Source organism: Labrus mixtus, chromosome 21 (assembly GCF_963584025.1).
Source record: "Labrus mixtus chromosome 21, fLabMix1.1, whole genome shotgun sequence".
Taxonomy (NCBI): Eukaryota; Metazoa; Chordata; class Actinopteri; order Labriformes; family Labridae; genus Labrus; species Labrus mixtus.
Genome location: NC_083632.1, coordinates 10849290 through 11137647, shown reverse-complemented (window position 1 = coordinate 11137647; position 288358 = coordinate 10849290). Strand labels below are relative to the sequence as shown.

Below are 288358 nucleotides of genomic sequence, written 5' to 3'. Positions count from 1 at the left end.
AAATTAAGTAAATCCTACAAAGGTGTTCATTTGGCCTGCTAGTGTGTACCAATGATAAATTGTAGCACATCCTCTGTTCTTTCTAAAAACTGAAACCCTGCAAAAGCAAATGTCCTTGAATAACATATCCCTTTATTTCCCACAGTAAATTCCCTTAACATCCAATTTGCTATGATGTATTTATGCCATCAGCACTCTGCTCAATCTTTCGCTGCCTTGCTGCCTAGCTGCCTAGCTGCCTAGCTGCTCAACCTAAATCTAACCTGTCACTGGCTGCTGCTGTTTATGTAGCATCTCCAGTATCCCAACCTTACACAGATTTATATGTAAGTGGACCGTTAAAGGGTTCCTTATTAGTTCATAATATTGATGTCCATAGAATGGTTTTGAAAGGGCCCACTGTACGTACCAGCAAGCCAGGAGTTCTGTAACCATCAACAGGTATACAGGGGCAGGCAGAAGTCAATGCACTTAGTTTTAAAATGTTGGTGTTTTCATCAAGAAAATAGTGAAGTCATGTTACCCATGACTTAACTTGTTGTTTCTCAATGGCTCAACTCTGACTTTTTCCACACAGCAGATGTATCTCAGCCTTTTGGGTGTAAGTCTTGTTTTTCTGTGTGTTTTCCTTTTACCCACCCATCCATCAAAACCTCGTCCTGACGCAAATAGTTCAACTTTGTCATAAGTCATTTGACTTCTACTCTTCTTTTTTCTTGGGGTTAAACGATGTATCAAGATTGGTATCGGCCGATATTTGCCCTGTTAACAGACATCAACGCATCTGCATTTAATGTGGCACTAACAGATGTCAGCAGCCAATGTTTATTTGCTGTGCCAAATAAATTTGATGCTGGAATCTAGTACACCTAACTACTGATTCAGAAAAGAGGTTTTTATTGGGCAGATGAAGTCACCTGTTCAACAAACTCTGATTTTTTTCTTCATTGTCAAACATAAGAGAAAAGACACCAAAAGTCATGAAGCAAACATTGGAATCGGCATCGGCCCTGATTTTCCCTCTCTACTTTTGTCCCATCAATATTAAGACAGCCACTAGTCATCATGGCCTTAATATAAATACGTGGTTTCTCAGACTTTGCAATAGATAAAGGCAATACTCAACCGTCTACAAAGTAGAGTAGGGCCCAATCATCACATATCGTTGCTCATGATGACAACATAAGAAATCAGTTTATCAGCCTGATAAATCCCAAATCTAATGCATTCATCTAAAGCTACGTACAGCAGTCAGTCACTGCTTCCTGCTGTTGTCATCTTGGTGTAAATAGTGAGCGGATCACAAAATCTGAGCCTTACATTGCTCTAGTATAAACAACATTCACATAATAAGTATTTCATGTGAGTTGGCTGTGGGAACATAAACTTCAAACGTTCAAGGGCTAAAAGTAAAAAAAAAAAAGTAATGAAAGTTTTGTTTGTATTTTTCAGCTGGGATGGGAGAAGATTACGAGGTAGATTGTTTTTTTCCCCCCACCTTTTTTTTGCATGTGAAATATGATCATCACATATAACAGATTTAAAATGACTGAGATTTTTAAGAAAGCACATTCACCTCTATGTGAATTATCCATGTGTAGAGTGTTGTTGGCAAAGGAAAAGGCTTTATGATTTATGTCATTACAAAATAAACAGCACATATTGTTCTCTTGTGACGGTAGAGAGCCGACTTAAAAGTCTAGAGTGCAGCAGAGTATAATGCCAAGAGAAACAGGAGAAGAGATATTACATATAGCACCATCAATCTTCCAAACAAAAAACTATTAATAACATTCTCAGTGGGAGTTCATTGTGCGGTACAGTACGTGCTCCTCAATAAAAAGCAGGTGACTCAGATTAGTGGCAATATATTAAGACAAGCAGATAGAAATGATTTTGAGTTGTGTGTTATCTTGCTTCTCTCTGCACAACAGCATAGACTACCTGCAGAAAAGGGACTCTTTCTCGCTACTTTGAATGCAACAGAATATAATGTCAGAGCGTCATGTAATAATGTTATTGTAGACCCAAGATGTTACTTTTTGGAAGGATCAGTCTCACAGCCTGCAAATCTATAAATGCTTTTAACATCTCTGTTAGAAGACATTTGTTGTGACTTTAAAACTCTCCATCTGCTCGTTGAAGACAGCAGGGAACATATAGAAGTTTGATGAATATAACTTTATATGAATGTGAGCCAATTTTACCCAGAAGGGATGGATTAAACTCCACAGAGATGAGGAAACTGTTTAAAAAAAAAAAAAAGAAACACAAAGGCTAACAGTGCGTCAATTAAGGAACTTAGCCGCAGCTCCACTTGCAGCTCCCTTAATTGACACCCTATATCCACTGTTCAGCTTGAGAAAAACATAGATTTTTCTTTTTTTAGCTCAAACCTTTTTGGATTGTCAAATGTTTCAGTAAGTGGGTGCTTTTGTTTCGGAGACGAGAAGTCCTCTGTACATAATTCAGCTCCTGGTAAAAAAAAAAAAGAGAAAAGAAGCAAAACCAAAGAACTTGTAAGCTATGCAAAACAAATGGAGTCCTATAACCTAACATCCTTAGAAGAAGAAGATATTCTTTACTCATCCCTCGAGGGGAAATTCAATTTTACATTCTGTTGTTGAGACATACAGACACATACTGTAGGCACACACATACACTAATGGAGAAAGTGAGACGGCTGCACATGAAGGGACACCCAGGCAAATTGGGGTTTCGGTGCCTTGCTCTAGGGCACCTCTGCTTGGCTCAGTAAGTGAACCGGCTACCAGATTCCAGATTTGGTCTGCACTGGGATTTGGCCTGGCTTGTTTTTGTTTCATCACATGCTCTAATTGTTTTTTTTTTTGTTTTGTTTTTTTAAAGGGCAGAGACCTCTGTGGTTATTTTGGCAACTGGAAAAATCTCATAATTAAAAAATAAACCTAATGAAGCTAACCTCCAAGAAACAAGCTAAGCTAGTATTAGCTACTGCTCAGCTTAGCTGGGAGTTCTATGGGACTTCTTGCATCTGCTGAGAGCATTGGAGAGACCCTCTTTAAGAAATATGAAACTGCTTTATTTAGTATCTTTTTTGTGGTTTTAATTATCTTAACTTTATAGAGTCAAAACATGTGTCAACGTGAACGAAAATGCAAGGCAATATACTATTGTTAAATCTTGAACTTCTTCAGGTCTCTTTTAATATCAGGATACTCTTATCTTATATCATTATCGAGTTATATTATATGATAGATATTTTACAGCAATCAATACAGAATAAATATTCCTGATGATATTTTTCCCCATGTCCATGCCCTAGTTTGTGATGTCTTCATGTTTTTAATGTACAATTGGAGAAGATGTTTTATTAAATCATGCCAGATGCCTCTTAATTGCTCTAAAACCTGTTTAAACCACAGCCTCTACGGGCCTATTGCTCAAAATGAACTGTGACACAATTATAGGCTGTTTGATCATCCCTGTTTACTTCCACTTCAGATCACACTGCAACATCCCAGCTTGAGAGGTCACTGTGTCATCAGTATTCCCTTCTTGCTGTTCTTGCTGTTGGCCTCTGACAACCTCCGTCCAACAAATTACAGCCTCTGATGCTTCAAAGAGCCCCCCCTCTGACAAGCCCCCCCTCTGACTCTGACCAAATGCTAGTGTCTCTACCCCTGGATTGACACTTTAAATGAAATAACCATCAAACAAGGGGAGACGATGCCATCTTTGTCTGCACAGAGGCATCTGTACCCGCTGAGTGTTAGACAACAAAGAGCCGTAGGAGGGCCTTCTCGGTGTCGACGGGGGTTACACTGGTGTGAGTGAGTATGACACTCAGAAATGTCACGTCTGTGACTGTGTGTCGGTGCATTTTGCCAGAGATCCTGCCTTTATGCCTGTTTGAGTGCCTTCAGCAGATGAGAAGCCTCTGGTGGCTTGTTTCTGATACCATTCAGGGTGCAGTACAGTGTGTATTTTACTGTGGCACAACAATGGTTGACAGATTTACAGAGATTTGGTTGAAGTGTAAAGCTGAAACAACGTTTTGGTTCACTGCCAATTGGAGATGTCTCAAAACTGACCTGATACTAAGACTTGAATATTATCAAGTTACCCTTGTCAAGTTCTGTGGGATACAAAATATTGGTAATATAGGTAGACAAACACTGATTACTTACATTTTGCTAGTTTTGACTAGCACTACACATTTGGTTAGCTCAACACTATTGTTTTTTGTCATAGTTATACAAAAAATGATCTTATTCAGTTGTTTTTTCTGGGGGTGGTGATATACATACTGGTATTGGTATGGATACTTACTGTATATTGTAATGGATTTCAGGGATCATATTCAAGGGACTGAGCTTTAGCCCTTTGTACAAACGTTTTCAGTCATTACTTGTTACAATGGGATCCTTTCCGTGTCATCAAATGTCCTGTCACCCTATTATTTGGTCTAAGTAAATGTGCATTGTATGTTTTCCGACTTTCACTTGGTGGCAAATGTATCAGCAGGGTATTTACACCACACAGTGTCAAGAGCAAATCCAATCTGCAGACGACTGATTGAGCAATTTGCTCAGCAATTGAGCACAATAGGCCATCAATGTGCAGGAATACTAATGTATATCACAGAGCAGGGAACAAGGAGAAGCAAAGAGAGCTTCTGTGAGAGGTTGTATTTTATCGCTAATGATACAGCAGGATGGCCAAACAAAAAGCACACCTAAGGCTTGATTTTTGTAATAACTGATGCACTCCGTGAAGGTTGTTTTACAAAGATAAATGTAGCCTAAAACACAAAAACCAAAACCAGTTGTTATTTTTGGTTTCTGATTTGTGAGTTTCTGATTGTTTTGATCTATTTTTGTGTCACTAAATGTCAGCCTTTGAACTCCAAAAGAAGGCTGAAGGTGTGAACAAGAAGGGCTGAGGCAGGCAGATCAGACTAAAAAGGTATCAGGCAAAGTGATAGTAGTGTATGCCATCCTTTCTATGTGACATATAGCTGTTGTCGTCCTGATGAGGCCACATATAGGAGTGATGGCTTGTTAAAATGTGTTAAAAGTCAGGTGTAAGAAGATACTAGGTGTTTAGTGTGCCCAACACAGATTGATCACATAAGCCGTTTTCACATATGCACTCCGGATAATATCTAGATATTTACAGGAGGACCGCTCCGGAGATTCTCCCGACCTAGCCGTTCACATATGCTCCTCACAGCGGGGGACTTTCCCTGTCAGAAGGGAGGGGCCGCGGGGGATTTCTCGATGTAAGACGTGACGTAAATAAACAACGCGGAAGTAGCGGCTGAAGCAACAGAGTCCACTACACGACGTTATAATGAGAATATTTGCCTTCATATCAATGCTATGTGTAATCCAATGGAATGACAACATCCACTAAAGAGTGGAGAACAACATACTGACGAACAGAAAACATAATGCAGCCGTTTAATTACGTGCACAGAGATCGTAGTGGTCGCGGGTAGACACTTTCACTGTATATAAACGTCATTCTCTTTTCATTGGCTGAAATTGAAATCTCCGGAGTATATTCTGCCGCGTTCAGACATCAGCTCACTCGGATATTCTGCGGATAAAATACTAGGGGTCTGGCCGTATAAACTCCAGGTAAAGTCCGTGTGAAAAATGCGGCTGTTTGCGTTCACACATAGCCTAAAAACCTCCGGGTAGCCAAATCTCCGGAGTTTTTCAAGAGATTTCTGTATGTGTGAAAAGGGTTATAAAGAAGAGTAAGTAATAGAAGGAGACAAGAAACACAGGCTTCAGCAGATGTCACTGTTTAATGGACACAAACTGCTTGTAAAACCTAAAAGGCATCTCTTCTTAGAAGTTTTACTAGAATTTTAATCAATGGATTCATTGTTTCTCAGAGGAACATTCCACTTTTAAAACTCCCAAATAACTTTAAACCACAGTTGAGGAAGAAAGATTGGTTACTGTGTGGATATGAGAATACAAAAGGTTACATTACTGTAATGTTCTAGTCTATGCAGGACTATCCAAACAATTTGCAAGACAACTCCAACTTATTTAAAGTTTAGCAGCCAGAGTCCTGACATGTAAACATATGTTTGAACATATAACTCCGGTCTTCAAAATACTTAATTGGCTCCCATGTACAATACATTACAGAATCACCTTCAAACTTCAAAAGGCACTCAATGGTTCAGCGCCCAAGTATATTTCTCACTTGCTCACAGTCTACAACCAAACTAGGCCCTCAGGTCATCAATAATTAGACCATAGGCCAGTGAGGGGGCCTATACTGTGGTTTTACTGTGTTTTATTGAGTTGATTTCTGTTCTTATTCACAATTGTTGGAATCACTGTTTATCAGAATCAGCTTTATTGGCCATATATGCTTACACACACAAGGATTTTTTTCTTCTGTGAACTTTGCTCTCAATGTACAAAGGTATAACATTATAAAGATAAATAAGCAAAGAATAATACAAGGCTAAATAAGACAATAGTGCAATGGTGAGTAGTGCAAAAAAAAGAAATCTTGTATTCCTGTGTTTATGCCCTCTATGTAAAGCACATTGAGATTACTTTTAATGAAATGTGCTTTATAGATACACTTTCCATTCCATATATGTATTTTTTTCACGCAAAAGTAATCTTAATGAAAACAGACTGAGTAAGAACAGAAGCATAATGATTCCTCATCCAATATGCCCAGAGACATGCTGAGGAGCCAGTTAATTAAATTCCCTTAAGCATTAAGAAATATATACCATGATTTAATTAACTTTACATATGACATAACTGAGGGCATATTGTTAACCTGAAGGTATGGAGCCCCTGTAGAGACAAGAAAAGATATCAAGACTATGTTTACTAAATTGAGTCCTTGAAATGCTATTTTAATAAAACTAGTTCCAATTGAAGTTCGACAAGCCAGTCTACATGTGTTTTGTGGACTTGTAGAAGGATTATAATCGTGTCCCTTTGGGGGGTACTGCAGGAATATGGGGTCCTGGGGCTTTTGCTACAAGCCATCCGGTCCCCTGACCAACGAGGGAGCTGTGTCCACATCCTCAGCACGTGCATTTAGACACTTTTCGATTGCGTGTTGGTTGCAGGGATGCCCATCGTCACTGATTCTGTTCGTGGTTTTCATAGACAAGATCTAAAGTCGCAGCTTAGGTGCCTCAAAATCTCGTATTTGCCTTTCGCAGCTGCTGTGTGGGGCTCCTCTAAGGCTGAGACCTCCAGCAGGTATTGGGATAGTTTTTAGTTGAGTGCGAAACAGCTTGGATGAGGGTCAGCATCTCCAAGACCGAGACCATGGTTCTCTGCTTCGAAACGGTGAATTGCTCCCTCCGTGTAGGAATTGAGTCCATCTTAAAGTATTTTATTTAAGATGGACTGTGTGATTTACAGGCGGATTGTTTCAGTGTAGGCAGTAATTTGGGCATTGTACTGGACATTCCTGGTGAAGAGGAGCTGACCTTGAATGTAAAGCTTTCGATTTACCTGTCAATCTTTGGTCCATCATGAGCTATGATGAGCATAGAATAAGATTGCGGATACAAGCGGCAGAATTTCCTCCGGTGAGTGGCTGGGCTCAGCCTTAGAGAAAGGTTGAGGAGCTCAGACAGTCAGTTGAGGTGGTTCGGACATCTGATGGATGTCTCCTGGAAACCTTTCTTTGGAGGTTTTCCAGGGCAAACACAACTGACAAGTGACCGCAGGGTAGACCAAGATAAGATAAGCAGAAAATGGATGGATGTCATACTTGTGATAGTGTTTGCATTACACTTTCCCAGCTCAGCTGGTGAAGGCAGATGGCTGTGCACCAATGAGTCTAGTTCAGCTTGAGGTTACTTCCTGTCAAAAATAATGAGTTAGCATTTTAGAGGATGATTTCTGATTTTATGAACCTCTAATGTTTCCTCATAGTATATTCAAATTTCAAATTACAAAGAGCTGTAGGTGCACAGCACGGATTGCTTCAGGGATAAAGGCAGGTCTGTTATGATGACCTTTGGCATTTTTCTCTACACTTGAAGTGCGTGAAGTAACCAAAATTTTGGGATGAGTTGCATCTTGGTACATGCAAGAACATTTTGTGTGCTTGATGTAGTGGAATGTGCCCCCTCCTGGGCTCTGTACTTAGGAAAACAAAGACATCCCCTTTCCTTCTGGGCTTCTGAATTTGTGTACAGCGTTTACAGAAAGTCAGATACCAGGCACGAATGGCTCTTTACTTCCACTGCAGTGTCCGCTGGGGGGTAAAGGGTTTTGATATGAATACTGAAATGGAAAAACAAGAAACAAGACTTTAAGGACTCACACTGGGAGTTAAAATAGGTTATTGGGCATAAGCATAGCCTCTGAACGGATGAATAATGTAAAATAGGCTGGTTAGTTGTCAGAAGAAACTCTTCATGGATTTTAGCTCCTCGCGATCTGCTTAGTAAAACTGACTTCCCTCTCATTAACAGTTCAAGGCAAGCTACCTATTCATGAGCTCCCATTAATTTTCAGCAAGGCTTCTTTATTCCTCCTGTATTAGCCCAGATTTTAGATGGACAAGAAATGAGAGAGACAGATCATTTTTACATGAGGCCTGACCTACATGACAGCTGAGGAATCTCCAAACTGGGTTATGCTTTGATGCAGAGGAACACTGGCTCGCCTCCATGTTATTGTATTATTAAACTGTTCTGTGCATCTGCTTAAGTGACCACTGACATCGAGTGCGAGGTGATGCTGTTGCCAGACATGTGTATGCATAAATATAGGACAGGCTGGGTGCTGTGTACAGATGTATCTTGTATTTGTGTGATCTAACAGAGAGAGAGGAGCAGAGATTACAAGAGGAGATTACTGAGGGCCCAAAATGAGCTCTTAAAATGGCTTTTTTCGTCTCTAGCCATTAAATGAAACACAAAAGTGTAAAATCTCCAAACCTAAGAAGCTGGGACCAGAAAATATTTGATATTCCATAAAATATAACTGAAACCTTGCAACAATTATCAAAAACTTGATTCATTTTCATTCAAACTTTATTTAAATATCATTAAATATGACCAGATTTCCAAACAAATAGAAATGACTTGGGCTCTAATAGTTTAATACTGGAAAATGTTTAGTCACCTTGACACAGCAACTTCTCAGACATAACAGATTTTTAGGAAACAATCTCAAGACACTGAATATGTCATCCAATGCCTGCAGAAAAACCAGGCCCAGAGCCGCTTGGTTAAAGTTTCCTGGAATCATCTTGTCATTAATTCTGCTGACCATGACAGGGGCACCTCGGAGTACAAGTGGGAGAAAAAAAAAAATTCATCTGCGCTCTGGCCTGCTCCCAAACCCCTCCATCACTCCATATCAAATTAAAAGGCCAGAGTCTATGTCCTGCCTCCAGAGTGTCAGCCACCTCATGTCAAAACCTAACAAGTAATTTGCTGGAGGTTATTGTTATTGTGTGACATTTATTCCAAGTTGTGACATTAGCATAATTTCCTGACCGGCCTTCTTAACCTCCGGTCACCTTTAATTGGTCAGCGCTTTTTAATGCCCATGTTTCAGTGCCTTTCTCATAATTGTTATGGCTGCTGCACATTTTACAGACAGATAGTCACCTCATCTCTTAGTGTGCTTACAGACAAAAAACAAGTCATTCTGTGTGCAACGATCACGATTCACGATTGCAGATGCAATGAGTGACATCTATGTAGACTCTGCAGCCTCTTCCTGTGTGTGTACGTTTGTGTGCGTGTGCTGCTGTCTTCTCTCAGTAGTTGTCTTGGAGATGTGATAACCCCTGGTGGCATGTGCGTCGGCAGGTGTGGCGGTTGGCAGCCGTGCTGTCGTGACACAACATGTCTGTGGAGAAGAGTGATTGGTTCTTTGGCCAGCTGCTGTATGTGGCCATGTTGACATGGAAGGCCACAGAGATTCATAAAAAATTGGACAAAGAGGATACAGGAGCAGACATTGTGTCCTACCTCGAAACTTAAAGAAAACAACAAGCTGTGACATCCAATTTCCGTTATGAGACACACACTGCAGAAGTAAACTTGAGAAAATACCGTTGTAATGTTAATTGTTTGGCAGAACATTCAGCTTGGATGACTACATTCATATTCCACTTCTCAATATAAAAATCCTCATTTAATGCTCCCTTTTTCAAAGGAAAAAGGAAAAATAAACAACTTAACTCTTAAATGACACAAACACCTCTGTATCCTGTTCCACTTACAAGAATGAGACTCATTGCTAAATGTTTAATTATATCAACAGAATCTGTCAAGAGTAATGTTCTATTTCCACAGCTCACATTTACTTTCAAACCTAAATGTAAATAGAAAGAAATCGATTTAAAAAAAAAAGAAAAGAAAAAGAAACATTGTCTGCTCTGACATCAGCAACAGATCTGAGTCACATCTGATGGAAGGGAAGTAATGTAGCTAGTCAGGGCATGAAATTCAAAACATGTTGGTTATTTGTGCTAAACAAGAAAAAAAAAAAAAAAGAGAGAAAGATCTGAGTAAAAAACATGATTAAAGGCAGCAAGCAACCTTAGGCTGCATGCAACACACATTTGTTTGTGCTCCAAGGCTATTACACTTAACGGCTTTCTCTATCTCGGTAAATAGATCTGTAATGTATTATTCTACGAATAAAACTGTTGATTCCTGTGACCTTATATGGGCATGCTTCTATCTAATGTTTTTTCTATGAAATTGGCATTTTAATAATAGAGACCCCTGCTGTGTGTAAAGGTTTAATCACAGAGCAGTTAAACCTCCAACAGACAAAAAACATGAAAATCTCAATGACAAAACATCAACGGTCGCTAAAAAACAGAGGGCCTCATTGAAACTAGTACAGTGCAGATAGCCGTGGTTTCACAATCTTTTTCAGCACAAAACGACAGGCAGCATGCATGCAAAGTGAGGCGTAGCGCCTAAAGGGTTTGTATGAAGTATGTAACATGAGTCAGATTGTTAGCGCTAATTCCCTTTTAAGAGCATGGTGCTCCTGCACCACTTGGTGCAATGCTATTCATTTCAAGTCGCTTTAATTAAAACCTTCAAAATCCAGCATTTACGTTTGTATGTAGGTGCACTAGTACACATGGCATAGGTTTGTGAAGGCACTATTAACACTAAATGATGCATACTGGTAAGATAAGATAAGATAAGATATGATATTCTTCATCGTCCCCAAAGGGAAATTTGTCTTCGAGTCTGTCCGGCACTAGAGCATTAAAAATCCATAAATAGAGTTCATGCAAAACATGTAACAATTCCAAATATACTACATAAAAAAACACCTTCCTGCAGATGTGACATAATGTATTGACATATTGCACAGCCCCTTGGCACATCTCACATTACCTGTTATTTAGAATATTAATGGACATCGGCGCAAATTAAAGTTCATAGCTGTTTAGCCTTGGCTGAGGTTTTGGAACAACATTCAGGGAAGGCCTTGCTTATTTCAGCAAGACAATGCCAAACCACATCCTGAACCCACACAACATTCCACTTTCAAAATTACATAAAATATTCTCCTCGATTCCTAAAACACTCGCAAAGTGTTGTCTAAAGAAAAAGTGGAGCAACAAACAGGTAAACATGACCTTGTCCCTACTTGTTTGAGAAATGTTGCTGGCATCAAATTCAAAATTGGATTTCATTTCTCAGTTTCAACATTCGACAAGCTGTCTTTGAGCTATCATCAATCATATATGGGTTTTTTGAATGTATGTTAAATGATCACATTCAATTTATAGTTACATTTAACAGAGGTTTGGGTTTTAGTTTAGACCAAGATTTGAACAGGGCCACTCTGTTACCTCACAGCAGTGGTCAGCTGCAGTCTGGTCTTAGGGGTTTTACTGAGGGATTTTTTCCCCCCAGAAGTAATTTCTCGCAACATTGTGTTGGTTCTCTTTCCTTTTCACCTTTAAAACTGCAAGAATTTGACCTAAGCCTCTCTTTGACACAGTTCCCTGACCTGAATTTTAAAGTAGAAAAAAGGTTCAGGTCGCAAATTCATCGCTGTGTGAACAGCAGTCAACTGCAAAACTAACTCAAATAAATCTCACTTCAGCTGTTTGTGTGTCCTGTCTGTAAGTGTTTGTGCAAGTAGAAAAAACACATACGTTAACAGCAAATGCATGCTGCCTAAATAAATAATGATTATAATGAATGTGTTTGAAGGGCTAGTGCAGTTATAAAAACCACCTGACAATAATAAGAAATAGATGAAATAGCAGCACACTCACACAACTACAAATGTTCGGGTGCACGACCACAAAAAGACTTACAAGTAAGTAATAAAGTCCACACATTCACTGTCCTTTAAGGTCTTTTAATCTGGGTGGAGCAGCAGTGTACAGACCAGAAATGATAAGAAATAACACAGGAAACTCACAGGATTCCTACTTTGCATTTGAACGTAACAGTAATGTTAAAAAGCTATGTTTATTTATAACAGATGGTGTTATTTGAAAAGACGCTTGGGATTATGATTTGAGAATTTCAAATAATGAAACTTGAATTAAAAGCCTGCTACTCTGGGAAACATCCTGCGATTTATAGCATTTTTCCACTCGAAAAAGGTTGTTTGGCCTCTGCAGACGGTAAACATGCCCCCCGGCCAAAGGTAATGGTGACACCTTTGAATAACAATGGGCAATTTTCATGAGCTCTCTTGTGAAGCAAAACACATTTCAGCAGCTCTCCACCTGTAAGTGAAAAACTCATCCTGGCAGTTACTGCTCTGTGTTCTTTCTGATGTTGGGTTTGGCTTAAAGGTGTAGTTTTGTGCTTCAGCTTTCAGTTGTGCTGTTAAATCCTTCTTTTCCTGCAACTCGAACAATTGTCTGTCTGTCTTTGCTTTACCTTTGGTTTGAAGGCAATAACATAGAAATGAGTAACAGAAACTAGAAGTAGGGCTGGGGGATGTGACAAAAAATGTTATCGTGATAAAAATTTAATCAGTCAATGTTATCTCAAGACACTATACAAAAAGCAGGTACAATACCGTACTCGTTGTTATTTAATATTACAAAAGAACACTTATACGACCTTACTCATTGTTGAGTTACAAAAAAGACGGTAAAGACCTTTACAAGTTCAGGCTTGCCTCCACCAATGATCCCAGGGAACCTACAAGACATGAGAGTTCAGGAGCTCCAAGGGAAAAAATCTGGTTATTAACTAGGATTTACAGATAGTGACTTGCACAGTGAGAGAGAGAGAGGGGGAGAAGCCTATAGCAGCATAACTAGGAGCTGGTCCACCTGCACAGGCCCTAAATAAATAAGATTGATCAAAAATGTTTTTTTTTAAAAGTCTATTCAAGTACAGAGTGTGTCTGCCTCCCAGATCCTGACTGGTAAATGATTCCAAAGGAGAGGGGCCTGATAACCAAAGGCTCTACCTCCCATAGTACATTTAGAGACTAGAGACAATCGATATCGCTAATTATCACGATACATGTCAAGTCATTGTTTCTTTCAAATTTTGCTCCTCAGTGAAAGTTAAAAGAAACCTGATGGTTAATTGTCAGAAACATGACAGACGATACTTTAACAGAGGAACATTTCACGTCATAAGCTCAGTTTACGGTGCTGGAAAACGCTGATATGACAGTTTTCTGCTGGGGATTAACACTTACTGGCTTGTTGAGGGTCCACTAACACTCTTTGGTGCTATTTCTGCTATTTCTTGCTTTCGGGGTGTTCTAAAGGGTTCTTGTTTCAAATGGTGGAAAAGGTGTTGCCCCTTTTTAACTGTTACATGTCTTCTGGTGTAATTTATAGGTTTAAATATATCAAACATTTGTTATATTTATACTGAGAAAAATTATATCGGGTATTTAATTACATAGCGATAATTAACTATATCACAATAATTATTGTTAGCGTTTTATAGACCAGGCTTAACCAGAAAGGTGATCATTTTCTTCATGTTTTTATTTTTATTTTTTCACCAGATTCAAAATGTTCTTGGTAATTTTAAGCCTAATTAAACTGGGTTATTGGAAGTTTTTAACCAACAGCAGATATATATTTTAAATGTTTGTTTTTTTTTACTGTGCTTTGTAGGAGATTCGATGTTCTTCGATTATAAAGCTGACCTGCTGCAAAGTATTTCAGTGTTAAGAAAGAACAGACGCTGCTGCAGGGCTACTGAAAGGTGAACCAGATGATACAGGGCAAGGAGGAAAATAATAAAGCTTTGTAGTATAAGCTGGGAGGAATACAAGGAATAGCAATGAGTGACCTCAAAGAAATTTGTCATTGGCAGGAAACAGCCCATCTGTTAGCTAAGCAGGTATAAAGACTTCACAAGTGGAATCTGCTCGTGTTCATGGGTGCAGAAACAGAATGTACTCAAGTGAATGGCTCTATATGACATATACAGACATTTCCTACAGAATCTTACAGAAGCTGCCCGGTTGTCTGCACTATTGTTGTAATACAATCAAAATGAGTTCATGAGGATCCTTTTAACGGTTACATCTAGTATGTGTGCAATGTGGCGGCAAAATATTCATTGGGATGCCATTAGATAAAGGCATTCAATCCTTATGATCCCCATTCAAGGGGGCTGTATGGCTAACAAAATGCATCCAGAGCGATATTCTTCTTTAGCGTCATCTGTTGTGATTTACTTCAAATTACGAGATTATTTCAGTCTCTTGAACATTTTTTGACTCTGAGAAACACCCACGTCCATAGAGCAGGAAGAAAGTGAGGTGATGCCGTGCCTCTGAAAGGTCTCCAAACTAACCAACGACCGTAGGCTTAAGGGTTTTCAGAGCCAGTTATTGACTGCAGGGGTTAGTGAACCCTGAACGCGGGTCAAAGGAGCTCATTTGCGGTAGCTTTGTTCTACCTGTAGCGCGAGAAAAAAAAAAATCTTATATTGTTTGTGCCATCCAACACAGAGCGATGCATGTGTTCAGTTTTTCTTCTCTCCTCCCACTCAACCTCTCGTCTCCTTCCAGGACATATAGCTCTAATGAGGGAAGGAAAACCTTATCACAGAGAGAGACATGTACAGAAGTAGGGTGGCAGTCCATAAAAAAATAGAAGCTATCATACATAGATCTGAGTCTGTTTTATTACGCAATATTGTTCTGCACAACTCAAAAAACCATGTCATCAAATCCAGTTTAGAACTACAGAGATGAATCAAGTCATCAGTTGAAAGAAAATATTCCAGTTATTTTAGGCAATTCATAGTTCGTAAATTTTTAAGGGAATTTATGAAACATTCATGTTTGATCAGTTTGTAAGAACTTGCTGCTCATTTTGTTAATGAAAGTCAAATATTTTTTAATGAGAATTAAAGAAGAAATACCGTAAAATCTGGAATATAAGTCGCACGGGTATATAAGACGCACCCTGTTTTGAAGGTCTCTTAGAGAGAAAAAATAGTTTAAACTGTTTTCCTGCGTGACGATTTATATTGTGTTCAGCGATGTCTACAACGTGCATTTTCCGTGCAGCTGTGTCGCCCTTAATGTCCCGTCTTTTTTCACATTTGAGAGTTTGCACTCCTACTAGCTACAGTACGGTGTATAAGACGCAGCCAACTTTTAAGACGAAAAATTAGGTATTAAAAGTGCGTTTTATACACCGGATTTTACGGTAATCATCCAATTGAAGTTGGAATATTTCTTATTGATTTATTGAAATGTTATACTCCCACCACATGTTTACACAGTTTTTTGAAGACTCAGTGTGTGCAAATCATAAAGCAAGTCATTTATAAAATATTCACATGGAGAACCCAGGAGACAATATATTGATATCTAAATCAATGCTGTGCTCTACATCTTGATGTGCCTCAAGTGCCAGTATGTCTTTTCATACAATATTTGTTTTTCCTCTCTTCCTTTATTTAAAGTTATTTTATTATTTACAATTATATCTGTTATAAATCATACATACAATTCAAGTTGGATTTTTTATGTTTGAATCCTAATTTTTTTTTTTAAATGTCAATAAAATAAAGAATTAAAAGAAAAAGAAAGAAGTTGATAATTTGGTACAGTAGAAACAGAAAATGGAATATGAGTTGTAAATGGGCTCAAACACATGAGAGAAACATTTTCAAAATCTACCAATCCGAAAGCAGATATTGCCTGTCAGCTGTCATTTTTAATTTTACCGTGACCCTTTAAAACGCAGAAAACTGCATGTAGGTCGAGCAGCTTGTTCTGTGGTTGCGTGTGAAGATACTGCAGTTACTTGCATGTTTCCTCTAACAGAACTGCTGTGACGGATGTCAAAATATTGGGACAGTCAGTCTCACTGTGCTGCAGGTGTGCATCAGTTTGTGAGTCACAAATGAAACACTGAGGCAGACATGATGGAAGGACAGGATGAAGGACACTGGAGAGAAACAGCTGTGTGTGTCTGAAAATTAAAAAAATGTCCAAAATCTGTACATGGGTAAATATTTACCTTTCTGGGGCGACACTAATGCCAACACACATTAGCGCAGCATGAACACATCTGTGTCCTCATCTACACCATGGGACTAATCCATCCTCTTAGTTCACATAAGAACCACATACCTGAAATGAGCGGCCTTTTAGTGCCACTGCACCTCAATAATTCCCCCAGCAAAAATAAATCCCCACCTGGGATGACATGTCACTTAACTGCCACACGCACAAACCATTATCTCCTCACTGAAAACAATAAAAGGTTCTCTGGCATTACAATAAGGAGAAAGCAGAGAAAAAAGGGTGTTTCAAGAAAGTGATTGCTGGTGTTTGGCTTACTCGCCCCATGTGTGGAGGCCGTAGTCCTGAGGTAGGGCGGCTAGGGTTCGGTTCCGTCCTGTGGCGTCTCTCCCGCTTGTTGTTTCCAACTCTCTCTTCCTGCGCTGTTCTCTGTGCTGTCCCTCCAACAATGGCATAAAAGCCCAAGAAATACATCTTTTTTTTAAATGTAAAAGAAAACAGATCAGTTACTCTCAGAAATTACTTTTTGACAAAATTGGTACAAAATCCCAGAATGGTCTTAAAACGGGCATGAAGTTTTGTTTTGTGTCCAATTCCCACTGGTTCTCCGAATAACCTTTAATTATTTCAAAAAAGTTTAATGGTGTAATAAATTGGTAAAATAAAACAGGTACATTAATGACCAATTTGGAAGCCATAAACAGTATATCGACTGAGAGAATAGAGGAAGACAAAACATGATCTCTCTTCTGTGTGAGGCAATGTTGCTGCCATAGCAACTGCAACCTGTTCCTACTCTTTGATCTCATTGGTTAAGGACAATCTGTATACACAATGACACACCAACATGGTTACTGTTCCACTTCTGTGTTTAAATGTCTGTTTGTTTATTTTTTCTAACCTTGTTCGGAAGAACTTAGAGCCAAAAATTGTGGGAATTATATGAGGAGCTGCAGTCATGTCAAGAGCATGAGAGAAAGCAGGATGTATTGTGGGAAAACAATCAGATAGTCATGGCAGTGGAGAGAGGGAGTTTCAGCTCATTTCATCTTGGCAGAAAGCGGAATATAACCAGACTGCCCTTAAATCTCATGGTAAAGCCCAACTCTGATTGGATATCCTCTTAAAAAAATATTGGTTCATCTGTTGTTGTCTTTTTACTCTAAATCTATTTTCTGGCTCACTTATCTCGGTCAAAAGAAGAAAAAGAAATGCCTCACATGATCACATCTAGGGCTGACAGCAAAAAAATATTGTAAATCCCAATTAACAAGCAAACAGTTGCCACCCATTAAAGTAATGTCTCCAAAAAATCAATAGTGGAAGGTGAGAGTTTTCCTTGGCTCCCTTGCAAATTCCTGGAATTCTAATGTTATCTCTTCTTGTCTGACCCTCCTGGTCCCTTAGCTTCACTTCTAAGTGGGTTTGCATTAAAAAGCTCTGACGCTGTCTTCAACTGTCTGAATTCTCTCCTCAGCTTCTGTTATTCTCTCTTTTGCTTCGTCAATCCTGTGGTTTGTCTTGTTAAAGTCCTCTTTTATTTCACTCAACGTTTCAACGTTTTCCTGGAGAGATTCTCTTAGTTCTTTAAGAATCATTTCCATGTTTGCAATGTTTTTTTCACTAATTGTCGCTAGCCTTGCTCTCGTTAGCAATGCGTCTGTCATTTACAGCATGCTGAGTGAATATCCCTAGTCAGATTGCAAGGAATATCCCTAGTGCTAACAAGCCGGATACAGCTTGTTACTGAGTTGAGCACTATCCAGCAGAGGAGTGAGGGCCTTCTGATCATTCTCACAGAACTAAAGCCATAAAACTTACTGTTTAAAATTCAAAGGTTGGCAAAACGTCCCCTTTTTTTCACTGTATCGCTCTCCCCTACAAACAATTCACATAAGGCTCTGACACAGTGAGTCATGTAAGCCAATGACTGCAGTTTCTAAATGCATTGATATTATGACCAATTCATAGTCCTTCTATAAATCGGCGTGCCTCTCTTGTACAGTGCTACCACCTACCTGTATGCACACTGGGGACCCTCTTGGGCTATAAGTGTTCCGACGAGGGTGGTGTGCTGGCTCAGCAGTTGGCTCAGTGGCCAAACAGCTAGATGTTTGTGTTTGTGGGATTGAATCGTGGCCCTGCTCCTCCTTGTTTGGAGGCAGGTTGGCCTCCTGTTTGTGTGGGTTTCCTCCCACCATCTGAGAACATGCAGCGCAGGTCAACATGATTCTCTAAATTAACCACATGTGTTGTCTTTGATTTTTTGTCCTGCAGTTCACTGTTTGCATGCTGCAGTAGAAATGCAAACCCCATGACCTACGAGCTGGCAGACTGATATTGACAAAGTTGTAAATCAAAAGAATAATAATATGTTGATTAATTCTACAGCTGAATTTAAAACCTTATCTTATCTTGAAAAGATGCCAATATGCAGCTTTTTCTCATTAGCAACTCAGTCAACTTTGACTGGTCTGTGGCCTAATATGTAGCAATATGATGCCTAGTACAGTAACTTCATACTGATTGGTCAGATGTAGTACTTTTATCTAGGAGAGAGAGAGAGGGGTTGGATTCCTGTTTGAGACCAAAAGTCAGTCTTGGCTCCCGTTTTAAGTATTGGTGGGGTTCGTATTTAAGATCAATAATATTGATTAGTTAGCTAACATACATACATTAGGTTAGTTAGCTTATTGTACCATGATCCTTTAACTTTGACACTTAAGTAGTTTTGGTTCTAAAACCTGACCAAACCCCAACTGTTTCCAGCCATTCACCACTTTTTAAATAATATTCAAAGTACAAGCTTTAACTTGGAAGTCTATCTGAACTTAGATTGGTACCTAAAAAGTCTTATTTTGAAGCGTAGGGCTTCTAACCAAGCTGTCCTCTTTGATGAGTGGTAAAGAGGAACATTTTGGAAAATGCATGGATGCATAGCTTCTATCCGTGTCCAGGTTCCAGTTTAGTTTCTGAAAAATTTAGATTTTAAACCTATACATGTTTTTCTTTAACTACAGCTATGTATCATGTAGATGTAATAAAACCACAATATATAGAACTGTGGGATGTATGCTATAAGCTTGAATGTAAAGATGATGTATAAATACCAGCTACTGCATAAAGAACCACCTCATGCATTTATATTAGAGGGGGAAAGCTGTGTGTGTGTGCGCATTTAAATCAGATCACTGTTGGACACTTTCCGACTGAAATATTGAGGCCTTGCGTCACTTAGACACTTTCATGGTGCGTCTGATATATCCACTTATCAGCGCTGAAAAATGTCATTGAACATCATCTAAGATAAATGCCTTTTGTAGTTTGAATTATGAAGGAAACACATTAGCAATGTTCAGATGCAATTTTCTGTTCTTTCAAGTCACTTCAAACGAGCGATGAAGTTGGGAATTTTACATAATTTAACAACAAAATCAAGTGGGATCTCTGTTTTCCATCTGTATGTCAAGGCCTTTCTTTTGCAAAGGCAGACATGGGTTGATTTTCTTCACTCTTATCTACATGTCAGCCAGTGCAACCCTTCCACCTTTTAGCTCACCCGTTAACCTTCAGGTTCATGACTTGACTTAATGTTCATGTGCAAAACGCTTCAAATTGGCCTGAATCATCTACATAATCTGGGAAAAAGATTTGTGGTTAACTCCTTCATCACGCTGAGTCTCCAGGGTGGAATCATGTAATTCACACTAACACTAACAAATACCGAGCTCATTTCACACCACGTTTCACTTGGATGTCGATGATATCAGAAGCATTATCTATTTCTGCCGTGTACTTTATGAGCAGGAAGAAGAGTGCCGGGGTTAGTCAATCTACCAGTGAGGTGTTTTTTCTGCACATTCTAGAGGAGGCAGAGAGGCAGGATGGTTTAAATGTGAAGTCTGTATAAACAGATGGTATGACAAATAGATGATAAATGGAAACCCAAAATAGAAATGGAGGTTAGGATGCTGCGGTGTGACAGCAGAAATACACCGCTGCAAGAGAAAGGGAAACATTGAGTGAAAATATTGTGAAACAATTCAAACAAGAAGAAATTGATTTGTGTATCATTTATATATTTTTAAATCACTCACCCAGAAGGCTTTTTATGTTGCAATTACCTGGAATCTGGCTGAACTATATATTTTTTAATTGCTCTATTCAGTCTCTGACATTTTAACCCAGGTCTGATTGCAGATGAGGTGTTTTAATTTTTGATGGTTGGCCAATCAGAATAATCCGTAGTTGATTTAACAGGTTTACCACTTACTGTAAGTAGCATGTGTTCTTGATCTTAAGCGAAGTGGATTTGGTATCTTATAAATAATGATGGAATTATAATGAAAATGTTTGGTTTCAGTGTAAATCACCACTTTCTCGAGTTTTGTGGTTAGACTATTCACTATTGGAACATTAGCCTGAACAAATGTTAAATTACATTTCAAAATGAATGGTTCAGACTGGCTCAACGCAATTTATTAAGGGTGATCATGTTAACTACGGTATTAATTAATACATTAATTAATCCTTATTAAGGACGCTGTTAACATTAGTTAATGCAGTAATAAGCCTTAATTAACAGTAAATTCATACAATAATGAACATTAAGAAACCCTTAACAGATGTCTCTTGTTAACATTAATTAAGGGTTTACATGTTAATTAAGCCTATTAACTAATATTACTAAATGCTTGATAAAGATGTTCATTTATATGCATGTCTTGAGGTTCACAGCTAAGTCATGTCATCAAGACAAAAGTGTTTGTTTTTATTCATGTTTATTTAAGGTTAATGACTGTTCACTTACTTGTCCATCCTCCAACTGGTGACTTATTTTTGGTAAAGGTTGAGATCAGTGGACCACACCACGGTCTTCATGTAGACGTTAGATTGTTCCTTTGTCTTCATGTAGACGTTCTTAACTTACAGCCTAACCTATCATTATTGTTGATGTTATATAAGCATTACTAAACCATGATTAACCATTTATTAATGCTCTGAATAAGAATTCAGTAATATTAGTTAATAGACTTAATTAACATGTAAACCCTTAATTAATGTTAACAAGAGACATCTGTTAAGGGTTTCTTAATGTTCATTATTGTATGAATTTACTGTTAATTAAGGCTTATTACTGCATTAACTAATGTTAATAGCATCCTTAATATGGATTAAATCATGTATTAATTAATACCGTAGTTAACATGAACACCCTTAATAAATGATTACTAGACACATTAGTTAACTGTTGTAACCATTAGTTAAGGCTTAATAATGCCTTAACTAATGTTAATTAATGTACCTTTATTGTGAAGTGTTACCATGACTCCCATATGGCCTAGTGCTATATCAAAGCCCTTTACTCAGGTAATCCATAAAATGTGCTATTCTGCATGCAGTTTTCATTTTTCAGTGTTAATCTGTATTTTAACTGGCAGAGTGTGACATTCTCATTTAGAAAACAGATTGCTAATGAAGCTTTAGGTAAGGATTATTTACGAAATACGATTTCATTAGGCAGAACTATTGTCCAAAGCAAGGTACATCTGGAATTCTGTGTTACCATTGCTCTTCACACAATACAGCAGTAGAAAATAAAATAGAATACAGATAATAAAATAAGCAATAAGTACCAAGTGGACTACTATAATAAGAAGATAAGACACAAGTATTTCACTTTGGACACATTTTTGAATTGTTATACTTCATATTCATATTAATTTTTTTAAATGAAAAGAAAGGTATGGTTGAGATGTCTAAAGGGCAGAATCTGACCCAGTGTCCACAAATTGTAAAGGTCTGCTCAGGTTTCACTTCATGCCACTGCTGCTTCACCATAAAATAATTGAAATGGTTAAAAGCACTGGATGCCTTTTTTTTTCTGAAGCAGCCACAGTAAAATCTATATATTTTTCACAGAGGTAAGTGACTTTTTGACAGCAGTTCAGTTGTAAATATTGCGGGGAGGAATGGAACAAACAGGGAGCTGTTCGATGGAGAGCTGCAGGCGACAGGCCACACGCCTCCAACTTCTCAGCAACGTAACCGACTCCTTTGACTGTACCCTGCCACTGTGTGGGAAAACTATCAGTGCCGTGTGCTGCATGACGTCCTATTGCTGTTGTGCATGGCATGATGGAAGCAGGCCAATGATTGACTGACTAAGGTTGGTTGCCCTTAGAATTCTTGGCTCTCTTTCATTAACAACACCTAATGATGGGTTTAACCAAATCAAAGACTGAGCTGATTCTAACTTTAAAGAAAAGTTCTAATTCTGGGGAACATATTTTTGACTTGCTTCGACTTCCATGTTTAAAATGACAGTAGGTACCTTCTATTGTAACAGGTGATATACATACATTAAATTGACTAAAATATTATACAATACAAAAGTTGGGTATGGCAGAAAAATAGACATTCCAGTGCGAATTCTTTCTTCCTAATACTGAAACCCTGACTTGAATATCATTACATATGTCGACCACCGAAAGCACTAAAACAGTAGGTTGAAAGACAATTGCTTTTAACATTATGCTAGCTTTAACTAACCCAACACTCACTGCTAACATCACACAGACTGATAGCATTATCGCTGTCGATTGTGCAGATCAATTCAATTCAATTCAATTCAATTCAAAAAACTTTATTTGTCCCCGGGGGGCAATTCAAATATATATATATTCAGATACTGACACTCATCATTACTGGAATCATACTCCATACAAAACATTAGACCAAATGTGTTATTATTTATCATAAATAAAATCTAATCATTGTTTAATTGATTTTCATGTGCATCTGTATCAGTTGGACTCCTCATCAACCCACATACATTCCTTCACATAAGGTTTGGTTTGTGTAAACTAGCACTAGATGTGGATATCATATCACCTGATTCTTTGACAGAATTGTTTTGACCGCGTGTGACAAATAGGAAGCATGACCAATCATTGCAATCTGCAGGGGTCACTGGATGCCAATGAGTGGTAACCATTTTTCAGACTTCATTAACCACACGTTGCAGTGAGTAATAAATGCTCCTTGCAGAAACGCTATTGGTTGGTGGGAACTGCAAACAGACATGGCAATTGATCAGACTCAAAGGACTCACATCTGCTGTGTTGGTTTGCACGGCTGCCCTCTGCCTCATCTCTGTGGCCCTGCTTGGATTTCTTTGACCTTGGGGATTCTGTTCCGCTGGTTTCTTTAATGGGGCCTTTCTTAGCAGCCCTGCATTCATACAGCAGTTTTTATTATTATCAAAGGGGCTTCCAGGTGGCTCGAAAACGAAATGTTCTGAGTTATTCGATGCTAGACCAGCCTCCATCTGTTCTGCCTCTCTGTATATGCAAACATCTGATCTGATGAGAGGTGAAATGCCCTTAAAATCATCTTTACATTAATTCCTATGTCGACAATGTTTAGTAGACTCAATCACTGAACACTCATTGTCCACACTATAATGAGAACTGTGTGGACTCATGATGTGACAGGTGGCTAATGGGACTCTGCACACTAATCATGTATTGAAGCTGCCACATAAAACGCCACTTGCTGCAACAAATAATAACACACTGGTCCAAAAGGACTCTTATCACAAAAACATCAAAGGCATAATTGAAAAGCACTCCCTCTTCAAGGGCAACTCAACAATGCAATAGGTTGTTGGTGTTTAAAACTGTCTGGACCTGATTATTACAGTACAGGTTTTTGCCAGTACGCCTTTCCACATTGTTGAAACCCACAGCCAGATTATCCCCCTGAATGAATCATTACATCTGTATTAAATGTGTGAGTCAAATGTGGGTGGCATCTGCCAGACTTGTAGCCTGCTATCTGCATATGAAAGACTTATAATCCTCCCACTTAAAAAATAGAAAAATAAAAAATGTAGAATTTAACATTTTTAGAACTTACTACTCTTAGTTCTAGTGGTTTCATTGTGAGCTGCACCAGCAGTGATGTGTCTTTTAAAACTGCCAACACAGCATTTGTGGCCATATCGATTCTGTAACATCTGCATCGATGCAAGTATTGGCAAGGAGTATGTAACAAAATGTTGCCGTATCGATTTTTTGAGCACAGCCCTAGCACGATCAGTACCATTTTGTGAACTAGTTTTAATGCCATGAGTTCAGCACTTTGGCATACAAGCTGGGTGAATCCTTACTGAAACCAAATGATTGTCCTAACACAGCAGTCTTATTTATAAGGAAAGCCAACAAAATCCAGACATCCATGCACTGGCTATAAATTAATATATGACACTGAAAACGCTTATTAGTAGGTTATGATTAACACAGGAACTTATATCTTCTAGTGCCAACGTAACTAATCCAAAGATTTTACAACCCATGAAATAACAAAAACCCAATTATATTTCTTATTAGCATAAACAAACCTCGAAAAGGCCACAACAGCACAAGAAAATCCCAGTGGTTATGCTCAGTGGAGACGTCTGGCAGACAGATGGTAATACCTACCTGTCATTAAAACCAACCAAACCCCTATAAAAGCATTAGTTTATAATTGAATTGGGTAAGTTAAAAGATTCATCTATTTTCTTTACTGTGACAGTTTATTTGTCAGGGACATGTAAACATTGTTACATCTAATTAAAGACTGCAGATCTTGTCCTTGGTTAGGCTTTTTGGAAATAGCAGAAATTATACAAAACTGTTAAATAGACAAAAGAACTGAAAGCAGACATTGACCGGCAGCAACATAGATGTATAAAAACTAACAGTAAAGCAGACATAAGCAGGCAGCCTCACACATACCTAAATGTTAACAATAGAGCAGACAAAGACAAGCAGATTGACAACTTTGATGTGCAACTTTAAATAACAGCCTAGAGACGCTATTAGTGTATGTAGTCAGAAGATTCGAAAAGCCCTTCACAGTACAAGCTTAAGTCCATTTACCATACTGGACTAGATCATACTTAAAAACTTTTGTCTCATTTTTTTTTATCACTGGAATGAATAGATGCACATATATTTGAATACCTCTTGAAATAAGTCATGAATATTGCAGGAAATAAAGAGTAAATGTTTTCATGCTAATATTGAATCAAGTCACAGCTTCAAACATCAGCTGGCTATTTATCAATGCATACACATGTATCTGATTGCTGTTGGTGTATTAGTATGTGAATGGAATTGTTATCAGTGGTTGCACACCTCTCATCAGTTCTTCTCAATAGTACGCCATAATAGCCCTCAAGTCTGCACAATTTCCACTTAGTTTTTACACTTGCCGATTTGACTGATTTGTTACTTTCGGAAATGCTTTTTTTTGTGGATTAGTAATCTGTTTTGTAACATTTTCCAAATTTACAAATCCAGACTATATAGCCTAAAGCGTTTGTTTTTCAAATTTCACGCGGTCCGACGGTGCTGTGTAAAAACTGACTGATAAAATGATACGGCCTTTCATCACCAATTAGCATATGATTCAGGCAATTTATTAATATGATCATCAATCAGGGATCTGGAAGAAGTTGAAGGCTGGAAATCCTACTTTGCATAATCACCTACAAAATCGTTAAAGAGGGCCTGGCATGTTGTGGTAATACCTTACACAGTGATATGTTTTCATTTCGGAGGTTTCCACATATACTGAGGCCAAAGTTTGACATTCAGCTTTCCAAGTTAGTAAAACAATGGAGAGTTCGACTGGTCAAGTCAGTCATTTGACCTCGGTGAAGTTGGTTTTGCACTTTCTTTGCTGTAAACATTGCGCAAAACGCCCCCAAAGCAAGAGAGAAGCAACCAAAGCCGGTAGACGGACATCAACATGCCACACATCAGTGTCAGCTGTAAACTGCAGAGGGTTTTGCAACCAATTTTTGACATGATGGAAGGTTTTTCTACTTGTTCGATTATTTTCAGCCTACTTAAAAGTGTGAAAAAGCCCTGCCTTTCTACACCCAAAATAAAAGATCAAAATTTGCTACAGTTCATGTATTTTCTTACATGCTAAACATAAACAAGTAGTGTGAGAAACCACAGTTTAAACACCCATTGCTCTACTATAAGCTCTGGGATTATTGCTGTATGTGCACAACACAGGTACATGTAGGGCAGGACCTGAACAGCTGGTGCTCATCCTTCTTATATAATCACAATGGATTTCTTTTGGGCAGCAGCAGACAGGCACTGTTTGAGAAAACACACATTTTCATGCAAACCCTGGATGTTGGCGCTAGCTTTCCATCCCTGTAACAATGGATATTATGGAAAAAAGTCTACCAAGCAAAGACTTAAATATTGTAGCTGTAACCTTGGATTTTTAATAATTAGGTAAATGAACCCTTGTGACATCACCGCGCTTATAATTTCTATATAAGTAAGCGTATCAAAGTTAACAGTGCATCGGTCAACCAGCAAGCTTTCCGTTTCCTTCCAGAGCTAAAGGAAAGGTGGAGACTGCTGATAAGAAATGGGGAAGGGCCTGGAAATTACATGCTTTATATTAAAATCCTTTCAGCTTCAGAAAAGTATTACTTCCACTTGCAGACCTCAGATGAACCTTCCGCAATCAGATAATGAACTTCACTGCCTTCACAATGTTGACACCTAGAGAGAACGGGTAACGGTATTTTTTGTGTTGTTTTGGGTCACCTATTCTTATCAGGTTAATCCAATTAAGATAAAAACATATGTAAGATTTATTCAGGAAAACACTCGGCCAAGACAGCAGGTTCAGTCACGAAGCAAAAATATACAGTTGAATAAATTCATTAAAAAAAAACTTGACAGAAGAGGAGCTCAGGGGAGAAGGGAGGGCAGAGAGAGATATTGAGAGGGGGGAAAGTGACACATACATACACACACACAAAAAGAAAAACTTATTACACTGAGGATGAAGATATTGGGAAAACAGCAGCAACATTTGGAGGAAGAATTACTTTCAAATTTTGACACAATCTAAGGTAGACTGTAAACTTTCAAGGAGGAGTTAGTAATTCACATCCATTTATACACCAAGGTCAATGTTTGTCAGATTTAGCTGCTTAGACGGCTGACAGGAGACAAACAACAAGACGTCAAATAGATTCACACACACTGTCAGGTACAAACATATACCAAGGTCGAATCATTGTGTGACATGCAGGTCTAGGAGTACTTTATTTCAAATTTACTTTCATTGTATGCAGATGACGCCATCCTTATGTAAGTTGAATACTTGCTATGTGCTAGCATGCAAGCTACATGTTAGCCCACTGATATACACATTCCTTGACCAAACTTCTTTGGATCATAAGAAATTAGTGATAATACGATGACTTCTATCACATTTTGAATACCTTTGATTAGGCCTGGGCGATAAAACAATAATGCTAATTATCACAATATAATTTTTCTCAATATAAATATGACAAAAGGTTCAATAAAAATGTGATAAAATAAACATGTAATTACACCACCCAAACACTGGTGAAAGGGGGTGGTAATGCACCTTAAATGGACGTTGTCACCCAACATTAAAGAGAAGAAGAAAAAGACGACAAACAGCCAATCATGTAAGATAAGCATAGGCAAAAATTCTTATCCCACACAACAAGAATACAAGTATATGCTTCTATGACTTTCAATTTCCAGTGCTAATAAAATAGCACTACAACAATTCACTACTTGACTTGCACATGACTTGGTGAAAAACACTGTAAAACATGGCTGGCTTTAGATATTATTTCCAAATGTCTAAGTGCACTTAAGTGTCCGTAAAGTAAAGCCTACAAAAAAGGCTTAAAATACTGCTGCTTCATCCTGCAATACATATTATCCAAACCCTTATATTTATATGTTAAACAGTCCGAGAAAAAATTTAAGCAAATTTGATTGTGAGTGCCTCTGACAGCTGCTAGAGTGCAGGCAGCTGGACTTTAAAATCTAATAGATTTAATCTTGGGTTTGGATATCCCAATATTTCAGTGGCAATTCTTTGCTTGGTTTTGTTGACTGACTGGAAGAACTTGTCAAATTAGGGAGAGAGCCTTTGAAACATAATTTCAACATGAAGCCAAGATCAGTCCTACTTATAATCAAAACCCATTTGGCTCAAAGCGTCTTAAAGAGCTGTCAGCATGCACAAGCAGTCCTCCACAGACCGAAAAATGGAGCACCCACTCTTTGAAAAAGCTGAAAGCCATCTTTACTGACCCAAAGACTAATTTATAAGTCATAAATATAATATAGTTACATTCCTGGTATGGTTATTTTTAATTTAACCCAAATAATGGTATTTTCTACTCATGAAATACTTATTATATTGTCCACTCCTTTCAATGGGATCTGACTAATATCTGGATCAAAATCTTCTCCATTTTAAAGTTATCACAAAACTTAACTTATTCTACATTTCAACAAGTCAACTTTAGAATTATAATTTTTTCTCTTTAGTGCCAAATTTTAAATATTTCATAGAATTTACCAGGTTTAACTAAGATGTTATTTAGCCACTCTCCAAACAAAGTAACCTTCTCAAAATACTTGAATACTATGAATTTTCTGAATAACACAATACCTCCTCCACCTCCTACATTAAGTTATGACTTTATGGAAATTAAGGAGTTGGACCTCTAGCCATTTATTTGCTTCCTTCAGATGCTTCCTTCTCCAATGTGCACTGCTATGTTTCTATCCAGGGCCTCTGTCCCTCCCAGGAGCCTCAGATATCCCTTGCAGCTGCCCACTCCTCCTGAAGCCCTTGTCAGCCTGGCCTCTTTTCATGCTTGGGGTTTGAAGCATTGCTCAGCTCCCCTTCTGGCCCTCCTTCACCAGAAAACTTCCAGCACAAAGCCCGAGGACAAGTCTTAGGTCGGGAGACTGGGGATGAGAGAATTTGCTGCCTCAGCACTGAGATGAAATTCAAATTGCACTTCATCTCACCTCATTTCACCTCATTTTACATTTCACTGTTTAACGCCCGTCCTGTCAGACCACTGCATCCTGCAAACTGTTCTGACTGACTTTTTTGGGCGTGATATGTTTTAATAAGTGCCAATGAATAAAATACCTGTGCTATGTTGAAAAGACTTGGCCAAATAAAATGTCTTAACTATGAAACAATATATATAATATAGTTAATTATCAATTAATAATAATAATTAATAAGTCAATATATATGATATATAAATATATATATATATATCTATATATATAAAAAAAAAAAATACAGCATTTAGGTACATCAAATACGATAAAAAGGGAAGAAATTTCTTCATGTGCAAAAAAAAGTTTAGAGGTCATTGTTGTGTCAAATTAAGTTTTATGACACTGCTCAGTGTCACAACCTCACAGAATTTACAGTTAGTGTATCCCTTTGAAAACAATTCACACATAAACCTGGCTACAGTTTTGTCATGTGTTTGTGAAGACGCTCCATTACATTTCTTTTAGAGCATGCTCCAGAATGACAAATCCACCCTTTTTGTTGTAAACTCAGCTCTGCAATGCAGTGTGTCATTCATGCCTGGTTCACACGAGGCCATGCATTTAAAAAGGCGGAAAAAAAAACTCCGATCAGATCCTTGCAAGGAAGCACTGACTGTTCCAGCTCCACTGGAGCCCAACAGGTCCCCCGAGGGGGCCGTGAGAAGACAGAACTTGGCAAGCACCGGGTCTGCGCTTCATTTTGGCATGGGGACACATCACACTTTGGCTGTGTGTGTGTGAAAGGCTGAGGTAAGAGTATGGTTGGTGTGCTGGAGAGGGCCAAGCGACTAGAGAGAATTGCCATGAGCAATTAGGAAGCGGTGAGTCAGATATGTGCGCTATTTCTGCTCCTGTTTCCACTGAATAGTCATTAGTCAATATTCTCATGGTGTGAAAACAGAGAGTAACAGCCAGATAGTTATGTAGCTAGCTAGATATGCATGATACATAAATAGACAGACAACCTATAAATTAGGGGTACTTTTTAACAGCCCGAAACCATGGGGGGGGTGATGTGATCAGATCACGGATCAGTTGTGATCATTTTCACCATTATTGTGGAAAAATATGACATTTAAGGATGATATTTTGGGAAACAGATATTACAATGAAGAAAATAGTTGGTGGCAGGTATGAAAGATGCGTATCTGGGAAATAATGATGGAAGGCTTGTTCATTAACAAATTACGTAATAGTCTTATAACGAGTGACACCAGAACCTTTTTTTTCTTACCATTCTAAGAACATTTAGTCAAAAGCATTTCCCAGAGGAAGAGACCTTTGGCTTAAATGTTGCCAATGCAAAGAGGTAAACATGACTTTTTTATGAACTTTGAATAATTTTGCTTCAACTCTATCTCCATTTTTAGTTTTACCTAATCAGATGCATTTGTTTCAGCCATGTTTCTAAATGTGCTCCCACTGGTCTGTCCATGAGCTGCAATATGTTAATGAAGCCCCTGCTAACATGTGTGTGCTGAATCACCTCCAGTTAGATAAAGCTTCTGATTTCTTTATTTATCAAGTACACAGGGGGTTTTCTTAGTTTCAAATGAAAGAAGATCTTGTCAGGACAGATCAACTTCCAAATGACTGCTTTCTCTCTCAAACACTGTTTACAAATCAAAGGCCTGAACCCACGTTTCCTCTTATGGAATATACAGTTAACACAAATTTACATTTAAAGCAGGGTGTCTTCAATGCCCCACATCCATTTTATGATTGCTTTTCACTTTAAAAATAAGAATACGTGTACAGAATTGTGTTAAAAATGAAAAGGGAATATTCACAGGAAGGGTGAATAAGCACCTTCCTCCTGGTGTAAAAGCCTCAGTGGCACAAATCAAAAAAACAAAGATTAAGTACATTAAAAAAGATAACTGAATTCTCCAGAACACAGAATTAATACAAGGTATTTTACATGATATCAAAATGTAGGATACAACACATAATTAAGAGCAAAAAGGGGAAAAAACAGTTATCATCAATTTTGATACAGTAGCACCTTTTTAGACAAGTTATCTCAGACCACGTTACATAAAGCGAAGGTCTAGCCTTAGTCTTTGTTATAATATATAAATAGATCCAACATAAATCCACCATACTGTATGCAAGGACTTGACAAGGGTGTAAAGAAAAGGCTTTCTTTTAACAGGCATAATCCTTGAGCAGCACTAGACTCATTGGTCAACAGCCATCTGTTGTGGCTCAGTGCGTCGAGAAAGTTGGATAGAGAAGGAGACAGAAAGAGAGAGATTGATTGGATTGAGAGACAAGACAGGCAGCCAGAACTCCCAGATTCCTTTCCCTGGTGTTGAATGCCAGGTTGATTCCATCCCGCAGCATTCTTATCTGTTAGATAAGACATGTTGTTCAGTATTCTCTGAATGAAGTAGCTCAAAAGTCCTGGCTATTGCCAAAGCAATAATTTAACTTAAATATTTGTGCTTAAATATGCTTAACATAGGCTATCTAATTAGGTAGGCTTATCCTGGTATGGCTTAACACCGACCTTTATTTACATTTCTAGATTTCTAGAAAAACTGTCCTGTTTTCACCAGAAAACAAGCTTTCATTGTATCCTGAGATATGGTGAAAATCACAGGAAAACCAGTGTTGTTATAACAAGATGAGATAAATACTGATTGCTGTTTTTTAAATAGATAATATTCTCATCAGCAAAAACATGTATGGTGTGATTGCTAATGATATCATTTAGAGAAAGAAGATATGAGGTGAAAATAATAGGTCCGAGCACGAAACCTTGGGGAACTTTCATTTGCATAGATTCATCACTAACATGTACAAACTGAGATTTATATGATAAATAGTATTTAATCTAACTCAGTGTAGTTCCTGTAATGCCAATCAGTTGTACTAGTCTCTGTTATGATCATTTTGTTCTAATGCAGAAGTAAGATCTAAGAACAGTCCAATTTTAAAGGCAACTGAGAGATCATTCCTCATTTTTAACCACTTTTTCCCCAGAGCTATGCTGAAAGCTTAACAGAAATCTTATGATAAATTGACATTATGAAGACAACTTATTGGTCATTGTTCTCTCAAGGATTTTTTGGATAAAGGAGGGTAAGCTATAGTAAGTCATAGTTAGCTAAAAACAGTTAGCTATAGGTTGTTAAACAATGCATAATGAAATATTTAAAGCAGAGATATCTTCATGGATGGAAGGGGGGAACTAGACACATAGACATAGAAAGTCTTGACCTCGCTCTTCTCAGAAAGAAAGATTAGAGAAAGACCCTCTCAGCTTTAACTGCAGCTTCACGTCCACTCAGGTGTGAACGTTACGGCCGCATGCAGTAAAGCCTCCATCTCCTGCAGCTGCGGGGCATTGTCCTGAAGTTTCCTGCGACGTGAAAAACCAAAGACTATTGTGGGATTTAGAGTGAAATTGAATGTTGTCTTTTTTACCCAGCTCTGTTACTTGTTGTGCTGTTTGAAACCAGAGATAAAACAAGGAAATCACCCAGCAGGCATTGAGCAATGATTTTCTCATCTATCACCATGAGAGATCATTTCATTCCAATTTGTCGCTGGAAGGGGGGAATAAAAGCATGTAATCACCTCTGAGGCCTCCCTTTTGCTTTAAAAAACATTTCTTCATTGTCTGGAGGTTAAACATTAAATATGGGTGGCTGTTTAAGGTGTTTACACAGTGGACTTCAATACCCAGGGGCACTAAATACCTTTGCAAAGTGCTTTAAACATGAGACATGAGAAAATAGCACTAAAATAAATCCTGGCTAGAAAGCACAAGAGCAGGATTTTAACTGTGAGTCTTCTGTGAATGTGATGTTTTAGTGAGAAACAGACACATAACATTGTTAGGCTGCAGTAAACAGTAACATCGGTGGCATTAATCACATAAACAGTTATGCCTTTTTTCTGGATAAAGGTACACTCATCTTTGCATGTTCATTAGCAAGAACTGTGTTTCAATAGTTAACATACATAATATGATGTTTTAGTTAATTGGCCTATCACACACCCTTAAGCCCATTTCCATTTTCTGCACTGCTAAAGATATCAATGAAAGAAGAAACAGTGTGCAGTGAGAGGCACCATGCTTTACTCTGCAGACACACACCTCTGGGAGTTGAATTGTGTCATTCACACACAGTTTGGTAAATAGAGAAAACATGCAAAGTGAATAACCAAATTTGGTCACAGCAACCTTTAAAACATCAGAACATATTGAAGGGAAGGCTCATCTGGTTTCTGCCAGTCTATCTGATGGATTTGAGTGACCGACAGTTGTAAAGCTGTGAATACTCGGGTGTCTTTTGGGCTCATGCTAGCTTGCATATAGATGGGGAACACTCAAACCAAGGAAAGACCGAATGATTTCTGTCATTTAATTTTCTGTCTTTTTTTCTTTCAATTACTGAATAATAAGCCTGTAAAAGCTGTTATTATTCCAGACAGCCTATAATGTCTCTGGTTTATTGTTTCCAACTATAAGAAGCAAAATAGATTGACAATAATTTGTTTATTGACTTTTTCCCGGATTGCATTCTTTACATTTTACACTGTAAAGCATTTAAATCCATGACAAGGATGTTTTTTTCTTAATTCTAAGGGAAGTCTTTTAATGGCCAAACTTATTTGCAAAACAATGAACTTACATTGGCATCAAAGAGAAATTTACATTATTTGAGAGGCTTAAACAAGAAAATGTATACACTTATTTGGCATTGATGTGGACCAAAGTTTTGTCAATTGACCAAAAAAACTAATGCATCATTAGAGCTGTGGTTTCTACCCAAATATTGACCAGAGGGTCCAGTTATCTAGGCAATTTTTTTCTTTTATATGTTTTATTTCACAATTTAATGGAATGATTCAAGATTCATGAGATTCAAGATTTTAATTTGTATTTAATCAACAGAAATCTCTTCATGTAAGGGGGTCCCAATATTTTCATAGATGACAAAATAAGGCTAATTTCCATTGGGCTGCTTGGTTGGATGGGGAACAAACATAGACGTCAGCAAGTTAGTTCATTTAACAGCTCATACACAGCAACTCCAAAAACTCTGAAAGATAATAGCAATATACAACACATTAAGATAAAAAATACATCCCAGCACTTATATGTGTGAGGGAAAGCATTGTGAGTTGCTCTGAAGTGAGTTGAATGCTCCAGTTTATCCATTAATAATGGATCAATTCATCAATCAATTCAATTCTTCTGTCTACACTCTCTGAAGCTTCACATATATTTCCTCTGCACTTATACATTGCTATGGTTACAGGCAGTGTTCTCAGCTCTGTGGACCCACCAAAATAAATGTACATGGTTGACTCCTTCATATACAAAGTTCTTATCCTGATCGGCTGTAACAAGAAGGGCCCCAATCTAGATCTTCTCTCACAGTAATTATTGTTTTCAGTCCAACACAATGAGAGTCTGATCACGGTCTATCACTCAGCTCGAGTAGTGATACAATGATCGCTCTGCTGCTGTTGATGCTGTCCATGTTTGCTAATGCAAAAGAGAAGATAAAACAAGTCCAGAATATTGAGATAAAGAATCAGATGAATTTTTAATTTCAGGCCTGTGACATCCACTCTAGTTCAAGCCTGATTAAATACAAGACTGCTGACATTCATTAATTATTGATCTTGTCCATACATCTATTTCTGTCAGGATTGTGCTACTTTCTGGCACATTTGTTTACCAGTTTTGGTTTTTGATGTACTCTTTCAGGGTTATTATTATGTGTCTGTTTGACCCATTAGCTTCACACTGCTGGTTGGGCATGTTGTTTACATCTCACCCTAGAATAAGTCCCTTTTTAAAGGTGTTGAGGTGAACAACTTGGCTGTCTTCAGAAAATGCCCAAGTGTATGTGACTTTCTGTTGCCATTTATCTCACTGACACCCCCTGTCACTTCTGTTCAGTCAGCTATGGTGCTGCTCTGCTCTTGAGCACAACTGTCTGAAGTGCTGATTGAAGAAATTGTTTTGAGATAAGCATCTCTTTATCCTCTGAGCTACCATCATTGTATGTCTCCTTTCTTAAAATAAGGGCAACAATCTTAGGATTTGGAGTCAAATGAAGGCAATGAAAATGTGTCTTAAAATAGAAATCATACATACATAACATTATAGTTCAGTCTCGTTAAGAATCCATCGAAATCGGCAAGCTTTTCACAGATATTGGAAAACCATGTTAAAACAGGTCATTTAACCATTTTAAAGATTGTGGAAGCATTACGTTTTGATTGACATCTGCATGTCTTAGCACAACACAATGTGCAGACCTATAAAGTATGGTTTGTTGGCTTGAGTCCGAATCAAAGGAGCAAGCAGAAGCCTAGCCATCTGATAATTATTCATTTCAGATGGAATAGAATGGTGAGTAAGAAAATGCATTGCTTATCCATATAGTGTTAACCAACGTTAGTATACATATGCAATGTAATAGTTCAAATGTAATATCTATTCAAAAAGAAGAATCTGTAGGTGCAGGACTGGATTTTGGTTTGGTACCAACTCCATTGTTGTTTCTCAGGTTTCCTAGTTGGACTGTAGTCACTGAAAACACATTGCCATTGCTCCCAGAGGCTACAATATTGGTAGACAATAGCTGATGACTTCAAAGATTATGTGATTCTACTTGTTATAAAAGCAAAGAATGCAATGTTAAATGATTGCTCTTTAGCGTTGACTGGTAGTTTTTTTTTTTGCTTACAAAACAAATCTCCCTCATTTGACACTCAATAATGGCTGTGTGGCATAGCTTTAGCTCATGTCTTACAACGCTAAATTTCAGCGACAATCAACAACCACTTCTTAAGATACTTCATCAGCGGACCACAGCCTAAAATAGAAAATTGTGGCTGGCATTAATTAGCCAGGGTCCCTTAATAATCACTCACAGACGATGCTAACTCCTAATCTAACTGTAATACGATGAATAGCCACTGTTTGACTATCAGGGATTGGTTTGCTGATTTAACGATGTAATTTTTGCTGTAAATACATCAGAGTTTAACCACAGCTATACTTCAAACCCAACAATAGAAAGGCTTACACAAACTTAAATCCATATGTATCCCTGTGCAATAAAATTGTACATGTTAACTAATATGTAAATAGGATCTTAAATAACATTCTAATTAAACTGGTGTTGACTTTGGTTTTCAAGGCCTTCAAATGTAACATTGAGTACGGAAGATTACGTTGCTTATTATCCATCAGCTCACCTTCAAAATGCAGAAAACTTCCCTGGAACACTATTCATGAGCCACTTGTGAATTCACATTAGCATGTCTAGACCTGATTCCTCCATTGGTTGTTTTAGTGACAGATATTGCTTTCAAGGTAATACCTCTTCATTAGGAGGTAGAACTACATCATGGGTTCGCCTTCAAAGCCAAACACAATGAGAGGGGAATTTGTCCTTGTTGTAAATATCCGAGTGCCAGAATGTCTTGTAAAAAGTGCTTCCGCTTTTAACAGAAAAAGCTTTGAATAAACCAAGGTAGAGGCCTGAAAAAACAACGCAACCTTGTGCACTAAAAGCTGTCTTAAAGAGAAGAGAAGACGTTTTTTGGCCGTCTTTCTACATTATTCAAAAGTTAGTCTAACTGGTCTTTTGTTGTGGCTGTCGCCTGGAATCAGTCGGTGTTACTCAATTCAATGTAGGGTGTTGTTTTTCATCGCCTGCAGCAGGGAGTTGTATGTAATTTATTCATGCTTAAAGATTGAACAATTAAGTGTGAAATAAACAAATGACAATGCAACATCTAAATATGACAATCTCAGAGAAGAATACCTACCTTACTTGTGTGATTGTAGCAAACATAACTAACCCTATCTGCTTTATCAGCACCATTGCGAATCTTTTCGAATAGCTTAAATCAGGTGTGAAATTCTGACGTTTCTTTAATTAAACACAGGCAGAAAACACAATACTTGTAGGATGGAACTTGAAATATTAGTGTGAACAATATGCAGCATTGTCATCTAAACGAGAAGCCGCTGTATGCCATGTAATTTCTCAATCTGGAAAAATTGATCTGTTTGCCTCAGAGTCGGCCCGTGTTATTCACACATCCACCGTAACTCCACGCACACAATATCCAACCTAATCAAATCCCACATCCACAGTAAATATGCAAAGCAGAAAATAAAAAAACCCTTCTCTGTCTGTGTCTGTCGGTTTTTAAGGGCTTCCTGTAAAATCCAGCTCCTAACCTGCAAGAAACAACCCGTCCCTGCCCCTCAAAATACTCTCTGACTTATTGACTCACTCCCTGAAAGCCTGACTGCACTGTTCACTCTCAGGTTGCAAAAGGACTGCAAAGAAATCTATATATCAGAAAGAAAAGCCGGTGGGGGGGACGAGTCTCTTCCTGTTGCGGCCTCCTGCCTCTGGAACAAGCTTCTTGTCCTTGTCGATGATTCAGACTCGACAGTTTTCAAATCCACACTCGAGAACTGAGACTCAGCACAGCTTGCAACCTGCTGCAGCCGGTGCTTCACTTTCTTCTGCTGCAGACGGTGCTGGTATTGTTGGCTGACTGGATGTGATTAGTGGATATGCTGTAGTGTGTGTGGGCACACACAGGCAGTGATATACTGCACACATGCGCCGTCACATCGCACACACTCTACTTCTGTCTCCCTCTAATGCAAATGAGCTCGGTCTTTACTGCAGTTACAGTTGTCTTATATATCTTGTTTGTATCTTCTGCCCATATATTGAATTTTTGCCTCAATTAAACCTTAATGCTACTCCTGAATTATACCAAAGCTCCACTATGCTTGAGTACAACTTTACAGAGGCAGTGCGGAGGAGAAAGTGAGGGGATGACTTGCTGCAAAGGGCCAGGGTCAGATTTGAACCCACGGTTACTGCAACAAGGACAATAGCGTCTGTACAAGGGGCCCGGGACATAACAGCTAGGCTACTTGGCGCCCTGGCTTAGAAATCCTTGACTCAATTCCTAACTATTTTTTTTACAATCCTAAAACCTTGTGTTGGAAAAGGTGGATGTAGTTACAATAAAAAAAAGAAAAAAAGAATTACAGATCTTTGATCTGACAAAAACGTCTACACCTCTTGTACTCTCTTTTAAAGCTTTTAAAGGCTTATTATTCAGTAATTGAAAGAAAAAAAGACAGAAAATTAAATGACAGAAATCATTCAGTCTTTCGTTGGTTTGAGTGTTCCCCATCTATATGCAAGCTAGCATGAGCCTAAAAGAGTGTTGTTTTCTAAAAGCCTAGCCCCAAAAACCTGTAGAGCACCTTAAAAAAACCTCTGCACTGTATATGCACAGCAAACAGCCTGCAGTGAGTAAGTGACGCACATTTTCATCCTTTCCTGCAAAGAATCAATCCTTATGATATGATATTTAAAAAAAAGGTACTGTATATCGTTTCATGGCCTTAATTTGGGTTAACCTGGCAAGTGATCGTTTTCTACAAAAAGGGATGGGAGTATAGGAGGCTCTAAAAGGAAACTAGTAACTTTGAGCAGCTAAAATAATGAACATGAACTTGTTCATTTTTTGGACTGCATACTTGGTTCTAAATTAAAAATTGTAAACTTAACTTTGAGCGCAACACTGCATGTTTCATACACAGAGCTAAGCGTTTAAAGCATGCCTTTGTACCTTCATTGTTGCACCCAAGAAATATTCTTTGTACTTATAAAAGGGGTAAGATATATGTTGAAAACAGATAAAAACCGATTCACTCAAAGAGGAGTTACCAGTGAATTTTCAGATTTGTTATTGAAAATTAATTTTCTCTAGGGTTAACAAACTCCTGCCTTGTCCAGATAAGACTAGAAACTAATCCATTCCATTTGTTTTTGAGCAAAAAGAAGGTAGAGCAAAACATAAAGACATGATAGGAATCTTCATAAAGAGATGACGTTCTCCCTGTAGAATAGGAATGTTTGCACAAGGTGTATATGAATATATATGTGCACCTTAGCTCTGCCATCACATGGTTCCTAGAATAGTCATGGGATAGATTTCCATAATTTACTCTCCAGCTGGTGTCTTCTTCTCTTTTCCATCTCTCGCTGCTTCTCTTGGCTGCTTCAGAAGAACGTCTGTAATCCCACACCATAAATCCCTGTAGACACTCGCTGCTGCGAGGCCACCGTGATGAGACGTGCAGTCCATGAGGTCCACGATTTTTCTGGGAATCCAGAGCTCTCAATTAAATGTAAAAGTACGGCTTCTACAGAGTATGAGGACAATGGTGCTTTGAGACATGTCTGGGAGTGTGGTCTGACTGGTGTGTGGGTGTCACTTGGCTGAAAAGAGCCTGTTATCGACCTTTTAATGAACTACTGCATCGAAAGCTACAACTTCTTAAAATACTTCTTTCTTTTACTTGTTATATATAAGGATTCAGTGGACACAATTAAAACTATCTTTTTTTTTATTTCCTTCCCTAGTAATGTTTACTTAGAAAAAGTTGTTTCTAATCTCTCAAATTATTAATTCAAATTAGTCATAAATAATAGATTTGCTCACTCATTCAGTGTAAGGAGATGAAAAATCCAGCGGGAGTTGGAGTAGAGCAGCTCCTCCTTTGCCTCAAAATGAGCCAGTTGAGGTCGTTCAGGCATCTGATCAGAAGGCCTCCCGGGTGCCTTCCATTTGGAGTACTTTCATTTTTATTAGTGTCTCATTATTTCAAAATCTCAAGCAATGTCATACCACTGTATTGTGCTTTTACAAATATCGAAGCAGGGAAAACAGTTTCCTTTTTAATTTATCAGAAAAAGAGATAATACATAATAGATGATGAATTATTAATCATTTTATCTTCTCTAATGCAGACATAATGAATTATTTTGGATCAAAAAAAGATTAAAAGTATTTAGTAAAAGGTCAAAATACGAAAAAACGTGTAAAATAATTGCATCCACGTTCTGTCTGGCTTTGAAGTCGACGGTGCATCTGTTAAGTTTTCCAGTCAAATTCATATTCTATACTTTGTTTTGTTAGATTAACACAGATTGGGGACACTGGCTTAAATACTTGTGCCCTCTGAGAACACCACTACATTATTTGAAGGACTTATCAGGCCCTTTTAAAGCCATTTAAATATTATGCCTCTAATCCTTCTGGTAGTTCCCTTCATGGGCTTCCAGGTAAACATTGGGATCAATCTATTAAAAGAACAAATCCTTTGGGTTTTAAAGCCTTGAATAAAATTAAGACTCTATGGGACACTTATAGATTTAGGTTGGTTCTCTTGTATGTACTGTATGTATGCATGGGTGTCTATATGATAAACCTTTTTGGGGGTATTTCCTATTTTTGTACATAGAATGTAACATGATACAATAAGGAACAATCCCATTCTGTAAAATATGGTACAATGTGATACAGTAAGGTACAGTACGATATTATACCATGCAATACAATATGGCACTATCCAGTATGTTAAAATATGGTACAATAAGGTATAAAACAGTACAATATGATGTGTTATGAGACGATACCATACAGTTGAATACTGTACATATATTTTATTGTCCCCAAAGGACTTTGTTTTGGACTTTAATACTGCGCACATTAAGAATGGAACACGACACTCTGCAATATCTAGCCTACTTATACAGTGCCAGTCCTGGCCTTAATTTTGTAGTGGGATTCACATCATAAATTCCCTGTACCTGCTGACCCAGAGTGTCCCGCAGACCTGCTGCATCCCCCTCTCTCGATATTTTCCTTCTCCCTGACAATATGCTTGTTTGTCCCCACCTCAACATTGTGTTTCATGAACCCTGGTCTGACCTCACTGTCATTTTCTTTGCAGTTTTTTGCGAAGGACACAGCCTGAAGACACAGGAGTGATACTTAATAAAACCATTTCAGCAACAACAAGCAATACAGTGCAAGGTGTGACATGGCAACAAACAACCTCCAAGTATCAAATAAGATGCTTACAAGGGCCTGGACTTCATAGCAGAAAAAAGGTAATTTGCATTTCCTAGAACTGAAGTTGTGTTTGAGTTGGTTTGCAGTACACCATTTGGTGGAGCTCAGCAAGAACAGCCTCCATATGGTGGAAGGGCTGTTGTTGTGGTTGTTTAAGCCTCTTTTAAAGACACATTTAAAGAAGTCTGTTGAATTCGGTATTTTTTTTTAACACATTGTTAAACGTATCTTGAAAATGCAATTTTAACTACTAAGCTGCCGTCAGTGAGAAATCTGTTTGTTGTATTTAAACAAATTTAGAAAGTACGTAAATGTATAAATTTTCTTTGCATTTTGAAGCCTATCAATATGTTGACAGGAGAACTGAGGGGAAATTGAAGAGATACTTGCGTTTCCAATCTTTTACATTTTAATAAGGCACAGCTTGTACGTTAAATCTCGGTTAGCGAGACCAAGACACCCAAGACCAGAGTGCTCCGAGACCCAGACAAGACCAAGACATTCAGGGATTGAGACCGAGTCAAGATTAAAGGCAGGGCGAAACTGAGACAACACCAAGACCATGAATATCACTGAATAGTCATCATCTTGTGTGCGTGTCACTCAATTAGACCATGACACCGAGACTATGACGGCTGTAAGCGGGGTAAAAAAAAATCAAACTATTTATGTTGAAGTTATGTGTATGTGTTGAAGAGCCGTATTCCTTCTTATCACAGTGATGACTTGGAAAAATAGCCTGTCAGTGGTGGTCTTGATTGGTCTTGATTTAAAATCCAGAGTCCGCCCAGTCTGAGACCGAGACCAGACCGAGTAGAAATTACCTTCAAAAAATGGTCTCGAGACCAAGTCCGATCTCGAGTGCTACAACACTAGTGAAATGTAAAGATTATGTCAGAGAAGAAATTAGAACTGTACGTTTCAGTCAGCAGTCTGGAGATAAAACTGACATCTATATTCCCAAGGATTTACCCATTCTGGATTATTATTATATGTATTGTTCCACCATACAACATCACAGACACAGAAAAGTTCAAATAAAATCACGAGAGTTATTTGTGTGCTTTTGGATCTCGTCGTTTGGTGTAAGGTGGTCAAATATTCAGAATGCAGACTGGAGTGTGAAAAAAAGGTATTCACAATGCAGATTTAAAAAGCACAATCCACGTCTGACCCTTACTTTCTTGTAAACAGTTCTGCTTCAGGCACAACGAATGCAAAATCATTTGAAAACACAACTGCACTTAAAAGAACTCCTAGAGCACACAGTTTAATAGATAAATGCATCATGGAGGAGCACATGTACACACTGCCGCCTGTAAGAGAAACCCACTGAGGAATCAGGCTGTATCCAGCTGTATCAGGCTGTATCCAGCTGCACCAGAGTCTGCCTCAAAAGAATAGTTGCTTTGCTGATTTCAAAAACGGATCTGGGAACACTGAAGCAGTAAACAGAAAACTGTTGCACTGGTCTGTATATCACACAGCACACAGTTTCATTCACCCAATACTCTATTCCCATAAGAGCTAGTTCTGAAGTTAGGTCATTTTATGGCAAGACTCAGTTTGTCAAAGTTTATGGCCTATTTTGTTGTTATCCAAGAGCTTTAAATTTCTCTCTGAACTAGTGCAGCTATTTAAAAAATGTGATAAGGTTTGGATAAAAGTTAACAATATATAGAATTAAAGGCAAAAAGGGTAAGGGTCTAATTAAAGATATGTGCAATAAAATGCTCAAATATCAAACCGAATCAAGATTTGGTCTTTTGTTGCTTTCTGAATATTTCTTCCTCAACTATGCACAGTACCTCAGCCACAGTAAAATATTTCTATATGGACTGCAATTGTTGCTTGTGATGCCAGTTGACAGATGTCACTTTTTATTATACATGGAAGATGGTATTGGAAATAGGCATGCTGTCTGTTTGGGTAGCAGGAGGTAAGTAGGACAGAAATGAGGGCTTTACTGATGTGTTCCCTGTGTTCTAATGGCATCCCTGCCCTCTAGTTTCACACCTAACAGTCAGCTACCTTTCTCCCTTTATCATGTCATAAACATGACTTTAGTCTATTTAGAGAATACATTCAATGTCTGTAAAGTTGTGGGTAGTGTCAATCTTGGATGTAAAAACATTGTAAATTTGGGGACTTTTTATGCCTTTATGTAATAGGACATAGAGTAAGACATTGGGGAGATAGAGTGGGGAATGACATTCAGGAAAGGAGCCACAGGTCGGAATCGAACTCCGGACCGCCTGCTTGGAGGACTATAGCCTCTGTACATGACTCGACCTAGGCCATCTGCACCCCTGTGTAAAGTAGCTTACTGGTGAAGGATTGTCAGTACACAAAATCCAGATAGCTCATCCTCAACAACATTTTAGGAATTAACCATATTGAATTTATCAGTGAAGACAGACAGGCCTCTAAATTTATAATTTAAGTATAATAATCTCCTTTTTTCAGCTGTGTATTGAAAGTGTAGCATGAATATTTATTTCCTAACTGGGTAGAGTTTGCCCAAGAGGTGAAAATATAGTGATACAAGCAGAAAACCAAGAAGAGGGCCCTGAGGTTCATCACATTAGTAAATATTGATGTGTTGCTGATAAGGGAAACATACTGCTTTCTTTCAGGTCGTCAGGACTTTAACCAGACGAGCCCCAGGCCAGAGATTCCTAATAGTTTTTTTGAGCCGGTATAGGAGTTTGCTATGATCTAAGGTGCCAGTGCTGCTCTGAGGTAGAATAACAAAAGCATCAGAGTGTAGTTGTGTCCATATAAAGTAAAATGTTGTTTACCACTCAGTTGGAGAAGGGGACAGGACCTGAAAGCTTGTTGAATGTTCCTTAGACACAATCTGAATCTGAATCAAACAACCAATCAGTAGTGATGTGTAGTTCGTGAACGATTCGTTCAAAACGAACGAATCATCTGGGTGAACGAACTGAACTGAATCACTTACTGAAAAGAGTCGTTCATTTCTCAACTTCAGTTGCGCTCTCCTCTCTCCCATCTCGTGTCTCTCTCTCTCTAGACCGTAAGAGTCACTCAAAGCCCGCCCTCCCTCCTCTCCTCAGTCAGTACAGTGTGTGTGTGTGTGTGTGTGAGTGTGTGTGTGTGTGTGTGTGTGTGTGTGTGTGTGTGTGTGCGCTCTCATTCTCGTGTGTGAGCTCTCATTCAGTTCCGCTCTTCGGAAGAGCGGATCTCTCGTTCAGTTCGTTCACTGAACAAACTGAACGAGAGCTCCAACATGAATCTCGTTCAGTGAACGAACTGAACGTACTGAACAGAACAGTCAGGGAAAATAAATGTGATTGTTTTACAGCTTTCAGTTTGCAAACTGTAACTTTATCCAACTAAATTCTCAGCTCATTGGTTTATTATTCACCACCGGCTGTTCTCAGTACGATCGCGAGCAGAACTAAACGTTCGGCCTTGTTTCAGCTTATTAAATTCTGATTCACAGACAGAGCTGCAGAGAAGTACTGAACGATTCGGTGAACGAATCTTTTGAACGAATCACTTTACTGAACTGATTCTAGTGATTCAGTACACTGAAAAGAACTGCTTTTCACATCACTACCAATCAGGGTTAGCCTGCATGTAACAAGCAAAATCACGGCAATTCTGTACAAACAAGCATCATCAAGCTTCTATATAACTTGTGTTTGCAGCCTCGTTCACTCTCACACTCTTCACTCTTACGCTCTCCTCAGCCTCAGTGGTGATGGGCAGCACAATGGCTGTGGAGCATAAACCAGTTCCAGGATGTATGTTAATCAGCTGTCAGCGTTTCTGTCTTTCGAGTCTTGCAAAACGAGCTGAGTGGAACAGACAGTTACAGTGATAAACAGTTGGCTTGCATGTGTGGTGCATCATTTGGCTAACAGCGGCTAATGACGGAAAGAGATTTTTAAAGATATAAGCTAGCAGGGTGTCCAGGGGGAGAGGAGATGATTTTGAGTCTGAAACCAGATGAGTCCCCAGACATAACCTAAAATTTGTAAAGAACTGTTAAACCTTAGCCTTATTTATTTTATAACAAGAATTGAAAATCATGAGGCGTGAAGGCTGCACATCTGACAGGTAGCAATTTTTGATTAAGGTAAGCTTCAGTGTCAAAACAAAAAAGGTAAGATTGTGTTTATTGTGACTGATTAATGGGGAAAAAAAGTATTTGTAGCTTTTCAGCACATGTATTCAGTAAACTGTCACACTGTGAAAGGAAATCAACTTCGTTTTGATTTATACCATTAATGTTTTAGGCCTGTTAAAAACCAGGTGTTACATCTGTAAAGCGGGGATTACAACTCTTTGACCATGTAGTCTTAGTAGAAAGAGGTGTAACTGAATCAGAGAGGGCTGTATTTAAGTCACTGGTGCAGTTTTCAACAGGCTCTGTCTTGGTCGTGAAAGGAGCTGCAAGCAATTGCTCACTAAGTGCAGTCAAGGTTGTTGGCCGATGTGACAAGTGGTAAAAACATTGGTGCCAGCATTACAAGGACAGGCTAGTATCATTTCAGATTTAATTAGAAAGTGGTCGGACACTATGTTCTGGACAGATGAAACAGTCAGGGCCAACAGGAGCATGGTTGTACAGTCATAGCTCAAGTTAGCCTTTTTTTTTGTGCTCGACTGTCAGTAGAAGAGATCCATTCACAAGCACTTAAGTTTCAGTGTGTTCTATTTTGAAGTAATATGTGTCTTATTCATCTGTTGAAAGGAGCTTGTTTGACCTAGTCAAAGTTTGGAGTGAAAAGCCTTAAATCTCATAAAATATTAACGTACACTAATGTAAAAATTAAGTCAATGCATCTCAGTTTCTTCAATAGACCGGTGGTGTTGCTCTTGTTAGCTTATTTAAAAGTCACATATTGTGCAAAATACACTTTACCATGTTACTCTAACACTAAAATGTGTCCCTAGTCTGTCTACAAACCCCCAATTATGAAAAAAGTCCATGAGTCATTATAAGAGGTTTTTATATATATATATATATATATATATATATATATATATATATATAGGTTGTTATATTTATTTATTTTTTTGTTTGGAAAGAGATGTCTGCATCACTAACAGTATAGGCACCAACAAGAAGAAAAATTAGTAACCAGATCTCACGAGAGATGATCCATCTATGTCGCTGAATTTCACAGGAGTTTGTTTCTGATTCACATACAGGTGTCGAAAGTTGTAATATTCTCCTGATTTGTCCGTCTGTGTAACTGTTTGAGGTGTGAGACTGCATGTGTCTCTTAGAAACATGTCAAATAATTAACTATAGGTCAAAAAAGTTGGCACTGTGTTTAAACACTAAACCTTCAAGACACAGACAAAATAACTGAATATCTGGGTGTTGTTATTTTCCAAACCTTGAATCTGACAGGGTGTGTGTGTGAGTTTGTGTGTCACAGAAATAATATGTGATTGTAATAGGGTTAAACAATAGAGGAGAGAATGAGGAATGACAGTTGTTGGCAGGTCTATACTGTAAATCTTTCATATTCATATCCCCAGAAGTCTGACGTATTACCCTAAGATCTTAATCAAAATGATCAAGACACATTATCATAATTAAATTCACATTAACTCGTGTTAAATTCAGTATGTGTCAAGATAAAGGCGAGCAAGATGTTTTTAATAATGCAATTCATAACAGGCTATTGAAAGTGGTTTACAGTATCATGAAAAACGATTCAATTAACAATTAACCATGTTTAGTTACTCCACCCTTAATTTATGTTATATTAAAGTTTAACAGTGAATTACAAAACAAAAAGTCACAATTCCACACTGTATGTGGTGTGATATTAAATGCTCACAAAATCAGTATTAAAAGTCATTAATTTAGTCTGATTCCTGATCAGCCATGAGTTACAATTCAGTGCATAGATGATATTAAATATAAGATATAGCTGCTGTGCTCCACAGTCATACCAAACTTCAAGTCTCAGCCGCTGCATCAGCAAGAAGTCAAAAGAAGCACAGTCCACAGTGTACTTTTCCTCTGTGCTAATAGGCCACAGAGGTCTCACTTTTGAAGAAACCTGTGCTCAGGGGGAAGTTATGCCTCAAGTCATCTTTATGTATCATCCATTAGCCCAGAAATGAAACAGTCTAGAGGTGCGGGTATCAGGCTGCTTGGACTCAGATGACTGATGAGTCAATCTACCACAGAAAACTGGCAAAGCTCAAACTTTGATGACTCAAATTTGATGCTCCAACAGAAACACTGGGTTTAACAATGCGACGATGAAAGAAATGAGAATTGATCTGTTGAGTCAAATGGCAGGAGACTGTGATCCGTGGCACCCTCGGTTAAGATAACATCTAATATTGATGCAATAATAGCAGAGGGCCAACTGAGGACAATCCTTTTGCATTCTACAGATTACAGATCCATCAGTGTCAGTAATACCCTCTGTAATTGTTTTATATTGTCAACAAGCTGGGACCTAGGGATGTTCCTAGTGACTCATTTCCCTGTCCACTAAACGGAAATTTAAATTCAGACTACTTAACCAGCTTAAAGGTAAGACAACAACATTCATCTACTGAAGGCATTGTTGTGACCGGCTGTTATCTTTCAGATAGAATGAAAACAATGTCAAATGTTTTGCATAGTGTGTCTAGCATTAGCAATGCTAGCATCCCCTGCCCTGAGTCCTCCTTGCAGTTTAACGTCCCTTTGCCTGGGCTGAATGTGGCTATGCATTTCTCTGGTTGAGTAGTTATATGCCAGTTTACCTGTGCTGCAACTACAAGATGCCATATATCCACTCTGCTGGTTTACGTCGGGGTAAAAGAGTAACCAGAGCTACAGCCCACCTAGTGGTGGTTGGCTGTATTACAGCTTAGGCACAACATTTAACTGGCATTGTGGGCTTACTTTAATAAACATATTTAATTTTATGAATAATATGAGCTATGCATAGTTAGATAAGCAGCTGACCTGATTGACATATGGATAATATTCATTTTAAATATAGGTCAAATAATGCACCTATAATCTGAAAATTAAAACATGTTTCTGTTAATGTATTTTCATTTTAAAATTAGCTTTTTCATTTGAATTACGATACAGATTTAGCGGGGCATTTTTTTAAAATGATAAAGCAAATGTCATTTTCTTCCTCATTTTAATTTAGTCAAAGAATGTGCATTTTTGAAGTTGAAAACTAAAATTCAAATTAGATAAATGAATCATCATTTTATTTTTGAGTCAAATAATACACCCATATTCTGAAAATTAAAAAGCATTTCTGTTAATGCATTTGAATTTTCAAATTAGCTTTATCATTTGAATTTTGATCACTAATCGCTTCCATATTGACAGGCCGGCGTGGTGTAGCACTAAGCTCCAGCTCTTAGCCTGTCGTTGGGTTGTCTGAAAGTTAGGATGAGATGGGATGTAAAGGAAGGGAGGCTGCCACCGATGAGCCTCCAAAGCCCCCTGCAGTAACAGATGGGTGACATCACTCAGGCTTCATCCATAAATATTTACAGTCTATGGTTTAGACTCGTTGTGTTAAAAATACATGTGTCCTGTTATGTGTCATCGTTTTGGTCATTGGTCACAAAGTGTCTGTGAAACTTGTGTCACTGTATCATTCACTCACTGCAAGTAATTAAGGCTTTAAAACAACTTTCAGCTTCACTGCCGAAAAAGAAAAGTGCTTATCTGTGTGGAAAAACTGCAGACACCTTCTGGTTGTTTTTTTTCTGTCAAGTCTGAGCACAGATATAATTTGAGGGTTTGCCTTCGGATCTCACCTTGATGATTGCACCATTGAATTCTGAGCATGAGGAAAATAAGAAAATTATACCTTTATGCCTGAATCTCAGTAATAGGCTCTGCTTTTTACAAATGAACTGGTGGGTGGGTTGTGTGTATGTAACATGAGCCGTGGAGGAGCTGAGATCAGTCAATTTGTTAGTGATGCATGATATGTTTTTGACAGCATTTACAAAACAGGTCAGGATGCATTTTACGGCTCTAGACCAACAATTATATCTGTTTTTATTCCAGGACCAGCAGGAAAAGAGTATCTGCACTGGAATCAGTTAATTATCTTTGAAGCAAACACATCTATATGTGTTATTAACCTAGAGAGAAAGGCGGGTATAAGTGGATCAAAATGTCAGAGCTGACAAAAGGATTACACTCACAACTTGATAGCACTTCAACAGTTGCGGCTCGATAATGGTAAAATGACATTTTTGCATAATGCAGACAGAGATCAGTAAAATACAGACTTCATGCCGAGCAGTTGTAACTCAGATAATTAGGTCTTAAGAAAAGAACGTTTTTCTGCAGTTCAATGTGAGGATTGTCTCTCTGCAGTAAAAAAAAAATGCTGTCGGCATAGAAGGACTCCTTGTCCAATCTGAGGAAACGTCTACCTCATTTAAGGAGAAATTTATGGTTTCTGCCGCTCTGCAGCTTTTTGCTTTGTTCCATTTACCATTTATGGTAACCACAGCAGCAGCAGAGCAGTTTATCAAGTGAGGATGAATGGTCTTAGAGGAGCTATTTAATATTTTGAAAACTAACTCTCACTGAAATGAAATATTTTTTAAAGCTTTACCTCGCCAGACAGGTTCAGCTTTAACAAAAAACACACACAAAAACCCACACTTTTACTCTTAATGTAATCAAATTATATTTTTTACCATTGTACCAAAAGTTTGCTCATACAAATTAAAGATTGTGTATATTTTTTTAGCGGACAAACAGATTTACATAACTCATAAGATATGAATAAGAAACATCATCTGTAAACATTCTTTATCATTGGTTGCCGTTTTCGTACAAAAGTTCCCACCTTGGTATTATTCCCAGTCCTATCTATCTTCATGCTGAGGTTGATATCAATTAGGTGAGTGAACCATGTAATTGATTTCCACCCTGTTACCTTTAGCCCTGGTATTTGGGATGTTCAGACAGCGCTGTCTTCTGCTGCCTTTTGTCAACGCCTCCACACATACATGCACATTTTTACAATGACGGTAATAAATATGATCCATGTAATCCATTTCGGGTCACATGAGCTGTGTCTCATTGTCATTTCATTAACTTACTCCAGGTCATTACAGAGTCCCTTTTAAAGCCGTTATAATAAAATCAGATATGAAGACAAATTACATTTTTGTCCAATCTAAGTGACTGTCTGATCTGCGCCGACTGCTACCTGACCAGCCATTCCTCTCACGTAACACGAAAAAGGTTGTGTGCACCTCTTGCTCTCGGCAATTTGAATAATTCACTCTGATGTGTGGACGCGATTTGGTCCTGCGACCTGTGTCTGTGCGGTCTACCTCACTGTATGCGCAGAGGAGATAAGAACGTGAATCGCAGACAAGAGATACCTCGGGGAGACTCGGAGAGGGGCAACCCGGGGTCAACTACCTGCCCGAGAATGACAACTCGTGCCAAGGAGATGTGGGAGACTTACAAGATAAGACTGGTTTTCTGATAGGTCGAGTTTTCAGAGAGTATGATAAGCTGGGATTTGAAGGTTTTATAGCCCTGCCTGACCCTACACGTTGAAAAGAAAATGAAACCAATCCTTAACTGTACTAAGGATGAAGAAGATAGAGCAAATCAGAAAGCACTAACAGGTCTGTATTATCTTTTGTAGATTGTTGTTGTACACACCCCTGTCTGTCTGTCCGCCTGTCTCTCTGCTTGTTTGCCTCTATCCATCGCTCTCTTTATGCCTCTCCCTCTATACCACTTCCTGGTCCATCCAGTCAGCAGGTAGATGTCTTTCTAACCATGAGTCTGGTTTTGTCCAAAGTTTCTGCCTATAAAAAGGACGTTTTTCCTTACCACTCCAGCCAATTCTTGCTCAGGGATTGTTCCCTCATTAAAATATTCCAAAACGGGGGCGCTGGTGGGACAGTGGTTAGAGCGCGCGTCTCGTATGGAGGCCCTCCAAAGTGGGCGGCCCAGGTTTATTTCCGACCTCTGGTTCCTTTCCCAAGTCATTCCCTATTCTCTTTCTCCCTGATTTCCGACTCTATCCACTGTCCTATCTCTCCAATAAGGGCTCAAAATGGCCCAAAATAAATCTTTGTATACTGTATACTAAATATACTGTATATATATATCACATTTGATGAATGAGCTGAATACAATTCAATTCCAGGTTTTGTGATTCAATTCAGTCTACATTTTTGGCTTAATGTGAGACATAAGTATCTGCAGCTGCTTCATTTCCATCCTATTCTAAAGATAAAATTGCCAAATATCTAATTTATTTCTTTTGCTTTGTGCACCAGCTGTATTTTTCTTCTTTTCATACGTGTCTTAGCCCTGTTAATATGTTGGCCCAACACCACGTCATGTTCTTATTTTAGTAATAAAATGAACGTTAATATTAATGTTGGATGGTGTTTATAATGTGAGGGATCATGGCCCATGCTGTTTCAAATCTTGAGTGTGCTTAAGAGCTTTTCTCTCACTTGAATCTTCCAGTATCTTTGTATTTCCTTCGACGCTGTAATCCAGAAAATTAAATTGAATGAAATGGACAAGCAGCTGCACAAACATAATGGGAAACACAAGTGTGTTTTTCCACTGATAATCTTGATAGTGGGAAAACATGTTCTCTCATAGATGCCTTGTGCCTTTGCATGGATCCTGCGTGAGCACAATAAATCCTGCAGGAAGATAAGTGAGAGTCTGTTTGCTTGGATGTCATTCATAAAAGCAGTGATCCACAGAGAAAGAGAGAGAGGATACACTCTGACTACAGGATGGAGTGATAAATGTGCTCTCTTTTCTATCTTCTTTCACATTCCTTTTTATTATTCTGTCAACACAAACTATGAAGGGTTACTCATGGAAATAAAGAGGCTCAAAGGGAGGTAATTTTACTTGCAGCCCGTCGGTCCAATAATTTGTTTTCTGCTCCTTCAGGGTTCTCACGTACTCTGAAGGCAGCGCTGCTCGACGCTTCAAGGTTAACACTGAAGTGCTGTTTTCATCCACACATTCCTGGAAAAAAGCAGAGTGCCTCAGTCACTAAAAGCTCCCGTCTCTGTCTACTGCTCTGCATGTACGGATGTGTTTGTGAGTGCATGTGTGTGTGTGTGCGCGCACCCTTTCTCTCTGCCTACACACATGCATCGTCTATCAAAAGGCTCCTGTGATCCCTGAAGTGGAAAGAGGAATGTTATTTCACCACAAACTGTAGAGAATACAAACACAGGCAGGCTCTGTTTAGCCCTGGCATCAGGCTAAGTTATGCTAAATCTCAGTCATGCTAGCATGGAGGCTTACCTTTGAAGGACCCCTGTGCAGCATACTCAAATTAAACACTATCATCTGTTGCATATCCTCAGGATAATTTAGGATTAAATCAACAGCTTCCCCTACCATAGATCTGGCACTTTTGAAGTCATCCGTTGCCTGTTTGCCTGTTGCTTCACTGACGCGAGTACATTAGGGTAGAAATACAATGACAGAGAATAACCATCAAGGCTAACCTGAGATGTGTGGGATTGCTTTCACACCTAACCAATAGCAGGTCTACTTGACATGACAACTTTGGGATCCCATCCACGTGATAGGATGCTACTGGAAGCTTTTTGATCATTTCTGTAACATAAAATGTGTCTGCAAAAAAAAAGTCAGAAGTGGGAGTTAGCTTGATGCTATCGACGTCATATTCTAGCATCAGAAGAGGGAATAATGAAGCTTTATTTCTCTTTTTTGGGTGCATCTTTGTGCCTTTTAGATTTTCCTTTTTCATCGGCCATTTCCCTGAAATCCTTCACTTATCAGACACACAGCTTTGCACAAATTAGCTTGCTGCCTGTCATCATATAGGAGGAAGGAAGGCTGTGTGTCAGTGATGTTGTATGTGACAGTCTGACAGCCCCGAATGCTTTTTACCCAGCATGCCGCCTTTCCTTCCATCTGTGCTGTTATCCTGTAGCTTCTTTAGATAACATTTTTCTTACCACAATCATCCCTTTACTTTGAATTGACTATCTTTCTGTGTGAGTGCGATCAGGAAAATGGCTTCTTCTGTGGGAAATTGCATTCCCTTTATTCGCTGCGTGAACTTAATAAGCTGAGTTCTTTCATCTGAATTAGTCCTTGGCACTTGTTTGGCGCACATACTTACTACATCATACAATCTTACCTCATGGTCTAGCTGTCTGAATCTTTGAAAAACATTTTTCAAAAGATGTTATTTCCATAAGTTGCATGTGTACGCCATGTGATAACCCATCTATCTCCATGACAACTGAGCGAAATCATTAGAAACTTTGGAAGAAGCTGTTAAGTGGATATTGTTTGACTTTGAGTTACTGTTCCAAGGTCAAGCATCAACTTTATTGCTGAATATTGTCAATGTGCATTTTTCGAGGCATTGCAACAGCAGTATTTAACTTCCAACCTCATATAAGACGTCTGTGTTATTTTGTTTGGTCAAAAATCGGCCTGTTTCTTATTTGACTGTCCTTTCAGCGAGCGACTCTGATAATACAGACAGTTTCTTATGTAGTCCTGCAGAAATAGAATGAGTCACTTCTCACGCTCTCCTCTCCGCATGTGTGCTTTTATGTCAAAGCGATGCCTGTCAGGACATGCAGGAGGACCGCAGCATGAATAATCCTGATATTATTACACTCAATTCCACTGTACGCTATCAAACTTTAATGTTCAATGTACTGCAGATATAAAACTGAGTGGGTCTGTTTGATCAGCAGTCTATAACTCAGAGATATGCCGCTTACTGACAGGAGGAGCATGAAATACTCACTTTTGAGCTGTTGGAAAATAACTGCTTTGAACTACCTATTTCCATGGACTTGTCTGTTAGAGAAATTGATTTGTTGCCACATTTGTGTATAGCTCTACGTACGTTTAAAATAATATATACTTTTTAATCATTGTGTTCTGGGGGTTAAAGGGCATTGCAGTCAAGGTTGTGTATCAGACCCTTTTTTGATTTAAGGTAAATTCACTACATTAGCACTCATTAAACTTTCACGCCTTGGACTGAATTTTTAGATGGGCACATAATAAAACCTTATTGGCATGTAATAGTGATCCATCAAACCCACCACTGATACAGTATAATGATTTAGGCAATTTTCTGTAGTAAAATGTTGGCTGATTTCAAAATCCATCTTCCTAGTTTCAAGTGTTGATTAAAGGCAGGGCTGATCATTTTCTCCAGATACACTTTGTAAGATTTTGGTTTAAATTGTTTTCAGGTCCTGACAGACATGAATAATTCATGTGCTAGGAAAAAGGAATGAAGAAAATCCGTCATCTGTAGCAGTTGTAAGCCTGTAAAAACTTTGACCAATGTCTGCCACGAGGTACCAATCTGATGAACCAATCTTGTCTTACCTGTCTCCCTGCTCGTTCTCTACCCCATTCATGCACGAGCCCACACTCAAAGCATTAGCTGAGGTCCGCTTCTGGACCAATGACGCTTGTGCATGTAAGTGAGGGGCGTGGCTTTTGAGGGAGCACTGAGGGGAGTGGGTGGGTGCAGACGAAGCACTGAGGGAATGCTACTTTCAAGATCATTGTATTTTTCGAAAATGACCAACCCTGCCTTTAAGGTTTCAGGGGAGGAAGCATCTTAATTCTGTAGCTGAGCCTGTTATATTGTAAAATAAGTTATTTATAATTATGGGAATAGTATACATGGGGCAACAGTGGCCTAGCAGTTGGTGCGCACGCCCGCCCCCCCCTCAAAAGTGGATGGCCAGGGTTCAAGTCCGGTCTGTAGCCGGTCCTTTTCTGCATGTTAATCCCCACTCTCTCTCTTGCTGGTTTCTGACTCTATCCACTGTCTTATCTCTAAAATAAAGTCTAAAAAAGCCCAAAAATAAATCTAAAGAAAAAAGAATAACACAGTTAAGCTAAGTAATGACATAAGATGGAATACACACTTTTGATGTATTAAAAGTCTCTTCTTTTCAGACAGCAACTAATCCAAAAGTTTCATTTCTTATCTTACTGTCCTATTTTTTTGGTGACATATTATTTACGGACTCATCTTGAGGTGAATTTTGAAATATTTTATGTTTGTTAAAGCAGTTTTCCCCCTCAAAGGCAGTGCTGGAATCTGATTTCCACATCTCCCCTGTCTTCCCACTAGTGTGACTCACAGAAACACAGTGAACCCGGTTGCAGATTGATTGTGTTCAATGTCTCTTTGAATCAGACAGGTCAAGACATGTCAACTTTTATTTATACAAAGAAATATCATAAATTATACATTTGCCCCAAGGGGCTTTATTATATACACCAAAATGAAAAAACCTGCACATATTCTTGGTTTGATAATAATAATAATAATAATAATAATAATAATAATATATTGTTTTTTTATAGCGCTTTTCTAGGAACCCAAAGATGCTTTGACAAAAAATAAAACCATAAAAACAAAACAAAAAACGACGAGGACAATGCCAGTATCTTGAAGCCAAAACCTTCCCGAGCTCAAGTGCTATACATCACTTCATAAAAAACTATTTTTTTTAAAGAAAAAGCTGTGTTAAACAGCCATTTGAGAGTAAAGTTTGAGACAGAATGAAAACCCTGTAGTGGTTCTGGCAAAGGATTTCATAGTCAATCAAAGTTTATTCTAATTGTGTAGCAGTAGCTATGAAACGGATGTTTCTCTACAGTTGGTTGGTAGGTCTACTACTTAAAGAACATCTGAAATCCTCATCAGTAATTGTATAAATCGCCATGATGTGTATTTGACATTCCTCATCCCCAGAGGATGAACCTCAGTGACTTTTAACATCCTCTAACTTTCATCAAGTGCCACCAGCAGAACAGAGTTTTTATCTATTCCGTGAAACAGCAAAAAATGTAAGGCATTGATGAGCAAAGTTATTAGTACAGACCTTCATGACCCTAGAGGATAAATCCTTTAGACTTAGTAGCTCCCCTGACATTTTTTCAAGTGCAGCAAGTTCCAATTCATGGTTAAAAAAAATGGTGAAAACAACATCATAGTTAACACAGGATAAACTTTATTTAAAGCACTCCATTCAGACAAAAAAATATATTTTATTTGGTCTTTGACAAAATACATAGAGTCACCTTGCTAACGTGAGGTTGATGTAAGCATGATAGAATCATTCAGCTAAAGAATACGCTTTTATTCCTTTTTAGTACACCTCAAAAGAATTAACAGATACCACTGTTTGCACTGGTACATTAAAACACATGAAGGTCTGCATAAGGACATGTCACAACCATATTAATTATACTCCCTTAAATGATGTTAAAGACAGTGAATTTATGGAACTACGCCCTGCAAAGTAACCATACTGCATTGATATTAACAAGGCAGGACGATCCCATCTCTTGTCTATGTTGGTGTTCAGCTCTTTAAGTCTCTGGTGGCATGTCATTCATCATTTCTTTGGTTGGTACCAAACATTTTAAACACAGTTTCAGAGTTTTTCAACCAGTTTTATGCAGCAACACTCATTTGTTTTATCCTTCTTCCCATGTGTTTTTCTCATTACGTCTCCAGGATGTGACGCTGGTCAGGGGGCTACATCTTCTAGCCAATTAAGAAAAATCCATGCAACACACACAGACACACACACACACACACACACACACACACACACACAATATATTATACATTATTAAGCAGAGGTATGAATAAAACATAAAGGTTAGTGTTTGCAAAATTATTCTCACAGGAAAAAGAGAAAACCTGGGAACATATTTGTGTGAAGCTGTCCAGCAGCTCTTATTAATGAGACTAAAGATTTAAAGTTTAAAGGAATCCAGGTTTTTAATGGTCATCTGCTAAAAACATATAATGCATTAGATGCTTTTTTTTTCCCTTTTCCAAAAAGGTGAACGATTTCACACAGACCTCTGCAAAGTCACTTGATAGCACGGGCATTTCTTTGTAAATGTGACTCAGAGGATTTGGAAGCATTGATTTCGGAGTTTATGAAGTCCCCTTGGTATTAAAGTAAAATATTGTGTTGGAAATTGCTCTTTCCATTAACCATGGGGTAAGATAAAGGCAATAGGAAAACAGCGGAGCGCAGAGGCTAATACTAGCTCTAGGAAATATAGTTGTTTAACAGAGATTTACTGCCAATGACTATGCTCCCCAGAGACAGCACCAGTGCTCAAGTAAGACACAAAATGGTTGTAGATAAAGCTCTCATCAATAAGTCATTGGAGGCAAGCTTAGTGTTTGTTGGGGGGAAACATGGCTAATCAAGTAAATGGACTCAATATTGGCTGTTTAAGGCGGTAAGGAGAACGAATGATGTGTGAAGGAAACTGTGATGAGCATTACAGATGTGAGATGAACAGACATCTGCATCTGTACTTAAAGTGGCTTTAAAGATTGATGAGAGGATATTTACTAAACTGTAGCTGTTGTTGTTTTTTGTTTGACATTGACTGAACTGGAGGATAAATTGCACAAATAGAAAACATTTGCCATTTGGATTGGGTTTAATATCAATACAACATTCTCACAACAGTCATAAAATAATAATTTTACAAAAGGATAACTATAAATCATTTCAACAGAGGGTTACATTTCTGAATATTTTTCATTCAAATCACTTTAGTCGTCTATTTCACACTTTAATTCCCAACTAAACTTTAGAACACACAAACATGCAGCCCAAAGGGCTTAAAAACAGAAATAACAGAAAAACAGAAGTGGACAACAATAGATGAAACTAATAAAGGACAGAAAGCAAAAATAAGAAGGTATTAAAATAATAACTTAAACAGTAATGATAAATAATAAATACCACCTAAAAACTAATAAAAACACTAGAAATTAATTCAATAAATTAAAACAACATTATGGAGGAATTTAGTTTTGGTGCTTTGGCACAAACTTTTTCAGAAATTAAAAAATCATGTTCTGCACTTAACCCTGTGCATCTCCATCCTGTTTGCGTCAACATTTGTTGAAATTGTCAAACTCATTAGATGTCATTATAAAGCTATCACTAACAACACTGGTCTGCTGAAGATAACTCACTTATTAATTAAAATCTTGCAGGGAAAAGAGACAGCTTAACAATGTCAGCTATCATTAGCTTGCATTCAGTTAGTTTGCCACCAGGATGGCACTTGGAATGCTTAAGGAATCTGCTTAGACTAACACTCAAGCAGATACACATCCTGTTTCATGTTATGGCCAATAAGTAATGTGAGCTGACACATCATACAAAACAAAATAACAAAATAAAAATCTACACTGCTTACTATGTGAACATCTGCTGTGAATAACACAGTTTAGTTTAAGCTTTAAAAATTGGATAGACTCACAAAACTGCTTTTCGCAATGCTTTTATTTTGTTTAATTATGCTTATTGCTGTAAGCCTAAATTTCTTTATTTCCAGTTTTTCATATAAAATGTGCTTTTATATGAAAATAATGCAAAGGGGACTTCCTCTTTTTTGACCTCTTAGGCATCTATAAAATCCGTTTAAGTGACTGATTTACTTTATTGATCCCAAACTGGGAAATTGTGGAAAAGCACGTCAGGTGCATGAATTCTGCATGAATGCTCCAATTGTAAACTGTTCTGTGGCCTGGTGGCTTAACTGCTGTGATTGGCTCTATCGCTATTCAGTCAATCGGACTTGACTGGTTTCATCAATGACTCTCTCAGTAAAAAGTGGGGATGAAATTACATTTGGCACGCTGCCAAAGTTACATAGTGCTAAAAACAGGCGACCAGGGTGCTCTGAAGAAATAGAACGTATGACTTTTGAAGTCATTTTACAATTAGATTCACTTTGAAAGCACTATTTTAAGGTGTATACGTCACCTATTGTTGCTTTAAAAACTGTACAAAGTTAAACAAGATACAATATCAGAGATTAAACTATTGTTAGATAACAATGATAAAAACATTGAACAAGGCTTTACAGTAAAATGTATCCAACTTGAAAGCCGGTCAGAATGAAAGTCTTAACTTTTCTTCTGAAAAAAAAAAAAACCCAGAAAGCTTGACAAGTTGATTTCCAATAACGGTGAGTTTCACTGCTTAGGGGCATAAAAACAAAAGGCTCTCTTGCGAGTGCTTGTGTCGGACGCATGAGGAACATTGAAGAGTGAAGCATTAGAGGCCCTAAGTGATCTGGCTGGAACATAAAATGAAAGATATGTGACGAGTAAAAGGACTTTGAAGTCAATTCTAACAGAAAACGGTAACAGTGTTTCAACATTCTATTCTATTTACTAGTCCGCATTCTGAACTAGCTGTACTTTCTTAATAAACTTTATGGGTAATGCTGTTTTTTTTCGGTAGAAAGAATATATTATAAAAGGTAAAAACACTTCATAAGTAGATTCTTGTTTTTCTATGTCAACAACATGTCAGGCTAAGCTAAAGCTAACATTTCCTTTGCGTGTTTCTAGGATCTGAGCTTGCATTTATGTCAGAATTCCATGTGCATGAGTTTTTGTTCTTAATAACTGGAGCCAAATTATCTACAGAGGCCTCCTCACCTCCAAAACAAACAGGCGAGGAAATTGAAACAAGTAAAGACACTGAATGAAGCATGTCCACAGAGTTGGCTTAGCATGACTATTTCATTATTTTCTCAACTTTGGAGGATCTGAATTGGAGGGGATCCACTTTAAGTGTCTCTTTCGAGCCCCCTGTCTTCAGTCCTTTCATTTTTTCAAGAGAAAGTTTCTTTCTTTATCGGCAGGACAAAACAATGCAAACAAAACTTTGCACTGGGAAGTGGCCGTGGACTGGGAATGTGCTTCAAGCTCATGAGAAAAACTGTTGACTCCCTGATTCAATTTCCAAAGTTTATCATCGTTATCAATGCGAATAATAGCGGGATCATCTCTTGAGATCTCTTGGTTTGTTGAAATATTCTTTCTAATTGTGTGGTTTAGCTGCAGCTAGAAAGACACAAACAATTGCCCTTTGCACTCAGTTTGCACTGTATTTAAAGGTTTGTGAACGTATGCTGCATTGACGGCTGATCAGGAAATACCAAACACAAAGGAAAACCAAGGGCTAAAGGCCCATTATCAGTTAATTTATTAATTTTTGTGATGCAAAAACAGCCAAGTTCAGTTTGAATAGAGACCTCTCCTTTTCTTGAATGGCCTGCTCTGTGCACCGGGTTGAATTCCAATATGGACGATACATATCACAGTCGACATTGGGCTAATTGAAAGCATTGGTTGTAGTAAAGTCCCCAGCTTGGGTAACTAAATTATCCCTCCTCCTACTCCCGGCCCAGGAGTTGAGAAGAAGCCTCATAAATGAATGATACAATGTGCCCTCTGGCGTCCATGATGGAGGTCCTGGGCTTCTGGCACCAAGTGGCTGAGAACAGCTGATCCCATTTGTAAGCTTATTACTTGGCTGCCTCAATGATATGGAGTAGATGTGGCTAATTTCTATGTGTTTGTAGTTGGAGGCTGAAGATTAAATTACTGCTACATCTGTAATATTGTCTTGCCTGCTGCATCACACTGCTCAGATAGCGCATGACAAACTTTCTCAAATGCATTTATAAGAACTCTGGTGCCTAAAGCAACACTATTATTGTGATTATGGTTGCATGATAATGTTGATGTTGTGTTTAATCACTATATGAAAACAGTCATGCACCATTAAACTGTAATATAATTAGGATAATTAAGAAAAAAATACTTGAGGGCTTGTGTTATTTTATGGAGGTTTTCATTAGGAATGACTTTTGTTTGTCATTTAGTACTTTGTAAACTCTGGATTGGCATGAACTGATTTATTTTCTTTAACTCTCTGTTTTGCTTTGAATGAGAGACTCTTGAATAGGTCTGGGCGATATGACAAAAAATGTCATCTCCATAAAAAAATGTCATATCAGTCGATATCGATTATTATCACGATAAATGTTAAATCATTATTTCTATCGAACTCGTTTTGCTCCTGAGTGAAAGTTGAAGAAACCAGATGGTTAATTGTGCTTTAATTATTCTTTATTGTGAGAACATAAACTATCATTTTAAAGGGACATTTCACCGTCATAAGCTCAGCGCACGGTGCTGGAAAACGCTGACAGTTTGCTGCTGGGTAGCAACACTTACTGGCCTGCTGCTTACTGAGGGTCCACACCATAGACTGTATATTTTAATTTTTTTTACAATATGGTCCACAGTAACACTCGTTCATGATGTTCGGTAATTTCTTTCCTTCGATGTATTCCTACGAGTGTTATTCTTTCAGATAGTGGAAAAGGTTTGTAGTGTTGCCCGTTTCTGTCTTCGGCACAGTTAACAGAACACCCAGTGTTTGGGCGGTGTAATTACAGGTTTAAATATATCAAACTTTTATTGAAAATGTTTTCATTTATATTGAAAAAAATTATATTGCGATAATTATTGTTATAGTTTAATCGCTCAGGCCTACTCTTAAAGCACCTTTGCTCCAGAAACTACAACTCTTGCTTCTGATTTCTCTCGTTCTGTTGTCCACTCTTGCGGATATCATTTTGTATATCATTTTGGATATCATTTTGTCTGGTGGAGAAGTTATATCTTTTGTATCCATTGTCTGTTAGCGCCAAGGCTATTTTTTTAAAAATCTGAAACTTCCAATTAAAACTGGTAGAAGGTTAAATAATGCGTCATGGTGAGCTGAAAATATTTTTGTAATATTAAAACAATCAAATAGCTTAAATTGTTATTCGTGTCGGTCCACGGAATTAAGGCAACAAAATGTGCCCACAAATTGATATTCAGTAATGACCCCCAAAACATACTGATTTAGAAGACCTTAACTCCATGCTGGTTACATTATTTGGCAAGCCTGTTGGTGCTTAAACAACCTCAACAGAGTATGTTGTGGCAGATTCAGCACCATGGACAGCACTCTGGTTTGTGCTTGTTCTCCCCATTATATGAAGGATGTTTTTTCTCCTTTCCTTTTGCCTTCAAATAAATGTTGGAGGCAGAAGGAAGTGACAGTAGAAAAACTTTTTAAACAACAAATATTTTTATAGAAGTTCCACAAAAATATTTCAAAAGAAAATGCCAATTTCATTACAAATCTGCGATGAGATAATGAGTCGGCCACATCAGGATGAACAATGAATGGCTCTCATTCTCCAGATGGTTGCCATTACAACTTATCAGAAGTCAAAAGAGAATCAAGAGAATGTGTCAGTTGCCTCTTTGTTCTAAACTAGTCTAATATTTTTGTCTGCTGCCATTTTTCTCTTCCCTACAGATGTTTCATGGACGTTAAGTCTTATTCTTTATCAACATCAATGTTTATTTGCTAAACCCATTTAAACTATCATATTCAAGTTAAGATTTTTCAGTGGAGCAAACTTTTCTTTCCAGTAAGTGTGTTATCATGATTTAAATGAATATCAGCAAATCTCATTTTGACAAACTCAAAGCAGACAAAGCCCCGCACCCAACTGAGACCTTTGCCAATGCTGTAGGGGAATTGTACTGACACCACACTCACTTTTATTATTGTGTTGATGCTACATATGTTGCGTCATGAAAGAAGCAGAAATTCTATTACCCAGAAGTGATAAAAACAAACTTAAATTAAAAAGCCAACAGGCACCAATGTTTTCTGTTCACCCAAACTTTGCAGGCAGTAGCGATCATATCCACAGGCTAACGGGCTAACAATCACTGAGTCTATTCAGTGAGTCTGGGTACCTGGACAAATCAACCCTCAAGCCCTTAAGTTGTCTCTTTAGCATTCTTCAGCTTACATGCTGCACTTCAGTCCAGGAGCTCTGCTTATACCAAGCTCAACTCTGTCAGTCTCTACTTACTGCATTTGAAACTATTTCTGGTGATTTATTCTTCTGTTTTATTACAAGCAGTTAATTAGTGGCAGAGAATTTCTGAGTGGGCAGGAGACCGTGAAAGCCTCTGCCTATTTTTTTTTTTTTTTTTTTAGACTTTTGCCTGTGAGCATATGGCTATTTCTGGAGGCAGTACCTACTATTGCAGACAAAGGATATGATGTTCCTGACAAAGAATGAGAAGGATTTAGCCATACATTTTTGCTCCACCAATTTTGCAAGTCAGTCTTGGCACACTCTTTTCGCAAACTCCTGAAAACTTTATGTAGTATTTCCATATGAAGTCAGGGCGAGCTGTTGTCTGTTCTCCTGTAGGTTCTCCTCCACTATTATGTTGATCTTACGAAGCTGACGAGCTACAGGTAGCATTGCTATAGAGGCAAACATAGTAATCATATTACGTAAAGCGGACTCTGATGCTTTGTCCACCACTTCTGCTTCATTCTTATTACATCATGTCTTCATCATGCCCCCCCCCCCCCCCCTCCAACACCCATCCCCCTGTCTGAAGAGGGTTAGTTTCCTGCAATGAGGTGCATGTATGAAAACCTGCAGGATTTAAGGGGCAGTCAGCCTGAAATTTTCTGAAAATTTTCAGGAGTGAATATGTGAAAACAGCTTCTGATCCATGAAAAAGGGTGATCATTTCTGGCACTTAACAGGGAAGCTGCGGCTTTTCTTTAGAAACCGTCGTACTCCCTAACAAGACGTCAAGGTTCTGCTCCGGCAGGTAACCCAAATGACAGTCCAATGGAGACCCGGCTGTGAACGAGACCTACAGGGTATTTGCAAGTGCATTGATCCCACAAGAGCTGGGATTTCCAAGTGAATAGATTTGATGTGGTCCAGAGTGCAACTCAGTTTCTCCTGCTATCCCCTCTCCATTTTACTGTGCTTGTAAAATGTAAAGGGAGGGGGGCAGAAGAGGGCAAACACTTGCAAGAAAAAAGAAAGCCCAACAATTAAAGATGAACAAAGGGCCAACAATGCGATGACATCCTGTGAAACAGCATACAATAGTGGGCCATTATGGGTGCTGGAACATGGGTCGACAACCTCTTGACAAAACATTTCTTGCTTTAATTGGAGAAGCCATCCACAAAGACCACTTGACTTTTCCCGGTTGTCAAAGGAAGACCAGAGAAAAATGCTGTCACCAGCAATAAGGGAACCAGGTCATCACCATCTTTACCTGCATGTGAAGAGTTCCTTTTGTGCGTTCAAATTTGGTGATCTTTACTTTAATGGAAGCAACAATTGTAGTAAGCCTCGCACTGAACCACTGGTAGAAATCAGTGAACCTCATTAAGACTTAATCCTATTATACACAGTTGGATTGGAGCCATTCCAAGACGACATCACCTTTCCTGCCTCTGCATGCTCAGAAAACCACAAAGACGTGTCACAGGAAGCAGTCACAGCAGTAGAAAATTACTCAATGAGAAAGGTTTGCCATCCAGAAGTATTTAAAGCAGTGTACAGATTGCTGCACATGCTGTTCTTTGTGCCAGGAATATCCCTGAATGATTTCCAAGAACAGAAAACAAACCTTTAGTTTTTTTTTTTCGATGAAAAAGGAAAAAGGGCCGAGAATTCAAAGCGAGACGGGAGTGATGTGTGTCTCTCCCCTGGATGTCCAGTTCAGGGAAGTTGTGCTGAGCCACATTGGTAAATAGTGGCTCCCTGGGGAGCTCAAATGCAGACATACTAGGCAGTGGGAGAAAACATTGATTCTTGATATTATGCAGGGGGTGATAATCAATACAGTCCTCACTTGTACCCACAAAGGGAAGCAGGTGAGCAAGGACTACATGCAGGCAGCGTTTTTGATATTTCTTTTTTTAAATATCGTTTTTTTTAACAGCAGAGAAAGTATGGTAGTGGATTTAAAAAGAGGATGTCAAGAGCGGGAAGAAATGCAAAGCTTAATGAAGACCTTATTCATGATCTGGAAGAACAACGGTCTGAATGACGGGAAAGGATTGGAAAGTAGAAAATGGGAGGGCCTCCTGGACATATTTTATACAACTGACACAATGGACTCTCCACCAGCTTCCCAACTCTCTGTAAAAGCTGTAAATATCCCTGGACCAGGAGACACCCGGGGGATTGGACCAGATGAAATGATATCGTCTTCTGGTGACAACCCTCCTGGATCAAGATAAGTGAGATGGAAACGAGATGAACTTTAACCGACTCCAGCGGACATTCATCAAGGGTGCTGACCTTAATGGCTCCCTCAAGACCGCAGAAGTGAAGTCCCCTAACCTCACATTAGGAATACAGAGCATCATGGACAACTGATGAAGTCAGTGACCACAGTATAAGACTTAGATACAATATTTAATTATGAAGTTCATTATTGAAGGATTCACAGCGGCTTCAGCTGGCCCATAAATGTCTTTTGTTTTCATTTGTTCTGAAAAGGCAAGTGTGTATATTCTAACAATATTTTTATTGTAGGTAAAAGGAAGTTACATTTACTCAGTATTAAAAAAAATTCACCATTTGGATAAATTCCTCTCCTGGAAGTCCTCAGATTAGTTTTATTTTTTTCCTTGAGAAACATCAAATACTTGTAAGGGGTAAAAGGAGCACAGTGAATTCCTGGGAGGGAATGGCTGTCGGCATACCTGTCAAGTTCAAAGGCGTCTTCAGAGCGGGACATTACCTTTCTACTCCTAACACAGCAAACAATGCCTTCAGACTCATCACAGGCATTAGCAAGCCGCTAATGAAAGATGTGAACTATTCGTAAAAATGGAGACGTCAGAGCGCTGCAATTGTGTCAGTCAGTTTCTATTATTTATGGAAATCAATTGAGAACCAACCTCAGGGTGATGCAAATTGTTATTGTGAGAACAGTGCATTCAAAACGGCATAATTTCAGAGTCGTTTGGGGAATGTGACGAGTTTGAAATTGATCTAAATTTTTTCGGCATGAGCCACAAGCATTCGACATTAATGAACGATGTTGTTGGGGATTTTTTTAAGGTGTGATTGCTTTATTTTTTTATGTAACGCAGATGCTTATCTATCACATTTCCCTTCATTATGTTTTCCTTCCTGTTTCTTTCTCAGTCTCCGCTACTTTCGTTTGTCCTTAAACACACTCATTTTCAGGGATTTTTATTTTAATTTATCCACCACCATTTGCATTCTATGTATTTTTCTTGCACTTAACGATAGAGTAAATTAAAAGGAAAATAAATATTCTAGATAAGCAGATGGCAGCATTTAACAGTGTTATATCACAACCCTACTTAATAACTACAGCATTTGTTAGTATTTTACTTCACCCAGAAATTATTGTGCATTCAGTACCACTTTGGGAAAACTTGTCAACTCTAGAGACATATTAACATCTGATTAGCCCTCTAACTACTAAAACTTGTTTTTAAAAAAGAGCCTACTTTCTTTGATTAACATGATTACAAACAGAGATTAATTGAGTAAAAATGGAAGTCAAACACTATAATATTGGAACAGCTGGGAAAGACGGGTGTGTGAAAAGTTCATGTTGCAGTTTACAACATATTTTGCTGCTTGCTCAAAACTCCGATGTTGCGCAAGTAGTTAGAAAATGAGGCACTATGAGCAAATCAAAATATTTCACCTTTTGCACACTTTGCATACCGCTGTCACTGTATTATTAGGTTCTAAAAAAGGTCAGCTGCTAAGTATTCAGCCCCTTTACTCTTCCATATGCACTCATGTATACAACTGCAAGTAGGTGGATTTTCTTGGAGTGGTATGTCATGAACCAACACAAAATCCTCCATCATTTTGAAGTGGAGGGAGGAGGCTAAGTGTTCACAAAGTATTCACAAATCAAACATTAACATTTTTAAATGCTTCGCTGTGAAGCCCCCTGAACCAAGATTGTAAGCAGCCATTTGCCTTTAGGTAAACAATCGTGCAAACCAACAGATGTCTGCTTATTGGACTGCTCTTGTTGCCATAATGTGTCTATTTGAATTCCAGGTTGTTTCAGTTACAAAGTCCAATTAGGAAGAATGCAAGACACTTTCCTGCATAATGGTGTTAAACTGAATTATGTAATATTGTGATTCATGCAAGAGCCCCTGTTTCATACTAATGTATCTGGTGTTGATGGCATTGGACCTATATCTCAGCTGCATTGATTCTATGTAGCAGGCATTTTATAAATACAATCTGGCTTGCTTACACTGTATCTGAAGTGTGTTTTTCACTCATATTCTAATATCAATAACTCGCACAGCCCATAAAACTAAAGCTAGCTGTGCTGTCCCTTGTGAACAGTAAAAACAAGGGATTCATCCACTGCCCTCTGAAGTATCAGGCTGAAGTAGTGCTCTAAGTCGCCCATAAATTATGAGCCAGGTGTTTGGTTTGTTTGCTCTTGTGTGCCGCTGGTGGAAGACATCGGGGTGGCGCCTCCCTTCCTACACTTCCTTCTTCTCCCTCCTCTTCTTTTTCCTCCTCTCGTGCTCTCCCTCCCTCCCTCCCTCCATCTAACTCACCGCTCCCTGGGGTGTGTCTGTGGCAGCGCCTCTCCTTTGCACGCTGTGTGTGTGTGTGTGTGTGTGTGTGTGTGTGTGCGCGCGTAAATGTGTTTGAGCGGCGTGCGCTTCTGTTGCTGCCGCCTCCTCCCTTCTCTCTGCCTCCTATCTGCATCTGCTGCAGAGCTTAGCCAACACGCATCTCTCTCTTTTCTCCCCACCTCTTTCTACCTACCAGAATCTTTTCTTTCCCTTTCTTTTTTTTGGGGGGGCTGATAAGGGAGTCAGCAAACACCTCCACCCGCGGAGTCTGAGGAGGGGGAAGAGATGGGGCAGTCACTATAGTCGTCACTTTTGAGTATTGAGGACGGCGGTGAACCGGGGGAGAGAGCGCCGGATGGGTTAGGAGCCGTGAAACCCACATCACTCACCGCGGATTGAGCAAGCTTCCTCCCTCCCTCTTTCCTCCTCTTCACCTCCCTTCATCCTCTCTTCCCCTCTCTCTCTCTCTCTCTCTCTCTGTCTGCAGCCTCCAAGAACAGCCGCCGCATCATTTTTTTCAGAGCAGCAGCCCCCTCCCTCCCTCCTTTCTTGCCTCCATCCTCTCTCTTTGCTGCTTGCACCACTGTGGGAATGCAGCGAAGGTAAACGTATCGTAAATACTTCTTTTTCCCCACCTCCTGGATTTATTCTCTAACAGTGTCGGACTAAAGGCAGACAGCTCCGGTGACACACCGCTGTCACTCCGGGAGAATCAGACTGGGGTGGTCGGCGTAAGAGATTGGACCCGGATCACTTGGATTTAGCCCGCTATCCCGGATACCACCCCGTCTGATTGGCAGATCACGTCAGCTTTCCTCTAGCCTGACTCGGTACAGTTTCGGTGGCTTTCACCCTCTGGATTTCCGGCAGCTGGAGCAACCATAAGGGGTGGTCGAGCACGCCGAACTGGGTGCTATTACAGGCAAACTTGAAGTAGACACCTGCGAGAGAGAAGGGAGAGCTCTCCGGTGCATGTTCAAAAGGGTGAAATTAACTCAAATGAAACCTGAAGGAATAAAGGAACAGTCGTGATTTGTCTTTTAAGGACCGTACGCGGCCGATAATCAAACAAATGAGAGTGGAGAAGGGTGCTGCCGTAGCCTGGATTGTTGATCTTTGCACGCACACACGCACATGGATTTACAGCTCCAGCCTCAAGCGGATCGATATCCTTCTCTGTTTTTTTTTTTTTTGCTTGGCTTTTTTAACAAGGGAGTGAAGCATCCTGGGATTTATCGTCGCTTCGTTAGCGCTGAACTACAGTGAGGCGACCCCTTCGCTTCGCTCCCTCACCTGTCCATAACCTGTGTGGAAGTGTGTAGACACTAGTGCATATAGTGTGTGTCTGTAGTGTGTGTTTGTGTGTGTGTGTGTGTGAGAGTTAGAATGTGTGTGTTTGGTGTGTTGTCCGCCAGAGGGAGTGTAGGTTATATTGCTTGTGAATGCAGTTGAGTACTGTGCCAGTTTTTAATTAGCTGTACGTGACAGTGAGTGATCGTGTCTGCATAGTGATTGTCCTAATGCTTAATGTTTATGTTTGTGCATGTAGATGTTTAAGTTAGGTATTGTTGTGTGGGCACTTCCTTAAGATGCCCAGCACTTCTTCCACACCGTGTCCCCTTTCTTGTACATGCCTGAGTAATATTTGGCCCCCAGTTTGACCCCAAACACCCTTAGAGACAAAAAAAAAATATCTGGCAAGATGAGTGACCGCTCAGGTGCCACCCCTCTGGCACCCATGACACTAGAGGAGCCAGGGGCTGAACAAGCATCTCCCCGAGCCCCGGGCCCTCTACGCTGCGGCCCCTGTGCCGTGTGGCCTCGCCAGCAGACCTGGCTGTGTGCCGTGCCCCTGGTGATGGGCTTCGTGGGACTGGGACTCAGCCTCATGCTGCTGAAATGGATTGTGGTCGGGTCCGTCCAAGACTATGTCCCCACTGATCTGGTGGATCCTAAAGGTAGCATCGGACAGGACCCTATATTTCTCTCCAAACCCAGTGCCATGCCCAAGGGGCCCGACATTCCCACCGCCGCGACGACTTCAGCTGTCTCCACCACGGCGACGGTGTCCACTACCACGCCGCTAGCCGCGGATGGTACGGCCCCCGCGCCTAGAACTCGATCAGGGCCGCCGGCCAACCACTCGGCCAATGGCAGCACTGCCAACGGAGACGGCAACCGCGCGCCCCACCTTCACAACCGTGTCGGCACCCGCATTACAGGGACTGTGGTTACCACCTCCACCACCACACGCACCACCCGAATCACCCCGCCACCTAGCGTTAAGGAGGTCACCCCTCGCAGCACTGTCAGAAAAGGAGGGAGCGCTGGTAATGGACGTAACGGAGCTGCCAACTCTAAACCTGGACAGACTTCTCCTACCTTCACCACCACCGCACCCACCACAACTACAGCTACTGCGAAGACCACCGTCAAGGTGCAGCTGACCCCTTCCCAGTCTGTGGTTCCGGTCAAGCCTACATCACGCTGGAATCACCCTCGACCAGGCAACAAGGGCCCGGCTACACGCCCACACCACCGCTTCCGAACACGTAAGTTCACTTTTTTTGGGTGTATGGAGCTGTTTGAGTGAGTGCAGCTGTGTAAGGTTATCTGCAGAACTTGAGATGAGTGTTTGACAAGAGCTCTTTTCTCTACCTTTTACAGCGGTAAAACAGTATGTCACTATAATAGGAAGTTATCACATAGAACTGTATCCATGGGTAAAAAAAAAACCTCTTTTGTCTGATATGCTTTGATATGACTCATGGTCTCAGAATATAAATTATTTCCTTTTATATCCACATGGAAAGTGGATACTCCAGCAGCTTAACATTAATCGTATTCATTAGTACAGACAGATATCAGGGGATGTTCTCAGTATTTTCACCCCTCTCGTCTTTATCTTTCACTTGTGCATTAATCCGATATGAATCTTACCTCCCGAGGAGTATTTTCTCACACACTGGTTTAAGCACCATTTAGGGCCGGGTTCCATCGAGTAGAATTTATTTTGTTTTGTCTGCTCGAGTTGGGATGCTAAAGCTTTGTGATGGCTGCTGTGACTCAGGACGGCATATTTGTTTTATGAAAACAAATATGAAAACAAATAGCAGGAGCTGGTGAGGTGTCAAAGTGGGAGAAAGGTTAGCTCTCACCTCCTGTCTAGAGGAATCAGATATAGCAGGGCCACACGTCTCATTTAGATGAGAGGATATCTGGGAGAGGAGTGTCGCAGGTACAGCTTTCACACTGCAGGGAGATACTGAGAGGGAAGGCTCATAGGGGGAAATAAATGGAAACAGGGATGAGAGTAAGGTTGCAGAGGACAAGTGGATTTAGATTAGGCAGGAAATGGAGAGAAAGAGGGGAGCCATACTTTGAAAAACAACAGAAAGCTGAAGAGGATGGTGAGGGAAGAAGGAGAATGCAGGAAGCAAAACAAAGCGGAGGAATGAAGAGTGGGAGCCGGGAGAAGAGAGAGATGGCAGATGGAGTGGGCTAAGTGAGGGAAAGGCTTCAGGGAGATAGACAGTATAAAGCAGGAGGGAGCTGTGAATTTTGCATATTTAGCATTGTATAAAGAAGGAAGGCTTCCTGATTATGCATTCCGCATGGGACATGTTTTTAACATCACAGGGTATTTTATTTTTCAGATGTGGGTGGGGCAGGATGCAAGTGAAATCATGGGTACTGACTATGTAGTTTTTTGTTTTTTTCTCACGCTCCAGGCACTCCTATTTTAATAAATTATGTAGCAATGTGGGATTTAATTGGCAGCTCTGATTTGAAACTCACTCATGATTTGGCTCATTTTTAGCTCATTGTTATTATAACTCTGTAGATTAACCATTGACAAATACCCAATAATCAAAACATTTCAATACATGTCATGTATTGGATTTGGATCATATTGTATCCTCATATTGGGCACATTGATTACTTTTTTTCAACAGACAAACAGTGATCAAGTCATATTGTTTTTTTCTTTTTCACCTTAGGGCAAGATATGTTTACCCTTACATTGCAATGCTTTGCATTCATTGCATAACATTACAAAAGGTATAGTTAAATGGGCCTGACTCAGTTACAACTGGTTTACAGCAGGTTCCTGATCTGCAGTACATAAAAAAAGACCACATCAGACAAATGACGCAACCAGCAATCAGGTTTAACAGCAACACAGACAATCAGAGGTGTGGGGAATAACTGAGATTAGTTCAATCAATGGTTGCAAGTTTGTCCATTCATCAGATGGCTTTTACATGCCTGCTCTCATTCAGAGTCTTCCTGTAGTACAGTCCATTACTCTAGAGTCAATGACGTCACCCGGCGGAGAGCTGCCAAACAGCTGAAATCAGCCAAATTGGGCAGCCCCCTTGTGTGAACATCAGGACACATCTATTTCTACTGTATGCTATGAAAGGACACTGCCTTTGAGGGGTAAAGCATACTTTTGCAGAAACAGCATTTTGTGTTGGCTAGTCTTTCTTGAGTTGACCAGATCTACACAATATAGCAACATTACCACAGAAAAAAAAAGGAAAAAATATCACCCAATTCAATCTTCTGGCAAGTATGTACGAAAGACAAAAATGTTGATCCTTTCAACAGATGTTGCTGATAAGTCTCCATGTCTATGTGTTGACATCATGCAGAATCAGCTGACATGTTGGCCCACTTGTAAATCTTTATCCCTGCATTAGGAAAATATCTGTTTGGCTACAGGTGGTGTAAAAACACGTTAGCTATTCCCAGTGGGTTTCAGATTAATGGAGATAGTATTTAGAAATCTTTTTTTTTTTTTTGATATTGCAAAATGGAAACCAGATCTTAAATATACAAAGCCGAACACCTCTCTACCAGTTATAACTAGACGAAAGAAGTAATTTTTTGTTTGCCAAAAAAACCTTTCAATGACAGCCAGAATCTAACAAGCTTAATGGTAAACATTGGTGGGAGTAATTGACGTCAATGGGATAGAAAACCAAGCTATCGAAACAAATGATCTGGTTTTGCACCAGCTGCTGCTTTTTGTGAAAGTCCATTTGTATTTTAAAAGCAAAAAGTAATTCCATTTTCACACTTTTATACCTCACAAGAAAGTTATGACACACCTTCAGCTATTTTAAATTCACAAAGGGTGTTGATCATTCTCAAGACACATTCAGAGAGTGATACATCGATTTGAAAATACCCATTGATGACAGAAATACCCTGATAATTCATTACAGTACGTTCTCGTAATTGTTAAACAATAATGTGTGCAATATTTGTATTTGTACTTTTGATCAACCTCATAACAGACAAAGAGGTGGAGTGAAGGAGGGCCTTAATCCTCCTGGCATATAGCTACACCATAACGTATGCAGTCAGACCAGTCATCCCCCTAATTATGGCCATGTCTAATCCTTCATAAGGTCAAAAATGAAAAGTTATTTTAAAAAAAGGAACCCCCGCTCGTACAGTGTGTGCCAACAAAGATATGAATTATTAAGACCAAAAGGTTTTGTGGAACACACTGTACACGTTTATTTCTGCTGTCAAAATGGCCAACCAGGACTCCTGCACTTTTGGTGCCAGCCTCAAGTGGACACTTGACGAACCGCAGTTTTTTGCATTTCTCCATCAGCTTCAATTTTTACTGGATGTTGCCACTTGGGTAGAATCAAGTTTAACAAAAGTTTTTTTTTTTCTGTATACACTGCACCTCTAAACTTTGCAGTTGTCATTTGACAAAGATGGATGCGCTACAAAAGTTTAACAATTTCTCTGATCAACAAAAGTCACAGATGATTGCATTCACCTTTTCGAAATTTTTGACCTCTTCTATTTACATTTGTGTGAGATTATACTCCTGTTGTAAATCCACACGCTTACTTGAAAAATGTAACCATTAAACTATTATGCTACCACTTCCAGTATTTCATAATAATATGTATTTACAAGGAAAGGTCAATTTGAAATAATGGATGGCTGTTGTTAGCTTTGTTAAATAGCTTCCTCTTAATGCTGCATGTTACTCTCCCCTCTTCTTGGAATAAACACTCTTGCTATGAGTTTGAATATTGAAGCAATTTCTTCACAGTATATTACTTTTATTCACACAAGACCTGTGGTGTTTGTATGTATTCACAAAGGCCCTTGTGTACAGCGCTTATGTGCTATATTACATGCACAATACTAACACTGCATTCTGAAGGGCAAAACAGACTTTTATGAATCTTACTCCAGAGTTTTTCTAAAATGCAGCTTCCTCTAAAGATTTGCTTCATCACTCTAACTGTTATATTATTTAGAGTTGTTTTTAATGTGTAGAATATGTCTCAGTTGGTGATGAAACGTTCTGTTGAATAGGGCCTCGGGTGCTTTTGTCTTTACACACAGCAAAGTGATCCCATATTTTATTTTAAGTTGTGGGCTGATGCTGTTATACAGTAGGTTCTCTGGTTTCAGATAATCTGTGCAGCATGTAGGAGGCAGCAACATGCCCCCCCTCTCGATTCATTTCATTGCTCCTGCTGTTTGGTGAAGATCTAGACGAGCTCTGTCCGCTGGGGATAATGACATATTTTACCTCCTCCTTTTTATCGTTTATCCCCTCTTTTTCCCTCGCTCTACCTTTTCTGCACGCTTATTGTGTCCTCTTTCCATGTCATTGTATTGCTCCGTCTATTTTTGCCTTTGCTTTGTGCTTTCTATCTCCCTTTGTGGGTTAGCTCCTAGGCTCGCATTCATGAGCATATGGGCAAACACGGAAAAACTGGCACACTTGTGAACACAAAGATAAGCATGTAACGTGTGTGTGTGCCCATAAACTCATGAATCTATCATAGGGTTTTTCTAGTTTCTGTATTTGAGACTATAATGTATCCCAACCACTTTCTACATACAAGCCCCATTGGCTCAGAAGTAGGGAAATAACAGGAGTGGAGCAGTGCACAATGAAAGCCTGTTGGGAAACCATGGACACAGTGTTGGCTCTGGTCCCACTTCACTCCCCTCTCAGTTGTAAGAAATCTTCCTCAGTGAAGCATGGTTGTAATTCCATGCACATCTCACTTGCCTGATTCCAGACTTGTGAATTGCCAGCCACATTAAAATTTTTGTCAAGCGACTGAAAGGTCTGGTGTTGCCCTTCACTGAAACCAGTGGCTGGTTCCCAAATTGGAGAAACAGCAGAGTCAGTCAGCGTCCTTAAAGGTGGGACACATTTTAAAGAAAAGTATTCTGAATGAGAGCCAGACAAAGTTATCAAGGCGTCTGTAGATCAACTGACTGAAACAACAGTCATTAAATAAGAACAGATGCCCACTGAAGGCATTAACAAAAAGATGAAAAAGTGTGCTGCTGCTCTCCCCATGGGTTTAATTTATCAGTTGGCTCATTTTGCACGAAAGAAAATGGATTCTTGTCATCAGTCCTACATCTTGGAGCCACTACTAAAAATGGATGAACTCAAGTAAACAAAACCATGGAGTATGTTACCCCTTTTTGCTCTTATAAATGATTACGCAAGAAAGACTCTGATTAGCATGTCTAAGCTTATTTCCGTGAGCAATGACTGATGCAAATTCAGTGTTGGCACAGCTACAATGATTAAAGAGAGATAAAAGCCCTTCCAAACGCAAACAAACACACTCACTAGTACTAGCTGGCTAACATAACTGAACCTTGATATGAATTTCCAACTAGCAATGATGACCTTTATCAGCAAGTTAAAGCTAACATTTGTGAGGAAGTGCTCATACAGATACAGCATTGATACTACAGTTACAGTGTTGAGTAATGGCCTGATAAACACCTTCCGACAAGAGCTCGACATGCAGGAAGCAAATGTCATCCTGTGTACTGGCTGGCTAACCATGTAGCATTTCAGTCACGATTTAGCTAGTTTCTTTCAGCTAGTCAAGTCTATCTGTATTAACTGCGGCTTAACAGAGATTTATCTGACTGTGTAATTTAGCACATGAAAATTAATGAACCAGCATTATGCACTGTTTATAGGGAACAGCTAGCTAGCAGTGACACTTGACAATGATTGGCCCCCATTACAAAACACAATGCTTCAGTGTTTTTTGGGTGATTGAGCCTGTGCACAAATTATCCTAGAGTGACAACCTGGTAAATGCTAAAGATGTTTTGAGAATGTATCCCATTCCCTTTCCTTTTGTTGCCACTTCTTTGTACTGCTGAATTATTTATCATAAAAGAACTTGAGAAAGAAATGTTAAAATGACTTTTTTTTTGCCACTGCTGGGAAAAGGCAATATAAGTCACTCCTAATCAGAAAACAGCTTAACAAGAGGATAATGTCAAAATGAATGCTGGAAAGCTTATTAAATAGCCTTTCAGTCTGAGTTTCATGCTAGCATCATGCAGAAATGCAGGGAAAAGCCAGTCAGACTGTGCCCCAACTGATTTTTACTTTCAGATAGGAGCACACAGGAAAGCGACAAAGGTAACTGTTTTTCTCTGATGTCACTTGAAAAAAAGAACAAAAATTGATGTTTTTCCTGCCACGCAAGCCCCTGTTTCTTTCTGTGTGTGTGTTTGCTTTGTTTGTTTGTTCCTCACTATACATGAAGCTGGCACAAAGTACTACTGTAGGATGATCGGAGCGTGTAAAGGGGATTAAAAACAAAGATAAAAATCCAGTTTCCCTCTCTCTCTCTGTCTCTCTCTCCAGGGAGGTCAGGCTTAGATTTGCCGGGTTGCCTCTGAGGCCCCTCTGTCTCTCCTGAGACACGCTCTGCTTGTTCGCTGAGGCTGGCCCAAACAGGGCTGCTCCTGCACAGCGTGTTAGTGTGCAGCTGCACCGATTTTTACACATTTCTTCCTGGTTTGAAAGTGAGCTCTCATGCATCAGCTAAGGAACATTTGAACCCAAACTGTTCTTAACTCAGCCTGTGACTTATTGTAAGTCTCTCAAGAGTACTGTGATCGTGCACACTGAATAATGCCTTTTTTTTGTGGTAGCATTGGAGCCAGTGTTTGGGGCTGTCGTACGCAATGAATATGATTTACCTCTGAGGAAAAACCTGTTAAACTTGGCTGCAATACAGATGTGAAATTGTCCGTCCATGGTGGTCACTGCTAATCAGATTCTCATTTAAGTGGTTTTAGAGAAGCTTAATTATTTAAAATGAATGGGGAGTTATTTCAGTATCCATGAAGTGCTTGCGTGAATGTTACAATACCAGAAATAGAAATTATTCATATTAGCATTGCTGGAGGAGGCATTAGCAAAACCATGCCCTCAGACATACTGCAGCATCTAATTCTTCTGACAGCGTGAGCCAGCTGGCTTCCATTAGTGTTTTTTATTATGCAAAATATACATATACAACCCCAAAAGAAAGAGCTTTGGTTCTTCAAAAAAAAAAATCATATAAATTAATCTGACATTTTTCTTTAAAAAACGTGAACTATCTTTGAATGAATATGCAGCATGCTGCTGTGTTTGCCTTAAACATCTAGCTAGCAGAGACACTTGACACTGATGGGCACCAATTACAAAGAAGCATACATCAGTGCATTCAGCGGGGTGAGCCTGCAGACAAATTATGCCAGAGTGACAACTAGGCGAATGCTTGGAATTTTGTGAGAATTGATCCCCTCGCTTGTTCATTGCCATTGAACCTCACACAATCAATAAGGACGAGGGAGGGCGAGAGCCCTGAGTAAGAATGGCAGCGAGAGAGGGAGAGAGCAGAGCAAGAGAAATAGATACAAAAAGGAAGGAGAAAAAAAAGAGATCTTATTCAGGGCAAAGCCTGTCATGAACCATAAGAGCATGCTCCAGGAGTAAGGATCCAGCTGCAAGGTAAAGGCATATTCTCATCACAGTCAAGTGAATGAGCCTTGGCCAGACATATTCCACGTCGCAAACCACCATTCTACCCCTTCTATTGTTATCCCTCTCATTTTTATGCAGGTTGGCCTCAAGGTATTATCCATATTTGAAATTGAACGTATTTTACTTCAATTCCATTGCGAGAATGTCTGCATGATGTATCCTATTCATAACGGAATCAGAAGGCTTATGTGAATCAGTGGAGGTTATCTATGTAGTCTAAGATATTATACATTAACCTTTATGACTCTAAAGGTGTTTTCCTGGGACCGTCTGGTATATTCTGGAATATCACATTTTTCAACTAGAATCTCCATGTTATCATTGCTTGGTTGTAAAATCTTGAAATTATGTTTCGTTGTTAAATTTACCCTGTAATAGCCTATTGAATGTCTCAAGACTTTTCACTTTAAGTAACCTAGAAAAAAATTGAGTAGTCCATCACTTATCAAACAGTGACATTGTATAATGCTGTTCAGGGCAAACATGAGTAGTAGTGTGCTGAGGGTTTGGACACACAAAGGTAAGACAGCTTCCAGAATGTGTCATGTTGACTCAGCGGTACAGAGTCATCTGTGTAACATCTGAGAATAGAGCCTTGGATAGATTGTTGTTGCATGCCATCCTCCCTCACACAATGGACATTTGATCCCTGAGTTGAGCCTCTTAGGCAACTCTTCCTCTCAGGCTGTTCTCACATCCTGCCTCCTTCAGTAGAATTGACAGACCCTAACCACGACCATGGCTGTAATCCTAACCGTAACCTTTTTCTAACCTAAAGTATATACAGCTTAGTGGGGATGCTAAAAGGCAAGGGCGCTGAAAGGCAAGGGTGCTTCCTGTGGCGACTGGGACTAGTGGAAAAAAAGTCATTCCCTTGAAAGAAGAACGAAGAAACACACTAAAAGTATCACCACACTCACAGAACAAGCCAAACAACTGAACTTTCATTGTAACTCTCCCATAGTTTTAGATGATTGGCTGTCCAGCTGGTTTTGTCTTGTATTACAACCAGGGTGTCCATTACGTTGTATGCACAAGCAAGCCTACCAGTAACACTTTGTATAGCTGCTGTAAACAATATCCTGTGAGGTGCATCTGATGCTTTTGAGAGACAATTGACTCTCATGTAGCAGTCAGGGGACTCATAGATTGGGGGAAGAGAGGCTTGCCTTCTGTAAGTACTACCGGCTGAGGCCATCTTAGGCCTTCTTAATGTCACTGAGTGATTTATGTAGACAAAATGTCCACCGGGAGGTGACAGAGAGACGAAGAGGTACGGGGGGGGGGGGGGGGGGGGGGGGGGGGGGGGGCACACTGAAATATTTATGTATGGGAAGAGAAACATGTGGAATGTGTAGTGGCCAGAAATGTGAATAATTGATGAAGCCTCCCTCTGATAAAGTGCTTGAGATGTCCCATACGCAGTGGTCTAATGGCTGAAACATAGTATGTGATTTTACTGTGCAGTAAAGGCAACGGCACCAGCGGTCTAGTGGTTTTTCACAATATTACAGGCCCCTAGTTACTGAATCAGAACATACTTTGGATTCACATTCAACTTATTTTTGCTCATCACTCTCTAGAGTTGTTTTGGGGAGATATACCAGTATTGAAAATGACTTCAATACTGCAAAAAAATGCATGGCATCGGCTGTTGTGACTGCCTTAGGGGTCAACTGATTCTTAGTGGAATAAGTTCTTCTTCTAAGTAAATCTTTAGGGCTAGAAAGATGTGCACTGCTGGCACCACTGAAGAAGTCTTTATTGGTGCCACTTGCAACTACTGATTTAGAAAGCCATTGAAGAACTCATTTTCTATAGTTTATCATAAGATGATAAAAATCAACAGTGGGAGATAACCAGAGCATCACAGTTAGATAATTACAATTTGGCAATGTTTTACTCTGGTTGCAAAACACAAACATGTGTAGCGATGGCAATCTACCAATGATTTTGGTTTTGCTCGAGGATTTTGCCTGTTCAAATGAAGTATTTTATTTTCACAGTTGCCAAGTGCTCCTTTATTGGTGGGTTAATGTTGGGTTTGTAAATAGGATCTGCTATAAATGTGAAGTGTCATGTGGAAAGTTCTGTTGTGATTTTGCACTTTATAAATAAATATAAAAGTTAATTTATTGGCACAATGAACAAAGCTTTACATTAACAGGGGTTGCTGTAACTATTCACCCCAACTAGAATGGGATTACTTGGTATCAGCAAATGCTCAATTTCTTCATTACATTCTGTATCAGGATGGATAAAATGGTCATCTGGACATCTCTATCTGTTTTCATGAGTGTTTAACCCCCCAAGAGTTAATGGTTACTAATGTTGCCACTGAGAAATGAAGGTGTTCCTAGCCTGAGGAAAGTAATAATCCTAATTGAAAGTAAACACTGGGATCATTATTGTCTCTGAACATGACTCCTCCATTTTATATCTTCTGAAATTGGAAGAAATGGAGAGTAGAGAACACTTTTAAAGAATGGGTTTAGTGTTGGTGGTGGTGGTGAAGTGTGTGCTGGCGGGGGAGTGTTCACTAATTCACTCATTTTAATCACATGCTGTCATGCCTACTTATCCACAAGTCTGCCATAGTGCCTTCCAATCTTAGTAATTGATACTTAGTGTTGGTCGGTGTTTAATCTATAAAACCCGACATTCTTTCATCATTCATTCATTCCTTCCCTCACTTACTCACTCATTCACGTGAGGACAAACACTGTAGCGCGCTGATAGCTCAAGGGGCACTGAGATATCTTTGCGCATGTGGCTGGTGCAACGCAGAGAGGATTACAGTCCATCATATCTGATCTGAGACTGTTAGATCCCAATATTGAATTACGGACCCTGCAGGGTCTCTAGTTCCGTTATCAATTTGCACAAGAATACAGGGAGAGGAATGGATGGGAGCTGGACGTAGGGGGGTTTGGCGTGTTGCTTTGAGGCAGATTTTTGGTGGGATGCAATGAATCTAATAACACACAATTTTATTTTATTTTTTGTCCAAGGGAGTGCAAGTGGCAGCACAACTACAGTGCCATGTGTGATTTAGGTATTATGGAGCTTGAGTCCCTTCTTATTCAGTTGGATATATGGCCCCATTTTGGAGGGATTACAGCTGCTGCAGCTGCATAAAGCCTTCATTACCCATTATGAAAACATATTTATGGCCCACATATCCTTTAAAGCAACATTTTAAAAGCTGTGTTAGAGGTTATGAAAGGAGAGAAATACATGAAATATGGTCTTTCATGGTGTTAGCCTATTATTAATGTCACCTTGTGTAACAGCATATGTAACCTTATTTCTTACTTTGTGGTTGTTATAATAATTCACATAGTAATAGTTTATATTTGACTGGAGGGACCTTCAGACCACAGAGATGAAAAGGTATCGATCACATGGTACTAACACTGAAAAAAATCGTTGTTTTACGATGACAGGCCTAAAGCTAAGGCTAAACAATCTAACTGAATGCTGTACTTTTATTTTTATTTTATGTAGAAGCTAGAACAGGCGTCCATGTTGTCATTCTTCTTGTTCATAACACTACTTAGAAATCCACCTGTTATTGTACTCTTTTTGTTAGCATGTAAATAAGCTCATATAAGATCATCATAAGAGCCCATATTATGCCCTTTTTGGGGTTTGTATATTTAATCATTTAATAAATGTACCTACTTTTGTACGTTCACAATAGCTGAAGTCCGAAAAAAGTGTCTGTTTTCATGTACTGCTCCTCCTTGCTCCCTCTCTGCTCTGAGTCTGTCAGCTACACTCTGTTGAGTCCACACTGTTAGACCCCACGTGGGCCAAGTCTGCTCTGATTGGTCTGCCGATCCGCTCTGTCGTTATTGGTCAGTTGCTCAGCACGCTTCACGGAAATTTCAACATGAGCTGCAGGGCTTGCCACAACGAGCCAATGGGCTTAGATCAGTGATCTCACACTTACAATGACGTCAGACTGACTTTTATCGAGGGGGGCTAGAACCGAGCGTTACATGCGGCTAATGCTACAGCTAACAGGAGGAGGTAGGAGAAGCCGCGTTTCCGCGGAATTTTTGCACATAGATGTGCCTAAACATGCACAGGACACTTGGAAAACACACTACAGGGCATATAAAACCAGAAAAAGCATAATATGGGACCTTTAACACTTGACTGTCCCCTCTTCACAACACAGAAGTCCTTGTGTTACTCATGGGTTTATTTTGTGGGGCATGAAAATAAGCTGATTAATGGAAGACAAGGCAAATGTAGTTTTGTTTGTTTATCTAGTTAAATCAGTGGATTTAACCTGAAGGTTGTGTTAAATGTTGTTTTTCTTAAAAAAAAAGATAAGATAACACTTTATTGATCTCCAGAGGGGATGTTTGGGGCATTGCAGCAACACAAAGACAAAGTAGCAAGTAGGTGGAACAAAATACAAATCGAAACAGAATAGATTAGATAAATACAAATGAAATAAGAGGTATATTCAACTGGAATATAAAGACAATCAAAACTCCACTGGTTATACTTATTTTGTTTGCATAAAAATCGTACCTTTAAAATGTCATTAACTCTCGGTGTCGAGCTTAAACTGACAGCTCAACAAGCTAACTAATGTTCTAACTGTTTATCTATATAGGAGCTAAAGCTTCTGTCTCAATGGCTGTTCGGGGTCTGATAAGTGAGACACTAGAAAGGCATTCTTGAAGGCATAAGGTATACTTAGAGCTTATACGTTTTAAATAGTCTTGAAAAAGAGATAACTCTTTAGGGAAGATATACATCGTGTAACTTTTGAGAATTACATTGTCTTTCTGCCAACTTTCTGTCACCCATTACAAAACTATCAGTCTTATATAATTATTTGTCAGGGTTGGTAAAGTCATATTATCACCGCAAATCAAGCTTTGAAATACCCCCCCATAAATTATGCATATATATATATATATATATATATATATATATATATATATATCGTCGCCTTCCTAAAATAATGGCCTAAGTCATTTTTTCAAGTTTTTCAGAAAACACAAAAAAACTGATTCAAATATTGAATATATGATATTAATTAATTATTTCACTCAAAAAGGTTATTACAATGGATGGCTATTGACATACTAACAACAATTTCTGTCCATTATGTAACATAAGAGTAATAAATAACTTAGGCAAATTTTTTAACATGCCGTTGTGACTTAGGCAATTATAAACATTCAACTCTGTCAACTATAAAGCATAGCTAACACACTAACTAAACGTACTGTAATCCCGAGGAGGGGGGACGAGCCCTGAATCATGAAAATAACTTCAGTGATAGAGTTGTATGTTGTCGTTCTTCTTGAAGCAGCTTCTTGAAAAGCTTGTAAAATTGCCTAAGTCACATTGACACATGATTCAGGCAAAATAAAACGGCCTATGTCACACTCTTGACATAGACCATTATACTATGGGGGGAGAATCGCATGATCTGTTTAACTGAGGATGTAAGCGACTTTAACAGAGGTGGTAAGCATCATGAGGAGATGATTTATGCAAAAAAACAACAACATTTTTGTCAAAAAATGACACAGGCCATTATTTTAGGAAGGTGACGATATGCTCGTAAGTTGCAGTTTCTACCAGGTGCAAGATGGGAAATAATCTCAAAAGGAATCTGTCTGTAGCCCTGCAGTTAGTGACGCTGCAAGATTCTCCAGTCTAAGACTAAACACTCTGTGAGTTGCTGACACATTGTCTTTAGACGGGAGAGGGTGTCAGGCATTTTTATAAGTCTTCCTTAAGTTTTGTCTTCCATTAAAGCTACTAAAAAAACAAGCTAACGCACATTTTGTTTCTCTTATTCAGGCAGTGGATTTAACATGATGGTTGTGTTTACATCTTTTTTCACACAACTCAAAAAGTCCACGGGATATACTCGTGCTTATTTAGTTGGCATGGGAATAGGCCTCCACTTGTAAAGCGTCCTCAGTGCTGTGTATCCAATAGTCTGTTTAGTCACGACATCAAACTGAGGTATTCGCGAGATGTGGATCATGATTTTCTCACCAGCTCTGCTTCGCACACAGCATCTGGGTACATGACGAGCCGGCAGGATAAGTGTGGATTGCGGAGGTTGCAGCAGTCGGATTGATTCACTGCAACGTGTGGCCCGCTGCCACCCCCAGCGACGGGAAATGTGCCACGGTGCCCCGGTTTGAGATGGAGAGGCTTGTTGTGGCGAGTGGAGGTGGAGGTGGAGATGGAGGTCACCTCTCCTTTCTCTCTTTCTGCCTCCCTCACGCTATCATTCATGCCTCTATACTTAGACTCTCCTTCCTTTATTCTCATCATCATGTCCTCTATTTTGAAGGCAGCTTCTCCTGCCTCCCTCTCTTATTGCTCTCTGTTCTTCTTTGTGGATTTCCTCCATTCACCTCACAGCGCTGACACTATGAAGAGCAGCCAATAAGAGGCCTTATCTTAGGAGTGTACCGGAATAGATAAGAGTATCATTTGTCATTGTATTAGCTGCTGTCACCACTTCCTGCATGGAATCTCCACGGAAATTATGACAAGCAAGACACTCTGTATCCCTATTATTATTTTCAATTGTGATGCATTTTCATACAGGCAAATATTCAGGTCTCCATTCAATACTGGACCTTAAACCTACAGAGGTGTAACATGCTTAGTCAGGTCTTCCCATGAGAGATCTGCGCCACCCTTTTCACTACCACTCACATATTTTTGCATCTTGTCTTACATATCAAATAGGATCGCGGATGGATTATCCAATTCAATCAATGCATAACGCTTTAATATAATGTCTGGACGAATTAGCTAATGTTACCAACAATTATTTACACCTCTGAGAGCTGGTGTTTTCACAAATAAGATGGCAACCCTCTCTGCTCTTCAAGAGGAAAAAAAAATTGTGAATATCTCCCTCTTTTCTTCTTGTAGTTGAACGTGAATCCTCAGCGTCTTCACACTCGATGTTTTGAGCATGACATTAGCAATGTCCCAGATAATACAATTTATTAACACATCCCTTGAGAGCGGGTTTCTTCCAAACTCTTGTCAAAAACCGTTAAGCATCCTGAAAAGAAAATCCTTACCCAGACGATGAAGTTGAAGGTAACTCGTTCTTTTTATACTTTCGTCTGAGACGTATTGTATTACAGTCTCCAATGCTGTTTTCAGGTCTGTTTCTGTTGCAAGTCTTAGTGAATTGTTTTCCAATTATTTGGTTCACACATGGTTCTTCCTCGGTAACATGCTTCCTCTTCCTTTCTTAAAAAATCTTGAAAGATGTAGCAGAACAGAAGACATCCTCCTTGTACGCTTGAGATGGAAACTACAAAGAGAGAGAGTATACCATTCCAGTTGTGTACTGAAAGGGAAGTGGAATAATGTGCTCTCAGAACACAGCACAGTGTGTTTTTAAGAACACTGGCTCCATGTGTCATTAAAATCCAACTATAAGTACTTTTTTATTGTACATCAAGTTTTTAAGTGGCTGAGGACCAGACCACTAAAAAGATGATGACTCTATGCTTGTCTAAGATCAGTAGTGACCCCCTGATGTGGACTTGTTAGATGTTGAAATGAGGGGAAAGAAAACGGGAGATGTTTCTTTTTTTTCCCTTTTTTTTACACTGATTCCCAACTGTGGAATAATGTTTCCAATGAAAATATGTTGGCAACTTCAGTGAGACTGTTTAAAAAGATGCCTATTTGAGTTTTCTTTTAGTTATATTGAATTAATGTTGGTTCAACGTTATTATAAAAGTTACATTATTTCCATGGGTTTCACCTGCTTTGAGAGATCACGCAAGATCTTGTCTGGGTCTTGTGAAAGTATTTGTGTGCCTTATTTATTTTATGTCAGCGTTTCTTGTTCTCCTGGCCAGTGCTGATGAAATATAACGCTGCAGTTACTCCTAATTCCTGGGCGCTGCTCGCTTATTTTATGTCATGGAGCCTGATGTCAGATGATGTTCTATCTAGAGTGTAAAAGTCTGCATGGGGGTTGCTTGTCCAGATGAATGATGTGTCAAACAATCAAAAACCTTTGATCCAGGGGTTTGATTCCTTTGTGAAACAAATAGTCTTGGATGACCTTTCCCAAAGCATTGACTTCTTCTTCTTCTTCCTCATAATGCTATTAGATATGTTGTGTACATGTGTTTGGTTATTAGAATATGTTCACACCTCAGGGGGTAGCTGTTGTTGAGTTGGTAGAGTTGGTCGTCTCTCAAGAAGATCAGGGGTTCGATCCCCAGCTCCATTAGCTACATATCTGATGTGTCCTTGGGCAAGATACCCCCAAATTGCCCCAGCTTCTTCTTCGGCGGAGTATGCACGAACATGAATGGGAGTCCTTACTTCTGATGGTTATTTTACATAGCAGCCTCTGTCATCAGTGTGTAAATGGGTGTGAATGTGTAGGAAAGACCTGCGCTGACTAGAAAAGCGCTAAACAAGCTCAAGTCCAGCTCAAGTGTATCTAATCATAAGAAAGTAGTTTGGGTGGCTCAACCTAACAATACTTTGACCATTTCGCAACATTAAACTGTTATAGGCAGATGAAGGTCCAAAAGTCATACCATGTCAAACGTTTGTTGGAAACCTTACTTTAATAACCTCACAATATGTTTCAGATTTTTTATCACTACACCTTGAAAGCTTTATTTTGCCAGAGGATTGAGATGTTGCGTATTTGTGATTGCTAACTTGACTAAAGCCCTGCATCATTACATTGTAATACCTAGATCTCCAGCTAAACCAATCTGTTGTATTTGACAGAGTTGTGAATGAGAATTATTTGACGATGTAAACTGAAAGATGGCCTCGTGCCTCTCAGGGAGTTTCCATTATATCCCATCAGTGTGTCAGAAGCTCCAGGTGTGATGATCTGGCCGCTTTGATGAGACGGGAGAGGAATGGAGAGGGGATGGAGACAGGGATTGACTGAGGTCTGTTCACGTTAGTTTCCTGGGGGCGCGCACAGCTTGTCTCATGTGGTAATCCATGCATGGTAAAACCTTATCCATGGGGATAATGTCAACTCACTCCGGAAGATAACAAGACAAAAGCCTGCATGCATGGCGCTCACTCCAGAGCGTTTTTCATATTCCCCTAATCTGCCATTTTACATGGCTCTGTTCTATGGATTTGTTTCCTGAGCTTGCCGATTAACACAAATATACACACTGTGTTGAATTCCATCAACAAATATGGTGGACGGAATGACATATTATTTCTTTTGCATTGGGTGCCTTTTTCTGTTTGAGTAAACACAAACATATAGCTAGCTCCCATTGTGCTCACATTGACAATGGAATCAGCAGGGAGTGAACAAATCATCAGTGATCACGCCTGCCAGTACTGAACTTAATTTCAGTCTAGTATGTGTAGCAGGTGTTATTAGTACTCATGGCACTGCTGGATGTTTGATAACTCACAGTGAGTTGATTGAGCAGGCGTAAGCGAGTTACTGTACACTGCCTGCTGCGATAAGAAGTTAAATGGAGAAGCCAGTTGTCAATTATCTTTGAGTGAAAGTGTGTGAGTGTGCCTGGCCTTTTCCGCGCGTGTCTTTGCATGTGTGTGAGTGGAGTATGGCAGTCCTTCAGTAGCACCCTGTAAGGATCAAAGGATCATAAAAGGACGTTTGGCAGCAAGGCTCATGCTCAAAGTAGCCTAAGAGATTCAAGGTTAAAGAACACTGAATCTTCACCAGACTGAAAGAGCATCCATCACATTAACGCCCCACCCATCAGACAACTCAGTGAATTATACATCGAGAGCCCCCCCCCATCCCCGAGCATCACATGCAGGCAGAGACATCTTTCTCTCAGTCTCCCTCTTCCATCTGATGTGCTGCATTGAATCATTGATAGGACATCCACAAAAACAGCGCTCCGCCCTATAAAACACCTGTCACACACAGCAGCCTGAAAGGAATACAAACAGAGGGCGATGTGAAATCTGTTTTGATGTTTCCGAATGTTTCTAAATAGGGAGGCCTTGCGAACGAATATGAGTAACGCCCTTTAAGGGGTCCATTATCAGGAATGTATGGACAACGTGGAGACCAGATGTTTAATGCACAGTGGAGGTCAGTCATAATACCGTCCTGATAATGGACTTCTCCAAAGGCAATAAAAACATTGTACCCTACTCCTGCTAATACAACAGGTCCTAGCTAGTAACAATAGGAACTATTACTAGTCTGCACAGCTCATGGCTGGTTTAGCGTCAGCTTTTAGCCAGATAAATGCTAACTGTATGCTAGCATGAATAAGAATAAATTACATTGTGTATGACTGATACAGAGAAATTAAAATTTCACTCAGTGTAAAAAAAAAAGACAAACTAGCTAACTAGCTGTTACTAGCTGTTACTGGAGCCATAATAATGCCATAGTCATAATTACCCAAGATTCATCTTTTGGTAATCATGGGTAATTATTTACTCCTGTTAGTGCTGTAAATATCAAATGGTTCTCAATGTTCTTTTTAGTTTCACTTTGTCCAGCCTCATCCCAGTTATAAAGTTGCCATGTTCTTCAAAAAGGTTGAAAGAAAAGTTAAGTTGCTGGCAGTTTAAACGGACGCTTCGTCTTAGTCACAGACTTATATGTAGTCAGTAAAGATGCACCCATTGGGAAAATCACGGCTGATACTGATGTTTGAAAAACCAGTAAACGCGGACAGTTTCAAAATAAGTCTCCATTACCAGCGGTAATTGGCACCCTGCAGCTAATCAGTATTCCTCCACACCTTGGAATAACGGTTGGGCCATTTAGCACAGAACCTGATTCAGTTGTGGTCAAGTGTTTGACCTGAAAGAAACCGAAATCTGCATGCACATGGCATTCTCAATTTGTATTTTTAATAGTCCATTGTGAACTCCCCTATTATGTATCTATACTTCCAGAGGAAATGGAAACACCAAACCCTCTTGTGCCTTTTCCGTGATGGCTATTAATGGAACCGAATAAAGGGTTCGGTGTGAGACGGAGCCGTTGTAGGCACTAATATGCTCTCCTATCTTAGTCATAAAGAAAACTCTTTGATCCCAGCTGGAGTCAGAGATGCTTCTGGGATATGATGGAATTTTTTATTGCAGTTGTGGGAGAGCAATTGGCGGGGGTTGCCTCAGTCCGTCAGTTTCGCCCTCTCTCCCCCTCATATTAGCTTAAGCTTTAAAGCCTCAGCTGGGTACCCAAGTGACTAGTTTGCATGTTTTTACTCCTTAAAACGTCTGTTTTACAAAAGGACTGTGTCCCCTCTGAATTTGCAGAGTGCGTATGTGTTAGAGAGAGTTGGGTGAGGGTGGTATTGGAGCTGGCTGCCAGAAAGAGTGTGTGGCATTACAGAGAATAATGAAGATTAAGCTGAGATGTGGTGGTGGGGAGATTGGAGGGTCAGTGTGTAAGATCAATGTATGGCGGGAAGTTAAGATAGATGAAGGTGAGGGCAGACAGATTTCCTGTTTGGCAGAAGCGGAAAGCGTCTTGATTAAAAGAGCCCCTATTTCTGTGAGTGGCTGCGTCGAGGCTTGATCAGATAAGGAAATAAAGCACAAGGCATAATTCATGGCCTCCTGCCTGGTAGAGACTTTTTATTTTTTGGGTGAGTTCTAAGTTTGGGGGATTTTTTTGGGTCACAAACAGCCCCTTTCCCTCAACACAATCATGTCATGCTTTTTGTTCTTAACTTTTGAAGGCAGGAAAAAGGCTGTTATGTATTAAAAGTTTAACATTTATTCATCGCAATTCACACCAAGAGCATTTTTGTGTATCAACTATACCCACTAGTTTACATGTAAAACAGTACAGCTGTACTTAAGTATCTAAAAATAATAATAAACAGGCCTGCGCATTTGTGCTGGGTCACATCCAGGGCAAGGCCATCAAACTCTGGGCACAAGTCGGGAATATAGACCAGCACTTGTTCTTTGGTAATCCACAACAGCTGGTGTGTGTGGATATCATGTGTGTCAACATGTGCATGAGTGTCTATGCAGGGGCAGAGATAGACAAAGATAGATAGGCCAGATGGGTCCAGCTGTGGATCTGGTGGCCTAGATAAAGGCGAGATGGGTGCCACCACCTTCATGAGGTGCCAGCAGATCATTTAGAGGAGGTGTTAAAAGCTCGAAGGGCTTTGATGGACTCAAACGTCCAGCTGAGAGAGTGCTCATTAACTGCTGCTTTTTTTTTTAATGAAGTGTAACATGAAGAATGTTAAAAATGAACCAGCTCACTGCCGCCTCTCTGTATCATTAAAGTTTAAAATGACCATGACAGCTTTGATGTATTGATCAGGAAACTGGACTTAAGTCACATAGCTGACCTTTACATTCTCCGATATCTTTCAAATTGCTGAGATCAGTAAATAAGATGATTTGTTATATTTACTTGTCAACTCCTCAATTTGAATGGACCATCCTTCATGAACTGTGAGAAAGAATAGTTTAAAATATAAGGCCCAACACAACTACCCCAAGCCCTGCTTGATCTTTTTAAAGGTCCCGTCAAAAGAAGGTGTGCAGTTAAATATGTAGTTTATGCAATATATCCAAATTCTTTACATTTGACAACCTGATCGCAGAATTTGTATCTTTTCCCACAATTTGTATCTTCAAAAAGAGTGACACATTGAATCGCTGATGAAAAATGTTCTAATCATTCTAATCATTAAGCTTAATCGTCTCATTTTAAGCTGTAAATAATACAACACACAGGTTGAAAGCAGCTAATCTTTGCTTGATGAATGACTTTAAATTAACCAGTTGATTTATGGACCAAGCGTTTTCATATGTGTGAAAAATATGGATTTTATTTTCTAAAGACATAATACAACTTCCTTCTCATAACAATTTGATCTAGCAGTTCTCGCAGCCTATAGCCGCCATTTCAGAGAAACCTCAGCACACGGCCCACTCCCACACAAACACTTTTAATGGCCATTATGGGAGGAGAGGTGGAGAGCAGGTGCCGGCCCTGTGGAGAGAGGGGAGGCGAGGGAGGAGGTGAGGAGGCCGTGCCTGTGTCCTTTTTCCGGGGAACTCTAGGACAGAGAGAGCCTTCACCAGCACCCCAGGGAGAGGGAAGACAGATTAATGCAGAGGCTTTAATATTTCAGATGAAAACGTATTACTGCTCTCTAGCTCTTTTCCCCCTCTCTCGCCCCACCTCTCTCTCCTTCTCTCTGGCTGAGTTTCGACTGCCTCCTCCCTTCCTCCCGCCCTCCCTCTTCCTATGTCTTCCTCTCTGGCCAGAGGCTTAAATGTGTTTTGCTGAGGGGTAGATTTCCCCTGTCTAAACCCTGCACTCATTGTGACAAGGAGTGGTTGATCAGCAGGAGACAAATCTAAAAGTCTGACCGTCTGTCCACTCGGACTGAAAGCCCTTGACCTCGCAATCAACCCTCAATGTCTGTGCCAACATCTGAAATATATAAGACAGGATATACTGCAGTTCTGCCCACTTTTGTCCTAGCAATGAGACACACCAGCGACTTTATAGGTCAGACTTCCCCGGTCTTCAGGCGTCAGATAAATAAAGAATCCATTGTGATCACATCTCCCATCTGATCCGTGGACGTCTATCCCGGCTTAAAGATAAAGATTCAACGTATGGTATGCAATATACAGCATGCATAGGTTTCCGAACCTATCTGCTGGCAAGAAATCCAGGCTAAGAAGATTAGAGCAGACAAAACCTCTCCACATGTGTGTGATCAGGCCACATAAAGGAGCTTCATGAATGCAGGCTTACCGGCAATGTCAGAGCTCATCTCCTGTGGGACACATGGACAATGCGGCCAGCTTTTAGAGACAGACAGCTTTTTATTGCTTTATTTAACGACAAGTGATGTTCAAAGATATTGTGTTTTAATGTTCAAGTTGTTCTCCATTACAGGGTTGTCAAAACAGATGCCCGGAAGAAGGATTTAAAGAACTGGATATTTTCCCAAGTTAAGAGAGTTTAGGCTTTAATATTTTTGGATCCAAAGCAAAGGCTTTCAGAGGTGTCAGTTTGGGCAGCAACCCCATATCGTGTCTAATTTCCAAGGCTTTTTCAAAACTGCGTCCTTCTACGTTCTCTGGGTGTGGCAACTTAAGTACAGATGCATTCTGGGGAAGATGTAGTTGAATGGTCAAACAGAGCTGCAACCGGGGCTTATTTTTCATCATCGAAATGTGTTTGCATGCTCATTAGTATCCTTGTTTTGAGTCTTGTTTTGATCTTATTCAAAGTTTGATGTTTACATGGAAGAGGAAAAACCAGGTTATACATGTACATATCCATGTATTTTATTAAAGTATCCCGCGGTGTTGCTGTGTCTTGATCTCTCACCTGCCCAGTCACTATGTTATTTTTCCATCAAAGAAGTTCAGAATACCTTAAAAAAGAATCCTGAATCCTGGTTTCTATTAGAAAATTCTATGTAGAAAATAGATTTTAAAAAAAGATATTTCCATGCCAACCAGTATCCTTGTTGAGATAAGGTTTTTATGAACTATCCAGGTTTAATGATCCGCAAGTAAACACAAAATGTAATTAATTTACAGAATGAATGCCAGAAAATAGTGTATTGCAAAGACTCCAGCACTGAGTCAGATCACTTTCACTTTGTTATTTCAACCTCACATGACTGTTCCTGCTTTGATACTTAACCTTTCTGCTTGATTTAATTGTAAAGGCTTTGTTTGTTGTGTACTTGATGTCAGAGTGTTGCAAATAAACTGAGTATCAGGATGCTGATGCACGGTCTAGAATCATACACTGTATATAGAATATGGACATGGCCACGTTGAGGTCATCTATTGGTTTGTGGAGCTGATTTGAGGCTTTGACTTCAGCATTTTGGCCAACATAATCTCACTTTACCGGAAGTGATCCTACTTTTATTGCTGCGCCTCTTTACCTGATCAACAGGTTGGGTAATTTACTTATTATTATTTTTTGCAACTATTACAGTCGCACCCTGGTGGGAACTACCAAGAATGCAGGTTCCACTTCTTCTGTGCAGTCTATGGCTGCAACACAGATCATTTAGTTTGACGTACAAAGTCAATTTCATTCCTTTATGTTCCATTTAACAGCCATCCATTATCTCACTCCATGTGCAGGTCAGGGCCACTGTGACAACATGGGCAGCAGAGCAGCTCAGGCATTATTTCCACTAGCTAGCACCTGGGGGTGAGTGTAGCCCCTGGTCCTGCTGGGAAATGTATTCCCTGCGGTGTACCTTGGGTCAGACCTGGGGTCTCCTCTCTTGTACCCTCTCGTCCTGGCCTGGTAAACCTCCAAAGGGAGATCGTACAGGTGCAAAATCCCACCCCGACTGCTCCCATGTTTTCCTTTTCTGTGTCTGTTCTGCTGGCAGGTTCAGTTTTTGCACACATTTCTTTTTTCCTTTTCCATTTCTTCTCATGGTGCTCAGGTGATGCATACAATTTAAGATGTCATTCTTCATCTGTCTCTGCTCTCGAGGCCCTGAGGCTCTTCTTAGGGGAATGAAGGTCTCTCTTCCTCCTGCACATGTCTCATGCACAAACGCACACATGTGCACACATTTTCATTACATACTCTGCATCACACATGCATAAAAAGAAGCAGGATTTGTCTCTTCTGCTCTTTGTCTTTTTCAATCTTTCCATCTCTCTTACAAGCACACACACACACACACACGCACACACACACACACACACACACACACACACACACACACACACACACACACACACACACACACACACACACACACACACACAAACCTCTGGTATTCATCTCCCCAGAGGCCTCCTGCCGCTCTCCAAGCCAAACACTGTGCTAATGTGCTGATGTGTTTGACACACGCCCTCCCCCTTGTTTCCCTCGTTTCTCTCTCTCTCTCTCTCTATCCCTCGCCTTCCCTTTCACTATTTTCACACCTCCCTTTTGTCTCTTTGCACACATGATCTGATACTTTCTATAAGTTAGTGATGCCCCAAAAAATCAACAGAGGTAATGAAGACAATGTAAAAAGTAATGAAGAAACTTTTGCCTGAGACTGGAACCTGAATGTAAGATGTAATGTGAAGGCAGTGGATGTAGTCTGTACAGTGAGCCTACATATGTTAGCTGATACTCGGTTCTGTATAAACGGTCAGCTATCTGATGCTTTGTCTTCATAGCATTTTAAATGTGGAGGTGGTAAAACTTTAATGTTAATTGCCAGGGTTCTGTGGAATACAGACAGCACTTTGTAGCTTTATGGTTTGTATCCATCAAGACAGACAGATAGACATACATAATTAATCAGTTAATAATTTATTTTGTCTGGTTTCAGGTCCTAGAATGAGAAGAATTTTAGAATCCGCATTTTATAAAAATGGGGGGAAAATATATATGTAGCTTTTAGTTTCTATGTTTTGCTGAACACAATAAGAGATCCGAAAATGGCATTCTGGTGACTATTGACATGTTTTTTATATGATTTAAAAACATTTTAAAGTCCTATTCAAATATAACAAATAAGGTATTTGTTGTATATAAATGGGAAATTGTCCAAAAGCATTACCATAGTACTAAATAAAGTCTTCCAAACAAATGTCAAACTAAATGCTTTATACCAACAAGGCTTTCACATAAACAGACATAATCTGTCAACCCAAACTGCCCTGATCTGAAAAAAGACATCATTTATGGAAATAAAAATGGGATTTGTTAATGTCTTCTAAAAATGTAACAAATCACTGTTGAAAATAAATCAGTTTTAGAAACGTTTTTTAAAGGCTAGACAGATGATGCTGTGTTGTTGTTATTCTAAGATGACATTTCCAATGTCGCAGATGTACAAAAAAAAAATAAGCAAACAAGAATCATATATATATTCAAGATCAATTTTAACAAGGAGAAATAGAACTGGAGACATTTTAATGAACTGATGGTATTTGCGCCACCATTTATGATGAAAAAAGAGATTCTCATATGAGGAAAAAACGTGTGTCATGGTCACCTTTTGCCACATCGTATAATGGATATAATAATAAAAATAACATCTATATACTTTTATTAGGCACATCTTAAACTTCATCTCTAATTCCACTTCCCTTCTAACCAGCATTACTACAGAAACACAGCTCTCATTTTCGCTGTCCTCTTAGAGAATAAAGAATGCCTGTCAGGTCGAGGAGCTGTCCGGTGCTGAAAGTGGAAACCAAGGCAGCTTCAGCACGGCTCTCTTTAGAGGTCAGCACGAGTCAGCAGAAGACAGGGAGCAAGAGGAACATGGTGTTGAGCGGTAGAGACACAGTGAGAGTGGCTGTTCAGGAAAGAATGGAGGAGGGGGAAGAGGTGAAGTTAGAAACATGGGAGAATGTTAGGGTGGAGGCTCGCAGGACGAAACAGGGACAAGAGTATCATTCTCAGTTACACTGTTTCACATGGTGGAGCCCCTCTTTAAAAGGCCAATTACTCTGTAATAGTCCTGGGCTGACTAGGTGATTTCTCACTGTGCTGAGTGGAATGGCAGAGCACGAGTGGAGTCAGTCCAGTGGAGAGACCCAATCATCATTTCACTGGAGTGAAGGGAGTCAGGGGACACACACGTTTTTGGCGATGTGTTTGTGTGCATGTGTGCTCTGTGTGGGCATGAGCGGCTTGTGTGTATAATTGTCACCATTCCACCGAATTCATTATTGAATGTGACCTTCAAGCACCACAAGCATCCCTTAGCACAACTGTACTGCTGTGCATTTCCGTGTGTGTGCTTGTGTGTATCTGTGTGTGTAATAACCCTCAGCAGGGATAAATTATTTGTACCTCTCCGATACAGTTCAATACAGCAAACAATACCACCGGCTACTTTCATTTTCACATCAAATTTAATTGGAATTCTATTCCTGTAGATGTTACAGTTTTAGTTCATTTGTTAAATTGATTAAATTGAGAGCGAATTCAATTTTAAAAAGCTTAGCAACCGTTCATTGACAGGCATGATAAATGGTGGTTCACAGTCACCTTTCCCCCACTTGCAGCTGCCCACACTAAAATCACTTTTATTTCTACGTGATGCTACTTATTTGTTTCTTCCTAGCTCCTTTTCTGTTTTTCTTGAAGTAATTTACATCCAATCAGTCTCTGCCAATTAGTGCCATGTAATTAACGTTGTTTCAGAGTTGTCTGCATATCAATGAGTATAAAAACAACCAGTGTAACTTAAAGTGTAAATGGGCTTGCATGGGAGGATTTTTGGGTGCGATATAATTCAGAGGTTACCAAATTCCGACAATGAGAAGATTACGTTCACATAACATGTAAGCCAATGTTCTGTTCAGTTCACTGTCCACACAATGAATTGCATCATCAGTTGAAAAACATGTGGGTTTCATTATCATTAGAAATGAACCAACAGCTTTGTGACATCACCAAAAAATAAGACACCAATCACTGTGATGTGCTTCTGTTATTAAGGACAACTTCATTTTTCAGATTCATTTTGGACTTATTTAACAGGACACTGAAGAGAGAGGAAATATAAAGGAAGTGAGAATGGGGATGATATGCACCAAAGGGCAGAGTCTTTTTTCACTGGGATGGCCCATCTGGGGCACTGATTTATGCAGTGACGGCATGAAGTCTGTGTGCAAATAAATGAATAGCATTATTTAACATTTCTGTCTTTATGAATCATATCTACTTTAACCTAGTATGTTAAAGTGTCTACAATTTGGTAATTAAGTGTTTATCTTTTTAACAGGTTTGAACAGGTTAAAGTGACACTCAACCGAGTGACAACATATAAATCTTCTTAGCTAAATTCTTTAAGGGATTTAATAGAACATGCATGTCAGAATTCACAATTAAAAGTAGTATCAAACATTTTATGGACTGCATTAAAATGCAAAGAAAGCTACTTGCAGCCTGCTGCAACACATACCAAATAGTTGAAATCCCTGCATCTGTCGAGGCAAATAGCCAATCATTGTTTAGGCTTTTGGGGTGGCACCAGTGGTGGCTGCACAGACTTTAGCCACCTTGTGGACGCCCCCCTTAGAGGCTTGGAGTAAAAGTGGTGGCTGACGCTGAGGGGGCTTTGCCTCTGAACATGGGGCTCACGCTCTAACCAATAAGCTTAACAGGAGCCTTATACAAATTAAACACTTCAGTCTTAATTTATATAAAGTACTAGTATGTGGTGAAAAACATGTGGAAAAAGTCAACATTTTTCAAAATTGACAGCAGGTATAAAAAGGGTTGGGAAATGACATCGTCATTGATTAAAATTATGTAAGAATGAGTCTTCCTTTAGGTATAAATTGAAACTGATTATATGGTTGTGATTGTATTCTGTGCAGAATATGACCATTAAGGAATGTCCATTTTCTGTCAAATGAAAATAAATTGGCAGGGAAAACCATGAAACTGAAAGAATCTGGTGCACAGATGGTCAAACTTTGGAATGGCTGTTTAATTTCTACATGTTAACGTTTGCTTTGTCTCAAAAGTCTGAAGGAGTTGGCAAGAGTCTGTTTGGTTGGTATTAACTGTGATTTCTTCAGTATCACAGTGTAAATGTTCTTCTTTTATGAGTTGATTGGATTGTGAAAGTTGCCAGCTATTCATTTCATTAACTGATTCATTTAGGTCACTCTTTAGATTAAGTTTACATGCATTCTGTCCCTTTTCAATTTGGGTCATACAACAATGAAAATGTATCCATTTATCCTTTCATAAAAGCATAGACATTAGAAAACTATCACTGACTGACTCCCTGTCACTTTATGGACCAAAGAGATTACAACAATAGAAGAAATCACAGTTTGTGATGATTTGTTACTCATGTCAATGTGACAGCAATGTCAGCAGACCAAAGCAAACGATGTTCAGATCTTTGACAAAGAATGATGGATGACAATACAAAACTGCTAATCATGGAAGCTCAATGGACCCAACCAATACTTCTATCTGGAGGCAAGTGACTGATCTGACAGCCTGTCAATCAAATGATGTTGAAGGTTAAAGGCCAATGATGCACCTTTAGTAGCTGCTGGCCATCTCCAAATCAAGAGACTAGTTTTAGACTCCAGTTTTTATCCCAATGGACGGATGTCTTTCACCATGAATAACACAAGTGAAGGTTACACAAATATATAAACATGTTGAGTGTCTTGAAAGGCAACATTTTCAAATATCCAAACTGTCAGAATCTAATCTGGTTTGATGGTTTCTGGAAAATAAACTAGGGCATGCTCAAAGCGGCAAGACAGAGAATTCCCCGACCACCCAGACAGGTCCCCCCTCTGTGGTTCCCTTTAAAAGCCAACTTACCACAAGCTAATGGTTGCATATGAATGTTTAAACACATATGGATGGGATCAAAGATTTTTCGATGTGCGTGACAGCAGCCATTACTTCCCCAGTGGCCCATGCTGGCCGTCGCTAAAGATTTTTGAGTGAAGTCATGCTGAAAGGACCAGATGACACTTCTGCTGCATAAGTACTGCATGTGTGTGTGTGTGTGTGTGTGTGTGTGGGTTGTCTGTGTGTGCACGTGTACTCACAGGGGGAGCGTACAGAGTGGTATGATGGAGGTGGAGGAGAAGCTGTTTTCACGCCCAACAATCTGCCAAGATTGTGATTTAAAATGATACAAACGACTCGCATGTGGAGAGATACAGCCGACCAGCTCCCGGTCCAAGATTGGGGGGGGGGGGGGGGTCATCTGCCAAAATGGACTCCTCCCAAAGCAAACAGCCCCATGCAAATATTAGAAAAGACTAGGCTCTTGATAGCAGGTTGAGCGTGCACACATGCAATATATTCAGCAGTTATTAAATCACTGTTATACCATGCACTGTCGCATGTTGTCTTATTTTTCATGTACAAAAATGCCTTACAAATACATGTTATTCAAAAGCATTGCTTTTCCCTTCACTGATATTTTATTGAACAGGTGTAGCAATGTGTGCATGGTGTGACCTTGTACGCTGAGTAAACAAGCATGTGCAAATAACCATGTTTGTCTTAGAGGACCTGCATGCAAGTGCGATGGAGTTGTTTGTACTATATTGATGTTTCCTCCTTTCACTCATTTGACAACTTGGTGAGACATTTTCAGTGCACATGAGTGACAGGAATGGCACCGGGGAGAGTAAACAGACGGCAGCAGTAGCAGTCACTTGTCCTGACAAAATACGAAGTGCAATCTAAGACAGCTGAAAAGAATCAAGTAGGAATGTTCGGGATTATTATATCTAAGAAGACAATATTATCTTACTCTGAATCTTACAGTCCATAGACACTGATCTCTTATAGATTCAAATCTGTTGTCTCTTTTTGACCTTTGCACTATCAGGATTTATTCCTAATAATTCGATAGGGGCAACACTAGAGGATGATATATTGCTTTGTTTTTCTGCGGGGTTGCAATTGGATCTTGACCAATGTTTGCAACTGATTCAGATAGTGTTCCTAGACTACCGATACTGTAGCAATTATAAGGTATTCTTTTCCTGTTGCCAAAGAAATAGACAATTTTCTCGTTGATTGAGCAGTTTTGCAATTCTTGATAAGGCCCTACCGATGGGCATTTTTTTGGGCTGATAACGATATTGAGGAGAAAGAACCTATACTGATATCTTTCTCAGATCTATGTTTGATCTGTAGCATAGATTTAGATATACACATTTATTGCGTGGGTCCCTCAATTGCAATTATCAAACAACTGTGGACAAGATATACAGTATAATGTAGGCAAGATGGTCACTCAACTGGAAAGTTTATTTGTTGAATCCCCATTAGCTGTACCTGAGAGCTCAGCTATTCTTCCTGGGGTGCGATAAAACCAGCCGATAACGATTGTCAATGGATATGCTACTATCGGCAAATATTATTTGCTGGCCGATTAATTGGTCAGGCTCTAATTCTTAATACCCTCAACCATTATTTTCCGCAAACATATTCTTTTACAATAGTTTTTATATTATGACATTCAAAAATGACAAATATTTATATGTAATAGGTTTGTATTGGCCCAATTATATCAGCTTACATGTATATATGTAATATGTATGAGGTCAAGCTTTAATAATGAGAAAAGAATAGTTGTTACTTAAATGAAATGTGCTGGTCATTATCTTAATGAACAAATTAAGTTACATACATTAATATTTCAACTTTATATGTTTTGCATTTATTCAAAAAGTAAAATAAATAACCAAACATGTTTTTTTAAGCTTTTACATCCATTGTTGTAGTGCAACAGGGTCAGAAGTTTTATTTTGCGATGTGTGGTTTGCTTCCTTTTTCGTTTCATTGGCACATTTCCCCTCTAACACATTGTTCTCACATGTCATACACAAATAGTAGTTTTGCCTTCCTGTGATTTCTACAGTCTTGTCAGAAACAAATATCACTGTTTGAAGGGAAGCATTTTCCTTTCTTGTTAAAGGGAGTGATTTACTTGCAAATAGTGCAAGGCATTGATGTTGTTAGTGGACACCTGCCATCATTTTAAAGTGTTTTGTAGTTGTGATATGCAGAGTGAAAATGCTGCACACAGCAGTCAATCAGTCTGTCCAGATGTGAGGAAAATGTTTAATAAGTGCTTCTTTTGTTGCTGTCATAAACTGACAGTGGGTCACAGTGAATGCAAAATTGTCAAAACAGATCAGTGCAGTGGACCAACTCCATTTCACAAGTCCTATTAAGCCACTTTAATGCATCAGTTACATGTCCTTATTGCCAAGCCTGGGGGCAGTGAAGGAGAAAAAATTGTGTCGCACCTATTTTTCTGTTTCTGCCGCTTTCCTGCGAGTCAATAATATTCCAATTTCTCAAAGTAAATGTGAAAACGAATGATGTCGATGGAAGCGGTGAGTCAGGGCAGACCTGTCTGGGGCCTTTAAATTGAATCCTTCCAGATCACTTGTAAACAAAGACAAGTTGCATATTGTCTAATCCAGGATGTGATTTACCTGTGATTGAAGCTGCTTGGGGTGAGTTGACTGCTAAATTACTCCTCAGCTTCGGGCTGCCACCTGCTACACATAGATCACCAATTTGGGCAAAACATGATGACTCCCTGACAAAATAGGAAATGAAAAAATGATGGTCTACCTGAGAAATAAAAAGCCTTCAGTCTGCTCTGGACTGTTAAAAATACACAGTTGATCCAATAGCAAAGTAGATATGATGAGCAGAACCATAATTATCTGTGTCCACTCTCCTCGTTGGCTCTCCCCAATCACTCTGGATTACAGACTTTGTATGAGGAAGTTGTGACCAAATTAGCTGCATTCAAGGCTGCATTTGGGGACTGATTTCATAATGATGTAGCGTGGCAACCATTAGGGTTGTGGTGTGGTAATGGTAATAGTCTGGCTATTGCAGCAGGTGCTTACAGGGGTTATGAGCCCATTCAGGCCTCATCATTACTGCACAGTTAAGAATTGAAAGAGGATTCACTTAAAACTGAATGTGAAGCAATTTAACACATGCATGCTTCATGTGTTGTTGGCCTCTTCCTAATTACATGGCTGTTGCTGGTCTGCACTGTTTATAATCGGGAAAGCTTGCTAATGCTTTCCTTTCTCTGGGACCGACATGAAGAGAAACCTCATTGAGACATGTTTCTATTTTGGCATGGTTTCTGTTTAAAATAGGTTTTTATTCCAGTCTGTTTTAAGGGTCTTCCTATTTTTTCCTTCTTTGTTATGATCTCCCCCCTTCGGATGGGATTAATATGCCGGAGTGACGTGGGTGAGGAAATATTGGCCATGCTCCTCTGCAAACAGACTCATCATTGGAGAAAGCATTGAGCCAGTGACGTCTAACAGAGGATGGTTTGGAATAGACAACTCATTGCAGCCTGATAACACATTAAATTGGGTTGTATAAGGCAGCCATAGCCAAGACATTACATCAGCCCCATTTGAAGAGCTGGCAGTGTCTCCTAATAGCTGTGCTGTTCTTTGCTGTATGGGCTTACAAGAATGAGTGGACATTGGTGTAAATGTGTTTGTATCCATCAGATTAGCCAAAACCTTTTTAAATTACCCAATTACCACGCTCTAAACTAGAATGGCGAGCTGAGCTGATGAAGTAAAATAACAAAGCCCATGAGCTGAAATACTCCAATGGCCTTTTGTTTGTGTTTCGGACAAGAAGCACAGACTGAGTTAGCAAAATAAATAGACCTATACTTTACCAGAATATGCTGCTATTCTTATAAATACAATACACATAACATCTGGACCAGAAATCACTGTCAGACAGTTAATGTCACTATATGATAAGATAAACCAAAACATGCTGACAATGCTTCTTTTTTTTTTTTTTTTGGTCTGAACATCAGCATTCTGCTCAGTGCTCACTGAACACAGCTTAGCCGTCACTTAAGATAGAAGGTTGGCTCCTCAGGCTGGTTTTTATACTAAATAACCAATAGAGCTTTTAAAATCCCTACATCTGGGGACAGAGGCGGCTTTGTTTTGAAGTGTGTTGCTTTCAAACTGTCATAAATGTGCTTTTCACCCATGCTTGTGTGACTTGTAGAAAACGGGGACAACAATTCAGTGTAGAAAAGCTGTCTTTTATTCAAAACAAGAAATTATGACACTGTACACATTGGCACTGTAGCTTCATGTTTGCATACAGAAGCAGGGATCCAAGGACATTAGCGATCAGAAACGGATTTCTTAACTTAAACAACACATAATCTAAGGGATAATGCACAGCAAGTGGGTTGTTGTTAGTTTTTAAGACTGTGGTAGTCCAAACTGTGTTGAGTTTAGTTTTGTCTTCTTTGAAGCTTTAGCCCTTCGTTGTTTTCATCTTCACATTTTTTGGTATGGTCTTTGTGGCCTTTGTGAAGAATCATCTGAAGATCATTTGTAGAGGAATTCAAAGGATCTATTAAGAAATATCCACGGAGTAGCCGTAGTCATATCTTATTGAGGCCTTGATGATATTGGTGTAAACATAGAGTTTGTGTGTTTTCACACCCTGATCGTTTGGAGAAGTTATTCTGAAACAATGTGGCGTTTCCCCCCCTGGCCTGGTTCGTTTGGACATATGTGAACACAGCAAGCACACTCTGATGCCCAGCAAAGCAAGCACGCCAACTCGTCTTGAGGGGTGGTCTCAGCTCGCTTCCAGTCAAACCAATCAAATATGCAATCACTATAGCAACCAGAACAATTACCTTGTTGACTCATCACTGGTATACGCAGCAGCAGCCACAGTAGTGGAAGTGGTAATACGCAGTAATAGGAAACAGTTATTCTAAATAGCAACGGGCTAACGTTACTCACGTCTCCATCCAATTCAAAATCAGACAACATTTACTGGTTCAACAACTCATTTAGGTCAATGAATTCATATTCAGCTTGCTGAACCAAGGGAATTTATCCTTCTCATTGCTAGAACCTCTACTTTTGAGTTTGTCTTGTACCTTTATGTCTTGCTTCTTGAGTTTCTCTGCCAACACTGCTATGAGGTGTTACAGTTTTAAAAGTGGTCATGTTAGCTGGGGACCGTCTTCAATATTTGACCTCATTGCAAGTCAGCCCACAATTCATGTTGTTGGTGGGTTAACTATCTATTGCGTCTTGGAGGCGTCCCACAATGCAAAGTGCGACTAGCATGCATGGCGTTTGTTAACCTACGCAGTGGGAAATGAGGGCTTTGACGTAACGGCGTATGTACAGCCCTTTTGTTGGTGTGTGCTTTGGCTCGGTTTGCAATAATGCAGTGTGAACACAAAACGGCTTAAGAAAAAATATGCAAAAATTAATCACTTTCTCATCTGAATTTGAAGAAAGCAAACATACCATAGGTGTTAAAACACCTTCAGATTCTCTACTTCCAAGAAGCTAACATTGCTAGCATTGGAAGTGTGAGATCATACCTCTCTAACTGTAGGCCTTTATTTAATCCTATTTTTAGAGCTTGAAGTGATATTTCACAACTCTCACTCTGTCTAGGAATTTTCCACCAAAAAGCAAAGCTGTAATGTTAACTGACATTTTAAGTAACGTGCAGTCTCTCAGCCCTGCCATTTTAAATCAGCTGTAGACCTGTCTAACAGCATTTATTTCCTTCTACCGCAGCTAACATGTTTAGCACACCACCTTTTTAAATATACTGTCACCTCCACCGCAAACCCCCTAACAACATCCTCATGAAGGGAGGTTTATAAGTGATAATGGGGAATATTTTTTACATTATTCTTTCTGCTCCTCTCTGACTGCTGCGTCTGTGTGATGTGTTCTTTGCTTGGCCTGCAGATGGGGAGTGGCCCTACAAATCACATCAATTATACCTCATTTCCATTCTGAAAAAGTCCCCACACATCCTCATTTTGAAATGCGCACATGATCATTTATCCTCCCACACCTCCAGGGACAGTGAACACATCATCGCTGAGCTTTTGCAATGCTGGATTTTTCTCGCTATAACTGTGCTGTGTGAAGCCAAAGACAAATTGCTGCTGTCGGCTTGGACAGATTCTGGGTGGCGAGGATCTCTGAGGCTCTTGAGCCTGTGTCAATATCTTTGATCTTATTAACAGAGATGTGGGAAATGATCAATGCTTTCCTGTCACACAGTCATAGTTTTCCTGATGTCTCGATTATAACTAGTTATCATTTTAATATGGCCATTTGGCAAAGCAGTGGTAATTGTCCCTCTGTCGCTGTTCATTTGTCCCCATTTCTCAAAATTAGAATATGGGCAGAGTACTAAATTAAGACCATGTTTTAAATGACGTACTCCAAAGCACTTATCAATTCTCCTTAATGAAAACAAGAGAAAGGCTACATGTCAATTTTAATGAAAGTTATATCATATATATGACAGCTTCAGCCCGTGCAATACAAAGCAGCACAGTATTTTACAGTCAAGATATTGTGTCGCTGTATTGAAAGGGAATCATGCTCTGCTCAGTCATCCTGCGAGACATTTGTCAAAAAGATATTGTGTGCTCCAGAGAAAATAAAGCCAGCACATCTAATCTTTTCTTCTTTTAAAACCATAGCTATTGAAAAATATGTGTATGTGCGCCTGCTTTCATTTTTTTATGGATAATATTGGTTGACTTAAGGAGCTGGATTGTCATATTGGCTTCAAAGCTGTGGGTAGAAATGTGAAGGATTAATCTATCATCGCTCTGAAAGAGTGGTTTTGTTTTTAATGTGCGGCTGTCTGGAATGATGGTGATGATGGAAGTACTCCACACTACTGTTTTATTCCTCACCTGCAGCTAAAGACATTGCAGCCTAATGGAGCTATTTTATACAATCTGGACAAAATACACTTTAACTGCTTATGGATTCTGTAATAATGACACAGAGTGAGCTTTGTGTGCATTTAGCTGATGAAAACTGCTTTCCTTTGCTGCTTTTGCTTCAAATACTGCACTCTAGGTTGGATGCGCCTCATATGTCAGTATTAAGTCTCAGAAATAGTAGGCATTTGTTGTGACATTGGCTTTAAAACCTGAAGTCAAAAGTATGTAGGTGGAAGGGTTTATCAATAAGTACATGTTTAAACTATAGGTAAAGTGTAATCTTTCAATAGCTGTTGGCCAGGATTGTTGCACTGGACATATGTGGAGACTGTATTAGTATTTTTGTCCTGAACTCTGAGTTTTGATGTCAAATAATTCAGCAGTTGTGCTAAACAAGGCTAGCTCTTAGCATTTTCAGAGCTCATCGTAATGGTTTTAAATAGCTAAATTGCAGCTAAATAAATTAGAGTGAAATGCTACACTAATGGCCCAGTGAGGATGTACTTTGGTAACACTGCATTAAGCTAAACGTCCTAAACATGCTTCATGCCTGCAAATGTGTTTACTGTTATTATCCTAAAGATAATTTGAGGCCTGACCCTGGCACAGTAGGGCATTGAACTAAATGCTGACCTCAACATCTTTTTTGTTTAACTCGTTATCTGCTCTTATAGCTGGTAAGCTCACCAACATATGCTAGTATGCTCAGCTAACTGAAAGCTACCCAAAGTAATATAATGCTGCAGGAGACTTGATATTTGTATTTCATGTCACACATTCTTGGGGAACTAGGGACAAAGTAAGGGTTTCATTACAAGCAAATGTCTGTGCCGCAGCTTCCATGCCAAGCCATCCATTAGTTGTCGGAAGTATTTCATTAAGTACCATATGGTGATTTAAAGACAATTCCCTCTAGCTGCTTGCAGGCTACCAAAGCTTGCATGGCTAAAAACACTACCCATAAGACTATATCCATGAATGATTCACTAATTACTCACACTTAATCCCTCCAGTGACTGTTCTTTATTGCTTCACCTGGCACCCCAGGTGTAATCTAATCCCAGTTGATTTCATTGCTATAACACAAAGAAGCAGGGCTCCACAGGATTAAACCATTTCGAACACATCTGTGGAGCATGGCTACACAGTTTCCAGATATATAGCTGCTGTCAGAATCCTGACTAATGTGGAATAAAGAACGGGGCAGCTCTCCCTCTGCCCCTGCTAGATCAGCCATAACATTGCTTGAAGCCATAGAGGTCTCATGTTCCCTTCATTAATTAGCTGTAGTAGACAGCCAGGTCTGAGTAGGCTATTGAGAAAAAAAACACTCATACATGTGCAGTGTTCCACCATTGCTAATATAATGTTTAATTTTTCAGTTATGTAAAGATGAGAATAAACAATAAAGAACTACATGGTGTTTGTCCAAAAGGCAAGCTCCATAACTCTGCATAAACCTGGCGATGAAGGGTTGTCCCTATAAAAGTGCTGGCTTGACCTTTAGAAGGCGATCCATAATGCTCTGCTCAAGAGCGCCTGAAAGCGATCAGAGCCAGGCGCGACATTCCTGCAGGAAAGGTCTTCGTTGCCCCATGGCCTTTACTCCCTAGATGCTGTCAACACCTTGTATTTTCCACTTGACTGTATGACCCTGTCAAACAGTAATACCTTTTCATGTTTTCATCTTTAGAATTCATCCTCAAAGCAGCACTACATTCTAATAAAATCACACAGTGTTATCATTGTTGTAATATTAGCCTATACAATCCTCTATTTATCCTTATTCTTCATTCTGACTTTCACATAAATTTACCTTTAGGGGTGTCCCTAAAAAGGAGATCCAATTGACTATATTCCTACAGCAGCCATTGTCCTCTGATGTCATACCCAGGGTGCCGTTATAATGTCTTGCTGATGTGTTCCGGCTGATAATTATATTAATTTTGAGTACCTGACAAAGCTATTGTATAAACTTAAAGTTGAAAGTCTCAAGTCAAATCTATTAAATTATTGAGTTACCAACAATTGTTATCCTACCAATGGCTATATTCGCACAACAGCTAATGTAAGCATTCATCCTATTATTAGCTAGTATTTCTAGTATGCTAGAAAGTGGCTCAAAGCGAATATTACATTTTGGTAGTGTTTCATAAAAAGGAAGAAAGTTCCTAGCCAACATAATGATAGTTGGAACAAACAAATAGGCTAGCTAACATACTTCCTAGCTGATATAGAAGAAGGTATAGGAAAGAGGGGATGCAGCTAGCCAACATAATGTTAGCAAGGCAATTCTAGCCAACACAAATTAAGTCAGGAACAACGAAAAAGCTAACATTCTTCCTAGATGACATAGGGAGTAGGAAGAAGGGCATGAAATCCTTGTGTCCATAATGTAAGCTGGAAACAAATTAATAGCTAAAATACTTTTTAGCTGACTCAGAGTTAGCTTAGAAGTGGCTGTATGGCACCAGCAGTTACATGGGGCTAAATACTAACATAAGCTGCTGTCTAACTGTAGTTTATCCAGTTTTTTACTCCCCATTTTCTTTTTAGTTGCTCATTAGTAGAGAAAAGATGAATTGATATTTGTCAGATACACTTCACACTCTTGAGTTAAATACAACTTAGAATACAGCAGCCCAACATCTTGACAGCATTTTAGCTTTTCACCCTTAGCGTCACTTCATAAGAAAATGAATACCTACTCAACGTTGTTTAACTATGTTAGAAATGCAATGAGTAATAGAGACAACAGTTTTTTAGGAGATGTTGCCTCCTCATGGCATACAATAACACTATGTCACCTGTTTTTGTCTCACAGCTGACACAGTGCTGCTGTTCATTTGACTGATGGCTTACTGCCATGTCATTGCTACATTATTATTATTTCAGTCATTTATGACAAGCAGAGCAGATATGAAACTATAGTGTGTGAAATACTGTTCCTATTTTACATAAAAAATTGTTCCAGAGATCCAAACATGCATAGAAAAGCATCAGAAAGGGAAGAGAATAAAATCAGTCACAGAAAGCTAGTGTGTACCAAGGGATCACACCTTCTAGCTATCCATCAATACATTATCAAAGATAGCTTGTGTTTTTTTTTTTGACTTTAAGCTCTATAAAAAGGTTTCCATTGATTTCCAATCACATCAACTGCTATGAATTACTGAAATACCGGAGGTTACATTTTATGATCAGAGTGGCACTTGTTTAAAATGTAACATGTGGGAATAAGAAGCTGTAAATTATTTTTCACTCATGACTCTTAGTATCCTGAGGATGTTCCATGAAAGCTGGAATGATTTACAGTTTACAAAAAAAACAATATTAGGAAGGGAAATGATATCAAAACTTTGAGTGTTTCAGCCTACCAGTTATTAATGACATTTGCTGCTCCGATACTGGTGATGGATCGATCACGGGCGTCACAGACTGTGACTAACTGAAAAGAACACAAACAGGAAATGAAAATCTATTCATTACTGTAAGAAAAGAAGCGACTTGAGGCAGCTTTCAGAACAGATGTGAAGGCACAAAATGAGGCCTTGAGTTTTTTCTTTTTTGCCTGCACCAGGCACCAGGTGCCATTATTCTTTTAGAGCATTGACACAAAATGACTAATGAAGGCTGGTTTATTAGGAAAAGGCTTAGAGGGTGGAAAAGACTTTTGATGATTCATATGAGACTGTGATTTCCATACACCTTTGACTTCACAAAGCATCAGTTGCGTAATGGTGCACCCTTGGTTGGTGCTTTTGTTCATCTTGTCCTCACAGAGTACCTCAGCAGTCACAGTCTTTCAGCAGCCTCTCACACTTCTTTTACAGCTCAGATGAGCTGTAGTGAACACTGAACCGACAACCAGTGAAGCAGCGTTAGCCTCTTAAAACAAAACAAACTTTGCACAACTATGTTTCTTTTCTCCAAGATCCTTTTGAAAACCTCTTCTCTTTAGGCTTCTCATGTCCTCTAAGCTGCATTAAACTGATTGGAAAATCCCCTGTAATGGTGGACCGTGATCGATTTACAGGTCACATTCTAAGTGGAGAAGCAAGGAGGGCTGGCTAGAAAAGGAAGGACAAATTGAGCTTGTAGTTTCAGACAGGAACACAATCATTGACACCATCCATATCAGCAGAGGATCAGCTGATCTTGACAAGTGGCTGCACACACATTTCCCTATATGTAATCTTTTTAAAGGGTCCTTGTTTTGGCAAATGAATCCTCTTCATTGGACTTTGTTCTACTGTGTCTGTGTATGGCTTTTCACTGGATGTGTTGTTCAATTTAAAAGTGTCCCTTACTCATCTCATTTTCCCTCTTTTTTTTATATTTTGATGTGCTTTTATAATATATATAATTTCACATTGCTAGCCGGCAATATCAAATGGAAGAGTCATCATTCAGAGTTTTTAACTTTAACATGTGGAAAACTTTTCATATTATGCTAGAGGCAACAAGGATTCCCAGAAAATAAAAAAGTTCCCATGAAATACCAAAAAATGTCATATGTCCTGCACTTTTTAGTATCTGTATGCTAGTTTCTGACTCAACAATGATAAAAAATAAGTTTTGTAGGTATTTGTAATGATATTTAATAGATGGTGGTTTCTAGGAGGACATGAGACCTATTTTTTCTAAGAATTATCCTGCACTAGGGTGTGTTTACAAATGTTTCGTCAAAACGATGACTTAGCATCCGTACTGAAGGATTTATGAGCTTGCTAACCAGTTAGCATCTTCCGCTTGGTAATCCTTTTGCCTTTTCTTTCCCTTTAAATGTTCCCCGTAGCGATTCATAAAAAAAAAACACAGACACAAAAAAATAGTATCATCATGTTTCTGATGTTTTTATCTTTTAAATGACACACTTATTCCACATGTGTAACTTGTGTCTTGATAGAAAGCCTAGAGAGAGAGGAGCAGCCACACACGCACGCACACAGAGACAAAAGCAGAGAGCCAGCCAGACTAACGGCCAGACGGAGATGATGATAGAGAGATCAGCTCTCCCTGTGATTAGGAAAGAGAATGTTCTGTTCAGAATCCCCTGGTGACCTGGACATTTCTCCCTGATTTAACAAGCTAGCTAGTTACATTAGCCTAGTGTGCTGCATGTGTCCATCTATTGTCTGAGTAGGTCTTTGTTGTGATTTTATATGACAACTGACAGGGTGTGGCAGGGTAGGGTTTACACATACTTTTGTGATATTGGTTGCTTGTAAATCTAATAAGCATCCACCACAAGTGCCTCCCTAGCTTCCTGATATTACAGGAAACATTCAGCATTAAATAGCACTCTGCTAGCCTACTCATGGAAACTTTAAATGCCACACGTCGCCAGTCAGTGTATTTATTTTTAATCATACTTTTTACTATACTATTCATTGGTCTAATATCATTCATATAAATTTGTTTATATGTCACTTTTGCCTTGTGAAAGAGTCCTTTGCTCAGACACAACAGTTGTAGCTTTTAGCATAACCCTCACCATGGCCCTGTTAACTGTGCATTAGAGCTAACTGATAGTACTCACAGCGTCCTTAAATTCATTGTGTCATTATTGATGTAGTTACACCTCTTTTTGTTCTGCTGAGTCGAAATCAGAGCCACGAAAAAGCTCTATTCCCAACATAGCTCCACTCAACTTCAGCCTGAGTAGAGGCCTAATCAGCCAGAATGACTGTCAACACCTCTGCTGGTGTGCAAGACTTTAAATGGCCTTCCACACCTGATAGCCACAGCTGCTGGTGACAATAAACTGTTACTATCTGTAACAGCTTCTGCTGCTTCTGCTGCCATACAAATCTGATTCATGAAGAAAGTCTAATTTGGTCAAATAGTCAAATACTTTATTTTTTGCATCACCTGCTATGAATTTGTTCACACTCACTGTTTCCATATGAGGTTTGGTTTTAGGCGTCTCAGCAATAAGAAATCGCTTCCTGATTGAGCAGGAGGGTAACTTTAAATTGAACCATTCTCCCCATTTCAGTTGTATTCCCCATAATATTAGCTACAGTATGATGAGATTTTTTCTCCGGCTGAGCTAGCTAATTGTAAGGAGGCCCTCCTTTCTCATTAAACATCACTCTCTCTGGAATTGAGCTGACCCTCCTGTTGTGAGAAAACCTCACTAACCTCAAGGGCATCCTACATCTCATTAATATGAACAGCAGAAGCCAAACTACAACCGGAATGGTATCATGGTTCAAAGAAGATAGATATGAAGAAAAGTAGATTTGAAATATCCTTACAAAGAGTGATAAGAATTCTCTGTAGGATTTTATGACCAAGACGTCACATAAGGATTGTGTGTCACATAAGAAGTGCTGTGATGAAATCTGACTCAACAAATAAAAACACTTCAGTATAACATGGAAGTCACTGGGAAACTGCTGCATGTTAGCGCATCAGCAAGCAGTTCAAACAAATATGTCACTGCCGAAACAGTACCACCTTAAGCTAAAGTAGCAGTGCTTTGTTTACAGTCTGTTTGACTTTATTTGTTTGTAGTGGGACACGAGATGTGACACAACAAATCAAAGGAAATGTCAAACGGAATGAAAAGTCATGTAAACTGTCAGACAGGAAACACACAAAGCGTTTTTCTTTTTCAGTGAACGAATTTGGAGGCTTGTATTACCTCTCACACATAACTAAGAGACAGTGATTTAACTGCAGTCTATACCATTCTGTCACCTCGATAATACCAACATGACTTTCAGCTGAAGAAACCAGAAAGTGAAGATCATTCAAGTGCAGTTAAGAGTGAGTAAGCAGTGAGTAATTATCAAGTAGGAGGCACAAAGGGAGATTAGATTGGACAACTTTGGCCCTTCGTACAATCATCATTCATGCGTTAGCTATAATAATATGATCATTAAAACCACTCCAACAATTATTAAACTTCAGCATATTGAAGATGTATTGAAAGTGCACCCTAACAAAGCACTACAGATCTTCTGCATAAGTCAAAAGACCTGCAATCACTGCTTATTTCCTCTAGTTTACTTCAGTTTGATTGGTAAGCGTGTTTCCTAGTATTTAACGTCATCCCGTAGGATTGCCACATTTGTATTTTATTAAATCTGCCAGCTACAGGTTGATAAAGTACCTGTTAATGTCTGTCTTTTATTGCTGTGTACAGTTAAAGTCTTGTCAAAAGCAAAGATATGAACTTGATTAACTGACTGCTCACCCAAATAATTTGAAAGCTGAGAAATGTAAACAATAATAATAATAATAATAATGATAATAATAATAATGATTGAAGAAATCTCCAGAACTGAGTTTTCATAATCCTTAAAAAAAACCAAAAAAAAAAACAGTTTTATCCACCTTCCTCATTTTGCACAGCTTCAAGCCAGGGACAGTAAAACACATAAAGCGCAACAAACAGATAACCCTTTTACAGATTGTCTCAGGTTTATAGCCACTATACAATCCTATTACCAGGAGAATGTACTATATATACTATATATTGAGTTAAATGTCGGACACAAAGGGGCTTAAACACTGGCTTAGTCTTTTGATTGATAAAATCAATAAGTGGTGTTATGTTCATGGTTTTAATTCCAGTGAAAGTGCAGGTAGGTCATCTAATCCTGCTATCCAGCTCACCTTACACTACCTCACTATTGCATACAATATGTGGAACTGCTGTGGCCTTATAGCGGTTTAGATTGTGCAGTCAAAGTAATAGTAGTTATAGCTAAATTAAGTCGTAGTTTTTCAGGTCATTGTAATGCAAAATACACTTTTAAGTCCATTTGTATGGGGATCATTTTTATAAAACACATTCAATGACTTGGACTCCAAGTAAAATACAATAGCTTATTTGCCGCAGCGCTCTTTTTTTGTGGTAAGTTAAAGACCTTTCCACTTTGCACAAGGCAGCTTTACTGCAGCCTTTCTGAAAATAACTGGACCTCCCCCATTCAAACGCACCAGAAGAATTATGTGTAAGACTAAAGCCACTGTAGCTGGCCCTGATGCATGGTGTTTAGAGGTGGCAGGGTGCCATGGTGAAAGGGACACCATCCCTCAACTGGAGGATCCTGGGCTTTAAGCTTCTGTGTTGGTAAGCATTCACCCTTCTTAAGCATCCTTGAGCAAGACACTGATCCCTGCCAGCTTTATGGCTGCTGCTAGAGCTGACCTTCCTGTGGAAAGTGAATAAAGAAAATGCTTTTTAAAACTTATTGAAATCATTATATTAATGCCTGATTGGAATTGGTATTGTTGCCTTTCATTCTAATGTTGTAGGTATTAGGTTGGTTACCCTTTGTATCCATACATTTGTGTAAAACTAGCAGCCAAAATGTTTGGTTAAAAGTAATGACAACATTTTTGCCAAGTGTTACCCCCCACCACTTTGCTGGTCTGTTGTAAAGGGTGCTAATGACCTAATTTTCTCACACCAGGTGGAACAATTTTCAATCTCCAAAGTTGTAATTCTTTGCATAAAAATGCTACCATGAGCTTTGTTTAAATGCATAACAAGAGTTGCATGTTTGCGTTTTCCATGAGCCAAGAAATTAAGCAAATCAGCTTCTCGTGAGGGGTAAAACAATTCACAGGTGAGCAATCATAGGTAGAAACAGTGGAGCGAAATCTGCTGAATTCACATGTTCCTGTTTGGAGATGCTTTTGGAAAGACTGCAAAGTGCTCTACGCTAGCTAAAACAAACGAGCTCGAAGGGGGAGGGAGAGAAGAAGGAGAAAACACTGCATGGGGCCACTGGTTTAAAGACCCCATAAGGGAGAACATTTCATTCCCTCATGAACCCTAGATTGAAAGCATTAGTGATCTTCTGATCCTCTTTAATCTCTGTGCAACAGATGCCTGACCCCCAGTCAAAATGGCCGCCACACACTGTTACAGTAATGATTGACAATGATACTAGATTACAGGGCTGAGCAAAGCACTGATACAGAGGGGATTAGACATAAAATGCAATGTTCAGATGAGTGATGGATTACTTGTTTGGAATTGTGTGCTTTCTTACATGACTTGAATTGGTACTGTATAGAAAGGTAATACCATGAATATCAAATAATACAGCTAAGTTAGTTAGATAATTTCAGGACTGCTCTGGATATTCTCCTGACCTGGCTGTTCGCACCTCACAGCAGGATAATATCCTTGCCAGCGCGGCTCAATAAATCTTTTCCAAGCAAAGGTTAAGGCTAAGCTAAGCTAAGTTTGCTAGCTATTATGGTCTCGGTTTTTTTACACCGTCATAATATAGCAAACAGCATTCAGGTGACTTTTCATGCTTGTTGTGCCACCATGGTAGGCCAGTTTCAACTTGCCACATTTGGCACACTGCCTTTGTCTTGTCTTCACTTAATTTAAAGTGTTCCCACACAGAAGTCTTGGGCATTTTCACAGCCTTTAACGGCCAAGGTGAACTGAAGTGTGACGTTCACTGACCGTTGTGAGGATAGGAATATCAGGTACCCAAAAAAAACAAACAAAAAAAACCTGAATATTCGAATCCCATAATTAATAATCGGTTGCCTACCTGACAAACGAATATTTGAATAGCTGAATATTCGGGTCCAGCCCTGTCAGGTTCATTGGGCTTTGATTACATTTTCAAAAGAATGCTAACCATTTGGCACCAGGAGACCTTCATTCCATGAAATGTCTGAACAAGTGAACATTCATACCCATTATAATTGAAGCAGCACGTAGATTCTCTCAGTGAGGTCTAAGGTTAGTACCGGCGTTCCTTTTCCCCCAAGAGAAGAAAAGCCGATGTTCCAATTTTCCATAAATTCACAAGGGCGTTGGATTTCTGTTTCATTTATGCTTTTTCATGTGGGATCACACAGAACGTCCTTCATTGGAACCTGTTTAGAGAGGCATTCTGGATGCAGTATATAGAGGTCAGGGTCAATACTTTGAAGACATCTAAAGAATTTTAGATGTCGGCCATGTTGAGCCCACTGTGACCTTGAGTGAGAGAGGAGGCACAGACTGTTGAATTCGCAGTGGGTGACTCAGAGAATAATCTGTTCACTTTGCTAGCAGTCATCAAGCAGTCTGTGCCTCATCTGCATGATCCACAATTAATTATTCATAAGGTCTTTTCAATACCTTGAAAAGGTAGCACATCTCATATCTCTGCTTCTGAAATAGAAAAAACAATCTGCTTAGCTTATGTTTCCTAACACATATTTTATGATTTATCATACTATAGGGAATAGCACAGTTTGTATGTAGGATACACAAAAGGCACAAATCAGTGATTTACATGATATAGCACTACAATATCAAAGAATGTGCCTTAATGATTACATTTACATTTCAATGTATTGTAATTCAGCTGATATTTGAAGAGTCTTCGGAAAAAACTTGTACGCATCACGGGCAGTTGATGGGTGATGTACATTTATCAGTATTTTGAGATCAATATTTGATTCATGTACGTACTATAATACATATCCTTTAAAAAGATAGGTGATTAAAATGGTATATGGGTATGTCATATGTCTTAGAGTTGAATCAGATTTTAGAGCCTATTGTGGTTTTGTATTCGTCAATATGTGTGACTAAACTGCATGTGTGTCCTCACATGTGTGAACTGTAAAACCTCCACCATCTGCAATCTGTATTTAATCTTCCCCCCCCGTTCCCAGTACTGAAGCAGCGCTCACTTGCAATGTAAAGCTACACCAACTAACAATATAAATACCCTCTTATGGGAGCTCCATTGTAATTAATTCAGATTGCATTTCCATTTTATTTGTCATATTTACTCCTAACCTGCAGTTATTATTCATAGGATAAAATCTAATAAGAAACTGCATCTGTTTGCACAATAAGAGCGGAGCTGTCATATTGAAGAACAAGGGTATTATAGAATGATGAAATAAATGTCTTGTAATGAAATGTAAGCTACATGTGGAGCAATATTGGAAGAAAGCATTGAGCTGTTGGCATCACTAAACATAAATGTTGTATAATGCTTTTACAGCTCTGGAAAGGAGTAGCAGTTTAAAAAAAATGACAGTGCATACAGTCAGATGAAACTGCACGTTAGATTTAGATTATATTTTCTACCATTCACAATTATCATCATGAATTTCAGAAACAAGAGCACAATATTGTGGAAATAGATTCAACTTCTATGACAAACTGTAATCATTCTCAGCCAACAAGTGACAATAATTATCATCATTTTCATAATCTGCTGATTGTTTTCACAATTAAGTCTGAAAATGTTCATTACATTGTTCTTAGAGCCGAAAATGATGTTATCAGCGTGCTTTTTATCTGCTCAAGACTCTATAAACCTCTGACTTTCACATCATAGTTACTAAATGCGAAGAAAAGAAGCAATTTTTTTTACAATTGAGGAGCTGAACCAGAGTAAATCTGTGGCATTTTAGCTCAAATTGTATTGAAAGGTTCATAATGAAAACAATCTTAAGCTATAAGTCAATTGACTAAATATTTTCAGCTCAGTTGCATTTATTGTCTTCTAGTAAACATTCAAACACATTTCCAAACAGTTTTATTGCAACACTTTAGCAAGGCTGAGCTCTCCGGTAGACTGCTGTGATTTTTTTCTTTTTTCTTGCGCTGCTGCTGCTGCTTATAGAAACACTGTTGTCTCTTTATCTTACAGTTTAGCTGCCCACACGTTGACTACATGACTCAGAGAGGCATTGTGAAATAAAATATGCATCTGATAAGATAATAAATCTCTTGAACACTGGAAGAGTGAAGGCTTCCAGTCTGTTTTATTTAAAGTCTGGATCCTTCTGAGTCCTAAAAGTCTTTAAATCTTGGACTCATTTTTTAATAGATAGCTATATATGTCTTTTTTTTTTTAGCTATGAACTAAAACAGCTTCCTTTATATTGTTACCTAACATCAGTATTTTCCAGATACTGTAGTGTATATTTCAGAAAGTCATCTTAGTCCTTTTGATTCAGCAAATATTGTCCTTATTTACATGGCTGCCATTTTTTGTAGCATCATACAGTATCATCCTTTTTCAATTGATCAGCAACTGAAAAGACCGCAAACCGTGTCAATCTGGAGGAAAGTCACGCCATATTTAAACTCAGAACAAATTATATTTTATTACCTGTTAGCTAGATTTAGACGATAGCTAACGTTAACATTCAGCCATTTTCATGCTCTCAATGTTTGCTACTACTACTGTTTGCTAATTTAACTGTTAGCTTGGACGTAGTTAATAAGCTAATCCGATGGTTTAGTAGTATTAAGTTACTGTATAGTGGGCATTCTAATGTCAGCAAGTCATTTGCCCCCTAGATAAAGTATTGTTAGCTATCAAGTGGCTGAATGCTAACATCAGGTGTTATCTAAGGGCAGCTTTTGTGTTATCGAAGATGTAGTTTTCCTTTGAAAAATGGTCCGGTGAAAGAAGTGGTGAAATGGCAAAGATTGTTAGATTCTCTTTGTCTGTATGACATACGATCTGTAGTACAGTGTGTGTGTGTATTGCGTTTTAGCTCCTCTCCCCGAGTGAAGGTAGAGATAACATTGCTGCTATGTGAATGAAGTGATTGCCATCAATTCCTGACATCTTCTCCGGTCTTAATGCTCCAGCACCATTTCTTTCAACATGAACCAAAGAGAATCCCATGGTTAACTTTAATGCCCTAAGACAAGAAAAAGACCTTAAAGTTAATTTTTAAATGCAGCAAGTCTGCAATCACTCAAGGATTACAGCTACCACAATGTACTGCTACAGGCTGTCTGAGGTAAGATTAACTTGCAGCGTTATGTAATCCAGATGTTAGACGATGTTCTCGCTGCTCTCCCTGTTGTCCCTTCTCTGTTAACAGCACAGAAATATTGTCATAAGCTTGTTGCACTTTCACTTATCTTTTTCTCTTTGTGTGTGTTTTTTTTTTTTTTTTTTAACATTAACACCATCTAAACAGTATGCATGTTCCAGCGCAGGCTTATTTCTGCCAAGAGGTTTTTTTCCATATTCATCTGTGGATTCAGAGCATGTAGCTCATATAGATGTATTTTTCATGCCCTCTTGATTATTCATTTGTGTTTATATCAGTATGCAGCCATAAAAGTCTCGGAGAAACCTTGTAAATTCTGTTTGAATTCTTAGCAGGGCTCTGTCAGCCATTTGCAGAGTTTACAGAGCTGATGAGAGGCACGACTCACAGCAGACACATCCGTCTATAATGTGTCCTTCACAGTTTACAAGCTGGCAGACCTGCCATGAAATGCACACAGAGATAAACAAAATAGCACTTCTGCTTTTTAGTGGTACGGTGTATTAAACTCCACATGCAGTGTAAAGTTCGCAGCATGTGGAAGCTTATGCTGATTACTGCGTTTAATAGAAAATCTCCAGTCAGCGTGCTCATGAACTCCAGGAGGATCCGAGGTGGAGGGTAATTACTATGCAGAGCAGAGAAAATACTCTGAGTGTGTCCCCTCACAGCTTTAACTTAACGAAAGAACTCCTAACCCGCCTGACCGGCACGCACACACACACACACACACACACACACACACACACACACACACACACACACACACACACACACAGCATAATCTATAATTTAGTGTCAGAGTGTGTGATGGAGGGAGTGTGTATAAGAAGCAGGAGCGGGCACACACATCCAGCATCAAAGTGCCAGAAGGTCAGGAGGTTAGATTTGCAGTAATCAAAGGTGCTGTGGGGGGGAGAAGGCATCTAGAGGTCCCCCTTGGGCTCTCAGGTGTTCAGAGCTCACAGTTGCAGCTCTGTTCAAGCCCACTGCAACTTATTAGGACTGCTCGAGTGGATATGGATTTTTATGTTTTTATTATGACACATGTGTAGCCTGTAAGCTGAAGGAGCTAGCTTGCTGTGAAATCCGAGAACATATTTCACACAAAATGTGAAGTAGTACTGAAAAGAACCTGCTGTCACTTAAAATACAACCCCAGGTCTTTAACATGGTTACATAAATTGTGTCTTCATGGCCGTAAAACTGAGCAACATCTTGTGCGTGAATGTGCATGTACTAGCTGTAAATACTTATTAGTTACAGGTTCTTAATAAACCACAATTAAGTATTTGCTCTGTTTAATACATTACATTTAGCAACAAAAAAGATTACTTATTTCAAGGTCTTATTTATGATGGATGAGTGCAACGATTTCTAAATCCATCATCAGTCACCAGAAGTCAAAATGCTTCATACTTGGTCATTGTTAGAATTACTGCTTTAGTGATAACATAATTCTCCTTTTCCTTTGGTAATCTAATTCTGCTGCTGGAGATGAACTAATCCACATAAGAGAGGATGTCGAGAACATTGTACGCTCTCTCAAGCCTAACCTGTAGCTCTCCTACAAAAGGTTTGAGACGCCAATAGTCTTACTGGCAACTTTAATGACCCATTGCAACCTGTCCCTGTCTAATAAGAGGAAATCAAACCAGTTCATTATTGTAAAGGTCAGGACAGACTTCATCATGAAGTTGTTTTATGCAGACAGAGCCGGTTGAAAACATTAAAGCAACTTTGAAAGCAAAACAACTTTGTGCAGTAAATGTTGCATGTAGCAGTACACCCTGGAGTGCAGCTCTCTGTTGGAATGGCCTCCACGTCTCCAGGCTAAGAGAGGAGAGTCAATATAAAGTAATCAGAAAGTGTCATGTCCTCTATTTGCCTGTGGACAAGCCTAAATGAATGCAGAGGGTGGTCAGCCTTGGTTGGTGGCTGCATCGTTTGTCACTGGAGCACTGAGGGGGCTGCATGTCTGAGGCCTTTTCTCGAGGGTCATTGACCGGTTTGTAATCTAAGAGCTTTTTTTGTCTCTTAATGTACCTGTGTGACTAATGAGCATGTCATCAAGATACAAACCCAATGACAAAATCAGTCACCATGTCCCCTCAGATCATGGGAAGGTGTTTGATGATGCTGTGTTGCTATCAGTGATTCATTAAAAAGCCCCTGGTTCAATGAATAGGTAACTGCTCGTTAGTATACTTGATTTTTTCTTTTGGTTTGAATTGAGTCAATCCAGTTTAAAAGGTACAGTCACTGTCAGTTGCACAAAAACATTCCAGGTTTTACTTACTTGTCATGTTACTCTTCTTATAGTTAGGGGCGGCTGTGGCTCAGTTGGAGTCACTCTCAACCGGAAGGTTAGGGGTTCAATCCCCAGCTCCTGCGACAACATGTCTGATGGGTCCTTGGGCATAAAGACATTTACATAGCATGTTTACATAGCATGTTTACATAGCAACCACTGCCATCAGTGTGTGAATGGGTAGGTGTGGCATGAGGTGTAAAAGCACTTTGAGTAGTCAGAAGACTAGAAAAGCGCTATACATGCTCAAGTCCATTTACCATTTAGTATCACAATGTAACACCTCTAGAATCTTAATACATTGATTCCATCCTAATATGTTCATGTTTAGTTTGAAATCTCATTCAAAATAAAGAATATTTAAATATTACAAATAGGCCGTTTGCAAACTTTTTATAGCTGGAATTTGTGATCTTCTCCAGTGGTTAGGAGAGTTATGGAAGTGTTGCAGCATTAAATCTGTGCTACTTTGGTCCAACAATTGATTGCACGGTTCCCTGCTGAACTATTGACACCAATAGACTTAGTTAAGATGAGTTAAGATTATGTTCTGGGGTTTATTTCTAAAAATGATTGTGGAGTATTTGGTATTCAGAAAAAAATATTGCTTTCTCCCATTCTTGCAGATAAAAAAAAGCTGATTAAACCACTTCAGATCACATGTTGATTATTTCACTTGAATGCTTTTCAAAGCCGCCACTTTAGTCTTCTTGCTGTGAGTAAATTGTCATGCTGAGATAAGTGTGATGAGGTTTTGGGTCAGATTTAACATTTTTGACTCAACCGTTTAGAGAGGAAAATTTTAGGACAGTTGGGGTGTGCAGCTTTGCCCTCTTCCAGTTTAAATCTTGTGAAGCTTCATGATTTGACTTCAAAAGGCAGGACTTCAGGCTCGCTGGGGGGGTTGCGTTTGGGAAGTCCAGATATAGTAAAACTCAACCAAATGTCAAACGAGGTTCTAAGAGAAAAAATAAAAAGTCATAGACATTTGACTGTGTTGACAAATCCTCTTTTTTTATTCTGTATCTACATAGATGATAGCAGCTTACTTTTTTTCAGCCCATCCTGCTGTGTGAGAGTACATGGGGGTAGAAGAGGAATCTGTGTTCTTCTTTGACAGCTTACAGGTAGAGGAAGAGGATTGTGTGTGTGTGTTGACAGGCTAGCGATTTGGTGTAACGTCTGTCAGATATTCTTACCTGAGCAGTTAGGGAAATCCAAAAATCCAGTTTTTAAAGTTACATAGTCTACCTACACCTAGACCACCTTTACTGATACTAAATCTATTCCTGTAATACCTACACCTAAACCACCTTTACTGATACTAAATCTATTCCTGTAATACCTACACCTACACCACCTTAACATATACTACTCATACCTTATCTTCCCAAACTGGTACCATTTATTTCTAGATCAATACCTATACTACCTATACTTGTATTTATACCTGTATATATGGCTATAGCTATACCTATACTTAATCTTCCTATTCACTCATGCCTGTACCTACATGATGGTGCTATATTCCTTTAATACCTATACTTGTACTTATATCTATATCTATACCTGTCCTTACACCCATACCTATACTACCTTTATCAATATACTACTTTTACCTATACCTAAATCTTAACCGACTTTTACAGCCTATACCTATTAACCTTGATTTTCAATGAGTATGACTTTAATCATCTTTTTAAAAAAAGGCTTAAATAGCCAGGTCAAAAAGTACAAACTGGACAGAGTCAGTCAAAACTGATATAATGGTTATTATATAAAACAAACCCAAGAACAAACAGTATGTATTAAGGGAGTTTTATTCTTTGAGCTGAACTGGAGAGAAAAAGAATTGTCTGACTTTTCCAGCTGAGAACAGATAGCCAGCAGTGCATGGTGGGAGGATCTGAGGGGCCCAGCAGCACTGCGGGGGATGTTGTTCCTTCTGGGGGAAGTTTTTCAGAGACCATGCAGGGGTGTGAAGACAAACAATAGAGTTTTAGAGTTTAGAGCAAGTGTAAAGAGGATAACGCTGCTGTAATGTGCTGCTTGTATTCACGTTTGAACCATAATCAATACCTAATTCATGTAAAGTAGAGAAAGACTGCAGCGGCTAGGAGGATGCTAATGTAATGAAAGTTTGCGGAGATAATCCCTAATTGGAAAAGCCTGATTTCACAACTGAGCTGATCTGCTTGTCAAACTTCAGAGCACAAATATCACCCGCAGGGATTTGCCGTGTGGTCTGACATCGGTGGATAACAGATCCGAGCTCTAGGCGGTGACAGCAGCTGCAGGGCCAAACAATATTTCAATTCAACTGTTGAAAGTTGTGTTTCATCCAACTTTTAGTAATGTTTGCACTGTTTTCACCATCTCAGATGTGTGGGCCATTAGTAAAGTGAATTAGATGGATGAAATCTATTGAAGTAATCAGACATTCCCTTATTTCGAACAAATGGTGACACCATGTAAAGGTTATGGTTTAATTAAACGACAAATTGCTAGATGCATGCTAGATCTTTTAATTCATGTCTCAGTTATTCGTGGTGCAGTTAAGGGAGAAAATGTCTAACCTTACCTGTAATCTGTTTACATCAATGATTTAAGCCCCACATATGCCCCCTACAATGTCACATGACCTCGTGCGGCATATGACGATTGTCACCGGCAGGAACAAAGTGTTTACCTAGATGTGACTCAATCTTGGTGAAGAGAAAAAAAAAAGGCTCTGCTTTCAGACGTAATTGCGTGAAATGAAAAGCTGCCAAGCGGCAGGTCCTTAAAATCAGTGTGGCGTGATTGAGAGGGAGGGAAGAATCTTCTGAACACAGCTGGAGTCCCTGGGTGTATGAAGCCTACGGCTGCAGCACTGTGTGTGTGTGTGTGTGTGTAGGTTGATAGTCTTTGTGGTAGAATTTGCACATTGGTGTTATGTCTGGTTAAATTACTGAATGATATTTTTGTCTGTGGGTGCAGCTGCAGGTCTGCGGTTGTTAGCTTTTTGTGCGCATGCTGAATATTCTGTACATACATGAAGGAAGAGTAAAAGGACACGTGAGAGCAAATTCCCTGGGGTGTGATAATGAACATATACTGTACTGTGGTGTCATTGAAGAGGCAGGAAAAAGGCCAATCCAGCAGGTCTTAATTACATCACAGCCAGTCCTGACATGCTCGGCTGAACACTGCTGGCTCTGCAAGTATGGCTACTGTGCATGTAAAGTTGGCAGAAGAATGAGGCGAGGGTTCGGGGGCGTATTGCCCGTTCCACTTGACGGAGCGTGTACCCTCTCAAGTGTTGGAAATCTGATTTCTTAAGGGAGTAGTTATTATCTGAAACTGTGACACACTTTTAACATTTTAACACTTTTGACATTAACATTTCCTGTTTTACTTTGGCACAAATACATCTTTATGGTCTAATTAGTTATTTATTTTCACTGTATTTCTCCATCACCATTTTTAAATCTGAACTGTTTTCAAGTCTGGATAAAGTGTGTGAGTGTGTGTGTGAGTGTATGTGTGGGGGGAATAAATGAGAGTGTCAGGATATCTTGTTAGTCTATATTTAATTGACAATATATGCAAATGATCAGTCCTTTTAGCCAAATAATTTAAAATAAATCATTCTACAGTGTTCTAGATGGTGCTAAGATTTTATTGCTGAGGTCAGCAGGATTAAAAGTAATATGGTTACAGAGGAGTTAGACGTTATCTTATTTTAATCTAAGAGCACCATACCTATGATTAACCCATTTGAAGAAGGAATAATTCCATGTTTTGCACATTCTGCTTTGTTTAAATCGTAATTGTACAGTAGTCCAGTCCTGTTTGGATCCAGTTGATTTGAAGCAGATTCAAAACAAGTTCTGAAGCAAATGTGTTTGCTTAACAAAACCGTATTGCTGCAATAAAACTATTGAAGTGAAATGAACAGATTGAAAACTTTATTTCGTCAGATAAAACAGATGTTGATCAGTTCTTCTTTTTGGGATATCATTTGCATTATAAAGTTAGTGATAAATTGCAATCTACAGTATATACATTATTAAATATGTTCAAAATTGTTCTGGCAGGCCGTCAACCAACGATCTTGAGGAGCCTAAGAGAGCTCAAGAGCTCCCAGGAAAGTAGGTGGTTAGTGACTGAGATTTACAGATAGATACATGCAGTAATATGATGTACTGTATATGCACAGAGAGAGAGAGAGAGAGAGAGAGAGGAGCTCAAGGTGCCAGTTCCCCCGGTAGTCTAAGCCTATAGCAGCATAACTAAGAGCTGGTCTACACCAGCACCAGCCCTAACTATAAGATTTATCAAAAAGGAAAGTTTTAAGTCTATTCTTAAAAATACAGACTGTGTTGTATCCTCTGGAACCGGCTGGAAGGCGATTCCAGAGGAGAGGAGCCCATAACTGAAGGCTTTACCCCCCATAGTACACTTAGAGACTGTAGGTACCACTAGTAGGCCTGCATTCTGGGATCGTAATGTTCTCGAGGAGCAGTACGGCACTAGTAGCTCCTTAAGATAAGATGGTGCCTGGCCATTTCGAGCTTTGTAAGTGAGAAGAAGGATCTTGAATTATATTCTAGACTGTACAGGGAGCCAGTGCAGAGAAGCCAAGACAGGAGTAATGTGCTCCCTTTTCCTAGTTCTGGTCAGTACATGAGCTGCATCATTCTGGACTAGTTGAAGAATCTTTAGAGACTTACCAGAGCACCCTGACAAAAGAGAGTTACAATAATCCAATCTGGAGGCAACAAATGCATGAACTAGTTTTTCTGCATCATTTTGCGACAGGATATTCCTGATCTTGGATATATTACGAAGGTGAAAATAGGCTGTTCTTGAAATTTGCCTGATGTGAGAGCTAAAGGACATATCTTGATCAAATAGAACTCCTAGTTATATGGTGCATACCCTGGAGCAAAGTAGATAAGTATAGGTATTGGAATGCAGCGTGAGGTCACATGCTCTAATTACACAGGTGTTTTGCATCAGGACTAATGAGGCGATTGCCAGAGTCTGTATACTGGTGTGTTCACTTTCACGTTAATGCTTGAATCCAAGAAAGTTAGCCTCTAATATGTATTGCCCAGATTGGAGCTGGCAGATGCGTTTTCAATTTCTAACCATTAATTCTGAAACCAGCAGAAGCCTCTTTTTTTTGATGAGCGGTTAGCCTTATGTTTTGACAATAACAGTCTGGGTGGTGCAAAGACAGAGCGTCCCCTTGGGGTAAGAGATTTCGCTTCATAAAGGAGAGAGTGGAGAGTTTTCACAACCTTCGTGTGTGGAATATTTTTTATGAATGATCCGCACCAAAAAAAAGCAGTGTGTGACTTCACTAAACGGAGCTGGTTAATTACTTAGAGCTTCAGAGATAAACTCGTACATCAGTGGGCCACTTTACATCATTTTACTCCCGGGCTGAAAGGGAGTCCCACTCCGCCCCTGGGTATACAGCTTAAGCTTATTTCCAAAATGTCCAACAGCACTTTCCAAAAAGCCTCCCCTCTGCCATATTCACACTCTTTTTTTTTTCTTTTTTTTTTTTAAAGAAAATGCTACACAGGTATGAACACAAGACTGCCTGTAACCATGGAAACAGAGAAGACAAGGCGAAAGGCTAATGATCAGCATGCTACATGAAGAATTAATGACTCAGACACAAAGAAGAACCTTATGGATTCAGAGTTAAGGCTGAGTTCATATTAGTTTTGTCTTTTAATGCAAGAAAATAGGTCAGTGCTCTGGGTGTCTTTTCCCATTATAACCTCCTGTGCCTATTTCAGTTGGGTATGATTATGTTGTGTACCCTGTCACTAACAAGGAAAACGTACTCCTACGGCACTGTTTATAAAACATTAATACATCTGCAGACTGTATTTAAAGTGTAACAACAAAAATATAAAATATGATATACTAAGTAAGGCACCTTCCCACATCAAATAAGCAATTGCTAATCAGTCACAAATTGTATTAAGATAGTATTGTGTCTTTTTGGTGTTTGACAATGTTTCCTCTTAAAGGCACCTTCCTCTGTTTATCTCCATGTATGCTTTAAGACTTTCCACATCCTTTCTTCCTTGCGTGTAACGCACACAGCAGGCACTTGCATCAAGACTTTCTCCTGGACCGCACTCTGCACATCTTCATGCTCGCTCCGAGTAACTACAAACCTATACCCACTTTGCCTGTTAGGGTGTAAAAACCGACAACGAAAGCACATCTCTTGCAACCTCTCCCATAAATACAAGGTGGATTTTTTTTTGTCCACACTGTAGGCAAACATGGAAGCCATCTCTTGAATTGCTAAGATGGCTAGAGGTGAGTAAATTAGGGAGTACAGACTCATTACCTGCTTTTGTAGAGGAGCGTAGACGGGGCCTGGAGCAAAGAGCCATAAACACACCATTACCACAACACTGCAGTGTAGCGCTGCACTCCGGCCATTCTCTCTTATACCTCTCCATTGAGCCCCTTGCTACCTCCATGCTTCCTTTCTCACTGAGACGTAGTCTGGTTCATTCATAAAAGCTTTCCAGGACATGATCCTCCCAACCTTTCTTGGTAACATGATATCCTTTACAAATACACAGCACAATGTCTCAGGCAAAGAAAATCATTTTAAAGGAATGGGTCGAATAGGTAGATAGGTAGAACAAAATTCAAGTATTTTAGAATAAGTTATGCCAGCTGTTTCTACATGTTTCCAGTCTTTGTGCTAAACTTGCGTTAATGGTATGCCAAACTAGCCTGCTGTTGGGGGTAGCTTAATATTTATAGAGTTTACGAGCGTGCTTTCAAACCTCTCATCTAACTCTTGGCAAGAAAAACAAAAATTGAAATACGGAAAATCAACTCATACTGTACTGGACGGGACTGTTAATGAAACTGACAGCCTTTGTTGGAAGGAGGTGCCTCCCACTTTTCTGACAGCCAATTGCATGCGACCGTGCCGATGACTGACATCTCTTGTAGCCAATGAAATGCTCTTAACATGGATATGCTGCTTCTATCAATACTTCAGGGTGATTTGTTCATGCACACACTAAGGAGATTCATTTAAAGAACAAGCGTTTTTCAGAACTTCTTTAAAAGTCTTTTACAGCAAGATAGGCTATGAGCCGTGAATTATTTTTATTTGGAGAAAACAGGCACATCTATGTAAAATTAGACTTTAAACACCCCCATGTAGCTGGAATGGAATGATCATTGTGCTCGACTATGACACTGACAGTCGACTGGGGCTCTGACGAACAAATCGTCGAGTACTCGACTATTTCAGGTTACCTATACTGGAGTCACACCGTAAAAAGCTGATTTGTTTTCTAAGCCAACTCTTAACAATGTATTTGTTATTTATCTACGTATTAATACCAAGTGTACAATGCCCATAATGGTCCCTTTAAACATTTATGGTCTATTCCATTATACCAATGTAGAAAGAGGAGTGTGTTTCTGGGGCTATGTTGAAGGCTGTCAAAAGGCTGCATGTATAATATCCAGTATATCATTATGCACCACACAAGATCATAAAGTGCTGGAGAGGGCTTTGCCACTCCTTTTTTTTTTCCTATGCAGAGCATGCACAGTATTACCATTACAGGATCTCTTTACCTGTCTCATAGGCTCTTCCACACTTTGCATGCTGAACAGAAACGTAAATCCAGTTAAATCCGGCTGGACAACAGTGTATTTTGAAAAACTGAGTGGAGAGAATGTGGGCTTTAAGTGTGGGGTTTATTTGCCATATTTTCAATATACTGTACGGTATATAAAGTAGATACACTGTCAAACTGTGATTGCTGACTGAAATAAAACCCATCCCATGTCAAGGATATTCACAGATAAACCCCTTCTTGGACGGCGACATTGACGTTAAATACGTGTAGCTGTACAGTTTAACTAGCTGAGTAATGACTGGGCATGCTTGGCTGCATACACACTCCCTCCTTCATCTGATTAAATCAGTCCTCTTTAATTACTGCAATCATTGATTTAAGGACAGCTAATTCCTTTATCCATCTATTACCTGATGAGTAAGGTAATAACCTGTCTCCAGTTATGCTAGGTTACTGGTCTGGTCATTATTAATAATTCACGATTAGTTAGGCTTTGCTACAGAGAATTTTGGCATCTAAGATATTGAATACATCCTTAGGGACTATTTTTCCTGACACATTCCTGTACTATTTCTTCTTATCAAAGGGACTCTCTTTCCTTGTACATCAGGATGTCAATGGCTGTATATTTTTAATATGAGGACAAAATCTCGAACCTTTTCAGATCTGATTGGGATGAGTATTCGGAATAGTATTCAGCTAATCACAGAGGTATTGGCCTAATGGTTTCACAATGTTTTAGAATAAAGATTAGCAGCTTTGGACATCACACAGTAGCAAGCACAAATTGATTTTTTTTTTTTTCTAGCCAAGGTTATCCAGGATGAGCAATAGGATGTTTTTTTTTTTTTTTTGCATCTCACACATCCAGCAGTTGCAGACACCGTATAGCCTGAAGAGTTTTCTTATAGCTTGTGTAATGGATTGTAAAGCAAAGCTCACTGCATCTTTGTTTCCTGAAACAATATTCCAAAAGTATTGAGTTTTTTTTTTTTTCCCATTGCCAATCATGCGGCGAAGAGAGGACAGCACAACAATGCAGTGATAGCACAGTTTCAAATATAAAGATAAAGGTGGATTTGCTGACAATAATTGCCTTTTCATCCTATTCCAGCGTTCGCAATTCAGCCTTATGCATTTCACATCAACCCAGTGGGTGATTGTGTGGAACAACAAGGACAAAATAAACACTGATTGATTTTAGGGAAGGCAGTCTTTTTGAATTGCAAATAGTTGCTTGGTTTTGTAGATTTGGATCTAAATTGTGTAGTGAAATCAGCAGCACTATGTTTAAGTAGCAACTTTCACTCAGTGTTTTCCTTCCAGTCAGCAACGCAGCAGTTAGAGTCGATTTAATGCTGTGTGATTTCTGGGGAGCTATCAGAAAGTTTTCTTTGGAGGGTTTTCTGTATATCTGGATTAAACAAACAATACATTTGGAAACCGTGACTATATTTGCCCTCAAAAATATGAGTAACATTTTGAATAAATTCTCATCCAGTAGTTGTTAATTTGGATAAATGGCTTATGCACAGAACAAATTCCTAAGGGGAAGAGATGAGGGAACGTACTAAAAGACAAAGCAAATGAAAAAATATTCACACCCACGCAATGACCTTCCTCTGAATTGTAAATGGCACACTTGTTTCTTTATTTATCAGGTTACAAGACTCTGGATCGGTCTGCAGCCTTCATTAGCGGGTCTACTTTTCCATCTTTTAATCAGCTCAGACCTCGTCAGAGATCCTTAGATGACATTTCTTCTCCTTGATATCTGTAGTACTGCTGCGGAGCACTAATCTTGTTAGTATTGGGGGGGGGGGGGGGGGGAATGAACTGCTCAAAGACTGGGATTGCTTTTGGATGTGGAAGGAAAGAAAAAAATCTGTTTTCTTTTTGAAGCTCTGGTCCAAATCTCCCAGACACAGAGGGGAGATGTAATTTTTGTGAAATTGTGTAGGGTTAAAAACGATTAATATTTCAGTAATCCTCCAATTAAGTGCATTTCTTGCGCTGCTTGCCTTAGCAGAGGCCGTTTAAAGGCATAGAGAGATAGAAATGTGCTCTTTCAGACCAAATCAATTAGAGACCTTTGATAAAAATTGGTTGGTTTTTATGCTGTGATGCTCCTTGGCGAGACTTCAAAAGGTGGTGGATACTGAAATAAATGTTGCGAAACATTGACATCACAGAGACGAAAAAAAGACAAGTCAAGTTCTTTACTCACTCGGCTGAATAAGACAGAAAGAAGTGATGGTCGTACAATTGAAGACGTATTCTTTATAACTGTAGCATCATCAGCGCAGGGCTTTCCAAAATAGTTGAATGTGATCAGAATTTCAAATATGGTTGCACCAGTGTGGCACAGGAGGCAGATTTTACCCTCATATATATATATATATATACATATATTGTGGTATGAAAATCCACGTCTGTGACAAACGCCTGCCAGCAAATGTCTTTCAGCATCCTCATTTTCAGATCAGATGGCATGTGAAGTTACATTACACGAGAAGTCACTCTCAAGGGAACAGTGTGGAGATGTTGGAGGTGCTATTTTTTCCATCATTTTACATAATACGATCAACCATTTCTCTTGACAGCAGGTGTAATCATCGGCAATTGAACTCGTACAGTTTTCCGGTTATTTCGGGCACTATTTGCTCTCCCATGTAAAAGCAAACACAGGTATCTCTCTGCATGTCATCTCTGCTATTCATGTTTGCCTCTGCCTCTCACCGCTATTACCAGCAGAGACATAACAAGCGCAGGCAGCCGGTGTCGTGTTTGGTATCAGTAAAGCAGTACGGTATCCTTTATAGGCTCGGAACACAAGGATGAGAGACGATGTGTAATGAGTCTCCGAAAAAGACGGAAGGTAAGCTTTTGACTCACATAGGGCTCCGGTCACATTACCTTTTGTGACTCATTTCTATCTCGGTTACTTGACTTTCTACTCAAGCCAAACTGCTAATCCCAACTGCCTTTTAAGTGATCACATGCAGCCAGATAAAAGAATCTATTTTCCTTTCTACGTGAATGAACAGCTGTGCGAAAACATGGAAACCCTCCGCCAGTGTCTGCGTTTTCATTTTCCTTTTAAATAAAAACCGCTTTGATTTCCCAGTGTAGCAAAATTATGTGAAGTCCCTTATTCAATTCTAAATAAAGATCTGCTTTGAATTCAAGTCTTCTTTATCTCTCAGTGGGAGTTTAAAGGCGATGTCCTGCTTTTTATTCAAGCAGTTAAACATAAGACCCGTAGTGTGAGCCCTAGTTCAAAACCAGTCCTCTGCAGTCAGCCACTGAGCAGCTCCAGTCAAGCATCTTGGGGTTAAATGGCTAATTCAAATGCTTTTCAATGTTTTTTAAGCCATCAGTAGTTAACTTCTTCGCTCTCCTCTTCAGCATTGTGCAGAGGCTATAACTCAGAAATACTGAATCCTTGTGAGAGTCATTCAATTTAATTTTCAAGTGTATGGTTTGTTCCGTTTGGCAGACTGTTGAAATCAAGGAAAAACACATTGCTACAGTGGTACAAAAACAAGTTTTCTACATGAAACCAGTTCATGTCTGCACTAGAAAATAAACTAAATAAGACTGCTCTATCAGTTTGCTTTATCTTTGCATATTTACCAGCAAAATATGTTCTTTAATAATGTTGTTTGTTCAAAAAGTCAATTTTCTTGGTTCAATGAAGCAGCCTCCATATTAACTCTGTGTGGTATCAGTGCATCATCACTGCACAATATATAAGTTGTGATAAGATCTCTTTTGATTTTGAGATCAAAAGTTCACTTGATCAGCCTTTACAGGTACTGTGAACTTCTTCCCGTCTAAAATCATGAGTCTCATGAGTCTCAAAAAGCCAATATTGGTCAAGGCTCCATTTAGAATGAACATTAACTTAAAATATTTTACATTTTCTTGTTTCTCCTGAAAAATAGCAGCTTTGTTGTTTTGAGCCGTTTGTCAAAAACATTCATAGAAAAACTGTTTTTTTATAGGAAACTGTAGTGATAAACAATGCGCTAAAATTAAGGGAAGAAAAAAGGATTTAATGGGTTTATTACATAAAAGAGTTGAACTGTTAGTAGAGCGGAGCAGCTGTCATTTAACACAGATTTAGTCAAAGATAATGAAAGTTGTGAACAAAAATCAGCGTGAAATGTCATGCTTTTTCGGCAGTACAGTTGCATAGGTAGTGGAGCAGAGAGGGCCAAAAAGCATTCAGACCTGGCTCAGCGGAGGAGTCCTGGCTTGTCCTACAGTGATGCAGCTGCCAGCTTGTGTTCCAGCATGCTGGATGGAGTAGCCCTGCTCTCACAATTGGATGGTAATGAGAGTGACTGACGGGGATGCTCGGAGAGCCTGCCAGAAATAATGGTTTGTGCTCCTGTCTTTTTCGCTGTCTGACTCTGTCATGCTGTCTTTTGGTGCACTTCTCTTTTCTTTTTCATTTGTAATGCTCCTTATTTAACTCTGTCGTCAAAAAAGAAAAATATTGAAAAATTCACCAGTTTGAATTTAGAATTATTTTGTGGGATTCCAGTTGGGAAATTAGGGGAATGCAGCTGAAAAAGAGGGCAGAAAACATTCATTTAAAACTGGCTGATTTTCCCTTGTGAAAAGCTATGCAGTGAAATGTTCATTGATGTTAAGGATGCTGACACTTGCAGAAAAAAGGGACATTTATCCACGTGACTGTGAAATGTGTCCATCAATGTTGTGATAAAGGAGGAGTGGGAGGCATGATTGGAACCATGATGGCACACGGTTACAGCACTTGTAATCCTGAGATTACTCAGTGCCCAACATTCCACGGAGCATCTGCATGAGCCACGAAACAATGAGAGCAATGGCCTGTGAAAGCGATGTTGTTTTAAACCCCTGGCCAGCGGTTCAACATCCTGACCGCAGCTATGTGCCTCCGATGCTATACAGCAGGGATTACAACATCTGTTGTTGTCGGGAAAAAAAGGCCAGACCACATCGCTTTTCCCTCGCCAGTCTCATTCTTTCTGTCAGGCCCGCACTCTGCAAACACTTCTGGAGGGCTTCCAGAGCTGTTGCATAGCGTCTGATGTGTTTCTGTAGAGCCGTGTCTTAGTGAGGCACATTAAGCCTCGCTATTCTTTCCCTGGTCTCATTCATTATTCCCTCCGAGTTCTGACCAAAAAAAGGACTGAGAACTCACCCTTATTCAACAGTGTCCTTGCTTCTCCCATAATGATAGATAGAAGACAGTCTCACCTCAAGCCCTCAACCGTTGCCTTTCCTGCAACTTGAATGATGGGATGAAAAGAGATGCAATGCTCCCTTACAGACAAAAAAGGGAGAAAAAGATCGTACATTCAGATCTTGCCACTCACTCTAGATATGTGTCTGTGTTCTGCCATTATTATCAGATCTGCTATTTACTTTAGAGCTGCTTTAGTCTCAAATGCTTTTTGTGCAGTCATTCTTTCCTGGACCTTTACAGAGACCATGTCAAGGGAAAAAGCAGGAAACACAGTGATAAAAGCATATTTTTCCCACACAAAGGAAATGGTACCTTGCACAGCTACTCAGACCTTTCTTTGTACTGTTATTGTAGTGTAATTTTCAAAAATGGCACAGTACAGGAGTGAATAGCACCAATTGTCCAAAGTCTCCCACAGGTGTCCTTTAACAGTGAATGTGACAGGAGGGTTCATGAACTAAAGACCTAAGCTGCTGCCTGATTTCATTATGCAAGTGTGACTTGCACTGACTTCCATTTGAGACGTGAGTACTGGCAGGAATTATGTCAGAGAAGAACAAGGTATTAAAATTACATTTGGAATCATTTTAGCAGGAAAGTAGAAAAGGATGCAGTAGGACTTTTAACTTTACTTGCTATAACTGGCTTACAGCTGGCTTCCTTGAACTACAAATCATAGTTTTTGTGATTTCTACAGCTGCTTGGTTATATATGATTTTTTTAAGCAACCCATTGTACTGTATCAAATATTGATTTGTCTCCTGATAAATGACCTATGAGATTCTGGAGATCATTAAGAAAACTGAAGCTGTGGTTGAAAGTGTTACGCAGATGATGTTCAACTCTGATTATAAGAAATAGTTACGTAATATCCCAATCTGAATGATTCTTAAGGAGGATTATGCCTACATCCGTCATGTAGGAGCAGCGTATAGCCTTTTACACTGATTGCCTCGATAGTTCTCGAAACAGCTATTTTTAATTTAAATCTGTGTCCTACAGTAAGTCATACTTACATCATGGTATTTTTATTTTCTTTAGCCTTTTAGTAAGTTCTGTGCCACTGTGAACCCATTGTGCCTCTTTCAGTTTAGTTTAACACTTTGAAATCTATTACCTCAGTTCCGTTTTGCTCTGCTGCAAGAGTTAAGGGATTGAACATTGACGAATGGGGTATGGGCTGCGAGGAGAGCCTATCAGCTTTCAGGGATCAGAGTTTAAGCTAATGTTGTTGGGGTGGGGTCCGCCAGATGCCCCAGACAGCTTTTTATTTAGAGGCTTAGGATGGGTGACATCTTGTTCTCATAAAACTGCATCCAAATGTCAAACAAATTCCAAGGAAAGGCTGGGAAGTACAACAGAAAGCGGTGCAAAAACCTGATGCAGACCTATATGTCACACATTTTTGTATTTTCAGTGTAAAGGGTCCAACTGAAGGTTAAATTGTGCTTTTACAATCATGATATGACACAAATATGATGGATCATTTTTCAAATAGAAAGTGTTCAATTTAGTCCTCCAGAGAAGGGTAGCATCCTTATAGCAGATAGGCTCCTTGCAGCATTGTGAGAAATAGGAAAAACAAGACTTTTTTATCAGAAATTTTACCTATTCTTGCTATCTACTCTTTCCATCTTCTGCAATGAACAGGCTGTACTCTCTGAGTCTTCACTTTGCCACAATATATCAAACAGCCCTCCTAGGATAAAGACTATAACCATTCCTTTAGTGAGTAAAAACAGTGCATATGGTCGGTCTGCAGAAAGAGACAAAGAGAACAAAGGAGAAAGAAATGAGAGAGGACAGGCCAGACTAACTAAATGCCCCATTCTGGAGAGGCTTGGAGTTTATTCAAGAACCAGAATGAAGAAAAACACGTCTTATCCCAGTGCCAAAAAGATAAACATAGTTGCTCTTAACAGTCAGATTGTGCCCACAGTTGGCGGGATGGATGGTGTTAATTTCAAGCCTTGATTGGTGATATTTCATGCTGTTCAAACACTAGAACAAAGAAACACGGTTGGCAGTCGTGGTAATAAACAGCCAGCTGTTTTGGGCATTACAGAAGTTGCAACCAAAACTCCAAAAAAGAGCATTCAACATGGACAAACTCTGGATTATGTTATGTGGTAAACAGATTATTCAAATAATAGCAGTAGACGAGTTGATAAAGTGTTTGGATGAAGCCAGGGAAAGATGGCTGTTTGATTTAATTTGATAATAGCTACAGAAGCTAGCAAAACTTTTTCCACATGAGATTCAATTAAACCACGGTGAAACATGTAATGATTGTTTAAAAATCACTTTTTGACTCAACACAAACTTTACTTTTTTGCAACATTAGCACTCCATTGCATAGTTAAATTTTGTAATTGAAATATTATCATTATTATTAAGTCATCACTGGTCATACACAGATGCACGTTATTATGAACAGGCCTTAGCAGCCATATTGTAGAATCTATACATGAACATACCTCTAAACAGTTTTACACTATGGTTTAACTTTAAATGATCAAGGAAAAACTTCAAGTGTTATGTAGTGTGTTTAATTTCAGGGCATGTTTGCGGCTCTGAGGTAGAGCGTGTCGTTTGGAAGATTGGGGGTTTCAGCTCACTAAACCTCCAAGTTGTTACCAAGCCTTATTCTGTATGAATGTGTGTTAAAGTACTACATGGTGATTGTCTTTGAATGGCACCTTTATAGGTGTATAGCTGTGTGTGTAAGGGTTAATGCTGACATGTGGTAAAATACGCTTGCAATTGAAGAAAGACTACAAAAAAGTACTATCTGAGTGCATTCCATTTATTTTTAATATAATTGGTATAGGCTTCAAATAACTGGTGTCTAACAGCAGGATAAAACATAGAACTTTCATAAAAAGTTGTCTTTTTAAATCAAAAACAGCATACAATCACTGTCATTGTTCCTACTAATAATGATAACTGACTGACCACTACAGTAATTCGGAGGAACAAGGACTGCTTGACAAAGCAGCACAATGGACTCCATTATATCAAGTAGTGATCAGAAAGGTTTTAAACAAGTGCGTTTTTAACCTTTGCCATGGTTTCCTCTCAAATGAAGTGGTATCTGTAATGAGGTTAAAGGGCTTAAAGTTAGTTTGCAAAGGTTTTAGATGGGAAAAAAATGTCCAATTTTATACCCTTTTTTTGTTAAATAAGAACACGGTACTTGGAAAACTTTTCAATAAGCAGAGATAATGGAGTTAAAATGGAATTGATTTAAAACCTGGCCCACTGGACCTTTAAGGTCCGGGTTGGCTTAAGCTTTTCACACCAACTGTTGGTGTTGTGTCTTTTTAGGACAAACCACTTATGTTTTTAGCGATTAAGGGACCTCCTTAAATCTTCCTAGAAGTGTTTTTAAATCCTCCCGACACCATTGACTGTTTGCCCAGGTACATCCCTCGGAGAAGCCAGCAGAGGGCTCAACTGCTGGCGGGAGAGGAGGGATTTAGATACTCCCTTGTGAGGGCAGCCAAACCCCTGTGATTACTGCATAATCCTCTTCAGCATATCATGTGCATCATGGCAGCACAGTGAGCCTTTATGACATCACGGGGAGGCTGATGTGGGGCTGCTTAGTCCACACATTACTCTCTCTCTCTCTCTCGCTCTCATTCTCTCTCTCTCTCTCTCTCTCTCTCTCTCTCTCTCAGTCCCTCTAAAGCGGTCTCTCCTAACCTCTGTCTTGCTATCTTACTCCAACATTATTTTCTTACCCTGTCATTCCCTCTGTCATTCCCTTTCTGCTCTCACCCCCTCCCTCCTCATTGTCTGATGGTTGGGAGAACAGGGGGAGTGCAGATCAGCAGGGATTATCACTGTCAGGAGAACACGGCTGGATTTATACGCAATCGCTGTAGTTGGATGTTGTACCAACCTGCCCTCTACTAATGGGACAGTTGAGCACTGTCGTAGCACAAGTTAATGTCAGTCGAATGCTCCTTACTAACAAAACAGTGATTCTGGTGACTCATATGGGGCAGTTTTCCTCAGCATGGCTCCATGTAAGCGTGAAAAAACAAGCTATATTCAAAACAAGAAAACAGTTATAAAGGGAAATTGGGAAGGGGGTGCAACAATGTGGAAATCAAAAATCAAACCCGAATCTGCTTATTAAAACAGAGTAAGCCCCTGGCTCTCTTTCTCTCATGTGTTAATCTGCATCACTGCTGTCTGTTTTGTGTCCTACTCTTTGCCATTTATCACTCAGTCTTATGACCATGCCAGCTTTCTGCACTAGTAAACACTGAGGTCATCAGTGAGTTGGAGAGGAAAATAATTAGCTGCAATCAGACTCCTGGTTGCCCTTCCAGGCAGAGGCTTGTCCAGGATTGTTTGAGTGGGGTGCAGACTTACGCAGGGGGGCATGAAATAGTATTCACCAACAAATATGTTTGAATGGAACAGTATTCATCTACCATTTTTCTCTCTACTAATCATATCCTATTTTTAAGACCTAAGGGCCTCGTACAGATGTTACATTCTTTTGTATAAATGTTTTCATTAAAAAACAAATAACACAACAGAGTGGCAGCGTTTTACATTCTGCATGCTTACTTCTTAAAGGACTCAAAGAGAAAATTTATCTCCAAAAGCTGGAGTGCAAAGTTAACAAAAAAGTGAGTTTTCCACATTAACATGCACGACAAGTGCTTGTAGCTCGCTGCAACAAGGCGTGATGTTTTAACCAACAACAAAATAACTGTCTTCACCTCTGATATGGAAGATAGCCAATTATAAATGATGAGGTGACATAAGATTGGCTCATCAGATTTTTAGAGGGGTTCAAGTTGTCATGTAAAATCTTCCCTAACAATTAAACACACATAACACACAATGCAATTTTTTGAGTTGGCCCGGGCCACCCCCTGGAAACACCCCTGTTTCCTCTTTGAGAGCAGTCACAAACTGCGGATCCTGGGTTGTATTTCAGACAAGCTGCTGTGTTTGTCTTAATTTTAGAATCAAGCCTTTTATATCTGTTATGTCAGTAACCCAGTGTAAGAATGCATGTCTAGGAGTTCGAAGTCATATCGAGATATGTAGCATCAAACAAATGTCTGCTTTCATCGCAGGCTCCTGACACATAATGGTTGGTATATTTATTTCGACTTTTTATGTTGGTGTGGAAACAAAACAAACATCAATTGGGCAATCAGCCTTTGAAAATGACATTTGAAATTTAGCCTTCAGTGTAAAAGAACTGAGCCTCCCTTCCCCTCTGATGCTCTTCTGGAAAGCAAGCGTTTTAAGAAGTGATCTTAAAACGGCTGTCATGACTATTTCAGGAAATCTAAAATTATGTATATGTGTATTTGCTTCTGTGTAAGATTCTCATAATATTTTTGACAGGCATTGGTGTGCCTCCGCAGTTCGTCTTGTGCTTTTTCCATTCCCAAATGACGTGGATTTCATGTTTGTCTGGTTGTTTTTTCCCTGGTTTCTAGTTGTTTTGTCTGGTTGTTTATCATCGGGTCGCCTGTTCTGGTGATGACGCATTTAGACCTGAGTGTTCCTCTCTGCCACTGCCAGCTACTGCAGGGCTGCTTTTCATCCATGCTTTGCCAGTCTGAGAGATATACTAAAGAAACCATAAATTGGTACGAGTTCAAATTACAGGGGTGATGAATTGTTTGGCAGTTGTTTCACTTTCCAAATTAATAATTTAAAATACAATTAATAGTGTTAATTAATTGATACAATTAAGTGATAAAGACAGCATGGTTCACCAAACAGGTAACATTACTTATCAGCTGATACTAAAGCTCCAGTATGAGGACCTCTCCACCATTGTATATATATTATAAGTAGTATTTGTCACATTTTGTCACACTTACATTTTCTATATGTTTAAAGTTTATTGGAAAAAAATTGTCATATTAATGAATATTACAAGATAAGTTTGTATATCACATTTAGAGCTGCAGCAAGCAGGCAGTTAGCTAAGCTAGCACAAATACTGCAAATAACCCTGTGTAAAATGCAAAGTGTCATGTTTACATGTTTTCTAGATTAACTAAAGATTACTGAGGAAAGCTGGCTGTATGTTCATCTTGTAATTGAGTCATGCTATACTAAGCTAACTGGCTACTCGGTCCGGCTATATAATCACACAGGTCCCAACAACGTCACAAAAATGTACTTACATATCACATATTATATTACATGTAACAACTTCCTTCCTATGAATACTTGACAATTTGTTAAATAGCCTACTTTTTGATGGAGAGAACAATCCCACTTTGCTGAGTGTGTGAAGTGTGTTTGCTGAATAAGAAGCTACAGTGAGAAGGTTATAGGCTAAGCTAGCAGAAATACCAGAAACAAGTCAACCCCTTGCTGGTATAAAAAACAGGGATAAATGTTTAGTTTTTGGGGTTAATTTGCCAGAATGTTTTTTTTTCTACTTTTGACTTAGCCAAGCAAGCGGTTTGTAGCCGTGTCCTTAAAGAAAAGCTATGCTAACTGACTACTGGCTCTGGCTATATAATAAGCATATAGACCTAAGGGAAGTACCTAATTCCTCATTTTACCTAAGGGCAAGAAAGTAGTTGACTATATTTTTTATTTTGAAAAACTTCACAGACTTAAGCTTAGAGTGTTTTCAAAGGCTTCAAGCATTTAGCACAGATGGTTGTTTCTTTTTCTGTCCATCCTCCGAGACAAATTACCTTTGTGGTGTGTTTTTGACAGAAGTGTTAATTTGTTGCGTCTAATGTGTTGGGATGTGAACCCCTGTTGAGGAGAAATGGGTGATGATAAGATGTCTAAAATAGTCAGGCAGAACCACTCTGCCAAGTTTTTTTATTAGTTTTTTTTTTTTACGTCCGATGCAAAGGCAAGGAGAGACTGGCTCACAGCTTGTAGGTGAATGCGGTCTGTAATGACAGGCTTTCGTATTTGAGCTGTCAATCAACTTGTCAATTAATCACTGCCTGCAGCGAGGGTTTCAAAGAGTGCTTGGACATATCGTTGCGTTCTCTTACTGATGAAAGCAATGTCCACGCCATTGACGGAGCAGTTTTTTTCTCAGCTTTCTACACCAAAGCTTAACAGGAATTGGTCGAGTCTTGATGAAGGCATAGCTGTATTTCACAGAAATAAGGCTGAGAAAAGTCATTACTCAATGTAAAAAAAGTTGAATTAATTGGAAGAACCGTTATCTGAGGCTTCCATTTGACAGAATAGTATTTTGCTCATTAGTATCTGGAAAAGAAGGATTCTATTCTTAGTAGTCCTGCTAGTAATGACAAAAACTGAGTTAAGAACTCCTGGGTATAATTCACATACAACATTTCACCACAGGATAGATTTCTCCTATATTTGAATTTATATTGTTCTATAAAGCAAGGCTGAAGGGCTTGTTCTTGCCGTATATAGCATATAGCTCATTTATATCCCCCTACAGATAGAGTAGGCTGTTTGAATACATATTTCATAAGACCTCTGTCTTCTTACATCAAGAAACCCACCAGTTCCTTCTTTAATAGCTGTCCCTCTGGCTGCTCATAATGGCTGCTGCTAAACTTCAAAACCACAATCCCATATACGCTCACTCTTGCATGTAACCCATAACAATAACACACTCAATCAACACTGTCACAATGTAAATGAAAGTGCATCAAGCAAACAACACGAGTGGACACACAAGATCTAGCCACGTAAGATAAATGTCAGCTTTTGCAGAGTAAATAATAATCATCCATCATCGAGGATAACTTCCCGAACGGTGCAACAAAAAAAAGAAAACCTGAGAGAGGATGGGAAAATAAATGCTTTGGTTAACATTCAAGTGATTTATCTGTTTGTTTTGTGTGAAACTCGCACGAGTGTTCTGCTCCTTCAGTGATCTTTTCATCTGATATGAAAATGTAGGAGTCGGAGCTCTAAAGAGGGCAGATGAGCTGGTTCGAGAAACGAGGTGTCGCAAACAGTGGGCAGGCTGTGGTGATGAAGAGAAAAAAAAAAAGGATGTGGAGGTTTCTTCAGTACAGCTCCTGGATACAGAACAAAGTGCTTAGAAGAAAACGAGCGAAACTAAAGAAAAAGGGAAATACTCAGAATTTGACTCACTTGCCTCTGTAAAGTTCATACGAGTAGTTTTTAGCTGGTTATGAAATTGACTGAGATGAATGCTGATGCCTCTCTATGACCTATATACCAAATAAGACCATTAGAGAGAGGTTTGATTATCTTTATAGTAAAGATCTAAACAGCCTTTTTTTTTTACATCCTCCATGGCAAAGATCCATTCTGAGTGAAACATTTGCCTCTCCAAAGAAAGCAGGATGACTTTTATTTTGAAAGAAAACACTACTTGTGTATGTACAGAACAAGATAAGCAAAGAGATAAGAGGTCACTCTTTCTCCAAAGGGGTAGCCAAGATCAATGCAGAATTAAAGTTTTTCCCGTATCGGAGCTATGAAATACACCCAGGCGCAAAATATCATGGACACTCGTTTATAAATTAACAAGAAAATTTGAATCACGTGATGAAAGCATTGAACCTGTAGGTTTTCTGAGCTTTTTTTTTTTTGTCAAAAATAGGAATTCATTCACTGTATTAGGAGATTTATCTTCTTATAAGAAATACGATCCTAGTTGCTCAAAGATTAGAATATCTGAAAATTCTGTTTAATCAATTTGCTCCTCCTTTTTTTAATCTGACAATGTTTTGTACACGCATAGTATACCTTTTGCTCCATAGAATCACCACAGACCACAGAAGGTGTCATGTCCTCAGAAAAGAAGTAGAGTCGGTGACATTCTGAATATCTTTTGGTGGGCGTCTTTTGATCTCACCCGCCAACATTCTCACCGATAATTATGTTTAGTGCATGAAAGTACTTTCTACTTTAGGTAAACAGACATACTCAGACATTTCCGGAAGAAAACGCCTTGTAAATGATTTTTATTTTTAAAAAAAAGTTGTCTGATAATTTGCAAACCACAGAGCACATCCCTCTTTTGTATCAAAAGCAAAGTCTCCTTTATTTATAACATGCTCAGTGAATTTATTTGGTGCTGAGCAGCAGAATTGCATCCTATAAAAGGCAGATAATGAGAACACAGGGGAGCACACAGGAAATGTAGACACCAAATTATGTAGCACTGATAGTTACTGTGAAGGAGATGCTAATGGTCAAATAAGGTTGCTGAGACAGTGCACTAATTTGCCTTGCGTGTAGGCCAACCTTTGTGTGTATTCCATTAAAAACTGCAAATGAAAGAGAGAGAAAAAGTCGACAATTGGTGCTCGAAGCAGTCAAGTGACTCTTCACCTCCGAACAGTGAGGTCTGGAGTGGCTATTTGTAATAGCACGTTGGCTAGCAGTCTAGTCTGCTGTCAAATGTTCTCTCTAACTGGGGGTGATGTCACCAAAAGACAGAGTGACACTGTGATGGCAGATAGCTGAGAGTAGTGTTGAAGTGAGAAGCCACATCGTCTTGTTTGTGCATGCATACACTTGCTGTAGTCGGGTGCTGTATGGCAGAGGATGCAGTATCATGTATCCAAAAGTAATCTCTGCTCTGGTTGATGTGTTTGGAAGGTGTGGGCCTACTGCAGAGTGCGAATGATAGACGGGCTGCCAGCATGGATGGATGAAGTGTGTTGGCAGTACTGACGCTCGTCCGTGCCAGAGCCCCGGCACACATTGTTCATTCTCAGCCCTCTAATCCATGTGATCTGGAACAGAGGTGCTGACTCCAGTCGAAAAAACCTGAGCGCCGTCATTAAAGAAAGCTACCCCATGCTCGCCATCAGACGTCATGGTTCAAAAATAGCTCCTCTGTGAAAGAACACACTCTCTTGTCGGTCGTTCCAAAAAGCATTTCATGTTCTGTCTGTGCACCTCAAATTTGTCCCCCTCTTTATTAGCCCTCAGGATTATGATTACTCTCCAATTTCCAAACCGTGCCAACTCAACCCCAACGCTTTTCCATCTGATCCTCAAGGCAGAAACAAGCCTCTCCACAGTAAGTTGCAAAGACCCGAAGTAATCATATTTCCATGTGCAGTCGCTCAACTGTGCTCTCAAAGGTGCAACATTCTCTTTTAACTTTGGTGTTTTAACCAAAGGGCAAAAAAACACCAAACATGAGGCATCTCTTCAGAAAAAAAAAAAGTGAAGCCCTGTGTTTTTCTTTCGCTGCAGCAGATTCTAAGAGAATCAGTATTTGTATCAAACCATGGAATACCTCTGAGCATTAAACTAGTCTGCACAGCCTTGCTTTGATTGAATATAAATTGGGAGAATCACTTTTAAAGCCATTCCCAAGCCAAATATAATATATTTTCTAATCATTTGAAGATTTTCTTACATTTTATAACCCAAATAATTGAGCTTACTTTTGTTCTATCTTAGCAATATTTCCAAAATGCCTTCAGCTATGAACCTGGACTTTGTTCTTGTGAAGCCCTATTAGCTATTTTAAATTTGAAATCTGTGCTTCTGTCCATATAGAAACATAATTGAATAATAATTGAAAGTAGATGAGAAAAAGTACCATTTATTTCTTGGTGTTAGTTATCAACGGATGTTCCTTTTTTTTTTTAAAACCCCTCCGGCAAAAATCTGAAATTGAAATCTATTCAAGCTACAAGCCAATTTAAATCAAGTTAAATGTTGGCAGCAGCAAGTATAAGCAAGTCTCAGTGACTATTCAAACAATGCGAAGTTGTGATAAACACTTCTGAGCACTCTGTCGCCCAGGGATATGAATTCAGGTCATTACTCTGCATGTTTTGTCCACATGTCCGGGGGAAACATCACATCGCATCATCTGGACCTAAGTGGACATGTTTGTTCTGACTAGTCCAGAGGATCATCAACCGCACTAGCCCGAGAGCCCACAGCCCCCACCGCCCCTGCTGCCATGCCACGGCTACCCCTCACTTCAACTCTCTTTAAACAAATCGGAGTGACTGGCCGCTCCTGTCAATGTCATCACCTAGCAGAGTGAGATCATGTCTCATCCACCCACCCCGCCAGCATCAATCTCACTTGAGTGTGGGAGTGCTGTGGAGAGACACTTGCAGATTCAAAAGGGCAGAGACGGCGGCCTCCGTGCGCCGTAACCGGCCGGACGATGTGACGAGCCACTGCAGATTCTGTCACTCAGGGAATCAAAGAAAATGTTGAAGCTGATCCAAAAAGCAGAATGTTTTGCTGTATACTCTCAAACTTTACACCATCATGAGGGCACAAAGTAAAATCAGCCCATCAGTAAATAAGAGATTCACAACCGTAACCTTTCCCCGCCCCTCAGCGTCAACTCCTTGACATGCTCAATTACAGTTTATGTCAAATGAAAGATGCCACTATTAATTTTTATGACTGACTGGGTATCGGAGGGTGGCTTATTGTTTCACGGGGCATTGAGCTCGATGTTTGTTTAAGGGCTGTTAAAACAAAGCATCATCACGCCATTGCCATGCATTTTAATTACTTTTTGATTCGATTATGTCGTGAAGGACATACTTAGATTACATACAAGACAAACTAACCAGTTTCATAAACGAGAGGATTAATAGATTCTAGACATTTCAAATGTTAAGCAACAGTGCACACCATATGAGTATTGGTGCCATCACACTTCATCAATGGGCAAAACTCATACTAGTCTGGCAACACTGTGTATATTCTGGCCTGCAGCTTGATGATGATGTCTGTTGCTTTCCCATATGTTCTAAAGGAGTGTAAGATTTAACCAAATGAATGCCGCCCTAGTAAACAGTACTGAGTTCATTCTACCACACAAATTGAATCATACCCATCTTTACCATAGGTCCGTGCCAAAGCCTGACAACAAGTTTAACCCCACTTGGCACTGTATCAGAGAAGATAATCCGACTCTGCTCTGCACTCTTGTATAAGGCATGTGGGTTGGTAACTGTAGTTTGTAGGTTGTTATTGTTATTGTCCAACTGTTTCCTTTTGTAAAAATGGTATTCAAAATGTCCCCCATACAACTCCCAATAACGTATTACGTACAGAACAAAATCATTTTTCATCTCCTACCTTCTTTCTGGCTGCTTCACACTTAATCAAAGCACTTTGTATTTTCATAGCTCATTTACTAGTACTTACTGAGACAGGGCCATATTTAAAGAAGGGTTAATTGAGTGTACACACCTCTGTGACCCAGTAGTCCACTGCTGACTCCCCACATCTCTACCAATGATCAATGGTGAGGACATAAACCCTGTATTTCTATGAATTGTTCTTTGTAAAGCTTGTAGAGCAGTATCTAACAACAAACATACTATTTCAGGTTGAAGAACGGTGAGCAAAGACAGAGGATAACTTTTCTCCCCATCCAAAAATTCATTTTTTGTGACTCGGCTTATGTGGAAAAATACAAAGCCCCTTAAGTCTTTGAATCTAAAAGAATACACATAGTTCCTCTCCAACCAGTATGACTTTTATTCTTGACAAGTTCCTTATCTCTAAGCCTCAGACTATCTTCAACAAGAACAAATGCTGCCTCATGCCTCTTCTGTTAAACATAAGCCGTTTTCACATATGCACTCCGGATAATATCTAGATAGTTACAGGAGGACTGCTCCGGAGATTCTCCCGACCTAGCCGTTCACATATGCTCCTCACAGCGGGGGACTTTCCTGTCAGAAGGGAGGGGGGTCGGGGGAAGACGTGGCGTAAAAGAACAATGCGGAAGTAGTGGCCATAGCAACAGAGTCCGCTATACGACGCTATAATAAGAATATTTGCCTTCATATCAATGCTATGTGTAATCCAATGGAATGACAACATCCACTAAAGAGTGGAGAACAACATACTGTCGAACAGCAAACATAATGCAGCCGTTTAATTACGTGCACGGAGATCGTAGTGATCGCGTGCAGACACTTTATGCACCGTGCGGCAGTCACTGTATATAAATGTCACTGGGGTCCCATTGGCTTGAGGTGAATCCTCCGGAGTAAATGCTGCTGCGTTCTCACACTCACTCTGACTTTCTGCGGATAAAATACTAGGGGTCCGGCAGGATAAACTCCGGGTAAAAGCGAAAAATTCGGCTGTTTGCGTTCACATATACCCTAAAGTGCCTCCGGGTAGCCTAATCTCCGGAGTTTTCCAGGAGATTTCCGTATGTGTGAAAAGGGTTATAGAGACCACCTAGTGCACAAAAAAACCCTTCTTCCTCGACAATGTTAAATTTGAAGAACGTCTACTTAAATTCTATGTCATTAAAGCTGTTCTTATACTGATACCAGTTAGGGAAATGCCCCAAAAAAGCCTAAATTATTATTAAGTCATGTTAGCAAACAACAACAGTGCGGTGCTAGCAAAGAATGTGACATTAGTCAAATCTAGCCAGGGCTCATAAATAACAATTTTCTACTTTTTCTTTTAACTTAAGATTATTAAAAAAAATGTAAACTAAGGAGAAGATAGTTTAAAACAAAACAAGTTTAAAACAGAAGAAAATAAGGCTTCTGAGACATTCTTTGGTGTGCACAGGGCGCCAGGAGATGCTGTTAGCAGTGCTTCTGCCAATGTTAGCTTTGGCTAATTCAAGATGTTTATCTTGGGTTTTTGTCCTTCAGTGTACTCAGTCGGGCCCTATACTTTAATGATATAACATCCATACAGGCTTATAGCGTAAAGCTGTTGAGTTATACTCGTGAATATATGCATATTTTTTTATGTCCAACTGGTATAGGTATCAGCTAATTCAAAGATGATACAGTTTGCAGTATTATATGATATTAGAATATTCCTTATTTTTGCCTTTAGGACATACATATATCTGCTCTGGTTATTTTTGTCTGTCACTGGTCTATTTTTAAATAAAACAATTTGTTTTATTTCCATAGTCCTAAACATATGTCATGTCGATTATTGACTAGGCCTACTGTGTACATTTTTGCAGCTGACAGAACAGGTAAGGAGCTCAAATAGGCAAGTCGGAAATATCAAGGGGAATACAAAGGAGATGGATGGGAGGTTTTAAATTACTGTGTCTACCACAGCCACAGTCTTTGGCAACTCCATTTGAACTGAAGCTCATTTCCAAATCATAGTGTCAGACTTTCTATATTCATTTCCATCCCTTAAAGTTATTCCCATTTTGCCCACAGCGTGTTTATCGTAGCATATTTCAGATGAGGATGGGGTAGATTTGCCTTCCTACACAATCAGGTCTCTTGCTCATGACCTGTTATCTTTCATTTTCACCCACAGCATGGAAAATAATGGGCTCAAGGGCAAGCAGTGAAGCACAAGCTTCTGGAAATAGATTAAGACATGCCCCGCGCTCCCACCCCCACTACCTACACTCCCCACTTCAGTGGGATTCGTTTTCCCTTTCATTTCCCAGGCCACTTCTTCACTACGTCAAATCTCTGTGTGTTTTGTCTCCTCCATTCTGCCACTACCGGACTGGTTCCCTGAAGGGAACTAAAGGTGGAATGAATGTCTAATTTTGTTAGGCAATTACACACAGGCACACATTCATTAGTAAGTATACAGAAAAAAACTGTTACTGCCATTTAGTGACTCTTTTAAGAGCAACAAAGGTGTTAGATGGCAGTCATTTTTTAAGAATTTATAATATGAAATATGAAATTTGAGGGAACAGCAAGGATTTTCACAGTGACAGCAATTGAGCTTTAATAGTTTAATTTAAAGTCCTAGAATTAGCGAGCTTCGTTCGTCTACAATGAAGCCAAAATAACTCACGTCAATACTATAAAAAGTCCATCGTTAATAGAACTGCAATTGTAAATTAATGCTCAATGAGGAATCATTTTTATCCAGACCCACATGTTGTAATTACTTTAGTTCTTTAGCCCCACTCATTGTTTCCTCATTCAAACTGTTTTTTGGAGTGCTGCCGTAGACGAGCTGTGTCAGTCTTAAAGCACGCTCTATGATGTAAATGCAGCAAACAGTGGGTGTCGGCAATTAAATAAAATTGCAGTCAATTACATCCATCATCATTTCTTGTGAGCACTGTGTTTTTGTCCGACGTTATTTGAATTCAGCGCTCGAATGGTGAAATTCCATATCAAATAGTTTAGTAAAAGTAGTTCAACATCATGAAAATCTTGACCTAAAATTCAATGTTAGCTTATTCGCTAAAAGCGGGAGCACATTCAACACATTCTGAAAATCCACACGCTCTAATTTGATTCATCTCAGATTTTATTATAAAGAAACACAAAAAAATGGACGTTAACAACATTTGTTGTCGACGTCTATGTCATGTACAATCCAAGTCAAACATGTGTCTTTCTGGGATGAATGCCTACTTTCCCCCATCTTCATTATGAAGATGTACATTTTTAGATGAATGCCAAGCTGCAGGAGTAACATAGGAGATAAAAAGGGAACTATAGTTTCCCTCTCAGAGTGAGCCCATGCTTTCCTCTAGCTAAATGCTGAGCTGGTGACACACACTCGCAGCTCATGATTTATTCATTAGCCTAGTTTCATTCTTGCAAAAAAGTTGGGCTTGAGGTGATTATTAAATCCACTGTCTTCAGGGTGAATAAACACTGTTGCTTCTGCCCACCCCCCTGTTGTATATTTTTTGGCTTTGGAGAGGATGAATACATCAGCTACAGTATGGAGGAGCTGCCAGCTGTGTTTACATAATGCATGGTGTCGTTTCAAATGTGTAAAACCGGAAAAATGACCATTTAGCTTCCTTTTTTTAAATAACGTATTTATGTAGTCTTTCTGTTTATTACCAATTGAAGGATTATTTATCTTACATAAACATATGGAGCTGGTTGATTTTATTGACTTTTTCCACCTAATCCGATGTTATATGCTTTTATCTCAAGATGTATCCTCTTTTCCCATCTGCAAAGCTAAAGGCCTACATAAATTAAAGGCTCAGGCTAGAATCTTATAGATCAGACCTTAAAGAAAGCATAATGTATGCCAAACATTAAGATTTTCTTACAGCAAAAGATTTGAGCCTAACTTTGTTGCATTCATGTTCCTTTTTATTTTTGTTCTGCACTGTCCCCAGTCTCAGCTGAAAGCTTGAAGGAGAATTGTCTAAACTTAACCGAAGAGAATAGCAGCCAGGAAGACAAAATAAAACCCATAAACACAAACTCTTCCAAGCATTTCTACGTTTTTGTGATAATCACTGATCAATGATAAACAGTTCTGGTGATATACAGTATTGATTTGTGATTTCATCAGTGGGTTTTCAGGTTAAAACCGGATCAGCTTTATCTTCCAAGAATGTATGCAAAGACATTTTCTGTGAACAAACGCAGACACATTTCTCCATGTGTATGTTGCTTTAAAAGCTCTGCTCCAAAATAACACTTCATTAGTTATTAGCTGATTAGTGGAAAGTAAAACATTCTGCACATGCTTACACAAATCTTAATTACAGCCTTAAAATTAGAGAGGTGATCATTTTAGTATTAAACATATGCTCATGAGCAGAAGTGGCGAGAGAAAAAAAATAAGCTTTGAAGGTGAAAAGGCACCAGCAGACTATAAACAGAGTCGGTGTAATTGGGATCCTGGGATAATGAGGCTGGTATAAAAATGTGAATTGCAAAATATGGAATATTTCAAAGACTACTTTTAATTTGAAATGCATTCTTCAAAACAAATGCAGCTTTAACAAGGCATGTTTATTCATTGTTTAATAAGTTATCTCAACTAAACCGTGTTGTATGGCTTTAATGATTTTTGGAACATAAAGAAACATATGAACCAGAGAAGATGACAATGGATTAAGATTATATATGCTCAAAGTTTGCTTTCCCATGCAGGCTGATAGTAAACCATTTATGGTAATCTGCTCGCTCGCTTCATGAGTGGCCAGCTCTGATAAAGCACTGTGTCTAATTAACACGCTGACAGCAGCACTGTCTGGGCAATCACACTCTTCCAGTTTATTAAAGTGGTTAAGGAAGTCACTCCGGCCCTTGGGGGACTGGTACAGTAATTTTCCCGCTGCAAGCCAGATGATACGCCCAGAGATGAAGCAAACCAAGTGTGACTGTCTCTCCCCCTCGCCTCCTTTTCTCTCTCATCTCCTCTTTCCCCCCCCCCTCCTTTCTCCTGCACACCATCTCTCCCGTTTTTCTCATCTCCTCCTGCTCACCCTCCGTGCAAGTTGGAAATGTAATATCACATGCATTTTTCTGACTTTTTTTTCTCCCCCTTCCAATGGTTTCTAAAAATAGCCATCCCAGCAGGAAATGCTGACTTTTGCTTCCCACTCGGCTTTAGAGTAAACAACGAGGCGTTTTGATTGGTCAAGACAGGATTCTGATAGCTGCACAGGAGAGTAGCGTTCTTGATTGGTGTCTAGTCAGCAGCAGAAAACCGCAAAACAAAAAGCACAACACAGAAGCCTTTGAAGCCGTGAACAATAATTAGCTTCAGAGATGGGGGGAGATATATTGTTTTTACTGCTTGGCACGATGAACTGTAATGCTTGAAACAAGCCCGGTCGCTTTCAGATTAAATTTAGATTATGCTTTAGTCCTGAGAATGGTAGTTGACCTTTCTGGCTGAAATAAATTAAGGTGTTAGATTTCTCACCTTTTGCCGAATATAATAATAATCATTACAGTTGGAGGAGCATGCATTTGCTGCCTTTTGCACCGACACAAACGAGGATATTCTTTTAAGGCAACTTGAAACACAGAGGCTAATATCAGTGTGAAAAATACATTCAGCTGCATGTGTGGGGAGAAACATTGCACCATTCCCTGTTTGTTGCTGAAGACAGGATATCAGCTAGCCTGATTATGTGCAGTGGGAATTCAAACAGCATCGGAGGTGAAACAGATACCTCTCTGTTTCCTGCCAGCAGTCCCTTTGTAGGCTCCAGTGTTTTTAACTAAGTGGTTGAAGCACAGCAGTATAGGGACCCGGGGACTAAAACATATCTTTCTTCCTCTATTTTTTAAAGGAGAAACCAATTCCAGCAACAACAGAAAAAGGTGTTATCTTTACGATAGCCACAATAATCTTGGCACAATGCATCATTTTTTATTTTGTAAAATTCATAGTAGCTCAGAGGCTTCAGAGGAAATGTATAGTATGTTAGGACACTGCAGGTCAGAATTATAGCTTTCGGAATTTCAGTATTTTTTTCTGTTATCTGCACTTCTTTGGAAGATTTGGCAATAGGGTCATGTTGTGCTTTGCCGTAGAGCACTACTGTATCTTGACAAGGCATTTCAGTGTTTTCACAAGAAGTGAAACGCTTTCTGGGGTTCGTTAAAGGCCGTTGTCGTCTCCTTCCCCCCGGCTCTGAGATATACCCACAGAGACCTTTGGGCAGATTTTAGCGCTCGTCTAACTGATCAAAGGTCAGCGCTTGGCGAGTCGTGACACTGACCTTAGGCTTGTGTCTCGTGTGAGGTGGCGAAGTCTAAGGCCTTCTGACATGAGCCATAGTGACTCAGTCAGCCTTAAACCCCCAGTGCACGCTGACTGAACTGTAAACTGTGTAAGGCACTATGTTTTTATGTAGAAATCTAAATATTCACATCAGTGAGCAGCGCTTACATACATTTTATGTATAATTATAATTTTCTATAGAATATAAAATAAAAATTATTAGCACTTATTAGCTCTCATTATCGCTAACAATGGCGTTAATATTCCATGACCATTTTCTTCATTCAGAAAACACTAAATAAACAAAATACATAGTATGTTTTTTTTTTTGTCAGAAGGTCAGTGGATGACAACAGTTTTAATACCTAAGCCTGTTGCAAGGACTCTCTGCACATTTGATGGAGGCAGTTAGCCTAGCGTAGCATAAAGATTTAGAATAGAGGGAACTCTGCAAGGATCTGTCCGGAATTAAAAAAGGAATACCTTTTAAAACGTATTAAATAATGTTTCAGATATTATTTTGAAATAATACACACTTTGCAGTTCTACAGAGGACCTGAACATTGCTGGAAATCTTGAATACCTTCTTGGTAAATCTCAATTTGTGCCTCAAAGTAATGGAAAAGCTATATCTTCTGCCTTTACTAACCAAATTTCAAGTGGGAACCTTAATGATTAAAACTGCACAATGAGGTTTCTTTGTTTAATTTTGGATCACAGCTGGGGAGTTCACAGCGTTGCTTTAACAATTAATCTATGTTTTTATTAGCTGCAGTAACACATCCCAATGGGGTTACACCAAACAAATAGTTTGAACAGATCTCTGATCCCCCAAACTTAGCCCCAATCTCTATTACGCACATCCGCTTGAGACTTCTGTTATCTCTACATGCACATTCAGTGTCCCACACACTTTTTTACATGTGCATCAATATTTGCACAGCAGGAGATTGTAAAAAAAATAATTACCGTCAAATTTTAAAAGCAGTATGGCAATGTAACCCTGCTGTGCCACTGATATAATTAAGCCTGTTTTTCTCCCCATGTGTTTTAAAGGTTAAACTTATCATAGCAGTAATGATGATTGGAAGGAAAATAAATTAGCATCATGTTTTTTAAGTGTTGGGAGTCAAGTAAGAATAAGCATCTTACCCGTGAAGACAAAGCTTGTGAAGAAATTGTCTACCTCTTGATGAGCTCATTATGCTATTATGCATGTATGTGTTGGCATGTGTAATATACTCCTTTGATATGGATAGGGATGTCACTATTTAGCAAGGTTATAATGGAGTTGAGAGAAATGCTGCCACAGGTGTCCATTGTTTTTTGTACTGTCCCTTTAAATCCAGCCGATTTTTTCATGAACGTGGTGTATAGCTAAATAAGTAGATAAACCTATCTTACTTCATGATAACAAAAAAATAACAACAGTGTTTATTTTGTTGTTCTTTGCAAGTGGCTACAATTGGCTAGGGATTATTTCTGATTTCTCTCCAGCCTGTTGTCATGTAAATTTTTGATTTGTTTTGCTTTTATTGTGAATGCGTGGTATCTCTTTTACAGCAAATAGATGTGTCTGTGTGTCTTTTGTCCGCCACGGTTCATATTGCTATTATTATACATCTCTACAAGTAAATATGTGTAACAAGGGGATTGGGGCCTGCGCAGGCTATTTCCCACTACCCCACTGGTAATCAGTCAATGCACAAAGCAAGTCATTGTGATTGTAATAGCTTCCAACCATGCTATTGTAGTGGTGTGTACAACATGCCCTCTTGACACCGCATCCCAAAGGTCTTTTTCAATCCGAGGAGATCCAATTCGACTACTTGGGGGAAATGCAAATGCTTTCTACAAGTTTAATGTGTGCTCAGACACCGAGCAGAGGATTGGATGCCTGTACTGTCAAGTGTTTCCTCAGTCAACAACCACAAGCAGACCAAGTAAACATGAAGAATCCTGTCACAGCCTCACATTTTTTCCACCAGCCCCCCCCCAGAGGCTGTCGTTCTCTCTCCTTCCCCCTGGAGTGGTTCTAACAGTGAATGAGGAGTCACGACCGCCTTCGCCAAACACAGGAGAGGGAATCCTCCTTCATGCCTCATTGACTTTGTTTTCTCTGGCTAATTTTTCCTTTCTCCTTGCAGCCCGCCCCTCTCGTCCCCCCCTGATAGCACATGCACGCACACATACAGGGGCACACTGTCGATTCATCTCCCGCCCTCTCCTTTCCACGCCTCACCGTTTTGATGGTGATTTTGACACGCAGGCTGTCACGCAGCAGTTCTAGGGGAGGTAGCGATTTACAGAGCTGTCGCCATATGGAGTGAGATCAGCCGTCAAAACCCGACATAATTGGCTCAGGGAAGGGGAAAAAATACTTACATAACACGGCTGGGGCGGAGGGGAGTGGTGAGGGCGTACACCTTGGTTTCCGCATCCAGCGATATTAAACGCCCATTAAAACACTTGCAAGTGTTTCATTAGTAATGAGAAGCTAAATGCATCATAAAACCCAGAGGAAGACGAGATACATCGAGCATTCTGCACAGTAGAAGAAGGGAATCATTCCCCGTAGCCCCAAAAGAAAACCAGTGGAACAGAACGGAGCCAGTTGAGTGTAGTGATAACCACATAGAGAGGCTGAAAAAGGATCTATTTATCAGAATGATGCAGGAAAAACTCACATTTGATGAAGCCATTGTCATGTCTGCACCTCATATTGAAATGGACTTGGATGTCTGAGCCCGGGGTTTACATAGCTGACGGCCTAATTATATGGATTGGCTGCAGTAGAGCGTAGCCTATCAGCTCTGGGGAGAAATTAATTCTGGTACAGGGGAAGAGGGAGAGGGGCAGGCTGCAGTCGGCTCCACGGCTCTGAATTGATGGCTGCAGAGGGCCTTGCTGCTCTGTGTGTGAGCGTGAGTGTGTGTGTGTGTGTGTGTGTGTGTGTGTGTGCGTGTGTGTGTGTGTGTGTGTGTGTGTGCGTGTGTGTTTGTGTGTGCACAAGGTTCTGGTTCACTTAAAGCTACGCACAGCTTTACTGTGTGGCGTATTCTTCGTGATTTAGAAACTGCGTGTAGCTCTTGACAGATATGTGATGAATTACAACAACAGCCATAAGCAAGATGTAAACGACATTGTTTTGATTCACTGTATTTCCTGTGCTGTTCTGTGTGCATATGGCTGCTTTTTTGTAGCTTTACGGTGTACATACATTAGCCCTGTATATTTATGAATACAGTTGGGGGTCGCAGTATTGAATTTTATTTGGGAGCATGCTGAGAATATTGCCTCAGAGAGATATTTTCTTGCATTAAGCACTACTCTTAGCTTGTGTAAGTAGCATTTCGTTTGTGTAACAGCTGATTAGATTGATAGGTTCTTTGAGTGTAGCAAAGTAAATGTTCCTTGTGAGTTCTAACAAGGAGAGTGCTGGATCACAGGGGTTGTAATTATACGTTAACAAGAGTTGAAGATAGGGTTGTTCTAATGCTGATAATAGTATTAGAAATACCCCCAATGGAAGCATCTGTGAGAGTACATCAGTCAATGACCCAATCCCATACCATAATTACCCCCCACCCACACAAACACACATACCTCTTAAACACTAGCTAACACTGCAAAATGCTTATTAAGACTTCTACAAGCATCATATTTGAGCACAGTACTGATTTGAGTCAAATAAGCATGTGACGTAAGCAAACAAACGTTCACTGCTGTGAAGAGTGTTACCTTAGTCTAATTTAGCTAACTGTGCTGAATCAGGAATTTACAATAACTGATTTTAAACATTTTTTTATGAAAAGTTTTAATGAGTAAACCTGAAAAAAAAAACTATTACCATAAAAGGTTGTCAGTCAGTGGATGGAAGACACAGTCCAGGCTGCAGGCCTAACTTCTTCTAGCATTAGCTTAGCTTCGTCTTGAAATTGCGTAGCCTCTTCTTGCATTGGCTTAGTTTATTCCAAGGTGCCCAGGTTGTCTTTAGGTAAGTATTGCTTGAGTGTACAGAGCCAGGGCATACAACAATAATAGCAGTCATATCACATGCAAACTGGGTTAATGTATACGTCTGTTGGTTTGTATTATAACACAGTTATTTCTGTCATACTGGTAGCAAGCAGTGTCCTGTATTGGCCATTATTTAGATCAGTGTGAGAGAGAAATACATTGTTTTAGGAACAACTCTGAAATTAAAATTAAACGTAGAAAGTGATTTGTTGATTTTTTTTTTCCTTAGCCACCTGAAAATACAATCTGTCATAACAATACAATAAAACCACTGATGAAAAGGTAATGATGTGCTTATTTGACAATTCAGGAAAAGAAAATTCTAGTCTAATCCTGTTCATTTTTGTCACTGTCTGCTGCCCTTTTACACCAAGAATATTGGCTTTGTAGCAGTGTATGCTGGTCTGCAAGTGGACACATGTCCATAACTGACACATAACAAATTTCACCTTTTGGTTTCTTTGAGCACAACTTGAACTGACATTTCTAGCACATCATGTGCAGAAATCCAGCCAGCACCATGTTTTATTCCCAGATTTAACATCCCTGTCTAGTGATCTAATAAGGATGATGAATTTCCACTCATGCATGGTAGAATTATTGCTTGCAGTGGCTGGTCAGCCAACTCATCTAATATTATATGTCATATACAGTATCTGCCGCAGGGCTCATCATGTAGCACCCTCAGTCTTTTATTAGCTCTTTACATGGACCAACCACAGGCTGAGTGTAAGATAACAGGATTTTAACATTTGGCTGACATTCACTGCAAACAGTATTTTTCTCACCCTGCATTGCAAGCAGTTCTAAGCTATACTAAATGTGTGGCTTTAAAGACCAAACAGAAGGAGATATTAGCTATCAGCGGGTTAAGCTTGTACTGAACTGACACAAACTTCATTGAATTTTGACAACATCAAGAATAAAAATAATAATAAAAATGTCACCATCCCAGATGCTACTTTAGAGTAAGTTGTTGAACATAATGGAAATCTGAGCTCTGAAAATTAACAAATGAGTGTGCAGTCAACATCAAAATCATTACAAAGGGTCAAATGTTTGAGCTGGTGTTGGTCTCAGAACTATTTCATAGAGTCTAGAAATCTATATTGCTATAAAAATAAACTCTTTTTCCTAGCGATAAATATGTATGAAATCAAAAAGTGCCCCAAAAAAAATTAAATATGTGTTCTTGAGAGCCAGAAGAGACTCCTGAGCTCTGTGCCAGCAGATGCCGCATGGATAAATTGGAGGAATATGAAGTCAGAAAAAAAACACCCTGAATAGTTCCTGAGGGCAGTGAAAGCATCCTGCCTCAGCACCCTGTTAATTGGCTGAGTCTGGAGCTGTTGGTTTGGAAGCGTTGCACAGTCTGATCGCTGTCAACACAAATGAGCGCCTAATACGCTCTGTGTTGTAGCTTGAATGGTGTTGCGGACACTCCAACTGTTTCTCAGATTAGTAATCCTGCTTACACCCAACCTGCTTTTCACAGTTCAGTAACCCTGAAACTACTGACTGTTGAACCTTTTGTACAACAGTTTGGCAGCCTTTCCAAAGGCCTGCAATTTCCTGCAAAGTATCAAGTACACAACAACAAAGAACACAATGATTGACAGACTCAAGCTCTCTACTGTATACTCTCAAGAAAAACATTCTCCTCCGCCCTTTGTCTTAAAGTGCTTCCATGTTACCAGTGCAGTCAGTCCGACCAGTTTGTTATTTATGGGTGTCTACTGCTCTGTGGTGACAGGTGTCAGTGGCTCTGGAAGAAATCCTCTGCAGGCTCCTCTATCTTACTTCTACTTAACCTTGGATGGCTGTCAGAGTTGGCAGCATTGGTTGGCACCAGGAGAATGTCTTACAGAGCGACAGGGACAGCATCACAAGACAAAAATTTTATTTTTTACAGTATATTTCCACGGTATAGAAGCCTGTTTGATGTGTCAATTAGAGGGATACTTCACCCGTTGAAACATGAATCTGTATTGACATTGGCTCATATATGTAGTAGAAATGTGAAATACATTTTGAAGTTGGTGCCTTCTTGGCCGAGAAAAGGCAGAAAGTGTCTTTGTGGCTCATGTTGATGAAAGACACCAAATCCCAGAATCCCAGGCCACTCCCACTAAGGTCCCCTAGTTCAGAATCAGAAATACTTTATTAATCCCAGAGGGAAATTCGATCGTTACAGTTTCTCCAAAATATACAGTATAGCAGTAGAAATATGGTAATAAAAACATTTACAGACATATTTACTTCAACACATGAGGCTGTTTACACAACTGATTCCGAGATTCCTTCCAGAATTGATCTTTGGAAATTCCTGGCAGAAAACAAACTATATGTCTGTGTCCATAGGCAAACAGTGAGAGCACCGACACTACCAGTCTGCCCCAGCTCGAGCCGGCCCTGGCTCCTCGTCTTCACAGCCGCCAACAGGCAGGTCTCATTTCTCGGCTGCTGAGCTGGCAGCGGCTGGCGGTGGCCAGCAATATAGCCACAAGACGGTTGCTGCCGATAGGCAGGTCTTGTGTCGCGCCGGCAGCGGCCACAGCAGCCAGAACACAAGACCGCCTGTCGGCAGCAGCCTTCTCGCCGCTGTATTTATATTTTTTCGCCATTATCAGCTTTCTCCATAGAGCCTGTTAGCATAGCTTCCAAGCAATATGGCTGACGTTAAGTTTCGATTCTGGGAGTGAGTTCCCACCCACTGATCTGTGATTGGTCTGTAGCTTCAGTGGGCGAAAATATGAAAGACTAGCGTTGTAGTTTCACCCCGCTAACCGTAACAGCTTCCAGTGATGCAAAAATCGTCATTTTGCATCACTGGAAGCTCCTTTTCAGACTTAGAAATACAAAGATTTCCCATCTCAGGGGAAAATGAGGACGGGATGCACGACCATTCGAACATACTACCAGATTTCTAATGATACAAAGCTTAATGCAAATGGGTGACATATCCCTTTAAGGAAGGAAAGTATTTTTTTTCATTTGTTGGCTCTGTTAAAATGAATGTTGAACATTGGGTTTGAGCACAAAGCCAGCTAGATTCAAAAGATTAATCTCTTATTATTTTTAGATTTAATTGATCATTACTAAATAGGTGGCCAAATATTTTGATAAAAGATGTATCAGTTCTGTAATTTTTCAAGCAAAAATGTCTTATGCTTATGATACTGTAGTAAATTATGAAGTTGCTGAACATGAATAATATATGCATGTGCTTGGTGTGACCTTTATAATGTAGGTAGAAGTAAGCAAAAGCATATCAAGATCGGAATTCATGTTGAGCAACTTCTATCAATAAGCAGTAATTAGGAGGGTATTAAGGGAAAACTCTTAGTTAATGGCCTATTAGCTATGGATTATGGTCATGCTGAATAAGGTACTTATGCGCTCTTAATTATGACCAATAAGAAGCCAGTATGCTACTAATTAGCGTGCTTATGAGCAACTTGTTGATGGTGAATATTGTGACCTTAATTTAAAGTGTTACCAGAAAGTTAAACTTAACTTAAATGTGAGGATTTTCCACTTTTTCTTAAGTTGTAAATGAAAAGTCTTTGGGTTTTAAGCAGTTTCATTACCATTTGAAGACATCTAATTAGGTTCAAGAAATTGTGATCAGCCTTTTTTAAATATTACAATATTAATCCAAACCAAACCAATGTTTTGTATTCTTATACAAGCACTGTAACAGCCAATGTGTCCGTCAGCAGACTTTTGTCCCATCATAGCAAGACACTAATCCCCAGCCTGCTCACTCAATGTAAACCCTGTCCACTCAGCTCTATAGGCTACCAATGTCAAGTCCTCTGATAGCGCTGAAAAGTACCCCATCAAGATTTGGTCCACTGAAATACAATGATTGACACCCCCATACTCTTGTAAAGTAAAGGCACACTGCTGAAAGTAAATCCTCTTCTTTTCCATGAATCAGTCCAAAAATGCAAGGTATATGATAAATACTACTGTGTTCTGAGTGACGTCAACCATTGTCAGCTTGTTTTTTATGTTCAATTTTGTCCTCTACATGAGCCCCAGTAGTAATCATTAGTGTTAAACATCATCTTTGAAAGTGATTGCAGATTGTTGATTCCCAGCAGGTGTAGAGCTAGACCTATAATCTGTACAAGGCACAGTTCTACTTTTACTTTTTTTCCACCGGAATAAAAAAGTGCAGTAGTAATGACAAGCTGAGGTTCTGACACAAACTCCCAATTTTTGCTAACACACCCACTGTCTGAAGAGAGGAAAGTCTGCCGGCTGGTTTGGGACTTGTTCTGTCATGTCACAAGGCCCACATTATCCACTAACATCAGCAGCATCAACATCAGATTTGACAGCTTATTTATGAGAGCTTTAGTTTTGAATGGGGCCCTTTCCTCCATGTGAATGGTTGTTTTTGGTCTGGAGGCACAATGGAAAGATCAGGGAGCTGCCAATCTGAGGGCTGTAATGTCATACACTGTTGTGCTACATTACAACTGGATTAAGGTATTCTGCACTATTTGTCAGTTCCTAAAGGCTGCTGCATTGCTGTTTGTCAATTTGACAATGTGAGATTGCGCTTTTCAGTGGGAGATTTAAGATCAATAATGTGGTGTTCATATAATTACCATAAGAATGTCAACATTAGTGTAGCCTTTTGTAAGAATGTAGCAAAAGTTATCATCGCTATTTTCCTTTTATTATCCTATTTTCCCTTTGTGAATCCGTATAAATGTTTATGTCTTCCACAGGAGGCCATTTCAGTTTTATTTGTAACAGTATAGTATAAGCCACATATGTAACCTGCTCTCCAGGGCATTAAGAATCTGCAGTGGTCACATTTAGTCCCTCAAATAGTAACGCTTGCATTAGAATTTATTTTTCCGCATGGCTGTTACAGTAAAGATAATAAGGTAAAGCAGTGAAGTCACTTTGCTCACACTATTATATTTTTCAATATAGTTTACTGCGAAGTACAATGGCTTTCTGAATGCCGTCATTATTTTCTCTTGTGTGAAAATAAAAGCCTCAATTACAAGATAGGAAGTCTTAATTATGGCAGCATGTGAGCTTGCATTCTTTCCCACTCGGCCGGTATGGAAAGCATTTTTCTCTCTCTGTGGTCATAGTTTAGGGTGACAGTGAATGTCAAGAGCAATTGTCGCGGCAATTCGCTTGTCGTTCCTTGCATTGATTCATCCCCTGCCACTCTCCACCAAAGCCCTGTTTGTTTGCTATTCAAAGCGCTTTATCTTACGCTTCAGCTTGGGACTTTGTCTGTTCTCTGCTTTGAGTAAAACCTGCGGTATCGTCTGCTGCTAATGTGCTAAATTCAACGGCGTTCAAACACAACAGTGCCGAGAAACAACAGCACGTCACTCTGTCCATGAAGCCAGAACTCTCTTTGGTTCCTCAAAATGAAATATTTGCTGTAATTTAGAGACAAAACATCAAGTTGGTAAAATGTATTTGCCTTTGGCCTTCATCGAGAGTGCCACCTCAAGAGGCAGAACTGATGTGTGGAGGAATGAGGACCCTGCATTGTATTCATCCCCAAATAGCTCAGAGCGAAACTTCTTTGATTAATATGTCTGTTAGGGAATGCTATGCACCAGAGAGAACCGCTTTCTGAAAACACAACCATCCTTCACGCACAACATTTTTGTCCGTCAGGTTTAATGTTTCCCTGCGTCCTTTTGATGGAGGCCACGGAGGAGGAGAAGGGAGGCGAATATTTGGAGGGAGCAATTTGTTTTACAGGGATTTCAACAGCTCCTATGTGACATTAATCACTTCATGCACTCATGCTGACGACTTGCAGTAAAATCAAATGCCTGTTTTTTCCCATTTCAGAGGCAATAGGTAAGGAATACGTTCTAATTGCTGCTTAATGTGTATCTGATATGAAAAAAGGTAATGAGTGGAAAAAACATTCAAGATTAAAGGGATACTTCACCCATTTGCATTAAGCTTTGTATCATTTGAAACCTGGTAGTAATTTTGAATGGTCGTGCATCCCGTCCTCATTTTCCCCTGAGATGGGAAATCTTTGTATTTCTAAGTCTGAAAAGGAGCTTCCAGGGACACAAAATGACGATTTTTGCATCACTGGAAGCTGTTGCGGTTAGCGGGGTGAAACTACAACGCTAGTTCCTCATATTTTCGCCCACTGAAGCTACAGACCAATCACAGATCTGTGGGTGGGAACTCACTCCCAGAATCGAAACTTAACATCCGCCATATTGCTTGGAAGCTATGCTAACAGGCTCTATGGAGAAAGCTGATAATGGCGAAAAAATATAAATATAGCGGCGAGACGGCTGCTGCCGACAGGCCGGTCTTGTGCTTTGGCTGCTTCGGCCGCTGGCCGCCGGGGCCACCGCTGTCCGCAGCAGCCGAGAAACAAAACCGGCCTGTCAGCAACAACCGTCTCGTGGCTGTATTGCTATATTGCTGGCCGCCTGGCTCAGCAGCCGAGACATAAGGCCTGCCTGTCCACGGCTGTGACGAGGAGCTGAGGTCGGCTCGAGCTGGGGCAGACTGGTAGTGTCTGTACTCTCACTGTTTGCCTATGGACTCAGACATATAGTTTGTTTTCTGCCAGGAATTTCCAAAGATCAATTCTGGAAGGAATCTCGGAATTAGTTGTGTAAACAGCCTCGTGTTGAAGTAAATATGTCTGTAAATGTTTTTATTACTATATTTCTACTGCTACATTGTATATTTTGGAGAAACTGTAAGGATCGAATTTCCCTCTGGGATTAATAAAGTATTTCTGATTCTGAACTAGGGGACCTTAGTGGGAGAAAAAATACACTTTCTGCCTTTTCTCGGCCAAGAAGGCTCCAACTTTATTTATTTCACATTTCTACTACATATATGACCCAATGTCAATACAGATTCATGTTTCAACGGGTGAAGTATCCCTTTAAGCCTGTGTTTGTGCCCCTCCTGTTGTCAATTAATTTTCTTTGTAAAGCTATCAATCATAACAAAGGAACAAGAAACTGGTGACAGTGACAAAGAATTTTATTTTCCTTTAAACAGGCACAAACCTTAAGTAGTACCACATGCATCCATGGACAGCCATCTGTCTGACTTCATCTTAAGCCCCTTTTTTCATGCATGAACTCCTGACAATTCAAGATTATTTCACATTTAAGTCCTGACATTGTCTATACTAGTCTTTCACATGTCACCAAAGCAAGAGGGGGCTTGGGAAGAGCCCGTAGCGGGAGGCAGACGAAGATGGGGGATTCTTCCATAATGGTGACAGCTTCTAGGTTAAAATTCAACATGAATAAGGATGCTTCTGTAATGCAAATATTATTAGGAAACATAATACTGGCATCCGAGATAAGCAGTAAGGAGCATAAAGCAGAGAGACTTCACTCATTGTGAACAACATCATCTTGCCAACTTGGTTGCTGTGAATGTCCCAGACTATTACCCCCTGCTGTTGTGGTTATATGTATATAGGTTTAGCCCTCAGATGGAATACTGTGTTTCTTATATACTCTGTGTTTAAAAAATCAAGTGTGACAAGGTGTCAGATATGCTTAAAGACTATGTGGTACATTTTTGAAAAATACAGTAGATGTCTCTGAATATAATGGTGTCAGGCAGCTGGTGCTCTCTGGCCTGGAAGTCCCCTGAGGTTGTTTTCCATTATAACCAGTGCAGGTGACTTTGGGGGAGTTTGTGGGGAGAAAGGCAGTGCACCACCACTTCTTCATGTGACACCATTACTTCCAGAAGAGTGTTTGGCTCTATTTATAAAAAAAAAATGGATGGAAGCGTCACTAAAAAGAATGGGTTGACATTCACAAGAGCAACCCATCCGGGTACTTTGCCCAGACGATGCCGGCCCCGCCCCTTTCTGGGTGAAATCATTCCATCTGAATGAATGGTGGTTAATGGACAAACTGGGGTCATTACCCATTTAAAGTCTTAAAAAACGAAAACCGTACTTTAAAACGGCAAGTATGAGCCTAAATCTGATGAGCAGTGATGTAAACATTTAAAATATGACATTTCTGAACAGAGATCGGTATCATAACGGTATAAAATTAACCTTGTACGTGAGTGTCTGTTCAATCTCTCTCCGTCAAACTGCTCAAACGAGTCATCAGAGGAGTCACTGACTTTAAACACCTGATGAGTAATTATTAACCGTGTTACCCGAGAGGGATCTTTATTTTTAAATAATACATTAGTGAATGAATGTGTGAAGAATCTGTTAAGACTTCTCTTCTGTCACGGAGCGATCGCTGCCTTAAAGCTAGCAGGAACATGACAGCGGTCCCACAATTTACCACTTTAATCCTCTCTAGTTTCAGTCCAAACACACAGAGCTCTTCTTTTACCTTCCTTTGTCATTTGTAAATGAAAACCCGATACTAAATTGTGTTTTTTAAAATAGTTTGAAGTACAAAAAGCTTCGCAATCGCGTTTAATCGCACTGCTACCAGTGTTTTCTAATCTACCGCCGATACATTCTCAGTTCTTGTTTTCACCCAAACGGGGGCGTGGTCACTCTGGCGAGCCGGAAGTGACGTTCGACTGCTCTTATGAATTGTGTACATAATATATAGTCTAAAGGAGTTTCAAATCAGTTGTTGATGGAAAGAGCTTGATAAACTACTGGTAAAAGATCCAGGGTCATCTCCGGCCCAGATGTTGACTTCTGAGATCCAACCCGTCCTTCACAAATCTGCTCACACCGATTGCTCACAAACTTTCATTAGGGGGGCTTGCAGGAAAAAGTCCACTTATAGTTGGAATGGAAAGATGGCTGTTAGCGTATATACACATGCCCCCCACCCAGATAATGTTCAGACATTTTCAAGAGCGCAAATGCACGTGCGAAAGAGGGTTTTAAGAGAATCGGGTCCCACCTGCGGTCAAAATAAACCTTCCATCTACACACTTTTCTCTGCCTAGCACCGAAAAAACGCACACATATTTTCTCTCTTCCTCTCCCACGCACACATGCGAATGAACATGGCAGGTGGCAAGGTGTTAAACAGGCCGTGATTTGGCTAGAACTAGACGGCAGACACTCCCAGAAGGCCAGTGGGGAGGTAGAGTAGGGGGGGTAAACAGGATTCCACTGATTAAGAGTCCAGAGGCCAACAGTGCCAGTCCCAGTGCATTATGAGTGCCAGTCAGGCTTTTTTATGCACTTGGAGCACATGTTAGGCAGCCTGTCAGGCCACAAATAAAACTTGCAGCTTTATCTCAGCTTAGTGCTGAAACCGTATACAATTGTCACATTATCAGTGTTATGTTAGTGTTTTCCCATTGTGGTCCACTAATATTGGTGACAAGCTTGTCTCTGATAGAGGCCAGGCACCAACCTATTCCCTTGTTTCTGCATGTGTGCCCCCAGATTGGATCAGAGTTGTGTCTTTCTGCTGGGAGTGAGCAGTTTGAAAGGCATATAATCCTGTTCCCACTGCTCCATTGAGAGCAGCAGGCGCTTGCGGATGTGTGTGTGTGTGTGTGTGTGTGTGTGTGTGTTTCATACCTATGTTTATTTTTGTCAAAGCTTTGGGGTAGTGATGCCAGGGCAAAATTCGCTGTGACTGTTTTTTGTGTGTCTGTGTGTGTTTGTGTGTGTGAGAGGAAAATGAGAGCCACCTCCAAGATATGGGTATTGAGCCAGAATGGGGTGACAGGGGAAATCTGCCTTGTTTGGGGGCAAAATTCACCAGGGCCTTGCTTTGTCCGCCAGTTGCACAGTCAGTGGGATTTATAATTGGGATTAACAGTTGTCCCCTGGTGAGTTTTTCCAAGCTAGTTATCATTAATGTAATCCAATTAGTTCATTGTGTTTGCAGATTTGGCTCTAAATGACTCATTGCAGGTGTATGAAATGTCAACTTCATTATAACCTAAATAGATTAATTTGATATAGTCTATTCCATGTGTTTGTATTAATTTAGTCTTATTTGAATTGTTTATATTGTATATTGTATTGTATCACTTTCCATGTTCCTTGTTACAATGAGGTCAATATCAATGGAAATGGTAATCAGCATAAGCACACCAAGGTTTCTGTTGCCCGGTGTTGTTTGAACAAAAACAGATGTGCTGATAGAAAATACTTACAACCCAAAAATGGCCCCAAAAAAAGTCTGTTAGCTCAAAGAGAAGCTTTTCATACAGCTTGTTAGCTATGATTGAAAAGAGTGCCTGAGTCAGCGGAGGCAATGTTGTCTAAAACATTAAATGTCATGTCACTACTACCTCCCTGTGATCCAAATCAACGTTAAAATCCGGCCTGATAGCTTTAGCAACTTGAAAACCGACGACAGCGTAAGTTCGCAGTAAGTTAATTTTTTTCTGAATTTGCCACTTTAGAGAAGAACACATCCCGTTGTACTGTATGGTCATTTGGGATCGAAAACAGCTTGTCCTTTCAGTATGTGAAACAAATTTTGCTCAGCAGCTAAAAGCAAACCAAGAGCTGTAAACATTATCAGTCAAGATTATGTCAGGTGTCCTCTGCTCTTTCACTTTAGAAAATCTCTGCAATTCCCATCTTAGGTAGACAGCAACATAGATTTGATTAGGATAGAATCAAGCATTAATGTTCTTCATTATGTTATTTCCCAGATCCTTCCCAGATCAAATAAGGCAGCTTGGTCAGCCATCAAAAGCTTCATAACATGAATCTCTAGACTTCATATTCTGGACCCTGTACTCAGGCTTGCTCTACTGATGGGGCATTAAAATCAGTTAAAGTAGTATGAAGGTTACTAATGGATGGACAGATTGATTCCTGTGTGAAGCAAGTGATTTAGGCTTGCTTGTTTTATGATTGACTTGTTTTTTAAGTGACATACGTACGTTTGTATACAGGGTTGGCTCTTGGCATAGGCCAAATAGGTGGTCGCCTAGAGCGCCACATGCTGGAGGGGCGTATGTGACCTGCCTTAGTTTGCAGTAGTTAACAAACTAGCATATGAATGTGAGTTATTGAAAGTTATTGAAACCCAGACCAAGTAGTATTGATGCCCAACAAATCACATTACTTAAAACACTGACCATGTGTCAATGATGGTTGAATCTCCAAAAAGTCATAAAATAGGACATTTAAGTCATAAGACTTTATTTTGAAAATCTCATCAACCCTTGCTGATCGAATGCTAGAGTGGTACCTACAGTAGATCATCCTTAAGATTTTGGTTCTTAAACAAAGCTTCTGTGTTTGCATTAGTAAGTGGAGTAAAGTGATTTATTTAACGTATAGTGTGTAAAAGAAAAGTAGTGAAAATGAAGAGGGTTGGGTTTTTGGGGGGATTTACATGAGGTCAGTAAGAGTGTGACTGAAAAATTCTATAATTAAAATGTAAGAGGACATGGGTGTGGCATGTCTAGAGCCCTTTTGGCCTCTAGTCAGGCGGCAGGTGGCACAGAATGTGGACAAACTCGACATCAAAGTTCCAGTGGCCTGCTGGATTGCCAGTGACACACCCCCTACTGCTCCTCTCCTCCCACTGCAGCACACATCAAACCTCAAAATAAATAAATAAAACAGGCTCGGGCACAGAGAAGAGAAAGAAAAAAGCCACAGAAAAATGCCACTTTGCAATGCATCCACACAAACAGTGAACCCTGCGAATCTAACAGTACACAGCTGCCTGGAATACTTACACAGCCAAAGTCACAGTTTATGTGTCAAATACAGCGCTAGCTTAGCTCACTTTTCTCTGCTTTAAATCTGGAGTAGGACTGTGCTTGCTTTTTCATATCAATAGCATCATCCACTCAGATGGTGTTGGGGCTAATCACATCTTCCCTGCAGTAAGCCCCAAGTCCTAAACCCCATCTCAGTCAATTTTTACACCGGCTCCTCTAATCCACCTCCCTTTTGATCTTTCCTGCTGTTTGTATAAAATCAATAAAATATACAGCAGAAAAATGCCCTCCCCTTCATTCATCTTGGCTGCTTTGAGCCACCGAAACGGGAATGAGCTGCCATCCTTCTGATCTCAGGAGTCACAAAAAGGGTGAATTGTATAAGTGGGTGCTAAGACCAGCCTCCCTGTTATGCTCATGTATGCCCCCCCAATAGCTCCATATGCCAAGTGAGCTGCCAAGGGAGCGGACAGGCAAGCTCAGTGACTGCCAATCTGCAGATGCAGGAGCCGTCCGCTCATGCATATTAAACCCGCACCACCTGCTCGTCGTACATCACACCCTGCATTCTTGGTCCCAGGAATTTTAATCAACTGCGCTGACAGGAAGCCACTCTCCGCTCCACGTAGGTGAATCATTCAGTTGCTCTCCCCACCTTTCACTGTTACTGCCGAAATGGGGATGCATGTTGATGTTGCATTTCTGCAATAACCTGGAATCCCCCTGAGGAAGAAAAGGAGAGTGGCAGGGAAAGAGCAGATACAGCGCCGAGGAAAAGGCAAAAATCCGTGGCTTTAAAATCAGGAGATCTCCCGACAGTGTTCGGTTGTCTTGCTTGTCAAGTTCTCACGCTCTGCATCGCGTCCCTTCTCTCCTGCTGTCCTCTCAGGTGTGAATAATTGCCTGCATCTTGTTGGATTAGCCAAAAAGAGAGAGACAGGGAGGAAAAAAATGGAAAAAACAGCATCAATACTTGTAATCACTGGTAAATCTTTATTGGCTTACTCACTGTGGTGTAAGCTTCCAAACTTTTCCTCCTCTGCTTTTTTCCCCTCGTTTGATAACTATTTCATCTGTTTGCATGTGCAAAAAAGATGCATCTGGAGACGAGTGCTACATAAACCAGTATTTTGAGCAATTTCCAATTCAAATATGTTTGTCTGGCATAAAGTAGGAGCTAGTAAATACCCATGGAGGGAAAATAAAAAAGCTGGTTTTTACAGTGAAGCATTTTAACACAACTGTGTGGTGATCACAGCACCGATAAAGCCAACTCATCTGCATAAAAAAAAAGCAACATTTCTCCTTCAGGTACAACTGTCATGTCAGTGAAGATGTAATGTTAAGTAAAGAAGCCACAATTAGAAGCTCGTCCTCTCAGTCTCTCTGCCAGATTCTGCTGGCAAAGCATAATCCTCTCGAACCCCAATGATTACATTTTTTTATGCAATCTTTTTAAATATAGTCTTGAAATTCAAAAAAAAGGCAGATGGAGTCAGACACTGCCAAAGCAGGACAGAGTGAGGTATCAGCGGCGTGGTAACAGTTAGATGCACATTAACAGGGAAGCCAAATATGCCACGTCTGATAAATGGATTGTTGTGTTGCAGGGAAGAACAAAAGACTATTCATCGGCATAAAAAGCAACATTTTGATCCACACATGCTGCACTCGTGCACACAGTACACACAGATGCACACACCAGATCCTAATCATCTCTCTTAAATGAGTATTTTGTAAAAGAATGAGTCAAACTAATTATGGTAGTGTTATTTAATAGGCAATTTAGTTGATTAAAAATTTATGCTTTTTTTCTCCATAAAAGATAGCAGTTTTAGGGCTATTTCTCTTTCATGAATAATCACAACCAGGTTATTTCAATGCACATTTCCGCAATGATATCATGTGTTCTGTCTAAATGTCTAAATTAATCATGCCTCAAACACACTGCATCTCATTCTTCCCTCCATGAGAAAAAATCTCTTCCCTTCTTTCCTGCATATTTATGTGTGTGTGTTGTGTGTTTTTTCATTAGTTTCTAGGCCTCTTTTCGTTGGCATCCCATTTGTAAACACTGGTGAATTATTAATTACCTAGTCCTTCCTCAAGCAACACCACAGGTATGTATATTTCAACGAATCTCGGGCGAGCTTTAATTTGTGCCTCATTTTGTGCCTCTCCTGTCCTGGAATCCAAATCTAAATTTAATGCCATTGCTGTGGCAACCTCGGCCATTAAATTTACATTTCATAGTTTTAAATGTATACCTCAAGTTGCTGGTAGTGGTTTCTCTCCGTTATCTGCTCAGATAACAGCATTAAAGCAGCTTTGTGTGTTTCCTCAGCTGTTTGTGGCGTCTTCATCATAAATCTTTAGCTAATTGATGTTAAACACGAATGCCTGCAACTGAGACCATCTCCAACTCTAAATGTCAGCAATAAGAATCTATCTGAATAACAGAGGAATAAGAATTTAAACACATCAAAAGCACTTACAAATAATAGGCACCACATACAATAGAGCAAATTGGATGTTGTCATTGCCGAGATCACAAGCAGTCGCATCATTCTGTCCCTCCTGGTGGTCCATTATGATAATTAAACCACAAATTACAATCAATGAATCAGGATAAATTATCTGTCTAGTTCCATATTTCTGCATATGGATTGTGAAGACAAATTAGTGCGGGAGAAATTGCCTCTGATAATATTGCTCTGTGTTTATGCATTCTAATAAACATCATTAGTGATTCAAGTCAGTAAGCGTGGAAGCACAACATTTTGACCTCTATGACCAAGAAGATGCAACAGGGGCATCTACAGGTCGAAAAAGCAGCAGAGTCACACTTCTGATCCAAACTATGGCGTTGTTAGCGCCTCTGAGTCAGAGAACTGTGCCACAGAGGAGGCAAATTATCCTGAAAGCCCTCGAGGCAGCTTGAGAAAGACACAGAACTCTGAATACTGATAATAACCTAATAACCCAACAATTTGAGACATGTTAATTTCAGAGAACTTCAGTCAATCTCAGCCATCCCTCTGCTCCCATGTGCTGTCTGGAGGGTGCTTATGTAATATCTCATCTGTTACTCTAACAGCTATAGGTCTCTGAAACGTATACCTATATAGTATAGGGGTTAAGTAGTGAAGTCATGAAGTCATGATTTTTAATTTCCAGTTTGATTTCAAGAATGCTCAGGGGCGAGAAGAAAACTAAAGTTAGCCACTGGAAACGCAAATTCACAATCGCCTTGAACTATGCAACTAAGGGCTCATGTAGATTCAAACAAGCATCTAAAATATATTACATGAAATCATTACAGTATATGACAACCAAAGCAATGTAATTTACGTTTCTGTACTTTCCTCGTATTAATTTCAATTCCAGCATGGATAAGCTCTGGTATTCTATAAATAAAAACACTGTCATTCCACAAACCAACCCCAGGAACACAGGCAGCTGTTAGCCCATTTCCACCTAGCATTAGCTTTGTCCTTGGTTCAAGTGTGTACTGCTACTAGTAATGAGTGTTGAGCATGGTGTTTTTTTTTTAACTATCTAAAGCAGTTCAGGTCATTGCTAAATGGATTATTTGGGTGAATGTTGAGGGTTGGTAGAAAAATGTTTGCTCCTAAATAGCATAGCAATAGCTAACACTACAGAGCTATACTTTAGCTTAACATTCATAGCTTTAGATAGGGGTATCTTAGCTAGCATTGCATGTTCATGCTAACTGCTAACTATGATATAGTCAGGAATATATTTTGACACTCACTCACTACTCAGTGAACTTTGAAGTTTTCAGAAATGGTGTAATCAGCAAAGCGTTTTTTTTTTAACTAGGTTCTCAATGGTTATGGCTGTTTATTTTCAATGCAATTTTTTTCAAACCTAAATGTAATGCTCTTTTTTGATATCATATGAACTGTTATTATTCAAAGACAAAATTCCAGCGGCTTAAAGGTCTTTTCTCCAGTCTGTTGAGGATTGATGGACAGGATTTCTGTTCTTTTTTCTTTAAGAGCTGAACCTATAATTACATACTCAATCCACTGATGTTTGCACAGTCTATTTTATTGGATTTTCTAGCTCAGGCGATTTGGACATACTGTCGGTCTCTTGGCTGCATAACGCTTGCACTATGTTGCGTGGGTTGTGGAGAGAAATTTCAAGGTCACTTTATGATCTGTTTGGGAGGAGGGGGATGGGTTTTGAAATGCAGGGCCTCACTTGTTGTGTGTGTGTATGGTAAGCATCCAAACTTTAATCAAGATCCAAATGACACCAGGTCAGCAGATAATGTTGATAATTAAAACATTTCATTAAGGGGGCTGAATTGTTCCCCTCAAGGTTCAATGCATGTTTGATGTCTATTGGGGTCTACTTTATTAACCTGCTGCTTTGGGCCTGTCACTGTGAAAACCTTTTTTTTGTCCACCTGGTAATGATGCAATTAGATAAAGACTAGACTCAAAGGTGTGTCAGGGACAAAGAAGCAAAAAAGCCATTTGAAGTCCTGAATTCACCATAAAATGAAATAAGGAATTAAAATGTATAACTTCTTCTTTTGACAAACATTAGGGAACCGATGCATTCATTATATTGACATGAGGGCAATTTTCCTCTGACATCATACTCAGGATGGGGAGCTCAAATGCTGTTCAGGTTTCGGTTCGTGTTACTCTATTTGTACGAGGAGGTAGATTTGTTTTGCAACCAGCAAGATAGTGACATCCATCATGAAACACAAATTAGAAGGTTGCACCAGTTAGGGCATAGAGAGACATTTCAACAAATAAGATCAATAAAAATAAAAAATAGAAAGATAAATAAAGAATCTGTTCAGCCAGGATAAAATACGTTTTGGACATGAATAGATAAGTATGTGTGTGCAACTAGCAGTATAATGTGATACTGCTAGTTTCAGGTTTGGATATCAGATACATGAACAGAACTCATTTTTGTAATTTCAGTACCTCAAATATTTAGCAACTGATAAGACAATAGATAATGACAATCTTGAGGGTGATGTAGCTATGTAACTAGCCAACAATAACTCTCATACATTACCATATGCAATGCATTAACTCTTTACCTATTGTATCCTATATTACTGTCGAACACTATTACTAGCTGGTGATTGTTTGAATGCTAACATTAGCTCTGGTTTCAAGATAGCTAATTTATTGAAAAATATGTTTAAATTTAAATATTGCCAATGTGCCTTCAAATTTGCCCTACCCATTGATTTTCTTATTGGCAAGCTACAGTAGGAATAATTGATCATATCAAAATGTAATTTAAGCTATCTTATTCTAGATTCATTAATTCATAGGACTTTAATCCAAACCTTTCCAAACAGTGTTTTTGCTTCTCTCATTTAGATAGATATCATGTGAACATGGAGAACTGCTTACCCCTTGGCTGGAAAACAAGAAATCAACTCTTTGTGTGAACCATTCTCAAACCATGAATGTGGAGTATATACACATATTTCAGGACTGTAGCCTCAACCACCAGTTGGACTAGAGTGAAGGACAACTAGAGTACCTGAGAAAAATTTCCAATTAAATGCCTATCACTACGCTGCCATGGCAACCAAGGCCATGTGCTCTTTAACCCTGCTTACAGGCAGTGACTGCATCCTTTAACCAATAGTCCTGTGGGTCAAGTACTATTTGTTTGTGTCAAGTCAGGGACATAAACTCTCCAAGGGCCTGTTGTGTTGATGATCATGCAAGACATATACCACAGTGTGTATAAGTGTCTCTGCGTGGGAGCGTGTATATACTGACTGTTTCAACATATTGACTGATGCTGTGTGCAAGTATTGAATATTCAAGGCTAAAGGAAATCTTTATTGTTGTTACTCTCCATGCCTCATAGCACTTTTTGCCTACAGCTTCATATTTGAAGGTCATAGAAAAGGAAATATTGTTATATTTGCTTAAAAAATGCTAATTAGTGGTTTCTGTATTATGTTAAAGAAGTACAACCTCTGTTTGAACTTGTTAGGAACCTGACACAACTGATGTGTATTGTCCTGCATGAGGTAACTAAGAAGTTTGTAACCATTTCTAAATGGATTCATATCGTTTGGTGTCTTTTTAACTATTTTGTTAGCTTAGCCTTTGTTGTCTTTAAAATTAGGAGACAAAATATGCAGTTTAAAATGCTTTGCTTAAGGCTACAGTTTTCCCCTCTTTTGGAGGTGGTAACACCATATGGTTGGCATGACTTTTATTTGGAGGATGTAGCCCTAGTGAAGACATCCATAGGCTGGTGGAATGTTTTCAATGAAGGCCTTTTTTTTATTGTTGCTGTGGCCAACTTGGGTTTTTTGTAATCAGACGTGGCCATTTGTAACAAAGAGGCTAATGCATTGATACCCTCTCTGTCCTGGTTGAGAGATCTTCTTGATAGGGACTTGTCTATCAAAATTGACCATGCCCTAAAGTATGCCCTTCTTTACGAACTCTAAACTGGAATATAAACTGGACCACCAAAACTTTACATTGAGGAAAAAGGAAAAAAGGCTTAAAATTATCAATTGAGACCAGAAACTGGTAATAAACTGAGAAGGAATAACCTATAAGTTTCACGCCTGGTTTTTACATACTGCTTTCTTTTTGCCACCAGTGTGGTTAGAAACCAACAGGTTAAGTCCACTTATTATATATATCTATATATATATATATATATATGTATATATGTATAGTCAATGTGGAGGAGCATGGTGCTATGGATACCAACTATTAATTGCCCTATTTTGAATAAGGATTCCAGTTATTTACAGTCTCTCCAGTCTTCCTGCAGCTGTTAAAATGCTGCTTCAGAGAGGGAAAAGCCAAGTTCAAGTCATCCAAACCATTGTGAGCGATAGCATGGCCAGAGCAAATGTGTTGTCCATACCAGCTGAGCTGTATATTTGTCTGCATATGGTTCTGTCCAAAAGGCAGCAGTGCATGATGGGTAAGCAATCAGCAGTCTCTCTTAGGACTTTCCCTTTACGTAGTAAGGCCTTCTTTGATGTGTGCTGCAGTAAACACAGGCAGTTCTCTCTCCACCACCGTCTCTGGGGGTATAAGGCTCAGCACAAGAACACTAATGAGCACATTAGAAGGAAGCCATAGCAGGAAAATGCTACAGTTGTAAATGGAATTGTCTCTTGTGTTGTCTGTGCCAAGAATGCTCTGTCTACAGTACGTTGTGTGTGTATGCATCCAGCAGCATGTGCATACAGAGTGTGTGCCGAGGACGTGAAGGTCTCCATAGGACACTTACATGGAACCCGTTTCACTCCAACTTCATGAAAGAGTAATGGAACATTTTAAAACTGGGTTTCAAGGGAGTCGAGGCTGCAAAAAGTGTTATATAACCACAGCTTTCAGCCGCACTGTAATTAATTGTTGAAAGCAATCAAGCATCAGAGCTAAAAAAAAAAAAAAAGAAAACAGAAAAAATTGAACTTAGACAAATGCAATTGACAATAACAGTACAAACCACTACAAATGGAGCATATATTCCATTTAATATAATCACAGGCCATAAAGAAGTCGTGCATAATAATTCCGTTCTGCTTGAAAAACATAGCCAGAGTCCCATCTACGTCAACATGTGTGTGTTAGTTAAAAATGCTTGCTTTATGGATCTGTGACTTGTCAAATTGACATGAATATGTTTTAAGTAGGATTTTTTAGAACCAAATTTTTCTAGGTTTTTGGCCGAGGGCAGACATTTAACAGCGACTTCGTTGACCACGCTCCATCGTGCAGTATAATGACTATGAGACACTGGCCCACTTTAAGTGCATTTTGATTGGCTGTGTCTATAAGCACTCATAGAGAATAATGTGTGGCGCTTTGACTTCCTGCTTATGAAGGGGGAAAAAAACAACAATGCGTCTTAGTCTCATGAGTCTTTTTCAGTGATGATTACCGGTTCTAGCAATGTTAGCATGCTCTGAACTGTGAGCTATATGTAATTCAACTCATGGGATTTTGCTTTCTTGTGGAGTATTGTAATGTCTTTATAGTACTATTGGTATGAAATGATGTTTACCTCAGAGATAAAGACACTATGCATTTTAAAATAAAACAAATCCAATACTTATTAGTTTTAGCTGCTGGACTTTTTGAAGCTATTTACTGAAACTATTTGGTACTTGTAACTGAGGAGACGTACTTGCCTCAGTAGTCCTCTCAGATTTCCCTGATCTCTCAAGCATCATCTGGATCTGGATCTAACCCTAACTCCAGTCAGTAGATTCCTTGAAAGTTTCCAAAGGAATCTGCAATCTGGATTGTGCAAGGGGAGAGGGGGAGATGTGAAAGTGATTCCAAAAAGTCTATAATGAATCCCGCTCCCACTTAAGCTGCCATTATAAGCACATTTTCCTCCATGTTTGTTTTAGCTACATGGCAGTTCAGAGAGTTTTCATTGTGATTTTTTTTAAATACAAAGATTCATTTGAAGTCCTAATAATTAACCTAATGTTAACATGTTTGCTTTGTTTATTATAATTAGTCATGACTTTGCATCTTAAAGTGGCGACACATCATTAATTAGCTATTATTATTAAAGATGAAGCTAATTATTTTAAAGCTTTGATATGCTTTCAGTAGTTTTGAATAGAAAAGGTTCAGCGTTTAATTAGTTTGACTGCATGGTTCCATTGGGTTTATCTGGACTTGTCATGGTCAGTGTCTTATTAGTCAGGAAATGACAACACAGAAAATAATGCATCTATACGAACAAACCCACATTATCACTATTCAGCTCCAGTGCGTTCAGGAAACGGACTAATTGCTTTATTAACTCACTCTACTTAAGACAGGGCTATTTTCAAAGAACAGTTTCTATAAGATCCTGTTTGACAGGTGCTGGTTCATTTCTTGTCTGTCATAGTGATGAAAAAGGAAACCATAAGAAATGGACAGCCTGTATTGCTCAAGGCCTAACATAATTGAAGATGGCTTGTTTTTGGATGCAGCAAATAGGGCTGAAAGAGTTGAGGTAATCCTTTAAGAGTAAGGAGTTCATTTTTAGCAAATTTCTGAGTGGTAATCAGAACAGGCCGTTTGTAGAACTAGAGCATAGCCTGTATGTTGTTGTAGGATGACAGGTGAGAGACTTAGCACTTTCTTTTTATCAGTTTAAAGAAAATGGACAGCAAGATGATATGAATGCATTTTATGTCCAAGATTTTAACTGATTCATGGGATACTGGTATGGGTGCAATTTAAAAGCTACTAAAAATGTTGAACTAACAGCTTTAAAAATAAAATAAAATAAAAAAACCTCTGTACATATAAAGTATGCTGTAAAATGTTTTATTTTAGACTCTAATGTCATCCTGCTCACCGAGTATAAAACTGACATATTAACGTAATGAAAAATCCATGTGCCAATGTACAAAAAGCCTGCTCTAATGGGCCATAGAGTACAGTCGTAATAACGCAGATACATGCCTCAGTGCTGCCTCAAATGCAGTATCTGGAACCAGCAATTAAGCTAGTCAATGCCTTGATTCAATAATCTTAAATAATAATTTATTAGTCCCCAAAAATACGACTTATTTCTTCTTTCAGAAAGCACAGCCGCAGCAAAATGAAATATGGTCACTGTCAATAACAACTACTGTTGACTGATTTCAGGTACAACCAGAGTGACTGCTGGCAGAGAGTGTAACATAAGTCAAAGCTAGCAAAATGTGAATTATCAGTGTTTTAGCATTACACTTTTCAAATCTGTTCCTAAATTCAAAGTTAAGACCTTTTAAACAGTTAAAAACACATAGTGACATGCTGTGGTTAGCCAAGCAGTCGTTAGCTTAACAGACTTTAGCCAAGCTATTGTTTACTGGGCTGTTGTTAGCCTAGCTGTCCTTAGCAAGGCTACTGCTAAATTTATCTCATCTTGTATCTAAGCGCTCATGTTGTTTTAAGTTAGGATTCCTTCAGTATAGGCCTACTGTGCTGTGGATACAACAGAGGAATCATCACATCCATACAGGTTTAGTATACAGCTATGTTTTAGTACTCATTAGGGGGACCCTGTATCGGCCAAAATGTAGTCCTTGTATAAGAAACTACAACGGGAAATGGCAGCGGAACACAACTATTTTTGAGTTTTGTGAGAGCTGTGTCCCTTGTGCTTAAATATACGCAGGAGTTATGCATTATCTTCCACTCCCAAAGTGCTGTGTCACTGGTACCATTCTGACCTTGTGTAGTTCACACCCTATCCCTCTGCGCTGTCAACAACGTATGACAAATGAAATGCTGCCGCTCTCGAACCACTTTAAATCCAGAGGAGTGTATAAAAAATTATTCGGGGAAAACCTTCTTTCTTTGAAATAAGATAAGTGACAAGTGGAAATATAAAGTTTTAGCAGAGATAAGATGACTTGCGATGCAGTTACTAAAAGGGTGCTTGGTATCTGTATGACCTTGGCTTTTCTAATGTAAATTTATCAATGGTGGGGCTTACAGCACAAAATCAATTTACTTCTTTGTCAGAAAAGCTTTGCTGCATGTGCTTAAACCTTAACTGCTGACCTAACATAGCTTGTATTGTCTTTGTACTTCAAGCGGGACATTCTTCACATGTGGTCACTTCCTTGTATTTGAATAAGAAGGGGCTTTAACTATGATTACAATCATTACCAGGGACATGTGTAACAAAGCAGTACGTTGTGTTCTATTTTCTATTATTGAAGTCGCAGCTTGGAATAGATAACCTCTTGAACAATTCACTGAGGGAATATGTGCAGTTAATAGTACAAGATACAAGTAATCCAGTGTGTTTTAAAGCAAAGACAGCGAAAGAGTCAGCATGGGTTTGGGACCTACTTTAATGTACAAAATTCAAAAGTGAACTCATAATAATTTCAACCAGAAATCAAAAAAGAAGACGCGCAACAGAATCCAGAGCTTTTAAAAAACATGAAAGGGAGCCCAAATCATTTTGAAGATAACATTTTGGCAACAAGTGTTAGTGATATTTTCCACATTCGTAATCTGGCAGAGTACAGTCTTTGTTGCAGGGGCGTGTCCAACGGGTTCCCTGGGATGGCCTCCTGAAATCTTATCGCCAATCTCCTAAACTATCATTGTCGATCTTCCAAGACAGAGAGCAAGACTTGTGTTTCAATCAACTTATCGTTGGAAAAGACTGTCAGTGGCTTTTGTGTTATTTCAAAGTATCAAATCTATAGTAGAAGATTTTTTTCAGTTCTTTGGTGAATTATGGAGAAATATCTACTTTTCTAGTCCTTAAAGAATCAAGATTGAAAAAGAAGCACTAAAGATTAAGAAGTAACCATTCTATTTTGCTGTATTGTTAAACTAAAACTTGGGAATATTGGTATATACACTCACAGTGTGTACAAATAAAAAATGGGCTCTTGATACCAAATTCATATTAATAAGGTATTTTAAAAGGAGCCCTAATGGGGATTCAGTCACTATTGCAGCCAGCCTCAAGTGGACATTTAACTATAGTTCTTTGCACCTCTGCATTGGCTTCCATATTTTAACACCTGAGGTTGCCACTTGGTATGCACACACTACTTCATGCCCATCCACCCCCTTCCTGTATAAGTCAGAGCCCCAGTCTTAGCCATCCCACACTAATCAGAAAAGTCTGGATATGCCCCTTCTTGGTTGGCCTCTAGAGCACCACGTATCTCTTTTTGTGTTTCCTCTGATCTCTCATCATCTCTCAGGCCTTACATCAAGAGCCTTGGATTTATCGATCAATGGTCATAAACAAAACATAGATTGAACTGGACACTGGGGCACAACAAATGGATTACCAGGTTGTTTTTTTTTGGTCACTTGAGCCTCGAGCTCAAGCTGGGAAAGGACATTGGACAACAGAAGTGGAGGCACACAAAGCAGATGGCAACAAAGATGTGTCAGACGCCCTGCGAAAGGATGATAGAAATAGACTCGGAGTGACAATTAGAAGAATATGGTGTGTGAACGTGCATGTGTGTGCATAATATAAATGGATGAACGCAGACTCAGATGTGTAATCCAATTGTATTGGCAAGGTATTGCGTGTTATACCAGTCAATCCAATTATGAAAGCTTGACGACATGGTGGAGTGAAAGAGCTTCTGAGACAATTACTGTGTGTGTATATGTTTGCTTACACTCTGATGTTCTAATGATTTTGATGGCATATCTGCATACACTAGCGTGTGGTTGGTTGCACATGTGAGCACACAATATTTTCACGTCACTGTGACCACACACCTGACAGCTGTGCATATTTCACAGGGTGGGGAACCCTGCATTGCAGTGCTGGTGCATGGTGGCCATGCTCTTTATGTGAGAGCAGCGTAGGGTCAGACTAGAAGAGGAGAGTTAATGCACCATTTTTGCGCCCATTTTTTTCCACAGTTCAGCTTCTCGGTAGTTTGACATATTATAATCCTTACCTCTGGAAGTTATTTTTCTGTTTACAAAAGAAGGACCAGGAAGTCACTATGTTATTGAATCTGACCTGCTTCATTTGAAACAAAAAAAAATACAGGAAGCCTGTAGAAATGTTAAGATGTTTAAATGCCATTTTCTCTCTGATATAGATTCTGACACCAATTGGCCAATTCCAAGTAAAGCTACCATTCTAGTGTGATTAAAAACTATTGCATGCTGTCTGGTACTACATAATCCATTTTTAGACAGTAATGGAGGCCCTCCATCTGTATAACTTTTAAGTGTATTTGTTTAAAAGATGCAACAGTTAGTACACATAAGCCAAAAACAGTGCAATACCAATAACAATGGTAATATTAAAGCATGTCAATGCAGTCAGTAAAATCTGTGTTACCTCCATTTCTATTTTAATTCAGTTTGATGTCAGGAACTGTCAACCCATAAATCCATAGTTTAGACAAAGTCAGAAATGAAGGTTAGTTTTTCTTTGCACTACTCTTACTTTAGGCCAAAGAGTTTCAGAAATCAACATGGAAAAATCCTTCTTCTCCTATTTGTAGAAAGTGGTCATCTAAAAACAAAGACATTTAAATATACTTGAAAACCATGAAAGCGTCTATGTGCAACAGCAAATTAAAGAAATTAATGAAATAAGAAATGTTCCTGTGTGTATAAGCTGAATTTGCTTAAAGGATGGCTGGAAGAGTGAGAGGAATTACTTTTATATTCATACTTGCTGTTCAATTGTGACTAAATCTGTGTTTCTGTCTTTTTCTCTGTCTCCAGCTGTGGCCCCCACGCTTCCTAGTCTACATTCAGAGGTCTTTAAGCCGTGTGTAGACGACAAGGACCTGGCGTTTTGTCTAAATGAGGGAGAGTGCTCTATCATTGAAACTGTGGCTGGGGTTCACAGACATTGCAGGTGAGTGCACTGATCCTTATTTGTGTGTGTGTGTGTGTGTGTGGGTGTGGGTGTGGGTGTGGGTGTGTGTGTGTGTGTGTGTGTGTGTGTGTGTGTGTGTGTGTGTGTGTGTGTGTGTGTGTGTGTGTGTGTGTGTGTGTCTGTGAGTGAGTAAGGCGTTTGGTTTCTCTTTCAGCATTGACGTTTCCTCGCTTTGCCCTTCTCTTCAATCCCTGACCTTGGGGTCATTTTCATTCAAGTTGTTTCTTTTTCCTCTCAAGGCTGACAGACTGCCTCTTTAGGGTGATGAAACACAGGAAAATGGTTTTGCAAATGCACCTTGAATGCACCGAAATCTATAATAACCGACACCACTAACCGAGGAATCAGAGATGCTTTTTTCACATTGGATGCAGCTTATTCTCTTTTTCACACAAAAGCAAAGGAAAGCAAACTAACAAGAACATAGAGAGCAAATTGTGATCTAACTAAGACTTTAATGTAGCCTGACAAACATTTATTAAAAATGAAATGTAATGAAACGGCATTCCTTTATGTGTAAACCTTGGCATTAATGTTGTGTGATATGACCTCTTTGGAATCTCACTTTGGGCTCATTCTAATGCTACATGTAAAGAAGGGCTTTCATAAGGTTCTTCTGTTATCTAACTTAAAAGAAGCTGATATTTTATAACACTTTCCTTTTTCCATTTCTTTATTTTCTCTTTGTTTCACCCAAATAGTCGCTCAAGGCCTGATTGCCAAACAAAAGAGATAGATGGGACCACTTTAAGTTTACTCTTATCTGACTGACACAGCAAATAGTGTGGAGGGCTAAACTAAAATGTTGTCAATATCCAAGATAAAACGTATTGAAGCAACCAATCCAATCCCTTTTGACGCATTAGACAAACCTATTTGCTTGCTTTTGCAAGCCTTTATCTGTCATGCCAGCTTGTTAGGTTACTTTATTGTTGTGATAAAGGGAAGGCACACTTTTATAAAACTTAAATCAGAAAGTGATTTGCAGTGGGAGTCAAAAAGTCAAAGAGTTATATATATGGATATTAAATGGTATAAAATATGCTTTTTAGTCGCAACTTTGCCTTCTGGTATGCTAACTATTTTATATACAGTATATACCTGATTTTTGCAAGTAAGCCAATTCAAAGTACTGATCAGATACCATAGTATCTGATCTGCAGCGCTAGTGTCTAAAAACTGACAGATTTACATTACTAACCCTGTATTGATGTGATATGATTGATTTCTAACCTAAAAACAAGCAGAGCAACTGTGACAACTTCAGCTAGCTACCAGACTATAGCAGCCTTCTGACTTCCTCTGTGGTGAAAATCGTAATTTAATGTGAACTACTTCAGTTAATGTTGAACATTGAACAGTGGGGAATCCAAACCTAAAATTAATAAAAAAAATAACCAAGATACAAGCTAAGCTAGTTTTAGCCACAGCCCCTCCGTACTGTATGTGCTGTGTCATTGGAGTGACACTAATTTAGTTAGTGTAGCTCTGACTAGAGTTATCTTTTCTCTAGCACCGCTCTGTTGTTCATTTATTATCATATGATATAATACCTGAAATTAATTCTTCTTCACTGCTCTAAAAAAGTCGTTTTCTGTAAAAGCCATAATATCTCCATGGCTGCAGCTCTGGCTAGGTTGCTGTGCTTGCTGCTATTTAAAAAGATGACTTTTTGTCTTATTGTTTGTATGGTATCTTATTGTTTCAGATACAGTCATACTTGCTGATGCCTTATTGGGCACTTTAGGCTGTATCAGAAGCATTTTCTAGACGAGAATTGGTACCAACCATTGTTTGAAGTGTACTAAAATAAAAAAAAACACACACGCACGCACGCACACACACACACACACACACACACACACACACACACACACACACACATACACGAAACAGTATGCTTTAAAAGCAGGCGTATTAATAATATGAATGTAATCATATGCATTGCATATTTATGAACATATACATGCAAATATAGAGAAAAGTGTGGGTCCATGGTATAGGCCTTTGAGTTCTTTGTATGTTCCTGCATGTCCCCCTTTTGAAGCCTGTTGTATCTCCTCTTCTTTCTGCAATAACATTTGTATCCCTTTAAAAATACATCACTTTAAAAATACATGATAAGACATTTTCTCGGAGGGAAGAGTTGTGCTGAATGGTGCTGAATTGAAAAACAGCTCATTAGTATACCTACCTGGAATTAAAGGGCCCAAATCTTCATCCAAGAGAAAAAAGTGGTGAATTATAAATGAGTGCATGAGCATAAGCAAAGCCTCTTAGAAAAGTCAATGTTGGGCAAAAATAGTTGAAAAACAGTCGGGAAATAGTGCACGTAGGCCTTAATGTCTTTTTTCAGTCATAAAGACGGTCATATGTTAACAGTATAGCAAACAGTTACCTTAACAACTTGTAGTCCAAAATAATGTCATTATTCAAGTATTGTTTGTTTCATAATTCAGAAAACATACAACTTTAGAAGTAACCAGGGAAAATCAGATTGTTGTAAATGGCAGGAAGCAACACTCTGATGATATTTTTTTTTTAAAACAAGTGTGTTTATTGAGATTTTCTGAAGATAATTTTATATAATTTTTATATAATTTTCCTGATTGGACACTCAAGGTAATACATAGGACTCTTGGTGTAGTTGACATGTCATTTTATGATGGCCAGAAACAAATTGCACCATCCCACCTGTGCAGCAGTAGCATCAAAAAACCCAGAAGACTCGTAGTGGCTAGCCTGAGGGCTATAATTAACGAAGGATGAATGACTGCATATAGAACTCAGGAAGAATTGGAGGGCCTAACCTAGAGGCACTGTCTGCCCATTCCTCTTGAGCTGAGTGCATGTTGTGTGAAAGAATGATTACAGGTTTGTGAGTACTTTTGTTGAAAGGTTGCTCCCTTTGCTTGGGAGAAGTCCTGAAAAGAAGTGAGTAAAATATGATGATCATTTTTGCACTATAATCACTATGCTGATGTTGTTTAATACCATAGCTGCTATGGAACTTCATGTGTTAGTAGTTTCAACAGGATAGTAATTGATTGTTTTGCAGATGACTTACTTGCAGCAGCAGATGGATGTTGAAGTCAACATTAAAGGTGCATCAAAAAATTGCAAGCACTCCAAAATAACTAAAATAAACAGCAGAACTGTGGTATTTTCTACTATGGAAATTAGAAATGACTTGAAGAAATCTTGGGTAATCAAAACTGTGGCACACACTACCAAAAATATCCTTTAGCTTTGTGTGAGCTTTAAACCCTTTGCCTTGATAAACTATTAGTTCAGAATATTGGCTGCCAAATCTATTTTGGCTTCCAACCGAGCCTACAACTTTTCATTCCCTTTTTCTTCTTGACTCTCACTGTAAGATGTACAGTATGTTCATCTGAGTTTTTCCATAAAAGCTGGCTGTCAGCCGGAATATTAAACATTCTTAGCCAACAACATTATAAGTAAACCATTAAATAGGATGAAGGATTTTAGTTGCGTAGCATGGTGAGCTAAAGTTAGCACCAGCTTGGCTCATAAGCCCCCGAACCTCACCAAAGAGGTTTAGAGAAACAGTTATTTATAAAGTGAAACTGCTGCATTCAGTGATTTCACTGCTTTTAACTACGGGGTCTGATTGTTTCAGAGACAATGAGACCTCTGCAGATAATTTGGCTCTTATTAAAAAAAAAAAACTCTTAAACGATAAATACTGACGGAACCCCTCCCTGAAAACAAGCTTAGCATCGAAAAATAAGCTACTGACAGCCAAGCTCGAACATCGGTGTCTGCCAAAAAAAAATCCTTGAAGACAGCTTTCTTTTCTTACTTATACTGCTTGTTCAGTGTATGTGCCTTTTTTAATTACTTGGGCCATTCTTTTGAGGTCGAGGAGGAGACATGAACGTTAAAACTGAAGAGTCATTTTATAAATTGTATGATTCCGGTGTGGTCTGGTTTGGTCAACCAGCTCCAGAGAAAATATGTCTCTTTTTGTTTCGTTAAATATTCTACTGTCCTCACCAGGCATTTGTTTACTTATTTTTTGCCATTTCATGCTGAGCATGTAGCAGATAGTCAGCTTGTGTGCTGAAAATGGCTGCCCACGATTTTAGTTTTTGGGGAATCAACCATATGTACTGACAAAAACCCAAACAATGAGTTAGAGCTGCAAATAATAGAGTTGCTGATGTCCCACTCCTATATTCTTACTGCACAGTATTTATCTCTATTATTCTTCCTGTCTGAGATACTCTGGAAGTATAATGTCACTGCACATTTCTGGATACAAGTACAATGGAAAAAGTTGTGAGTTGAAGAAATAAAAGTCAGATGATTAAACCCAGGTTTCTGGTGCTGGAGATACTGTTGATCAATCATCGCTCCAAGCAATGCCAGAGCAGCGTCCTCATGACAATAAGTGCGGATTTCCTACTGTCTGCTTTAAAGTAAAGAAAAGTCAAGCTTTTTCTTAAGATTTCTCTTCTGACGTCATCTTCTCCTCCAGGCCATGCAGTAAAGAGCATAATAGATGGCTGGATGTTTTCCAGCATTAGACACGTCGAGTTGTCAGAACAATCTTTAAACACTTGGATCGTTGGATGAGAACACAGTTTAGAAGTTGGGAATCAATTTATTTTGTTATGAAACATTTCCTTCACTCTCCTCCTCCTTTCTGCATCCCCCTCCCCTTTCCTCCTCTCCCTCTCTGCCGGATGCTCGAGTTTGCCAATGCTAATAAGGCTCCCAAAATAAACATGCAAATTTGAGTTTAAGACCTACTTCCACATCAGTGCTAGGGCTCCTTTATACTCTAAGTACAAATGTAGAAAAAGTCAAAGGCTTTGTAGGGAGTGGTGCTAAACATATGACTGTAGCGTGTAAATATTTTCTCTCCATGGATAAAGATAGTAGGAATTAGTTAATTCTCCATCATGGAAGCTTAAACCCAGCTGTTACTTAGTGTCTTGCCAAATTCACCCGAATTTCTTACTTTGATTGTGAAAAAAATGGCTGAAAAAGGCTTAATTGGCAAATTTAGACTCATACTTATATACTCAAACTGGATCAACAATGGTTCAAACAAATGAGATGGAATTGAATTAAATAGTATCAATTATTTGAAGATGCAAAACACTTATGTGTTACAATATGTAATTTAGAGTGCCTTTAGATCAAAGAACACATTGAAGAAGGAGTTTGGACACTGTATTTTGTCAAAAATAAGATAATTTAATCTTAATCAGCGGGTCTTAAGAGGAGAAACAGAGAAAATATTTACTTCATCAAGCCAGACATTTAGCTAAATGACAAATATTTCCTCCCATGTGGCCAAAGTATTCAGGTTCTTATTTAAACACTGTGCTAGATCTGTGCAGTGACAGAAAGCTAAAAGCAAAATGAATAAGTGATCTATTGTGAAGTATTAAGCATCAGATGTCTGCCTTTAGCAGGATGAGAAACACGTTTTTGACACAATTCTTATTATAAAGGAGGGATGAAGACGATGGCACACTTAGCTTTTTTCTTCGAGATGTCAGACTCACTCAGCAAACAAAAGTAGAATGCATATATTAAATGAAAATATAAAAAAAAAAAGCCAAAGGTGGAGGAATACATTATCAGGAGGTGTGGTAGAGCTGGCAGTCAAAGCCAATCTTGTCACCTGCTTTCCTCTTTCAGCTCCACAGCACTGAGACTTTTTTTTTTTGTGATGGTGAATGTGGAATAAAAAATGCAGCTAAAGCTTCTCCCCAAGGGGAAAATATGTCCTTGTGCCAGAAGTGGAGGATTGCTGTGGGACGATATATGGCATGTTAAATTGAATTAACACAAGAAAGAGATTACACGTGTGGTTGTGATCTTAAGAGAACTGTTGCTGGCTCATGTGAGTGTTCACGTGTTGGTGTGCAGAGATACAAAAGGAAACCTGTGGCAGACTGTGGGGATGCTTTGATCGGCCAGTGACTGACAGAATATCTCAGGTTAACTACACTTTACAAAGAAATTCATTTTTTTAAGTGCAACATTTTTTGCCGAATAAACTGAAAAAAATGTAAGTACACGCACCACACTGTTCTCAGATCAATCTCGACTTTTAAAAACGAATATTTGTGCACAAAATAGCCTCTGGCAGTATATTGATAAATGACATCTTTGTTTTCAGCTGCATTCGCAAAGTGAGATGTGGTAATGGAATTAGAGTTAAGAGATGATATCAGATTTCCGTCTGCACTTTAAGCCGATTTCTGTTTAAAGAAACTGACAAACTGCTTAATGCCAAATGTTCAAAGAAAAATGCAAAAGTGCTAAATTCTCTGAATAATAACAACTTGAGATGTTAAAGATAAATTGGAGAGACTTTTTGCCAACCAAATTAGATTTGTATTTACTGCAGATGATGTTGATTGTCTAATAATATTTTTAAAAAACTGCTAAATTGCTAGAAAAGCAAACTATGTGAAATCAGTGCTAAAATAATCCACATTACTAGCAGATGTCTGTTTTTTGACTGTGATTTTAGCTGAGGTAACACAGATAGATCGGCTAAACATGGAGTTTAATCTAAATAGTTGTTGTCTTATAAATAGTGTAGATTGTATATAATCACATTTGGGATGGGATGTCATATGAGTGGGCTACACACGGGTGCTGTCACAGTTCCGGTATACTCCCTGCTTACCACCCACTTTCATTAACCAATGAGTGATAGCTCGCTGTGAGTCGGGATGTATTTATCTTTTTCAAATCTGTTCCTGTACTGTTTGACTCTCAGGGACTACCTAAATAAATTTGCCTTAAGTGATTCATGTTCTCCAGTTCCTTCTTTGGATCCTGTCTGAGAGGAGTCCACTGAATTATGTTTTTTTAAGATCTAAAGCCCTTCTCTGAGAGCACCGACCTCCATTTGTGGAGTGCCGGAAGTGCAAGAGTTTCCTTCTACTTTGCATGGATTTATATCTGTACTTTTTGCAGATTTCTATTTCTAAAGATTGCTGAAATTATAATTGTCTTTTAATGGGTTTCGGGCTTGCAAACTACAAATACATTCTGGCTCTTTTGCTCTTTACTGTTCTCCTGCATACTGATACTGCCCTGACTATGAATGAACATAGATCCTATATCCAAAGCACATTTTGATTATAGAGAGTACCGTCAGATTAATTAAACTGTAAGAGTAGCTAGCACAATGGCTAAAGAGGGAAGGGAGATTAACATATAATACACTACAAGTATATATATAAGAAGCATTTTTTCCCCATTAGAAAGTAGCATAATGTCTTTCACTATAAACTTTGATAATATCTACACAGATGGGCAGCTCCAAGGGCAAATTATGGTAATTATTGGCACAAGGATTTGCGTGCTTCAGTGATGGTTACTGTCACAAACAATATTGCTCCTTTCCTTTAGCTTGAGCATGGCCAAGTTCATGGCAAAATGTCAACTGTATGTTTTGCTTGTGTCATTTTGCTACAGCGTGTTTTAGAAAATGTCAACAGTTTCTACTGGAGGTTAATTGGTGGTGCTGAGAGATATGCGTCAGCTGGCTCAGATTTGAAAGGTCTGTGGATAACAGGACTGTATCCAGTGAAACAGGTTCCAGAGACCTTCTGGCTTTTGATAATATCTTATAGAAATAACTGTTTCGTAATCGATTATTCTGCATGGATGCCCTTCATTCAGCTCTGATGATACCCCTCAGTCTTGTTTGCATTTTTCAACACAGTTATTAGCAGGTTGTAGTTTTTATAATATTTCACCCGTTCAGTGAGGCAGGTTTTGACTTTGATGTGAGGTGCCTGGCAGTATCATTCTGACATGTGCTCAGCAAACCATAAGCATGCAGTTAGCCACGCTTGAACGATGGTGTGGAATATATTAGTGTGAATAAAGATGCGCTGGAGTTGGGACACCACCTGCAGAATTGTGTTGTGTTCTGGTAACACACAGAGCCGCATGCTTTTACTAAGGGCATTGAACCCAGAAAACAACGAGAGCATGTCCGTTTTTTTCAAAGCAATACTCTCTCTGCAGTGACATCATGTCTGTGCTGCACAATCACACAATTTACTCCTCACTTAAAATGGAAAAAGATTCCTCTTGGAAAAAAACAAAGAAACTGTGAGGAAAACGGTTTCCCTTCAGTGGAAAATGCTTGCCTCCTTTTCAACAGAATGTTTCCTAACTTGTGTGGGCATTGTATCAACAACACGCTGCACATGCAGAGGCTAAGCTTGTGTTGCCTGGATGATGCAAAACTGCTGCAAGTTAGCTTTATAGCCTGCCGCCACCTCGCAAAAGAGAAACAAAAGAGGAAAAATATCAACTGCATTGTTATATTGGCACTTTTTTTTTTTTACCATACTGCGTCCATTGTTGAGGGTTTTTATTTTTTTCCCTATTCAAATTGATATGTAAATCCATAATAATAATAATATCATAGCAATGTAAAATTACTATTCAGGGCATAAGTTGATACAAGGGTTGCTTGAGAATGAAACGGGGTGCATTTTGAATTCTAAAGAAGGGATTTGAACAAAGACGGTTTTACATCTTAATTTCAGCCGATAGAGTAATTGATGCCTTTGTTCTTATTCTGTGATTTTTGCTGAAATCAGGAACAAAAGGACTTGCTAACTTGAAATAAAAAACATCTCAGAAAAAAGTCTAAAACTTGCAACACTTTAAAAGAGTGTTATTAAAATATTTCGTCATTAAAATCAGGCTCTGATTACTTGGGTTGTGAAAGTCAAAGTGCATATAATACTACCAATAATGAAGACTACTGACGTATCAGCAGACATCGGTTGCTGCTTTTAATGATTTAGATCAAAGAAGAAAAATTCAAAGGTGTCTTTATGTGCCACCACACCTTTGAATTTCCGTAAATTTCGAATCGTCTAGCTTGAATTCTTTCCTCTGCATAGTGGTTGAAATCACCTCCCTTTGTTTGTGTGTGTCTCTGTGCTTGTGTGCACATTAACAGCCTGGCAAAGCTCAAGGTAGCTCATGTCTACTATTGCCATGGTAACTTCTCCCCTCATTAGTGAGAGGCCAGAGGCAGAGAAGAAGTTGTTGACTCACTTATACTTTCTCTGCCATTGTACTTATGTGTTTTAAATGCTCTGTCATCACTTTGCATTATATTCCGTTCGCTAATTCAGATTGATTGGACATTGAAATAATTGCCACCTAATGGTTTGAATGACTGATGTCGTGAATAATGCATGACAAAATGTGCACATTTGATTGTTCCTTGCAAGGCTGTGCTGACATAAGAGATATTAGATCATATTTAAATGAGCATTGATTTATTTCCTTTAAAATCAAAATATGCAGTAACTTCTATGTCTTTGTAAGTGTGTACTTAAATTTTGTTTTGACTAAACTGATAAAGAATCACATGAAATCCTGCAAATGAATCAAAAACATAGCATGTTGTTGTGCTCCCCATGAGAAAAGGAGTTGTTTCCATTGGTAGTTTACGGTATAAATAAGCTTAAGGATAGGCCCAGAGTGCCTGTGTGCATTCGGCTGTGTCACTGTGAGCCTGTTTGTGCGCTTTTTCTCCTCCCCAGGACCCCGGAGACTTTGACAGCAGTATTAACAGAATCTGATGTGACAAAATGAATCATATAAATGAAGACCACAACCTCTTGACTTCCCTTTCCTGTTTTTTCTTCCTCTCATCTTCCCCTTTTCTACGGGGAGCCAGTTCAGCGATTAAATTGTCACTGCACCGTCAGACCTTGACAGGCCGCACTAATCCACGATGCTGTCGCTCCTCGGCTGATCCATCCTGCTAGGGAGGACGTTCTCCAGGCTTAAAGCCAATGGGCCATGTCCCACACAACCCCACCCAGCTGCCTTATGAAAGCAACACAATTATAAACGTGGGAGCAGACTTACCTGTTGGCTGCATCCCCCTGACAGATGGGGGAGGGTTGTTATACATTCATCACGTAGGCACAAGGCCATAAGAAGAACAGCATCAATGAAAGCTGGCAGCTCCCACACACCTCCAACATGCAGCACAAAATGTAATAACAGTGCTGTTCGATCCTATTAGATCTGAGGAGAATTACTTGACAAAGGTCTAAGTTATTACTTCAGATCTAAGTAAGAATCGAAACATAATTCTTTTTTTTTGTAGCATGTAGCATGTGATGACAAACCCATCTTCTTCCATTGGGACCAAATACAGCTTACACATTAAGTTTCTTGTTCAAGTGAATTAATCGTATAAAACTAGAGGTGCCCTACATGTTGAATTATAATACAGCTCCTCCTTTTAAATTTATAACCAATTTCTTTCCAAAACACTTGGCTCTTCAGAGCATCTGCAAGTCAAACATAATTACTGCTCCCTTACTGATTACCAATACATGAATACCAATGTAAACACACAACTTAGTTCTTCCCTCCATGCCTTTTGCTGAGGTTCTCACAGCATTATAATTGACGCTCTGCAGAGTCGTCATAGAGAAGATGAAAGAATCACGTGTTTATGTTCGGCTTACAAAGGCTGCTTTGTTTTCATGCTGGAGGATTTAATGAGCGTGCGATAGACATGTTGTCAAGAAAATCCACCGTGCGAGCAATTACAGCTTTAAAAGGGTGTTGGTTCATTGTTTGCTGTTTCACATGTCAGCTTCGTGAAAAAAAAAACAACCATACAACCATTTTTTTATTTAATTGGCAACATGTATCTTCTTATTTCATACAGTAAACTACACTATAGTACCTATAAATGACCAAACCTTCTCAATAGATCTTATTTTTGAGAGAAAATGTAACTGTTAACTTTTGAAATAACAAAGAAAAGTTGAGTTGACTCAATTCTAACGTTTGCTAGCTAGGCTAACTAATATCTCCTCTTCATTTTCTGAGTGGAGATTCCATTTTAAGTGCAGAAGCTAATTGGCCAAGCTTGATAACTGGGATAGTAAGTCCTTTCCATCACTTTTCAGCTGACACAGCAAGTTAAATGTTGTAACAGCTCATACCACTTGAAGTCGATTGCCTACATGTGCTAAAGGTGCATAAGTCTTGTTTGAGCACTTGTAGGCTAAAGGCTATACAGCATGGTGTACTCAGAGTTCACAGTGTATCTTCAAATGTCGTGTAATATAAATAGGACTCCGGGCTTTAACAAACCCTCTACTCTGTGTTAGTTTTGGTTAAATCTAGGCTTACCTATCTAAGGTGAAAATGGCTCTTGAGTGTTTTTTTTTTTTACTTGGCAAAGCTAGCTATGACTAAGTTGATGATAAGGTAAGTAAGCCTGTCCACTCACTTCCATTTTTAGAGAAATTATCCTTTCAGTTGTTGAATATTGTAAAGTGTCTGATGGCTTCCATCACTTGTGGTTGAAAAACCAAAGAAATTACTTTAACATCTATGTTGAAAAACTTAAAATATAGGCTACCACAAAGTGCAACTCTGGGCTTATGTTAGCAAGCTAGGCTAACTAGCTGTCATTTTCCAAATTGCTCCTCCATTTTATCAAGTCGAAGCTAGTTTGCGCTGCTTGAAAAAAAAATACTTAGCCTGTCCAGCTAGCTTTACCTTTTTGAGGTAAACATTCTTCCAAATGTACAGTACACAAAAGTCTTTACCCATTTCAGATAATCGTGTGGGATTGAGGGTTGCTTTTCCAGACTGTGGGAAAGGTTTGCTATTATTCATATTTTCAAAGATTCATTAAGAACAAAATAATTGATTTTGTTTGTCTTCATGCACAAGCATGTTTGCCCTGTCAGGACGTTTCCATGCACATAAAGATCACTTACATGCTGTGGAAAAGTGTATCTGTAGTTTCTTTTAAAATAGTGATTTTGCAGAATTTGTTATTTTGGTGGAGTGGGGGGGCAGGAATCCTTGTCACTTCCCAGCTCCCTTAACACATCTGTGGTATCTTTGTGGCTCTCAAATGTCAGTCAAACAGTGTCATGGGAAGTGTTTCCCCAGAGACCTAAAGCTATTTCCACAAACACATCCAAAAAAACATTTTGGTCTTTTTTGAGAAATAGAAAAGTATGCTGGTGTGATTGGAAGCAAGGCATCTTCAGAATCCAGGAACATTTCACCATGGAATTGAGTACCACATGTAAATTTTTCTTTACATTACCCTCCCTATGAACTGATTAAAGTTTATTATATTTACCCCAGAGGTGACACTTTTTTTTATAATAATTTAATTTCAAAAATCAAAATTCTAGAGTAGTTTGTGCACAATTAGATGACAGATACACTCATACATACATAAGTACATAAGCATCTCTCTTCCATTTCTCTTCAAATGTATGTAAAGACTTTGGATAAACCATGACTGAGCACTTGAATCAAACCACTGCGAGAGATTGCACTCGATTTGAAGGCAGCAGCACAGCCTCGGTTAGTAGCCTGCAGCACTTTACTTGTCATTTCATCGAGAGCTCAGCTGGTGAAGGATAACAGCTGCTACTCATTACTGATGGTAGGAATAAATGATTTTCAGCAGTGGACAAAGAATAGAGACCATGTCAAGCCAAATCATTATGTTTGAGCACAGAAAACACTTAGACGCAACACTTTTAAATATATATATAATATTATTATATTATTATACATGTATATAACACATACATTCAGATGGGGTCTCTGGAGGTTTTCATAAGGACTTGTTAGTGTGTCTGTTTCTGTTAAGAGGACCAGACAGTAAAGGAATAGAAAAAGGGCAGATGCTAGGTGGTGTGCAGTAATTAAAAGTAATCTTTGGAACAATGGTAGATGAGGATGTCGCTTACCTCCAATCCCAAGGGGCTCAGGTGGCAGAATGTCTCAGATCAAGAGTTCAAGTGCAGTTTAGACTTTGAAATATACTCCATGGACAGTGCTTAGGATTGTCATTCCTGTTCCACCAGAGGGAGCTCCTTTGATTACATTATTACAGGGGATTTCATGAAAAAAAGAGACATTTTTTTTTTTACTTCAGCCATTTATTCTGCTTTGGTGGCTGCTGTATTGGAGAATAATTGAAGCAGAGCTTGTAAAACTTCTGTGCTTTTGTAGGGTATCATGTAGAGTAAAAATGTCACTTTAATGGAATAGCTGTGGGATCAAGCTCAAAATTATGCCAAGTCTGGATTCCTTCATTTTTATCCCCTGAACCCTCCTTCTGCCTTGTCTTTCTTAAATCTTTCTTCAGTGTAAGAATCAGGCCATCTTTGTAGCATCTTCACCAGCTTTGTCTGAGCTGCAGCTTGTAACGGTTAGCGTTAGTTAGAAAAGCAAGCCAAAAGATTGTGCTAATTCAAGGAAGGAGCGATCAGTTGAACGCAAGAGAGAAACATGATAGAAAAAAGGCACAGTGGGTGGTGCTTAACTATGGTGATATTTCATCATCAAATGATCTGACGCGATTCTTAATTTTTCCTGATATCTTCGTTCTCCCTGACGTGTTTTCACAAGAGGGTTTTCCACGCTACTCGCCCAGGAGATCTGTCCGTGTCTATTGATAGAAGGCTCCTGAATTGAATTAGAATTTAATTAAGTAAAGTAACAAATGAAAGGAGACAGAGTGAGGCAGAGATAAATCCCATTGTTCCACCTCAACCTGTCTCAGGGTGAGATCAATTACCAAGCGACTGGTTTAATCCGTGTTCTCGGGAAAACAACAAGCAAACTGGGGATAAATATTCATTTGTCAATACAGATGTTTGTTGACTGACACGGCGAGGATTGAGGGGAATTCACTGACTGTTGAAAGAGCTTCTACAAACATTAAAGATAATTTCAGTTCTCCTTTACACAAAGCGCGGCGCCGTTACCAAAGGGGCTGTCTTACCTGAGAAGTCTCCAGAGTGAAATCCAGGTCAAGGACTTGACATTTAGAACAAAACACTCTCAGAAAATAAACTCTAATTATAATTCTTGGGATCAAGGAAGCCTATAATTTAACTAATTTTATATACCGAATTTCCCCCTGGGATTAATAAAGTATTTCTGATTCTGATTCTGATACCATACAGATTTTTGCTTTTATTTTATAGTCATTGAAGATGCTGTATTTGCTTAGCATTGGTTAACATCCCTTATACAACCACTTTTCAGTGCTGGTATCATTCCATTGATTTCATTGAATGTAATTAATATTGTTGAAACTTTTTCTTCATTGAACATGACCATTTTCCTACATGTCAGTGATGACATGTACTTTACAGCCAGCATAAATGACTGTTGATTCACACACATCTCATGTTACTATAGTGAATATGAATTAAGCACATCAGTCAATCATGTGCTCGCCCACTTCCAGGCTAAGCCATCTTATCTATATGCAAATGCCATTTCAGGGAGCCCTTTTTTGGAAGCTATAAACTATATGTGTTTCTTTTGTACGGGTCATGATTACAGAGTACTTGACAGATGTGTATTGAATACGCCTGTATAAAAGGTGTGGTATCAACTCAAATGCTGCATAATGGAAGTCAAATGGAAGAAACAGATGCTTTAGCTTCACACACAGCAATTAAGCTAACTGTGACCGTCCTGTCTTCCATTCTTACAAGCCAGCCTGGAATGATGATAACAGAAGATTTACCCAAAACATTTTTTAGTGACCCTTGGGTAAAGGATGAATAAGGTACTGCTTCTTATTTCAAGCCAGTGACTCTAACTGTAATGCTCCCAGATTTCAATAGGCGTCCATTACTAGCTAATTAAGGCATAGCTTTGCACAAAAGACGTCTCTAGCTGTGATTTTGTAGAATGAAAATTGTGTCAAAAAGATCCTTAATATGCATTTTGTGTCCACATACATTATATTTAGATTTTAGAATAATGTTAGTGAGTCAGTATCTTCAACAGTGGAGCCAAGTAAAAGACATGCACTGTAAGGAACCAGTGTTGTTGTAGTGAAAAGCCTTTTCTTCAAATTTTGTGTACGGCATATAGAGAAATTTAACTAAGCCAACGTTTTTAAGTTTTTTTGGGGCCGTTTTGCTTTCATTAGATAGGACAGCTGAAGAGAGACAGGAAACGTTGGGAGGAGAGAATGGGGCTGACATGCAGCAAATGACCGAGGTCAGATTTGAACCCACAGCTGCTGCGATAAGGACAGAGGCCTCTGTACATGGCTGCTTGTCATTTTTGCTAGGCTATCCGGCTCCCCACCAATCTAATGCTATTAGGTATTTTGCTCATGTTTGCAAACGTAATGTTGTTCATGAAAAGTTGGTGCATGTTCAAATTTGAAAGCTTACGGACTGACTGTGATCTCAATGAAAGCATGACAACATGAAAACCTACTAATTTCCTACACCTTAAGATCATCATCTCTAGATTGTTTGAGCAATACTTTTATATGGTCGTCTTTTTTCCTTTTAAAGATGATATCAATGCCTGAAGTTGTATGATGATCTTCGATATTGGCCTCACTTCTTGAAATGAATCGTCAACTGAAAGTGCATTTTTATTTTATGAGACTTGAATAAACGGAGCCTTACTCATTCCTCTCAAGAAATCCCCAATAATTCTCCTATAACCTAAACCCAAAGATCTTTAATGTGCGGACATTGAAGCTAATGCTGTGTGCTCTGTTTGACCTCTGCACAGCCTTTGGTTTGATAAATAATGAACTGAGGGACTACTGTGGGCATCTCTGGGACCCTAACCCCGCCCCCCTGACTGGTTATGTGTCAATATGTTTTAGGCTTTTATTGGTGATTGACTTTCTTCTGCTTAATTTAGCATGTGCAGTGGGGCCACACACATTTGTCTTCCATCGCTATGGAAATACTGCTGAATTCATCAACCTCAAACTGAAAGTCTCGCAGGTTTCCTTGAGCTATACGCAGCCGTATTGTGAAGTCTGTGTCACTCCTCACATGTCATCACAACAGCAAAAAAAAGAAAAAAAAAAAAAAGAAAAGAGATCTCCATTGTTCTTCCAACTCTTCAAAGTACATCAAGTGCTTGTCAAAGAGTTCTAGTGATGTTTGCACTTGCTGAGATGTACTGGAAAGCGGATCACAAGATAAAAAAAAATACGAAGGAATTTCTCGTATTTTACTTCAACACAAGAAGACTTCATGAATTTGAGATAGCACTCTCTTTAGGATTGCCACATTAGATATAAAACCTAACAAAGTAATGGATCAATATTCAATTAAATACTTAAAGCCAAGTTAAATCTGTACTTACTAAACCACAATATACAAGCAGTGCTTCTTTCCTTTATTTCTTTGCTCCCACTACAATCAAAGTCACTGTATGCTGTATTCTCTTTTAGTCTGCATCAAGAAGTTCTTTCAGTTGAAGGAGCTGTCTAAACTTGATAGGAAACGGGGCGATGTTGTCGAACTCTGCGTTTTTCCGAGCAATTCAGTGGAAAGGAACATCTTACAGGAAAATGTGACAGTGATTACATGTTTTGAAATGCCTTTGAGCTTTTGGATGTTGATGGCATTGAGGCTTTTTTGATTCTTTTTCTTTTTTTTTGCAAGTGTGCCAGTCTGCTGCTTGTCATAGCCTTTACTATTCTTCATCTCAGCAGAACTTGCTTTATGAAAGGTCCTGCCATCTCTAATTAAATGTTGACGTGGTGTCGAACACCAAATATGTTTAATATTATGATATTAAGAAAAAAGAGCTATGCATACAGTCCTAAGTTGAATTATTAATCAAACTATAGTGTGTCTGCCCTGATTTCACATGTCATGGTTTCCAAAGTTGTTTCTCTTTAAAGACGATTTTTGATTTTGATTTTCTTCTTCTCAAATAATGAATGATCTTCATTAAATGTGTATTGTATTAACATTGTTCAAGGAGTTAATCAGTGTTGCCTGAGCGTGCTGGTTACCAGAAATTAAAAGTAATTAAGCAGCATGGAATGCTTGATTGTAAAGTGATACTACAGTGCTCCTCTGACACACACATGCAATAAACACAGGCAGAGAGAAAGAGAGATGGTTTGAAAGCCATCTTAACAAATTACTCTATCTAATCTGTTGAGCACATTTGCATGGTAGGTTAAGAAAACTAATTAAAAAATACATTTATTTTAGGAAATCAAAACAGCAACCACAAACACAGCAGCTAAACAACAACACCAGCAGTAGGGTTCAGGGTGAGGCGGAATCATGTTGGAAACTGACATTATGATATATTTTTTTATTTTCTCAATATAAATTGTGATTTATTTTTAAGGAAAAAATTTAACTTGTACAAGATAAATGCATACATATTATTATTTAGGTCTTTAAATCATTTTCTGATTACACATCTAAAACCCTCTGACAGTGACTCTTGATTAATTGCTAAATATCTATAGATATAATTACTCACATTCTTTATAGCATGTTTGTAATTCCAATATTCGTATTTAAAAATTAAAGTTGTTAGGCTTTTATTTTGAATTACTGTACAGTCTTAAGCTAAGAGTACTCTACTTGCTGTTTGCATTAAACCCTGCTTTTATTTTGAAATAAATAAGGACCTTTTGGTAGATCGAAAGTTACAACATAAACTTAACCAAAGGGGGAAAAAAACTTGTTTTGGATCAAGAACGGTAAAATAAGTGAAATGTTTTGATGTCATAAGGTGGATATTACTTTTGACTCGTCAACTGATCCGTCTAGGAGTTTTTTAAAGGGAAATGAGACATTCAAAGACACAGCAGTGTCATTCTTTTCCATCACTGTGACTACAGGGAGACACTGTGGAGGCTTATCAACGGTGGGCCTAAACGTCAAAATAGAATGCGATTTAAAAAGAAAAATGCATTATTTTCAGACTCTAAATAATCACACTTAACTAGTTAATGCTGACAGCCCTGAACTATACACAAATATACCTGAAATATACACTTTAAAAATCAGCTCCCTTGTAGTACAAAACCTTTCAGCTTTGTTGAATCAAAAAAAAAAACTCTGGATGGCCATATTTCAAGATTCAAACTTTCACTTTTTAATGAATTTCCTCTGTTTTTTTTGTTGTTGTTGTATTTTGTCAAGAGAATAGCCCAAGTTGTAAACTCCAACATGCTACATAATAAATATCAATAACTGAGAAGCCGTCATAAGTCTGTGCAGCAGGTTCAACTTTCTAATTGATGTCCTGAGCCCTCTTAATCACGACTCGTGTGAGAGAGCACAGACCTGGGAAAGAGTCCGCCAGAGCAAAAGAGAGGAAGACAGAGAGAGAGGGAGGAAGATTAGAGTGTCCTGACAAGGAAAGCCTTTCAAGTTTGTAGGTTTGAAGTGCTAATGACATGCAAATGTGTGCAAATGAGTGTGCACCCACCCCTTAAACTCTCGCCAAATACTTGCAGCCGAATGGAATTCTGGGCCGGTGTTTGTCTATAAATAGTGAAAGTTTGGGGAAGTTTGAGTGTTTTTAAATAATAGTAACATGTGAAGAGGAAAATAATGAGTACTAAGTAGTACTGAGTTATGCTGATGGTTATTATCCGACTATATGAGGTGAACTTGATGAGGCTGCACTTAATTACACAAAACACCAACTGAATAATGCACCTTTCCAAAGAGAGCGGTTTTACTACATTTGAGAAGACAAAATAAAGGGATGAAAGGACAGATCAATGATCCAATTACCTTAGCTGACACACAAATCCATAGACAATGTGGAGAAAGATGGCATACTAATCCATTTTTTTCAGCAGTTAATAAATTTGGTAAAAGTTTTCTTGTAAAACAGAACAATTAGCGCCCGTGTAGCCGAGTGAGAGATGAGATGAATAATAGTTTCAGACAAGAAGAGGGAGAGACAAGTGCATACCGTCATGCTACATTGAGAACAGCGGTTTCTTTTCAAACAGTTTCGGCCACATGAGGAAACTTTTGAAATCCTAAGACGTCATCAGAATGACTGGCACTTACTTTTTTTTAAACTTTTTTTATCTCAATCCTTTACAAGCGATTAGAAAAAGCAGAACCACACACACACACACACACACACACACACACACACACACACGGGGATGTAGCTGAGCTGATCCTCACTGGCTCCTGATATGTCACTGACACCAAGAGTGCTAATCTCACCGCATCCTGACTGATCACATATGCATTAATATGCATATCGATGCCGCATGAATGATTATCAAAACTAAACCTACAGAGCGTGTATCCGCCATGGCAGGTGAGAAACATTGATCCCCTCTAAAGGATTCATGCTGCTGCTGATATCCAACGCTTCTGGTATTATCGGGATGGCTCCAACCAGTCCACAAGTCAATTAGAGTGATTAAGATGGATGGATAAATGTGTAAAGCCTTCGCTCTACTGAATAATCTGTCCTAACCGTCACTCCCAACCAGGCTTCTAATGAGCATTTCACATCAGATTGTTGGGAAGGATAAATCTGTGGTAAGTGGAGCAATGAGGGCTGGTTACAAGATCAGAACTACTTTTTCTGACATGCTGTCCAACTTGGTTTGGATACCAAATAAGTTTACAGCTGTTTGAATTGCCACACTTGAAGGCACGGCGAGGTGCCCACCATTATACATTCTTGTTAAATGTGTGGATACGTACATTTCAGCACATTCTCTCCGGGATGAAAACTATTCAACCCTTTTTAACTCACTCACTGCAACCCTAAACTTGCTTAGACATAACCGGAGTTAGCTGTATGTAAGAATTAAAAATGCAAAGACGCATGTTTGTGAGAGAAACACAGCTGAACAATCTCTGGTTGTTTACTACATTTGTCTCAACTCAGATGAGAAATGGCGTAACTGTTGCACTTGCTAAACAAATTATGCAAACGAAAGAGTTCAAATCCTGGCATCTTTCTCAGCTTGGCACAACAGGCCAATCACAGCTCGAAGATGGTGTAAATGACAGCTTGTTCCTTTTGGAATGTGTCGGAAAGAAAGCTTCAAACACGGCCCTTCCTAATCCAATGATTAAAAGGTGTATAGAGAAGGAGTTTCCAAAGCAAACCAACCATCAGACGAGCACTGCTCATGGTGTGTACTGGCCCGTTAAAGCTTCAGTGCAGAGCCCAGCTTTAGTTTACATTTAGATGGGAGTGTAACATTTCTTCGACAACTTCCATATAAAGTGCCTTTGCAGCAGCAAGAAGAACACCATGTTGACCTAGCTGCATTGGAAGTGAGTTGGTTGGAATATAAAAAGATGTTCTTTCAGAATAAGTGTGTTTCTTCAGAGCAGCATCCTCAGGGGCTGAAAGATGTAACCAATACAAGAGTGCTACAAATCTGCATTTTCTTGAGTGGCCACTTGAGGCTGGCTCCAGTAGTGAGTCAAACTCCATTCTCCTAATATTTAGGCCTAAAATGATGTATAAGTAGGGGCGTGCTAGCTTTGAGTGGGCTGCTAGCATTCTGAAGGTCATCAAATCGGCTAAATTCATGGTGGCTACATCCCATCCCTTCTGTTATAAAACATGTATTGCAATAATTGGAAATATTAGTTTAGAAGTAGTTCATTATGATGAACTTTACTTACAGAGCCTTGATTTAATATTGCTTTCATTTCCAAATTAGACATACCTGATGAATTTGCGCACACTGTCCACTGTTCATTTGACATGTTGTCTTTCTCCCTTACTTACTGGATCCTCGGCTTCTTCCCCAGCTACTTCTCTTCTCTGGCCAGTTTCTTTTTTTTAAGCTACACAAGAAGATAACAATCTGCATCATGCAAGAAGTAGTTGGCCACAGTGTTATATGGTATGCTATACACAGAATATGTGGGGGAGTTGATGAGAACCTCTGGGAATCACTGAAGGAAGAAAAAAAAACAATGAGCTAAAATGTCTACTCTACTATAGCTTCAGAGTTAGATTCTCACTGGCAGCAGCAGTACCAGAAACCCTTTTCTTTTGCATTACACTTAAATATTAACATCAGATATTTTGCTTAATATACAGTTCACAGAAAACTATCAGAATAAAAATATTGGTAACATAGGAAATATTATGGATATCTGTGAATTTGTTTTTTAATTTTATGACTTAGAAGTCAATTAAATCCTGGACAAACAACTCTTCTAGACCATCTCTATCTTCTTACAGCAGCAAGATTCATATTTTATTTTCTATCGTTGTTTTGAGCAAAACTCACAAGTGTCACCCCATGCTGTTTTTTCCCCCATGGCTTTCTCCCTAAATGAAAAGTTAACAACAAAGATGAACCGCAGTATCTCTTTCTAATTGTCTAATTGGCTACCTCTTTACAGGAGACTTTGAAAAAGAATGATTGTCAAAGGACAAAAAAAAAGAAATAGTAAGGTGTTCTCAGAGCATAATATGTTGGAACTTTTCTATCTGCCAGAAGGAAGGCCGTTGTGAGAACAAGCTTTTATAGTAGTTCAACAATGCTGCCGGTCGGTCACTGAGGTCACTGCGAAATTAAAGTATGCCTCAATAATTGTAGATAGGGTACTATCTGAATTCCATTGAGGAGGTTTTTACATAAAAAGTACTTTTGAATAGAATGCTCTTAGTCCCCTTGAACAGATTGAAGCTACAAACATTTATTTATCTAATAATTGCAAATAAATATAGAAGACTGGACACTTACTGCCAGGGAAATAGAAATGAAAGCAAACAACAAATGGCAGGACAGTTTTAGGGCCACAGAATGGTTATTCATTCATTATGGTTTTTCATTTTATTTCTCTTCAATCGGGAGTTTCTCGTAAATCATGTTATAAAAGCCTTATACCAGTGGTTGAAGGTGCCATATGTGATTCTGACACCTAGTGTTTAAAATTGGTACTGCAGTCCAAATTCAAAACATTGGAGAGAGCTGACCCCCACGCCCCCTCTTGACTAGAGCCGATGTGCACACAGGTTGCCATGTTGCAGAACCAGAAGCTTCAGTGTTTAGCCAGCTCTGCATCGGTCTAATATTATATTGATCCTGGATTTACCGCGTTTCTGGTCGTGGAACTTATTAGAAAAATACAGAAGGCTTTTAAGCTCGCTTCCATCACTGCAACACATGTTGGTTTGCTGTTCGGTTGCAATATAGTAGTCGATAAAATAGTCATTTCAGTTTGCTACAAGGTCCCTCGGCCAGGACGGAGCAGTTTGCATTCTTGAGTCACTTACTTGCTCTCTATCTATCACCTCCATGAATCTGCCTCAGACTGCAGTGTACAGTAACACTGAGACAGCTCTAATGAAAGTAACAAACGACCTGCTATTCTGACCAGGGCTCTGCATTAGTCCTTGTTTTCTCTGACCCAGGTGTTGCCAGTGTTGCTGCTGGACTCTGCATCCTTCACTTTGCTGGCATCTCTTCTTCTGTCCTCTGCTAGGGTTTGCTAATACCTGGGCCAATAATAATTTTTTATAGATTGTTGTCAAATTGAAATGCAGATGCATCTGCAACAGTTTTCTGTTAATTTTCGACAAGGTTTGATAATTCCTTCAGTTGCATGAGCTGTATGGTCACAGTCCTCTGTTTATATTCAAAGTAAGATACAACAGTCATTCTCAAATCTAATAACACTGCTCCCCAATGTGAAATCAACAAATTTTGTTGGAACCACCCAATTCTATAAGCATACAGCTCTTATAAGCACTTGAGACCAAGATTAATTATTAAAACATTTCTGATGATCACATGGATTTTAAAAGTCCAATTTTAAGGGAAACTAACTCAATAAAATGACTTTTTGTTAAAGAACATCACAATCAAGTAGTCAAAAAAGACCTAATCTTAATGTTGTCTGTATTACTTAAAGAGCCCATATTATGCCCTTTTTGGGGTTTATATATTTAATCTATGTACCTACTAAAGTATGTTCACAATAGCTAAAGTTCTAAAAAAGTGTTTGTTTTCATGTACTGCTCCTCCATGCACCGGCTCGCTTCTGACTCTCAGAAGTCAGAAGCGAGAAGAAGAGCCTCTCTAAGGCTCTGAAGTGCCCACGTTCAGACGACGTGTGCCAAGTCTGTTCTGATTGGTTGGCCTGTCGGCTCTGCCGTAATTGGTCAGTTGCTCAGCATGGTTCTCGGAAATGTCCCGCCTCTTTTACCATATTGGGAATGCAGCCACTGGCTCCGTCCGAGAGGAGCATAAACATTAGCACCTTAGCACTACTGTGCTACCGCAGGCTACGGCATATCGTGGGCGTGCTACAGAAGTTAACGGGCGTGCAACATGAGCTGCTGGGCTTGCCACAACGAGCCAATGGGCTTAGATCAGTGATCTCACACTGACAATGACGTCGGACTGACAAATTTTTATCGAGGGGGGCTAGAACCGAGCGTTACATGCGGCTAATGCTACAGCTAACAGGAGGACGTAGGAGAAGCTGCGTTTCCGCGGACTTTGAATTTTTGCAAATAGATGTGCCTAAACATTCACAGGACACTTGGAAAACACACTAAAGAGCATATAAAACCAGAAAAAGCATAATATGGGACCTTTAATACTTATTACCGCAGGTCCCCACTTGGACACTTGAGGTGAGTTTAAGAATGATTAGAAGCATGACACACAAGGGACCTCAACAAATATCCACTGTTGGCCTGGTTTTCCCCTTGTAGTGAATGTACTATGATGAAAAAGTCCACTATTCAATCTTTATTCAAGTACAAACACAGGCCTTTCCACAAATACTCGACCCTAACATCTACACAAACCAGAAAAAAACACTCCTCACTGTCTTTCTGTGAATGCACATATTGATAATCGACTTGCTGGATTTTTCATAGTGGCTGCAGAAAGTCCCCCAAGATGTCTGCCATAAACATTCGTGTGGCAGTTAAAAGTACAGTACAGTGTCTTGATTTGGACAAGTTATTTGGGATTCAGCACACAGCTGTTATACTGCCGTTAGGGGGTTGAGCGTGTTTTTCTTTACAATTGTGGGAGAAAGAAAAAGCAACCTGGGAACAAAAACCCTTTGACAAAAGGAACCCTTCGATGTGGACAAGCTTCCTACCACTGTTGAAGAACCAGACACTGTCTCTGTATTTAAGCCCAGACTGCATTTATTCAGCACAGTATACTTCCCACCTTCACTCCCACCTTGTCAGCCAGTCTCTTTTATCTACTGCCATGCTGTGTAGCTTTCACTTCCCTCTACAGATGGCCCCAGCACTGCACAGTGCAGTGTGCACATACAGTTTCCATGGTTATAGGCACAGTCACTTGCTCTGGCCCAATTTGTTGCAGCTTGTTATATTATTTTTTTTTTTTGCACGTCTGACTGTCATATTTGTGACAAGACAAACATGAATCATATTATACAGTTTGGGGAATGATGATATAAAGGCAACATGTTGTTTAGTGTCCAGTAAATGGAAAAATCCAGTTATTACTGACAAATTCTATGTCTTACAATACAGAAATGAGACAGTTAAACGAAACATATTGTATATAGATGATATTTAAAGAGAAATGTTGAAGGTTCAAGGTTCTGAATGCCCCAGTGATGGCTAAAATATATATATTTTTGTGATCACTGAAACATTCCTGAAATAAAAATACATTATCAAATGTATCAAACACTGCAGAAGGGTCTCTGTCAAGACAGGAAACAAATATCACCTAAAAAGAAGGCGATCAAGACGTTAACTGGCAGCAGTTATGTCTCATGTGAAAGTGTGTCTCTCTGAGGAGACGACGAGGCAGGAAGGGAAGAAAAGAGGGAGATAAGTATAAAGCAGAAAATGCAGCCCATGTTGTTTGTTTGTCACAAGTTGATGTGACTTTGCAATCCAATTAAGGATGTGTGATGCTTTTCATAGGGTGGGAAGCCATTGAGGATGTTGACAAAGTTTCTGTATGCTTTTGGGTGTAGTTAATTTTCGCATTACCAAAATATCTGTTTTGCACGACAAGCCATGAGCAGCATGTCAGTTAATGCGAATATTTAACTTGTCACCTGTATGACATGAAAAACATTATGAAGAACTTATAATACTGTTCAAACTTTATACCGAAATAGCCTTTTTGTTGACAACTCAGTTTGGAATATCTTCACAAAAACCTACAAATGCACAAACTATGAAGTATTTTTTTAAATCTTAATGGTCAAGATTGGGAATTTGTGTTTCTTTGTACATATAAAGGCGTACATCCTTCCCCCCAGCCAGTCTAAATGCCACCAGTTGCTCATGGTGTTCACTGTAAGGGCTTGGTCCATGGTTACCACAGGCCATTGACCTTCCCTGTAGACTTCTGCTTGGATGGGTGTATGATTTTCTTATCATGTCTTATATAAGCAATGCTTCTTCCTCTTTTTTTTTCTCTCATTCAATTTATCCTCAAAGATGCTTCACTACTGAGATCACTGATGTACTGTACATTGGAGACAAACTGTTTTGAACGCTCCAACTTTGACTACCATTGGTCAAGTTTTCAGTGTTGAACGTTTACTTTAGGTGGTCTTTAGAATTTAGTCCAGAATGGTGAGCTTTTTTTTTTTTTTTATAAATAACTCAATTATTATACGATTATTTAACAAAAGTATGTAAACATACTATTCTCTGTTAAGTCCAGATGGTTGTATCCATGGTTACTATCATCTTAGTCTTTCAGAATCAAGTCAAGAATCATGCCTGCACTTCAACATAATTCAAACTGATTAATAATTCCTATCATCATTCTTTCATCTTGGGGGTGGGCTTTACAGTGATACAGGGGGCTTTACAGAACAACATGAAGACATAATGCAACATAATGCAACAGTCATGAAATGAGTTGCATCACACACCTTACAAAGCACAAGGTTGTATCTTGAATCATCTGTTTGTTGATTTCTGAGCCTTTGTTTTGTGATGTTACAGAGACACCTTTAAAAAAAAAAAAAAAAAAAAGGTGCTATCCAGTACAATGCAACACAACAAACAAACATGGGCTCAACATGAACATTTATCCTTTTTTTTTTAAGCAAATAAAAAAATATATAGTTCTCCTTGAGTATTTTTGACTCATGTTTAAACTCTGTTCTGGTTGCTACTCATTCCTGAGGGGATCTGGCACTGATTTGAACCAAAAGAGTGAAGTTGTTGGACAGAAAACCAAAAAAACTGTTTGCTGGATGATGCTAAACCTCTCTGTGGGGGTTAAAAGAACATTAGTGTGAGGTTATAATTATCCTAATTTCCATGAGTGACCATAGAGCCAATTTTCTTTTTATGTAAAAGTACTGTGTAACCCAGCTTAAAGGGAGATCTACAATGCTGATTCATATTTAATAAACCTCAGAAAAGCTTCTTCGAACACAAGATACACAGTTCTTGGTGTAATCCCTGGACGCGGTTTACTGCTGTTCTGAACGAGACTTAAGGAGAACTTTGCGAGACTTGGTCAGAACCTGACTTCAGATTCTGCTGACGCGTTAGAGCAAAGCATGGAGCAAAGTTGTATGCCATGCCCACCCAGACAGCTCTTTCAAGGACAGGCCCAACAGGAGCTCAATCAAATTTCCCTGAGACTGCGATCCGAGCTGGCCAATCAGAGGGAAGCGGCCTTAAAGAGACAGCAACTGAAATTAACCATTTCAGGCAGAGGCTGAAATGAGGGATTTTCTGACGCCAGTATGAGATAAATAAGGAGGTTTTTGAGCTACACATCTCGCAACGCTACTCAAAAGGTTTCCCCGACTGATACAATTAATGGTGAAAGTGAGTATAATAGATCTCCTTTAAGTAACATACTTACATATACACTTTATACACATGTTTTGTTTGGCAGTATCTTGTGTTTTTTCCACACAGAAATTAATCTCCATACATATCCCTCCTGCATTTATCGAGAATGTGTCTGCACCTTCAGCCATTCTCTTAAAATATCATCTATATCAGCCTAGTTTGTACCGCACTTTTCACAAAATAAGATGTATCCACATGGCAAACAGTCATACATCAATACAGCTAATGGTAATTTCTTCTACAAGCGAAGCCTGAAAAAAGGTTTTATTACCACGTAGTATCTTTATGATATCAATATGCAAGACGTTCTCTGTGAGTATAGAGAATAAGTCATTTTTTGAATATGACAAGTTGCCTACAAGCAAATAATGGAAGCATTAACTCTACATATTAACACTGCTTATTCTAATTTAAAGGCTGTTAACGGCTGTCGTTAGCTGAAAATGGCAAACATTAACAGTAAAGTCATCTTCATGCGCCGTTGTGTTACCTTAAACAATCAAATGTTATTTCTGTATATGATTAGAAAAAAAAAACTTTCCATGTTCCTGAATAAGAAACTGTAGGTCTAACCACACATGGAAGAACAACATGAAAATGAAATACAGTCCATTTGAAGAATCAACACTTTTCCTATCTTATGACTCACAGAAACGCATGATTGACTACTACAAATGTTATATTATCAGCCAAGTATCGATGTTGATTAACTTTCTTAAAGCCTGTAAACTTTCATCAGATTGAAGTGTTCCCCTAGCAGCACTTCACCTGACTTGAAGGCAGATTGTAATCGCTCTGCTGTCAGAGAGGTACTGATGATAGCAATCAGGAAAAGTGGCAAGACTGTGGATCAGTTTCTGGACCTCATCTGTGAAGGGAGAAAAGAGATAGATAATTTAAACCAATGTCAGAAAGGTCAGCACGGGAAGTGGAGAGGGGATTGAGGACGGGGCCGGTGAGTAGTTACGAGAAAGAGCTTCAAATGCTGTCCAACTTCTCGTCAAGTCGTTGTGACAGAACCCTCTGAGGAAGGAGAGTAGGGAGCATGAGAGGATTGGGGGTGAGGGGGGATATACAGAGAAGTATTTGCTGAGGTAAGGAGCACGGGATTGGAATTAGATCAGGAGGAGGTTGTGGTAGCAGCTGAAATAAATGTCGATAAGAAGGGAGGTAGCAAGTGAATGTGAGAGAGGTCATCAGACAAGCCAGATTCGAGCCACTTTCTTCCAGCGACCTGAACTCGTGTTCACTCAATTTGCAAGGTTTCAGACAGCAAAGAGGCAGGCGGATTGACAGGGAAGTCTGGAAGAAAGTGAACAGAGAAGGTCAAAAGAGGTTGCGGCGCAGATAGGCGTATGGATTTAGTTGAGTCAGTTCACCCAACTAAGGTGTCAAGTGAGGAGGAAGTGAGAGCTGAGCAGACAAGCGGCAAGAAGGATGGAAAGATGGCTGTTTTGCCAGGTGGTGATAGTGTGAAGCATGAGATTTATTGAACCTAAGCATCTTGGGAGCTAAATGGAGCAAAAAATAGGCCCTATATTGAATGTTACGATGCTGTGAAAGAGTCTGACAGAACAGTTTAGAGGGAAAAATAAAATTTGCTACACCATCTTAATAGAAATCTATATCAGCCATCCATTTACTACTGCAGAAGGTTTACCAGAAAAGAGAGCCATCGATAAGACTGCAGAAAAGGGGGGAATAGCAGCCAATTTAAGGATTCATACGTTATTTCTATACTCAAGTACAGCTCAATCAGTGCTGGAGTTTCAAATGCTTTTTCAGCAAGCATCATTTGCACTGCTACCAGGTTCTGCAACATCTAGAGAAAAACATGAGATACTTTTTTACATGAGTAAAAATAGGCCTGTGAAGGATGACTTCTAGAAATGAATGCCTAAGAGACATGCCTTCTTTCTTTTTCTCTTTATCACCAACTAACCTTTTATAAATGGAATTCCAGCTGAGTACTTTGGAGGTAGATCAAACTTGTATGAATGGAAAACGTGTTTTCTTTTTGAATAGAAATTGATTGGAAATCTGTCTACCTCACTCCAGTGCTCCATCCACAAGCCTATTGTGCACAATATGTTTTTTATTCACGACATATGTGTATTATCTATGCCGAACATATGTTGAAATCAGATGTTGTCATCTGACTGTGAGCTATTCCAAATGTATGAGTCTCTTCTCAAAGCTCTCTTGCATCTGTTGTGTCTCTATCCGACCCGTGACAGAATGATTTTTTTAGGCAGCCGTCACTCAAAATGATGAAAATGCTTGTTACACAAGGCCCTTTCTGCTGAACTATGCTGCAAGGACGCCATGGGTTTTTGTTGCATAAATACTATATGAACGGCTGTAACTCATCATAACTCGAAGTACCCTTAGGTGGATTCAAACTCTTGAAAAATGAAATTCCCGCTCAAAGTTAAAAATGCAACTTGTGATTTTTTATGCATATATTTAAGTAATTTGCATTTTCCCCCCTTTTTCTGCTTCTTTTGGTTTTACTGTAAAACCGACACTGTGATTTCAGTACTTCCTGTTTAGAATAATTGCTAGATTACTAGAATAATTACTGTCCATTATCCTACTCGCAATTTGCATCCTCCTCATGAAAACAAAACATCTGTAGCTGTGATGATACTTTTTTCTAACAAGTCCCCTGATACATAAACAGTATGTACCTGCTGATGGGGTGTAATTATCCCTGAGTAATAACCTTGTCTCAGTTCTTACACAACAGTTGTTGTGTTACTTAAGGATTATGTTGTAATACATATTGTTGGGATTAAAAGGCCCTCGGCCAATTTGACACATTAAATTCAGGTCCTTTCTCATGTTCTCGGCTTGTGAAAGTGGTTTAATAATGCTTCTTTTTGCTCTTAATGGAGCTCCTGATGACATCATCAGGGTCATTGCTTGAACTTGAGACAACATCTTTTGTAACAGAAAGCCTGTTTGACACATCAATGTGTGGGCTTTGAGAGATTCAGCCATTTAAAGTGAGAGGCAGGAGGGTTTCATTCTCCATATTCTTTTAGCAGCCATTCTCCTCTGTTGCCATCTTCATGGGGATGGAAACTCAGATGTTGTTAAAGTGTTGTATTGCAGTGTGAGAGTCATATACTTGTTAGTGTGTTGGGATGGAGGTGGGGGGCATCAGGCTGTATGTTAAAGTTAAAAAAAATTGATAACCCATTAGCTTCAGTCAGGCAACAGCTAAGTTTAGCATTCAACCACTTTCTAGCTACATAACCGTCAGCTAGCTAACATTAGCTTTAGCTGGAGGTTTATTCCTTCCTTATGGTATCATGTATAAAATGGTAATTTTTAGACTTCAGCTACCACTTAGCTAATGATCATATTAGCAAGGATGTAGGATAATGTTAAAATTAGCTGTTAGATGGTTGTTGGTAATGGGTTACGACTTAAAAAAAATTACCAGGAGGTTTATTTTCAATTTCCCTTTAAATCTTTACAAACCATTGTCTTTTTTAGTCACTGAGAAATGTTGTGATTCATCTGGTTTAGTATACTGATGACCTACAACCTGAAACACAGCAGTAAAACATTATAACAGCATTTGACCTTCTCACTCTGAGCGTAATGTGAGAGGAAAGTGGTCGCTATGAATGTGATCAATGGAAAATGTTGTCGAGTTGCATTATAGGAAATGTAGGATCCAGTATTTTTGAGCTTGACCTATACTCATGACTAACTGTTGAGATATATTGGCCTCTTCTCCTTCAGTATCCGTCTTTAAACTGTCTTTTTTACAGGATGAAAGAAGTTCCTCTTACACAGCTTTCTCTCCTAAAGCCATAATCATATAAGCAGTATATGTTGACATCTATATAGGACAGCCAGAGGGTTAGATTGGACCATTCAACTGGAAAAACCTGAACTCAGGTGTCCTCAAGCAAGACTTGGCCCCTGCAGGGAGTATACATTTTAAATTTGAATTCCTCTGGGCCAATCAATAGTTATTACACTACTATTTCAAAGGTAATATTTTGATAGGTGGTTGTAAATGATGCCTCTAAGCAATAGGATTTAAAAACAAAGGACCTTTTCAGAGTACACTGTTGTTTAATACTGCCTGGTTTGTGTACCGTACATAACTGGAGGTTTTTAATCCAAAGGGACCAGATTACTGAATCTAATGGGAAAATCACATATCCTTTGGCACACGGTGTAATTGCAGGAAGTTACATGCATCCAAATGTGAAAGGTTAGATATAACAGAAAAGGCAATTAGCTTTCTTCAGCCATTTTTCAAAAATCCCCCTGAGATGTCGTAAACAAACACAAAGGCCAGCTATTTTCCCCTCTCCTCAGTACATGCATATTTAAGGCTCAAGTGGAAAGCACACATTACACCAAGCTCATAGTCTCAGAAGACCATAAAAGAACCCCAAATTGTTCAATTTGCAGTTGTTGCTCTCTGTGGTAAGATGCTTTCTTATTGTCATCCAAAGAATCTATAAAAGGTCTGTTTGTGTTTATGGAGTGAGTATAATATAATGTACAAATCCTATTTGTTACTTTTGTTGCTTCTGCGGCACTCCTCTTGTTTGCTGCTATCAGTCTTTACAGTGATGCACTGGCAAGTTGCACTTGGTTTATAGTTACTTTATCACCCTCCATTAGCACCAGTGTCCTGCATTACAGCCATGTCAGTGGCAGATCAATACAATGCAGGGGAGTTTGAATTGGCCAAGGAGAGCTCCTTGATTCTCCCTATAAAATTTGTGTGACATAGAGAGGTTGACATTGTTTACTGTGGCCCCAATAAAACCACTGAATAATATTTTCCATGGCAAAATGCTAGGAGTAACAGCTCTCTGTTGGTAGCTTATAGGTTATCAAATGTTATTTGAATTATAAATGCCCATACGGATTACACCTTTTTTATCAAATACTTTTTTGGGGGGCTTTGTTATGCCTTTATTTGAGAGAAAGGACAGTGGAAAGATTCTGAAATTGGGGAGAGAGAGTAAGGAATGACATGCGGGAAAAGACCACAGGTCAGACTCAAACATGGGCCACCTGCTTAAAGGACCACAGCCTCTGTGCATGGGGCGCACAAACCAACCACCAATCCACCGGCACCCCACAGATTTTCACTGCTAAGTCACTTAAACCATTTTCAACATTTTTGTAACCTACAATTTTGACGTGGCCATTTCCAACATCTCACTCCTCACTCAACTATTAAGTTCTGACATGAATAGCCAAGAAAGTGAATGTGGTTAAATCTCAAGAACTGACACAAAAACAACCAACAAACATTAACAAAACGACACAGCATACACCTTCCTCCAAGCCCCGTCTACTTGCTACCCAGGAATCCCCTGTCGATTGCGGACCAATCAGACACAAAGCAATTACATAAATATGCAAATTTTCTCCACCATCCATGTTTACATTCCCAGAAATAGCCAAGAGTATATAAAAGAGAAAGTATACACAAAATCTCTGCATATATCATTCTGGCCTGTGTATTGTTTCCGGGGCTGGAGCAGACAATACAGAATTCTAAACACAATACCAGCTTGCCGACATTCATTTCTGGTATTGACATTGCAGTAAAACTGAAAGCAAAATCCGATTTTTATGTGTCCATATATCAACGAGCATATCCACAGACTGACTGCAGCCCTGTGAAAACACAGCCAGTCATCCTAATTATTCTCATCCTTTGTGAGGTTATTCAGCAGGGTTTTCCTCTCTGTGCTTGAAAGTCTGGGATTGAGGTTAGGCACAGCTAAGTCTGACCTGGGTCAAATGTATTGAAAATTCAGTGCGAGTTTGCTTAAGAAAGACATATCAGAGGCCAGATTTTCTCTCCTGTCAGAATCAGGGGCACAGTAGAGGTTGTCATTTCATTGAATTTAGGACAGGAAGAGATGCTTATCTTAATCTCCTGCAAGGAAGTATTAAAGTAGAGCCGAGTTTCCGACTGCATTGAAAATTGACCCAAAAATCTATGGCACCAAAGTCACATTTGTGACAGTATCCCTTTGTAGTACAACTGAGCGGAATTACTCGGTGACACATCGCTGCAACAATGATGCCTTGCTTATTTCCCACGACTGGTAATGATGGGACTCAGATACCAAAGTTATGCTTGAGGGTGATCTTCAGAAACAAAACAAAAATCTTCTAAACAAGCCGCAGGAAATATTCATCAGGGGGGCATATCTCCTCACATAACGTCCTTGCCGGAGTTCATCCTCCATTGTTATGTAATCTGGAAGGAGCCTTCCTCCTGGAACCCACTTATCCTTGTCCTAGAGTCTGCCTATTTGAGCGTTAGCCTGGGAATGAGACTGACAGGACACTCTGCTGTTAATGTTGCATGGAGTGCAGACTGCAGCAGCATGTGCTATTCCCAGTCTGAGGATTCCTCTTAAGTGTATGTGTCAGTGGAAAGATTTGCCGGGCTTTCCAGTGAGATATTGCATTGCCTTGTTTGTTGTATTTTGAGCAATAGTCATGCAATAGTAGAGACTTCTTTCAGGAAATAGGCTAATTGTGGCATTGTGTTCATTCATCCAAAGTAATTCAGTGACATTTGATGTAGTTCTGTGTTTAATTAGTATAATATATCCAAAAAGAGCACCATGAAGGCCTTGATTTGGCAGTAGTTCTGTGTAATCTCTGTTATGCTGTCAAAGCACCTTCCTCTTGACTGCTGTTCTGAGGCATCTCATCTCTGAAATTGTCCCTCCTTTTTTTTTTTTTCCTTGACCCACTTACTGTTGGAACCAAAGTTGCTAAATTTTCAAAACGAGACAGGAAAAAGTACCCTTTTACCCTTTAGTTGACAGCTTGTTGGCCTTCACTTCAACCACCAAAACATGTTTTTGGAATAGGTAGTGGGAAGCAGATGGTCGTCTTCACTTTTAAACCTAGTATTAATGCATGAGGCAAGATGCACACACACTCTTGTATAGAGGCTAATTAACATTTCAGTTTGATTTAAAGCTGTGGTCGGATTTTTCATTTGCCAAAAAGCAGCCTGTAACACCTTTGATACATTTTTCGGTTCATGTTTTCTATCCTTATTTTTAAGTTTTAAAATAAGAGCTGGTAGCCCTTTTGCTCTTTTCCTCATTTAATAGCAATTTGTTGCCGTAAAACAGCGTCTTAGCATCACAGGCTGCCATGTTTAGGAACTAACATATACATTATGCAGCAGACAGGCCTATAACAATGAGGTTTATACAGCCAAAGTAAGCAGTTCCTTAAAGGTGTAATATGTATAATTTTTACACTAAGATGTCTACATTTAAAGATGGACTAAACCTATGTTTTATTTTATTTTTACTTACCTCAAATATTTTAAGAAGTTATCAGAGAAATCCTTATTTTTATAGTTGTAACACCCCGTGTCTTACTGGCTGCCATGACAGACATGACAGCTTGTCCGTTGCCATGGAAACAACACATGTTACGTCAAAGACCATAAGGAAACGGAAACTAGTACTGAAAGCTACCGTACTGTTGCTGTATACGCTGCTGTGGTAAAAAAAAACTCATGTAAATTATACTTTCTTTCTCGCTGTCGGTTTTGCTGTTCATCTTGACTACGGTCAACTGGGGTTTCGTTTTGGAGTAGCAGAGAAAATCACTCCCATGATTCCCTACCAGCCTCGACATCATCTTTTGTTTTTGTTTTTAATGATGGTGGTGGTGGAATGTGCATTTAAAGTATGAAAAGTAGTGTCTGAATGATTACTATTTCCAAACTAATTTTTCAGTAAGCTTAACAACTGGCTTATTTGTCTGGATATAAACCCAAAACATTGAGTTATTGCAATAGAAATAAATACAAGATGAGCAATGCCAGTAAGAAAATTAACTCAAACACTTGAAGCTTCAGCTTGGCTTTATGTAAGCACACACACACACACACACACACACACACACACAAATCCAATGACTTGCCTATAGGAAATTACATTTACAAGAGTCAGTGTGGAGTATAGCTGCTATGCATGCTGCTCTGTTTATCTTCATCAATCATATTAGTATGAATGGTATATAACTCAGCTGTGACACACAAGTCCATTTAGTAGCTATAATCAACATAATGATGGTCAATTGAACATATGAATAACACCCTGCATGTATCCGGTGACATGTCTTATTTTTCATGCTTCCATAAATGATAAAGAGAGAGAAAGATGCTCCAATGTCAGCTTTCCGCCTTCACGCAGCCCCATAGTAACTCTGCTCTATTCATCCTTTTGCCATATACTGTACATCCCACGGTGCATTCACATTGCCACCTCTGCAGTCTGTAAATAAGAGAACCATGTTATCCCTGTGTTGCTTGTACTCAACTCCTTATGTTGATAGCAAAGAAATAGTGTGGAGCAGTGGGCTGCTTGTACACAATATATTATAAAGACGAATGAACATTATTTATCAAGTGTACAATGTGTCAACAGTCTCTCTTTCTGCTTGGGTAAAAATATTTTTTAGCAGTTTTCTATCACACAATCTGCACTCAGTAAAAAAAACCTTGGCCTGATCATTGGAAGCCTTTCAACTGTTTGACTTGTAGAATGCAGCAGGTTGTCGAAGCGCTCTTAAAAACTTTGTTCCTGTTAGATGAATGAAGTTTTTGTGGAAGTGCTGCAGTGGAATGGTATAATGCAGTCAATACCACAGTCCTGAACACACCATCGCTCCAGATGAGTAAAGAGTCACCCTGACACGATGATTGCAGTTTAAGCGTCACTTTAGGCGCAGTCTTCTCATCCATTTATTTTCTGAATGGCTTTTAAATTTTAAAAGGACTAAAGTTGTCTAAATGGCAGCTTGATAGACCCATCATTAATACTTTAATAGTAATGGGCTTATAGAGTGGATAATGAGTTAAATACTGATTGACTTGACGTGATTTCTCAGTCAATCTATGTTCATTCTAGAAAATTCTACTTTTAAAATAATCGTGCTTGTTGACCACCTCAAATGATTCAGTTGACCAGTGAGCTTTTTTGATTTTTTGATTGAAACTGAAATGATTCAGGTATGTACACAAGGTTGCAGCCAAGTGTTGAAGATAATCACAGTGTGCCATAATATTCAGTACAACAGCACATGGCAGCATATAATAGTAATCAGTAATACATATTTTTGTTTTTGCTCTTAAAACACAACTAGTTTTGCAACATACTTGCTTTGTTGTGTGTGTCATGTATACATGTATTCATGTTGTAGACAGTTCAACCAGTGAAATATTAGTATTTTGAAAGTTACTAATTCATGACACTGAGGTGATACATATAAAAGTATAAGTGCTGTTAGAATTACATCATACAGGGGTCCACTTCCTTGTTTGAGCACGGTTGCATTCACATCATCAGCAGACCGTAATCTAGTACACATGATCCAAGCTTGAGACCTCCACCTCTTTGACCGGACTCCGGCACGGTACCTGAGTACAGTGAACCAGACTTTGGGGTCAAATGTACTTGGATCAGGGCCCGGGTCCAACCTTGGTGAAATCAACCTCTCTGCACTCATGGAATGCCTCTTGTCCAATCAGATTACTCAGTTGGAACTAACCGTTGTTTGTATTCAAATATATGCATAGTCTTCAGTGTGATGGTGTATTGGTGACACTTCAATGGTTTATCAGAGTGGACTGTTGCTGCAAATCAAAGACAGAAAAATGTCATTGGGATATTTACTCATTATGAATCTTTCAAATGACACAAAATGGAATATTGTACTGAAATTAGTTTTTTTAAAGGCGATTCTGGTTTAGATGGAATTACTTCCATCCCTGTCTGGACAAGACAACAACAGAGCACATAGTGTAACGCCTGAGAATTTAATAATCCTTTGTAGACAGAAGGAAAAAATATGACTTCAATTCTTTGAGTTACAGCACAGAAAAATCATTGTATACATATGTACAATACAATACAAAACATTAAATATAATGGGAAAACAAGTGTAGCCATTGTCAGTATTGGAAAAAGGAGTGGTGAATTGCAAAAAGCTGTAGAGTTAAGAGAATAAAAAAAAAAAAAAACTTTTTTGAATCGATATGCTTTCATGTTCATGCTTTTGCATTTTATTTTGACAATATTATGTATTAAGTTGTAGCAAATAACAAGTAGGGGGAAAATGGCTATAGTATGTAATCATACAAAATAAACTCAGTCCCACTCGTCTCTTCATCTGACAGTGTCACACATGCTGATGACAGGATCATATCATTTTCTTGACAAGCTGTGCAGACACAGAAAAACAGTGCTATAGTACGAATGCAAAAGATGTGTGTTTGTATTCTTTAAAATGCATTCCCACTGAGCTTCAATTGTACCCAGTCAAAAGCAAACAGCGGGGGTGCACCAGAAGGAGAAACACTCACAGCTTTAGTGGTGCCCTGCAGCCTTTTTATATTAGACCAATAAAGGTTGATCTGTGATGTTCAGAGTGGAGATGTCAAGAACGTTTCCGAGAGCTTTTCTATGAATGCTCTTAAGCGGGGTTAGGGTTACAGTAAGTGAGAAAAACAACTACAAGCACTGGAATCGGAAAAGATGAAGAATCGTGGACAAAAGATGAAGAAGAGCAGCGTTTCAGTCTGCAGATGAAAAGCCTTTACTAATGAAGACGCAATTTAAATATGCAACAACATTGCCAACGTTCCAGTATCTTAATCCTCTTTTCATCAAAGTGCTTTTGCAATCATAACTGTAATGAAGACTAAATAAAAATGCAAAGAAATAAAGTAAAAAAAACAAAAAAGAGTTTGAAATTCAAACATTAAGTTCAGAGCGACTTCTGTAAGAGTTTGAGGTGTCAGTAAGAAACTCTAAACCTTCTCTGAGGTGATAGGAGGCTCTCCTGAAAACGCCTTGACAATATAAGAAGATGTGAAGGGATTTATTATCATCTTAGCTTCAGGAAGCTTTCAGGAAATGAGGCTCTGGTGTAGTTTTGGGTACTTTGTGGTTCAAAAATCGCCCAAAACTCCTTCTCTGAGACTCAGAAGAAAATAGACTGAATTTAACTGATTTAAAAAAAAAAAAAAAAAGGATGGATGTGTTCCTGGGACCCCCATGGCCACACTGTTGGTAATAGGACAAGGCTGATTATAGAAAAATATTGCTTTTAAATGAGGTAATGTTATGCATGGATATAAAAAAAGTGTGGTTGTGTGTGTTTGTAGGAATAAAAAAAGCTGTAGTGTTAGTGTAAAAGGATTCAGCTGTGGTTTAATGCTGTATAAGCCAGCGTTAAGTGCTTCATTGGGAGTTAAACTCTTTATTAAAAGTCAAACACACTTCTCAACACTCCTTCTGCACTCATGAATGTTCATAAAAGTGATAGCAGAGATGACAATTTGCATTGTGGTGTTAAACAATTTTGCAGTAAAAAGCGTCCTCCCTTGACAAACAAATGCATCCTGTGTGGAAATATGTACCAGCTCTTAGTGGTATGCAGTACATCAGCACACAAGGGATAAAACATATTCCAGGAAACTTTAAATTTTAAAATTTTTAATTCCTCATTTCATTATTGACGTGAATACCCAGCAATGGAAGGGCAGAGAGATAAGAGTGTGTGCGTGAATTCACGGTGAATCCCTGTACTCAGAGCTTAAAGGGCATATTGCCAAAACATGCAGACATACTGCCAACAATGCTAAGAGGTGGCTTAGAAAATTCACCCGGCCACCCCTCCCCCCACCATGAAGATGACAGCAGCCAGTGGTTTTTGCACTGACATGTGAAGCTCCTCACTCATTTGAATCAGTCTGGAAAGACATCAGCTCAGAAACAAATGATTCCTCTCACCAAGTCAAAGGTTGTTTTTTTTTTTTTCCTTTTCTGCTGAATTTGCATGGAGCCTCATGCTGTCGCTTCAGCCCTCTGATAGCAGTTTGGGCACAAATTAATGACACCAGCGAGTCCCCCCCTCCAGACGCAGTGGAGGTTCAGTGACTCGTCTTTAAACATTCATGTGTTCCCGAAACAATTTTCTCTGTCTAATCTGAGGACGTTAGCAGCGGCGTAAATTATTCATCAGCAGGTTTGTCTGCAAGTGAAAGAAAGGTTGAGGAGAAGCTCTGTCGTGATGTGCACAGGCACATCAGCCAATCGTCACATAGACATAAACATGCACAAAGTAGCTTGTATGCATACATTTACAGTCAAGTCAAACTAGATCTATGTTCATTCTAGAATTCAAGGCTTGGATGATCTCATATGAGTGTGTTTCAGTTTTGCCTTTACTAAAACTTTTTCGTAGTTATTCTCACAAGATTCAATTTGTTTCAATTTCAAAATGTCAAGGCCGAAAAAACTGGCTTTACGCATTTTTGTTGTAATCCTCAAATCTCAAATGAAGACCAAAACAAACAACACATTCCATGCCATGTCGTTGCCACTTTAGCCCAAGGCAATTAGTTGAAACCTTATGTCTTTAAAAACTGGCTCAAAAATACGAAGTTTAATGTTCCGAAGATGAATTCTTCCATAGAAGGCTGGGCACTGTAGTTATTTGTCATTGTGATTCAAACATGAAAAAATGGGACTATTTTCAGCGGTGGAAGAATAAGCGCTTCACTGTTTGTAGGTGTTTCTGGCAACAAATTCAGGAAGAAGACCAAAACAAACAATCCTTTCCCTGCCACTTAAGCCCACTTCAGCTGCTTAAATCACAAAAATGAAAAAAATAAAAAAAAAGGTTAATAAAACCTGGTTACATTTAAAACAAATACTAGAAAACAGCTTGGCACCGTAAATGTTGTTAAATGTCATTTACAATTCAGAAAATATAGCATTTTATTTTTCCAGCCTTGGATGAGTACAGCGGGTGTTTTTGTCTTTAAATCTCATAAAAGGAAAAAAACAAGCAAACAATGGGACCTCAACATAAATGTGTTTCCTGCCATGTTGTTGCCACTTACGCACAAATCTTCTAACTGAGGCCATATATCTCTAAAGTGAGTTTCAAATACACATTTCCACCTACGAACGATATAAAATAATATCCTAAAACAGCTGGGCACGGTACATATTTTGAAACATCTGTCAAACAGGTAAAATATGCAACTTATAGGAGTCTGTTTTCAGAGGTGGATTTCTACACATGAGGCCATTAAGCGTGTGCCTTTGTCAGCAATCCCCAATACTAAGACCCAGTCTAACCATGACTTTCATGTCATGTTGTTGTAAATGATAAATATCTAAAAACTTACTAAAAAAATAACATTTCAGTCTTATATAAAAAGACAATCAGTCAATTTCTAAAATAATGGGGCTTTAAACATGTTTGTAAACATCAGCCAAACAGAGTAAATACTGCATTTATAAGGGTCTATTTTCACTTGCGGATTAATACACAAGGACCTGTTTGCAGGTCTTTTTTTTAGGATTGGGTAACTGTAATGAAAATTAAGTATTGTCATAATAATACAGACAAACAGACAAAAATTAGATAGTGACTATAAGCTTAGTTAAATTCATACTCTAATGACATCCATTGTATTAACTATTTACAGTGTGAATAAAAGACTCACTCTTGTGTTGTAAATGTACCTATGAACAATCACACATTGTTATGTATGTAAGACCCTTTTACAGCCAAAAGAATCCCATACAATTATCTAATTATTTAGCTAAATACGAGTCTAAATATAAGCATATCTATTACGTCACTTCGACTGATGATTGTTTGTTGGCCACTAAATGTTGATCTGCTCTCTGTGTTGAATACTCCTCGGGTCCCTCGCTGCTGCTGTGGGCAGTGTGGCATTTGTGTTGAGGTGACGGAGGGGTTTGTTTCCACAGTTGGGGCTGGATCGAGGAGGATGTGTTGCGGTGCTGATAAGGGCTGCCTGGGACACCCTCTGAACGCTGACTTGATTGAGGGGGCATTTGTGTCGCCTGCAGGATGCGATGAGCTATCTTGGGGCTTGTTTGTGTTCTCGAAGCAGGACAAAATGAGTTAAATAAATCAACGCTACTGAATATGGACATCACATCAATGCTATCACTCTGTCTGCATAAAACAAAACATTTACCAGCTTTGACCTGAAGACGTGGAACAAATATTTTGCAGAGATACCGCCCAATCCCTTGACACTCTCAAATTGGTTCTGCACTTAATAAGGTTTCCTCTTATCTCGTTAATTTCCCTCCACATCCTCCAGCCTATACGTGCAGGGAGACCTTGAAGCTCTTTATTTTCACTGCTTTCTTGTTGCCTAGCAAAAGAGTGTATTGGTATATAAGTCTTAGGCATCTCAGCAATAAAACATGTTTTACTCAATTTCAGTTTCCATGACATTTTCAAACAATTTCCCTGGCACTTGTTCCCTCAAATTACTTTCCAGGCAAGATTATTTCTCTCCTTGGGTCTGTCAAGACCGTTATGCCGTCCGCTTGACTTCTTCAGGTGCATAGGCAATCAGTTCACTGGGTGTTGAATATGCAACAGTGAATTAGCATAATTATCTCATTGACCGGTACCTGTGCTGTGTGCCTCTGAATAGATTCCTGATGCGGGGGGATAGATTATCATGAGATAACGTCACAGATCAGTTAGGGTTCTTTTGAAAAACACCTGAAAACAGACGGCTTATTTTATATATATATATATAAACGTCAAAATACATTCACAACTGTAGACGTAGCACTTACTTTTCTGTAAAGGGAGTGTGCCAAATTTGACTGAGGCCAGCCATCACTCACAGCTTCATTTCCAGGAGGGGAAAACAATGATCGTCTGAAGCAAAGTGGCTAAAAAGAAGGTCGAGTTAACAAACAAACGGAGGCATTGTTATGATGTCAATTTCAAGATGAAGGTCATTATTGCTGCACTATATCTTATAAGATCGCCATCTAAAATTGAATACCTAGTGGACGATCTATGATCTCTTCTGAAAGTCTTTCCCTTTACCTAGCATACCTAGATACAGGTTTGTAAGTTGTCCATTAACTCTGCTGCTAGCCTCTTTGTATGCTAATGTTGTTTGACTAAACACAAGTATAATAGCAACACTTCTGCTTCCTCTATTTGTATGCCTCCCATCAAAAATAAGCAAAATCACATCCATAGTATTTCTTTGTTTAATCTAAGAGACTAACTCATATTTAAAATATATACCGTAGAGATTTTATACTCTGCATGACTACATTTTTGTTCTTTTCATCTTAGTTATTACATTTATTGATAAATCTCACTTAAACCACCCTGCAATAATGTTAAAGCTTTCATAGACTTACAGTAAGACTCCTGAGCTCCTGTTTAAATAAAAAAAGAAACACATCTTTATACAGTCAGTGTCAAGGTAAAGAGAGGCTGAGAATTTGAATGAAGTCCTGACTCACCATAAAGGTTGCCATAGTAACACATTTTCCCTTAGTTTCTTTGTGTTAGCCTAGTTTGTTTGTGCTCTGCCGCCCTCCTGTATAGGGAGATATCTGAATTAGCTCAAAGTATATGATTTGTTGCATTAAATTAATCTAAGTTAACCCGTGAATAATCGCCTCACAGCTAAAAGGAGCCGTAATCTGCTTTCATGCCACCAATCCCATGGTTTCGAACCAATGCCAGAGGGATCCCCGGTTTGCATCTATTAATCTGATCATTAGCAGCTCGGAAAACTTAACAACGCTAATTTGCACAAAGCCCATCCTCCATCCTCCTGACATGTCATTTTGATCAAGCACTTCAACGCTTCCCATATAACCTGCTCACAATCTTTGTTGTCTGTTTGCTATTGATCACATATAGTTACCATCTATTTCAAGTTGTTTTCTCAGCTACTGAATATGTATTGATGACATACATATCATCATCATCATTATCATCATCTTTATTGCCAGACTCAGGAGTCCATTAGAAGACATAAAAAAAATATATATTATATTTGCCAGATAACCTTTGTTTATTCTTTAATAGCACAGAAGCTTAAAACATTTGTAATTCTGTATTTTTTAAGACATGTTTGCAGGACTTGATTGGCATTGTATTGGCTTCTACAAAAAACATAGACTGTAAATATTATTGGACGAAGCGTGAGTGACGTTACCCATCTGTTACTTCAGGGGGCTTTAGAGCACCATCGATTGCGGTCGCCATGTTTGAAATGTTGTCTCACCATAACTTTCAGTCAAACTAGCGACAGGCGATGACATGGCGCATAGGCGGTGTTTTAAGCCTCTTGACGAACTGTTACACTGTCCCTGCTTGTCAATAAGTTCAGCTACGCGCCTTATTGTGAATAACACTTATCCTTTTAACACTTATCCCCCCCCCCCCCCCAGCAGGCTGTTTTAAACAGAGGTATTACATCATCGTCATCATGATATAACTATCACTGATCAGCCTTTGTCATGTTTCCATTCTCTACAAAGTGAAGTACAAGACTATAAAGTGCTCCGTATTTATAACAGTGGCACAGTCAAATAATGCAACCTGCCTTCATTACTCAACACAGATCTATTTTGCTCACTGACCAATTAGGCTTTCAAACTGTTTCTCTTGGACAGTGAAGGCAGGTTTAGGTGCCTCAGGGATTTACGTATTAGCTGTGTAAACAGTGATGCAGTCCATCTATTAGCAGCCTGGCACTGTTAATGATGTGTGCAGCCTGTGTGTGTGTATGTGCTATTGTCTGTGACTTTGTTGCATTACACAGAGGCAGCAAGGTGAGACCTGTCCATGTTGTTGCTTTCAACACCTAGTAAATAATTCAGCATGAAGCAGTATTTCATTTTAATGTAGGGAAGCATATACGGTACATTTTTAATAAGTTAACTCTGGATTTCTTGGCTTGTTCTGGTGAGTGTACTTTCAGTGTATGCAGTGTTTTCTGCCATGTTGTTGATCTAACAACACTGCAGCTACATGTTCTTGTATTCCAGCTAAAGCTACTTTCACCTTCACTTTTACTGTTTTTCTGACCTCTTGGCTGGAAACAATGATTAGAGACGCTTGTTCTCACTGTGAGGCTGGCTGCAGTTGAACATGTGAACATGTCCTGTAGGTGGGAGACAGGAATGTGTGAGTTCTCTGTCTTTTGCTTTTTGTGCTTCTAAAAGCAGTATGAGCAAAGCATTAGTATCGCAGTTACTGTCCGCTGTTGTGAGGTATCAGTTGAGCTCAGTGGTTGTGGAAACTATATGAGCTAAAATTGCCTTTATAAAGCTTAAAACATACTATTTTGCAGTGTTCAAAACATACTACCTACAGGTAAAAATGAAATTGGACAATTAATATCAAAAGAATAAAAATAAATCACTTTCACAGAAGTGCCGAGAAATGTATAGAAAAGAAGGATATTTCTGTCTTTTATAAGGAGGACCAAAGAGCTCATTTTTAGCCCAAAAAACTTAAAAGGTTGACTCATTTTAAGCCTCTGATGCAAAACCAATGAATCACTGTAAATGTGCTGACGACTTCCAGATACTAACCCAAATGGCATGTCTTTCAAAGTAAGAGCACTGGATTGTCAGCCTATGAGTTTCAATGCAACGATACCTGGTTCACTTTTTTTATGTTAGCTCAGGTATTTTTAAGTGCTACATATTTGAAAGGGAGATCATAAAGACTCCAGCCAGTAGCTCATTTTGTCCATGAACGTTGAATTTGTTTCCAACAAACAGCCCTTTCAAAGGTCTCTATCCTTCAATCGTTCCATTTGACCCGGCTGAGGAGACTCAACGTTATTACGGCTTCTACTTTGAGAAACGCCACAATGTGAAATCAATTTGGCAGAAAAGGAGAGCCTAATTACCCCTGTTTTGGCTTCTACCTTAAGAAGCACTTCATATAGTGAATGGAAGATTTCTGATCGATGTCTAAGATTGATTTGATTCAGCTCCAAGATGTAATGGCCTGGATGATCATACAGTTTCTTGTGTGGATATTAACATTTACAGGTAGGTATTTGTGTCCACACAAGTCTGTCAAAGTATTTGTGAACAGAGGTTGACACAACCCTTTACAGCTTAATAAGTACAAGATGATATTTCTTTGCCTTCAAAAATAAACTATTCAAGTGAGGAACGTAAATGGTCTTTCAACAAAGTTGTAAGGCCATGGTGCTTTCTATATTTTATGCTAGATTTAGGAAGGTAATTTAAAAAAAAAAGAGAAGTAAAGATAACAAAGTAAGTGTAGCAGGCCCATTTTTCTTCTTTGAAGACAGATGGATCACCAAGTGTTGTTTAGGTATTCATGGTGTCCAGAGGATAAATCCCAGAGAACTTAATGGTTAGCTATATTTGACAGAACATCTTCCAGTAAGTTATAGGTTTTACTTATTCGTATGGATTGCCATGACGTTTTTGAAGGGATGAAACCTAATCATTTTCAAACTGCATTTTAGGATTGCAATTTATATGCTAGCATGTTGGCAGTTAGCTGAGTGCAATGTTGTGTTCTTTTTAACATCCTTTGTCTCACTCTTTTTCTTAAGTATTCATATTCATATCCCCAACAGGATGAATAAAAAAACATCGTCTTCATTTTCATATTGTCTACACCACAATTTGTAAGCATGCTAACATTAGCACTAATACTATCGTGTAATCTTGTGTCAACTGGTATTTGTGATGTCATCCACGGGATGAATCATGAACCATCCATTGCAGCATTTGTGTCATTTTAGCAAGCTAGCATGTTAATGTAAGTATTTAACTGAAAGCTGAGTGACAGTCTAAATTAGATATACTTATATATTCATGTGTCCCACAGGATAAATCATGTAACTTTTCATCTTCATTAGCCAGTTAGCATGTTGTTATATGCATGCTAGCTCACTGACATTAGCATTTACCTGACAGCACTGCTTTGTGTGACTCTTTTAACAGCTTATGCTAATTTATTTCTTGGCATCCATTTGAAAGTAAAACATGTAAAACACATCTTTTTTGTACATCATTGTATGCATATTTAAGATTAGTGTTTTAGTCTGGCAAATCTCCTATGATTTTTCTGCAGACAAAGTGACAACGCATCATTCCCTAAATCACTTTGTCTATGAGCATGTCTCTGAACAATTATGTAATAATACTTTTAGCAGCTTATCAAGACAAACTTTATACACAGCTGTATGTGACTCTGTCACTTTATATTTAGGCCACCTATTCCCCAAAGCAGACACTGCATAATAGAAAAAGAAATGTAGTTGAGGTTTGAAGCTCAGTGATGTCAGCTGCTTTTGGGTAATCTCCACCCGGATTCATATCTGCTTGAGTGGTGCTTAACAACAGCTTTGGTGCATTGACTCAGCTGAAGTTAAGTGCTTATCTCAATTCTGAATACAAGCTAATGAAGTAGAAGGAAATCAGTTAGACTGAGGGAGAAGTGGGTACACCAAAAGACCAAATGATTACATTTCACCACACATTAACTTCTGGAAAGCAGTGAACAGAAATCACAAATTGGTGACACAATGTAAGTGGCCCTTTATCAATTAACGGGTATTATCCAGCTAATTAGCTTAGCATCTGAGAATATGCTCCCTTTCTTCAGGCCTTGACCTTTCTGTTACACTAATGTGCTTGAAGTCACTTAGAAAACTGTTTAAATCTTTCAAAGTAGGGGGAAAACTGTGCAATATAACCTCATTATATCAAATATTTCCCAAACCCCCATTTGTAAACACAAAGCCAGTTGAAGCAAATCAACTGTGAGAGGATGCATGTTTATATAATCTCAGCACACCAACGCACAACCAGAGTTGTGTTGCACGCCTCCCCGGTGTTTGTTGCGTGCTCAAGCTTAGATAGATGTTACAAGATGTTTTTTGTTTTTTTTACACCTTAGGCACTTTATTATCACACCTTTAAAAGCTACAGCAACCTAAATAAATCAGCATACAGTACAGTATAAGTGTTGTGCCCTGGAGGAAAATCAGTTGTCAGTTATTATTCCTACCTGCTTACCTGAGGCATTAGAGATTGATCTCTTTATCTTTTTTTTCAATGTAACCTTGTTCTAAAAAAAAAAAAACTTTTCTACTTGTTGTTTCTACTATGTTCTATTTCTTCTCCTTTTTTTTTTTTTTACCATTTTCAACAAATCGAAAACACACACTAAATGATTTGGACAGTGTGATTCCTTAGGCAACAATATTTTATCACCTGGAGAAAAACACACATTCTAAAATCATTTGACAAAAATAGACCTCTACAAGCTTATGTTTTAGAGCCTGAAATTTTGCTACAGATTCAACTTTCTCATTTCAATCATTTGGTTGGTTAAGAAAATATTTGGGGGGTGCTGGTAGCCTAGTGGTCCGTGCAGCCCATGTACAGAGGCTGAAGCCCTTAAAGGCGGGCAGGTTTGAGTCCGTCCTACTGTATGTGTCCTCTCCTGTGTGTCATTTCCCACTTTCTCTCTCCCTGATTTCCAACTGTATTCACTGCCCTGTCTCTAAATAAAGAATAGAATAGGCATATAAAGCCCAAAACTTAATCTTTGAGGGAAAAACAGAAAAAAAACAAAAAAGATATGGTGTTAAAGGGGTCATATTATGCTTTTTCTGGTTTTATATGCTCCAAGTGTCCTGTGCATGTTTAGGCACATCTATGTGCAAAAATTCAAAGTCCGCGGAAACGCGGCTTCTCCTACGTCCTCCTGTTAGCTGTAGCATTAGCTGCATGTAACGCAAAGTTCTAGCCCCCCTCGAAAAACGTGTGATATCTTGTCAGTGTGATATCACTGATCGAAGCCCATTGGCTCGTTGTGGCAAGCCCTGCAGCTCATGTTGCACGCCTCTTTAACTTCTGTAGCACGCCCACGATATGCCGTAGTCTGCTGTAGCACAGTAGTGCTAAGGTGCTAATGTTTTTGCTCCCCTCGGAGCAAAAGTGGCTGCATTCCCAATATGGTAAAAGGGGCGTGACATTTCCGAGAACCGTGCTGAGCGACTGACCAATTACGGCAGAGCCGACAGGCCGACCAATCAGATCAGACTTGGCACACGTGGGGACTCTGAACGTGGGCACTTCAGAGCCTTAGAGAGAGAGTCAGAAGTGAGCCGGTGCATGGAGCGGCAGTACATGAAAACAGACACTTTTTTAGAACTTTAGCTATTGTGAACATTCTTTAGTAGGTACATAGATTAAATATACGAACCCCAAAAAGGGCATAATATGACCTCTTTAACATTCATGATCCTCAGAGCATAAATGCTAGTTCTGTTGGAAGTGATGAAGGTTTTACTCACTTTATTAAAAACCTAATGTAATGCCATGAAATTTGGTAAAGATATTCATGTCCACCAAAGGATGAATCATGAAGATTTTACTCTTTGTAAACTAGCATTGTTGTTGATGTTTGTTAGCACACTTGGATTAGCATTTAGCATTAAGCTGTTTAAACTTCTTGCAAATTAACCCTCCTTTTTTAAATGTGCCAAACCTATATATTTTTATTTCTGAGCATCAATTTTTGTGATTAAAATTCAGAAATATTTTAATATAGTACAACTTTTTATTATGATAAAATATAAGGGTTTTGAATCTGCAAAACTCCAATTCCTTGCTGCAGATGATGTGATGACACCTGTAAAACATGTTTTACAGGTGAAAGCTACAAGCAGAACATTTGAAAGCTACAGCAGCCTAGACAATGGCACAATACACCATTAGATGTTGTTTTTTTGCAAAAGAGAGGAAAATAGGTGTTTCTTTTTTTATTTACTGTATCTCTGAAGACCAAAGCTTTTTGTCCTTTACTTTGAAGATCAACACTTTATTTCATAGTGGAGTTATTGATTTAAGTTACAGTGTATGACATCAGCCGTGGGCTTTAAGTCAAGTCTAATATATTGAATAAACTAGCTGAAACTCTCGTCCGCACAAGGCCTGGCCTGCAGTCCAATTTACCACATCTTACTCAAAGTGCACGTTTGCTCTTTTCCCTCACTTTGACAAGAACAGCAGTCATGATAGCAGCGTTGAATGTCAACGAGCGGGGGAAAACCGTGTTCTTTTAGTTCCCGAGCGGAGGGCGCCGTCGGGTTACAGATGGGCCACGTGACAAGGTGCTGTGACTCATTTCCAGCTCACTGGCATTAACGAGCAGTGCCCTTTCTGCTGGCTGGCGCAGTGTGGGAGCAGGCGGGCTGGATGACAGTGCGATAAGGAGGAGGGAGTGAGAAGGCTCCTGCTGCTTTCATCAAAGAGAAGTCAAGAGTGGAATGCATTCAGCGGCGCAGTTCTGCTCAGATAATTGCCTTGATAAAACACGTTCTTTGTTACTTTTCTTACCTGTTTAACGGAGGCTGTCATGTGAGGAATTACATGGTTGGATACTCTCTGAGACAATAATGCAGTAATGGAGACTGCTGTTTGGTTGCTTGTTTGTCAAGGTGGCCTTATTTAGAATTCTCTCCTACCTTCAGTTTCATGTGCTGATCTTTGCCCTTTCATAAATAAACTTGCCTTTTCAACAATTCAAAACATACTTAATGTAATTTTAACAGCTTGATACCCCAGGAGCTGAAAGGCATTGCTATTAATAGAGAGGTTTAAGAGGTTAAAAATATATGTACTTATAAAAAAACAGATTACTGCGTTCTTATCTCAGGTAGTCAAATACAAACCAGTTTTTAAAACTCTTTGGAGTCACTGAGACTTTGGGCTTTACTTTCTTGTCTGTCAAACGATTAAATCTGTATCCCCCTTCGTCTTGACCACAGTCTCAAGTAGACTTTATTTTCTTCTGTAGGCTAAATCAAGATTCAAGATTCCGGATGCTAATTGTCACTCCGGTTATACAAGTTCAATCGTGTGAAATTCTTGTGCTAGGAGGCTTCTTTGACAAAGGGTAGTTGTCAAATATAAAGACATAAAATAGAATAAAACTAAAAAGAATATAAAAACAGAACAAAATAACAATAGGTCGGACAAGCCCATTTAGAAGGGAGACTTGTTAGCTGCACTTGCATGAAGATGTCTGACAATATTTAAAGCCAAGTCATTGTGAGAGTATGGGATCCTGAATCGCATAACAGCCGATGTGTACCTCCTCTTTTAATATCCACACATACTGTTTTCCTACACACAACCAATGCCTGCCGAAACACTAGTGAACAATTAGACTCGACCTTCAAATGGAAAATTGAATGATGCTGCTGATGAATCAATCAATCGCCTTACGATTCTGCAAACAGAGATGAATGTTGTGAGTATAAGTTAACATACGATGCATTTTTCTATGAAATACTTTTTAGCTCATGAAACTCATGTTTTTTTTTGTAAGTTTCTCCTAATTTGGTCTTTTAGCAATGATATTATAGTCATTTTATATGAAATGTAATGGCTTTTATGTATTTTAAACATCAAGGTTGCAGTCAGGTAAGAAAAGGAGAGAAAAGAGATTTATTTGAATCAAATCAAACAGTTCAGGTTTCAATGAGCATTATTGGTAGAGTTCCAGCAGTGAAGTTTGTGGAACATTGAGGACCTTGAAGGTCAAGCCACTTTTAACAAAACACTGTAAGGGTTATCTGTAATTCAAACGTGATCACTTTCTCAAGCAGCACATATAAAAAGACAAAAACATGAGAGCACAAAATGAAATGAAGAGACTCTTATCATTTCATGTTGCGCAGGTTTTACAGACTCGACTACAAAAGCAGTTGCTTTTACCCAAACCACTGTGGATCCGAAATAAAGTTAGATTTTCTTGGATTCGATCAAGTTTTCACAGCAACAATTTCCCAACAACTACTTCAGTGATTTCATTTCAACAGAAGTGATATTTGGCTTCCCTCCAAGCGAGCAAGTTAGCCTTCAAGGACGTTGTAATCTGCTTGACTCTCCTCTTCAATTTAAACCTTGCTGTAGCAAATGCACTGCCAGTTACAAAGTAGAGAAAGTCCTCTACTTTCAAATGAGAAAAAAACATCTAATACAAACTGAACAAAAGGAGCGACGTCTCTTTTGAAACAGTTTGGGTGCTAATAAGCACAGACATCTGGCAGCTCTGTGTTCCAGGTGAACGTGTCGGTGCCAGAGGTTTTGGACAAGCAGCTGGATCTGTGGAGATAAAACACTGAAGGTTATCCTTGATCGCTCCACGATGTAATCTCATCATCAGCACCACTTCAAAGTGGAAGGACAGAGCGAGGGATCCAGAGCCACCTCTTGCTAATTCAGCAGATGCGTAATCAGTTCATGCTAAAAAAAAAATCCAACATGGTCGCTCGTGCATGGAGGAAAGCTGCAAACAAGACTTATTATTTCATATTTCATCTTCTTTATGTAAACCCATATTTTCCTGGGTGCAATCAAATAGGTTTTGCAGACTTGTTATTTTAGCGGCAACAGAAGTGATTAGGATACTTGTACACATATCGACACACACTAGGAGCTTTGGGATGCAGGCAAAGCTAATCAGCAGCACATAGGAAAGTAATTAGTAGCCACAGCAGCATGTCACGTGTGAGATGAACCAGTTGGTGGAGAAAATATGTGCATAATGTTGACAGCAATGGGTGAGAAAACTGAAAAAAAATCTGTGCTTTTCTACACCACTTTAAAGTACAGTCAACTATGAAGCAAAAAATCTGTGTTTGAAAATGTGAGATTCCTGTTCACTTGGCATGTTTGAGTCTCAGCCTCTTTGTTATTTATATTTGTCCTCATTAATGTAACTACAAGGAGCGAGCCAAGTATCTGCTGTGAATAGCAGCATCTTGGATTTCAAATGAGAGTTAAGTCGATGCCAAGAGGACTACAATTGGAGCCTTTTAGCACGACACAATGCAGCACAATGCAGTGATTGGTTGGAAGGCTGCAAGAGAGGTGGTGAGCAACAGCATGGAAGTGCATTCAACAGGAGCTCGTTTGTAGCTGCGTTCCTTTAGAACCTTTAGAGCGCTGTCTCGAGGTCAAACAAGGGCGTGATGTGTGAGGAGGACCATGACATTTTCTACTTACTCTTTAAACCTTCAAATCTGCTTTCAAATATAAGCGGATTCATAGGTTAAGACTTCGATACAAAGAAAGAAAAAAATCCTTTTCAATGTAGTCCTGACATGTTTTATGTATTTCTGTATTTGCCCTGTATGCAATGATAAAAAAGCGTTTGTGTGTTGTGTTGTGTCGCATAATGAGGCGCAGCAATCAAACCAGGAGTTCACAAAGTGTGGTGATATTAAATTCCGGTAATCAGGGGACACATTATTGTCCTCTGCCGTGGGATTCTGATAAATTTGGAGCTTGTTGTCAACCGAGTAAGACATCTTTGAATGTCACTGACCCCACACCAAACACATAACGTACATCTTAATAAAAAGGGAAACAAATTTTCAGCAGTGGTGATAGAAAACAGGTTTTATAACAGAACAAACAGTGCTGTAGCTGCTTGTTTGTCTGGATTACGTATAAAAAAAACAAAAAACAAGTGCAATTGCTGCGTCTGATTACAGTGAAGCAAAACAAATCAGGTTTTTCCTCAAGTTGTCAGTCAAGAATAATGGCATCAACAATCAGATGTCATGCTGCCAGCAAGTTTATCATGATGCCAGGAAGTTTTTCATGGTGCCGGTGTGTTTTTTTTTTTTTTTTTTTTTCACACAAGCTCAGAAAGCTGAGACTCTTGAGGTGATGTTTGCTGTGACTTTGGGCTATACAGATAAAGACTGATTGATTAATTGAACAAGTTGTTTACCTTGATGGGGAGTTGGAAGTGTGAAGTATTTTACCTGCAGCTCTAGATGTTGCTATTTGTTTGCTTGTTTATTTGAAGGAAGGTGTTTTAACAGTTAAAGGAGCCCCATCTATTTTTTGCCAGGTGATAATTGAATTGTTAGACTTAAAGCTGCTTTAGGGGGGTTGTTAACTGCTTATAAAACACATTAAAAAGAACACTGATGCCACTTTAGGACCTACAATAGCAGACAAGACCATCAGCAACATGATTACTATTTTTACTTTCTACTTTTTAGTACGGGTAGGTGTCCCATGAGACCATTTACAGAAGGCAAAACTAACATCCTCCGCTTTTCATTTTCCACAGTGATTATTCACAATGAGTGGAACAGGAGAAAAAGTGCACAACATTAAAGGATCAAACTAAATCTTTTTCATGAACAATTCTCATGGAAAAACAACTAGATCATACATCTTTTTTTACGGCTCCACGTAAGTTTCCCGCAAAAGTGGAAAATACATTTTTATGGAATTCTATATAGCATTTTAGCGTTAAATTTCATGTTTAACATTGAAATAGTAAATACCCACCAAGGGTCGTAGACGTTTTACTCCAAAAGAAATGGCTTCTCAAATTTCCATGTCCCTCCATAATGACCTTTTAAAAAGTTAGCAGCGTGGTCACTGTGTTTTGGTTTAAAAACTCTCACATTTGGTGTCATGAGGTGCGTTAAACTCCAATCTGTGTCATGGTGAAACTCCTTTAAAGCATCCTGGTGCTACAGTACCTCTTTTAGAGTAGAAAAATAGGTAAGTTTGATCATAACTGTCTGTACGGTAAATCATACGGTACTGTACATTGTTACTCCCGTCAATATTTTGTTTAATATGTGTCACCTTTACTTATGTCTGGATTTCTGTGCGTTAGTCCTAACTTGATTTGAGGTTGTACGTTCATTCCTTTATTCCTTTATTTGCAATCATAGTCAATATTCTCCTCCACACTCCCTTTCACTGCATGCACACAGAGCATGCATCTATACTATCCTCCATAATTCTCTGTTTGAACCATGTTAGCAGGCAGAACAGCTAACTCTGTTGACAATGCTATCAGTGCGTGTCAGCTGGCTATTGAGTTGCAAAATGTTTTACCCTATCAGTGTGATTTGTTGAGCATAAGAAAATCTAATTAGCCACCATCATTGGGGAGGGAGCCTGACTGACATTGATGCACTTCACGTTGACGTTTTCCATCGTATAATTCCCAGACTGCACCCACCCTTCGTTTTCATTTCTTTAGCCTATCACTTTCATGTTCATCCTTTTAGCTTTGATTCTGAAGTGTAGCACAGATTTAACCAAAGGCTAAACATGGAAGTGTATAAACTGACAACAGAATAACAGGTGCTCAGCTTGCACCAGACTTCTGCATGATTTTCGGTTATTTTTGTTTTGAAAAAAAAGTGAGGTAGAAAAATATATATTTTCACAGTCCTTTAGCCTTTTAAAAATGTAATACAACTGAAAACTGAAACATCCAACAAGTACTTTGTTGCATTTCTATAGTCTCAGTAAAAAGTACAGATGTCAAGTTTAACTAGGAGACCTAGACGCGTTAATTTTTTTAGACTCAAATTATTAATATAACATTTCCTTTAAAACTGTTTGATTACTGGATTACCTTTTTAGTCTGTGGATTATCCATTAAATACAAGAACTGCAATGTAGACTTGAGTCTCTCTTTTTTCTATAAAAAAAAATGACAAAAATATCTGCGTCATTAACATGCAGAACCCTTTTATGAAATGTCCTGCCTGATCATAAACTTATAAACCGATCAGGCTTTTGCCAGCATATTGAGACATGGTTTATGCATTATTACGGAGCAATCTGACTTCAAAACTGTCGGCAGATAGTGAACATCTATGCCAGCTGGAAAAAGAGGCTCCTTCTGTTGTACTAGGTGGCCGTTCATTATCCTTAATTCTCAGGCAGTAATGGTAGGCTAAACATACGCTTATGTGCTCAAGTTTGGGTGTGTGGCAACATCTGGCAAAGATTTTGCAAAGTGCAAACATACTGTAGTTGTCCTGGGTATGTATCCACATGGTGCACAATAACTGCCTCTGCATGCATATTGGTGTGTGCAATGAGCTGGATGGGCTCAGGTAATGTTGGCTGGGCAGCAGGGGTGGATTCAAGGGGTGGTCAAAAATGTAAATCCGATTGGCACCCTGAATCAACTATTTGGTCTGTGTTGCAACAGGAAGCCAAGAGGTTTTGTTTTATTTTATTGTGGCACATTTTGAGTAGTTTAAAATATTTACATAGGAGAACTGTAAAATTGTGAATAATTGGGATTAATGAGAGCCTCTACTGGGATTTATTACAATTCGATCCTCTAATCAAATGACGGTACTTGTGAAAAGAGCTCGAAAGGAAGACCTGCTACATTTAAGTTGCCACAAAAGCGGTTTGCAGCCTGTTGCAAGAAATTCAAATAAGCCCCGCCTCATTATCTGCAGACAGCCAATCATAGTTGTGGTGACCAATCAAATTTCAGAGGGGCCCATACCAACCCAGGCCAACCCTTGGAAGCGCTCCTGCTGTACTCAAATTAATGTTTAAATTAAGTCCAAGAAGTGAAAAAAGACCACACTGGCCGAGCTACAAGGGATCAAGGGTAATTAAAGCAACAGAGGTCATCTATTTCTGGGCTGGAGCTGCATTCCCCTCGACAGGCAGTATGTCTCGGCTTCTGCTGGTAATAACAGCAAAACGAGGGGAATTGAATTAGAATTTAATCAATACCAATTCATAGCTGTCCGCAAGTTAAAAAATAGCCTCTTCTCACATGAAAAAACTCCCTGATAGGTAAATCATAAAATATTGGTGTATTTGCGGACTGTATGGTAAATATAGATCACTGTCCACGCAGAAAATCCATATGGCCGACATCTGCTGTGAGACTGTGAGGTTATTTCTTTGGCTCAATTCTCTTCCAATTAGCATCCCGGCTATAACTTTGCTCTGTTGCCCCATTTTTCATTTCCAAATGTAAAATCTATTCTTTAAATCTTTTCGGGAGGATTTTGTTTTCCCACTGCCTAAGGACTATATTTGTTAACGTTCCAGCTGGATCTAGGGGCTCAGATTTGTGCTGCGTCAAAGCACCAACCAGCCAGAGTGTTTAATATCAACTGTGTGACTGCACAACTGCTTAGAATACAGCTGTAAACTATCTCAGGGAAAAGTAGGTATTACAAATAGTGTACTTAATGCTGACAGGTCTCAGTGTGATTTATTTTTTTGCAAGCAAGACACATGTTAGAAATTGTAGGTAAAAGGGGCTGACAGGAGGTATTAATCAGTCTGTTAAAAGGGTTATTAGTGAAGTATTACAGCCACTTTGCTGACTTGGGTGATTGAAATTGTTACAATTAGATCCAGATTGTAGCTGCAACATGTTAAGTATATTCAAATTGTGAAGCATTTGGGAGTATGCTGTGTTTGTTTTGTTACATGTGTGCTGTTGTGTAGGAAGTGTCTGAAGTATCTAGGACAGAGAGAATATACTGCTCCTTTAAGTTTATAACGTATACATCTGGAGAGAATTTGTACCTGAAGGAGATTTAGGAGTCCCCTCAAGTTGAATGTTTACCTTAAGGTGTTGTGTAAGAGAATTGCGATATATGGATGTGTTACATGATGTTTTTTTATGACCCATGACGAAAAGCAGATGTTTTGGGTGCATATAGGCGATTGTCTCTGTATGTTCGCGAGAGATCATTATTGGCTTCATGATCCTCCTGGTCAGACGTGACCAGTGACTCTGTTTCTTGCTTAAATAAAAATTATACTCTTTGAAAGCAAGTCAGTCTCAACGGCGAATTTCTTCATCATCAAACATATCAACAACAAGGAAATCCACATCATGTACAATATGACTATATAGTGAAGTGTCTTGATAGCAGCGGCATAAGGCAATGATATGATATGTAAAGTCATGAATAAGTAAGATTTCCATTTTACAACTGTTGTTCATAACAAGTGTTTTAATTGGACAAAAGGCCTTTTAAGAGTATAAAAGCACTTGGACTTTTCACTTTATGAATCACTTCGCCTCAAGGTGTTCTGAATGATGTTATGTAATGTTACAGCAGGCCGTGTTTGTCCAGGTTAACAAGCTGTTACCAAACGGTCACACAGGCAGCAAAGAAACTTTCAACAGGCGTGTGTTTCACTGTTAGAAACAATGTACATTTTATATTACTGGTAGTAGACAAAGGGCCAAAAAAAAAAGCGTGTTGCTTGGCTGCTGACCAGTGCCTGTCCAGTTGCAGAACCAGTCATGTCTGTGGACAAAGATAAATCAGTAAATATTGCTTATTTCTGTTGACTTCTGTGACTGCGCAACAGCTGTACTGATATTTAGCACTCCCTCTCATTCATATGCCATTAAATATGTGAACATGTCTTTAATTCCATTGACTTGAGTTTGTACTTATCACACATGTTAAATGATTGGTATTAAAGCTCCCGTGACGTAATTTTGATTGTGTGCAATTTCTGCGCCCCCTGTGGACAAGGCAGTGTGTCGAACAGTCTCTTTGCTGATTTTATCTTGAACGTTTGTAAATAGTGTTTTGTGATGAAAATCTCACCCTGTTTTCTTTGAACAGTCAAATGTATCCCTCGCTGTGGAATATGTGGAGAGAAAAAAAAAGGCAGTTTCTTCAGCGTGGTGTTAATCACATCTCCTGACACCTTACCCTCGGCAGGGGCTTCAGGCATTAGAAATAACTGTGGAGAAATAATCTATCTTTATGCTGATGGTCTGGTTTGCTTGTGTAGCTCACAAAGAGGAATCAATATATGTTTCAGTCATGTTTCATAACCAGCTTTAAGCTCCTCACAGAAGTTTTAAAGGAAACGCTATTCTGAAGCCTCCGCTCTCCTCCAGCGGCAGACTTCCAACCCCTCTCCACTCACGTTTGCACGAAGGAGTTATGAATCGAATGCACCATAATTAAATACCATTTAGCGCAAGCAGTTAAAAAATTATTATTTTTTAAATGATCCTTTGCTTGAGCTGCAATTGCCTGTGTCCTGCATTGTTGTGTTAGCACTTAGCAGGCTAATGTTAGCTCGCTTTGGTTAACTCATAGCTTCATATTGCACATACATTGACACAGAATGACCGTGATCTAAAGATACTTACGTGACATCCAAATAAGCAGTGAGTAGGCTATGCTATTCTTCTTTTCTCTAGTCCTTTACTAAAACCCTTCCGCCCAGCTCCGACAACAGTACAGCTGGCGGGACTCGGGCTTGTCACACATTACAGTCATGACTCTTCCTTTAAGGTTGATACTCACGTATGAATGTATACATTTAAAATGATGAATTGCACTGTACACTACAAGTTATACAATGATTATTGTAGTTTAGTTTAAGCACATTAAAGACGCCCAGTTTGTCCTTGTTTCTCCAACACATTATTGTCGCTGTTTCAAACTGGCAGAAATGTTTCTGTCACTTTTGCTCTTAAAGCTCCTGGGATGGTCCTAAAGGTCACGGTCGATGAAAATAACAGCTCTAACTTTAAGGTTGCAGAAATCAATCATTTGAGTTTTGAGGCTTTCCATTTGCACCCATGGGTGTGAACGTTATCTGGATGTAATAAACAAGCAAACAAAATTCAGTATGCTCTTTATAATGAAACATTGTTCAGTTCAGACGCATGTAGGATGTATTCAATCAGCATTGTATTGACACATTGTACAGACATAATTATAAAAAATAAAAAAAAACATGCACAATGTGAGCCGAGATGTCATTCATTGGGTCTGACAGTAGGTTGCACAGCAGCGTCTGCCTGCAGGGTGAAGAAATGCGACCATCTATTCGAAGCTGCTTGGTGAAGGCAGTCAGATTGATCACAATGGGAGCAATCTCTTTTCCCCCCAGACGCTTGTTTGGGTTGTGTGTAAGCTGTTCCAGCCGTCTCTATCAGAACACACTCCTCTAAACCTCTCACACTCTGCTTGCAGGAGCAAACATAGCACATTGGATGCACAGGCCAGTCACTTTAAGTTGTGCCCTCTTTTTTTATTTTGAGCAAACACACACCTTATTACATTGTGCCTGCATGAGAGTAGTTATAGAGGACCTTAATCCGTCTTTTAAAGCTGATACTGGATCTGAGCCAGAGGGTTTGGCCTGGAGACAGTTCATCTCAGGACAAAGCTCTTTTTTTTTAGGCTGTATTTGGGCTTTACTCGTGTCTGATTGTGCGTGTCTGTGTGTGCATTTGTGATTGTGTATGCATAGGTCCTTTCGGAGACCATTAGCGTTTGCAATGATTTGAACTCAATCATGCTGAATGTTGTGCATAGGATTAAGGTTGTCGAGGCAGATGTTGGCAGCGTTCAAAATATTGGACAAAAAAGGCTGCTCTGTTTACAGAATGTAATTTTTAAAAAGTAAAAAAGCATCCTCTCTCAGTAGTGGGTGGGCCTACATGTAGAACAAGAAAAAGAGCAACAGCGCAGCTACTGGAAGACAGAAAGTTAACCCGACTCGACCCCTTTGATGAGCTCCTGATATGAATGCAGATCAGTGGAAACACCTGGAGCGCTGTGGCGATGTGGCTTTTGCTCTGTGTTGTGCATCACAGAGCACCATGATCCTCCAGATGCATAAAAACCACTGCCAGATTTGTTCTATGTAGGGCAAGACAAGAAGCGGGGAAATGGGCGTAACTAATATCATTGATGTTTGTGCATAATCCTGCACACATGATAGTAGTATTTACTTGCAGCTCTTCGGGGCATGAACAGTGGCAGTGCTTTCCACCCATTTCTGACGTACATAAAGACCGCTGGTGGCCTATCGTCAGCTTGTTCATACAGCTGACTGAAAATGTGACATTCATCTGGCACAGTTAGTAACCACTAACACAGAAGTTGAAGAGGCTGTATTAGTGAAGGTTATAATTACTGTGGGGATTTATTTTTGCTTGCTGTAAAGTGTGTGTGTGTGTGTGTGTGTGTGTGTGTGTGTGTGTGTGTTTATGTATACATTATCATCAAAATATGACGCTTGGAGAGGTCAAGTTGGCTTCATTGCTTATTTCAATTTCATTGTGCATTGCATTCAGTTATTTAAAATACTGTGAGGAGTATCTGGTTATGTCATTTTCCATTAATAGTGACGCCTCTGTGTGACCTACAAAAGCAAGAGAGAGCAGAGAGAATCACTCCCATGATTCACCGCTATAGCCTCGACATCATCTTTTGTTATTGTTTTGATTGAGAGCGGTGGAATTATTTACATGCTGTGTGTTTAAATGAGGCCGCAACACAACAAATTCATAACAACAAGTTAAAAGACAAATTCAAAACCTCTCCATGAGTATAGCATGAAACATGATCTTATTCTGCTCGCTGATGTTTTTGTTTGACACTTTTAAAGTATCTGATTCCAGGTCTTTTTTTAACAGTGATGCTGTTTAATGCACTGAGCACTTGTTTGACTATTTGAAGTGGTTTAATGTGTTGATTTAGTACAGTAGATACCTTGAACAGGAAAAGTTCTCTCTTTGAGTAATGTTCAAAAAGCGGAGGCCTGCTCTTTATGTCCAAAATAAAGAAGGTATTTGGCTCTATAAATAAAAACTATTTAAATAGTTGATTGATTTTTTTTTTTTTTTTTACCATATTGAGATATCAATACTGATAAAAGCCTTGTTAATAAAATGATAGAGATCACAACCACAACCTTCAAACCTTCCCTCATTGATTGTTCTGTTGGTCTTTGAAATGTCAGCTCTTTAATCTGATGTACAGCAGCGGCACAAATCCAAAATACATTCTCTGTCATTTTCAGACAAAACAAAACGGAGTGAGGCAGCTCTGCATATCAGCGGGGAGATTATAATGAAGTTATTGCATATTGCATACAAATGAAAGGTAAAATAGTCAATGAGGTGAGATGCAGGAGGTTGATGCTTTTGCCTCTGAGTAGGCAAGTAATGACAGTGTTTACAGACGTTTTAATTCTTTGTGTTGGGTGTTATAGTCAAGTGTACACAATCCCCACAGTCTCTCATCACATAATCACACAATAATCATGTCTAAATGGCAATGTCTCCTCCTTTAAGTCTAAATAGTAGTGTAGCGTGAAAACATCACTCTCGCCCTATGATACAAAAGCATTCAGTGTGCTTGTTTACAAAGACGTGGAGCACATTTTAGTGCAAGTCTTTATGCGTTCATTCAAAAAGAAAGGCAGGTTAATTCAGTTGAAGAGGAACACTTTATTTCCTGAAATAATTCAGCATACAGAAAGGTTTTCACTGCTTTTCATAGACATCATTTGCCCTTTACATATATATATTTTAAAGGATATTAAGCAAATGCGTGTCAAATGTTCACTCTGAACTGAAATCCATTCAAGTTTTAAATGCACTCACGTCATGTTTCCACTGTTTTACATGGAGATGATCTGCGATACAGGATCACCGTCTCAAAGACCTAAGACCCCCTTTTTTGCTACGCTTCTACGTGTCCAGACAAGACTGTGATGTTACATACATCTTCACTTACCCGACACCAGAAGGAGGTGAATTATTCAGGTCACTCTCTCTCTCTCTCTCTCCCGCAGCAGTGATGTAATCTGCAGCATCGAGAATTCTTCACACCTTAAAGTTAAGTTCAAACCGGGCCGCCAGCAAATCAAAATTAAATCCAGGTTTCCCTCTCTCTCCTCCGCCATCTTTCTGTATTACTGTTCGATAATCACGTTATATTCTCTCCAGGTATAGAGTTCAGACACCTCTGCTAAATTTGTAATGTGCTGCATCATGACAGAGGCTGCCAACTGTCAGTGTTGGGGCTGTCTGGCACCTGCAGTTGCTTGGAACAGAAGAAGAAGTGTGATGAATAATACAAGTCACACAAAGGTCTCAGGTCATCAAGGGAGATGATGTTTTGATGACTCTGATAAAATTCTTTTTTTAAATAGTCAGCTAAAATATTACAGTAGTTATCTCCTGGATAAGAAAAGTAACTTTACAAATAGACAGCATGTAACATCTTTCTTACAAACCTGAAGCAAACAGCCAGCAGGGGGCGACCCTGGAGACAAAAAGAAGTCACTTTTTTATAAATTAATTAAGGAAATTGCCCTTCTTTTCAGTTGATTTAGTACATTAAACATGATCCAAATGGGTAAATGGTAAAGAGTTTTGAGTTTCAACGATCACTTTTAAATGTGTCGTGTTTAGAGTCATTTCTAATTCGTAGACTGTGGGTCCCTGGTGGTCATTGAGGGTACTGCGGTTAGGCCTTGAAATTCTCCAACCATACAGCTTGATTTTGGAAAAAATAAATTCATTGAAAATGATGATGTTCGATTTGTTTTTTTGTGTTGATGGATGGTATGGACTGTTATATGCACTATAATATATATTTTCATAGTATAAAAATATAAAAGGATTAATCTATTTCACAGTGTTGATTACAGATTTGTGTGAGCTTCACACTATTTTCATTTTTCAAACTGTTCTGTTAGATTCTTAAGTTTGGTATTGGCTGCTTTAGGTAATAGAATCTGTAATTGAGAAAGCTACTACCAGGGCATCTGTACACCAGGACAGAGTACAAAAATATTGATTCCCACTTTGTCCACATCTATATCAGTATTTCTATATGTATTTTCTCTGTGAATATTCAGTGAAAAAGTTGCGAATTCTTCCTGCCCGTCGTCCACCATGTATGTTTACTCTAAATTTCACAAGATTTCTGGTTTTGAGATTCAGGACTGTTGTTGTTGGTGAATGGAACCTGTTGGTGCGTGGTGATCTGTTTCGGTCCTATTGTTGCCCTCCAAACACTAAAGGAATGAAAAGGTTTTAATCTATCAGTATTTGTAGTCATGTGTGGGGTCTCTCATGTTCAAAACCTGGTAGTGTTGGTGAGGCATAATGCGCTGTTTGTAACAGCTCCTATATTGTGTGACACCAAAGAGAGTTTATATCCTTTAAACATGAGATTGTGAGTCCAGTACTCGTTTTCTGGCCATTTTTCTCTGCATCCAATCCTGTTGAAAGCAGAAAATGTTGGATAGAATCATCATAATTCAGTTTGAGCTAACGCTCCCTGATGACATTACTTCATTGAGATTTTTTCAACCACCATTTCTTGTATTCTTGTCTCTTTAGTGTATCCATTAAGCGTGTCAGATTTATGTAAAGTAACAACCCCTGAAGGTCCAATGCATTGCAAACTCAAAACAGAAACATTTCTTTTCTCCTTAAACAAATTAAGGGCGATCCCGGGTTAAACTCCTCAGTCAAACAACTTTTAAGAAAGACGTCAGTAAGAGTTTGTATTTTTACTCTTAACCTCCAGATATTAGTCGCGGCCCTGTGGCATGACTCATATACAGTATAACACTGTAAACACAGATGTAAAGCATATTAAAAGTGCAGCTGGCAGCAAACAAAGGTGATAGACACTTCTCTTCATAGCTTTCACTCTCTGGAATATAAGCTGTTGATTCTTTTCGCTGCAGCACCTCCAAACAGAACATGCTAATTGATGGTGTTTTGCAAGTCTTGTGCAAACACGTCGCCAGATGATCATCATAAGCAGAGCTGATGGATGATAACATAATCTCCCACCGTTGTTGCCTTGTTTGACTTCCTCTGTGATTTAATTTAAAGATAAGACATGTATGCTGTAACAGTATTTTCGCTTAGGGACGCAGCATGGTGCAAATGTACGCGCTAGGTGCACACGCATACACACCTAAACACTTGACAAGTCAATGTCAATTACAGTGACAACCTAAGTGACAGACATAATCAAATGAAATATCTTAACATTTTGAATGTCTTCAAAATTATGTTTACAATGCATGCGTGACCAGAGACTCCCATTAATATTACATACATCTAACAAACAAGATCAGCATTCCCCCATTCATCTTACAAGGCACCAACCATGTGCATAGTGTTAAAGACATGATGTCCAACTACTCTACAATATACTGAATGACATGCAGCAAAGCCATGTGGTTGAAGTGGGTGAGGAAGCAGGTGTTGTGTTTGCAGACACACTCATACAGCAACTTGACCCAGCATCCTCTTACTCTGTTTCAATTTTTTTTTGTTTTTGGGACTTTCAGAATAAAAAAAAAACGTCTGTCCTCCTCTGCTTTGCTGCTTCTGCCAAATGTCTCCCTTAGATATGCTAACCTGCAGTGGACCATTTTCACTTTGACTTGACATGATGCTGTTTTAATGTCAGAGAAATAAATGTAATTTGCACATCATTTTTTAATACGTTTTCCATGTTAAGGATTGTATAATAAGTTCTAATCATTTTAAAGACAGATGTTCAGTCAGTAGTTATATTCAAATAGTGAACTTTTTACACATTGTGACAGGGGCCTGCTGCAGCACCCTCAGCACCCACCCCTTCACGCCCTTGAGATACGACAAAACAGGAATAACGGCTTTGGATCAAAACAGCGAAATAATTTATTTTTCAATTTCCAAACTAAGAATTACATAAAAAAAGAAGACTCAATAAGATTGAGTGAAAAATGCAGATTTCTATGCAGAAGTGTTATAGAAATGTAAATGTAAATCTCGTGAATATTTAACCTATATGGACTGCGGGTGACATTGACTCTTATTTCGAGAAAAGCTTAATGTATTATTCTCTCCAAAAAATGGAACACAATCACCAAGTCTGCCAGCACTTCCTTTCCATTGTGTGCGAATGCATCCAGAGAGAAAACGCCAAAAAGAAATCTCTGAAGATGAAAAAGAGGAATATTTCCCCCTCAAGCAGCCTCTTTCACCCCGCTCACGCTCTCTCTCTCTCTCTCTCTCTCTCTCCCCTTTACTGTGTCCGTCTCCCCCTGCTCCCCCCACTTTTCTCCCCCCTCTGTTATCTCCTCGCCTTTGAAACAGCACCTGTTACAGACTCACAGCTTGGGGAGCTCCGTCATGATGTAGTGTGCACTCCTGCGTGATACAGTGCCGGCTCCCAGTCTCACATTCAGCTCTGCAGACAAGCTGGGTCGTCCTCATCCTCCTAGAGCTTAATGACTTCTTGGAGGGTTGTAGATAGGGAACACCAGAGCAGAACAGTGTGTGCCGTGTCGCTCTTTGTGTCATGAGCCCATTGAAATATCTTATTTTGCTAGTTAGCTGGGATGACACTTGATATTGCGATGGCTTATGTGTGTTTGTCTTGATGAATGAGATGGCTCCTGCAGCAGCCTTGTTTACTGTATTTGCTGCTGAAAATGTAATGATCCCTGCAGCGAAATGGGGACATTGCAGCACCAATTATAAAAAAAAATACAGTATACTGTAAACACTGTTTACCAGGGAGGCAAAGTGTACTCAGAATAAGCTCCAAAAAGTAGTGAGACCTTATTAAAGAAATGAGGACGGTATAACCTTAACTTTATTTACGGCATTTGTTTAGCACAACAGTAAAGTGCCTCATTAGTTTGAGCACTAATGAAGCTCTAATTAACTATTTGCATTTGCAATGTATAAGACTGTAGTTAGTTTTTACCGACTAACATGTTTTTTTCAGAGTGTTGAAGTGCTGCATATCATACATCATGCTTATTTTATATATCCACAGCAATAGAATAACTACATTCATGATTTGATGTGTCATCATAATTACATCTACCTTAAAGGATGCCAACCATTCATAATAACAATCTGAATGCAAATGTAATGTAAAGGAAATTAGACTAAATTAAAAAATATGTTGTGGAAAAAGTAACACCATAAGGACAATAAGATGCCAGTTTTATTTGGTCAGCATAATAATGTTTAACTCAGCAAGGGATGCCAATCAATAATGAGAATAATAGTATTCTATTTTAAGAGAAAAAAAATGATGCCATGGTAAACATGAGAGTAAATAAAAAGAAGACCATATCCTATGGTTGAAAACCCAATCACTCTCAAACTAAAGTCATAATGTCATTGTTGAGATTCATCTACCGAGGAACCCTCCACCGTTGTGACATTATGATTTGCATGCATTATGTTCAAATGTACATATACTGTAGTCTCTTCAATAGAAAGTGAAGTTCCTCACTGAGAGCCAGCCCTCCAGCCTTACCTCTATTTGGCCCTTTTCTCTGCGTCCCACTGAAGTTTGAGCACAGTCACATCCTGGCAGCTGCCTATCACTCTTGTATGTAAACAGCCCACACTTTGTAACAGACATCCATCAAACTCGCTCGAGGTATATATCATGTCCGCCCATGCTGCACTGCTGCAAAGAGTGAGAGAAAAATGTATGGCGTGTGCGATGACATGGTCTTTCAGGAGGAATTTTGGCCTTGTGTATGACTTTTTTTTCACTTTAGAAACATCCAGGTGGCTCGCAGCAGCATCTTAACGTATTCTTCCCTCATACCCCATCAATAACAATGAGGGGAAGTGTCAGCCAGTGATTAGGCTTTGATATTGAGAGTGAAGCAAGAATGGCTGTGTGCTCATCAATGCAAGCGTGTATGTGTGTGTAGGATATGTCTGTGTGTGTGTTTCCTATTACAAAATAAATTAGACCACTATTCTTCTTTCTCAAAATAAATGGATTCCAGTTAGTCTGACGGATCTTCCCAGTGGTGAAAATGACTCTGTGTTGGAAGATGAGCGTGGCTGAAATCAATCGAGCGACCTCCCGATCTGTATTTATACACTTGATAATTCAAATGTGTACACAAAAGACTGCAGCAGGTGCTATAGCTCAAATTAAAACATCCCAGCAATCACTGACCCAACATGGTGAATGGGTTTTCATGAATTTATTTCAATATTTCACAATTAACATAATACCATATTGCATCTGTGTCTCCCATGCATATGCAAATCTTGATTTTTTTTATGCATGACTTGCAGGTCAAGTAATGGAAATAAGGGTAACGCCCAATTCAGTAATACTTAACAACATCAACCGCACCAGTTGGTGTGCAAAATGAAATGTGGCAGGGAGTCAAAAGACTTGGTGCAGAGCAATAAATGTGTCTTTAGAGAAGAACCCCTGCTGCCAAATAATGATCGCCTTCGAGAGCGAGACTGAAGGAACTCATTTCCAAGAAGTCAGGTAATTAAGGCAAATCAGATTCAGTCCAACACTGTATGTGTTTCTAATCATTTGAAGATACTTTTGTAACCTCTTCGTGCTTCATCAGATCAAGCGCCAAGTTTTTGCAGTGTGCGATGTCTCCTCCTCATGAGTTTTGCGTGTTTTTACGATGTGTGTTTATTCCAGCATCTAAAGTCAATGAATTTTGTTCTGGCACCAAGATAGCATGTTAAATCTGGAGATGGTAATGAGCTGTAAAACAGAGCTCAAGTCATTAGTATGAAGCACATGTAAATTGAGACAGGATGAAATATTTTCTTGGCACTAGTGCCGAAAGAAAACATTCAACTTTAGAGAAATTGTGTGAACCTTATTTGCCTATTGTCAAGAATTAGATGATAAGAATGAGACAAGCCTTGAGTCTCTTAAGTAAATCTAAATCTGGAGGCATGACCTGTTAAGCTTATTTTAGGATTAGAAAAGGTAACAAAACCATACAGAAACAGATATGTAAAAACATCATGTCTGATTATATTCTGTCTGGGCACACTTTTCAATCCCTGTTTTCTATCTTCATGATAAGCAAACAATCTTAGGCTTTGTTTTTGATCATATCAATTGCCAATTTTTTGTAGGGCAGTGTCACTTCATCATAAGTTGGATAGTATTTTGAACATTTGAATGTGTTTATGCTAAAAAAAAAAAAAAAAAAAAAAAAGCTAAAGTTCTTCATTTAGTTCATTTAGGTAAATGAAGCTAGCTTGTTAAAACTGATGAAGTTCATGGTTAGCCTGCGTTAAAACGATCAGGTCAGTGGTCCTTTAAGAAAAAGTGAATCAACAGATAAATGTGAGAAGATATACTGCAGTATTTGCTTTCTTGCGAGGTGTTAGCTAAAAACGAATGAGTCCACTTTTACGTGTGTAGTAGCTACTGTCAGGAGCGGTTTAGCATAGCCTAGCATTAAGACAGGAAACAGCGGGAGACAGCTAGCCTGGCTAAGGAGCAAAAACCTGCAAAAAACTTTTGTCTTTTTAACACAGGGTGAAAACATTGTGGGAATAATTCCTTCTTATTTTCTATATTCTGTAAAATTATCTTTTTAATACTGTTAGTGACCACTAGATATTGTGCCACAAAAACAGGAGTCTAATGGTGATGAGTTCAAGTGCTCAACCCTCTGGGAGCAGTTCTGCACTTCCAATCAGTGCCCTCCCCTCTGCCTCATCAGTAACAGCTCATATGCTGTTATTTTATTGGACATGTGGAAGCTAATATGTTCCTGCATCAGAGGGTAAATGAAAAGTTTGCTTGACATGCTCACATCCCTGTCCCTTCCCCTCCTCCTGTAACCTCTTTTCCCTCCCCTTAGGCTTAAACTAGCCCCCATTTTTCTTAGCAGTAATTAGCAGGCAGGATGGTGATTAGCTGTGAGGCAGCATTCCCCACCCCTCTGTCATCCTCCAGACTCAGAGGTGTGTTTTCTCTGTGACTGGAACATGTGTTAAAAGCAGATGGGTAGTCACATACAGCTCTGGAGCCATGCGGAAAAACATGCTCCGAGTCTAAAGCTGATGCTTGTACTCACACTAGCTGCTGCAGGGTGTAAACACACACTCGAAAAAGCTGTCATATGTGCCCAAATCCAAATATGAAAACACAAACATCTGGGTTCCTTTTCAGAAATGTCACTCTTTTTGTTCTCCTATTTCCCCCCATTTGCGATCCACACCCAAACACATACTCAAAAGCGCGTCATTATCTCACATTGTTTGTCATCCATTCAGGCATTCGGTGGCACGTTCGCACAAACACTTTTACAAAGCATTGTTTGCATCTCATTGAAGGATGGCTGAGCTTGTTTCACAGTGCTACAAAGATGCTAGAAGGAAGAGAGGGGGGAGAGATGGAGACGTAGACAAACAGAAAGCAAGCCCAGACGTAAACAGATAGCCAGACAGACTTTCTGCCTTCGGGTTTGTGATTCAGAATACTAACAAGGCATCTAAGCTCACACCCAGGGAGAGAAGGTGTGATGTAGGCCAGAGCCGAGAAATGGGAGGGGAGGGATGATTTACCCTTGAAATCTGAGTGGTTGTCTCGAGTTCCTCCCAGAAATTACAGAACATGATTGGCTGTTTGACTCAGTTAACCATGCTGACAATAAAGGGACAGTTCTAGCTTTTTTTTTTGGTACCAAACAAAGGAACACAAGGAAACACGAATGTTGGTCAAACCTAAAGTCAAACAGTTGCAATCACTGTGGGATAAGTAAGTTCTTTCTGTGATTATCTCTTAGCTTGAACCTCGGCCACTGTGGCCCTTATATTTCTCCAATACACTAGCACTTTTAATTTGGTAATTAATCTTTTATCTTTCCATTTGTCATCTGGGCTGCTGCTTTACGCATCATATAGCATATTCTTTTGCATATTCCATTCCTCTGTCTGATTTAATGGTCTATATCTCTGTACTGATTAGGGCTAACTTTTTAAAAGGAGACTCTGCATTACTTGCTGTACACTTTCCAATCACTTAAATCATGTTGGCTTTTGCCTCCCCCCCCCCCCCCCAGTGCTGAGATTCATACTGTGTGCTTTATGACCATGACAATCCCGCTAAAGCTTTTGAGGACAGAAAAAGTTATTATATTAGATCATGGGGATCTAATAGTTGCAAAAGTGAGCCTCCCCTGAAAGAACATAAAAACCAGCTGTGCCTGGAGTTTCAAAACACCTTTTACGATTTCAGACTTCTCTCTCAATCAACCCTTTTCATTTAACATCTAAAACATTTGTATCTTTAATTTTAAACATCTTCTCAGCTCATTGCCGTTATATGAAGGTATCATCTGCATACAAAGTAACATCAGCTGAATGTGTGAACTTGCTTTAACCCCAAAATATTTGTTTATCTCTAGGTTCAGTCCACGGTCAATTGTAACTATGTGCTGAACTGCAGAACATCATAGCACAACTATTTCACATATATACTATATTTGTGTGTGAAAGAGTTGGAAAGAGAGTTTATGGAAGTTTGGAGATTACCAGTGGTTTTTTTTATTTGTTATTTCTTTAGCCTGATTAGGAAGTAGAAGTCTGCTGTGGGAGAAACATTGACAAGAAATAATCAGGTTCTTTATCCCCTCCTTTGGTTGCCTTCGTAGCCTTTTGTGTGCGTTCCTTTGGGAATAATAAGTTTGAAGTTTGAGAGCTTATAGGGTTTTTTTACACATCCAATGAGCACTTGAGCAGTAATGACAGGTATAATTGGGGAGTTTTCAACAGCCATCTAATGTTAAATAACGGTTACAACAATCACGCCCTGCAGCTTGACGGGCTGCTGACCACACTTAACAGCAGGGAGATCTTAAAAGCTTTCCAACTCACCTTCTGTAACACCTGTCATTAAATGTTTAAATGTAAAAAGAAAACAAAAGGTTATCTGCACTTGTTTTACATTAAAAATGGATCAAATGGCCATCTTTAATAATAGTATGTGAAAGGGAAAACTACCAATCTCCCTCTTTAAGATTTGTGTCGTCTTTTAGCTCATTGTTTTGATTTTTCGCCCACAAATGTTGTCTTGGCTCTCTCTCCTCTGACTTAAGTAGCAACAGGAAGCCATTTCAGCAAAAGAAAATACACTAACAAGTCTAAAGAAGTGACTAGCAGTCAAACAAAGTGAAGCATTTAGGCACCAAAGGACTCAGTAAGGTTTAGGAAAATATTTTGGATTAATAAATGCTAAATTACGAACAATAACATAATGGAATTAGGTTAAATAACTAACACTACCAACAGTCAACCATTTAAAAAAAAATTCCACATGATCAGACTCCAGTATTCTTAATGAAAGTCCCTTGATTATTTAGCCAATTGATGCCTCTTGACTGCGAACCCAAGCAAGCATTTGTGCTTTTACATAGATCATCAACCTGTTAACCATTAACTGTACGTGGGTCTGTTTAACTGTGTCCATGTTGTAAGTTAAACTGTGAGTTTTTCCCTCAATCAATCTTTATTTGTATATCCCCAATTCATAACAAATGTTACCTCAATACACTTTATAAAAAGCAGGTAAAGAGCTTAGTCAATGTTATATTATCGACAAAGACCCAACGTTAATCCATGATGAGCACTAAGCAACATTAAGCAAAGTTACAGCAGGAAAAAAATGTCCTTTTAAGAGGCAGAAACCTCGAGTAAAACCAGACTCATTATGAACAGTCATCTGTTGATCTGTGCTGTGTTGTTTTGTCAATTGTCCTTTGAGGAGTGCTTTAATTGTAACATTTGTTTTATGTTTTTTTATGTTATTACCTGCCCCAGGACTAAATTGAGCTATTGTGCTATCTCTGTCTTATTTACATTGATGCATCATGCCGGTATGTTGATTAATGTGCACTGTCCTAATTCAATAAATTCAATAAACAAACATCATCTTCCATGGACCAAGATGGAGTAATTAATCACTTGGGAGTGATAATGTGCCAGAACAAAATGACACCTAAAGTAAAAGTGCACAGTTAAGCAATACCATTAGCTCAGGGTTTGTAAAGTAGAGGACTGTTCAATGTATCCTGTTCATTTTCACCAATTGTGAAGTTCCAGACCAATTTCAGAGGAAGCAAGTGAGCTAAGAAACTGCACATATTGAGCGTAAAATTACTGAACAAATGGAGCCGAAGCTTGAGAAAATAAAAACAAAGAAAGATGACAGTCTTTCACAGCTTTCACTTGTGTCTTGGCCTTAGCCAACAACTTGTGATCTCCACTGCTGCTCAGTTTGTTTGAAACAGCTCCAAGTTGTTGCCAGTGTTGTTGTTGTTTTTTTTTTCCTGCAAGCTATCGGGTCAAACCAGGCTGAGTAAGACTGAATGGTCCACAGCTACCCGTCACTCATTCTATTCATTATACAGCAAGTGGGCTGGACGACACTGGTGGAAATGTGGGGGACACATATTGATGGATAATGGTGCTTGTGTAAATCTCCGTAGTTTCCCTACAGTATGTCATGGGCCGATGGAATAGGGGAAACATAGACAATGCTGACATATCGCTCACTCATGTGCAAGTTTATGTTGAAACAGACACATCAAAGCAAATCCCCCAATTGTCTCCCTTAAGCCGTAAGAGAGCAGAGGGGCGGATCATCCCACTGAATGTGCTCACAGTATGGCCACTGTTGAAGATGGAAATAAAAAGTGCCTAAGTCCTCTTTCAGACAAAAAAAAAACTACTGAGGATTGTGCCAAATGAGGGATGAGGAACAACTCCAAAAACTTTTATTTGTGTCCTGAATTTATGTGCAACTTTAAAAGTTTACCTAAAATAAACCTCATTTTAAATACATTTTTTATTTTGTTTTTAGCTGAAAAGCCAGCACTTTACTTCTATTATAATGTACAACAATTATAAGTTTTTGGCATTTTAAATGGTCTGAAGTGTTGCGAGTGACATGGCCAAACTTCATACTTCTGTGGTTATGTTTATGACAGTTGCTGGGGGATCTGGGGGCGTCAGGGATCTTCATTTGATCATGAAGGCAAATAACTAAACCATGCCAGGACGTTGTTTATACGAGCGGTCCAACTGTGGCAGCTTCCCTCCTCACTGTAGATCTGGCGTCGCCTGCATCGCGCCAAGTACTCTCCGTCCCAGTTCGGCATTTTCTTCCACAGGGACCTGGCATTCCTGTCAGTCATGTGCTATCAGTGAGGCTGCAGGCGCTGCTTAGGAATGCCCAAACTATCTGCCTTTCTTCTCACACCATTCCTCTCGACACTTTCTGTGTATCTCCGTCTTCCACCTCAGTCCTATGAGCGCCATTCATTCTTCTTTTTACATTTCGTGCCCTTAACTTTCTTTATCTGAAGACTGCTCAGTCTGCTGTACGATCTTCTGGCATGGTTTGTCTTTCTTCTAATCTCAAAATATCCTTCTTTTTCTCTCTCTTTCTCTCTCAGGTGTAAAGAGGGCTACCATGGACTCCGCTGTGACCAGTTTGTACCCAAGACGGATGCTATCCTGTCAGACCCAAGTACGTTTCATTTTCTCTTTTTTATATCCTACAGTGCTGGTGTATTGATCTAAGACATAAAAAACTAATTCAAACCAAATGCATTACATGCCCTCCAGCAGATCTCTAACTGTACAATATCAATCTGCACGATAAATATAAATCAAGTGTCTTACATTAACACTAGCGGCACAGGACTGAGCTGTCCTCCGGGCCCTTAGACCGTATAAGAAAACTATCTTCAAAGCATCAACCTCAGTAAATCCATTGGGTTGAGTCCAACTGGAGGGAACGTTTGCTTCCCATGTTTATATCCCTTCATCCCTGCTCAGTTCTCTGCGGTGATTTTACTCTTAAGGTTAAAAAATAAATAAAAACACAGGAAATTGAGGATATTTATGAAATGGACGGTTCAGAGTGAGCAGGTTGTAAAAGTCCAAAGAAAACCAGCGTTTTGTGTCTTCCTGAAGGTTTTTTTCTCTTTAACAACCCACTCACTCTACGTTACGGCTATACCTACCGAGGAAATCATTCATTTAGATTCCCTCAGCTCAAACAATAATCCCACAGAGAGTCACTGTTGAAAATGCACTTTCATAAAACGTGTCAACATAGCAATTCAAATTCCACTAAAAACTTTTTTTTTTTTTTCCATGAAGTCAGACAAAGTGAACAGGAGCTTGAATCAGGATCACCTGATCCACGAAACACTCTCTAAACACTGCCACAGCCTACACAGTGTTTGTTGTGTTTATGTGCATTCACAAGTTATGTTCATATCTCTGTTATACAACTTCTTGTTTCTTAAACATCTTCTTTGACCTCTTTTCCCTGTCCTCCTTTCTTCATTGCCTGCTGTTAAAGTTATTTCGACTTCTTTCTGCATGTTGATACGACTGATATCATCCTCCAAATTATTGAATCAAACTTGTGTCCAAGTCTGATTATCATAGCAGCAGTCTGTTATAACAAAAATAAAAAACGTCCAGTAGAACGCTGTAATTGACCAATCAGACTGAATAATTGACACTGGGCTGTTAAAAATTAAGATACTATAAGTGAGGAAAATCTTTCGGGATTTAGTGTTAATATATTCACTGGAGTATTTAATTTTTATAAGAGCATGGCTGTTTTTATTCATTGCATCTCTTTTTTTCAGCTTATTTCAATATTACGTAATTTCTCTTCCAAACAGGTAGTCATAAATTTTGGAATAGTGTCATAATGTGAAAATTGTCTTTTCAATCTTAATTTGGCCATTATTAGAGCCATAAAAAACACGATTTCATGACTACACATATCATGAGACGGTGCCTCTTTATTAGCCTCTGTAGACAAAGTGCTACCATACAGACATTAGAATTAAACTCTGTGCATAAAATCTCCACTATCTTTTATTATGGTCTTTAATCTTGATTCACTTTTATCTCACTGAAGGGAAAGGGAAATATGCTGTTTCCTGTTGTCATAACAAACAATTTCCCCCACAGTCTTTGAATCCTCTTGACAGAATGTGCAGCGTAGTTACAGAGATAAAAATCTCTGTACAAGCTCCGAGGTACAAGGTGTGAAATCAGAGGCCTCCGGCCTTCTTTAAGTGAGACTGCGGCTTTACAAAGTCACACTGTTTCACTGAGTGACTTGCCTCCTCTGCACCAAATGTCAGAAAGAAAACAGAGCTCTGATTGCCTCCTGTTTGATGGCCACTGTAAGCCCATTAATGGGGTCACAAGCCAGTGTCAAGAGACATGTTTCAGTTTTCACAGTTGGATTTATTTGAGTTATTAAAGGCAGGAATCAGTTTGTGTTCAGATCAGGACATTGTCATGTCAAAGAATAAATAATTACAGTTATATCTACTTTAGTAGTATGTGTTTATTTATGAAATATGAATAAGGCAATACGCTGCAGAGATTCCAAACATTTTAAATGATTGATGTAAGATGTTGTGAATAAATTTCTCACTTCAATGTTTGTCATTATTTGGGAATTTGGATATTTTTCTGTAGTGTATGAGCTTACCAAAAAGCATTTCACCTGAATCATTCTTGGAACGAGATCATCTCATAACATAACAGAATGGATTGAAGCAGGAAATTAAAATGGATGGATTTCGTCAGTGGATTAAACATGTAATATACCCTTTATGACTACAAAACTGTGTTTTAGGGGACACGCGTCTTTTACAGTCGCTTAAGGTAAGCCTATAAAACAGTTTAATCAGGATGTGGGTAAACACGATACTGAAGAGTAGGAGTCTCCAGGAAAACAACATTAACTCCTGCGTTACTAAGCTTTGTTTGCACTGCTGCTGCTTTAGCGCAAGGCTACTCAACACACTTCAAACAAAGCTATAGGAGCAAACAAGGAGCCAAAGTTGGCACAAAAATACTATAAAACTGAAAAATCTACTACAGCTTATTTTTTAAGAATTTTCAACATTTAAGAGCTATAATCAGAGCTGAAACATGCAGTATGAGAAAGAGTTCAGAGTCCAAAAACAGTTGATAGGAAGGGATATAAATTCCTAGAAATACAATTCACCACATGTCACTTTTATACCTCAATGTCCTCTTGATCACTATGTTCTGGCAATGTTCTGAGAAATTAGCATTAATTCCACATAAAAATGGTGAATGAGCGACACCTCGAGTCACATATGTGCAGTGTTGGGCCAATACTGAAAAGTAGTTACTAGTCACTCCCATGAAAGTTAGTTACTAACAGAGTTACTGCTTGAGTCTCCTCCTTGGTCTGCCGAGCTAACGTGAGCGTCACCTGGGTCTGTGGTGTCTGCAGCACGGGCAGTCTTTAGAAGAAGCATGTTTTTTGTTACAGTAACGCCATAACCATCCCCGTCTGCTTTAAACACTACAAACACACATATATACAGCGTGCTTTTCAAAAAATATAATATGATCTGAAGATCATGATGGCCCCATTCAGAAGCGTTTTATCTGGAAACAAATGTACTGACAGCTGTGATACAAAACTGCATGCAAATAGTCTTGGGTTGCCGAGCCACGCATGCACCTGTTACCACAGTAAACTGTTTGGCCACAATCGCTCCCCCAGCGTAAGGGATGAGAGGGCCCTGGAAGATTTGCCAGAGGAATGAAGCCTATTTTGATCTCTGTTGATACAGACTAATCTAAAATTTACCCAGATTACCAAGGGTTTGGAGGATTATCCTCTTTTCAGAGGCAAATCATGTAATAACATACACACAAACATGCACATACTGACAACAACAATGACAAGCTGCAGTGGAACGCATGCAGAGTTTGACTCTACATTTTCTTTCATTGATGTGTCGGCTTTATATTCAATTCAAACCCTGGCGTTAAGAAAAGTTTCATCTGTGCACACTTTATTTTTCATTTTTCTTTTTTTTTTTTCTAAAATCAATCTCCAAGCAACTCTACACTCACCAATCATCCATCGCTGTCTGATGCTTTGTCTCGTTATTGACCAGCAATGAAGCAGCCTCTCAAAAGAGCAGTGCGGACTACGACTGGGTCACACACACACATCTTTACACAGGTAGAAAATAGAAGCAGAGCTGTGTCGCCCACTTCTCAAAAGCGCAGGGACAAAAGGAAAAAAGGCCCCCTGCCAGGTTCTCTAACTGCACCGCTGTGAGCCCCTCTTTAGAATTGAGGGGAGAAGAAGGTGCTGCCATCTTACATATCGGTGCACAGTGGGGAAGTGGCGCGGCCTTTAATTGGAGGCATGGGAGAGTAGGAAGGCTGCAGTTTAGATTACACCTAGTAAGAAACCCAATTTATTTTCAGGGTAAGCCACCCTTTTCTCTTAGCGACCATTTTACTCTGATGTCACTCTCATGGTGGGAAGCTGAAATGCTGGTATAATGATGAAATACTCTAATCAAGGTTGTAAGTTGCATAAATGCAGGGTGTTTGATGATGGCTGTCATATCCCTGCTTCCAAATTTATTTAAAAAAAACAACAATAAAAAGTGAATGTCTGGAGGGACGTTGGGTTTCGTATCAAAGTAAAACAACATATTGGATTAGCCATGAGCTAAATGCTGATTACGATAACGCTGGCTACAAAGTGCATAAATGCTAACAGTAGCTGATGTCTGACTGTTGCCAAGGGGTGATTTAATACAGTCCCGTTTCAAATCTTGCCAAATCACTCTCTTTTTCAGTTCATTAATTTAGTGAAATTACAAAAACATTTCAAATAGCCTACCCTTCATTTACATCACAAACTGGGTCAAAGAAATAAGAACTTCACACTCTCTGATTCACAAAGGGATAGTGCAGCTTTTGCGCCTGCTAAACCTGTGCAAATGAGACAAAAAGACACCATCTGATTCAGCTACACTAAACGCAAACAGTGTCCCTGTGTCCAGTGATTTTGGGAAGAATTTGCTCCTTTCTATGCAAATCTGCCTCATTGCAAAAAGCATCTGATTTACACACGGGTGCTGATAGCCACACGCAGTTAGAGTGGGGAAAAAAATGACAGCTTGTTGAGACTTGGTGGTAACTGCGCCCAGTATTTATAAGGGATGTGACACGCAAACTTTACCATGATCAGGAAATCTATTCCTCTGACTTAAATTAAATTATCTCTAATTAAAGTCTGTAAATATAACTCATTCATTCTTTACAATTATGAATATAACCAGGGGTTAAATCAGTCCGGGGCTGTCAGCTGCTGGACAATTCATTGACTTGTCTGGATGGTCTGGAGCAGTCATCAAGTTCATCATCTTTTTGTGGACAGAACTGAGCTCCATCAGCATGAGAGCACATCTCCGTGCTGAGTAAAGGTGCAGATGGCTTATCCTCTTGTGTTGCATCTGAATCCACATGCAGATGCAACACAAGAGCAAACGGCACTGAGCAGGACAACATTTGGGGTGTTTGCGTCCGAGCAGCAATAGGACATCAGTGTGAATCAGGCCTTGAGACAGAGCAGATAGCAGGAGCAAATGATGCCCAATCCTTGCAGCTATTAGTCACTGCATCTATTTTTAGTGAATCAGGGCCTGAGTGTGAAGTAAGAAAAAGATGGCCGCAGTTTGAATTTGCTCAATAGTGTTCTGTTGAGCTTGTTCAGTCTGTGAGATGATGTTTGTTGGAAGATTGAAGGATTGAAGGTGAGTAGGCTTTTTGTATTAGCCCACCGCATTACAAAGAGGAAGGCGGCAAGCCTATCATTTAAACTATTAATCTCCTGTAGATATTAGGTGTTGAGTAAGTAGCTACACTAGATATATGGTTCAATATTGCACACGCACACACACACCCAGACGCATTGACTCCCTAGTTCCATGCTCACCCAAGTGGAGGAGGGGATTAAGGATTTGATTAACTCCCGCCATTGTTTCTCCCACTCGCCAGATTTCTGCCTCTTAATCGGGCCAAGAGCATCTGACATGATGCACAGGTATTCTCCCAGCCTCCTCAAGGCCCCGTAAAGCGAATCCCCAGGATGCCCCGACTTGCCAGCGTGAGGGATTGGCAGCCAGCTCATATTATGATTGGTGAATGTCTCCAGACATGCCAATTCCGGAGGAAAGGATGTGCATCAGTGTTGTAATGACATCATCTGTAGAGGCTGTGACAGTCGAGGCGATTTAGAGTGGGAAAGTGTTGGCTGTTGCCATGGGCGATCAAAGGAGATGGCTTGAATGGGTGATACTGATCAAGCAACATCAGCAAGATACTGAATTCACTTTATTGGCTTTGGCAAGTGTTTCTGCCACTGTGCGAGAAAGACCTTGGCAAAAAAAAGTGTAGTCCATATCTGAATCATTCAGTCATACCTTAAAATTGGAAAATTGTATATTTGCAGCATAGAATAGAGTTGCTGTTAAACCCAAATCCACAAATGCTTACTTACTATATTGTGAACATAATGAATAGCATCTGAAAAGTATAAGAAATCAGTCTCAATCCAAACATTCATACCCCTGTGTTTGGCTGTTACCAACTTGTGTTCTCCCTGAGCCAAGTATTGCTCAGTGGAAGTCTATTTTTGTAGTTTTGGTGGCTGGAGTTTAATTTTGGTAATTGATGATCAATTAAGGTACTTAGCTACATAAATATACAGCACTGGCTAACACCACAATCCCAACATTTAGCATTGCTTTTTTAACTTTCAGAAGAAACTTTGAATCTGAGTTAAGGTTGCAAGAGCTGATTGTTAAAATTTTTTTGTTGGGCTTCTGAACACTTACATGTACATGAGTCATTGTTATGCAGAGGCAGGTAGATTTCAATCCACCTCTGATAGGCCATGCCAAACAATGTGTGATTTTTGTAGACTCTCGCTTGGTCTAATACATAGTCTTCAGTTTCAAGCCAAATTTCCAGAAGCTTTGTTAGTTTTTAACATTTCTTTGAGTTGCTTGGAAATTATTAAATGAGCATGTAATCAACGCAGCAGTTGGGAAATAATCCATAAGGTTGCCTTGAAATAAATCAGGAAATGAAGAACTGCACTCTCTTCCATTGAAATACAACATGAATGAATGTGTAAATTGATTTATCAATTTAGAGATTTCAGACCCGCTTCCCTCTCTAGTTATCTGCAACAATGGCAGCAATAATGGCCTGGCAGTCAGAGCGTCAGTAGAACACACTTGGATTAGAACATGAATTCAGAATTTCACCTTTAATGGTCCAAATGCACTCTGAAATCTGACCCAAATGTCACATGTAAGCTAGCTGTTTCAAATTCGACCATTCACCTTTTTTAAGGAATCACCTACTTCCTCCAGTCACACTGCTTTATATACTGAGAACACCTTGTGTACTGATTTTCATAATCCATTTAACCAAAATGATGTTTGTCTTTTCCATATCTGAATCTCACTCCAGTCCTCTGGGGTGTTGTTATTTTTCCTCAAACTCATGAAGCCAGCACAATGACACATTTTCCCATGGCACCATCAAAATGCATGCGTGAAAAGATAGAACAGATGTTTTTTTTTTTCTTCTTCTGTTGGCAGTGATTTTTTTGAGAGTGCCCACCACATAATCTGTCAGGAGCTTGGCAAGCAGCATTCTATTTAAAACTCAGACCACCTCTGTCAGAAAAGCAATTACTAGTGAGGGTTTCATTTTAATTTAAATGAGATTACATTACAGTGACATGAAAAAGGGCCACTGTCTGGTCTGAAGGAACACGAGTGCTCCCTTTTTATCTGTTTCCCGAGCACTGGGATTGAGGGGGGGGTGGACTTAACTGCATGAAGAAAGACTAGAGATTGTGAGAGAGAGAGAGCGAGAGAGAGTCAAAATGTGTGTGTGTGTCAGACAAATTCATACAGACAAGAGTACTGTATGTCTATGGGTGAGCATGCCTGCATCTTAAAGGGACCAGCTTGTGAATATTGCAAAGCCATGCTTGGAGACGAAGGAGAACAATTACCACAACGCCTCGGGCTGGAATCGATACAAAAGGCATGTGCAAGGCAACATCAGTGACATAAAGCTATATGATATGTCATTCTCAACTAAATTTTTTTTCGATCCGTCCTCTAATCCTCTCAGCCTCCCCTTATCTTTGTTGTTCTCTTTCTTCATTGCAAGCCACAGCAGGCAGTGTGAAATCAGACTGGAAAAGGCATAGTGAGCATCCAGGGCTGACTGGCTCATTACCTGGTGCACAAAAAGGGAGGGGGGGGGGGGGGCATGTCAGAGGAAGCCGTCAAACCAACTTTACGGTCTACTTGCTGCATGTGTGTCTCCCTGAGGTGAATTCTGAGAAAGATAGAGGCACATCATGTTGTAACTGTTTTATCTCTGTCTCTCTTTTCCTCTCTCCCTGTCTGTTTACCCCCCCCCCCCCCCCCCTCTCCCCCCCCCCTTTTTTTCCTCCTGCTACCTGCCTTTGAACACGACAGCGGATGAACTTGGGATCGAGTTCATGGGTAAGAGAACTTTTTCATTTACTTTGTCAAGTGCGCAATTTTTCTTTTTTCTTTTTTTTCAAATGCCGCACCTCTGTGCAAAGCTTCATACAAAAACACAATCACAAGCACAACAACAAGGCCACTCACCTTGGAAAAAAAATTAATGCGGGGCCAGTCGCCATGGAAACACTGTGGTGTTGAATAAGGCGTATTCCATCTGAGTGGAGAGCAGTGCTGTCACAGAGGAGTGATGTAATGAGGGAAGAGCAATGACACAGCTGCAGTACATTTCTTGAATGAATGTTTGGTGAGTTTAGCTCAGAGTGTGGACATTTTTTTAATCTGGATTTTCACATTATTCACCTAAAAGCCTTTACAAACACTACAAATATATCCATAGCAGACATTGCTAAACCTCAGAAATAATAAATAAATACCATTTGATTAAACGACCCCAGTCAATAAGTGACACACAAAAAAATATATAATATTTTTTTATTTTAGAAACAGAACAATCCTCTGTGAAGCTGGACCTACAATAACATAGTACAAATATATATTCCATCAATATAGACCAGCATTTTTGTGAGTATCAATCCAAGTGCAAATTGTAAACTCTAAAATTGTATTAAAAAAAATCTAAATGTAAATGTTTTGTGCCTCACCTGCAACACCTTCACGAAACCCCACACTTTTGGAATCATTACTGAAGATATTCACACAGCGGCTAATTTTCTTTTACAACAAGCTCGGGTGCTGTTATAATATCAAACTTCTGTCTTTAATGATGCAAGTTGTTATTGCCATCTAGACTTATTAGCAACAGTAAAGACAAAGGACATTAAAAATCCAGAGGGACATCGTAATACATTTCAAGTTAAAACAACATATTTGAAAACCGTTCTTTAACATTAAATATGATCAGATGTCCCAGTGTATTTTCTCCCAATGTCTTTTTTTTTGTTGCACATTTATTAAGAGCCAGTGAATTGAAAATAAATGTTAGGTACCTCCATTTATATGACTTTCATCCTGGAACACAGCAGTTTGACATTATCACAGCATTTTGGCTTCCCACTCTGAGTGTGATGTCAAAGGAAAATGACCACAGAGTGAATATGGTGAATGGAATAGAAGCCTTTACACAGTGACCAGTTTGGATTTCTACTTGTTGGTGTTGGGGCTGTTTTAACTTCCAGGTGGTTAAAAACATCTTTAAAAAACAAATTACCCAATCCTCTTTCTTCATTTATAACTAAATGTTCTTTTTCCAGAGGGAGTATACAGTTTTACCCCAAATACACACACACACACACACACACACACACACACACACACACACACACACACACACACACACACACACACACACACACACACACACACACACACACACACACACACACACACACACACACACAATCACAGCCTCTATCTACCACCCTCGTGATGTTTTCCATCTTCTCTTTGCCATCTTCTCAGGCTCCCTTTTGTGCGTACATAAAAAAAAAAAACTAACATTGCACGCTGTGAAGTTTTCCATTAACATCATACTTCATACACTGCTGTCATGTCACACACTTGCTGCGGGGAAATACGAGGCAGGGAGGGAGGAGGAGGAGGTGCTTTGAAAGGGGAAGCGCCTGCCCTGCTGTACACAACATTCCTCACTTCAGTGATTTTAATCCGAGGACTAAATTAGTTGAGAATGGTGCTGCAGGTGGGCAGATGCATTAGAGAAAATGAGAACGGGAGGCATGGATTGATAGCTGGACGGATGACAGACACAGTTTTTGGGGCTCTGATGTAAGTGCACGCTCATTGTGCTTTCTCATTGTGTTCCATTAAGACTTTTTCTTCTGCTTTAGCCATAAGTCTTCTGATAGTTGTTATATAAGTCTAATGTTTGACAGTCTGAGCTTGAGACAGTCTGTCAGACTGCAGCAAAGCTCTGTTTGAAGTGGGATTGAGTACTCCAAATATGATCTTGTCTTTTGATTTTCTTTCATTCTTTAGCCCGGCAGCTGCAGCTCTATGTGTCTCACTAGTTTCCCCTGATGTATTTCAAGCTGAACACCCAATTTTGTCACGGATACTTATATTGTAGCATGCTCTTCATTATAGTATTTTTATCAAGTCATTGTGGTGGCTACGGCGTAGCCGGCCATATGGGATTGTGTTGTCCTTGTGTCAATATGACATGGTTCCATTTCCCAACATGCTTTTGCATCTAATTTCAACAATGCCTCACAGGCTCGGGGCATGAAAGGCCTGTAATGGTTTTATACACAGACTCCATGTTAGGTTTTCCTTGCAGACATTCAGCAAAGCTTTGTAGACAACTGTTGTTTTCATGTTCTGATTTTGCAAAAGCCTATTTCATCTTTCCAAAAAAAATGCGGCAGAGGAGTTTGTCTCAGGTGGTGGTCTGATGGTGTGGCAGCAGGGAAAGATGTTTTTTCCATATATCTGAAAAGATGCAGCTGTTGGAAGGTCATTTTAAAAATGGTAACAGACTGGAGGGCCTCCGAAGGATAATACGTATACTTAGTGACATATTCTTCCTAAACAAATACACAGCAGAAGCAACTTTCTGGTGTTAATTGGCAAACGGCTGCTTGAAGGTATTCAATGATACTGCTGAAAAAATAGAGGCAGAGTCAAGAATCTGTGAATTAAGAGATTTGACAGCTTCAACACTCGTAAGTATTAAAGAACTCATGGGAAATATGTGATAGGTTCCATTATGCTAAACAAGAGCCTGGCAGATTTTACTCAGAGCTGATATCCCTGACAGTAATGTGTCATTGTAGGACTTTACAACTATTTTTCTCTATCTATCTGAAGTCTTTTTACACATTTAAATGAGCAATATGTAAGATATCTACTAAATTAAATGGTTTGATATTTTTTTTTGACCAGAGAAGGAAGGCAGTTTTAAGGCACCTCCTCTCAGCTGTTTTGGACGCCCTTAAGTTTGCCAGGCAAACAGCAAACCAACCGGTGTTGCAGTGATGTAAGCAGGCGTTTCTTCAACCAGAAACATGTTAAAACTAGGACAATAGCATGCTTTAAAAAAATGGAGATAGTTTAAAACACAAGGTTTCAAGACCGATGCAGAGCTGGCTAAACACTGAAGCTTCCGTGCCCGCGACATGGCATCCTGCGTGGGAATCGACTCTAGGGAGAAAGGGTCAGGGGGTGACAAATGAATTTAGACTGCAGTACCAATTTTAAACACTAGTTACATATTTCCCCTTTAAACAGTTTATTTTTTGGTCTTCGAATATCAACATTTCCCAATTTGATTGCTTCAACAATCCAAAAACCAACACCTCTTCAGAAAGTTTCATAACTGACAAATAAAAGTAGCAAATCCTTATGTTAGGGAAGAATTAACCACAAGGTACATAATACATGCAAATAATTATTTTTTCAAAATACTTGGCAATACATTCAATATGTGATTCATTCATCAATTAAGTGACAAACTGTTGCAGCTTTAGCAACAGCATATATGCAGAAATCTGTCAAGACATTAAAGGCAACTAAATAGCAGCAGTTCTCGGTAATATTTTTTTGCTAAGGTTAGGTTTTGCTTAATATAACCTCTTTCATTTATTTTAATGCTTGCCATGAAAATATAACATATAATGTCATACTGTATTTACCTTTGCTTTTTTTCTGCCAGAAAATACACTGCCCCATGTTTACAGTATCTTTGTAACAACTCGGTTATGAGTTGTCTTATGGATTCTAGTCTAAGTAGAGATAATTCTAGGTGTTTGAAGTAATTCTCAAATATTATTATTGGTATCACAAATCATTTCCGTCAGGCTTTAATGCCTGAACTTGTTAGTCACACATCAAATTAGACTTTGGGAGTGGATAAAATGCTGGCAAAACAACCTAACATTAAAATATAATAGTTTAAACCCAATATTATTAATATTGAAAAGGCCACAATTTTACACATAGCAATTTGTGTGTTTGACAGTCTTAAAAATGCAATAGTGTGACAAAGCTGGCCTCCCCTGCAGCTCATATTTTGACTCCCTCTTGCCTCCTCCTCACAGGAGCTGAGTGGGCAGCTTGGACCTCTGATGTATAAATATATATATACTGTATATATCCACATATTCTAACTCCAGGAGTTTTTATGTTTTATCTTTATCTTTAGCCAGAAGCACTCTAATATTTAAAAGGTTTTCCCTCCTGTTTGAACTCAGAAGCACCACACTATCCTTTAAATGTGTTGATGCAGCACTGATGTAATGCAGGGGGATGAAAATGATGCAAATAGACTTTAATGTAAGCTTTGACTACAGGAAGCTCTCCATCATTCACCATGCCCTTAAAAATAAAAGTTGGGCCAAGCTGACAAACCAATGCAGACAAGAAGACCTCCCAGGACACTTCTCTGTTGACAGCATCAAAAGCCATAAACAAGCCCTAAAAGGTCAGGAACAGGTTGTGGGGATGTTTTCTGCACTTTACCCTGTGGTACTCAAGACGGTGAGTTCAGGCACAACGAGATTTATTGGTTTTGAGTGATTGAGTAACGTCTCAAGGTCATGAAGAATCAAACTCTGTTGAGTAGTCGTCAGCAGATTAGTGAGATACTAAATCGGGGTTTATCACCGTGCCCAATTTTTACCAGATGACTTGACCCTGAACATAATCCAAACTTTGTAACAGGCTAAACTTACATAAGCTTAACTTGTGGACCATTTTGTTTCAGTTAAAGAGTTCCAGATAAACTGCTCTATTTTTTTTTATTTTTTAAGGGTATAAGTAACTTCATATTTTTAAAAGCTGTACACTACTAACCCAGAATACGATTGAATTGCAACACTTGCTGTGTGGCATTTTTTAAACACACAAAAGGATTCCTGACTTTTAAAACAGGCTAAGCTTTCGTTAGCCGCATCCTGTTGTCATCTGTCCACCAAACAGTGTAAGAGAAACTACTCGATAATCTTTTTGTAACTTAATTAACCTAACTTTGACTTTTCTATCAGTTTTAACAGCGAAATGTCACATGATAATTAACCCAAAATCAGTTCCTCTTCATGTATATAAGATGACTGTCATGCTTTTTGTATGACCTGGTTTAGCACACAGAGGGAATCCTAATTTAGCTACAGGTTTAGCTAAACATAGCCGTGTCCTGTGTCCTCCAACAATAGCCAGAGAAACTGCTTCATTTTGTGCTTCAGCTATTTTATTATCTTCACTTCATGAAAAAAAATAGCCTCAAAATGTGTTAAAGGAACACACCGATAGCTGATTTACCTTGGACTAGCGCTACACTCTTAGCTAGCAGTGTTGTATGCTAATGTCACATAACAATTAACCCCAAATCAGTTCCTCTTTGTATTAAATACACACTTATAGAATAAATATAAAGGAAAAGACAAGTTCTAAATCTGTATTACGGTCAAAATAGCAATGTGCGTTGAGGTATTTGTTGATCCTAATACAAGACAACCAGCAGGCTCAATCTTTAGAGAAAACAATCTCATATTTTGACAAGTTTGAAAAGTGCAAAAACAAGGTGCACCAACTGGCCAAGTAAAATTGTTTCTTGAAATATTTATATGTATTAAATTTGAATTAGACTTTTCACACATTTATTTTTTAAATGTAATATAAAGTATTGCTCTGTGGGCCACAATTTTGGAGAAGAAGAAACATCGATTTTTGAGGGGGGGGGGTAATAAATAATTTATTAGTTGCATTGAAATGTGTTTTCCACAATACCCAGTATCACATTTAAGGCTTTTTAGAAAGCTTTTCCAATGCTGTTATTTTTGTAATGGATCGCCTCTTCCTGACACATGTTTTTTTTTTTTTTGATAATTCCCTGTCCATTCAATGACTTTGCCTACCCACTTTGCACTCTGCTAAGTAGCACAGCTTCACGTTCCAGCAGCTGGGTCAGACAGATATCTGCTGGGATCAACTGCTTTTCGTCCCAACTGCATCTGACCTTAAGCCTCTGCTGCTGATGTGCGGGGGTCTGACAAGAGGCTCCGGGAGCATTCATTTTCTGCTAATTCCCTGTCGCCATCAGTCTCCAAACGCTGACACATATTACAGTACACACACGCACACAGAGTCTGTGTTGCCCCTGCTGTGTAGCAAGTCCATCGGTGTTGCCTTCTGGGTTTGTCTGAACGAAATGATTATCACACTTCAGTTAGCACATGTCACTAAGCCCTGTCTGTGTCTGCCATGTCCCTATCCCATGCTCAAACGCTGACATTTACTGACAGCGGCACTGGTCGCTTTATGCTAATGCAGATGGTGGGTGGATGTGTAGCAGTGTGTGTCCGTCCATCATTTAGTGTGAGTTCTGTGTGTTAATTTATGGCGCAATGCGTTCATGCTCACAGCTACAGTCCATATTGTTGGTGTCATAATAAAAAGTCAGCGGCATGAACTGTATTCTTTCTTTCCACAGAGAGCGGCGACACTTACCAGAGGCAGGTGCTGTCCATCTTCAGCATCGCCTCGGGGATCTGTCTGCTCGGAGTGGCATGTATGGCACTCTACCGCCGCAACAAGTGAGTGATGCCAGCCAGCACCACATTAGTAGCATATGCCCCCGGCTGTGCAGAAAGAGCACTTTACTATCATGGCGTGGAGCCCGATGAAATTCTAAGTGTGAGTCAGGGAGACGGTGTTTTAGCTGGGCATCATGTCTAAATAGTGTTGGATGCTTTTGGGACAGATGCTCATGCAAGATTTATTCGTAAAGAGGTTTGAGGGAATAGGTGTGTCGCGAAATGCTTCAGACAAAGCAAAATACACAGATAAGGCCAGAGCTAGAGTCACAGGCATTAGACTCTAAAAGCGTGTGCACAAAAGCAACACACCAAAGTCAATTACTCACCGCAGGGAAGAGGAAGGAAAGGGAATGTACAAAGAAAAGTAATGGCCAAGTCTAAGTGTGGAATTTATTGTTGGTTGTGTTGATTGAATTGGTCTTGATAAAAAAAAAAAAAAGAAGGTTTTTTTCTAGTCCCCCAGCACTTAAAAATGACCCAGAGCTTTCGATAAACGGACGATTCAATGTACGGGGAATTATCCAGAACCTTAGTTGAACTGAATCTTTTCCCCAAATGTTGTTGTGTGGCTTAGATAAATAACTTCCTCAGAAAAGACCTTCATTTATAACAATGCTTCACAGGAAGAAAAGACTATAAAAACGAGTAGGAGAGACCTATTTCATTATTTTGAGATTATATATCCAAGATAATTATAAATGGTTATAAAATGTAGTCATTGTCCTGAATAACTACAAATATTTGTGGTCATGTTGACTATGGTCTCTGAAATGAACTTTTATACTTAATAAGTAGTATACTATATTAAACATCTCAGTACAAAGTCATGACTTTACGTACATGGCTTTTACTCTGAAGGAACTGCTCTTTCTATGTCATATTTTTAAGAGCATCCTGAATTTGAACATCTTTCCACATCTGTTACGCAGAAAACATTTCAAATGCCTCAGCTGCAGAGAATTTTGCAACCTTAAAAATGTACATTTAATGGTTAATTAACATTTAATGCATAAGTCTGAAGCATCAAGTACATTTTAATCCAATCAAAGTTTAATAAAAAATAATGAAGAAACACTCTTATATTGTATAACTAGCAAAGCTATGAGATTCTGCTTTTTTTGTCCAATTTTGTTTGTTTGTGGAATTTCTTTTATGGGATTGATTGGAACAGACTGGAAGCAATTATATTCATACCCGCGGTGACAAAAAGTTAAAGCTATTTATGAGGCAGGAAAATTGGTAAGTCACCAGATGATCATGGATAGATTAACACCTCCCCGGCTCTGCCTACGTGACACTATATACAGACAGTATATACACTTTATTCTAACTTTAAAATGTGTAACCTATCAGGAATCATCCTCTTAGTCTTCCTGTGTGAGATGAACATCCACACTCTGCTGTCTCAGGAGGTATTTCTGGACAAATCTCTTTCCTATCTTCCTTTTTCCCCCAGAATATTATCACAAAGGCATGTAATGGACGTTTCATGGTACATTGCCTTGATTAAATTATCACTTGTGAAACACATCTTCGCTCCTAATGCTATTTTTGTGGCCGGTTGGATTGTTTCTCACCTCCATCAAGCCTTCAGTTACAGCTCGGGAGGAAAATTCCCACGTGAGCTGCAAATTGACTTGGGCTTGTTTTGTCACCCTGACCTTTCAGACGCTCGTACGTTAGCAACGTTTGACAAATGCTGTCAAATGTGGCCAGTTGGCATATTGCAAATGAAATAACTGTGAAAGTGAGTAATAAAAATTGTTGGTTTGTACACTGTAACAGTTTAATATATTTACTAAGTCCCCTGTGTGAGGCCTATGTACTACATGGGATCAGTCTGTTTTTACACACAGACGGGGTTAGGGTTAGGGTTAATGATCTGCTTTGCTGTTACATGTGCGTACTAAGAGCCAGCTAAGTGGCTAATAGAAATCAATGAGTGGACTGAAAACTGTTATCGGAGGGTGTAATCATTATACAGGAGACAGGAAATAACCTCAAATCAGCATTTTTTCATAATGCAGTAAACATTTTTAAAACCTTCTCTGTCTTCAGCCATCTTTAGCACAGATACGCATAATATAACCGTCAACAATGCTGTCAAAATAAAGACTCAAAAAATTAGGAAAGAAGAAGCTATGAGTTCCCGTACATTAAAATAAAATAAAAGACAAAGTCATGGGGGGTTCTGTTAAAGAAAATCGATTTTTTTTTCAATAAAAGTTAGATAAAGTTTAATTGTGGATTGTGTTTTAGATATGAACAATGTACCACTGTTTTGAAGTCTCTCTTTTTCCTCCGCAGAAGACACCGGGAAAAACTCCAGGCTCATTTCTCAGATAGCCGCAGCCTGAGGGACTGCGGTGTCAACGCCTCTGGCCTCATGTCCAAATCTACTCCCCGCCTTCAATACAGCCTTCAACTCCAAAAGGTAACTCTCCCCGTAATGTTGCCTTTATCGTCGTTATAATCGGTTCCATCTTAATACGTATAGCACTCATGTGAAAAACAGAGTTTAGAGTGCCTGACAGGATGATGTACGATGTGTGTCTTAATAATCTCTCTGCTGGCTGAAGCCTTTTGTTCACACTCATATCTGACACGGGCTGAGAGACAGTGGGGAATTATAGTTTCAAATAAATGCATCGAGTGTTGTACAGGAAAAATCTGCTTGTCACGTTCACAGTGACACATTCCTTTGACAAACTGCAGATTGGAAATTCTAATCTTTGGCATGTCACAGGCGCTGAATTCACCATGCAAGCACAGCAACAATACTATGTTGTAGACAAATAATGTTAAACAGCACTTTTCTTAGCCCTGGTTATACTTTTCGGGTTTTTTTTTTTTTTTTTTTAACTGTGAAAGGTTTTTTTTTATCTTTGCAAATGGACTGCCTCTTTATAAAGCAGAGTTTACCTTTTAGCATGATCAAGAACTTTGTGCACAATGGACCCATCAACCGAGCTAGAAAAGCAAAGATAAAGCTAGTAATGCTTTCATTGATTAAAAAAAGGAGAGCCAACACAAAAGCACTTTGGAGAAAAACAGACCAAACCCCAATAAGAATCATAAAAGTCCAACTCCTGCTTAAGTAAAAAACAAATCACAGGTTGTTGACGTAAAAGTAAAAAGGAGCTTCAACGTGAATTTGAAGCCTTTACAGGGGGAGAACAAACTGAACCAGGCGTTAATAGAAACGCATGTGGATGATGTAGATGGCCGCTGATACAGCCGATGTCTCGACAGAATCCCGGGGTAATTGCAGCTTAATGCACACCGGTGAAGGTTTCAACAATAGAGTTCAGTGTTCATGACGCATTAGCACTTTCATGAATGCTCCCCTTTTCTTTGCAGCTGTAAACATGTTCACATTTCAGGCTAATTCCCTTTTTAATTAGTGTGTTGATCTGTTGTCCTTTTTTTAATTTATTTATATATGTATTCTGCCTACAGCTAATTCTGATTCCTATCATTTCTTTTAAGTTCCTAATGTGCACCTGAAAGTCTACACTTGTTTTATACACTTGCTAATATGCACCTGTAGCTGTGGCATGGTCCTGTTCTCTCATGTTTCCATTTTAAATTACTAATTTAAATTGTTGTAGAGTTTTTTTCAGCTCACAGCTACATTTCTATCATATATGAAGGTGCTAATTTGCACCTGCTAATACCCACCTGCTCTGTTTGGATGAATTCCCTAGGTGTTAGCATCCCACACACTCAAAGAAGTCCACCACATTTTTTTAATTTTTTATGACTCCCCACATTATTTATTAATGTGAAAAGGCAGGTTGTGAGCATACTTTATTGATAACAAACAAGAAGGTTGTACGCCATGTTTGTTTCAGATGCTGTTGACTTATTATTATTTTATTTTCTTTGCCAGAGATTCCCCATTTAGCTTCAGCCTTGTTCTGTCATTTCTGTGCAACTACTTTGCCTAATGCAGCCTGTACTGAAGCTCTTTAATAATGCAACAGTGTCTAGTGTCAAACGCTGAAACAAACACCCCTGCAGCTAGCCCCACCCACGGAACTGCAGTTGGCACAATCTGAAAGCTTTTTGAGGTTGTCACAAGAAATTATGCCCGTGAGCGGTTGACAAGTGACAAGTGGTACAACATTTCATGTAAATGTTAAAGTAGCATGTGTTTAAGTCAAATAACAAAATATGACATCTAAATAAGAAGAGAACACATCCCATTAAATCACTTGTGCACAAAAACCTTTAAGTTCGTATCCTCAGATTTCCCACTGACATCAGACCAGTCGAAGACACTGGAGCCCAGTTTAAAGCCTGTCAGAAGGCAGACCATAGCACAGTAGCAGGCTATTATATTAATATTGTGACTGTGAGAATGTGATGACAGGACTATGTGAAGGCTCAGCAGGAAGCGTTGCCCTGTGTTCAGCCAAGAAACACTGCTTTTAGAGCTGGACAAAGGGGGGAAGCCAGGAGGAAGACAAAAATAAAAGACCGTAATAATAAAACAATTACAGGCTGTAAGAGAAGAGTGTGAAGGAAGCTTAAAGTGAGATATGAAAGATCAGCGGCTGGAGGCACCCAGGAGGGGGCAAACCAAGGAAAGATCATAGACTGTAATAAATGTGGACTAAGTCTTAGTGATGTCACCACTGGTTTCTGAAAGGCAAACTTTCGGTCGACCTAATGACAGACAGAGAGCTGGAACTGAAACTGGCCTTAAGTCTCCCGACTAAACGCTAAAACACAGCTGCTTGCAGTTGGATCGCCGCTAACTCCTATCCTTCACAAAATCAAACTGGTGAGTTTAAAAAAGAATGACATCCCTGTATAATGTGTGCCGATAAACACATTAACCAATCAGACCGGAATATTTTTGTACGAAGCTAACATGTTTATTTCTCCTGTCAAAACAGACATTTTAATATGGGGTGTGTGGGACTTGTGGATCTCTTGGAGACTTCCTCAAGTGGACATTTGAGGAACTGCAGTTTTTTTTTGCAACTCCGCAAAGGCTTAATTTTTGGAGGCTGCCACTTGGAAAATATTAACAAATGAAACAAATATTGTCTGAGACCTGACAGACCAGTGCTTCTTTCCGCCAACTCACTCAATCTAGCCTAGTTCACAGTTGCACAAAACTTCAGAAAAACTCCTGAAGTTTTCAGGGTGAGCTGGATGTGTGAACGCAAGTAGAATTTTGAATTCAGACTTTCTCCGGCCAGTCCCCTAGTACTTTTTTCCGCAGAAAGTCCTATTGAGCTGATGTGAGATAGCAGCAGGATATCATCAGGAGAATTCACCACAAGTGGTCGAGAGGTGATGGTGAAGTTTATTTTTATTTATTTTATTTTATTGTACCTTTATTTAACCATTAAGAACAGATTCTTATTTATTCCCTGCAATCGGTGCCAACCATAGACTGTCTGCACGTGACTGCACATAATTAAACTGTTGCATTAGGTTTTCTGTTAGCCAGCGTTTTCTGAGGCCCTTCCCTCCCACAATTTGGTCATGAAAATATTTTGTATAAAAACTTTAATGTACACATATAACACTTATTATAAAATTTTATAAAATACAATTTTGATTGACATTCCTGTGACTTGATGCAGATCTTTGACCTTTGCTGCTATCCTCCCCACTGTGTCTAAATGTTAAGAACACCACAAACGAATGATACTCTTGCAGTTTCTAGTTAAGGAGTTACAAAGAAAGTCTAATGGTGTTCTTAAAATACAACCATGTTTTCATAAAAAGCTGATTACAGTGCGTTACTTTAATAATCACAGTAGCTGAATTTACTAGAGCAACTCCCATAGCTCCCCAGATCACGATTTCCTTGCAATTTCTTGTGGGTGGTGCAGCTCTCTGGATTTTCTTTAAAGAAAGGGAAGGACATACAGAACAGTGGGTCCTTTAAGAGGCTCAAAACATTTTGTCTATACTGCATGAGAACACAGTGCTTTTTACTGTGTGCTTTCGAAGGAGTAAGGAGGAGGATGAGCACAGTGAGCTGGAAACAAAAGGCTGGCTCTGTCAGAAGCAGGTGCAGAGGGGAGGATGAAATCTGTTTTTGTCCGCTTTTTTTTCCCATACCAACCAAATCCAGAGTCTTTAAACTCCTTCAAATTTGCCAAATTCATGCGTCACAGACCAGGAAATTTCCCCTCTTGCTCCCTTTGCTGAGCAGCAATGTCAAGACTTGTGTATGCTGACCTCATTGTTATTATACTTTTTTTTCTGCAGCAGTCCTCCAAATCTGAGCCAACTAAGATGTTATTATACCCAGAACAGCTTTTTTTTAAATATGCACCTAGGCACCTGCACTGCTTATTTACCTTGTGTGCTCTTTTCAATTGGACTTAGTGCACCTGCATTTATTTTTTACACATTTCTTTTAGTCTCCATCTGTGATTGTTTGGCATATTCGTACATCTGGATACATTTCTGTGCATATGTTCTCTCCATCTGTTATTTCAGTTTGAATAGCCATTTGATTTGCACTTGACTGTGAAGGTGCAGACCTGTAGGGAGTTAAATGTAGTCGCATGAGTCACGTGAGAAATGTAAACGTAATTGCATAGTTAAACACCTCTGACTTCTTAAGGGAGTTGAATCAACACCTCCCTGGCAATGGAATTGTTTCTCAAGTAAAAGAAAAAAAGATGGGGTTTAAACCCATGAGGCGCGCTGTGCTGGAACAGACGTGCAGCGACATGACAGAAGAGGAGCACACAGACCGGGAAGACAAAACACAAAAACTCTCTTCCCACCAGGAGGAAGTTCGAGTGATGCTAACTAACTAGTCCAACCTCTAAAAGGAGACTGAGAAACCCCCAGGAGTGATGCAAAGCTACATGTTAGTCAACTATGAATACGTCATGGGGCTTGATAAAGAAAGGGGACACAGAATCTAGTCTAGTTTACCAAAAATTGACAGAAAAACGACCTCACACTATTTGAATAAAGTCTCTGGTGTTCTGTTTGACCAAAGTCAGTTTTACAACAATCACCATGCCAGGAACTATTTTCAAGGTTTACGCAGGTTCCTGCTTTTTGTCTTCAATAACACCAAAGGAGAGGGAACATTCTGAATCTGAGTCTTCTGAATGCTCTGAGTCAGAAATATTCAGCGCTGCAAGCTTCCTGACCTTTCAGAAAGTTCTACCCCCTGTCACGCTCAAAAGAAAAACAAAGAGGAAGACACACATGCAAAAAAAAAAAACATATTTAATAAACAAAAAGGGCAAAATAAGGCTTACTTTCCAAATCCAAATAAAGTCCCAAAAAGTCCCATCAGAAATCCACAGGGGCAACAATGAGCCATGAGGAAACGTGTAGGAAGACATATGAACTGACAACAAGGGGGAGGGAACACTGAGACTAATTCAAATACGGGTAATCAGACACAGGTGAGACTAACGACACAGGTTAATACAATCAGGGTTATCATAATGGAGGGAAACCAGACAAAGGGAGGAAGTAAGGCAAGACAAGAAACACTTGGGGACAAGAACTACAAAATAAAACCGGAAACACTAAAGACGCAACTAGGAAACATTCAAATTAAGAAACACACAAGGGACACAAGTAACACCAGGGAAGAACGAGACAAACTAAAACAAGAACAAGAACAACCAAACTCAGTTGAAGCAATCCTGTTTGCAGCATATCAAATATAAGATAAGTACACATACACATAAAAAAACACATTTCACCCATACCCACATACAAATTTATACCCGTGAACATTTGTAAAAAATAATGTAATAAATACTCTATTGATTAAAATATAGGGAGTTAAAACACAAAAGTTATTGCACAGTCCATTATTGTAGTCCGGGGGTGAGTTCTATCTGTGTGTGTGTGTGTGTGTGGTTCTAGTGTGTCCACAGCTCCGGGGAAGAAGCTGTTCCGCAGCCTATTTGTGCGTGAGTTGGGGGTTCTCAGTCTACCTGAGGGGAGGGTGGTGAAAAGGGGGTTACCGGGGTGTGAGGGGTCCTGCAGGATGTTTGTGGCCAGTGTGAGGAGACGGCTTGAGTGGATGTCGTTCAGGTTTGGGAGAGGGGAACCGACAATCCTCTCAGCCGTCCTCACAACCCGCTGCAGATCTTTTTTTCTCAGCAGCAGTGCAGCTGGAGTACCATACAGTAAAACTATAGGATACTCTCAATTGTGCAGAGGTAGAAACTGATCATCAGTTTCTGTGGGAGCCTCAGAGTCCTCAGGAAGAACAGTCTCTGCTGGGCTCTCTTGATGATGTTGGAGGTGTTCAAGCTCCAGGTCAGGTCCTCAGCAATGTGCACACCCAGGAATTTAAAACATAACTTAATGTCCTGAGAACAAAAGTCCTAGCAGAAGTAGTGACGCAAACACATTTTGTGCAGATGCGTCTGTCCAAGTTGAACACCTTCAACTATTTGATAGGTAATTCATGAATGTGCTTTAGTTTTGAGTAAGAGAAGTTTTAAAATATATTGGACAAAAAGAAGTTCCTGTTCAGGAAATTGTGTCTCTTGAAGTCAAGGTTTGTTTTTTGTTTTTTTATCACAGCCTCGAAAAAAAAAAAAAGGAAAAGCAGAAGGCACAATGCCATTAGAGAATTACCCAGGGTGCCAGTATAAACAGAAAATGGAGGAGGGAAATTAGTCACTTGTATAGCGAGTGTTATGACAGCAGTGGGGATAGGACATGAACGCTTCTGTAGGTAAAGCTGTGACTCATCAAAGGACAGGCTACTGCAGCTTGAAAATTAATAATGTTGTCAACTGTTACAAACTCGATGTTAATGTGGCTGTCGGGGCTTAATTCTAAAACAACTGATCAACACTTTGATATCAGGTAGAACCAAAATTGTGTTTGCTATCAGTAGCTGTCACATTGATGCAGTTTGTGCAGTCAGCCTGCAGATGCTTGTGCTGCTGCTGCTGGATTGTCCTTCATGAAGAATGGTCAAATATCCCATTATGCACAGTTCAGGACCTGTGTTTGGAACATAATCCAAGAGGGATTAATGCTGCTCTGAATGCATTGGTTTGCCTTTCTCCTTGGTGTATAGTTGAACGTCAACATATTGATGGATTTTTCTTCGTCCTGTATTTTTTCCTCGTCTCTCCTTGAAATAAATCCACCTTGCATTGTGTTTATCCAAGGCTATCATAAGTGGCATAAAAAACAAGGCAACAGCAAGATAGGGGGGAACAAGTGAAATGTCTTACGCCATGCAGGTCTGCCATGAGACATTTGTTTCATCCCCAGACATAGATATCATCCAGCAAGGAAAGTTCGCCACAGCAATTGTTCCAAAAAGAAGTGAGGCGCTGTGCACCCGCAGGGTACATGAGAGGGTGGCCAAAATGATCCTATTTTCTCGCACAACTAGTGAACAGCAGTAACAGCCCCCGCTGGGAGTCAGGGGTGTAAAGACGAAAAAAGAGGCTTATCAAGAATAAGAGAACCTTGAACCAGCTGTAAGTCACATGCAATATCTTTAGTGATGTGCAATCAGGCTGACAGAAGTGGCAGAGCAGGAAGGAACTGTAAGTGGAATAACAGAATTATCTCCTGACTTAGTGTCTCACGGGGGGGGGGGGGGGGGGGGGGGGGGGGGGGGGGGTGGGTTCTTCAGGCATTTCTGGCCGCTGTGCTGCAGCTCCGTCTGGGGCCTGTTGTAAGATAATGCTGTTCATTTTGATAAGAATAAAGGGAAAGAATTGAAGGGGGGACTTCTTTAGGAAACCATTAATGTAATCTTGTGTAGGATTATTTCTTTAGTGCGGCGGGAGTGCTGTGAGGGTTATGGCAGAGTTTATTCACAAAGCGCCCCCCTCCTAATCTGCAGTTTAAAATGTAAAGTGTAATTAAAGACACTCTGACTCAGGGAGGATATAGCAGCCAGTGAACATCCCAAAACTCACTGTGGACTTTAACGTGAGTGGGGACTCACTGCTAAGCCAAATACAGTATCCCCTGCATTATGTGGAGCTTATTTCCTGTGTTTACTTTCATAATCTCTGACACCTGAGAGTCTTGTTTTAGATCTTGATCATCAATCAATCAATCCAAGCTACACCGTCCTGAAAACAATCCTTCTGGGTATTTTGCATTGCAGGAGGATTCATTCTGAAGCCATGATCACTACAGTATGTTTTACCACTCACTGATGCACTCTTCCTCTTCATTTCTGCAGAGCTGCAGCTCTCATGGATCCTCTCTGAAGGGCAGCAGCGTGGCACCAGGCACATCAACAGCAGCCCCACCTATTCTCAGCAGAGCGCTGTCTAAAGGGAAACGCTTCAGGTGAGAATGGGATCTTATTTCCCGCCCTGTTTCATAACGCTCTTTTTCACTCTATCCGCATATAAAAGCCAGCCAAGGGAGAAATGTAATCATCTTGCAATATGGTGGAATATATAGACCTCACAATTTTAAAGCAGACTGTTTGTAATTTTTTCAAGAAAGATTTATGGTGATTATAAGGGGGAGCCGTTTTGCTGATATATATGTTTTGGATTCAATGCCAAGACCATAAGCTTTGAATGTGTGCATATCCTTAGTCAGCTTTATTTATTTTAATGAAATGAAAATTAGAGTCTCTCCAAATAGCTGAGAAAATAAGACGTCTTTATTTGCATGACATGTCCAGTTAATGTGCAAAGTGATTAAATATGTACTCAGGCAGATTCTGAAATGACTTCTTGCACACTGATAGGGAAAAGGCATATAGGGAGGAGAGGAAAGATCCTCTGAGGGGAAGTGATTATTAATATACGCAGTTAAACAATGATTCAACAAAAATCCTTTCATGCCGACTATTAAGTAACGCTGATATTCAGCGAAATTAAAATCCATTTTGATACAAGGGATCTTAGAAGCATGTGTGCTGTGTGATTACAGCAAACAGCATCCTATGCTAGCACATCAAATCCTCTAAAGAACACGGGGATGTTATTGGATCGAGCGACAATGTGGTATCTGGGATGTTTATCAAAAAGCTTAATTTGCATCAATGCTATAGGTGCAGCCAGACTTTGAAAATAAATGACATGCAGCCACTCATTAGGCAAAGTCTCATTTCACTTAAAGAGTATTTCCCTAAAATGTGAACATAGCTGATGAATATCTACTTCTCACTTGAAGTGTTGCAGTTCTGTAGCATTGGTAGCAATTTAGAACAGAGGTTTTGTATTTGTGCCACATAATGAGATGATGAAGTCTTGTTATGTGCATTAGACAAGCTTCTATTCTTATTTAAAAAAAAGGACAGACATATGGTGACGAAAAGCAGAGAAAAATAGGGAATACAAGTTGTGATTGTGACAGGCATGAGGACTTTTTAGATGTAAGTGTGACTGTGATGACAACTTCAGTGAAAACCCCTCTGAGGCAGTCGTCTCTGTTTTTAATGGGCTGGTGCCGTGTCACAGAGGAAAGTTTTTTTTTTTTTAAATCTCGCCATGTGTGGCTGCAGGGTCGTGCCAACTCGTCCCAGCTTTATATTCTCTACAGTGTCGTGCAGGTGCTTCATGGAGGGCAGCTGACAGTCAATCATCTGTTAAGCTTGTTCTCTGGGTAGGTGGAGGTGGAGGCGGGGGGGGGGGGGGGGGGGGGGGGGCACTAGACTGTGATGGATGATGGTGAGATGCTTTCAGCTATTGACCTGAGAAACTGGACCACATTGTGAGCTATCAAGAGAAATGCCCCATAAAAACATGTCAATATGGGCCATCAATAATGCTGCAAAAGGTTACCTGTGTATCGTTGGCCTGAAGAGCATGTGCTAATTGATTCACCTGCTTGAGTACAGAGTTTATCTGTAGAGCTGAGGTTTCTCAAAAACAATGTAGACATCACATAAATGACTGAAAATATAATATTAAGATTAAAATGCTCTTTTATCAAAAAAGAGCGGACAGTTACTATAGCTACTTAGTTTGTAACAGCTGGTTTTGAAGTGGATGCTTATTTCAGAATGCTAACATGCTTACAATGACAATGCATTTCTGATGTATAGCAACTTTTATGTCCACCAACATTAGCCATGTTTATTGTTTAACAGCCAGGGTAATTTGGTTGCTTGCCCTATGTGAACTTTAGCATTCCACTGTGTTTACAATGACAATGTTTAGCTAGTTTTGTGTCCACTTCTATTTATCACCATTAGCCATGCCCGGTCTTCCGATGCCTGCAGCATTAGTCTGTAAATATATGCACAGCAATGTTTCGAGCTAAATGCGGCCGTTAGCACACCTGCCTCACAATGAGAATGCTAACATGCTGATGTTAAGCTAATTTATTGTTGAACAATTCATCAGTATTAGCTATCACTCTTTATTATCATAGACATCAGTCTGTAGCTTTATAGCTTTGTTTTGAGCTGGATTAAATCTAAAGGCTCTAACATGTTCACAGTGACAAATGCTGATGTTTAGCAAGTTTGAGGTTCACAGTCGTTCACCGACATTTAATGTATCTTAGCACAGACTTTAGTCTGATCCCATGCACAGCTTTGGTTTTAGCTCAATTGCCAACAACAGAAAATGCTAGAAAGTTGAATGTTCATTATCTTGAGGCAGCAGTAGCTCAGTCTGTGGGGACTTTGGTCTAGTAGCTGGAGAGGTGCCAGTTCACTTCCAGAGAACGAGAGCACTGCTTAGGTGCCCTTGAGCAACCCCCACCCCAACTAGCTCAGCAGCGCGCCCTGTGGGCAGCCTCCTCACTCTGACATCTCTCCATTGGTGCATGTCCATAGGATCCTGTTTGTCCATGCGTCCAGTGTGTATTTCAGCCTTTGTGTGTGTAGCATGTACGACAATAGAGTGTAAAATTGAATTTCCCCTTGAGGGATTAATAAATTGTATCTTCTTTTTTTTTCCTAGCATGCTAACTTTTGCGTAAGGCTCGCCGCACTAAGCTCATATAAGGCTGATGGGAGTAATTTTTTGCAAATATTTGTGAATAAATGACAATAAATAAAAAGTTTCATGTAATAGCGTCCATAAAAGGACTTCACCAGATGTATAGGAACTTTTCTTGAGGTAGACGCTAATGTCTGTACCAGATGTCACATCGATCCGTCCATTGTTGAGAATGGCTATTTTAGACCAGATCCACGGGGCTAGCATTTTTGGATTTGACATGCTAACCTTCTCTTTATGTTGCTCGTTGTACAGCTGTCAGTGGGGAAAATGAACAAATCAATCATTTTGAACCCTTTTACTTCCACTTTTCAAACACTGTGAATTAACTGACCAGAACAGCTCCCTCTGTTCCTTCTCAAGCATATTTCTGAGCTGCTTTGCCAGCAAAATCTGAAAGGGAAAAAAACACAGTCCAAGTCAATGCGATACATCCAGCAGTCGTTGTCAGCAGTTATAGTCATTTCTGTTACAGTGAAATTTGATCAATCACAGAGACCCATTGTAATGTTTGGATTATGAGAAAATTGTAGTATAACAGACTAATCAATATGTTCACATCCAGTCAGGGAGCATGAGTTTTACACATGCTGAGTGTATGAATAAAATAGATTTACTGTGTAGAGTATCAGGATACCTCTGTAGAAAATGCTGTTTGCTTTGTTCATATGGCACTCTGTTTAAACTTTACTTAGGTCATGTGTCACTTTGTATCGCCCTCTTCAAATCTGTTCCGTTTATCTCCTCCATCATGTCCAAAAGGGCAGAAACAGGAGGAAAAAATATCAAAATATGTGTTTGATCACAGCCAGGGTTATCCATTTAACTGCAGAGGGCTGTGTTTTCTCTTTAATTGAAGAAGCATACAGATAAGCAGCTGCCTTTCAGCATTGACCTTTAACATTTAACATTCAATAATTAAAACAGCCTGGTGAATTTCTTTAAAAACTGGTTTTCATTTTTTCCATCTTTTAGTTAATCCTTATAAAAGAAATCAGAGTGCTCATAAACATCCGAACTGACATTATTCAGCCTTATTCATACAAACTTTTTACAACATCAGTCGATATAAAAGCTAATGAAGACCAGCACCAACATTAGTTATGCTCATTGTTCCGCAGCCAGGGACATTTCAAATTATAGTAGTTAAAAACATTTTAACATTGCGTTTCAGTCAGCTATGACTAACAAGCTGTCACCGTCACTTTTTAGTGTACTGAATGAATTAATATGAATGAGAAAATTCAGCCAGAAATTCTTGAAGTTTAAAAGCTTGATTATTGATTAAACAAAGTCCACCACTTCATTCAAACACTATTTTTCATTTTCTGCGGCTGCTGCAAATTAATCAAGAGCCTAAATCAAGCTGGAGGAATGTTTGTCACTGATTTGTGCTTCATCACATCCGTTTTTTTCGCCCAGCGTAAATAAGATGAAGCCTAGTTGTTTTTGTGGTTCAGTAACTCGAGCACAATCAATTGACCTATTGCTCACAAAGGAAAGTGAAGCAGGTGATCAAAGAAGGACCCACAGATCAGCGCAGATTGTTTGATGTCTTCAAATAAACAGAAAATTATTTTCTGTGTTTCATGGTACGGCGTGCTGCGGGACCTGTTTGTTCTCGTATGATATACTCGCACGGCAGCTTGTGATATAGTTCAGTATAACTTTGATTCAAATTTCATGTCATCGCTTTATTGCAGCAGATGTGCGGGGATCTGCTTTGAAGTCGACCACCTACTGCTTGCTGAACAATTTAAAAACAGTGCGCCTGGGCAGGAAGCACGGTTTCTAAAGACTGCGGCTTCAATCTTTCACTGCAGCAGGATGTCAATATATATACTGTTCAGTTCCATGTGGGTGTAAGAGAGATGCCTTTATACGTACATACAGTCATAAACAAATGCTCTCTGGCTTTAAATATACGGGGCACATTCTAAGGTTCACAAAAACACTATTTTAAACAGTGTTTTACATGTCTTCCACTTTCTTAGCTATGAAAGGCTCATGGATCAATGGTGGGAAATGTTTGTCATTCCTGCTCCCCAGAGAATGTGTCATACTGTGTAATCCTCCCACTTCTCCTTCAAATCAATAAGTTGGACATGTGTGCTTCTGAGATTGTATTATAACTGAGGAAATTAAGGTGTACATTTTTTTTTATCCCATTGATTGCGTGCTATTTTGTCCCTTCAGGAGCACCGTAGCCAATATAAGCAACCCCGCTGACAGCAGCCTCTCCATTAGACACAGTGATGGAAAAGAATGACACCTCTGTGCCTTTGAATGGCCCATTTCACTTTTAAAACCTCCAAGCTCAAAAACTCCTGCATCAGTTGACGATTCATTAGTAGCATCATACCATGTGACATCGTGACATCAAACATTTCACTTTTTTTTCTGTCTATAGATGTTTTCATTTACCTCTCGATCCGTAACACGTTCCATTTTTTTGTGGTGAAGTTTTTGTTGTAACCTTGAGTCTACCACAAGTTCCTTGTTGTCTTTCAAAATAAAAGCATACAAAACATTTGAAATACAAAATAATGAAATTTCAAACATCTGATCAAACATCTGATTTTAAACATGTAATCATGATCAATTATTACATTTCCGTGTTTAATCAGGATTAAAAAATGGAATCATTTGACAGCCCTAGGTCTTGTATTTAATGGTGAACCTAGAAATGATTAAGTGTATCATCAATAGACTAAAACTCACTGATCTGATAACTCTGTCACATACCTAGCCATAAAAAAGACAATTTCTGCGCGGGGTAAATTGAAAGTGGAATATAATGGTATTTTCCACTTAAACATGAACCTTACAGGTCAGGCTATTCCAGTTATTTTACATTAATGAACACAGGTGATTAAAACACCATCTGACAGAATGAATGAATTATTGAGTGCTTTTGTAAAGCTGTGTGTTAACTCTTAAATGTTTCCCTGCTTGTTTCAGGAGCAGTTCCCTTTCTCTAAGTCCTGCCCAACAACGGAGGGAGACTAACTACTTCAGGACCCCGCCTGTTTCAAGAGGAAAACATAAATTTACAACAAATCTCATTGAGGGAACCAGAGCCAGCAGCCACATCTACAAACACTTGCAGGAGGATGATTCTACAGACATGGAGTCCATTAGAAGGTTAAACTTTTTGAAGGTCTTTTATTTAGTTTTGTAAAGATTGCTTGATCCTCAAAGACAAAATAAATCTCTTTCACTGTCTCTTCCCTGAGGTCAAATAGCCACATCAGTGATAGAGACCCCCGGACTTACTGAGGTTAAGTCGGAGTGGCAGAGGGATAATTTCGGGGGGGGAAATGAGTTTATGACCGAAACGCTCTCAGTTCAAATCCATGAACCGGCTTATGAAATCTGATCCGTGGAAATAAATGAGATCTGCCGTGCCCTGCTTCAACTGGGACTGTCACAATTAATTTGGAAAACACACTTGAGCTCAACCACTCAGCAGTATCTTGGTGCTGGGGAAGTCCGAGTATGTGTCTGTGTGTAATCTTCCCTACTCTCGCCACTGGGCTGTTGCTGTGAATGAAACTGTGCTTAACATGCATGCTTTTTTTAGGGATAAAAGTAAGACAACAGCCTTGAAACTTATTATCACGTGATGAACAAGTTCACATGAAATTCAACAGTCCAGAAAGGCATCTGGATGATTCTCAGGCATTACATAGAATCCTCATGGTTTATGTAGCCACTAAATAATTCATTTAATGTCATTAACAAGCTCAGGATGGAGCCATATTGGGTGAACTATCCTTCTGAAACAAGAGCACAAATTGCATAGGATTCATTTCAGGCCTTTTTACACATCTGGAATTCTCCTCATGCTCATCCTGATGTCGAGTGAGGACAGCGACTTGCCCTATTTTCACGGCTATCAGAAGTGAAGCACAGCTTCTGGCGCTGTTTCAGGAGGCTTTAAAAGCAGGGAGGACTTTTGGCGAGAGCCACCTCTCACCAGTTGGCGATCTGTGGGCTTAAAATAACTTACACCTTTCATAACTTCAGTCTGATGAGCCTCGCTGGCATTGTATCAGAAAAAACATGTGATGTGAAATCCTCTCTGACATGTTTGTACTCCAAGAAGAATGTTTATTTGCTCTTGTGATGATCAGGGCAGAAGCAAAGCAGTTTAGATCAGCTTTTTATACAAATAAGCAGTACATAGTGATGTTCCAGAATTTACAAAAGTAAAGCAAGTTCATGTTTGAAATCAATGAATAAAAATCAGAAAATTAGACAAAATAAGCACCAGAAATAAAAAGTCAAACATTACTCCAAATTTGAAGCCAGATTATATTTTGATGAAATTTATGCAATAGTGTAAGTAAAACTTTGTTTATTGTGGAGCTTGTTTTCCTTTCATTTTCTCTTAAACAACAACTTATTATTTTAGGTTATATTTACAGCTATAGAAAAAAGCATCTTTAAGCCTGAGTTATGTAGCCCTACTTAGCTGATGACTCAGAAACAGCCTCATTTGCTGTCAGTGTGTGCAACTTGAGCGATGGCACTGTTATCAAAAACGCCTGGCATTAAAGCAGCAGTGTCCCCCGTGCATTCAAGGCACTTAGAAGTGCCGAGCAATGTTCCTATTAGCATGCCAACCTGATTGTGCGTAACAGTGACTTGTAAGATACACTGTGAGCTGCCAAACTCTTTATGTGACCTATTTCCATAATTTACATTTTTAAACAAAGCTCCGTGGAGCCCAGCACTTCTTTCAAATGCTTGAGATCCTCCTGGAGCATAACAGCTTCCCTCTGAACTCACTCACACACAAACACAGACATGTGCAGACTCATAAATGTGCCCAAATGCTCACACACACACACACACACACACACACACACACACACACACACACACACAGAAAAATAAACAAACAAACTTAGAACTAAACATATGAGAATTCCTTTTTTTGAATCTGAAAAATCTGCTATAGGCAATTAAATCCAGCACAATGTTGTTTAGAGGGAAAGCTTATAAGAGGGTTTATCTTCTTCTTGGGGATGAAATTGCATTTTTTCAGTTAAACAATTTCGATCCTATTAGGCTTTGATTATTCCCTCGCAGATTTATCAGTCTGCGTATTCCGCCGGCCTTCAGCAGGTTGAAATTACATATTTTTCATTCACTTACGAGCCATACAACAACAAGCAACCAAGCCTTTGCACCCCCATATCCCTCCTCCTTCTCCTCCTCATTCTCTTTCTCCAGCCCCAACCTTTCCCTTGTTGCCATGGATACACCCTCTCATCTCTTGAAACGGTTGGGGAAGGAGAGAGAGAGAGAGAGAGAGAGAAAGAAAGGGGGGAAAGTGAGGAAAGAAGGGCAGATTGTGCAGAGACGATGAGAGTGCATCGGAGGAAAAAGATGGAGGCATTCAGAGTGCGACGTGACGGAGGTGTGGAAAAAAAGAGTTGAGAACAGCAAACAAACAAAAGTACCGATCCGTGTTTACCATTTTTATGACAACAAATCCCCGCAGAGCATTGTCAGTTTCATTATCCAGTGTCAAAACTGATATTTACCCATCGCAGATACGGACCGAATGGAAGGCAAATTTGCCGTGGGAGTTATTTTTAGATATGTTTTTGATCTGCCGGATTTACCTCCAGCTTGCGTTCGCCCTCCTAATACCAAGGGAGGAGTGGGAAAGTAATTCAATTATTTAAACTTGGTTATGCTACAAACAGTCTCAGAAGGGCTGACAATAACATTGGCTGTCTCCTAATGTTGTGCCGGGGATGATACTAAATGTGAAGTGAGTCTTTAGTAACAATATTAACTCTTGAGTACATTTGACATGTATACAAACTTACCCACTTGACTCTGCATGAGTTTCCCTGCTATGCTCTATTATCTGTGTGCTTAAATCATGTCAGCTGAACTGTTTCTAATTCTTTAATCATTCAAGATGAACATGCAACACACAAACAGGATGTGCAGCACATTAAACCCAGATTTCACATTAAAAGCCCCCTCATAGGAGACATATTCTGTGAAGATTAGTGCATTCATGTGAGAGCGTACGTGTTCATGGAGGTAAATTATTCCACACAGGCCAGGGTCAGGAATCCAGCAGCTGTGTAGCTAACGCCTTAATCTGAACAAAGCAGACATGAGCACAGGGATTTTTCAGTTAAACCATCACGCAGGAACAATGGGAACTGCACATGCCAAGGATTATAAATAATTACACCCGATTAAGAAAAAACAATAACTAATGATAATAATTTTGCTGTACAAGAAGATTTTCTTTGGTGGTGGGGGCAATAAGGGAAATGAAATTGTAAATACCAGATATATTCTATAAATTCTACATATATTACCTTCTGTCTTCTCTTTTTCTTAGGAAATAGGTGTCTAGAAAGAAACAGTCACAGTGTAACTGGCTTCATTCTCACTCATTTCTGTTCTTTTCTGCTGCCTGAAGGTGTGATTCGGCCGCCGGAAGAGTCGGCACCCTCCTCAACAGGACCCCGCTCTCTCACTTCGCAGCCAGAAAAGGATGGACCGAGGTCCCCTGCACCCGCCTGGATAAGGGAACAGCCTTCCTCCCAGCCTCCCTTCGCACCCGCTCCGTGCCCATCATCCCCTCGCTGCAAGCGTGCGACCTTGAGGCGGGAAATGCAGACATGAGCAACCAGAACCAAGTAGGGCTTCTTAAGTGGCACCCGGTGCTGGATGGGAAGACGACGCATGTTGGCAACGTTCCTTCACCTACCTGTGGGACTGTTGTGCTGGCACCAAACACCCCTGTTGCACTGGGGTCAGAGAAGAATCTCACACACTGCTCCTTTGAAATTACAGTGGAACTTGCGCAGGAATTAAAACAGAGAAGCCTTTCCATACCGGTGAAAATGTCGGGATCTCACAGTGAGATCTCCCGCGGTGGCACAGACACTCTTGAGGCTCGGGAAGGCAGACGTGTCCAAAATCCAGCCAGAGTTCTACACACAGGCGGCGGAAGCAGAGGTTTGACGGCAGCAGGCCAAAGAGAAGCACAGGGACAGTGCCAAGGTCAGGCATCCCTCGTGTTCGGAGGCGCAAACTGCTCCTTGGCCACCAAAGGACCCAGCTGCAGAGGAGCGGGAAATGCTTATGCCAAGCCGTCTGCAAGCTGATTGGATTAAATGTGTAAAGCTTCAAAGACAGTGTTTCCAATAACTGTATACCTTCGCTGGATGGTTTAGCAGGTGGGACCATCTGGGCGGCCACACGGACCAATAACAGATGGCCGTCGATTTTTTTTTTTTTTTGCGAAGGAACGCGAACAGATTGAACTGCTGAGGAAAAAAAATATTGACACAGCAAAGAACGTCCAATTATAAGATAAAGAGACAAACAAACACACATTGTGAATAAATGTGACTCAATAAGGAAAAACAAAAACTGTGACTGGAGTGGGAGCTTGACTTAAACAGTGTATTGAAAAAAATGCCACTATTTAAAAGGAGCTTCTACTTAGAAACCAAAATAGTGTGTCATCTCTATGTTGTTTCTCTATTGTAAAGAAATGAAATTATATATGTCATATAATATATGTCATATAGACGTATATATATTTGACTACAATTGTGACAAAATAAAGACTAAGATAACAGTGTTAATGAAGGGCTTTGTTCATCTTAATCTGTCTTCACTCTGATCTTAAGGTTTGTAAAATAAATAGAGTTGATCTGAAGCTAATACCAGTTATTGATCTGACACAGACAAAAATGAGGGATTGGATATCTGCGATTACTCCAGTCAATAACTAACAATCAACTAATTTCACCCAACAGATTCTTTGTCGATGGTTAACAGAAGACCACACAGAGATCTCTGCATTACTGCCACCAAGTGTTTTTCATGACTGCCAACGGTTACTTCTGATTTCGACTTGCAGAGAAGAACTGATCTACCGTTTATTTATTGCTCTGTGATAGCAAACAACAGTGCAGATCTAACAGAGCGTTCAGTGGTTGTCAAGGCTACATAAAATAAAGCAGTTTCATTTGTAAAAGTCTTTGTCTTTCTGACACTTCTACTAACACAGCAGGCCTGAGGGGCTGCTAGCCTAACCATTGCTAATGTTAGCTCAGCCTTTTTTCAAGCTAAATGTTTACCTAGTCTTCTCTAATACTAAACTTACTAAAAAGGTCACTGTCGTTCGTATCTCTATGCCTATAGCACATCCATACAGGGTTAATAGTATAAAGCCAGTCATCTTACGTCTCATG

General features: G+C 39.2%; 1 protein-coding gene across 1 annotated transcript; it reads left to right on the top strand.

Annotated features, from left to right (window-relative positions):
- The first annotated feature begins 67865 nt into the window (after positions 1–67865).
- nrg3b (neuregulin 3b) lies at positions 67866–287820 on the top strand. Its single transcript, XM_061028695.1, has 9 exons — positions 67866–70275; positions 180110–180245; positions 252680–252753; positions 260621–260647; positions 267096–267198; positions 269509–269635; positions 277382–277491; positions 283071–283253; positions 286570–287820. Exons 1-9 carry the CDS (start codon positions 69426–69428, stop codon positions 287258–287260), a joined length of 2301 nt encoding a protein of 766 aa, XP_060884678.1. The 5' UTR covers positions 67866–69425; the 3' UTR covers positions 287261–287820.
- Positions 287821–288358: the final 538 nt, after the last annotated feature.

Excerpts from the sequence above, each read along its gene's own strand:
- nrg3b (XM_061028695.1), top strand. The coding sequence starts at position 69,426 with ATGAGTGACCGCTCAGGTGCCACCCCTCTGGCACCCATGACACTAGAG. Across the intron at positions 70,276-180,109 it reads ACACCACCGCTTCCGAACAC|CTGTGGCCCCCACGCTTCCT; the intron begins GTAAGTTCACTT and ends CTCTGTCTCCAG. Across the intron at positions 180,246-252,679 it reads GGGGTTCACAGACATTGCAG|GTGTAAAGAGGGCTACCATG; the intron begins GTGAGTGCACTG and ends TTTCTCTCTCAG.